The 259,043-nt window shown below is 44.9% G+C and overlaps 4 protein-coding genes and 2 long non-coding RNA genes across 7 annotated transcripts in view; 2 read left to right on the top strand and 4 right to left on the bottom strand.

The window, feature by feature from the left end:
• Positions 1 to 15,473: 15,473 nt before the first annotated feature.
• On the bottom strand, positions 15,474 to 156,294 carry LOC118376822 (transcription factor COE1-A-like). 2 transcript variants are annotated; one of them, XM_052515150.1, is made up of 17 exons: positions 155,868 to 156,294; positions 154,823 to 154,979; positions 153,987 to 154,050; positions 149,059 to 149,114; positions 148,080 to 148,153; positions 138,984 to 139,052; positions 96,181 to 96,262; positions 95,884 to 96,025; positions 86,621 to 86,751; positions 86,021 to 86,147; positions 59,697 to 59,785; positions 55,319 to 55,384; positions 39,622 to 39,778; positions 39,229 to 39,408; positions 36,366 to 36,563; positions 36,062 to 36,121; positions 15,474 to 16,933 (listed from the first exon to the last, which is right to left on the bottom strand). In XM_052515150.1, the coding sequence occupies exons 1-16, from the start codon at positions 155,999 to 156,001 to the stop codon at positions 36,063 to 36,065; spliced, it is 1,785 nt and encodes a 594-aa protein (XP_052371110.1). In that variant the 5' UTR covers positions 156,002 to 156,294; the 3' UTR covers positions 15,474 to 16,933; position 36,062. The 2 variants fall into 2 exon arrangements, with proteins under 2 accessions (XP_052371110.1, XP_052371115.1); XM_052515155.1 differs by lacking the exon at positions 36,062 to 36,121.
• An 18,963-nt stretch (positions 156,295 to 175,257) lies between these two features.
• On the bottom strand, positions 175,258 to 182,395 carry LOC118376823 (interleukin-12 subunit beta-like). The gene is made up of 6 exons (XM_035763614.2): positions 181,999 to 182,395; positions 181,777 to 181,879; positions 177,016 to 177,263; positions 176,185 to 176,354; positions 175,826 to 175,935; positions 175,258 to 175,682 (listed from the first exon to the last, which is right to left on the bottom strand). The coding sequence occupies exons 1-6, from the start codon at positions 182,174 to 182,176 to the stop codon at positions 175,601 to 175,603; spliced, it is 891 nt and encodes a 296-aa protein (XP_035619507.2). The 5' UTR covers positions 182,177 to 182,395; the 3' UTR covers positions 175,258 to 175,600.
• An 11,267-nt stretch (positions 182,396 to 193,662) lies between these two features.
• On the top strand, positions 193,663 to 201,288 carry LOC127928130 (EF-hand calcium-binding domain-containing protein 9-like). Its single transcript, XM_052515140.1, has 3 exons — positions 193,663 to 193,798; positions 194,070 to 194,218; positions 199,157 to 201,288. The coding sequence occupies exons 1-3, from the start codon at positions 193,663 to 193,665 to the stop codon at positions 199,340 to 199,342; spliced, it is 471 nt and encodes a 156-aa protein (XP_052371100.1). The 3' UTR covers positions 199,343 to 201,288.
• Positions 201,289 to 221,429: 20,141 nt separating this feature from the next.
• On the bottom strand, positions 221,430 to 223,292 carry LOC127916266 (uncharacterized). The gene is made up of 3 exons (XR_008094195.1): positions 222,884 to 223,292; positions 222,149 to 222,246; positions 221,430 to 221,854 (listed from the first exon to the last, which is right to left on the bottom strand). It is a non-coding gene; the product is annotated as an uncharacterized LOC127916266 (long non-coding RNA).
• Positions 223,293 to 254,623: 31,331 nt separating this feature from the next.
• Positions 254,624 to 256,989, top strand: LOC127928129 (uncharacterized). The gene is made up of 3 exons (XR_008130526.1): positions 254,624 to 254,729; positions 254,854 to 255,062; positions 255,890 to 256,989. It is a non-coding gene; the product is annotated as an uncharacterized LOC127928129 (long non-coding RNA).
• Positions 256,990 to 257,392: 403 nt separating this feature from the next.
• LOC118376824 (beta-2 adrenergic receptor-like) overlaps positions 257,393 to 259,043 on the bottom strand; it is a 5,953-nt gene continuing 4,302 nt past the window's right edge. The window contains exon 2 of the mRNA XM_035763615.2: positions 257,393 to 259,043. This exon is cut by the window's right edge and continues 2,679 nt beyond it. The gene's annotated coding sequence lies outside the window, so the exon portion shown is untranslated.

Here is a 259,043-nt window from a genome sequence, read left to right as displayed (position 1 = left end):
AGGTAGATCAACTCTCCAGTAGGAGGTGCTGTAGATGGATCAACTCTCCAGTAGGAGGTGCTGTAGATGGATCAACTCTCCAGTAGGAGGTGGTGTAGCCAGATCAACTCTCCAGTAGGAGGTGCTGTAGATGGATCAACTCTCCAGTAGGAGGTGCTGTAGATGGATCAACTCTCCAGTAGAAGGTGCTGTAGATGGATCAACTCTCCAGTAGGAGGTGGTGTAGACAGATCAACTCTCCAGTAGGAGGTGCTGTAGATGGATCAACTCTCCAGTAGGAGGTGGTGTAGGTAGATCAACTCTCCAGTAGGAGGTGCTGTAGATGGATCAACTCTCCAGTAGGAGGTGGTGTAGGTAGATGAACTCTCCAGTAGGAGGTGCTGTAGACAGATCAACTCTCCAGTAGGAGGTGCTGTAGATGGATCAACTCTCCAGTAGGAGGTGGTGTAGGTAGATCAACTCTCCAGTAGGAGGTGCTGTAGATGAATCAACTCTCCAGTAGGAGGTGCTGTAGACAGATCAACTCTCCAGTAGGAGGTGGTGTAGGTAGATCAACTCTCCAGTAGGAGGTGCTGTAGATGGATCAACTCTCCAGTAGGAGGTGCTGTAGATGGATCAACTCTCCAGTAGGAGGTGGTGTAGCCAGATCAACTCTCCAGTAGGAGGTGCTGTAGATGGATCAACTCTCCAGTAGGAGGTGCTGTAGATGGATCAACTCTCCAGTAGGAGGTGCTGTAGATGGATCAACTCTCCAGTAGGAGGTGGTGTAGGTAGATGAACTCTCCAGTAGGAGGTGCTGTAGACAGATCAACTCTCCAGTAGGAGGTGCTGTAGATGGATCAACTCTCCAGTAGGAGGTGGTGTAGGTAGATCAACTCTCCAGTAGGAGGTGCTGTAGATGGATCAACTCTCCAGTAGGAGGTGCTGCCCAGTCTATATTATTTTTCTGAAAGTGAATATAACATGGGAAGATCTGACATTATTTTTAGGTACAAACTCAACATACACTATATATATACAAAAGTATGTGGACACCCCTTCAAACTAGTGGATTCGGTTATTTCAGTCACACCTGTTGCTGACAGGTGTATACAATCGAGCACACAGCCATGCAATCTCCATAGACAAACATTGTCAGTAGAATGGCCTTACCGAAGAGCTCAGTTACTTTCAACGTGGCACCGTCATTCCAACAAGTCAGTTTGTCAAATTGCTGCCTTCCTAGAGCTGCCCCGGTCAAATGTAAGTGCTGTTATTGTGAAGTGGAAACGTCTAGGAGCAAAAAATGGCTCCGCAGTGAAGTGGTAGGCCACACAAGCTCACAGAACAGGACCACGAGTGCTGAAGCGAGTAAAAATGGTATGAGGCTCTGTGTGGTTTGTTTGCAACACTCACTACCGAGTTCCAAACTGCCTCTGGATGCAAAGTCAGCAAAATAACTGTTCTGGAGCTCAATGAAATGGGTTTCCATGGCCGAGCAGCCGCACACAAGCCTAAGATCACCATGTGACATGCCAAGCGTTGGCTTGAGTGGTGTAAAGCTCACCACCATTGGACTCTGGAGCAGTGGAAACGTGTTCTCACGCATCAACCATCTGGCAGTCGGACAGACAAATCCGGGTTTGGCGCATGCCAGGAGAAAGCTTCCTGCGCCATTACATAGTGTCAACTGTAATGTTTGTTGGAGGAGGAATAAAGGTATGGGGCTGTTTTTCATGGTTCAGGCTAGGCCCCTTAGTTCCAGTGAAGGGAAATGTTAACGCTACAGCATGCAATGACATTCTGGACAATTCTGTGCTTCAAACTTTGTGCTTTGTGGCAAAAGTTTGGGGAAGGCTCTTTCCTGTTTCAGCATTCAGACAATGCCCCTGTGCACAAAGCAAGGTCTGTACAGAAATGGTTTGTAGAGATCAGGGGTGGAAAAACCTGACTGGCCTGCACAGAGCCCGAAACCTCAACCTCATCGATCACCTTTGGGATGAATTAGAACGCCGACTTCTAGCCAGGCCTAATCGCCCAACATCAGTGCCCAACCTCACTAATGCTCTTGTGGCTGAATGGCAGCAAATCCCCACAACAATGTTCCAACATCTAGTGGAAATCCTTCCCAGAAGAGTGGAGGCTGGAGCAAAGGGGGTACCAACTCCATATTAATGCCACTGATTTTGGAATGAGATGTTTGACGAACAGGTGTGCACATACCTTTTGGTCATGTAGTGTATTTTCTGCAAGGTTTATCTATGTTGACATTTGGTTACCATGGTGACATAACCCTGTGGTTGACATTTCACCTCAAAACAAAAGTTTACTTCGACTTCTTTCAAATCCAATGTATTTTCCACGTAGATTCGACTTCACAATAATTTGACAAATTACATTGAAACAACGTTGATTCAACCAGTGGGAAGGTTTTATGTGTGTGCTTGTGCAGTTGCACACATGCAGACACACAAATAAAATAAAAATAGTATTTGTCACATTGAATACAGCTGGTGTAGAATTTTCCTGAAATGCTTGTTTTGAGCCCTTCCCAATGATGCAGAGTTTTAAAATAGTCTAAATAGTCTATATAGAGGTATAGAGGTCCTGGATGGCAGGGAGCTTGGCCCCAGTGATGTACTGGGCAGTCCGCACCAGCCTCTATAGTGCTTTGTGGTCAAGGGCGGTGTATTTGCCATACCAAAGGCGATGCAGCCAGTCAGGATGGTGCAGCTGTAAAACCTTTAGAGGATCTGAGAGCCCATGCCGAATCTTTTATGTTTACATTGCCAAAGCAAGTGAAACAGATAATAAACAATAGTAATTAACAGTAAACATTACACTCACAAAAGTTAAAAAAGAGTAAAGCCATTTCAAATGTCATATTATGTATATATACAGTATTGTAACGAAGTGCAAATAGTTGAAGTATGAAAGGGAAAATAAATAAACATAAATATGGTTTGTATTTACAGTGGTGTTTGTTCTTCACTGGTTGCCCTTTTCTTGTGGTAACAGGTCACAAATCTTACTGCTGTGATTGCACATTGTAGTATTTCACCCAGAAGATATGGAGGTCTATCAAAATGTGATTTGTTTTCAAATTCTTTGTAGGTCTGTGTAATCTGAGGGAAATATGTGTCTCTAATATGGTCATACATATGGCAGGAGGTTAGGAAGTGCAGCTCAGTTTCCACCTCATTTTGTGGGCAGTATGCACACACATAAAAAAGAAAAGCCATAATGTATTATTCCAGCCCAGCTGCAATTTAGATTTTGGCCACTAGATGGCAGCAATGTATGTGCACTATTTTAGACTGATCCAATGAACCATTGCATTCTGTTAAAAATGTTGTATCAAGACTGCCCAAATGTGCTTAATATGTTTCTTAATAACTTTTCATGTTCAAAACTGTGCACTCTCCCCAAACAATAGCATGGTATTATTTCACTGTAATAGCTACTGTAAATTGGATAGTGCAGTTAGATTAACAATCATTTAAGCTGTCTGCCAATATCAGATATGTCTATGTCCTGGGAAATGTTATTGTTAGTCTACGTTAGCTCAACCTCATGCTAATCCCTTTAGCCTACGTTAGCTCAACCGTCCCGTGGATGGGACACCGATCCAGAATACGTTTTTAGATTTGGGTCTGTCACAGTGGTCAGGTATTCTGCCACTGTGTACTCTCTGTTTAGGGACAAATAGCATTCTAGTTTGCTCTGTTCTTTTGTTAATTCTTTCCAATGTGTCAAGTAATTATCTTTTTGTTTTCTCATGATTTGGTTGGGTCTACCTGTGCTGCTGTCCTGGGGCTCTGCGGGGTCTGTTTGTGAACAGAGCCCCAGAACCAGCTTGCTTAGGGGAGTATTCTCCAGGTTCATCTCTCTGTAGGTGATGGCTTTGTTATGGAAGGTTTGGGAATCGCCCCCTTTTAGGTGGTTGTAAAATGTAATGCCTCTTTTCTGGATTTTGATAATTAGAGGGTATCGGCCGTATTCTGCTCTGCATGCATTATTTCGTGTTCTACGTTGTACACCGGGGATATTTTAGCAGAATTCTGCATGCAGAGTCTCAATTTGGTGTTTCTGCATGCAGAGTCTCTCTCTCTTTCTCTATTTCTCTTCTCTAACCCCAATCAGTCCCAGGTCCCCATCCATCTCAGCTTGTTTCTGTCGTAGCACGGCCAGGCAAACAATATGTGACCACCACATGGCTCCATCCACTTTACAATGACAGAGTGTGTGTGTGTGTGTGTGTGCCTTTGTGTATCTGCCCGTGTGTGTGGTAACAGCTATCTCTGCATGTTGCTACCAATTCATTATTATTATTACTAATTTTAAAGATACTTTAGATACAGCTATGGATCAGGCTTAAATGATTCTTACAGAGATGGATCAGGCTTAAATGTAGACACCTAGAGCTGCGTGCGTGTGCGTGCGTGCGTGTGTGTGTGTGTGTGTGTGTGTGTGTGTGCGTGCGTGTGCGTGTGTGTGTGTGTGTGTGTGTGTGTGTGTGTGCGTGTGTGTGCGTGCGTGTGTGTGCGTGCGTGCGTGTGTGTGCGTGTGTGTGTGCTAATCAGAAAGGCCAGTTATGTTTATTGGGTTGGTAAATGAAGAGACTGAACAAAGAGAGAAATGAGAAGGAATCAGATCAGATCTGATGCTTCGTACATTACACTTTCTTTCCTTCATTTGTCTGGCTATTTTTGTTTGTACATATTCAGCATGTAAACACCACATTGTCTCATTAAATGTCAAATCTTGTGTTTTCTCTCACAGATACACTACATTAATCACAATTTAGCTTGTTCCACATTAAAATATAATGGAATAAAACAGGACTTAATGATGCTGAGGAAACACAAATCTATGAATGAGCTGTAGGACATGTGGAGGCACCACGGTGCATCAATCAAAGATGGCCGTTGTCAATCCAACGCACAATAAGTGTGTGTGTGTGTGTGTGCGTGTGTGTGTGCGTGCGTGTGCGCGCGCGTGAGTGCGTGCATGTGTGATGTCATTGGTCTTCTTCCTAACCCCATTAGGGTTAAATGAAAAGTGGATGTGTGGCTAGGCTCAGATGTCATCAACGATTACAAGTGTGAGTGACAATAAAGTCTATCTTTCTACATCTATCCCTATAGACTTCTATCTTTCTACATCTATCCCTATAGACTTCTATCTATCTACATCTATCCCTATAGACCTCTATCTATCTACATCTATCCCGATAGATCTCTATCTATCTACATCTATCCCTATAGACTTCTATCGGTCTACATCTATCCCTATAGACTTCTATCTTTCTACATCTATCCCGATAGACCTCTATCTATCTACATCTATCCCGATAGACCTCTATCTATCTACATCTATCCCTATAGACCTCTATCTATCTACATCTATCCCTATAGACCTCTATCTATCTACATCTATCCCTATAGACCTCTATCTATCTACATCTATCCCTATAGACCTCTATCTATCTACATCTATCCCGATAGACCTCTATCTATCTACATCTATCCCTATAGACCTCTATCTATCTACATCTATCCCTATAGACCTCTATCTATCTACATCTATCCCTATAGACCTCTATCTATCTACATCTATCCCTATAGACCTCTATCTATCTACATCTATCCCTATAGACCTCTATCTATCTACATCTATCCCTATAGACCTCTATCTATTTACATCTATCCCTATAGACCTCTATCTATCTACATCTATCCCTATAGACCTCTATCTATCTACATCTATCCCTATAGACCTCTATCTATCTACATCTATCCCTATAGACCTCTATCTACCTACATCTATCCCTATAGACCTCTATCTATCTATCTACATCTATCCCTATAGACCTCTATCTATCTACATCTATCCCGATAGACCTCTATCTATCCTCATCTATCCCTATAGACCTCTATCTATCTACATCTATCCCGATAGATCTCTATCTATCTACATCTATCCCTATAGACCTCTATCTATCTACATCTATCCCTATAGACCTCTATCTATCTACATCTATCCCTATAGACCTCTATCTATCTACATCTATCCCTATAGACCTCTATCTATCTACATCTATCCCTATAGACCTCTATCTATCTACATCTATCCCTATAGACCTCTATCTATCTACATCTATCCTTATAGACTTCTATCTTTCTACATCTATCCCTATAGACCTCTATCTATCTACATCTATCCCTATAGACCTCTATCTATCTACATCTATCCCTATAGACCTCTATCTATCTACATCTATCCCTATAGACCTCTATCTATCTACATCTATCCCTATAGACCTCTATCTATCTACATCTATCCCTATAGACCTCTATCTATTTACATCTATCCCTATAGACGTCTATCTATCTACATATATCCCTATAGACCTCTATCTATCTATCTACATCTATCCCTATAGACCTCTATCTATCTACATCTATCCCGATAGACCTCTATCTATCCTCATCTATCCCTATAGACCTCTATCTATCTACATCTATCCCTATAGACCTCTATCTATTTACATCTATCCCTATAGACCTCTATCTATCTACATCTATCCCTATAGACCTCTATCTATCTATATCTATCCCGATAGATCTCTATCTATCTACATCTACCCTTATAGACCTCTATCTATCTACATCTATCCCTATAGACCTCTATCTATCTACATCTATCCCTATAGACCTCTATCTATCTACATCTATCCTTATAGACCTCTATCTATCTACATCTATCCCTATAGACCTCTATCTACCTACATCTATCCCTATAGACCTCTATATATCTACATCTATCCCTATAGACCTCTATCTATTTACATCTATCCCTATAGACCTCTATCTATCTACAACTATCCCTATAGACCTATATCTATTTACATCTATCCCTATAGACCTCTATCTATCTACAACTATCCCTATAGACCTATATCTATCTACATCTATCCCTATAGACCTCTATCTATTTACATCTATCCCGATAGAGTATAATATTTTTGATTGTTTGACATACAATGCTATTATCATAATAATACCTATTTTATATAAACGTCTCACACTAATATACACCAGTATACCTTCTACCATTTGATAAACAAATAAACATATTACCGTTTATTGTTCGCTTTTATCATTAGTAAACTCACTTAAATGGTTATCTGTTGTTCTGTAGTCACTTTCATTGTCAGATGGACAAGAGAGAGAGAGAGAGAGAGAGAGAGAGAGAGAGAGAGAGATAAAGAGGGAGCTAGAGATAGATAGAGAGGACAGGCTATCTATCTGGTGTTGTCATTCCAGCTAAACAATAAAGATAAGTGTTCTAAATGCCCACTCGTCACTCAGTTCACAGACCTCCTCCCCCTCTCCATCTCTCCGTTCGCACCGGGTGAAATCCATCCCTCCATCTCTGCCTCTCTAAAATCCATTAGCTAACTCACCCCCTCACCTCCCCCTCTTATTGAACACACTTATTACAGAGAGAGATAACTCCCCCCGCCCCCACCCACACCTCTCATTAGCACAACGCACAGTCAATTACCAGCAGGAATTACTGTTGATATACCAGGTCTTTCTGAATCAATGATCACACAGAGACTCCCATTGTTAAGTCACACCAATGTGAAAAGAGCACACACAAACACAAAGAAAACCTGACCTTCCAGAGAGATAGAACACACAGAGGATGATCCTCTCCTAACGCTATGTGTTATTACTGGGCAGCAACGATACAAAATATTGTTTACTGGCTTCACACTCCAGAAACTGACTGGTGTCAAACTGAAACTGACTCCTTTTTATCTTTCTCTGTCAGCTTCAGTCATCTCCATTCTCTTCCTCTCTCAGCTTTAGTCACCTCCATTCTCTTCCTCTCTCAGCTTTAGTCATCTCCATTCTCTTCCTCTCTCAGCTTTAGTCACCTCCATTCTCTTCCTCTCTCAGCTTTAGTCATCTCCATTCTCTTCCTCTCTCAGCTTTAGTCACCTCCATTCTCTTCCTCTCTCAGCTTTAGTCACCTCCATTCTCTTCCTCTCTCAGCTTTAATCACCTCCATTCTCTTCCTCTCTCAGCTTTTAGTCACCTCCATTCTCTTCCTCTCTCAGCTTTAGTCATCTCCATTCTCTTCCTCTCTCAGCTTTAGTCATCTCCATTCTCTTCTTCTCTCAGCTTTAGTCACCTCCATTCTCTTCCTCTCTCAGCTTTAGTCACCTCAATTCTCTTCCTCTCTCAGCTTTAGTCATCTCCATTCTCTTCCTCTCTCAGCTTTAGTCACCTCCATTCTCTTCCTCTCTCAGCTTTAGTCACCTCCATTCTCTTCCTCTCTCAGCTTTAGTCACCTCCATTCTCTCCCCCTCTCAGCTTTAGTCACCTCCATTCTCTCCCCCTCTCAGCTTTAGTCACCTCCATTCTCTCCCCCTCTCAGCTTTAGTCACCTCCATTCTCTCCCCCTCTCAGCTTTAGTCATCTCCATTCTCTCCCTCTCAGCTTTAGTCATCTCCATTCCCCCCCTCTCAGCTTCAGTCATCTCCATTCTCCCCCTCTCAGCTTTAGTCATCTCCATTCCCCCCCTCTCAGCTTTAGTCATCTCCATTCTCTTCCTCTCTCAGCTTTAGTCATCTCCATTCTCCCTCTCTCAGCTTTAGTCATCTCCATTTTCCCCCTCTCAGCTTTAGTCACCTCCATTCTCTCCCCCTCTCAGCTTTAGTCACCTCCATTCTCCCCCTCTCAGCTTTAGTCACCTCCATTCTCTCCCCCTCTCAGCTTTAGTCACCTCCATTCTCTTCCTATCTCAGCTTTAGTTATCTCCATTCTCCCCCTCTCAGCTTTAGTCACCTCCATTCTCTCCCCCTCTCAGCTTTAGTCACCTCCATTCTCTCCCCCTCTCAGCTTTAGTCACCTCCATTCTCCCCCTCTCAGCTTTAGTCACCTCCATTCTCTCCCCCTCTCAGCTTTAGTCATCTCCATTCTCTCCCTCTCAGCTTTAGTCATCTCCATTCCCCCTCTCAGCTTTAGTCATCTCCATTCTCTTCCTCTCTCAGCTTTAGTCATTTCCATTCTCTCCCTCTCAGCTTTAGTCACCTCCATTCTCTCCCTCTCAGCTTTAGTCACCTCCATTCTCCCCCTCTCAGCTTTAGTCACCTCCATTCTCTCCCCCTCTCAGCTTTAGTCATCTCCATTCTCTCCCTCTCAGCTTTAGTCATCTCCATTCCCCCCCTCTCAGCTTTAGTCATCTCCATTCTCTTCCTCTCTCAGCTTTAGTCATCTCCATTCTCTCCCTCTCAGCTTTAGTCACCTCCATTCTCTCCCTCTCAGCTTTAGTCACCTCCATTCTCCCCGTCTCAGCTTTAGTCACCTCCATTCTCTCCCTCTCAGCTTTAGTCACCTCCATTCTCCCCGTCTCAGCTTTAGTCACCTCCATTCTCTCCCTCTCAGCTTTAGTCACCTCCATTCTCTCCCCCTCAGCTTTAGTCACCTCCATTCTCTCCCTCTCAGCTTTAGTCACCTCCATTCTCCCCGTCTCAGCTTTAGTCACCTCCATTCTCTCCCTCTCAGCTTTAGTCATCTCCATTCTCTTCCTCTCTCAGCAATTTTGACAACCTCACTTTAAAATGTAATCTACCCCATTCAAGTTTATATAGGTATTTCCAAATGTGTCAGTTTATTCGCACTCAAAGCCCCACCTTTGCATTTCTACCACCCGATTGGGTTTGGATGCCCTTTTGAAAACACCATTTCAACTGAAGGGACTTTTTTTTATAGTAATGTCCCTTGATAACCCATCAATTAAAATGCAATCTGAGTGGGAAAAGGAACTTGGTGGAGAGATCTCTGAGGAAGAGTGCCTTACTCAGGATAAATGGAAGCTCTTCTTGTGCCCGGCTCAACCTTGTACAGTGTAAACTACACTACTTAACTGTATCCATTTCAGTAATTTAAGATTATCCAGAATTCTACTCAATTTTGATGGTACATGTGACAGGTGTAAAAGCTCCTCGGCGGACTTGACCCGTATGTATGTTCTGGTCCTTTCCACATCTGGTAGATTACTGGTCAACTATATTCAAAACCCTTTCTGAAACATTTGATATAGAGTTGCAGCCCATTGCAGAAATAACTATTTTTGAAGTACCAGAAGTCCTTCCCTGTCCAATAGACGACTAGATGCCATTGCCTTTGCCTCCATGTTAGTCCTCAGAAGGATTTTATTGTATTGAAAATCTGTCAATCCTCCGTTAGCCTTTCTTTGGCTAAAAGATTTTATGCTATTCCTAAAATTAGAAAAAAAGAAAGTATACCATTTGAGGGTCAACCAACAAATGTTATTCCACCTGGGACCAGATGATTTCCTATTTTGATCAGCTCCATACATTTCCTCCAGATTAGTATTCTTGGCCCCACCCCTTGAGGTTACTGCTGTATACAGTAGACCTATAGGATCACCTTCCTCCAGATTAGTATTCTTGGCCCCACCCCTTGAGGTTACTGCTGTATACAGTAGACCTATAGGATCACCTTCCTCCAGATTAGTATTCTTGGCCCCACCCCTTGAGGTTACTGCTGTATACAGTAGACCTATAGGATCACCTTCCTCCAGATTAGTATTCTTGGCCCCACCCCTTGAGGTTACTGCTGTATACAGTAGACCTATAGGATCACCTTCCTCCAGATTAGTATACTTGGCCCCACCCCTTGAGGTTACTGCTGTATACAGTAGACCTATAGGATCACCTTCCTCCATATTAGTATTCTTGGCCCCACCCCTTGAGGTTACTGCTGTATACAGTAGACCTATAGGATCACCTTCCTCCAGATTAGTATTCTTGGCCCCACCCCTTGAGGTTACTGCTGTATACAGTAGACCTATAGGATCACCTTCCTCCAGATTAGTATACTTGGCCCCACCCCTTGAGGTTACTGCTGTATACAGTAGACCTATAGGACCACCTTCCTCCATATTAGTATTCTTGGCCCCACCCCTTGAGGTTACTGCTGTATACAGTAGACCTATAGGATCACCTTCCTCCAGATTAGTATTCTTGGCCCCACCCCTTGAGGTTACTGCTGTATACAGTAGACCTATAGGATCACCTTCCTCCAGATTAGTATACTTGGCCCCACCCCTTGAGGTTACTGCTGTATACAGTAGACCTATAGGATCACCTTCCTCCAGATTAGTAGTCTTGGCCCCACCCCTTGAGGTTACTGCTGTATACAGTAGACCTATAGGATCACCTTCCTCCAGATTAGTATTCTTGGCCCCACCCCTTGAGGTTACTGCTGTATACAGTAGACCTATAGGATCACCTTCCTCCAGATTAGTATTCTTGGCCCCACCCCTTGAGGTTACTGCTGTATACAGTAGACCTATAGGATCACCTTCCTCCAGATTAGTATTCTTGGCCCCACCCCTTGAGGTTACTGCTGTATACAGTAGACCTATAGGACCACCTTCCTCCATATTAGTATTCTTGGCCCCACCCCTTGAGGTTACTGCTGTATACAGTAGACCTATAGGATCACCTTCCTCCAGATTAGTATTCTTGGCCCCACCCCTTGAGGTTACTGCTGTATACAGTAGACCTATAGGATCACCTTCCTCCAGATTAGTATACTTGGCCCCACCCCTTGAGGTTACTGCTGTATACAGTAGACCTATAGGATCACCTTCCTCCAGATTAGTACTCTTGGCCCCACCCCTTGAGGTTACTGCTGTATACAGTAGACCTATAGGATCACCTTCCTCCAGATTAGTATTCTTGGCCCCACCCCTTGAGGTTACTGCTGTATACAGTAGACCTATAGGATCACCTTCCTCCAGATTAGTATTCTTGGCCCCACCCCTTGAGGTTACTGCTGTATACAGTAGACCTATAGGATCACCTTCCTCCAGATTAGTATTCTTGGCCCCACCCCTTGAGGTTACTGCTGTATACAGTAGACCTATAGGATCACCTTCCTCCAGATTAGTATTCTTGGCCCCACCCCTTGAGGTTACTGCTGTATACAGTAGACCTATAGGATCACCTTCCTCCAGATTAGTATTCTTGGCCCCACCCCTTGAGGTTATTGCTGTATACAGTAGACCTATAGGATCACCTTCCTCCAGATTAGTATTCTTGGCCCCACCCCTTGAGGTTACTGCTGTATACAGTAGACCTATAGGATCACCTTCCTCCAGATTAGTATTCTTGGCCCCACCCCTTGAGGTTACTGCTGTATACAGTAGACCTATAGGATCACCTTCCTCCAGATTAGTATTCTTGGCCCCACCCCTTGAGGTTACTGCTGTATACAGTAGACCTATAGGATCACCTTCCTCCAGATTAGTATTCTTGGCCCCACCCCTTGAGGTTACTGCTGTATACAGTAGACCTATAGGATCACCTTCCTCCAGATTAGTATTCTTGGCCCCACCCCTTGAGGTTACTGCTGTATACAGTAGACCTATAGGATCACCTTCCTCCAGATTAGTATTCTTGGCCCCACCCCTTGAGGTTACTGCTGTATACAGTAGACCTATAGGACCACCTTCCTCCAGATTAGTATACTTTTTGCTTTAGCCTATAAAAACGTAACTTATTGACTTGTGCTTATTGAATGTGCTTTAAGGCATTCTGGGTGGGGGGGTACAAAAATGGTTGATGGGGGTAGGTCGGGCGGGAAAAAATGTGCATTGTCTTAATGTTTTATCTAGCAAAAATATATAAGAAAAAAAGAAAACCACACCTTTGTGTGTGTGTGTTTCGCTTCATGCTGAATCCAGGAGAAGCCGACTCCCTTGAGCCACACGAGTCACTACTCTAATTAAAATCATTAAGCCCCAGGACAAAGTCAAAGTGAACCCAATATTAAGTCTGTAACCCCCATCATTCAATTGACTTCCCTTTACTGCTAACATCTCAGTGTGTCTACAACTCACTTTACTGTGTCAGCAGACAATCAGCTCTGTTGCTAGATCCAACAACCCTTCCAGTGCTGAGACCACAGGCTACACTTATCCAGTTAAATGGTACACACAAACACTGTCTAACGATCCCAGGTTGCATTTCATTAGTGCTTCCTGGTCGATCTCAATTTTTGCATTTCGGAACCCTGGAGTAACTGAGGAGACCCAGGAACACTGTGAGGTCTGCAGAATCCTTCGATCTGTCTTTTTGCATTTCAGAACCCTGGAGTAACTGTGGAGACCCAGGAACACTGTGAGGTCTGCAGAATCCTTCGATCTGTCTTTTTGCATTTCAGAACCCTGGAGTAACTGAGGAGACCCAGGAACACTGTGAGGTCTGCAGAATCCTTTGATCTGTCTTTTTGCATTCCGGAACCCTGAAGTAACTGTGGAGACCCAGGAACACTGTGAGGTCTGCAGAATCCTTCGATCTGTCTTTTTGAACAAGTTTATCCCATCACAGCCTCCTGAATTTAAATATTCAAACGATAAAAAACGGATAATTCTCTGCTGATAATTGCAAATGCATATGACTGAATGAATTGTGGTGGCGTGCGCAATATGTGATTAATAACTCCCGAATCATCATTAACTAATAGGTTTAGGAAGCTGGTCAATACGGTCTGGCTCTGGCTCCTTGTTCCTCATTGTGTTGAATTGACACCTGGTATGCAAAGTGACTTTTAAAAATGTGAAACAGACATCAACCCCTCCTCGATCTGAACAGAATGGTGAAAGCCTCACGCCAACCCCCCCTCGATCTGAACAGCATGGTGAAAGCCTCACGCCAACCCCCCCTCGATCTGAACAGCATGGTGAAAGCCTCACGCCAACCCCCCCTCGATCTGACCAGCATGGGGAAAGCCTCACGCGAACCCACCCTCGATCTGACCAGCATGGTGAAAGCCTCACCCCAACCCCCCCTCGATCTGACCAGCATGGGGAAAGCCTCACGCCAACCCACCCTCGATCTGAACAGCATGGTGAAAGCCTCACGCCAACCCACCCTCGATCTGAACAGCATGGTGAAAGCCTCACGCCAACCCACCCTCGATCTGACCAGCATGGGGAAAGCCTCACGCCAACCCACCCTCGATCTGAACAGCATGGTGAAAGCCTCACGCCAACCCCTCCTCGAACAGCATGGTGAAGGCCTCACGCCAACCCCTCCTCGAACAGCATGGTGAAGGCCTCACGCCAAGGCCCCCTCCTCGATCTGACCAGCATGGGGAAAGCCTCACGCCTACCCCTCCTCGATCTGACCAGCATGGGGAAAGCCTCACGCCTACCCCTCCTCGATCTGACCAGCATGGGGAAAGCCTCACGCCTACCCCTCCTCGAACAGCATGGTGAAGGCCTCACGCCAACCCCTCCTCGAACAGCATGGTGAAGGTCTCACGCTAACCCCTCCTCGAACAGCATGGTGAAGGCCTCACGCCAACCCTTCCTCGAACAGCATGGTGAAGGCCTCACGCCAACCCCTCCTCGAACAGCATGGTGAAGGCCTCACGCCAACCCTTCCTCGAACAGCATAGTGAAGGCCTCACGCCAACCCCTCCTCGAACAGCATGGTGAAGGCCTCACGCCAACCCCTCCTCGAACAGCATGGTGAAGGCCTCACGCCAACCCCTCCTCGAACAGCATGGTGAAGGCCTCACGCCAACCCCTCCTCAAACAGCATGGTGAAGGCCTCACGCCAACCCTTCCTCGAACAGCATGGTGAAAGCTTCACACCAGCACCTGACAACACCCAAGTCTATCAACAGGCAGTCTTCTGCGCAAAATTCTCAAGAATAGAAAGTCCGATTCTATGTCCGGCAACAGCTTGAAGAAGCACAATGGATCAATAAAGAGAAAAGTCGGGAAAAACAGACCAATAGAGAGAAAAAAAACGGACCAATAGAGAGAGAGAGAAACACACGGACCAATAGAGAGAAAGGTAGAGAAAAATGGAGCAATAGAGAGAAAGGTAGAGAAAAACAGACCAATAGAGAGAAAGAGAGAAACGGACCAATAGAGAGAAAGAGAAAAACGGACCAATAGAGAGAAAGATAGAAAGAGAGAAAAACAGACCAATAGAGAGAGAGAAAAAACGGACCAATAGAGAGAGAGAGAAAAAACGGACCAATAGAGAGAAAGAGAGAAAAACGGACCAATAGAGAAAGAGAGAAAAACGGACCAATAGAGAAAGAGAGAAAAACGGACCAATAGAGAGAAAGAGAGAACAACGGGCCAATATAGAGAAAGAGAGAAAAACGGACCAATAGAGAGAAAGAGAGAAAAACGGACCAATAGAGAGAAAGAAGGAGAGGGAGAAGAAGAGGTGGAGGAGAGGGAGAGGAGGAAACGGTTGACTGAGTGTGTGTAAATACTGTAAAGTGGAAACCAGGGTCGAGCATGGACTGATGTTTGGACTTGGAGTTTAGATTAGAAAACGACAGTTGGGGGAAATCCAAACCAACTGCTATCAGAATAAGATGCTGCTTTTGGACATAACATTTTTTAAAAACATTTTCAAATCAGGAAAAACTATACTTTTATTAACCTACAAAATAAAATAAAGAATAGATAACATTTTGGGATGGGAAATAACAAATGGAAACATGTCTCGACAATACAGCACCAATACAGATACAAAATAAAACCTGTGAGATCACATTTACATAGTGGGTGACAAAACATAACTCTGTGACACTTATAAACTAACACAGAACAAGCTAGAATTAAGGTCAAGAAGCAATGCAAAATGTACACATCCAAAAGAGAAATACATTATTTCAATGAGAACTTTATACAGAAATCCCTGTTTTGTCTCCAAATCCGTGATTCTCATTTTTGCAAAGTATAGCTGATGAGAGCTTGACAGTGAAATGACCATCTGTGTCGAGAGCTGCCTTAAGACATATGAATGTTTATATTATATTTAGAAGTAGAACTTTGGTAAAACAAAGTCAAATAAATCAAATAATAAACCCATCATTCTTATATTTATAGACACAAATATGTTACATCAATTGTCATTCTAATCTGATATTTCATCAAATGTGTTTTCTGATTGAAATGAAAAGGGAATTGCACATCTCGTATTATATTTCTGTGATAAGTTAGCAGCAAATATCTTTGTTCAAAATTGTAGAGGTTATCTTTCAGCTCAGTGTGTTTGAGTCCTTTAAAAGGACAATCCAGTTGAAACAACAACATAGTATGGTCCCTGCCACTGTTTCAGTAAAAAGCTGAGAGATGGGGAAATGGAACCACTCTCAAATACATGACTATGGATGCATCCATGATATGGACATTATCATTTGAACTGTGTTTTCGAGGCTATACAGTGTTTGTTTACAGTTACTAAATGTAAACTGATACAAGACAGCTTAGTTACAACCCATGTTAACTCCTATCCAGTCATGTCAGAGCTATCTACTCACACAAACCCTTATAGCCAATCAGCTTCAGTGCTGTTTGTATGTGTTACAGTCTGTAGGAAGGCATACAATAGATCTTAAACAATATAACTTAAACATTATACCAATAAATACGCATACAAATAAATGCTTTTGTCATGAGGTCAGTAATTTTGTCACTCAATTGTGATGTGGACACGGTCATGAGACATCTTACAGTCCTTCCTCAATTAAATTACATTCAATTCAGTTTGATTCAATTCAGTTCGATTAATTTCAATTTAAATAAGCATATTATTCGACTCCAAGGTGTGTCTGAGAAGGTTCACAAATTCACCAGGAAGGAAATGACATCAATGAATGTTATGTTTGTTGTTTTCTTCCTCCTTCTTCCTTCCAATGAGATTCCTTCTAGAAAGGCCTGAGTTTAACAATTTAGAGTTGAGTGTTCTGTTCAGGTCCAGAGGGTTGGAGTGTGACACAGGGACACGTCAGACATGTTCTCTCCCCGTCAACATTCCCAAATCCTCAACGTTGACAGATCTACATGGATGGATCAATCATCCCGGGAATCACTGTTTGTTAGAAGAGAGGAAAAGGAGTGAGACAGAGACAGAGAGAAAGAGAACGAGAGAGAAAGAAAGAGAGAGAGAGAAACACACAGAGAGAGGAAAAGGAGTGAGACAGAGACAGAGAGAAACACACAGAGAGAGGAAAAGGAGTGAGACAGAGACAGAGAGAAACACACAGAGAGAGGAAAAGGAGTGAGACAGAGACAGAGAGAAACACACAGAGAGAGGAAAAGGAGTGAGACAGAGAGAGAGAGAAACACACAGAGAGAGGAAAAGGAGTGAGACAGAGACAGAGAGAAACACACAGAGAGAGGAAAAGGAGTGAGACAGAGACAGAGAGAAACACACAGAGAGAGGAAAAGAGTGAGACAGAGACAGAGAGAAACACACAGAGAGAGGAAAAGGAGTGAGACAGAGACAGAGAGAAACACACAGAGAGAGGAAAAGGAGTGAGACAGAGAGAGAGAGAAACACACAGAGAGAGGAAAAGGAGTGAGACAGAGACAGAGAGAAACACACAGAGAGAGGAAAAGGAGTGAGACAGAGAGAGAGAGAAACACACAGAGAGAGGAAAAGGAGTGAGACAGAGACAGAGAGAAACACACAGAGAGAGGAAAAGGAGTGAGACAGAGACAGAGAGAAACACACAGAGAGAGGAAAAGGAGTGAGACAGAGACAGAGAGAAACACACAGAGAGAGGAAAAGGAGTGAGACAGAGACAGAGAGAAACACACAGAGAGAGGAAAAGGAGTGAGACAGAGACAGAGAGAAACACACAGAGAGAGGAAAAGGAGTGAGACAGAGACAGAGAGAAAGAGAACGAGAGAGAAAGAAAGAGAGAGAGAGAAACACACAGAGAGAGGAAAAGGAGTGAGACAGAGACAGAGAGAAAGAGAACGAGAGAGAAAGAAAGAGAGAGAGAGAAACACACAGAGAGAGGAAAAGGAGTGAGACAGAGACAGAGAGAAACACACAGAGAGAGGAAAAGGAGTGAGACAGAGACAGAGAGAAACACACAGAGAGAGGAAAAGGAGTGAGACAGAGACAGAGAGAAACACACAGAGAGAGGAAAAGGAGTGAGACAGAGACAGAGAGAAAGAGAACGAGAGAGAAAGAAAGAGAGAGAGAGAAACACACAGAGAGAGGAAAAGGAGTGAGACAGAGACAGAGAGAAACACACAGAGAGAGGAAAAGGAGTGAGACAGAGACAGAGAGAAAACACAGAGAGAGGAAAAGGAGTGAGACAGAGACAGAGAGAAAGAGAACGAGAGAGAAAGAAAGAGAGAGAGAGAAACACACAGAGAGAGGAAAAGGAGTGAGACAGAGACAGAGAGAAAGAGAACGAGAGAGAAAGAAAGAGACAGAGAGAAACACACAGAGAGAGGAAAAGGAGTGAGACAGAGACAGAGAGAAACACACAGAGAGAGGAAAAGGAGTGAGACAGAGACAGAGAGAAAGAGAACGAGAGAGAAAGAAAGAGAGAGAGAGAAACACACAGAGAGAGGAAAAGGAGTGAGACAGAGACAGAGAGAAACACACAGAGAGAGGAAAAGGAGTGAGACAGAGACAGAGAGAAACACACAGAGAGAGGAAAAGGAGTGAGACAGAGACAGAGAGAAACACACAGAGAGAGGAAAAGGAGTGAGACAGAGACAGAGAGAAACACACAGAGAGAGGAAAAGGAGTGAGACAGAGACAGAGAGAAACACACAGAGAGAGGAAAAGGAGTGAGACAGAGACAGAGAGAAACACACAGAGAGAGGAAAAGGAGTGAGACAGAGAGACAGAGAGAAACACACAGAGAGAGGAAAAGGAGTGAGACAGAGACAGAGAGAAACACACAGAGAGAGGAAAAGGAGTGAGACAGAGAGACAGAGAGAAACACACAGAGAGAGGAAAAGGAGTGAGACAGAGACAGAGAGAAACACACAGAGAGAGGAAAAGGAGTGAGACAGAGACAGAGAGAAACACACAGAGAGAGGAAAAGGAGTGAGACAGAGAGACAGAGAGAAACACACAGAGAGAGGAAAAGGAGTGAGACAGAGAGACAGAGAGAAACACACAGAGAGAGGAAAAGGAGTGAGACAGAGACAGAGAGAAACACACAGAGAGAGGAAAAGGAGTGAGACAGAGACAGAGAGAAACACACAGAGAGAGGAAAAGGAGTGAGACAGAGACAGAGAGAAACACACAGAGAGAGGAAAAGGAGTGAGACAGAGAGAGAGAGAAACACACAGAGAGAGGAAAAGGAGTGAGACAGAGAGAGAGAGAAACACACAGAGAGAGGAAAAGGAGTGAGACAGAGACAGAGAGAAACACACAGAGAGAGGAAAAGGAGTGAGACAGAGAGAGAGAGAAACACACAGAGAGAGGAAAAGGAGTGAGACAGAGACAGAGAGAAAGAGAACGAGAGAGAAAGAAAGAGAGAGAGAGAAACACACAGAGAGAGGAAAAGGAGTGAGACAGAGACAGAGAGAAACACACAGAGAGAGGAAAAGGAGTGAGACAGAGACAGAGAGAAACACACAGAGAGAGGAAAAGGAGTGAGACAGAGAGAGAGAGAAACACACAGAGAGAGGAAAAGGAGTGAGACAGAGACAGAGAGAAAGAGAACGAGAGAGAAAGAAAGAGAGATTGAGAAACACACAGAGAGAGGAAAAGGAGTGAGACAGAGACAGAGAGAAACACACAGAGAGAGTAAAGGAGTGAGACAGAGAGAGAGAGAAACACACAGAGAGAGGAAAAGGAGTGAGACAGAGAGAGAGAGAAACACACAGAGAGAGGAAAAGGAGTGAGACAGAGACAGAGAGAAACACACAGAGAGAGGAAAAGGAGTGAGACAGAGACAGAGAGAAACACACAGAGAGAGGAAAAGGAGTGAGACAGAGACAGAGAGAAAGAGAACGAGAGAGAAAGAAAGAGAGAGAGAGAAACACACAGAGAGAGGAAAAGGAGTGAGACAGAGACAGAGAGAAACACACAGAGAGAGGAAAAGGAGTGAGACAGAGAGAGAGAGAAACACACAGAGAGAGGAAAAGGAGTGAGACAGAGACAGAGAGAAAGAGAACGAGAGAGAAAGAAAGAGAGAGAGAGAAACACACAGAGAGAGGAAAAGGAGTGAGACAGAGACAGAGAGAAACACACAGAGAGAGGAAAAGGAGTGAGACAGAGAGAGAGAGAAACACACAGAGAGAGGAAAAGGAGTGAGACAGAGACAGAGAGAAACACACAGAGAGAGGAAAAGGAGTGAGACAGAGAGAGAGAGAAACACACAGAGAGAGGAAAAGGAGTGAGACAGAGACAGAGAGAAACACACAGAGAGAGGAAAAGGAGTGAGACAGAGACAGAGAGAAAGAGAACGAGAGAGAAAGAAAGAGAGAGAGAGAAACACACAGAGAGAGGAAAAGGAGTGAGACAGAGACAGAGAGAAAGAGAACGAGAGAGAAAGAAAGAGAGAGAGAGAAACACACAGAGAGAGGAAAAGGAGTGAGACAGAGACAGAGAGAAACACACAGAGAGAGGAAAAGGAGTGAGACAGAGAGAGAGAGAAACACACAGAGAGAGGAAAAGGAGTGAGACAGAGACAGAGAGAAACACACAGAGAGAGGAAAAGGAGTGAGACAGAGACAGAGAGAAACACACAGAGAGAGGAAAAGGAGTGAGACAGAGAGAGAGAGAAACACACAGAGAGAGGAAAAGGAGTGAGACAGAGAGAGAGAGAAACACACAGAGAGAGGAAAAGGAGTGAGACAGAGACAGAGAGAAACACACAGAGAGAGGAAAAGGAGTGAGACAGAGAGAGAGAGAAACACACAGAGAGAGGAAAAGGAGTGAGACAGAGACAGAGAGAAAGAGAACGAGAGAGAAAGAAAGAGAGAGAGAGAAACACACAGAGAGAGGAAAAGGAGTGAGACAGAGACAGAGAGAAAGAGAACGAGAGAGAAAGAAAGAGAGAGAGAGAAACACACAGAGAGAGGAAAAGGAGTGAGACAGAGACAGAGAGAAACACACAGAGAGAGGAAAAGGAGTGAGACAGAGACAGAGAGAAACACACAGAGAGAGGAAAAGGAGTGAGACAGAGACAGAGAGAAACACACAGAGAGAGGAAAAGGAGTGAGACAGAGACAGAGAGAAACACACAGAGAGAGGAAAAGGAGTGAGACAGAGACAGAGAGAAAGAAAGAGAGAGAGAGAAACACACAGAGAGAGGAAGGTCAGTCTGTGTTCCATCCGTCATCAGAACAGTCACATAACGGCAAATGTGTTCCAGCATCTGGTGTACAAAGATCTCTCTCTCTCTCTCTCTCTCTCTCTCTCTCTCTCTCAAACCCTACCTTCATCAACCTCTCTCCTTAACTTCCCTTATTATCTCTCTCAAACCCTACCTTCATCAACCTCTCTCCTTAACTTCCCTTATTCTCACTCTCAAACCCTACCTTAATCAACCTCTCTCATTAACTTCCCTTATTATCTCTCTCAAACCCTACCTTCATCAACCTCTCTCCTTAACTTCCCTTATTATCTCTCTCAAACCCTACCTTAATCAACCTCTCTCATTAACTTCCCTTATTATCTCTCTCAAACCCTACCTTCATCAACCTCTCTCCTTAACTTCCCTTATTCTCACTCTCAAACCCTACCTTCATCAACCTCTCTCCTTAACTTCCCTTATTATCACTCTCAAACCCTACCTTAATCAACCTCTCTCCTTAACTTCCCTTATTCTCACTCTCAAACCCTACCTTCATCAACCTCTCTCCTTAACTTCCCTTATTATCACTCTCAAACCCTACCTTAATCAACCTCTCTCCTTAACTTCCCTTATTATCACTCTCAAACCCTACCTTAATCAACCTCTCTCCTTAACTTCCCTTATTATCACTCTCAAACCCTACCTTAATCAACCTCTCTCCTTAACTTCCCTTATTATCACTCTCAAACCCTACCTTAATCAACCTCTCTCCTTAACTTCCCTTATTATCACTCTCAAACCCTACCTTAATCAACCTCTCTCCTTAACTTCCCTTATTATCACTCTCAAACCCTACCTTAATCAACCTCTCTCCTTAACTTCCCTTATTCTCATTCTCAAACCCTACCTTAATCAACCTCTCTCCTTAACTTCCCTTATTATCACTCTCAAACCCTACCTTAATCAACCTCTCCCCTTAACTTCCCTTATTATCACTCTCAAACCCTACCTTAATCAACCTCTCTCCTTAACTTCCCTTATTATCACTCTCAAACCCTACCTTCATCAACCTCTCTCCTTAACTTCCCTTATTCTCCCTCTCAAACCCTACCTTAATCAACCTCTCTCCTTAACTTCCCTTATTATCACTCTCAAACCCTACCTTAATCAACCTCTCCCCTTAACTTCCCTTATTCTCACTCTCAAACCCTACCTTCATCAACCTCTCTCCTTAACTTCCCTTATTCTCACTCTCAAACCCTACCTTAATCAACCTCTCCCCTTAACTTCCCTTATTCTCACTCTCAAACCCTACCTTCATCAACCTCTCTCCTTAACTTCCCTTATTATCACTCTCAAACCCTACCTTAATCAACCTCTCTCCTTAACTTCCCTTATTCTCACTCTCAAACCCTACCTTAATCAACCTCTCTCCTTAACTTCCCTTATTCTCACTCTCAAACCCTACCTTAATCAACCTCTCTCCTTAACTTCCCTTATTCTCACTCTCAAACCCTACCTTAATCAACCTCTCTCCTTAACTTCCCTTATTATCACTCTCAAACCCTACCTTAATCAACCTCTCTCCTTAACTTCCCTTATTCTCACTCTCAAACCCTACCTTAATCAACCTCTCTCCTTAACTTCCCTTATTATCACTCTCAAACCCTACCTTAATCAACCTCTCTCCTTAACTTCCCTTATTCTCACTCTCAAACCCTACCTTAATCAACCTCTCTCCTTAACTTCCCTTATTATCACTCTCAAACCCTACCTTAATCAACCTCTCTCCTTAACTTCCCTTATTATCACTCTCAAACCCTACCTTAATCAACCTCTCTCCTTAACTTCCCTTATTCTCATTCTCAAACCCTACCTTAATCAACCTCTCTCCTTAACTTCCCTTATTATCACTCTCAAACCCTACCTTAATCAACCTCTCCCCTTAACTTCCCTTATTATCACTCTCAAACCCTACCTTAATCAACCTCTCTCCTTAACTTCCCTTATCATCACTCTCAAACCCTACCTTCATCAACCTCTCTCCTTAACTTCCCTTATTCTCACTCTCAAACCCTACCTTAATCAACCTCTCTCCTTAACTTCCCTTATTATCACTCTCAAACCCTACCTTAATCAACCTCTCCCCTTAACTTCCCTTATTCTCACTCTCAAACCCTACCTTCATCAACCTCTCTCCTTAACTTCCCTTATTATCACTCTCAAACCCTACCTTAATCAACCTCTCTCCTTAACTTCCCTTATTCTCACTCTCAAACCCTACCTTAATCAACCTCTCTCCTTAACTTCCCTTATTCTCACTCTCAAACCCTACCTTAATCAACCTCTCTCCTTAACTTCCCTTATTCTCACTCTCAAACCCTACCTTAATCAACCTCTCCCCTTAACTTCCCTTATTCTCCCTCTCAAACCCTACCTTAATCAACCTCTCCCCTTAACTTCCCTTATTCTCACTCTCAAACCCTACCTTAATCAACCTCTCTCCTTAACTTCCCTTATTCTCACTCTCAAACCCTACCTTAATCAACCTCTCCCCTTAACTTCCCTTATTCTCCCTCTCAAACCCTACCTTAATCAACCTCTCTCCTTAACTTCCCTTATTCTCACTCTCAAACCCTACCTTAATCATCCTCTCTCCTTAACTTCCCTTATTCTCCCTCTCAAACCCTACCTTAATCAACCTCTCCCCTTAACTTCCCTTATTCTCCCTCTAAAACCCAACCTTTTTTCTCTCCCTCCTCTCCTCACCCATGTTCTCCTTCCCCCTCCTTCCCCATGACACCGAGGCTATACCCTCACTCCCCCACCCCCTTTATACGGAGACCACAGAGGGATTCCTGTCCTGCTCCACTCCACTAATTCTCTGCTTATGTCCTAAGTGTCTCCAGCTCTGTGGGATTAAAGAAGGAGCTGTGTGTGTGTGATTCTGTGTGTCTGTGTGTCTGAGCAGCACACCGATGGACAGGTAGCTGTGGTTAGCTGTCATCAACATGAAGAGAGGAAGAGAGAGAGGGAGGAGAGAGGAAGAGAGGGAGAGAAGAGAGAGGAGAGAGGGAGAGAGGAAGAGAGGGAGAGAAGAGAGGAGAAAGGAGAGAGGAAGCGAGGAAAAGAAGAGAGAGGAGAGAGGGAGAGAGGAAGAGAGGGAGAGAAGAGAAAGGAGAGAAGAAGAGAGGAAGAGAAGAGAGAGGGAGAGGAATAGAGGGAGAGAAGAGAGAGGAGAGAAGAAGAGAGGAAGAGAAGAGAGAGGGAGAGAGGAAGAGAGGGAGAGAAGAGAGAGGAGAGAAGAAGAGAGGAAGAGAAGAGAGAGGGAGGGGAATAGAGGGAGAGAAGAGAGAGGAGAGAAGAAGAGAGGAAGAGAAGAGAGAGGGAGAGAGGAAGAGAGGGAGAGAAGAGAGAGGAGAGAAGAAGAGTGGAAGAGAAGAGAGAGGAGAGGAAGAGAGAGAGGGAGGAGAGAGGAACAGAGAGAAGAGAGGGGAAAGGAGAGAGGAGAGAGGGAGGGAGAGAGCACCTCTATCAACCTGTATGGACCTTCTGGTAGACTAAAACAATGGATAGACCTTATGGTAGACTAAACATTACATTTACATTTAAGTCATTTAGCAGACGCTCTTATCCAGAGCGACTTACAAATTGGTGCATTCACCTTATGACATCCAGTGGAACAGCCACTTTACAATAGTGCATCTAAATCTTTTAAGGGGGGTGAGAAGGATTACTTTATCCTATCCTAGGTATTCCTTAAAGAGGTGGGGTTTCAGGTGTCTCCGGAAGGTGGTGATTGACTCCGCTGTCCTGGCGTCGTGAGGGAGTTTGTTCCACCATTGGGGAGCCAGAGCAGCGAACAGTTTTGACTGGGCTGAGCGGGAACTGTACTTCCTCAGTGGTAGGGAGGCGAGCAGGCCAGAGGTGGATGAACGCAGTGCCCTTGTTTGGGTGTAGGGCCTGATCAGAGCCTGGAGGTACTGAGGTGCCGTTCCCCTCACAGCTCCGTAGGCAAGCACCATGGTCTTGTAGCGGATGCGAGCTTCAACTGGAAGCCAGTGGAGAGAGCGGAGGAGCGGGGTGACGTGAGAGAACTTGGGAAGGTTGAACACCAGACGGGCTGCGGCGTTCTGGATGAGTTGTAGGGGTTTAATGGCACAGGCAGGGAGCCCAGCCAACAGCGAGTTGCAGTAATCCAGACGGGAGATGACAAGTGCCTGGATTAGGACCTGCGCCGCTTCCTGTGTGAGGCAGGGTCGTACTCTGCGGATGTTGTAGAGCGTGAACCTACAGGAACGGGCCACCGCCTTGATGTTAGTTGAGATGTGTTGTCCAGGATCACGCCAAGGTTCTTAGCGCTCTGGGAGGAGGACACAATGGAGTTGTCAACCGTGATGGCGAGATCATGGAACGGGCAGTCCTTCCCCGGAAGGAAGAGCAGCTCCGTCTTGCCGAGGTTCAGCTTGAGGTGGTGATCCGTCATCCACACTGATATGTCTGCCAGACATGCAGAGATGCGATTCGCCACCTGGTCATCAGAAGCTGGAAAGGAGAAGATTAATTGTGTGTCGTCTGCATAGCAATGATAGGAGAGACCATGTGAGGTTATGACAGAGCCAAGTGACTTGGTGTATAGCGAGAATAGGAGAGGGCCTAGAACAGAGCCCTGGGGGACACCAGTGGTGAGGAGACAGATTCTCGCCACGCCACCTGGTAGGAGCGACCTGTCAGGTAGGACGCAATCCAAGCGTGGGCCGCGCCGGAGATGCCCAACTCGGAGAGGGTGGAGAGGAGGATCTGATGGTTCACAGTATCGAAGGCAGCCGATAGGTCTAGAAGGATGAGAGCAGAGGAGAGAGAGTTAACTTTAGCAGTGCGGAGCGCCTCCGTGATACAGAGAAGAGCAGTCTCAGTTGAATGACTAGTCTTGAAACCTGACTGATTTGGATCAAGAAGGTCATTCTGAGAGAGATAGCGGGAGAGCTGGCCAAGGACGGCACGTTCAAGAGTTTTGGAGAGAAAAGAAAGAAGGGATACTGGTCTGTAGTTGTTGACATCGGAGGGATCGAGTGTAGGTTTTTTCAGAAGGGGTGCAACTCTCGCTCTCTTGAAGACGGAAGGGACGTAGCCAGCGGTCAGGGATGAGTTGATGAGCGAGGTGAGGTAAGGGAGAAGGTCTCCGGAAATGGTCTGGAGAAGAGAGGAGGGGATAGGGTCGAGCGGGCAGGTTGTTGGGCGGCCGGCCGTCACAAGACGCGAGATTTCATCTGGAGAGAGAGGGGAGAAAGAGGTCAGAGCACAGGGTAGGGCAGTGTGAGCAGAACCATCGGTGTCGTTTGACTTAGCAAACGAGGATCGGATGTCGTCGACCTTCTTTTCAAAATGGTTGACGAAGTCATCTGCAGAGAGGGAGGAGGGGGGGGGGGGAGGATTCAGGAGGGAGGAGAAGGTGGCAAAGAGCTTCCTAGGGTTAGAGGCAGATGCTTGGAATTTAGAGTGGTAGAAAGTGGCTTTAGCAGCAGAGACAGAGGAGGAAAATGTAGAGAGGAGGGAGTGAAAGGATGCCAGGTCCGCAGGGAGGCGAGTTTTCCTCCATTTCAGCTCGGCTGCCCGGAGCCCTATTCTGTGAGCTCGCAATGAGTCGTCGAGCCACGGAGCGGGAGGGGAGGACCGAGCCGGCCTGGAAGATAGGGGACATAGAGAGTCAAAGGATGCAGAAAGGGAGGAGAGGAGGGTTGAGGAGGCAGAATCAGGAGATAGGTTGGAGAAGGTTTGAGCAGAGGGAAGAGATGATAGGATGGAAGAGGAGAGAGTAGCGGGGGAGAGAGAGCGAAGGTTGGGACGGCGCGATACCATCCGAGTAGGGGCAGTGTGGGAAGTGTTGGATGAGAGCGAGAGGGAAAAGGATACAAGGTAGTGGTCGGAGACTTGGAGGGGAGTTACAATGAGGTTAGTGGAAGAACAGCATCTAGTAAAGATGAGGTCGAGCGTATTGCCTGCCTTGTGAGTAGGGGGGGAAGGTGAGAGGGTGAGGTCAAAAGAGGAGAGGAGTGGAAAGAAGGAGGCAGAGAGGAATGAGTCAAAGGTAGACGTGGGGAGGTTAAAGTCGCCCAGAACTGTGAGAGGTGAGCCGTCCTCAGGAAAGGAGCTTATCAAGGCATCAAGCTCATTGATGAACTCTCCGAGGGGACCTGGAGGGCGAAACATTATAAGGATGTTAAGCTTGAAAGGGCTGGTAACTGTGACAGCATGAAATTCAAAGGAGTCGATAGACAGATGGGTAAGGGGAGAAAGAGAGAATGACCACTTGGGAGAGATGAGGATCCCGGTGCCACCACCCCGCTGACCAGAAGCTCTCGGGGTGTGCGAGAACACGTGGGCGGACGAAGAGAGAGCAGTAGGAGTAGCAGTGTTATCTGTGGTGATCCATGTTTCCGTCAGTGCCAAGAAGTCGAGGGACTGGAGGGAGGCATAGGCTGAGATGAACTCTGCCTTGTTGGCCGCAGATCGGCAGTTCCAGAGGCTACCGGAGACCTGGAACTCCACGTGGGTCGTGCGCGCTGGGACCACCAGATTAGGGTGGCCGCGGCCATGCGGTGTGGAGCGTTTGTATGGTCTGTGCAGAGAGGAGAGAACAGGGATAGACAGACACATAGTTGACAGGCTACAGAAGAGGCTACGCTAATGCAAGGAGATTGGAATGACAAGTGGACTACACGTCTCGAATGTTCAGAAAGTTAAGCTTACGTAGCAAGAATCTTATTGACTAAAATGATTAAAATGACACAGTACTGCTGAAGTAGGCTAGCTGGCAGTGGCTGCGTTGTTGACTTTGTAGGCTAGCTGGCAGTGGCTGCGTTGTTGACACTACACTAATCAAGTCGTTCCGTTGAGTGTAATAGTTTCTACAGTGCTGCTATTCGGGGGCTAGCAGTGGATAGACCTTATGGCAGACTAAAACATTGGATAGACCTTATGGTAGACTAAAACAGTGGATAGACCTTATGGTAGACTAAAACAATGGATAGACCTTATGGCAGACTAAAACAATGGATAGACCTTATGGTAGACTAAAACAGTGGATAGACCTTATGGTAGACTAAAACAATGGATAGACCTTATGGTAGACTAAAACAGTGGATAGACCTTATGGTAGACTAAAACAATGGATAGACCTTATGGCAGACTAAAGCAGTGGATAGACCTTATGGCAGACTAAAACAGTGGATAGACCTTATGGTAGACTAAAACAATGGATAGACCTTATGGCAGACTAAAACAGTGGATAGACCTTATGGTAGACTAAAACAGTGGATAGACCTTATGGTAGACTAAAACAGTGGATAGACCTTATGGCAGACTAAAACAGTGGATAGACCTTATGGTAGACTAAAGCAGTGGATAGACCTTATGGCAGACTAAAGCAGTGGATAGACCTTATGGTAGACTAAAACAATGGATAGACCTTATGGCAGACTAAAACAATGGATAGACCTTATGGCAGACTAAAGCAGTGGATAGACCTTATGGTAGACTAAAGCAGTGGATAGACCTTATGGCAGACTAAAGCAGTGGATAGACCTTATGGTAGACTAAAACAGTGGATAGACCTTATGGTAGACTAAAACAGTGGATAGACCTTATGGCAGACTAAAGCAGTGGATAGACCTTATGGTAGACTAAAGCAGTGGATAGACCTTATGGTAGACTAAAACAATGGATAGACCTTATGGTAGACTAAAACAATGGATAGACCTTATGGCAGACTAAAACAATGGATAGACCTTATGGTAGACTAAAACAGTGGATAGACCTTATGGTAGACTAAAACAATGGATAGACCTTATGGCAGACTAAAACAGTGGATAGACCTTATGGTAGACTAAAGCAGTGGATAGACCTTATGGTAGACTAAAACAATGGATAGACCTTATGGCAGACTAAAACAGTGGATAGACCTTATGGTAGACTAAAGCAGTGGATAGACCTTATGGTAGACTAAAACAGTGGATAGACCTTATGGCAGACTAAAACAGTGGATAGACCTTATGGCAGACTAAAACAGTGGATAGACCTTATGGTAGACTAAAGCAGTGGATAGACCTTATGGTAGACTAAAACAGTGGATAGACCTTATGGCAGACTAAAGCAGTGGATAGACCTTATGGTAGACTAAAACAATGGATAGACCTTATGGTAGACTAAAACAATGGATAGACCTTATGGTAGACTAAAACAGTGGATAGACCTTATGGCAGACTAAAACAGTGGATAGACCTTATGGTAGACTAAAGCAGTGGATAGACCTTATGGCAGACTAAAGCAGTGGGTAGACCTTATGGTAGACTAAAACAATGGATAGACCTTATGGCAGACTAAAACAATGGATAGACCTTATGGCAGACTAAAACAGTGGATAGACCTTATGGTAGACTAAAGCAGTGGATAGACCTTATGGCAGACTAAAGCAGTGGATAGACCTTATGGTAGACTAAAACAGTGGATAGACCTTATGGTAGACTAAAACAATGGATAGACCTTATGGCAGACTAAAGCAGTGGATAGACCTTATGGTAGACTAAAACAGTGGATAGACCTTATGGCAGACTAAAGCAGTGGATAGACCTTATGGTAGACTAAAGCAGTGGATAGACCTTATGGTAGACTAAAACAGTGGATAGACCTTATGGCAGGCTAAAACAATGGATAGACCTTATGGCAGACTAAAACAATGGATAGACCTTATGGTAGACTAAAACAGTGGATAGACCTTATGGCAGACTAAAACAATGGATAGACCTTATGGCAGACTAAAGCAGTGGATAGACCTTATGGCAGGCTAAAACAATGGATAGACCTTATGGTAGACTAAAACAGTGGATAGACCTTATGGCAGACTAAAACAATGGATAGACCTTATGGCAGACTAAAGCAGTGGATAGACCTTATGGCAGACTAAAGCAGTGGATAGACCTTATGGTAGACTAAAGCAGTGGATAGACCTTATGGCAGACTAAAGCAGTGGATAGACCTTATGGTAGACTAAAACAGTGGATAGACCTTATGGTAGACTAAAACAGTGGATAGACCTTATGGCAGACTAAAACAATGGATAGACCTTATGGCAGGCTAAAACAATGGATAGACCTTATGGCAGACTAAAGCAGTGGATAGACCTTATGGCAGACTAAAGCAGTGGATAGACCTTATGGTAGACTAAAGCAGTGGATAGACCTTATGGTAGACTAAAACAGTGGATAGACCTTATGGTAGACTAAAGCAGTGGATAGACCTTATGGCAGACTAAAACAATGGATAGACCTTATGGCAGACTAAAACAGTGGATAGACCTTACGGTAGACTAAAACAATGGATAGACCTTATGGCAGACTAAAACAATGGATAGACCTTATGGCAGACTAAAACAATGGATAGACCTTATGGCAGACTAAAGCAGTGGATAGACCTTATGGCAGACTAAAACAATGGATAGACCTTATGGCAGACTAAAACAATGGATAGACCTTATGGTAGACTAAAACAATGGATAGACCTTATGGCAGACTAAAGCAGTGGATAGACCTTATGGCAGACTAAAGCAGTGGATAGACCTTATGGCAGACTAAAGCAGTGGATAGACCTTATGGCAGACTAAAACAATGGATAGACCTTATGGCAGACTAAAACAGTGGATAGACCTTATGGTAGACTAAAGCAGTGGATAGACCTTATGGTAGACTAAAACAGTGGATAGACCTTATGGCAGACTAAAACAGTGGATAGACCTTATGGCAGACTAAAACAGTGGATAGACCTTATGGTAGACTAAAGCAGTGGATAGACCTTATGGTAGACTAAAACAGTGGATAGACCTTATGGCAGACTAAAGCAGTGGATAGACCTTATGGTAGACTAAAGCAGTGGATAGACCTTATGGTAGACTAAAGCAGTGGATAGACCTTATGGCAGACTAAAACAATGGATAGACCTTATGGTAGACTAAAACAATGGATAGACCTTATGGTAGACTAAAACAATGGATAGACCTTATGGCAGACTAAAGCAGTGGATAGACCTTATGGTAGACTAAAGCAGTGGATAGACCTTATGGTAGACTAAAACAATGGATAGACCTTATGGCAGACTAAAGCAGTGGATAGACCTTATGGCAGACTAAAACAATGGATAGACCTTATGGCAGACTAAAACAATGGATAGACCTTATGGTTGACTAAAACAATGGATAGACCTTATGGCAGACTAAAGCAGTGGATAGACCTTATGGCAGACTAAAGCAGTGGATAGACCTTATGGCAGACTAAAGCAGTGGATAGACCTTATGGCAGACTAAAGCAGTGGATAGACCTTATGGCAGACTAAAGCAGTGGATAGACCTTATGGCAGACTAAAACAGTGGATAGACCTTATGGCAGACTAAAACAATGGATAGACCTTATGGTAGACTAAAACAATGGATAGACCTTATGGCAGACTAAAACAATGGATAGACCTTATGGCAGACTAAAGCAGTGGATAGACCTTATGGTAGACTAAAACAATGGATAGACCTTATGGCAGACTAAAGCAGTGGATAGACCTTATGGCAGACTAAAACAGTGGATAGACCTTATGGCAGACTAAAGCAGTGGATAGACCTTATGGTAGACTAAAACAATGGATAGACCTTATGGCAGACTAAAGCAGTGGATAGACCTTATGGTAGACTAAAACAATGGATAGACCTTATGGCAGACTAAAGCAGTGGATAGACCTTATGGCAGACTAAAACAGTGGATAGACCTTATGACCTATTTTCAGCTAGCTTAGTATTAGCCACAACATACCACTGGCTTCCTCTGATCATATGAGAAACAACTGGACGAGAAGAAGACAAATACAGAGAAAGGGAAGTCCTGTGGACAAGGAAAGATGAGAAAAACCCCTGTGGAGAGGGAGAGATGGTGGATGGAGTGAACCAATATAATGAAGCCTTGATGGGCGATGACATGAAGAGAGAGAGAGGGAGAGAGAGTGAGAGAGAGAGAGAGAGAGAGAGAGAGAGCGAGCGAGAGAGAGCTAACATACTTCAGGAGAAGGGTTGATGGGTGATGACATGAAGAGAGAGAGAGAGAGTGAAAGAGAGACAGAGAGAGAGAGAGAGAGAGAGAGAGAGAGGTCTGTGTCTGTACTAGTCTGTGGCGACCTAAATGCCAGAACCGGACAAGAACCTGACACCCTCAGCACACAGGGGGACAAACATCTGCCTGGAGGTGACAGCATCCCCTCCCACATATGCCCCCCTAGGCACAACTATGACAACATAACCAACAAAAACGGGTCACAACTCCTGCAGCTTTGTCGCACGCTGGGTATGTACATAGTCAACGGTAGGCTTCGAGGGGACTCCTATGGTAGGTACACCTATAGCTCATCTCTTGGCAGTAGTACTGTAGACTACTTTATCACTGACCTCAACCCAGAATCTCTCAGAGCGTTCACAGTCAGTCCACTAACACCCCTATCAGACCACAGCAAAATCACAGTCTACTTAAACAGAACAATACTCAATAATGAGGCATCAAAGCCAAAGGAACTGAGTAACATTAAGAAATGCTATAGATGGAAGGAATGCAGTTTGGAAACCTACCAAAAAACAATTAGGCAACAACAAATTCAATCCCTTTTAGACAATTTCCTGGGTAAAATGTTCCACTGTAATAGTGAAGGTGTAAACTTGGCAGTAGAAAATCTTAACAGTATATTTGACCTCTCAGCTTCCATATCAAATCTAAAAATCTCAAATAGAAAACCGAAGAAAATTAACAATAATGACAAATGGTTTGATGAAGAATGCAAAAATCTAAGAAAGAAATTGAGAAACCTGTCCAACCAAAAACATAGAGACCCGGAAAACCTGAGTCTACGCCTTCACTATGGTGAATCACTAAAACAATACAGAAATACACTACGGAAAAAGAAGGAACAGCATGTCAGAAATCAGCTCAATGCAATTGAAGAATCCATAGACTCTAACCACTTCTGGGAAAATTGGAAAACACTAAACAAACAACAACACGAAGAATTATCTATCCAAAATGGAGATGTATGGGTAAACCACTTCTCCAATCTTTTGGTTCTATAACAAAGAATAAAGAGCAAAAACATATACATGATCAAATACAGATCTTAGAATCAACTATTAAAGACTACCAGAACCCACTGGATTCTCCAATTACATTGAATGAGTTACAGGACAAAATAAAAACCCTCCAACCCAAAAAGGCCTGTGGTGTCGATGGTATCCTCAATGAAATGATCAAATATACAGACAACAAATTCCAATTGGCTATACTAAAACTCTTTAACATCATACTTAGCTCTGGCATCTTCCCCAATATTTGGAACCAAGGACTGATCACCCCAATCCACAAAAGTGGAAACAAATTTGACCCCAATAACTATCGTGGAATATGTGTCAACAGTAACCTTGGGAAAATCCTCTGCATTATTATTAACAGCAGACTCGTACATTTCCTCAATGAAAACAATGTACTGAGTAAATGTCAAATTGGCTTTTTACCAAATTACCGTACAACAGACCATGTATTCACCCTGCACACCCTAATTGACAACCAAACAAACCAAAACAAAGGCAAAGTCTTCTCATGCTTTGTTGATTTCAAAAAAGCCTTCGACTCAATCTGGCATGAGGGTCTGCTATACAAACTGATGGAAAGTGGTGTTGGGGGTAAAACATATGACATTATAAAATCCATGTACACAAACAACAAGTGTGCGGTTAACATTGGCAAAAAACACACACATTTCTTCACACAGGGTCGTGGGGTTAGACAGGGATGCAGCTTAAGCCCCACCCTCTTCAACATATATATCAACGAATTGGCGCGGGCACTAGAAAAGTCTGCAGCACCCGGCCTCCCCCTGCTAGAATCCGAAGTCAAATGTCTGCTGTTTGCTGATGATCTGGTGCTTCTGTCACCAACCAAGGAGGGCCTACAGCAGCACCTAGATCATATGCACAGATTCTGTCAGACCTGGGCCCTGACAGTAAATCTCAGTAAGACCAAAATAATGGTGTTCCAAAAAAGGTCCAGTCACCAGGACCACAAATTCAAATTCCATCTAGACACTGTTGCCCTAGAGCACACAAAAAACTATACATACCTTGGCCTAAACATCAGCGCCACAGGTAACTTCCACAAAGCTGTGAACGATCTGAGAGACAAGGCAAGAAGGGCATTCTATGCCATCAAAAGAAACATACATTTCAACATACCAATTAGGATTTGGCTAAAAATACTTGAATCAGTCATAGAGCCCATTGCCCTTTATGGTTGTGAGGTCTGGGGTCCGCTCACCAACCAAGACTTCACAAAATGGGACAAACACCAAATTGAGACTCTGTATGCAGAATTCTGCAAAAATATCCTCCGTGTACAACGTAAAACACCAAATAATGCATGCAGAGCAGAATTAGGCCGATACCCACTAATTATCAAAATCCAGAAAAGAGCCATTAAATTCTACAACCACCTAAAAGGAAGCGATTCACAAACCTTCCATAACAAAGCCATCACCTACAGAGAGATGAACCTGGAGAAGAGTCCCCTAAGCAAGCTGGTCCTGGGGCTCTGTTCTCAAACACAAACACACCCTACAGAGCCCCAGGACAACAGCACAATTAGACCCAACCAAATCATGAGAAAACAAAAAGATAATTACTTAACACATTGGAAAGAATTAACAAAAAAACAGAGCAAACTAGAATGCTATTTGGCCCTACACAGAGAGTACACAGCGGCAGAATACCTGACCACTGTGACTGACCCAAAATTAAGGAAAGCTTTGACTATGTACAGACTCAGTGAGCATAGCCTTGCTATTGAGAAAGGCCGCCGTAGGCAGACATGGCTCTCAAGAGAAGACAGGCTATGTGCTCACTGCCCACAAAATGAGGTGGAAACTGAGCTGCACTTCCTAACCTCCTGTCCAATGTATGACCATATTAGAGATACATATTTCCCCCAGATCACACAGATCCACAAAGAATTCGAAAACAAATCCAATTTTGAAAAACTCCCATATCTACTGGGTGAAATTCCACAGTGTGCCATCACAGCAGAAAGTATATATTGTATATATATACAATGTACAAATACAATGTACAAATAGTTAAAGGACACAAGATAAAATAAATAAGCATAAATATGGGTTGTATTTACAATGGTGTTTGTTCTTCACTGGTTGCCCTTTTCTCGTGGCAACAGGTCACAAACATTGCTGCTGTGATGGCACACTGTGGAATTTCACCCAAAAGATATGGGAGTTTTTCAAAATTGGATTTTCATATTATATATATATATAATACTGTTTTGAAACTTCTGTATGTGTAATGTTTACTGTTCATTTTTGTTGTTTTTCACCTTATATATTCACTTTGTATGTTGTCTACCTCACTTGCTTTGGCAATGTTAACACATGTTTCCCATGCCAATAAAGCCCTTGAATTTAAAAATTGAATTGAGAGAGAGAGAGAGAGAGGGAGAGAGAGAGAGAGAGAGAGAGAGAGAGAGAGAGAGAGAGAGAGAGAGAGAGAGAGAGAGAGAGAGAGAGAGAGAGAGAGCGCTAACATACTTCAGGAGAAGGGTTGATGGGTGATTACATGAAGAGAGAGAGAGAGAGAGAGAGAGAGAGAGAGCTAACATACTTCAGGAGAAGGGTTGATGGGTGATTACATGAAGAGAGAGAGAGAGAGAGAGAGAGAGAGAGAGAGAGAGAGAGAGAGAGAGAGAGAGAGAGAGAGAGCTAACATACTTCAGGAGAAGGGTTGATGGGTGATTACATGAAGAGAGAGAGAGAGAGAGAGAGAGAGAGAGAGAGAGAGAGAGAGAGAGAGAGAGAGAGAGCTAACATACTTCAGGAGAAGGCCAGACCCTGAAGAGTGCTGGAGGGGGAGTCCACAAAAGACTGATCTACTGGAGGGGAGGAAGAGAGGGAGATAGAAAGAGGGGGGAGAAGAAGACGAAGGGGGGAAATTGGGAGAGAAGGGTAAAGAAAACCACAGCATTATTATAAAAGGGGATAGGGGGTATCAAGAGAGGTATAGAGTTGGCTTGACTCCAGCTAACTCACCAACAAGCCATAGACTAATTATGGCTAACTTTCCATAGACTAATTACTGCCTCGCTAGCATGTTAAATGGCCAACATGCTAGCTTACCTTGCAGGCCGTTAGCAATAGTGCTGGTGCAGGTGAGTGGAGGGGAGGTCTGCGGCCGTACGACGGGGGCGAAGGCGCTCTTCTGTTTGACCACAGCAGACACCATGTTGGCCGGAGAGAAGGAGAAGATGCCCGAAGAACTACTGCAATTAGAGGGAAGATTGGTGGTGGAGGCCATGATGGGACTGGAGGGAACAACTGGAGGAGAGAGAAAGATAGAGAGGAGGAGGGAGAGTGAGGAGGGAGGAGGAGAGAGAGTGAGAGAGAGTGAGAGAGGAGGGATAGTTAGGAGAGAGGGGGAGGGAGAGAGAGAGAGAGAGAGAGAGAGAAGGGGCAGGGAGGAGGGAGAGGTTTGAGGGGAAGGGCAGGAAAGAAAGGAAGAACGAGGAGGATAGAGGAAAGATTAGAGAGAGGGCCGGGAACAGAGGAGGGGGAGGCGAGAGGAACAGAAGGGGACTGGTCAACAGATGACAACAGGACTCAGTTCAGCTGTTATAGATCATACAGACAACAGGACTCAGTTCAGCTGTTATAGATCATACAGACAACACGACTCAGTTCAGCTGTTATAGATCTTACAGACAACACGACTCAGTTCAGCTGTTATAGATCTTACAGACAACAGGACTCAGTTCAGCTGTTATAGATCTTACAGACAACAGGACTCAGTTCAGCTGTTATATATCTTACAGACAACAGGACTCAGTTCAGCTGTTATAGATCTTACAGACAACAGGACTCAGTTCAGCTGTTATATATCTTACAGACACCAGGACTCAGTTCAGCTGTTATATATCTTACAGACAACAGGACTCAGTTCAGCTGTTATATATCTTACAGACAACAGGACTCAGTTCAGCTGTTATATATCTTACAGACAACAGGACTCAGTTCAGCTGTTATAGATCATACAGACAACAGGACTCAGTTCAGCTGTTATATATCTTACAGACAACAGGACTCAGTTCAGCTGTTATAGATCTTACAGACAACAGGACTCAGTTCAGCTGTTATATATCTTACAGACAACAGGACTCAGTTCAGCTGTTATATATCTTACAGACAACAGGACTCAGTTCAGCTGTTATATATCTTACAGACAACAGGACTCAGTTCAGCTGTTATAGATCTTACAGACAACAGGACTCAGTTCAGCTGTTATATATCTTACAGACAACAGGACTCAGTTCAGCTGTTATAGATCTTACAGACAACAGGACTCAGTTCAGCTGTTATATATCTTACAGACAACAGGACTCAGTTCAGCTGTTATATATCTTACAGACAACAGGACTCAGTTCAGCTGTTATAGATCATACAGACAACATATATAGTACACATTACATCCTATATAGTACACATGGCTGACTATATAGTACACATGACTTGCTATATAGTACACATGACTTGCTATATAGTACACATGACATCCTATATAGTACACATGACATCCTATATAGTACACATGACAGCCTATATAGTACACATGACAGCCTATATAGTACACATGACATCCTATATAGTACACATGACAGCCTATATAGTACACATGACAGCCTATATAGTACACATGATATTCTATATAGTACACATGACATCCTATATAGTACACATGACATGCTATATAGTACACATGACAGCCTATATAGTACACATGACAGCCTATATAGTACACATGACAGCCTATATAGTACACATGACAGCCTATATAGTACACATGACAGCCTATATAGTACACATGACATCCTATATAGTACACATGACATCCTATATAGTACACATGACAGCCTATATAGTACACATGACAGCCTATATAGTACACATGACAGCCTATATAGTACACATGACAGCCTATATAGTACACATGACAGGCTATATAGTACACATGACAGCCTATATAGTACACATGACAGCCTATATAGTACACATGACAGCCTATATAGTACACATGACATCCTATATAGTACACATGACATCCTATATAGTACACATGACAGCCTATATAGTACACATGACAGCCTATATAGTACACATGACAGCCTATATAGTACACATGACAGCCTATATAGTACACATGACAGGCTATATAGTACACATGAAAGCCTATATAGTACACATGACAGCCTATATAGGGCTCTACCTTTGACCAGGCCACATAGGCCAGTATGTAGGCAATATAGTGCCATTTTCCACTTATGAAGGAGGTCTAACATAATTTAATGACAACTGGAAGTAGTAAGCCGGCCAGCAGGAAGGTATTGATCAAAAGTGTCTGCATTGTGTGTGTGTGTGTGTGTGTGTGTGTGTGTGTGTGTGTGTGTGTGTGTGTGTGTGTGTGTGTGTGTGTGTGTGTGTGTGTGTGTGTGTGTGTGTGTGTGTGTGTGTGTGTGTGTGTGTGTGTGTGTGTGTGTGTGTGTGTGTGTGTTTGATTGAAAGTGTCTGCTGTCATCGATGGTCCATTTGAGCATGTTAAAATACGTGTTAACATTCAAGAGAATTAAAGAGCTGGGATTGAATTGCTTCTCCTGCAATTAGTTTATTGATTTAATTAAGCGTCTTTAATGTAGGGGGGAGGAGGAGAGATAATGAGAATAGCCATTATAGACAGCTGGGGGAGGAGGAGAAAGAATGAGAACAGCCATTATAGACATAAAGGACGCTCTTATAGAAACCAATGGTCTTTCACCGCCCCTTTCTTTTTCATTGTACATTTCTCTCACCTATAGCTCTCTCTTTTTATTCTAGGGCATAGCATGTAGGGCACAGGGTATAGTGTGGAGGGTTCATTGTCGCACTCAATGGTATAGGGTACATAGTGTGGAGGTTTTAGTGTGTAGTGTGGACAGTGTAGTGTGGTACTCACTAGCATAGGGTGAGTTGGTGGCTGACCCGTTGAGGAAGTTGGGTGAGGTTCCTAGCGTGGTCATGCCAGAGTCAGTGTAGCCGTTCATGCTAGTGGAAACAGAGCTGTAGCTGGTCTGCTGTGGAGTGGTGCTGGGGACATAACCATGAGGAGATGCACTGCTGCTACTCCTACTGTAACCTAGAGGTAGGGAGGGAGAGGGGAGACGAGGGGGAGAGGGGAGGAGAGCGAGCGAGAGAGGAGGGGGGAGAGAGTGATAGAATTATGAAGAGAGAGATAAATAAAGAGAAAAAAGAGACAGAGAGAATGAGACAAAAATATAAAACAGTTATAAGTAGTTTTCATACATTACACAAAACCATTTAACTTCCTGGTTCCTATGTTATGGCTCACCCTGATTGGCTGTCTGTGTGACCTCTGACCCGGGGAAGGAGTTGACGGCCATCATGCTGGCGTGGACGGAGCCGCTGCCTAACAGTTGGTTGTGGCCGCGTGGCACCGTCGTATACAACACCTCTGCCATGTCAGCTGCCCGCTTCAAAATCATCTCCTGACAGGAAGAGGGAGGCATGTCAGATTCCATTTAATGGAATAGAAAATAATATAATTAAATGCAATAAAGTTATTCTATAAGGCTGAGTTGTTTATTTTCTTCTAACTACGTCTCTCAAAGAGTGCAGTGTGTAAAGTCAGAACAGTCACTGCCTGTCACCAAGGGAGTACCCCAAGGCTTGATCCTAGGGCCCACCCTCTTCTCAATTTACATCAGCAACATAGCTCAGGCAGTAGGAAGCTCTCTCATCCATTTATATGCAGATGATACAGTCCTATATGCAGCAGAACCCTCCCTGGATTTTACTTTAAACGCTCCACAACAAAGCTTTTCTACACAACAAGTGTAGACTTTACCGTGAAATGCTTACTTACAAGCCCTTAACCAACAGTGCCGTGAAATGCTTACTTACAAGCCCTTAACCAACAGTGCAGTTCAAGAAGAAGAAAATATTTACCAAGTAGACTAAAATAAAAAGTAATAATAAAAAGTAACACAATAAGAATAACAATAACGAGACTCCATACAGGGGGCGCCGGTACTGAGTCAGTGTGCAGGGGTACAGGCTAGTTGAGGTAATCTGTACATGTAGGTGGGGGTGAACTGACTGCATAGGTAACAAACAAACAGCTAAAAGAGAAGGAAGATGGCTGAACGTAGTTATGTAGAGCACCTCAAGATAAAAACGTAATATTCAAAATTGGTAAGTTAGACTAAATATTAAATAACCTGACCTAGTGAGATATACATGGCGTAGGCTTAATCAAGCTAGTAGTCTTGACTGCTTTCTTATGTCATTCTCTCTGGCACCAAAACTTTAAAAAGTGTTGATAGTGGACCGAATGTGGTCTGATCATCACATAATTGGCATATATATTACTCTTACAGAATTTCCACGTGGGCGAGGATATTGGAAATTTAATCAAAGCCTACTTGATGAAAAATGAAAAAACATAATCAAATAAATTCATTAAAAATCCTACAATGTGATTTTCTGGATTTTTTTTCCATTTTGTCTGTCATAGTTGAAGTGTACCTATGATGAAAATTACAGGCCTCTCTCATCTTTTTAAGTGGGAGAACTTGCACAATTGATGGCTGACTAAATACTGTTTTTGCCCCACTGTAGGGGCAGATCCCCTTATTGTATGGGACACTTATAAATGTGCCTTTAGAGGCCGTTCACTTCAGTACTCATCTATAAAACAAAAGCAATTTAGATTAAAAGAGTCCATATTAACAAAGGAAATTGAAGGACAAACAGTACAGTTTGTATATAATGAATATGAATTTGGATGGAAGAAATGATTCAATAATTAAAGCACCTCTCACGAAAGGCATGTAGACTTAAATCCAAACTGTTTTTCTAGTAAATTGGTAGGAATGTCTCACCCCATGTTCAAGAATGGCATTTTTTCCTTTATTCAGATTACACTTGCTCACTTTCAGTTGTTTGAAAAGAAAATCATCTCCAAAATATCGTTATTTTTTAAACAAGCCTTAGAAAGTTGGTTGCAATTCCAGTTTAATCCACCTGAAAAGACAGAACAAATAATACAACACATATTATTGTTAAACTCAAATATACCAATTGAGAAAAAATGTTTAAAAAAGTTATCATTTTAGTGAATGATATTATAAATAGGACTGGTGGATTTCCAGTTGAAGTCGGAAGTTGACATACACAAGTCGGCTAAGACATCTACTTTGTGCATGACACAAGTCATTTTTCCAACAATTGTTTACAGACAGAGTATTTCACTTATAATTCATTGTGTCACATTTCCAGTGGGTCAGAAGTTTACATACACTAAATTGACTGTGCCTTTAAACAGCTTGGAAAATTCCCCAAAATGATGTCGTGGCTTTAGAAGCTTCTGATAAGCTAATTGACATAATTTGAGTCAATTGGAGGTGTACCAGTGGATGTATTTCAAGGCCGCCCTTCAAACTCAGTGCCTCTTTGCTTGACCCCATGGGAAAATCAAAAGAAATCAGCCAAGACCTCAGAAAAAAGTTTGTAGACCTCCACAGGTCTGGTTCATCCTTGGGAGCAATTTCCAAACGCCTGAAGGTACCACATTCATCTGAACTAAAAATAGTACGCAAGTATCAACACCATGGGACCACGCAGCGTCATACCGGTCAGGAAGGAGGTGTGCTCTGTCTGCTAGAGATGAACATACTTTGGTGCAAAAAGTGCAAATCAATCCCAGAACAACAGCAAAGGACATTGTGAAGATGCTGGAGGAAACAGGTACAAAAGTATCTGTATCCACAGTAAAACGAGTCCTATATCGACATAACCTGAAAGGCCGCTCAGCAAGGAAGACGCCATAAAAATGCCACACTACTATTTAAAACTGCACATGGGGACAAAGATCATACCTTTTGGAGAAATTTCCTCTGGTCTGATGAAACAAAAATAGAACTGTTTGGCCATAATGACCATCGTTATGTATGGAGGAAAAAGGGTGAGGTTTGCAAGCCGAAGAACACCATCCCAATCGTGAAGCACGGGGGTGGCAGGAGGGACTGGTGCACTTCACAAAATAGATGGAATCATGAAGCCGGAAAATGAAGCGGGAAAATTATGTGGATATATTGAAGCAACATCTCAAGACATCAGTCAGGAAGTTAAAGCTTGGTCACAAATGGGTCAAATGGACAATGACCCCAAGCATACTTCCAAAGTTGTGGAAAATGGCTTAAGGACAACAAAGTATTTGGATTGGCCATCACAATGCCCTGACCTCAATCCTATAGAACATTTGTGGGCAAAACTGAAAAGGCGTGTGCGAGCAAGGAGGCCTACAAACCTGACTCAGTTACATTAGCTCTGTCAGGAGGAATGGGCCAAAATTCACCCAACTTATTGTGGGAATCTTGTGGGAATGTGATGAAAGAAATAAAAGCTGAAATAAATCATTCTCTCCACTATTATTTTGACATTTCACATTCGTAAAATAAAGTGGTGATCCTAACTGACCTAAAACAGAATTTTACTAGGATTAAATGTCAGGAATTGTGAAAATCTGAGTTTAAATGTATTTGGCTAAGATGTATGTAAAATTCTGACTTCAAATGTGTCACACATGCAGCTAACACAGACAAATGGAAATGTCTGCTCTACCCTAAATTACAACCAACTAACTGCAGCATTACAACAAAAATGGAAGAGGCAAGTAGAAGGGGAAAAAGGTATGGAACTTGTATGTTGGCATTAAAGAACATAAATGGTTAAAGAAAAGTGTGATACATAAAAACATATACCAATTTCATTTAAAACAAATTGACAGCTGTGCCATATAAACTGCAAAATAGTTGGGAAGAGATTTTGATGTACCCATTCCATGGCGCATGGTTTATGAACTGACACGCAAAACAACTCTGGATTCAAAACTTCTATTTTTTCAATTTAAATTACTATACAAAATTCTTGCAACCAATATAATGCTATATATATGGGGGATACAATCTTACCAGCTCTGCAGATTTTGCTGTGAGGAGGCAGAGTCATTAGATCATTTATTTTGGTACTGTCCATATGTAGCTCGTTTTTGGTTACAGGTTCAGGAATGGCTGAAGAATTGCAACATTTGCCTAGAATTAACGCTGCAGATAGCAATAATGGTGATTTGAAAAGCCATAGTCAATCAATCAATAAAATAATTATTATTTTAGAAAAAAAGTGTATCTTTAATTTACAATCCGTAGCAGCTATGAGAATAGAAAGGTTCAGTACTTTTGTGAAGCATGACAGCACAGTTGAAAAATATATGGCAAGTAGAAATCCAAAATGGATGGTGTTGAGAGATAGATGGGAGGGGTTGGATGGAGCTGAAGGGTGGGACTGGATGGTGTTGAGAGATAGATGGGAGGGGTTGGATGGAGCTGAAGGGTGGGACTGGATGGTGTTGAGAGATAGATGGGAGGGGTTGGATGGAGCTGAAGGGTGGGACTGGATGGTGTTGAGAGATAGATGGGAGGGGTTGGATGGAGCTGAAGGGTGGGACTGGATGGTGTTGAGAGATAGATGGGAGGGGTTTGATGGAGCTGAAGGGTGGGACTGGATGGTGTTGAGAGATAGATGGGAGGGGTTGGATGGAGCTGAAGGGTGGGACTGGATGGTGTTGAGAGATAGATGGGAGGGGTTGGATGGAGCTGAAGGGTGGGACTGGATGGTGTTGAGAGATAGATGGGAGGGGTTGGATGGAGCTGAAGGGTGGGACTGGATGGTGTTGAGAGATAGATGGGAGGGGTTGGATGGAGCTGAAGGGTGGGACTGGATGGTGTTGAGAGATAGATGGGAGGGGTTGGATGGAGCTGAAGGGTGGGACTGGATGGTGTTGAGAGATAGATGGGAGGGGTTGGATGGAGTTGAAGGGTGGGACTGGATGGTGTTGAGAGATAGATGCGAGGGGTTGGATGGAGCTGAAGGGTGGGACTAATAACAAGATAACCGATGTAAAACATACGGGGTCTGTAAAATGTATATACTGTATGTTCAGAAATGTTGAGAAATAGCACAGTTACAAATAGAAATCAAACTGGATGGACATCAGAAATAGAGGAAGGACTAAAACCAAACAAAATATAACTATTGTAAAATAGATTGTGTCTGTAAAACGTGAAAAATATGCATGAACTGAAGGTAGAAGCAAAAGAGTAATTGTTTATTTGTTTACTCCAATTGGGGGAAGGGTGGTAGGGTTTGGGGAATAATAAAGGTATAATCTAAAAAATATATGTAAATCTACAGTGGGGCAAAAAAGTATTTCGTCAGCCACCAATTGTGCAAGTTCTCCCACTTAAATAGACGAGAGTGGCCTGTAATTTTCATCATAGGTACACTACAACTATGACAGACAAAATGAGAAAAGAAAATTCAGAAAATCACATTGTAGGATTTTTAATTAAGTTATTGGCAAATTATGGTGGAAAATAAGTATTTGGTCAATAACAAAAGTTTATCTCAATACCCTTTGTTGGCAATGACAGAGGTCAAACGTTTTCTGTAAGTCTTCACAAGGTTTTCACACACTGCTGCTGGTATTTTGGCCCATTTCTCCATGCAGATCTCCTCTAGAGCAGTGATGTTTTGGGGCTGTTGCTGGGCAACACAGACTTTCAACTCCCTCCAAAGATTGTCTATGGGGTTGAGATCTGGAGACTGGCTAGGCCACTCCAGGACCTTGAAATGCTTCTTACGAAGCCACTCCTTTGTAGCCCGGGCGGTGTGTTTGCGATCATTGTCATGCTGAAAGACCCAGCTTCAATGCCCTTGCTGATGGAATGAGGTTTTCACTCAAAATCTCACGATACATGGCCCCATTCATTCTTTCCTTTACACGGATCAGTCGTCCTGGTCCCTTTGCAGAAAAACAGCCCCAAAGCATGATGTTTCCACTCCCGTGCTTCACAGCAGGTATGATGGTGTTCTTTGGATGCAACTCAGCATTCTTTGTCCTCCAAACACAACGAGTTGAGTTTTTACCAAAAAGTTATGTTTTGGTTTATTCTGACCATATGACATTCTCCTAATCTTCTTCTGGATCATCCAAATGCTCTCTAGCAAACTTCAGACGGGCCTGGACATGTACTGGTTTAAGCAGGGGGACACGTCTGGCACTGCAGGATTTGAGTACCTGGCGGCGTAGTGTGTTACTGATGGTAGGCTTTGTTACTTTGGTCCCAGCTCTCTGCAGGTCATTCACTAGGTCCCCCCGTGTGGTTCTGGGATTTTTTTGCTCACCGTTCTTGTGATCATTTTGACCCCACAGAGTGAGATCTTGCGTGGAGCCCCAGATCGAGGGAGATTGTCAGTGGTCTTACATGTCTTCCATTTCCTAATAATTTCTCCCACAGTTGATTTCTTCAAACCAAGCTGCTTACCTATTGCAGATTCAGTCTTCCCAGCCTGGTGCAGGTCTACAATTTTGTTTCTGGTGTCCTTTGACAGCTCTTTGGTCTTGGCCATAGTGAAGTTTGGAGTGTGACTGTTTGAGGTTGTGGACAGGTGTCTTTTATACTGCTAACAAGTTCAAGCAGGTGCCATTAATACAGGTAACGAGTGGAGGACAGAGGAGCCTCTTAAAGAATAAGTTACAGGTCTGTGAGAGCCAGAAATCTTGCTTGTTTGTAGGTGACCAAATACTTATTTTCCACCATAATTTGCAAATAAATTCATAAAAAATCCTACAATGTGATTTTCTGGATTTCTTTTTCTCATTTTGTCTGTCATAGTTGAAGTGTACCTATGATGAAAATTACAGGCCTCTCTCATCTTTTTAAGTGGGAGAACTTGCACAATTGGTGGCTGACTAAATACTTTTTTGCCCCACTGTATATAGATATGTGCATGTATGTATGTACTGTATTTATATATGTGTATATGTATGAATGTTTATGTATGCATATGTATACGTATGGGTATATATGTATATTTATATGGATATATATTTACCTATGAAAGATATTGGGGGTTTGGAAATGATGCAGACAAGTACATTGATGGAAGCAACAATCTTTCCACAATATTAAGCTGATCCACCGCCTAGAAAAACCCCCAGAGAGGAACAGCAGTGTACAATGGGGAGTCAATGTAAATTGTCCGGTGGGGATTTTTATGAAGTGTTCAGCAGTCTTATGGCTTGGGGGTAGAAGCTGTTGAGGAGCCTTTTGGTCCTAGACTTGGCGCTCCGGTACCGCGTGCCATGCGGTAGCAGAGAACAGTCTGTAACTTGGGTGACTGGAGTCTCTGACAATTTTCTGGGCTTTCATCTGACACCGCCTTTTACATAGGTCTTGGATGGCAGGAAGCTTGGGCCGTTCGCACTAGCCTCTGTAGCGCCTTACGGTCAGATGCCAAGCATTTGCCATACCAGGCGGTGATGCAACCGGTCAGGATGCTCTCGATGGTGCAGCTGTAGAACCTTTTGAGGATCTGGGGACCCATGCCAAATATTTTCTTCAGAGTGAGAAAAGGTTTTGTCTTGCCCTCTTTACGACTGTCTTGGTATGTTTGGACCATGATAGTTCGTTGGTGATGTGGACACCAAGGAACTTGAAACTCTTGACCCGTTACACCATCGATGTTAATTGGGGGCCTGTTCGGCCAGCCTTTCCTGTAGTCCACAATCAACTCCTTTGTCTTGCTCACATTGAGGGAGAGGCTGTTGTCCTGGAATCACACTGCCAGTTCTCCTCCCTATAGACCATCATGGGCAGTCATGGGTGAACAGGGAATACAGGAGGGGACTAAGTACACAACCCTGAGGGGCCCCAGTGTTAAGGATCAGCGTGGCAGACATGTTGTTGCCTACTCTTACCACCTGGGGGCGGCCCGTCAAGAAGTCCACGATCCAGTTGCAGAGGGAGGTGTTGAGTCCCAGGGTCCTTAGTTTAGTGATGAGCTTTGTGGGCACTATGGTGTTGAACGCTGAGCTGTGGTTTTTCAATGTTCTATGGGATTGAGGTCAGGGCTTTGTGATGGCCACTCCAATACATTGACTTTGTTGTCCTTAAGCCATTTTGCCACAACTTTGTAAGTATGCATGGGGTCATTGTCCATCTGGAAGACCCATTTGCGACCAAGCTTTAACGTCCTGACTGATGTCTTGAGATGTTGCTTCAATATATCCAAATACTTTTCCGTCTTCATGATGCCATCTATTTTGTGAAGTGCACCAGTCCCTCCTGCCACCCCCGTGCTTCATGATTGGGATGGTGTTCTTCGGCTTGCAAGCCTCCCCCTTTTTCCTCCAAACATAACGATGGTCATTATAGCCAAACAGTTCCATTTTTGTTTCATCAGACCAGAGGACATTTCTCCAAAAGGTACGATCTTTGTCCCCATGTGCAGTAGAAAACCGTGGTCTGGCTTTTTTATGGCGGTTTTTGAGCAGTGGCTTCTTCCTTGCTGAGCGGTCTTTCAGGTTATGTCGATATAGGACTAGTTTTACTGTGGATATCAATACTTTTGTACCTCTTTCCTTCTGCATCTTCACAAGGTCCTTTGTCTCTAGAGGCACCAGTTAAGCCAGTGTGGGGGTTGGAACAAAAGGGCTATCTAAGGCATATTGGACAGGGATATGGGCTCTACAGTGAAATAAGGCAATAATCACTAACCAAAACAGCAATAGACAAGGCATATTGACATTAGGGAGAGGCATGTGTAGCCGAGTGATCATAGGGTCCAAAGAGTAGCACTAGATGAGTCAGGGACCCAATTCCGTAGTCGCTAGGTGAGCTGGTGAAATGGCGATTCTGACAGCTAGCGGGCCGTGGCTAGCAGATGGGCATCCGGCGACATTGCAATGGAAGAGCCTTTTGAAACCACCTTGGACGGTTACGTCGGCAGACCAGTCGTGATGGATCAGCGGGGCTCCGTGTCGGCATTAAAGCGTCCAGGCCAATTGGCAAAAGAGGTATTGTAGCCCAAGAATTGGCTGGTGGACCTCTTTGGCTAGCCGGGCCTAGCTCGAGGCTAGCACCAGCCTAACTGGTCCTTGCTTCGGGACAGAGATGTAGCTAGCTAGCTAGCTGCAATGATCCGGTGTAAAGGTTCAGAGCTTGCGCTGGGAATCCTGAGATTTTGTAGAGAAAAAGCAGTCCAATATGCTCTGGGTTGATATCACGCTGTACAGACTGGCAGGAATTGACCGAGTAGAGGTTGGCTGATGTCCGAGTTAATGGTGAGGACCGCTAGAAGTGGCTAACTGACTACTAGCTAGTAGCCAGTTAGCAGGCTACCTTCTGATGGGGGTTCTGGTTCTAAAGTATAAAAATAGCAGATCCGTACCACATTGGTTGAGGTGGGTTATAGGAAAGTATATTCAGTCCGTAGATGAAAAGTGAGATTAAAATATATGCAATATATACATGAAGAAAACGATATAAACATGGGACAGGACGGGAAAAGACAAAAACACACGTCAGACTGCTACGCCATCTTGGTTTTGTCTTAGGTCTCTCTTTATATTGTGTTGAGATGTTGTCTTAGGTCTCTCTTTATGTAGTGTTGTGGTGTTGTCTTAGGTCTCTCTTTATATTGTGTTGAGATGTTGTCTTAGGTCTCTCTTTATATTGTGTTTTGGTGTTGTCTTAGGTCTCTCTTTATATTGTGTTTTGGTGTTGTCTTAGGTCTCTCTTTATATTGTGTTGAGGTGTTGTCTTAGGTCTCTCTTTATATTGTGTTTTGGTGTTGTCTTAGGTCTCTCTTTATATTGTGTTGTGGTGTTGTCTTAGGTCTCTCTTTATATTGTGTTGAGATGTTGTCTTAGGTCTCTCTTTATATTGTGTTGAGGTGTTGTCTTAGGTCTCTCTTTATATTGTGTTTTGGTGTTGTCTTAGGTCTCTCTTTATATTGTGTTGTGGTGTTGTCTTAGGTCTCTCTTTATATTGTGTTGTGGTGTTGTCTTAGGTCTCTCTTTATATTGTGTTGTGGTGTTGTCTTAGGTCTCTCTTTATATTGTGTTGTGGTGTTGTCTTAGGTCTCTCTTTATATTGTGTTTTGGTGTTGTCTTAGGTCTCTCTTTATATTGTGTTGTGGTGTTGTCTTAGGTCTCTCTTTATATTGTGTTGTGGTGTTGTCTTAGGTCTTTCTTTATATTGTGTTTTGGTGTTGTCTTAGGTCTCTATATTGTGTTGTGGTGTTGTCTTAGGTCTCTCTTTATATTGTGTTGTGGTGTTGTCTTAGGTCTCTCTTTATATTGTGTTTTGGTGTTGTCTTAGGTCTCTCTTTATATTGTGTTGTGGTGTTGTCTTAGGTCTCTCTTTATATTGTGTTGTGGTGTTGTCTTAGGTCTCTCTTTATATTGTGTTTTGGTGTTGTCTTAGGTCTCTCTTTATATTGTGTTGTGGTGTTGTCTTAGGTCTCTCTTTATATTGTGTTTTGGTGTTGTCTTAGGTCTCTCTTTATATTGTGTTGTGGTGTTGTCTTAGGTCTCTCTTTATATTGTGTTGTGGTGTTGTCTTAGGTCTCTCTTTATATTGTGTTGAGATGTTGTCTTAGGTCTCTCTTTATATTGTGTTGTGGTGTTGTCTTAGGTCTCTCTTTATATTGTGTTGTGGTGTTGTCTTAGGTCTCTCTTTATATTGTGTTTTGGTGTTGTCTTAGGTCTCTCTTTATATTGTGTTTTGGTGTTGTCTTAGGTCTCTCTTTATATTGTGTTGAGGTGTTGTCTTAGGTCTCTCTTTATATTGTGTTTTGGTGTTGTCTTAGGTCTCTCTTTATATTGTGTTGTGGTGTTGTCTTAGGTCTCTCTTTATATTGTGTTGAGATGTTGTCTTAGGTCTCTCTTTATGTAGTGTTGTGGTGTTGTCTTAGGTCTCTCTTTATATTGTGTTGAGATGTTGTCTTAGGTCTCTCTTTATATTGTGTTTTGGTGTTGTCTTAGGTCTCTCTTTATATTGTGTTTTGGTGTTGTCTTAGGTCTCTCTTTATATTGTGTTGAGGTGTTGTCTTAGGTCTCTCTTTATATTGTGTTTTGGTGTTGTCTTAGGTCTCTCTTTATATTGTGTTGTGGTGTTGTCTTAGGTCTCTCTTTATATTGTGTTGAGATGTTGTCTTAGGTCTCTCTTTATATTGTGTTGAGGTGTTGTCTTAGGTCTCTCTTTATATTGTGTTTTGGTGTTGTCTTAGGTCTCTCTTTATATTGTGTTGTGGTGTTGTCTTAGGTCTCTCTTTATATTGTGTTGTGGTGTTGTCTTAGGTCTCTCTTTATATTGTGTTGTGGTGTTGTCTTAGGTCTCTCTTTATATTGTGTTGTGGTGTTGTCTTAGGTCTCTCTTTATATTGTGTTTTGGTGTTGTCTTAGGTCTCTCTTTATATTGTGTTGTGGTGTTGTCTTAGGTCTCTCTTTATATTGTGTTGTGGTGTTGTCTTAGGTCTTTCTTTATATTGTGTTTTGGTGTTGTCTTAGGTCTCTATATTGTGTTGTGGTGTTGTCTTAGGTCTCTCTTTATATTGTGTTGTGGTGTTGTCTTAGGTCTCTCTTTATATTGTGTTTTGGTGTTGTCTTAGGTCTCTCTTTATATTGTGTTGTGGTGTTGTCTTAGGTCTCTCTTTATATTGTGTTGTGGTGTTGTCTTAGGTCTCTCTTTATATTGTGTTTTGGTGTTGTCTTAGGTCTCTCTTTATATTGTGTTGTGGTGTTGTCTTAGGTCTCTCTTTATATTGTGTTTTGGTGTTGTCTTAGGTCTCTCTTTATATTGTGTTGTGGTGTTGTCTTAGGTCTCTCTTTATATTGTGTTGTGGTGTTGTCTTAGGTCTCTCTTTATATTGTGTTGAGATGTTGTCTTAGGTCTCTCTTTATATTGTGTTGTGGTGTTGTCTTAGGTCTCTCTTTATATTGTGTTGTGGTGTTGTCTTAGGTCTCTCTTTATATTGTGTTGTGGTGTTGTCTTAGGTCTCTCTTTATATTGTGTTGTGGTGTTGTCTTAGGTCTCTCTTTATATTGTGTTTTGGTGTTGTCTTAGGTCTCTCTTTATATTGTGTTGAGATGTTGTCTTAGGTCTCTCTTTATATTGTGTTGAGATGTTGTCTTAGGTCTCTCTTTATATTGTGTTGTGGTGTTGTCTTAGGTCTTTCTTTATATTGTGTTGAGATGTTGTCTTAGGTCTCTCTTTATATTGTGTTGAGATGTTGTCTTAGGTCTCTCTTTATATTGTGTTGTGGTGTTGTCTTAGGTCTCTCTTTATATTGTGTTTTGGTGTTGTCTTAGGTCTCTCTTTATATTGTGTTGTGGTGTTGTCTTAGGTCTCTCTTTATATTGTGTTGAGGTGTTGTCTTAGGTCTCTCTTTATATTGTGTTGAGATGTTGTCTTAGGTCTCTCTTTATATTGTGTTGTGGTGTTGTCTTAGGTCTCTCTTTATATTGTGTTGTGGTGTTGTCTTAGGTCTCTCTTTATATTGTGTTGTGGTGTTGTCTTAGGTCTCTCTTTATATTGTGTTGTGGTGTTGTCTTAGGTCTCTCTTTATATTGTGTTGTGGTGTTGTCTTAGGTCTCTCTTTATATTGTGTGTCTTAGGTTTTGGTGTTGTCTTAGGTCTCTCTTTATATTGTGTTGTGGTGTTGTCTTAGGTCTCTCTTTATATTGTGTTGAGGTGTTGTCTTAGGTCTCTCTTTATATTGTGTTGTGGTGTTGTCTTAGGTCTCTCTTTATATTGTGTTTTGGTGTTGTCTTAGGTCTCTCTTTATATTGTGTTGTGGTGTTGTCTTAGGTCTCTCTTTATATTGTGTTGTGGTGTTGTCTTAGGTCTCTCTTTATATTGTGTTGTGGTGTTGTCTTAGGTCTCTCTTTATATTGTGTTGTGGTGTTGTCTTAGGTCTCTCTTTATATTGTGTTGTGGTGTTGTCTTAGGTCTCTCTTTATATTGTGTTTTGGTGTTGTCTTAGGTCTCTCTTTATATTGTGTTGTGGTGTTGTCTTAGGTCTCTCTTTATATTGTGTTGTGGTGTTGTCTTAGGTCTTTCTTTATATTGTGTTTTGGTGTTGTCTTAGGTCTCTCTTTATATTGTGTTGTGGTGTTGTCTTAGGTCTCTCTTTATATTGTGTTTTGGTGTTGTCTTAGGTCTCTCTTTATATTGTGTTGTGGTGTTGTCTTAGGTCTCTCTTTATATTGTGTTGTGGTGTTGTCTTAGGTCTCTCTTTATATTGTGTTTTGGTGTTGTCTTAGGTCTCTCTTTATATTGTGTTGTGGTGTTGTCTTAGGTCTCTCTTTATATTGTGTTGTGGTGTTGTCTTAGGTCTCTCTTTATATTGTGTTGTGGTGTTGTCTTAGGTCTCTCTTTATATTGTGTTGTGGTGTTGTCTTAGGTCTTTCTTTATATTGTGTTGTGGTGTTGTCTTAGGTCTCTCTTTATATTGTGTTGTGGTGTTGTCTTAGGTCTCTCTTTATATTGTGTTGTGGTGTTGTCTTAGGTCTCTCTTTATATTGTGTTTTGGTGTTGTCTTAGGTCTCTCTTTATATTGTGTTGTGGTGTTGTCTTAGGTCTCTCTTTATATTGTGTTGAGATGTTGTCTTAGGTCTCTCTTTATATTGTGTTGTGGTGTTGTCTTAGGTCTCTCTTTATATTGTGTTGTGGTGTTGTCTTAGGTCTCTCTTTATATTGTGTTGTGGTGTTGTCTTAGGTCTCTCTTTATATTGTGTTGTGGTGTTGTCTTAGGTCTCTCTTTATATTGTGTTTTGGTGTTGTCTTAGGTCTCTCTTTATATTGTGTTGTGGTGTTGTCTTAGGTCTCTCTTTATATTGTGTTTTGGTGTTATCTTAGGTCTCTCTTTATATTGTGTTGAGATGTTGTCTTAGGTCTCTCTTTATATTGTGTTGTGGTGTTGTCTTAGGTCTCTCTTTATATTGTGTTGTGGTGTTGTCTTAGGTCTTTCTTTATATTGTGTTGAGATGTTGTCTTAGGTCTCTCTTTATATTGTGTTGAGATGTTGTCTTAGGTCTCTCTTTATATTGTGTTGTGGTGTTGTCTTAGGTCTCTCTTTATATTGTGTTGTGGTGTTGTCTTAGGTCTCTCTTTATATTGTGTTGTGGTGTTGTCTTAGGTCTTTCTTTATATTGTGTTGAGATGTTGTCTTAGGTCTCTCTTTATATTGTGTTGAGATGTTGTCTTAGGTCTCTCTTTATATTGTGTTGTGGTGTTGTCTTAGGTGTCTCTTTATATTGTGTTGTGGTGTTGTCTTAGGTCTCTCTTTATATTGTGTTGTGGTGTTGTCTTAGGTCTCTCTTTATATTGTGTTGTGGTGTTGTCTTAGGTCTCTCTTTATATTGTGTTGAGATGTTGTCTTAGGTCTCTCTTTATATTGTGTTGTGGTGTTGTCTTAGGTCTCTCTTTATATTGTGTTGTGGTGTTGTCTTAGGTCTCTCTTTATATTGTGTTGTGGTGTTGTCTTAGGTCTCTATATTGTGTTGTGGTGTTGTCTTAGGTCTCTCTTTATATTGTGTTGTGGTGTTGTCTTAGGTCTCTATATTGTGTTGTGGTGTTGTCTTAGGTCTCTCTTTATATTGTGTTGTGGTGTTGTCTTAGGTCTCTCTTTATATTGTGTTGTGGTGTTGTCTTAGGTCTCTCTTTATATTGTGTTGAGATGTTGTCTTAGGTCTCTCTTTATATTGTGTTGTGGTGTTGTCTTAGGTCTCTCTTTATATTGTGTTGTGGTGTTGTCTTAGGTCTCTCTTTATATTGTGTTGTGGTGTTGTCTTAGGTCTCTATATTGTGTTGTGGTGTTGTCTTAGGTCTCTCTTTATATTGTGTTGTGGTGTTGTCTTAGGTCTCTATATTGTGTTGTGGTGTTGTCTTAGGTCTCTCTTTATATTGTGTTGTGGTGTTGTCTTAGGTCTCTCTTTATATTGTGTTGTGGTGTTGTCTTAGGTCTTTCTTTATATTGTGTTGTGGTGTTGTCTTAGGTCTCTCTTTATATTGTGTTGTGGTGTTGTCTTAGGTCTCTCTTTATATTGTGTTGTGGTGTTGTCTTAGGTCTTTCTTTATATTGTGTTGTGGTGTTGTCTTAGGTCTCTCTTTATATTGTGTTGTGGTGTTGTCTTAGGTCTCTCTTTATATTGTGTTGTGGTGTTGTCTTAGGTCTCTCTTTATATTGTGTTGAGGTGTTGTCTTAGGTCTCTCTTTATATTGTGTTGTGGTGTTGTCTTAGGTCTCTCTTTATATTGTGTTGTGGTGTTGTCTTAGGTCTCTCTTTATATTGTGTTGTGGTGTTGTCTTAGGTCTCTCTTTATATTGTGTTGTGGTGTTGTCTTAGGTCTCTCTTTATATTGTGTTGTGGTGTTGTCTTAGGTCTCTCTTTATATTGTGTTGAGGTGTTGTCTTAGGTCTCTCTTTATATTGTGTTGTGGTGTTGTCTTAGGTCTCTCTTTATATTGTGTTGTGGTGTTGTCTTAGGTCTCTCTTTATATTGTGTTGTGGTGTTGTCTTAGGTCTCTCTTTATATTGTGTTTTGGTGTTGTCTTAGGTCTCTATATTGTGTTGTGGTGTTGTCTTAGGTCTCTCTTTATATTGTGTTGTGGTGTTGTCTTAGGTCTCTCTTTATATTGTGTTGTGGTGTTGTCTTAGGTCTCTCTTTATATTGTGTTGTGGTGTTGTCTTAGGTCTCTCTTTATATCGTGTTGTGGTGTTGTCTTAGGTCTTTCTTTATATTGTGTTGTGGTGTTGTCTTAGGTCTTTCTTTATGTAGTGTTGTGGTGTCTCTCTTGTTGTTGTGTGTTTTGTCCTATATCTTTAATCCCAGCCTCCGACCCAACGGGAGGCCTTCTGGTAGGCCAACATTGTAAATTAGAATTTGTTCTTAATTGACTTGCATAGTTAAATAAAGGTTACATTAAAATACATACAACAAAATGTACTGAGAGGAGGGAGAGGCAAAACCTGGTTAATAGATTCATCAAATGTTTTCTGTCCTCCTCACTTCGCCCATACCTTTCCTTATCCACCTCCACTCTTCCCACTGTCAGGGTGAGGGATGGGGATCTGTGTTTTTGCATGTGTGGGAACATTTTGTGTGTGTGTGTGTCTCACCTGGTTATTGTGTGGCATCCCGTAGAGCGCTTCTACCAAGTCTGCCGCTCTCTTTAGAATGACTTCCTGTGGAGGAAGAGAGAATTGGGGGGGGGGTGAATACGAAAATCTTCACAGAGCTTTACTCCATTTTATTACACATTGTGCTATGAATGCAGGATTGAGGAATGGAAAAAAAAGGGAGAGGAGAAGAGAGGAGAGGAGAGTAGAGGAGAGGGAGACAGAGACAGAGAGAGAGAGAGAGAGAGAGAGAGAGAGAGAGAGAGAGAGAGAGAGAGAGAGAGATTCTACCTCTGAATAAAACATGAGTCTCTCTCTCCATCATTCAACCATCAACAAGCAATCCTGTCTACATCTTCCCTCAGCTTAACCTCTAGAAGGATCATCCATCAATTCATTTAACACACTACATCACTAGCTGACACACTAACACTACACAACCTACCTATGACACTACACAGCTTGCCTATGACACTACACAGCCTGCCTGTGACACTACACAGCCTGCCTATGACACTACACATCACAGCCTGCCTATGACACAGTACAGCTTGCCTATGACACTACACAGCCTGCCTATGATACTACATAGCCTGCCTATGACACTACATAGCCTGCCTATGACACTACACAGCTTGCCTATGACACTACACAGCTTGCCTATGACACTACACAGGCTGCCTATGACAGCCTCTCTATATACCTGTAATAGTCTGTAATCTGTAGTACCCTAATCTCTGCCCTGTGATTATCCTATCAACCCTTGCCATCTAAATCAATACACACAAACAGTGTGTGTGTGTGTGCGTGTGTGTGTGTGTGTGTGTGTGTGTGTGTGTGTGTGTGTGTGTGTGTGTGTGTGTGTGTGTGTGTGTGTGTGTGTGTGTGTGTGTGTGTGTGTGTGTGTGTGTGTGTGTGTGTGTGCGTATATGTGTGTTTGTGAGTGTGTGTGATGTAGACATTATGAGCCTTGTAAAAATGAATGTGCCGGGGCCAGGAAATGTGCTGGAGGAGCGACAAACAGAAAATTGCTCTCCCCTGAGTGTATCCCTCCATCTCTCTCTCTCTCTCTCTCTCTCTCTCTCTCTCTCTCTCACACACACACACACACACACACACACACACACACACACACACACACACACACACACACACACACACACACACACACACACACACACACACACACACACACACACACAACACACACACACACACACACACACACACACACACACACACACACACACACACACACACACACACACACACACACACACACACACACACACACACTGTGTTCTCCCCAGTCTGTGTCAAGTGTGTGTTTCGCTGTGAACAAGCCCGGAGCATGTGTGTGCTCTCACCCCGACACACACACACAAACACACACACACGCTCACAGGACATGCCAGGAGCGTCAGCAAAGCAATAAAGATTGTGATGCGCTGTCCAAGGTGCTAAATTCACTCAATAATGGGAGTTCTACTTCTGTCTTACCCTCCCATTACCAGATCTATACAAAAGAGAGGGGGAGCGGAGGAAGGAGAGAGGGAGAGAGAATGAGATATGTATGGGAGGGGGGAAAAGAGAGAGGGGTGTGGGGGACATGGAAAGAGGGCGATCGAGAGAGGTGCCCTATCTCATCAGTCCGCTCTAGGTGATTGAGAGACATGGGGTCCCAGGCAAGGTAAGTGGATCTTTAGTATGTATGCTCTCTCTCTCTCCTCTCCTCGTTCCCTTCTTTTCCTTGCCGCCCCATGCCTCCCAGGGATAACTAGATGGACGGTTGGAGGGAGGAGAGAAGGAGGAGGGGAAATGAGGGAAGAGTATTAGGGCACAGACAGAACCCCCACTGTGAGCTGTAAGGAGGAGAGCACCACTCCCTCCCCCTCTCCCTCATTCCATCTCTTCATCTCAGTCTCTTTATCCCCTACGTATTCCTTCCCGTATCCATCTCTTTTGCTCTCTCTCTCTCTCTCTCTCTCTCTCTCTCTCTCTCTCTCTCTCTCTCTCTCTCTCTCTCTCTCTCTCCTCCTCCCTCTCTCTCTCTCTCTCTCTCTCTCTCTCTCTCTCTCTCTCTCTCTCTCTCTCTCTCTCTCATACTCTCTCTCTCTCTCTCTCTCTCCTACCTCGACCTACCTCTTTCTCTCTCTCTCTCTCTCTCTTACTTTCTTCTCATCCCCTCTTCTGCCTGTCTGTTTAGTCCTGGGGTCTGATGAGTTAGTCAAGTGATTATGAGTCAATCTAAAGATAATCACAGAAATGTTGTTAGTTGCTCTTTGTGTGTATGTGAAGAGACATTTCCTGTGAAGGCTGTGAGGGCCTGATGTAAACAGGAAGGGAACCTGATCCAGACCTCTGGTCTGCTCTCGTCTGGCGGTCAACGGAATCATTAGCCACACCAGATGGAACTTTGACAAACCAAACGGAACCTTGACAAACCAAACGGAACCTAACCACGAGCCAGACAGAATCTAAGGAGGGAAGATTCATATAAGACCCCTTTTAAGGAATGATAAGATGGAGTGAGACCTGATTCAGAGAATACAGGAGACAAGTTAACACTGTGTGTACTTCCAAATGAAACCCTATTCCCTATTTAGTGCACTACTTGATCAATAGGACTATTGTCTAAAGTAGAGCACTATATAAGGAATAGGGTACCATTTGAAACAAAGATCTTGCTTTTCTGTAAGGGTTGATTCCAGTTGTTAAGAGAAGTGTGGTCAACAACACATTGTTATTAGCTCAATAAAGAATCAATAGAGGTGAAATGAACAACCAGACCTGACTGCTACTAATGTATCTATTTACAGTACCAGTCAACATTTTGGACACACCTACTCATTCGAGGGATATTCTACATTGTAGAAGACATCAAAACTGAAATAACACATATGGAATCATGTAGTAATCAAAAAAAGTCTTAGACAAAAAAAAAATTGCCTTGATGACAGCTTTGCACACCCTTGGCATTCTCTCAACCAGCTTCATGAGGTAGTCACCTGGAATGCATTTCAGTTAACAGGTGTGCCTTGTTAAAATTTCATTTGTGGAATTTCTTTCCTTCTTAATGAATTTGAGCCAATCAGTCGTGTTGGGACAAGGTAGGGGTGGTATACAGAAGATCGGCCTATTTTTTAAAAGACCAAGTCCATATTATGGCAAGAACAACTCAAATAAGCAAAGAGAAATGACAGTTCATCATTACTTTAGACATGATGGTCAGACAATACGGAAAACTTCAAGAACTTTGAAAGTTTTTTCAAGTGCAGTCGGTTACTACATGATTCCATATGTGTTATTTCATAGTTTTGATGTGTTCACTATTATTTTACAATGTAGAAAACAGTAAAAATAAAGAAAAACCCTTGAATGAGTAGGTGTCCAAACTTTTGACTGGTACCTACCTACCTACCTACCTACCTACCTACCTACCTACCTACCTACCGACCGACCGACCGACCGACCGACCGACCGACCGACCGACCGACCGACCGACCGACCGACCGACCGACCTACCTACCTACCTACCTACCTACCTACCTACCTACCTACCTACCTACCTACCTACCTACCTACCTACCTACCTACCTACCTACTTAGAAGAAAGGGTTCCAAAGGGGTTCTTCGGCTGTTCCCATAGCATAACCCTTTTTTGGTTCCAGGGGTAACCCCTTTTTGGCTCCACGCATAACCCTTTTGGGTTCCATGTAGAACCAAAAAGGGTTCTACCTGGAACCAAAAAGGGTTCTCCAAAGGATTCTCCTATGGGGACAGTCAAAGAACAATTTTAGGTTCTAGATAGAACACTTTTTCTAAGAGTGTACCTATCGACCGCTGTTCATTTATTGGAGGAGGGAAACAGAGGGGGGAGGGAGAGGGGGAGGGAGAGAGAGTGGAGGGGAGGAGATACAGGAGGTTGTTAGTCTAAAGATCAGGGGCCATACGTATCAAGTATCTCAGGGTATGAGTGCTGATTTGTTCCACAGACCTCACCACCAGACATGACCCAGAGTGAGGGAGAGGTGATTTCTCTCTTAACCTCCTACACCTGTTCTCTCTACCCTCCCCTGCTGTCTTTCAGTGCTGGACGACCAATCAAGCTTCAGTAAGAACACTCAGCTGGACAGTTCTTCGATCCACTGACTCCTCAGCTGACTGACTGAACCATGATGGACGCCTGTATACCTCCCCTCCCCCTTCTCCTCCTCCCCCTCTACTTCCCTACTCTTTGTCTCCCCCTCTCCTCCCACTCCTCTTCCTTCCTTTCTTTGTGCGTGTGTGTGTATGTGTGTGTGTGTATGTGCATGTGTGTATGGGTGTATGTGTGTGTTGGGTATGAGTGTGAATGTGTGTATGTGTGTGTGCTGACCTTAGGCAGTCTCTCCTGGTCTCCTGGATGTCTGGGGATGACTTTCTGTAATCTCTGGAAGCCGTAATCTATAGTGGGCTCATTCAACGCTGCGGAGAGAGGAAGAGAGAGAGAGAGAGAGAGAGAGAGAGAGAGAGAGAGAGAGAGAGAGAGAGAGAGAGAGAGAGAGAGAGAGAGAGAGAGAGAGAGAGAGAGAGAGAGAGAGAGAGAGAGAGAGAGAGAGAGAGAGAGAGAGAGAGAGAGAGAGAGAGAGAGAGAGAGAGAGAGAGAGAGAGATGGTAATGTCACTCTGAGAACACTGACAGAACTCATAGTGATGGTAATTGAATAAGCTAAGCTTTAACATGCATATTTAAACATAAGAGTATGAACAGAGCAGACCAAGGCTGGAATTATCCCTCTGAACCTTTCTCCCACTTTCTCTTTCCCCACTTTCCCATTCTCCCACTTTCCCGTTCTCCCACTTTCTCTTTCCCCACCTTCTCTTTCCCATCCCCCTCTTTCACGCTCCTTCTCTTCTATTCTCTATTCCTCTATTTCTCTATTCTGTTCCTCTATTCTCTATTCCTTTATTCTATATTCCTCTATTCTCTATTCCTTTATTGTATATTCCTCTATTCTCTATTCCTTTATTCTATATTCCTCAATTCTCTATTCCTTTATTCTATATTCCTCTATTCTCTATTCCTTTATTCTATATTCCTCTATTCTCTATTCCTTTATTCTATATTCCTCTATTCTCTATTCCTTTATTCTATATTCCTCTATTCTCTATTCCTTTATTCTATATTCCTCTATTCCTCTATTCTATATTCCTCTATTCTCTATTCCTTTATTCTCTATTCCTCTATTCTCTATTCCTTTATTCTATATTCCTCTATTCTCTAGCCAGAGGAAACTCTCATACAGTAGAAAACCCACCGATAAAAGCAGCCGCAGGAGAAACAGAACAGAGCAGCAGCTGATTGTCCTCAGAGAAGAAAACCTTATGAAGTATGTGTGTGAACAGTCTCTGTGAGTGTGTCTCTCTCTGCTTGCCGTCTGTTGGCTCCGTAGGCCCCAGCCAGGGTGTATCCTGGGGGTGTAAGCACAGCTCGCCTCCCATCTGAGGAGACAGCTTGACCCACTGGCCCCCAGAAACAAGCATGCCACTGGAGAGACAGTGAACAAACTGTGGTCCTGCTACTGTAGGCCTGCCAGGTTCTTTATGATAGACCCCCAGACAGAAAACACACACCACAGATGTACAATGAAGTGTGGATAATCTCTATCATTCTCTCTATCTCTCTCTACTGTATATATCATTCTTTCTTTCTTCTTTTTTTTTTCTGTCTGTCTGTCTGTCTGTCTGTCTGTCTGTCTGTCTGTCTGTCTTTCTTTCTTTCTTTCTTTCTTTCTTTCTTTCTTTCCCTCCCCTTCTCCCTCTCTTTTTGCTGTTTCCATTTAATACAATGTTTTGGACAGAGAGAAGGAAAAATAAGTGAAGAGAGAGGTTGACCACGGCTAATGGGAGACTGGAGAGATTGAGAAAAGAGGGAGATGAGAAAGAGATTATGTCAGACAGTGAAATGTCAGTACAGGCAGCTGGTAAATATATGAATCAAAACAATGAGAAGATCACATCTTCAATTATTACAGAGGAATAACAGTTGACATAATTTAGTCTTCTCTGACCCCTTTAAGCCTTAAGTAGGATTCAGACCTGGATTAGTCCTGCGTAGGGCTGTGGAGGTCATGACATTTTGTCAGCCGGTGATTGTCAAGTAAATAACGGCCAGTCTCACGGTAATTGACCGTTAATTAACATAAACACATTTAGCATCTCCTGGCTTCCCAGCACAGCCTACAAGCCGTTGATGCAGACCTTTGGAACATGTACATAAAACATATATATAATAAACCCATGCAATACACCCTACACCAGTGGTTCCCAAACTTTTTATAGTCTCGTACCCCTTCAAACATTCAACCTCCAGCTGCGTAGCCCCTCTAGCACCAAGGTTTACTCTGTTTTTTTCATCATTATAAGCCTAGCACGTGTGAGTTTTTGTCACAACCCGGCTCGTGGGAAGTGACAAAGAGCTCTTATAGGAACAGGGCACAAATAATAATATAATAATAATCAATAATGTTTCTCTTTATTTAACCATCTTACATATAAAACCTTATTTGTTCATTGAAAATTGTGAATAACTCACCACAGGTTAATGAGAAGGGTGTGCTTGAAAGGATGCACATAACTCTGCAATGTTGAGTTGTATTGGAGAGTCTCAGTCTTAAATACTTTTCCACACAGTCTGTGCCTGTATTTGGTTTTCATGCTAGTGAGGGCTGAGAATCCACTCTCACATAGGTACTTGGTTGCAAAGGGCATCCATGTCTTAACAGCGCGATTTTCCAAGGCAGGATACTCTGAGCGCAGCCCAATCACATTTTTATTTGCCGTCTTGCTCACATTGAGGGAGAGGTTGTTGCCCTGGCATCACACTTCCAGGTCTCTGACCTCCTCCCTATAGACTGTCTCATCGTTGTCGGTGATCAGGCCTACCACTGTTGTGTCATCAGCAAACTTCATGATGGTGTCGGAGTCGTGTTTGGCCACGCAGCAGTGGGTGAACATGGACAATAATCTGAGTTGTCCTTATGTTCATTCTATAGCTAGAGGACTCCTTATATCTCCATGAGTGTGAAGTATCATTGTTTTGTCTTTATCTGTTCTAGTGCTTTCGTTTTGCTAGCTTGGGCCATCTGCTTTAAGTGGTGCCTTTGGAACTACCAATCTGCAGTCAAGAACGTAGAGTTCATCTCAGCCTATGTTGCCCTTCCGTCCCTAGACTTATTGGATCTGACGGAGACATGGATCACCCCAGAGAACACTGTTACTCCAGCTCCTCTTTCTTCATCTGACTATGTTTTCTCTCATAGTCCAAGATCATCTGGTTGTCATGTGGTGGCACAGGTTTACTCATTTCTCCTAAATGGAGATTTTCTCTTTTCTCCCTCTCTCACCTGTCCATCTCAATTTAATTCCATGCTGTCACTGTCACTTGTCCACTCAAGCTTAACATTATTGTAATCTATCGTCCACCAGGTGCCCTTGGAGAGTTCCTCATTGAGCTTGACACCTTGATAAGCTAATTTCCTGATGATGTCTCACCGCTCTTCGCACCTGGCAACTTCAACCTCCCGACGTCTGTTTCGATTAATTTATTCCCAACTCACTCTTTCCCCTCCTTGCCTATTTGGACCTCACCCTTTCCCGATCCCCTCCAACTGACAAGGTTGGCAATACGCTTGACCTCATCTTTACAAGAGGCTGCTCGCATACTAATCTCACTGCAACATCGCCCCCCCCCAGATCTCTGATCACTACTTTGTTTCCTTTTCTGCCTCCCATTCATCCCAAACCTAACCACCCAGCCCCTACCCAGATGGTCATGCGCCATCGCAATCTTCACTCTCTCTCTCCCACTACTCTCTCCTCTTCCATCCTATCATCTCTCTCTTCTGCTAAATTCTTCTCCCTCCTGTCTCCTGATTCTGCCTCTTTGACCCTACTCTCCTCCCTTTATGCATCCTATGACTCGGACTGTCCCCTTACCTCCCGGCCGGTTCGGCCCTCCCCTCCTGCTCCGTGGCTGAGTCACTCATTGTGAGCTTACAGAACAGGGTTGCGGGCAGCTGAGTGACTCATTGTGAGTTTACAGAACAGGGCTGCGGGCAGCTGAGTGACTCATTGTGAGTTTACAGAACAGGGCTGCGGGCAGCTGAGTGACTCATTGTGAGATAACAGAACAGGGCTGTGGGCAGCTGAGTGACTTATTGTGAGATAACAGAACAGGGCTGTGGGCAGCTGAGTGACTCATTGTGAGATAACAGAACAGGGCTGTGGGCAGCTGAGTGACTCATTGTGAGATAACAGAACAGGGCTGCGGGCAGCTGAGTGACTCATTATGAGATAACAGAACAGGGCTGTGGGCAGCTGAGTGACTCATTGTGAGATAACAGAACAGGGCTGCGGGCAGCTGAGTGACTCATTGTGAGCTAACAGAACAGGGCTGTGGGCAGCTGAGTGACTTATTGTGAGCTGACAGAACAGGGCTGCGGGCAGCTGAGTGACTCATTGTGAGATTACAGAACAGGGCTGCGGGCAGCTGAGTGACTCATTGTGAGTTTACAGAACAGGGCTGTGGGCAGCTAAGTGAGTCATTGTGAGCTTACAGAACAGGGCTGCGGGCAGCTGAGTGAGTCATTGTGAGTGTACAGAATAGGGCTGCGGGCAGCTGAGTGACTCATTGTGAGCTTACAGAACAGGGCTGCGGGCAGCTGAGTGACTCATTGTGAGATAACAGAACAGGGCTGTGGGCAGCTGAGTGACTCATTGTGAGCTAACAGAACAGGGCTGCAGGCAGCTGAGTGACTCATTGTGAGTTTACAGAACAGGGCTGCGGGCAGCTGAGTGACTCATTGTGAGATAACAGAACAGGGCTGTGGGCAGCTGAGTGACTCATTGTGAGATAACAGAACAGGGCTGTGGGCAGCTGAGTGACTCATTGTGAGATAACAGAACAGGGCTGTGGGCAGCTGAGTGACTCATTGTGAGCTTACAGAACAGGGCTGCGGGCAGCTGAGTGACTCATTGTGAGTTTACAGAACAGGGCTGCGGGCAGCTGAGTGACTCATTGTGAGTTTACAGAACAGGGCTGCGGGCAGCTGAGTGACTCATTGTGAGTTTACAGAACAGGGCTGCGGGCAGCTGAGTGACTCATTGTGAGTTTACAGAACAGGGCTGCGGGCAGCTGAGTGACTCATTGTGAGCTTACAGAACAGGGCTGTGGGAAGCTGAGTGACTCATTGTGAGCTTACAGAACAGGGCTGCGGGCAGCTGAGTGACTCATTGTGAGCTTACAGAACAGGGCTGCAGGCAGCTGAGTGACTCATTGTGAGTTTACAGAACAGGGCTGTGGGCAGCTGAGTGACTCATTGTGAGTTTACAGAACAGGGCTGTGGGCAGCTGAGTGACTCATTGTGAGCTTACAGAACAGGGCTGCGGGCAGCTGAGTGACTCATTGTGAGCTTACAGAACAGGGCTGCGGGCAGCTGAGCAAAATTGGAGGAAAACTAAACATCCGGAGGATCTATCATCCTTTCACTCCCTCTTCTCTACCTTCTCTGTATCTGCTGCTAAAGCCACTTTCTATCCCTCTAGATGTCAAGCTTCTGCCTCTAATCATAGGAAACTCTTTTCCACCTTCCCCTTCCTACTTAATCCTCCACCCCCTTCCCCTCCCTCCTCCCTCTCTGCGGACTACTTTGTCAACCACTTTGGTTGACGACGTCTGCTACTCATTCACTCAGCCTATTGATTCCACTGGTCTCACTCACACAGAACTAACCTATGCCCTGACCTCTTTCCTCCTCTCCACCCTTTCAGGGCTGGGCTGGTCTCAGGGTATGCACACACTTGGATTGCATTTTACTTGGCAGGCCGCTCCTACCAGGTGACGTGGAGAGGATCTTTGTCTGCACCACATACTCTCACTACTGGTGTCTCCCAGGGCTTGATTCTAGGCCCTCTCATTCTGCTCCGTCATTTCTCCACATGGTCTCTCCTATCATTCCTATGTGGATGACAATCAACTACTTTTCTCCTTCCCTCCTTCTGACAGTCAGGTAGTGACAAGCATCTCTGCGTGCCTGGCATAGATCTCCACTTGGATGTTGGCCCACCACCTCAAGCTCAACCTTGACAAGATGGAACTGCTCTATCTCCCAACAAAGGCCTGCCAGCTCAAAGACCTCTCCATCACGGTTGGCAACTCCACAGTGTCGCCCTCCCAGAGTGCAAAGAATCTTGGCGTGACCCTAGACAACACCCTGTCGTTCTTTGCAAACATCAATGTGACCCAATCCTCCAGATTCATGCTCTACAACATCTGTAGAATATGACCCTGCCTCACACAGGAAGCGGCGCAGGTCCTAATCCAGGCATTTGTCCTCTCCTGTCTGGACTACTGCAACTCGCTATTGGCTGAGCTCCCTGGTTGTACCATCAAACACCTGAAACTTATTCACAAAGCAGCAGCCTGCCTGGTTTTCAACTTTCCCAAGTTCTCTCATGTCACCTCGCTCCTTCTCACACTCCACTGGCTTCCAGTCGAAGCTCGCATCCGCTACAAGACCATGGTGCTTGAGGGGAACGGCACCTCAGTACCTCCAGGCTCTGATCAGGCCCTACACCCAAACAAGGGCACTGCGTTCATCCACCTCTGGCCTGCTCGCCTCCCTACCACTGAGGAAGTACAGTTCCCGCTCAGCCCAGTCAAAACTGTTCGCTGCTCTGGCTCCCCAATGGTGGAACACACTCCCTCACGACGCCAGGACAGCGGAGTCCATCACCACCTTCCGGAGACACCTGAAACCCCACCTCTTTAAGGAATACCTAGGATAGGATAAAGTAATCCTTCTCACCCCCCCCCCCTTAAAAGATTTAGATGCACTATTGTAAAGTGGCTGTTCCACTGGATGTCATAAGGTGAATGCACCAATTTGTAAGTCGCTCTGGATAAGAGCGTCTGCTAAATGACTTAAATGTAAAGATATCATTCACAAGTAATAATATATCATTCACAAGTAATAATGTATCATTCACAAGTGATAATATATAATTCACAAGTAATAATGTATCATTCACAAGTAATAATGTATCATTCACAAGTGATAGGTTAATATTGTCACCCATCAGACTATTCTTGATTTAATCTTGTCTTTACATATTGTAACGTGTGCGCTGAGAGTCGGGAAGCAAGTTCAGGGAGTGAATGCTTTAATAAATACGTTAACATAATACCGAACAAGAAAACACGAACAACGCACAGACATGACACTGGAACAGAAACAATAACGCCTGGGGAAGGAACCAAAGGGAGAGAGATATAAAGGAAAGGAACCAAATGGAGAGAGATATAAAGAGAAGGAACTAAAGGGAGAGAGATATAAAGGAAAGGAACCAAAGGGAGAGAGATATAAAGAGAAGGAACCAAAGGGAGAGAGATATAAAGGAAAGGAACCAAAGGGAGAGAGATATAAAGAGAAGGAACCAACGGGAGAGAGATATAAGGAGAAGGAACCAAAGGGAGAGAGATATAAAGGAAAGGAACCAAAGGGAGAGAGATATAAAGAGAAGGAACCAACGGGAGAGAGATATAAAGAGAAGGAACCAACGGGAGAGAGATATAAAGGAAAGGAACCAAAGGGAGAGAGATATAAAGAGAAGGAACCAAAGGGAGAGAGATATAAAGGAAAGGAACCAAAGGGAGAGAGATATAAAGAGAAGGAACCAACGGGAGAGAGATATAAAGGAAAGGAACCAAAGGGAGAGAGATATAAAGGAAAGGAACCAAAGGGAGAGAGATATAAAGAGAAGGAACCAAAGGGAGAGAGATATAAAGGAAAGGAACCAAAGGGAGAGAGATATAAAGAGAAGGAACCAAAGGGAGAGAGATATAAAGAGAAGGAACCAAAGGGAGAGAGATATAAAGGAAAGGAACCAAAGGGAGAGAGATATAAAGAGAAGGAACCAACGGGAGAGAGATATAAGGGAAAGGAACCAAAGGGAGAGAGATATAAAGGAAAGGAACCAAAGGGAGAGAGATATAAAGGAAAGGAACCAAAGGGAGAGAGATATAAAGGAAAGGAACCAAAGGGAGAGAGATATAAAGGAAAGGAAACAAAGGGAGAGAGAGATATAAAGGAAAGGAACCAAAGGGAGAGAGATATAAAGAGAAGGAACCAAAGGGAGAGAGATATAAAGGAAAGGAACCAAAGGGAGAGAGATATAAAGGAAAGGAACCAAAGGGAGAGAGATATAAAGGAAAGGAACCAACGGGAGAGAGATATAAGGGAAAGGAACCAAAGGGAGAGAGATATAAAGAGAAGGAACCAACGGGAGAGAGATATAAAGAGAAGGAACCAACGGGAGAGAGATATAAAGAGAAGGAACCAAAGGGAGAGAGATATAAAGGAAAGGAACCAAAGGGAGAGAGATATAAAGGAAAGGAACCAAAGGGAGAGAGATATAAAGGAAAGGAACCAAAGGGAGAGAGATATAAAGGAAAGGAACCAAAGGGAGAGAGATATAAAGAGAAGGAACCAAAGGGAGAGAGATATAAAGAGAAGGAACCAAAGGGAGAGAGATATAAAGAGAAGGAACCAAAGGGAGAGAGATATAAGGGAAAGGAACCAAAGGGAGAGAGATATAAAGAGAAGGAACCAAAGGGAGAGAGATATAAAGGAAAGGAACCAAAGGGAGAGAGATATAAAGGAAAGGAACCAAAGGGAGAGAGATATAAAGGAAAGGAACCAAAGGGAGAGAGATATAAAGGAAAGGAACCAAAGGGAGAGAGATATAAAGGAAAGGAAACAAAGGGAGAGAGAGATATAAAGGAAAGGAACCAAAGGGAGAGAGATATAAAGAGAAGGAACCAAAGGGAGAGAGATATAAAGGAAAGGAACCAAAGGGAGAGAGATATAAAGGAAAGGAACCAAAGGGAGAGAGATATAAAGGAAAGGAACCAAAGGGAGAGAGATATAAAGGAAAGGAACCAAAGGGAGAGAGAGATATAAAGGAAAGGAACCAAAGGGAGAGAGATATAAAGAGAAGGAACCAAAGGGAGAGAGATATAAAGAGAAGGAACCAAAGGGAGAGAGATATAAGGGAAAGGAACCAAAGGGAGAGAGATATAAAGAGAAGGAACCAAAGGGAGAGAGATATAAAGGAAAGGAACCAAAGGGAGAGAGATATAAAGGAAAGGAACCAAAGGGAGAGAGATATAAAGAGAAGGAACCAAAGGGAGAGAGATATAAAGGAAAGGAACCAAAGGGAGAGAGATATAAAGGAAAGGAACCAAAGGGAGATAGATATAAAGGAAAGGAACCAAATGGAGAGAGATATAAAGAGAAGGAACCAAAGGGAGAGAGATATAAAGAGAAGGAACCAAAGGGAGAGAGATATAAAGGAAAGGAACCAAAGGGAGAGAGATATAAAGGAAAGCAACCAAAGGGAGAGAGATATAAAGGAAAGGAACCAAAGGGAGAGAGATATAAAGGAAAGGAACCAAAGGGAGAGAGATATAAGGGAAAGGAACCAAAGGGAGAGAGATATAAAGGAAATGAACCAAAGGGAGAGAGATATAAAGAGAAGGAACCAAAGGGAGAGAGATATAAAGAGAAGGAACCAAAGGGAGAGAGATATAAAGAGAAGGAACCAAAGGGAGAGAGATATAAAGAGAAGGAACCAAAGGGAGAGAGATATAAAGAGAAGGAACCAAAGGGAGAGAGATATAAAGAGAAGGAACCAACGGGAGAGAGATATAAAGAGAAGGAACCAAAGGGAGAGAGATATAAAGAGAAGGAACCAAAGGGAGAGAGATATAAAGGAAAGGAACCAAAGGGAGAGAGATATAAAGGAAAGGAACCAAAGGGAGAGAGATATAAAGGAAAGGAACCAAAGGGAGAGATATAAAGGAAAGGAACCAAAGGGAGAGAGATATAAAGAGAAGGAACCAACGGGAGAGAGATATAAAGAGAAGGAACCAAAGGGAGAGAGATATAAAGAGAAGGAACCAAAGGGAGAGAGATATAAAGAGAAGGAACCAACGGGAGAGAGATATAAAGAGAAGGAACCAAAGGGAGAGAGATATAAAGAGAAGGAACCAAAGGGAGAGAGATATAAAGGAAAGGAACCAAAGGGAGAGAGATATAAAGGAAAGGAACCAAAGGGAGAGAGATATAAAGGAAAGGAACCAAAGGGAGAGAGATATAAAGGGAAGGAACCAAAGGGAGAGAGATATAAAGAGAAGGAACCAAAGGGAGAGAGATATAAAGGAAAGGAACCAAAGGGAGAGAGATATAAAGGAAAGGAACCAAAGGGAGAGAGATATAAAGGAAAGGAACCAAAGGGAGAGAGATATAAAGAGAAGGAACCAAAGGGAGAGAGATATAAAGGAAAGGAACCAAAGGGAGAGAGATATAAAGGAAAGGAACCAAAGGGAGAGAGATATAAAGGAAAGGAACCAAAGGGAGAGAGATATAAAGAGAAGGAACCAAAGGGAGAGAGATATAAAGGAAAGGAACCAAAGGGAGAGAGATATAAAGGAAAGGAACCAAAGGGAGAGAGATATAAAGAGAAGGAACCAAAGGGAGAGAGATATAAAGGAAAGGAACCAAAGGGAGAGAGATATAAAGGAAAGGAACCAAAGGGAGAGAGATATAAAGGAAAGGAACCAAAGGGAGAGAGATATAAAGGAAAGGAACCAAAGGGAGAGAGATATAAAGGAAAGGAACCAAAGGGAGAGAGATATAAAGGAAAGGAACCAAAGGGAGAGAGATATAAAGAGAAGGAACCAAAGGGAGAGAGATATAAAGAGAAGGAACCAACGGGAGAGAGATATAAAGAGAAGGAACAAAAGGGAGAGAGATATAAAGGAAAGGAACCAAAGGGAGAGAAATATAAAGGAAAGGAACCAAAGGGAGAGAGATATAAAGAGAAGGAACCAAAGGGAGAGAGATATAAAGGAAAGGAACCAAAGGGAGAGAGATATAAAGAGAAGGAACCAAAGGGAGAGAGATATAAAGAGAAGGAACCAAAGGGAGAGAGATATAAAGGAAAGGAACCAAAGGGAGAGAGATATAAAGGAAAGGAACCAAAGGGAGAGAGATATATTAAGGAAAGGAACCAAAGGGAGAGAGATATAAAGAGAAGGAACCAAAGGGAGAGAGATATAAAGGAAAGGAACCAAAGGGAGAGAGATATAAAGGAAAGGAACCAAAGGGAGAGAGATATAAAGGAAAGGAACCAAAGGGAGAGAGATATAAAGGAAAGGAACCAAAGGGAGAGAGATATAAAGGAAAGGAACCAATGGGAGAGAGATATAAAGGAAAGGAACCAAAGGGAGAGAGATATAAAGAGAAGGAACCAAAGGGAGAGAGATATAAAGGAAAGGAACCAAAGGGAGAGAGATATAAAGGAAAGCAACCAAAGGGAGAGAGATATAAAGAGAAGGAACCAAAGGGAGAGAGATATAAAGGAAAGGAACCAAAGGGAGAGAGATATAAAGGAAAGGAACCAAAGGGAGAGAGATATAAAGGAAAGGAACCAAAGGGAGAGAGATATAAAGGAAAGGAACCAAAGGGAGAGAGATATAAAGAGAAGGAACCAAAGGGAGAGAGATATAAAGAGAAGGTAATCATGAAGTCTGATGAAGCGCAGGTGCGAGTAACGATGGTGACAGGTGTGCGCCATAACGAGCAGAGTGGTGACCAAGAGACCGGAGAGGGCCACACGTGACACATATACTAAAGGGGCAGCGGAAAAATACATGTCATCTATTCACAAGCGAAAGGAGGATGCTTTTCACGTGGTTCATTTTCATGCCAGCCAGGTACTCCTGTTATAAAGAGAAGCAATGTGCTTAATATTAGGAAAGTTAATAGAGGCCATCACTCTATATAAATGTTACGCAGCAGGAGCTCATGGGCTCTCGTGATTAGATCAAGTGTTTGAATCCGTTGTAGAATACATTTGCATTGATGTCAGAGTGATTAGAGGGACAATAGAGTCCTGAGTGTCAGGCAGTTAGCAGGTTCGGTAGGCTACCTAGACCATCAGCAGCATCAGAGCTTGGAGAAGCCTAATTACTGTGACCGCCGGTGTGGCGGTAATACGGTCACCGTAAAAACCTATATTCCTGCATGCTTATTACACTAACCGGCTGAGGGGCTATGGTTTTTCAGAAGATATTAAATGTTAGTAAAGTCAAGAGCCTTTTAGAAATGAACAACTACGTAGTCTCTCTCTCTCTGTGTGTGTGTGTGTGTGTGTGTGTGCGCGTGTGCATGTGTGTGTGTGTGTGCATGTGTGTGTGTGTGCGAGTGTGTGTGTCTGTGTGCGAGTGTGTGTGCGTGTGTGTGTGTATGCATGTGAAAAAGAGCAAGAGAGAGAGAGAGGGCAAGATAGAGATAAAGTGAATTATAAATAAATCACATCACAAAACTACTAAATCATAACCAGTAAAACATACCTATATTAATACATCATAAACTTTAGAATCAGCAACTGTCGGAATTGACCTCCCAATCACCTCGATCAGCTCCATCATCAGGATCAATACTCATGGGAGTTTCATAAAGTCACACCACCATCCACAGGACTAGAGGGTAGGAGATGTCTTTGAGTTAGGGAGGGACGGAGGAGAGCTGGAGGGGGGAAGGGGGTTGGTAGGAGGAAGAGGAAGGGGAAGAAGAGGGGAGGAGGAATGGGAGGAGGAGAGATGGAGGAGGAAGGGGGGAAGGATAGGAGGAAGATGATGGGAGGAGAAGGGGAAGAGGAGGAGGAGGGAAGGATGGGAGGAGGAGGGGAGGAGGGTATGAGGAGGAGGATGGATGAGGTCAGACAGCCAGTAATCTATCTCCCTGTAGTATGAATCACGAACAAGAACACTTAACCTCCTGTAAGAGCATTTGTTCCACCTCTGATAATCTCATCTCTCTCTCTCCCCCCTCTCTCTCTCAGACCTATAAAATATCACTTGTTTTTTTATACAGGAAAGCCTGACTATTGAATTTTAGAATTTTACCAATTAATGTACGTAAATATGACATTTCACTATGACAATACCAAAAGTTCAACTAATCTAGGATTTAAGATTACAGTAAAATTACTAGTCCCATCATAAAAGCGCAAAATGAAAAATCCTATAATCAACATAAATCAAATACTGATCTTGAGGGTAGATTAGAATGAGGCGTTCCACCATCTGTACATTCCAATTCCTTCCTACCATTCCATTTAGCAGGAAGGAGGAGAGAGGGCTTAAACCCTACATCTAATTTGAATATCCCCTTAATATGGAGTTTCTAAAGGAACTGTGACTGGCTGTAGATACTGTATCTGAGAGTAAACTGAGTGTGTGTGAGAAAGAATGCTCCCCATCTCTACCAGAGTTTTAATCAACAGTAGCTCAATAAAGGACTGAATTAGAGAGAGTAATAGACATCCTCGCTACTGCACTCTACTGTTATTGTGTGTTTGTGTGTGTGTGTTTGTGTGAGACAGAGAGAGTGAGAGAGAGGGACAGACCGCTTCTGGGAAAATTGGAAAACACTAAAGAAATAACAACAGGAAGAGTTATCTATCCAAAATGGAGATGTATGGGTAAACAACTTCTCCAAGCTTTTTGGCTCTATAACAAAGAACATGCAGCAAAAACATATACATGATCAAATACAAATCTTATTATCAACTATTAAAGGCTGCCAGAACCCACTGGATTCTCCAATTACATTGAATGAACTACAAGACAAAATACAAACCCTCCAACACAAAAAGGCCTGTGGTGTTAATGGTATCCTCAATGAAATGATAGAATATACAGACTACAAATTCCAATTGGCTATTTTTAAACTCTTTAACATCATCTTTAGCTCTGGCATCTTCCCCAATATTTGGGACCAAGGACTGATCACCCCAATCCACAAAAGTGGAGACAAATTTGACCCCGATAACTACTGTGGGATATGCATCAACAGCAACCTGGGAAAATCCTCTGCATTATCATTAATAGTAGACTCGTACATTTCCTCAGTGAAAACAATGGACTGAGCAAATGTCAAATTGGCTTTTTACCAAATTGCCGTACAACAGACCACGTATTCACCCTGCACACCCTAATCGACAAACAAACAAACCAAAACAAAGGCAAATTATTCTCATGTTTTGTTGATTTCAAAAAGCTTCTGACTCAATTTGGCATGAAGGTTTGCTCTACAAATTGATAGAAAGTGGTGTTTGGGGAAAACAAATGACATTATAAAATCCATGTACACAAACAAGTGTGCAGTTTGAATTGGCAAAAAACACACACATTTCTTTCCAAAGGGGTGGGGTGAGGCAGGTTAAGCCCCACACTACAACAGTCTGCAACACCAGGCCTCACCATATAGAATCCGAAGTCAAATGTCTATTGTTTGCTGATGATCTGTTGCTTCTGCCCCCAATCAAGGAGGGCCTACAGCAGTACCTAGATCTTCTGCACAAATGATGTCAGACCTGGGCCCTGACAGTTAATCTCAGTAAGACAAAAATAATGGTGTTCCAAAAAAGGTCCAGTCACCAGGACCACAAATACAAATTCCATCTAGACACTGTTGCCCTAGAGCACAAAAAAACTATACATACCTCGGCCTAAACATCAGCGCCACAGGTAACTTCCAGAAAGCTGTGAACGATTTGTGAGACAGGGCAAGGGAATTCTATGCCATTAAAAGGAACATAAAATTCGACATACCAATTAGGATCTGCCTAAAAATACTTGAATCAGTTATAGAACCCATTGCTCTTTACTGTTGTGAGGTCTGGGGTCCGTTTACCAACCTATAATTCACAAAATGGGACAAACTCCAAATTGAGACTCTGCATGCAGAATTCTGCAAAAACATCCTCTGTGTACAATGTCAAACACCAAATAATGCATGCAGAGCAGAATATGGCTGATACACGCTAATTATAAAAATGCAACCACCTAAAAGGAAGCGATTCACAAACCTCCCACAACAAAGCCATCAATCTACAGAGAAATAAACCTGGAGAAGAGTCCCCTAAGCAAGCTGGTCCTGGGGCTCTGTTCACAAACACAAACAGACCCCACAGAGACCCAGGACAACAACACAATTAGACCCAACCAAATCATGAGAAAACACAAATATACAGTACCAGTCAAGAGTTTGGACACACTTACTTATTCAAGGACTTGCCTTTATTTTTACTATTTTCGACATGGTAGAAAAATAGTGAAGACTTCAAAACTATACAATAACACATATGGAATGATTTAGTAAACAAAAAAATGGTAACAAATTAAAATATATTTTATAGTTGTAATTTTTCAGAGTAGTCACCCTTTGCCTTGATGACAGCTTTGCACACTCTTGTCATTCTCTCAACCAGCTTCATGAGGTAGTCACCTGGAATGCATTTGAATTAACAGGTGTGCCTTGTTAAAAGTTATTATTATTTTGGAACTTTTCAGAGTGCAATGTTTACAGTACCTTTTTACTGTTGTTTATAATCTACTTAACTTGTTTTGGCAATGTAAACATATGTTTCATGCCAATAAAGCCCTTACATTGAAATTGAATTGACACAGAGAGAGAGACAGAGACAAAGAGATTCTCTGTGTGTGTGTGTGTGTGTGTGTGTGTGTGTGTGTGTGTGTGTGTGTGTGTGTGTGTGTGTGTGTGTGTGTGTGTGTGTGTGTGTGTGCTTCTCAGGTCCATCCATATGCTACACATTGATACTAATGCCAGTAATACAGGTACAGATTGAAGTCCTTTCATTTCACAGTTCCGCCTGATATAAAAATGACAAACAACGTCTTGCTCTCTCCACCCGCCTGTGGAATACTAGTCCGATAGAACTTTGAGAGAATGGCAGTTAAATGGCACATGTAGTGCACTACTTTTGACCAGGTCCTATGGACTTTACATAGGGAATAGGGAGCCATTTGGGACTCACTTTCAGCCTGTTAATATTCTGTTGCTGTACTTTAGTCTTCTCCTGTCCCTGTCCTGTCCTAAACAGCATCCCCAGCCCTGCTGACTGATGACTGCGGACTGCTGACTGCTGACTGATGCTTCACACATACCTAATCAGTACTGAGCCCAGAAATACTAAACTTAATGTCAGAGAGAGAGAGAGAGAGAGAGAGAGAGAGAGAGAGAGAGAGAGAGAGAGAGAGAGAGAGAGAGAGAGAGAGAGAGAGAGAGAGAGAGAGAGAGAGGAGGGAGAGATAGAGAGGGAGAGAGAGAGAGAGAGAGAGAGAGAGAGAGAGAGAGAGAGAGAGAGAGAGAGGAGGGAGGAGAGAGGAGAGAGGAGAGAGAGATGGTATTGGTTTTTGTATGTGTGTATGTGTGTGTGTGTAAATGTGCGTGTCGCTGCTTCGAGGAAAACACAGAGACGCCGACGCGGGCCACCGCCACTCACAAGGCCTGTGAGTTCTCGTTCTCCGTGGCAGACGTGAGTAAACGTGTTAACCCTCGCAAGGCTGGTGAGCCAGAGGCCAACCCATGCCAAGTCCTCAGTTCATGCGCAGACCAGCTTGCTAGAGTGTTTACGGACATATTCCATCAATCCCTATCCCAGTCTGTTGTCCCCACTTGCTTCAACATGTCCACCATTGTCCTTGTACCCAGGAAAGTGAAGGTAGCTGAACTAAATGACTTTCGCCCCGTAGCACTCACTTCTGTCATCATGAGGTGCTTTGAGAGGCTAGTCAATGATCATATCACCTCCACCGTACCTGACATCCTAGACCCACTTCAGTTTGCATACTGCCCCAACAGATCACGGATGACGTTATCGCCATGGCACTGCACACTACCTCATGTGGACAAGAGGAATACCTATGTAAGAATGCTGTTCATTGAGTACAACTCAGCATTCAACATCATAGTGCCCTCCAAGCTTATCACTAAGATCGGGGCCCTGGGTCTGAATCCCTCTTTGTGCAACTGGGTCCTGAACATCCTGATGGGCCGACCCCAGGTTAGTGAAGGTAGGCAACAATACTTGCGCCATGCTGACCCTTAACACGGTGGCCCCACAAGGGTGAGTGCTCAGCTTCCTCCTGGACTCCCTGTTCACTCATTACTGCGGGGCAACGCACATCTCCAATTCAATCATCAAGTTTACAGACAACACAACAGTTGTAGGCTTGATTAACAACAATGAGACAGCCTATAGGGAGGAGGTGAGAGCCCTGGCAGAGTTGTGCCAGGAAAATAATCTCACCTCCAACATCAACAAAACGAAGGAGCTGATCGTGAACTTCAGAAGACAGCAGAGAAGGTACATCCCCATCTGCATTGGCAGGCCGCAGTGGAGAAGGTGAACAGCTTCAAGTTCCTTGTGCACATCAAAGACAACCTGAAATGGTCCCTTCACACAGACAGTGTCGTGAAGAAGGCACAACAGCATCGTCAACCTCAGGAGGCAGAAGACATTCGGCTTGGCTCCTAAGTCCCTCACAGACCTCTACAGATGCACCAATGAGAGCATCCTGTCAGGCTGTATGCCAGCCTGGTACGGCAATTGCACCATCTGTAACCGCATCAAAGCTGGGACTGAGATACTGATAAACAGCTTCTGTCTCCAGGCCACTGTTAAATAGTCCCCATTAGCTGGCCTCTGCCCAGTACCCTGCACTGAACTTAGTCACTGTTACTAGCCGGGTACCACCCGGTACTCTACCTTGCACCTTAGAGACTGCTGCCCTATATACATAGTCATTGAACACAGGTCACTTTAATTATGTTTATATACTGTTTTACCCACTTCGTATGAATATACTGTATTCTTGTCAAGGTTCATCCTATATTACTACTGTACACACCATTTCAATTGACATACTGTCCATTCTGTCTATACACACCAATATATACATATAAAGTACCAGTCAAAAGTTGTGGATTGACTGACCTTCATGTCTTAAAGTAATGATGGACTGTTGTTTCTCGTTGCTTATTAGAGCTGTTCTTGCCATAATATGGACTTGGTATTTTACCAAATAGGGCTATCTTCTGTATACCACCCCTACCTGGGGCGGCAGGTAGCCTAGTGGTTAGAGCATTTGGCCAGGAACCAAAGGTTGCTAGATCGAGTCCCCGAACTGACAAGGTACAAATATGTCCTTCTGCCGCTGAACAAGGCAGTTAACCCACTGTTCCTAGGCTGTCATTGTGAATTAAATAAAGCTTAAAAACAAATACCTTGTCACAACACAACTGATTGGCTCCAATGCATTAAGAAGGAAAGAAATTACACAAAATAAATTTAACCAATGACCTGGCTGCCACAAATACCCGACCTCAACCCAATTGAGATGGTTGGGGATGAGTTGGACTGTAGAGGGAAGGAGAAGCAGCCAACAAATATGTGGGAACTCCTTCAAGACTGTTGGAAAAGCATTCCAGGTGAATCTGGTTGAGAGAATGCCAAGAGTGTGTAACGCTGTCATTAAGGCAAAGGGTGGCTACTTTGAAGAATCGCAAATATAAAACATATTTTGATTTGTTTAATACTTTTTGGGTTACTACATGATTCCATATGTGTTATTTCATAGTTTTGATGTCTTCACTATTGTTCTACAATGTAGAAAATAATGAAAATAAAGAAAAAGCCTGGAATGAGTAGGTGTGTCCAGACTTTTGACTGGTACTATATATACAGTTGAATACGGAAGTTTAGATACACTTAGGTTGGAGTCATTAAAACTTGTTTTTCAACCACTCCACAAATTTCTTCACTTCATTTCACTTATAATTCACTGTATCACAATTCCAGTGGGTCAGAAGTTTACATACACTAAGTTGACTGTGCCTTTAAAAAGCTTGGAAAATTCCCGAAAATTATGTCATAGCTTTAGAAGCTTCTGATAGGCTAATTGACATAATTTGAGTCAATTGGAGGTGTACGTGTGAATTTAGTTCAAGGTCGACCTACAAACTCAGTGCCTCTTTGCTTGACCCCATGGGAAAATCAAAAGAAATCAGCCAAGACCTCAGAAAAAAGTTTGTAGACCTCCACAAGTCTGGTTCATCCTTGGGGGAAATTTCCAAATGCCTGAAGGTACCACATTCATCTGTACAAACAACAGTATGCAAGTATAAACACCATGGGACCATGCAGACGGCATACCGCTCAGGAAGGAGACACGTTCTGTCTCCTAGAGATGAACGTACTTTGGTGCGAAAAGTGCAAATCAATCCCAGAACAACAGCAAATGACCTTGTGAAGATGTTGGAGGAAGCAGCTACAAAATGATCTATATCCACAGTAAAATGAGTCCAATATCGACATAACCTGAAAGGCCACTCAGCAAGGAAGAAGCCACTGCCCCAAAACCGCCATAAAAAAGCCAGACTACAGTTTGCAACTGCACATGGGGACAAAGATCGTACTTTTTGGAGAAATGTCTTCTGGTCTGATGAAACAAAAATAGAACAGTTTGGCCATAAAGACCATCATCATGTTTGGAGGAAAAGGGGGAGGCTTGCAAGAAGAAGAACACCATCCCAACCATGAAGCACGGGGGTGGCAGCATCATGTTGTGGGGGTGCTTTGTTGCAGGAGGGACTGGTGCACTTCACAAAATAGATGGCATCATCAGGTGGGGAAATTATGTGGATATATTGAAGCCACATCTCAAGACATCAGTCAGGAAGTTAAAGCTTGGTCGCAAATGCGTCTTCCAAATGGACAATGACCCCAAGCATAAGGTTGTGGCAAAATGGCTTAAGGACAACAAATTCAAGGTACTGGAGTGGACATCACAAAGCCCTGACCTCAAGCCTATAGAACAATTGTGGGCAGAACTGAAAAAGCACGTGCGAGCAAGGAGGCCTACAGACCTGACTCAGTTACAGCAACTCTGTCAGGAGGAATGGGACAAAATTCACTCAACTTAATTGTGGGAAGCATGTGGAAGGCTACCTGAAACGTTTGACTCAAGTTAAACAATTTAAAGGCAATGTACCAAATACTATTTGAGTTTATGTAAACTTCTGACCCACTGGGAATGTGATGAAATAAATAAAATCTGAAATAAATAATTCTCTCTACTATTATTCTGGCATTTCACATTCTTAAAATAAAGTGGTGATCCTAACTAACTGACCAGCTCGCTGCGCCTGCGATAATATCTGCAAAATATGTGCATGCGACCAATAAAATTCAATTTTTTATGTGCTCCAGCAGCAGGGTCTTTTAATATCAGTAGTGATAAGCGGTTGCTAAGAGGTTGCTAAGCAGTGGGGGCTGCATTCTGAAGAGGAGAGGATTCACTTCTGAGTGAGAAGAGATGTTTGTCATCATGCGCCTTCAAAATGGGTCCCAAATAGCATCCTATTACCTATATAGAGGACTACCTTTAATCAGGACCCGTAGGGCTCTGGTCAAAAGTAGTGCACTATATAGGGGATAGGGTGCCATTTGGAACACAAACACAATCTACAGCCAGAAGCCTGCTAGCACCTCACAGCTCTTTACAGCCCCTAACAGACAGGATTACAGGATTACAACTCTGCCTGGAGGAAGGGCTTGAAGCCTTTTTGATGAATGGTGATACATGGAAATTAACTTGTATAAAAGAGAGAGAGGGAAAGAGAGAAAAGCAGGATGTCCAGAATATGCCATAAAAACAGCTTTACATGTGAATAGGGATGAGTAAATACACACAGCTTCCTTTTCTCTAGCCATTCTGCCCTGTGTGTGTGTGTGTGTGTGTGTGTGTGTGTGTGTGTGTGTGTGTGTGTGTGTGTGTGTGTGTGTGTGTGTGTGTGTGTGTGTGTGTGTGTGTGTATTCCAGTAGTGGTAGCAGTATTGGGTGTGTGTTGACTTAATTAGGTCTGCCCGTTTCCTCTCCCCAACACAAGTTGATTAGTGATACCAGCTGTCCCTAGTGTGTGTGTGTGTGTGTGTGTGTGTGTGTGTGTGTGTGTGTGTGTGTGTGTGTGTGTGTGTGTGTGTGTGTGTGTGTGTGTGTGTGTGTGTGTGTGTGTATCTGTGTTTGTGTGATGTTTGCATGTTTGCATATGCATATATGTGTGTGTGTGTGGCAGTGTTTGTATGTCTACGTGCCATTGCCAGCAGCCAAACCACACCATGCCAGTTCTCTATGATTACCACTGGCAACTGGACCCAGACTGGAGCCAACCACAACCCAGGAGACCAAGATGGCTGACCATGGTAATCCCTTAGTCCTTTCTACCCTCCTCCCCTCTCCTGCCCCTCTGCTCTCTCCTCTCTCCTCTCCCCTCTCTCCCCACTCCTCTCCACCCTCTCCAATCTCCTCTCTGCCCTCTCTCCCCAATCCCCTCTCTCCCCACTCCTCTCCTCTCCTCTCTCCTCTCCCCTCTCTCCCCACTCCTCTCCACTCTCCCCAATCCCCTCTCTCCCCACTCCTCTCCTCTCCTCTTTCCTCACTCTCTCCCCCTCCCCTCTCTCTCTGTTTTTACCTGTGTATGTATATGTAACATCCAGACTTGTTAAATGAAGGTGTATTTACCTGTGTATATGTAACATCCAGACTTGTTAAATGAAGGTGTATTTACCTGTGTATATGTAGCATCCAGACTTGTTAAATTAAGGTGTATTTACCTGTGTATATGTAGCATTCAGGTGTATTAAATTAAGGTGTATTTACCTGTGTATATGTAGAATCCAGGTGTATTAAATTAAGGTGTATTTACCTGTGTATATGTAGCATTCAGGTGTGTTAAATTAAGGTGTATTTACCTATGTATATGTAGCATCCAGACTTGTTAAATGAAGGTGTATTTACCTGTGTATATGTAGCATTCAGGTGTATTAAATTAAGGTGTATTTACCTGTGTATATGTAGCATCCAGGTGTATTAAATTAAGGTGTATTTACCTGTGTATATGTAGAATCCAGGTGTGTTAAATTAAGGTGTATTTACCTGTGTATATGTAGCATCCAGGTGTATTAAATTAAGGTGTATTTACCTGTGTATATGTAGCATTCAGGTGTATTAAATTAAGGTGTATTTACCTGTGTATATGTAGCATCCAGACTTGTTAAATTAAGGTGTATTTACCTGTGTATATGTAGCGTCCAGGTGTATTAAATTAAGGTGTATTTACCTGTGTATATGTAGCATTCAGGTGTATTAAATTAAGGTGTATTTACCTGTGTATATGTAGCATCCAGGTGTATTAAATTAAGGTGTATTTACCTGTGTATATGTAGAATCCAGGTGTGTTAAATTAAGGTGTATTTACCTGTGTATATGTAGCATCCAGGTGTATTAAATTAAGGTGTATTTACCTGTGTATATGTAGAATCCAGGTGTATTAAATTAAGGTGTATTTACCTGTGTATATGTAGCATTCAGGTGTATTAAATTAAGGTGTATTTACCTGTGTATATGTAGCGTCCAGGTGTATTAAATTAAGGTGTATTTACCTGTGTATATGTAGAATCCAGGTGTATTAAATTAAGGTGTATTTACCTGTGTATATGTAGCGTCCAGGTGTATTAAATTAAGGTGTATTTACCTGTGTATATGTAGCATCCAGGTGTATTAAATTAAGGTGTATTTACCTGTGTATATGTAGAATCCAGGTGTATTAAATTAAGGTGTATTTACCTGTGTATATGTAGCATCCAGGTGTATTAAATTAAGGTGTATTTACCTGTGTATATGTAGCATTCAGGTGTATTAAATTAAGGTGTATTTACCTGTGTATATGTAGAATCCAGGTGTATTAAATTAAGGTGTATTTACCTGTGTATATGTAGCATCCAGGTGTATTAAATTAAGGTGTATTTACCTGTGTATATGTAGAATCCAGGTGTATTAAATTAAGGTGTATTTACCTGTGTATATGTAGAATCCAGGTGTGTTAAATTAAGGTGTATTTACCTGTGTATATGTAGCATCCAGGTGTATTAAATTAAGGTGTATTTACCTGTGTATATGTAGAATCCAGGTGTATTAAATTAAGGTGTATTTACCTGTGTATATGTAGCATTCAGGTGTATTAAATTAAGGTGTATTTACCTGTGTATATGTAGCATCCAGGTGTATTAAATTAAGGTGTATTTACCTGTGTATATGTAGAATCCAGGTGTGTTAAATTAAGGTGTATTTACCTGTGTATATGTAGCATCCAGGTGTATTAAATTAAGGTGTATTTACCTGTGTATATGTAGCATTCAGGTGTATTAAATTAAGGTGTATTTACCTGTGTATATGTAGCATCCAGACTTGTTAAATTAAGGTGTATTTACCTGTGTATATGTAGCGTCCAGGTGTATTAAATTAAGGTGTATTTACCTGTGTATATGTAGCATTCAGGTGTATTAAATTAAGGTGTATTTACCTGTGTATATGTAGCATCCAGGTGTATTAAATTAAGGTGTATTTACCTGTGTATATGTAGAATCCAGGTGTATTAAATTAAGGTGTATTTACCTGTGTATATGTAGCATCCAGGTGTATTAAATTAAGGTGTATTTACCTGTGTATATGTAGCATCCAGACTTGTTAAATTAAGGTGTATTTACCTGTGTATATGTAGAATCCAGACTTGTTAAATGAAGGTGTATTTACCTGTGTATATGTAGCATCCAGACTTGTTAAATGAAGGTGTATTTACCTGTGTATATGTAGCATTCAGGTGTATTAAATTAAGGTGTATTTACCTGTGTATATGTAGCATCCAGGTGTATTAAATTAAGGTGTATTTACCTGTGTATATGTAGAATCCAGGTGTGTTAAATTAAGGTGTATTTACCTGTGTATATGTAGCATCCAGGTGTATTAAATTAAGGTGTATTTACCTGTGTATATGTAGCATTCAGGTGTATTAAATTAAGGTGTATTTACCTGTGTATATGTAGCATCCAGACTTGTTAAATTAAGGTGTATTTACCTGTGTATATGTAGCGTCCAGGTGTATTAAATTAAGGTGTATTTACCTGTGTATATGTAGCATTCAGGTGTATTAAATTAAGGTGTATTTACCTGTGTATATGTAGCATCCAGGTGTATTAAATTAAGGTGTATTTACCTGTGTATATGTAGAATCCAGGTGTATTAAATTAAGGTGTATTTACCTGTGTATATGTAGCATCCAGGTGTATTAAATTAAGGTGTATTTACCTGTGTATATGTAGCATCCAGACTTGTTAAATTAAGGTGTATTTACCTGTGTATATGTAGAATCCAGACTTGTTAAATGAAGGTGTATTTACCTGTGTATATGTAGCATCCAGACTTGTTAAATGAAGGTGTATTTACCTGTGTATATGTAGCATCCAGACTTGTTAAATGAAGGTGTATTTACCTGTGTATATGTAGCATCCAGACTTGTTAAATTAAGGTGTATTTACCTGTGTACAGTCGTGGCCAAAAGTTTTGAAAATGACACAAATATACATTTTCACAGTCTGCTGCCTCAGTTTGTATGATGGCAATTTGCATATACTCCAGAATGTTATGAAGAGTGATCAGATGAATTGCAATTCATTGCAAAGTCCCTCTTTGCCATACAAATTAACTGAATCCCCAAAAAAACATTTCCACTGCATTTCAGCCCTGACACAAAAGGACCAGCTGACATCATGTCAGTGATTCTCTCAATAACACAGGTGTGAGTGTTGATGAGGACAAGGCTGGAGATCCCTCTGTCATGCTGATTGAGTTCGAATAACAGACTGGAAGCTTCAAAAGGAGGGTGGTGCTTGGAATCATTGTCCTTCCACTGCCACTATGGTTACCTGCAAGGAGACACGTCGTCATCATTGCTTTGCACAAAAAGGGCTTCACAGGCAAGGATATTGCTGCCAGTAAGATTGCACCTGAATCAACCATTTATCGGATCATCAAGAACTTCAAGGAGAGCGGTTCAATTGTTGTGAAGAAGGCTTCAAGAAAGTCCAGCAAGCTCCAGGACTTTCTCCTAAAGTTGATTCAGTTGCGGGACCGGGGCACCACCAGTACAGAGCTTGCTGCTGTATGGCAGCAGGCATGTGTGAGTGCATCTGCATGCACAGTGAGACGAAGACTTTTGGAGGATGGTCTGGTGTCAAGAAGGGCAACAAAGAAGCCACTTCTCTCCAAGAAAAACATCAGGGACAGACTCATATTCTGCAAAAGGTACAGGGATTGGACTGCTGAGGACTGGGGTAAAGTCATTTTCTCTGATGAATCCCCTTCACGATTGTTTGGGGCATCCGTAAAAAAGCTTATCCGGAGAAGCTACCATCAGTCCTGTGTCATGCCAACAGTAAAGCATCCTGAGACCATTCATGTGTGGGGTTGCTTCTCAGCCAAGGGAGTGGGCTCACTCACAATTTTGCCTAAGAACACAGCCATGAATAAAGAATGGTACCAACACATCCTCCGAGAGCAACTTCTCCCAACCATCCAGGAACAGTTTGGTGATGAACAATGCCTTTTCCAGCATGATGGAGCACCTTGCCATGAGGCAAAAGTGATAACTAAGTGGCTCGGGGAACAAAACATCGATATTTTGGGTCCATTGCCAGGAAACTCCCCAGACCTTAATCCCATTGAGAACTTGTGGTCAATCCTCAAGAGGTGAGTGGACAAACAAAAACCCACAAATTCTGACAAACTCCAAGCATTGATTATGCAAGAATGGGCTGCCATCAGTCAGGATGTGGCCCAGAAGTTAATTGACAGCATGCCAGGCCGGATTGCAGAGATCTTGAAAAAGAAGGGTCAACACTGCAAATATTGACTCTTTGCATCAACTTCATGTAATTGTCAATAAAAGCCGTTGACACGTTTGAAATGCTTGTAATTATACTTTATATATTTGTGTCATTCTCAAAACCTTTGGCCACGACTGTATATGTAGCATCCAGGTGTGTTAAATTAAGGTGTATTTACCTGTGTATATGTAGCGTCCAGGTGTATTAAATTAAGGTGTATTTACCTGTGTATATGTAGCATCCAGGTGTATTAAATTAAGGTGTATTTACCTGTGTATATGTAGCGTCCAGGTGTATTAAATTAAGGTGTATTTACCTGTGTATATGTAGAATCCAGGTGTATTAAATTAAGGTGTATTTACCTGTGTATATGTAGCATCCAGGTGTATTAAATTAAGGTGTATTTACCTGTGTATATGTAGCGTCCAGGTGTATTAAATTAAGGTGTATTTACCTGTGTATATGTAGAATCCAGGTGTATTAAATTAAGGTGTATTTACCTGTGTATATGTAGCATCCAGGTGTATTAAATTAAGGTGTATTTACCTGTGTATATGTAGAATCCAGGTGTATTAAATTAAGGTGTATTTACCTGTGTATATGTAGCGTCCAGGTGTATTAAATTAAGGTGTATTTACCTGTGTATATGTAGAATCCAGGTGTATTAAATTAAGGTGTATTTACCTGTGTATATGTAGAATCCAGGTGTATTAAATTAAGGTGTATTTACCTGTGTATATGTAGCATACAGGTGTATTAAATTAAGGTGTATTTACCTGTGTATATGTAGAATCCAGGTGTATTAAATTAAGGTGTATTTACCTGTGTATATGTAGCATCCAGGTGTATTAAATTAAGGTGTATTTACCTGTGTATATGTAGCATCCAGGTGTATTAAATTAAGGTGTATTTACCTGTGTATATGTAGCATCCAGGTGTATTAAATTAAGGTGTATTTACCTGTGTATATGTAGCATCCAGGTGTATTAAATTAAGGTGTATTTACCTGTGTATATGTAGCATCCAGGTGTGCCCTTGCAGAACTGTTTCGACTTGTATGACAGCGTGACCTCTACGACCCCGGGGATGTGTCTGGGGGGAGTCTGCACCCGGATGGCGTGGGCTGTGATCAGCTACAGAGGGCGTCAGGAGACAAAAAATGTTTTTCTTGTTACATATGTATTTCACTTGTTAGACCCCATAACATGTTCTATATCAAAGTGAAATAAATAGACGTATCAAGATTTGCAAGAGCCATAGAAAATGTTCAGTTGACATGTAACGTAGGATGTAGTTTATAAATGCACAGAAAACATCCAGATTGCCTTGGCTTTAGCTCAGAGGGCTAAGACAGTCTTGAGCACCACGGACTCACTGTTTTTTTGTTTGATTCTCTGTCGGTTGCACACAGTCACACACACACACAGTCACACACACACAGTCATACACACACAGTCACACACACACACACACACACACACACACACACACACACACACACACACACACACACACACACACACACACACACACACACACACACACACACACACACACACACACACACACACACACACACACACACACTGAGAAATGTGCTACTGACCTCACTCCAGACTAGCATGGTACCAAATATGACCTGGAGTCCATCAAAGAAGTTTTCTCCTATGATAATGACTGTGGCCCCGCCTGTAGTCCAGCCCTCACTGGGGCTGATTGCCTTGATACAGGGGGTGGCTGTGGGAGGGAGGGAGGGAGCGGAGAGAGAGAGAGAGAGAGAGAGAGAGAGAGAGAGAGAGAGAGAGAGAGAGAGAGAGAGAGAGAGAGAGAGAGAGAGAGATGAAATGTAGTTTTAACGCAGAATCAGGAATACAAGGTACAGTACAGTTTCTCCATTCTGATTGTATGAAGAGAACAACATAATTATCCAATTCATAAGCAGGTCTGCTGTGAGGCGTAATACTGACCCCTGGATCTTATAATTACAGGCTTTACATTACTGGATCAGATTGGAGAAAAGAACAGCAGTGGAATTAAAAATAAATAAAGGCTTAATCTCCTCAACTTTACAGAGCCTTAGCTTGTCAGACATGATGTCATTCTCCAAAGCAGGGTAATCCACTTTACTACCGAATTACTTTTCCCCGTCTCTCTCCTGTCTCTCTCTCCTCTCTTTCTTCACCCTCCTCTCTCTCGTCCTCCTTCATCTGCCTCTCACTCTCTTCATCTCACCTCCTCTTCATCCTGCAAGTCTTTTCATAGACACTGATGGTGTGCGTGCGTGTGTGTGTGTGTGTGTGTGTGTGTGTGTGTGTGTGTGTGTGTGTGTGTGTGTGTGTGTGTGTGGGTGTGGGTGTGGGTGTGTGTATGTCAACCATATGGTGAAACATGAATCCATGTGATAGGGTTCATATTTGGGGTCCTCCTCTCTGCCATCTGTTGTGTTCGTTGCTCATTGTGAAAACAGATTTTTAGATTTTTTTTGCAAATTTAAAAGAAATAAAAACAGAAATACCTTATTTACATAAGTACTCAGACCCTTTGCTATGAGACTTGTAATTGAGTTTCAGGTGCCTCCTGTTTCCATTGATCATCGTTTCTACAACTTCATTGGAGTCCACCTGTGGTAAATTAAATTGATTGGACATGATCTGCAAAGGCACACACCTGTCTGTATAATGTCTCAAACGAGCAAAAAACAAGCCATGAGATCGAAAAAATTGTCCTTAGATCTCCGAGACAGAATAGTGTCGAGACACAGATCTCGGGAAGGGAAGGGGAGAAACTCCCCAAATAAAGGTGTGCCAAGCTTGTAGCTTCATACTCAGGAGGAAACAAGGCTGTAAGAGTCTGAATAATTATGTAAATGTCATATTTCTGTTTTATTTAGTTTATTTTTTTAGTTAAAATGTCTAAAAACCAGTTTTTGCTTTGTCATTATGGGGTATTGTGTGTAGATTGATGAGGGAAAAAAACGATTTAATCCATTTTAGAATAAGGCTGCATCCTAAAAAAAATTGAAAAAGTCAAGGGGTCTAAATACTATCTGAGGACACAGTATGTATGTGTGTGTTAACCTGGGAAAATCTTTGGGCGGAGAGAGAGAGAGAGAGAGAGAGAGAGAGAGAGAGAGAGAGAGAGAGAGAGAGAGAGAGAGAAAGGGAGAAAGAGAGAGAGAGAGAGAGAGAGGAGGCTAGAGGATAGAGGATAAACCTAACCATGTCTCATAGGAAATAAGCTCAGCGTTGTCTTTAAGCTTCCTGGGGCCTCATAAGCACCACAGTCCTGCTTTGACACATGGTCTTCATAAGACACTATGGCAGTTCTAACAAGAGCCGGCCACTGGGGGAATACAGGATTCACTGCTGCTCTCTGTTCTCTCACTGAGAGTTAAGAATCTTAGAGGGAAAAAGGAGCAGGGGGAGAGGGGGTGAGAAGAGAGGAAAAGGAAGAGAGAAGGGAGAGAGATAAAAGAGAGAAGGGAGAGAGATAAAAGAGAGAAGGGAGAGAGATAAAAGAGAAGGGAGAGAGATAAAAGAGAGAAAAGGGAGAGAGAGAAGTGGGGGTGAGAAGAGAGGAAAAGGAAGCGAGAAGGGAGAGAGATAAAAGAGAGAAGGGAGAGAGATAAAAGAGAGAAAAGGGAGAGAGAGAAGTGGGGGTGAGAAGAGAGGAAAAGGAAGCGAGAAGGGAGAGAGATAAAAGAGAGAAGGGAGAGAGATAAAAGAGAGAAAAGGGAGAGAGAGAAGTGGGGGTGAGAAGAGAGGAAAAGGAAGCGAGAAGGGAGAGAGATAAAAGAGAGAAGGGAGAGAGATAAAAGAGAGAAGGGAGAGAGATAAAAGAGAGAAGGGAGAGAGAAAAGAGAGAAGGGAGAGAGATAAAAGAGAGAAGGGAGAGAGATAAAAGAGAGAAGGGAGAGAGATAAAAGAGAGAAGGGAGAGAGAGAAGTGGGGGTGAGAAGAGAGGAAAAGGAAGCGAGAAGGGAGAGAGATAAAAGAGAGAAGGGAGAGAGAAAAGAGAGAAGGGAGAGAGACAAAAGAGAGAAAACGGAGAGAGAGAAGTGGGGGTGAGAAGAGAGGAAAAGGAAGCGAGAAGGGAGAGAGATAAAAGAGAGAAGGGAGAGAGAAAAGAGAGAAGGGAGAGAGAGAAGTGGGGGTGAGAAGAGAGGAAAAGGAAGCGATAAGGGAGAGAGATAAAAGACAGAAGGGAGAGAGATAAAACAGAGAAGGGAGAGAGATAAAAGAGAGAAAAGGGAGAGAGAGAAGTGGGGGTGAGAAGAGAGGAAAAGGAAGCGAGAAGGGAGAGAGATAAAAGAGAGAAACGGGAGAGAGGGAAGTGGGGATGAGAAGAGAGGAAAAGGAAGCGAGAAGGGAGAGAGATAAAAGAGAGAAAAAGGAGAAAGAGAAGTGGGGATGAGAAGAGAGGAAAAGGAAGCGAGAAGGTAGAGAGATAAAAGAGAGAAAAGGGAGAGAGAGAAGTGGGGATAAGAGAGAGAGACATATAGAAAAGAGTGAGAGAGGGGGAGAGAGACATATAGAAAAGAGTGAGAGAGGGGGAGAGAGACATATAGAAAAGAGTGAGAGAGGGGGGGAGAGAGACATATAGAAAAGAGTGAGAGAGGGGGCGAGAGAGACATGGAAAAGAGTGAGAGGGGGCGAGAGAGACATGGAAAAGAGTGAGAGAGGGGCGAGAGAGATATAGAAAAGAGTGAGAGAGGGGGCGAGAGAGATATAGAAAAGAGTGAAAGAGGGGAGAGAGACATATAGAAAAGAGTGAGAGGGGCGAGAGAGACATATAGAAAAGAGTGAGAGGGGGCGAGAGAGACATATAGAAAAGAGTAAGAGAGGGGGTGAGAGAGACATATAGAAAAGAGTGAGAGAGGGGCGAGAGAGACATATAGAAAAGAGTGAGAGAGGGGGTGAGAGAGACATCTAGAAAAGAGTGAGAGAGGGGAGAGAGACATATAGAAAAGAGTGAGAGAGGGGAGAGAGACATATAGAAAAGAGTGAGAGAGGGGGTGAGAGAGTCATATAGAAAAGAGTGAGAGAGGGGGCGAGAGAGACATATAGAAAAGAGTGAGAGAGGGGGGGAGAGAGACATATAGAAAAGAGTGAGAGAGGGGGCGAGAGAGACATATAGAAAAGAGTGAGAGGGGGCGAGAGAGACGTAGAAAAGAGTGAGAGAGGGGGTGAGAGAGACATATAGAAAAGAGTGAGAGAGGGGGGAGAGAGACATGGAAAAGAGTGAGAGGGGGAGAGAGACATATAGAAAAGAGTGAGAGAGGGGCGAGAGAGACATATAGAAAAGAGTGAGAGAGGGGCGAGAGAGACATATAGAAAAGAGTGAGAGAGGGGGGAGAGAGACATATAGAAAAGAGTGAGAGAGGGGCGAGAGAGACATATAGAAAAGAGTGAGAGAGGGGCGAGAGAGACATATAGAAAATAGTGAGAGAGGGGGGAGAGAGACATATAGAAAGGAGTGAGAGGGGGCGAGAGAGACATATAGAAAAGAGTGAGAGAGGGGCGAGAGAGACATATAGAAAATAGTGAGAGAGGGGGGAGAGAGACATATAGAAAAGAGTGAGAGAGGGGCGAGAGAGACATATAGAAAAGAGTGAGAGAGGGGCGAGAGAGACATATAGAAAATAGTGAGAGAGGGGGGAGAGAGACATATAGAAAGGAGTGAGAGGGGGCGAGAGAGACATATAGAAAAGAGTGAGAGAGGTGGAGAGAGACATATAGAAAAGAGTGAGAGAGGGGGAGAGAGACATATAGAAAAGAGTGAGAGAGGGGAGAGAGACATATAGAAAAGAGTGAGAGAGGGGGAGAGAGACATATAGAAAAGAGTGAGAGAGGGGAGAGAGACATATAGAAAAGAGTGAGAGGGGGAGAGAGACATATAGAAAAGAGTGAGAGAGGGGAGAGAGACATATAGAAAAGAGTGAGAGAGGGGGGGACATATAGAAAGTAGTGAGAGAGGGGGGCGAGAGACATATAGAAAAGAGTGAGAGAGGGGGAGAGAGACATATAGAAAAGAGTGAGAGAGGGGGAGAGAGACATATAGAAAAGAGTGAGAGAGGGGGAGAGAGACATATAGAAAAGAGTGAGAGAGAGGGAGAGAGACATATAGAAAAGAGTGAGAGAGGGGGGAGAGAGACATATAGAAAAGAGTGAGAGAGGGCGAGAGAGACATATAGAAAAGAGTGAGAGAGGTGAGAGAGACATATAGAAAAGAGTGAGAGAGGTGAGAGAGACATATAGAAAAGAGTGAGAGAGGGGGGAGAGAGACATATAGAAAAGAGTGAGAGAGGGGCGAGAGAGACATATAGAAAAGAGTGAGAGAGGGGCGAGAGAGACATATAGAAAAGAGTGAGAGAGGGGGAGAGAGACATATAGAAAAGAGTGAGAGAGGAGAGAGACATATAGAAAAGAGTGAGAGAGGGGGAGAGAGACATATAGAAAAGAGTGAGAGAGTGGCGAGAGAGACATATAGAAAATAGTGAGAGAGGGGGGAGAGAGACATATAGAAAAGAGTGAGAGGGGGTGAGAGAGACATATAGAAAAGAGTGAGAGAGGGGAGAGAGACATATAGAAAAGAGTGAGAGAGGGGGAGAGAGACATATAGAAAAGAGTGAGAGAGGGGAGAGAGACATATAGAAAAGAGTGAGAGAGGGGCGAGAGACATATAGAAAAGAGTGAGAGAGGGGGGAGAGAGACATATAGGAAAGAGTGAGAGAGGGGCGAGAGAGACATATAGAAAAGAGTGAGAGAGGGGGAGAGAGAGACATATAGAAAAGAGTGAGAGAGGGGGGAGAGAGACATATAGGAAAGAGTGAGAGAGGGGCGAGAGAGACATATAGAAAAGAGTGAGAGAGGGGGAGAGAGAGACATATAGAAAAGAGTGAGAGAGGGGGTGAGAGAGACATATAGAAAAGAGTGAGAGAGGGGGTGAGAGACATATAGAAAAGAGTGAGAGAGGGGGCGAGAGAGTCATATAGAAAAGAGTGAGAGAGAGGGGAGAGAGACATATAGAAAATAGTGAGAGAGGGGGGAGAGAGACATATAGAAAAGAGTGAGAGAGGCGCGAGAGAGACATATAGAAAAGAGTGAGAGGGGGCGAGAGAGACAAATAGAAAAGAGTGAGAGAGGGGAGAGAGACATATAGAAAAGAGTGAGAGAGGTGGAGAGAGACATATAGAAAAGAGTGAGAGAGGGGGAGAGAGACATATAGAAAAGAGTGAGAGAGGGGAGAGAGACATATAGAAAAGAGTGAGAGAGGGGGAGAGAGACATATAGAAAAGAGTGAGAGAGGGGAGAGAGACATATAGAAAAGAGTGAGAGGGGGAGAGAGACATATAGAAAAGAGTGAGAGAGGGGAGAGAGACATAGAAAAGAGTGAGAGAGGGGGGGACATATAGAAAATAGTGAGAGAGGGGGGAGAGAGACATATAGAAAAGAGTGAGAGAGGGGGAGAGAGACATATAGAAAAGAGTGAGAGAGGGGGAGAGAGACATATAGAAAAGAGTGAGAGAGGGGAGAGAGACATATAGAAAAGAGTGAGAGAGAGGGAGAGAGACATATAGAAAAGAGTGAGAGAGGGGGGAGAGAGAAATATAGAAAAGAGTGAGAGAGGGCGAGAGAGACATATAGAAAAGAGTGAGAGAGGTGAGAGAGACATATAGAAAAGAGTGAGAGAGGTGAGAGAGACATATAGAAAATAGTGAGAGAGGGGGGAGAGAGACATATAGAAAAGAGTGAGAGAGGGGCGAGAGAGACATATAGAAAAGAGTGAGAGAGGGGCGAGAGAGACATATAGAAAAGAGTGAGAGAGGGGGAGAGAGACATATAGAAAAGAGTGAGAGAGGAGAGAGACATATAGAAAAGAGTGAGAGAGGGGCGAGAGAGACATATAGAAAAGAGTGAGAGAGGGGGCGAGAGAGACATATAGAAAAGAGTGAGAGAGGGGGGAGAGAGACATATAGAAAAGAGTGAGATTGGGGGCGAGAGAAACATATAGAAAAGAGTGAGAGAGGGGGCGAGAGAGACATAGAAAAGAGTGAGAGAGGGGCGAGAGAGACATATAGAAAAGAGTGAGAGAGGGGGCGAGAGAGACATATAGAAAAGAGTGAGAGAGGGGGAGAGAGACATATAGAAAAGAGTGAGAGAGGGGGTGAGAGAGACATATAGAAAAGAGTGAGAGGGGGGGGGAGAGAGACATATAGAAAAGAGTGAGAGAGGGGGTGAGAGAGACATATAGAAAAGAGTGAGAGAGAGGCGAGAGAGACATATAGAAAAGAGTGAGAGAGGGGGCGAGAGAGACATATAGAAAAGAGTGAGAGAGGGGGGAGAGAGACATATAGAAAAGAGTGAGAGAGGGGGTGAGAGAGACATATAGAAATGAGTGAGAGAGGGGGGAGAGAGACATATAGAAAAGAGTGAGAGAGGGGCGGGAGAGACATATAGAAAAGAGTGAGAGAGGGGGCGAGAGAGACATATAGAAAAGAGTAAGAGAGGGGGAGAGAGAGACATATAGAAAAGAGTGAGAGAGGGGGTGAGAGAGACATATAGAAAAGAGTGAGAGAGGGGGGAGAGAGACATATAGAACAGGGCTCCGGGCAGCCGAGCGGAAATGGAGGAAAACTCGCCTCCCTGCGGACCTGGCATCCTTTCACTCCCTCCTCTCTACATTTTCCTCCTCTGTCTCTGCTGCTAAAGCCACTTTCTACCATTCTAAATTCCAAGCATCTGCCTCTAACCCTAGGAAGCTCTTTGCCACCTTCTCCTCCCTCCTGAATCCCCCCCCCCCTCCTCCCTCTCTGCAGATGACTTCGTCAACCATTTTGAAAAGAAGGTCGACGACATCCGATCCTCGTTTGCTAAGTCAAACGACACCGCTGGTTCTGCTCACACTGCCCTACCCTATGCTCTGACCTCTTTCTCCCCTCTCTCTCCAGATGAAATCTCGCGTCTTGTGACGGCCGGCCGCCCAACAACCTGCCCGCTTGACCCTATCCCCTCCTCTCTTCTCCAGACCATTTCCGGAGACCTTCTCCCTTACCTCACCTCGCTCATCAACTCATCCCTGACCGCTGGCTACGTCCCTTCCGTCTTCAAGAGAGCGAGAGTTGCACCCCTTCTGAAAAAACCTACACTCGATCCCTCCGATGTCAACAACTACAGACCAGTATCTCTTCTCTCTTTTCTCTCCAAAACTCTTGAGCGTGCCGTCCTTGGCCAGCTCTACCGCTATCTCTCTCAGAATGACCTTCTTGATCCAAATCAGTCAGGTTTCAAGACTAGTCATTCAACTGAGACTGCTCTTCTCTGTATCACGGAGGCGCTCCGCACTGCTAAAGCTAACTCTCTCTCCTCTGCTCTCATCCTTCTAGACCTATCGGCTGCCTTCGATACTGTGAACCATCAGATCCTCCTCTCCACCCTCTCCGAGTTGGGCATCTCCGTCGCGGCCCACGCTTGGATTGCGTCCTACCTGACAGGTCGCTCCTACCAGGTGGCGTGGCGAGAATCTGTCTCCTCACCACGCGCTCTCACCACTGGTGTCCCCCAGGGCTCTGTTCTAGGCCCTCTCTTATTCTCGCTATACACCAAGTCACTTGGCTCTGTCATAACCTCACATGGTCTCTCCTATCATTGCTATGCATTGACACACAATTAATCTTCTCCTTTCCCCCTTCTGATGACCAGGTGGCGAATCGCATCTCTGCATGTCTGGCAGACATATCAGTGTGGATGACGGATCACCACCTCAAGCTGAACCTCAGCAAGACGGAGCTCCTCTTCCTCCCGGGGAAGGACTGCCCGTTCCATGATCTCGCCATCACGGTTGACAACTCCATTGTGTCCTCCTCCCAGAGCGCTAAGAACCTTGGCGTGATCCTGGACAACACCCTGTCGTTCTCAACTAACATCAAGGCGGTGTCCCGTTCCTGTAGGTTCATGCTCTACAACATCCGCAGAGTACGACCCTGCCTCACACAGGAAGCGGCGCAGGTCCTAATCCAGGCACTTGTCATCTCCCGTCTTGATTACTGCAACTCGCTGTTGGCTGGGCTCCCTGCCTGTGCCATTAAACCCCTACAACTCATCCAGAACGCCGCAGCCCGTCTGGTGTTCAACCTTCCCAAGTTCTCTCACGTCACCCCGCTCCTCCGCTCTCTCCACTGGCTTCCAGTTGAAGCTCGCAACCGCTACAAGACCATGGTGCTTGCCTACGGAGCTGTGAGGGGAACGGCACCTCAGTACCTCCAGGCTCTGATCAGGCCCTACACCCAAACAAGGGCACTGCATTCATCCACCTCTGGCCTGCTCGCCTCCCTACCACTGAGGAAGTACAGTTCCCGCTCAGCCCAGTCAAAACTGTTCGCTGCTCTGGCCCCCAATGGTGGAACAAACTCCCTCACGACGCCAGGACAGCGGAGTCAATCACCACCTTCCGGAGACACCTGAAACCCCACCTCTTCAAGGAATACCTAGGATAGGGTAAGTAATCCTTCTCACCCCCCCCCCCTAAAAAGATTTAGATGCACTATTGTAAAGTGGCTGTTCCACTGGATGTCATAAGGTGTATGCACCAATTTGTAAGTCGCTCTGGATAAGAGCGTCTGCTAAATGACTTAAATGTAAATGTAAATGTAATATAGAAAAGAGTGAGAGAGGGGATGAGAGAGACATATAGAAAAGAGTGAGAGAGGGGGTGAGAGAGACATATAGAAAAGAGTGAGAGAGGGGATGAGAGAGACATATAGAAAAGAGTGAGAGATGGGGTGAGAGAGACATATAGAAAAGAGTAAGAGAGGGGATGAGAGAGACATATAGAAAAGAGTGAGAGAGAGAGGGGGGCAGGAGTGGTTACCATGCTCCAGGTACAAGGGTGTTCCTTCTGAGGGGTCTAATCTCCTGGCCCGGCGACCGTGTTTAGAGTTGTTGTGGACAAAGATGTTGTCAGAGACAGAGAGGACATGACCGTCCACACTCACAGTGGTAGACACGACCACCTGGGACAGACATGGACAGGAGACATAGAGGAAAAGGGGACAGGGGGACAGACAAGGACACGTGAGACAGGACCTCAGAGCTTCCATCAAACAGCATTACCATTGTGTCTAAAGAAATTATGTAAAATGAGGTTTTGTGGTTCTCTCTCTCCCACCTGAAAGCGCCTCATGTCTCGTGGGTTCCCTGCGTTCTTCAGACAGTTCTGGTTGCACTTCAGGAAGAACTTGAGGAAGAACCTGGAGAGAGAGGAGACAAGAAAACAGTCCGACACTCATGCGTCATTGCAGCTTGGCTCGGTTGGCTAGCTTGGTTAGCTTGGTTAGCTTGGCTAGCTTGGTTAGCTTGGTTAGCTTGGTTAACTTGGTTAGCTTGGCTAGCTTGGCTAGCTTGGCTAGCTTGGTTAGCTTGGCTAGCTTGGTTAGCTTGGCTAGCTTGGTTAGCTTGGTTAGCTTGGCTAACTTGGTTAGCTTGGCTAGCTTGGCTAGCCCTTGTGGTAAACCTGGAAGCAGATCTGCATGTAAGCCTTCCCTTGCCAGTACACAGGCTCTTCTTCACCAAGACTCCTGCCAGGTCTCCTTGTGGCAACACACGTTAACTGGGCGTCCCTGCGGCCTCTGGCTAACTCAGAAGGGGATCTTGCAGCTGCAGTGGTCCCCAAATGTGCGGTGCGCAGGCCCACATTATGTGGACACGCCCTGGCACCGGCCAACCACTGCCCCACTGCTTCATGGGTAAGTCCGGGAAGACAACGGCTAGGGGAGCTCCCCATGAGACTAAAGCAACGTGCTGGCGATGTGTGACAGGTGATCCTCTGACAGACTGGAGCTCCCCATGAGACTAAAGCAACGTGCTGGCGATGTGTGACAGGTGGTCTTCTGACAGACTGGAGCTCCCCATGAGACTAAAGCAACGTGCTGGCGATGTGTGACAGGTGGTCCTCTGACAGACTGGAGCTCCCCATGAGACTAAAGCAACGTGCTGGCGATGTGTGACAGGTGATCCTCTGACAGACTGGAGCTCCCCATGAGACCAAAGCAACGTGCTGGCGATGTGTGACAGGTGGTCCTCTGACAGACTGGAGCTCTTGCAGCCTCCTGCAGCTGTGGGGAGGTGTTGGTCCTCTGCCAGACTGAAGGTCCTGCAGCCTCCTGCAGCTGTGGGGAGGTGTTGGTCCTCTGCCAGACTGAAGGTCCTGCAGCCTCCTGCAGCTTTGAGGAGGTGTTGGTCCTCTGCCAGACTGAAGGTCCTGCAGCCTCCTGCAGCTTTGAGGAGGTGTTGGTCCTCTGCCAGACTGAAGGTCCTGCAGCCTCCTGCAGCTTTGAGGAGGTGCTGGTCATCTTGGATTTTATTCTTGCCACCAGAGACCATTTTCCAACAGCAGAGTAGTGATGACAAGCACATCCCCCACGCCACTAAAATGATTTCATCACGCAGGTGTCCACTAATGCTCTTCAGGGAGTTCCACCTAGATTTCCTGCACCATTAAATTCTTCTGGCGACATGGTGCTTGGTAACGGGGGCAGGATTGAATAATCAGGAAGCTCCTAGCCAGGCCCTTGCACAGTAGCGGTACAGGGCTATTGGTCATCAGCAGTTGGAATTTGAGTGGCAGCTGCTCCAGACCCCTGTACGTCTGAGAATCCAATTTTAGGAACCACACTGCTCAACCCAGCTGGGGAAAGGCCTAGAAAAGGTGTCAGATATTGCCCACTCTAACTCTCCTAGATAGTGCTACCGCACCTATCAGGACATTCCGTTTCAGCTGTTGAAAACGAATTAAGAAGAAATATGTCCCCTTACGACTATCAACATGGAACATAAGGACTCTCTTGGACTCGAGCCTTGACGCCGCCAGGCCTGAAATTAAGGACTGCACTTATCGCAGCAGAGCTGAAGCAATATACCATCATCTCTGTTCTCAGTGAGACCAGACTCCTGGGTGAAGGGTCGCTCAGGGAGGAAAGAGAGGGCTACATCTTCTTCTAAAGGAATACAGCCCCAGAAGGGTGATATCTGCATGGTGTGGGCGTTGCCTTGAAGAACTGCCTCCTGCCATATCTCACAGAAACACCAACTGCCATAAGCGAAAGGCTAATGGAGTAATAGGAAAGCACATCATTGGCCAATGAGATTGCTAATGGAGTAATAGGAAAGCACAGCATTGGCCAATGAGATTGCTAATGGAGTAATAGGAAAGCACAACATTGGCCAATGAGAACCACGCTTAGAATGAAGGTTTCCCCAGCCATCCTTAACCACGCTTAGAATGAAGGTTTCCCCAGCCATCCTTAACCACTCTTAGAATGAAGGTTTCCCCAGCCATCCTTAACCAAGCTTAGAATGAAGGTTTCCCCAGCCATCCTTAACCAAGCTCAGAATGAAGGTTTCCCCAGACATCCTTAACCAAGCTTAGAATGAAGGTTTCCCCAGCCATCCTTAACCACGCTTAGAATGAAGGTTCACCCAGCCATCCTTAACCAAGCATAGAATGAAGGTTCACCCAGCCATTCTTAACCAAGCTCAGAATGAAGGTTCACCCAGCCATCCTTAACCAAGCATAGAATGAAGGTTCACCCAGCCATCCTTAACCAAGCTCAGAATTAAGGTTCACCCAGCCATCCTTAACCAAGCATAGAATTAAGGTTCACCCAGCCATCCTTAACCAAGCATAGAATGAAAGTTTGCCCAGCCATCCTTTACCAAGCTCAGAATGAAGGTTCACCCAGCCATCCTTAACCACGCTTAGAATGAAGGTTTCCCCAGCCATCCTTAACCAAGCTCAGAATGAGGGTTCGTCCAGCCATCCTTAACCACGCTTAGAATGAAGGTTTCCCCTGCCATCCTTAACCACGCTTAGAATGAAGGTTTCCCCAGCCATCCTTAACCACGCTTAGAATGAAGGTTTCCCCAGCCATCCTTAACCACGCTTAGAATGAAGGTTTCCCCAGCCATCCTTAACCAAGCTCAGAATGAAGGTTTCCCCAGACATCCTTAACCAAGCTTAGAATGAAGGTTTCCCCAGCCATCCTTAACCACGCTTAGAATGAAGGTTCACCCAGCCATCCTTAACCCAGCATAGAATGAAGGTTCACCCAGCCATCCTTAACCAAGCTCAGAATGAAGGTTCACCCAGCCATCCTTAACCAAGCATAGAATTAAGGTTCACCCAGCCATCCTTAACCAAGCATAGAATGAAAGTTCGCCCAGCCATCCTTTACCAAGCTCAGAATGAAGGTTCACCCAGCCATCCTTAACCAAGCTTAGGATGAAGGTTCACCCAGCCATCCTTAACCAAGCTCAGAATGAAGGTTCACCCAGCCATCCTTAACCAAGCATAGAATTAAGGTTCACCCAGCCATCCTTAACCAAGCATAGAATGAAAGTTCGCCCAGCCATCCTTTACCAAGCTCAGAATGAAGGTTCACCCAGCCATCCTTAACCAAGCTTAGGATGAAGGTTCACCCAGCCATCCTTAACCAAGCTCAGAATGAAGGTTCACCCAGCCATCCTTAACCAAGCATAGAATTAAGGTTCACCCAGCCATCCTTAACCAAGCATAGAATGAAAGTTCGCCCAGCCATCCTTTACCAAGCTCAGAATGAAGGTTCACCCAGCCATCCTTAACCAAGCTTAGAAGGAAGGTTCACCCAGCCATCCTTAACCAAGCTTAGGATGAAGGTTCACCCAGCCATCCTTAACCAAGCATAGAATGAAGGTTCACCCAGCCATCCTTAACCAAGCTTAGGATGAAGGTTTCCCCAGCCATCCTTAACCAAGTTCAGAATTAAGGTTCACCCAGCCATCCTTAACCAAGCTTAGGATGAAGGTTCACCCAGCCATCCTTAACCAAGCTTAGGATGAAGGTTTCCCCAGCCATCCTTAACCAAGCTTAGGATGAAGGTTCACCCAGCCATCCTTAACCAAGCTTAGGATGAAGGTTCACCCAGCCATCCTTAACCAAGCTTAGGATGAAGGTTTCCCCAGCCATCCTTAACCAAGCTCAGAATGAAGGTTCACCCAGCCATCCTTAACCAAGCATAGAATGAAGGTTCACCCAGCCATCCTTAACCAAGCTCAGAATGAAGGTTCACCCAGCCATCCTTAACCAAGCTTAGAATGAAGGTTTCCCCAGCCATCCTTAACCAAGCTCAGAATGAAGGTTCACCCAGCCGTCCTGAACCATGTCGCTCTCTAGCAGAAAAACTAGAGAACATTTAGACTGTCCTGAAGGTCCAATTCACAACAAATAGTCCTCCCTAAACACATCACTCTCTGAGTCAGCAGCTCACTCCACTTTCCTAATGCACATGACCTAAAACAGAAGAATACTGGGCGTAAACCATTTTTCCCTTTTGGTTTCATGAAATAATAACATGTATCTCTCATTACCAAGAGAAACACAAATGACTGTGGAAATGAATTTCTGCTAAATGAGATTTAGTAGTGTACTAAGTAGGGGATATGATACCTTTTTGGACACAAGCTCGGTGTTTCTCACTTTGCTCTACTCTGGGGTTAATAAAAAGATTCAAAACCACTTCCCCCTGTCTGATACTGGACTGATGGAGCTGAGGGCTTGGCGTGGAGAGCGGATCTCTCTCTCTCTCTCTCTCTCTCTCTCTCTCTCTCTCTCTCTCTCACCCCTCTCCCTGTCACCTCTCTCTCTCACCCCTCTCTCTGTCACCTCTCTCTCTCTCGCTCACTCTCTCTCACTCCTCTCTCTCTCACCCCTCTCTCTCAGGCTCTTTCTCCCTCTCTCACCCCCCTTCCCCTCTCTCGCTTCCTTTCTCTCTCTCTCCATCTATCTCTCTCCCTCTCTCCAGGTATCGGCAATGCATCACAGACACTTCATCTAGGAGACTTGTTTCCGTGGTGACCCCTCAACCTGCCGCACACACGCACGCACGCACGCACGCACACACACACACACACACAGAGACACACACACACACACACACACACACACACACACACACACACACACACACACACACACACACACACACACACACACACACACACACACACACACACACACACACACACACACACACACACACATTTGTAAGCCACTTGTTCCATCAGGCGAATGCTGTTAGAGTAGTCTGTAATGTTGCTCCCATCATGTCTATCTAAACTGACATGATTTATTCAACCACATCATCTCACTACACTGAAACATTCATCCTCTGGACACTCCCTGCATCATCTCTCCCTGAGTGTGTGTGTGTGTGTGTGTGTGTGTGTGTGTGTGTGTGTGTGTGTGTGTGTGTGTGTGTGTGTGTGTGTGTGTGTGTGTGTGTGTGTGTGTGTGTGTGTGTGTGTGTGTGTGTGTGTGTGTGTGTGTCTCTGTGTCTGTGTGTGGCAAGTCTAGTGGTTTTGCCTCATCGTTAAATATTTCTCGGTACAAATAGACCCATGCGTGAATTGTGGGTCAGGGGGACTTCTCTGTTCTCCTACCTGCCCAGGGAGAGCCCTGCCTGGGGAAAAGGAGTCCTTGTCTCCCCCTGGGCTGGAGGTTCCAAAGACACTTAGTTGTGTTGTGTCAGTAGCAGTAGTGATGTGTCAGTAGTGGTGTGTCAGTAGCAGTAGTGGTGTGTCAGTAGCAGTAGTGTTGTGTCAGTAGCAGTAGTGTTGTGTCAGTAGCAGTAGTGTTGTGTCAGTAGTAGTGTAGTGTTGTGTCAGTAGCAGTAGTGTTGTGTCAGTAGCAGTAGTGTTGTGTCAGTAGCAGTAGTGTTGTGTCAGTAGTAGTGTAGTGTTGTGTCAGTAGCAGTAGTGTTGTGTCAGTAGCAGTAGTGTTGTGTCAGTAGTAGTACTGTTGTGTCAGTAGCAGTAGTGCTGTGTCAGTAGTGGTGTGTCAGTAGCAGTAGTGATGTGTCAGTAGTGGTGTGTCAGTAGTGGTGTGTCAGTAGCAGTAGTAGTGTGTCAGTAGTGGTGTGTCAGTAGCAGTAGTGTTGTGTCAGTAGCAGTAGTGTTGTGTCAGTAGCAGTACTGTTGTGTCAGTAGCAGTAGTGCTGTGTCAGTAGTGGTGTGTCAGTAGCAGTAGTGGTGTGTCAGTAGCAGTAGTGATGTGTCAGTAGTGGTGTGTCAGTAGCAGTAGTGGTGTGTCAGTAGTAGTGTGTCAGTAGTGGTGTGTCAGTAGCAGTATTGCTGTGTCAGTAGTAGTGTGTCAGTAGCAGTAGTGATGTGTCAGTAGTGGTGTGTCAGTAGTGGTGTGTCAGTAGTGATGTGTCAGTAGCAGTAGTGTTGTGTCAGTAGCAGTAGTGGTGTGTCAGTAGTGGTGTGTCAGTAGTGGTGTGTCAATAGCAGTAGTGTTGTGTCAGTAGCAGTAGTGGTGTGTCAGTGGCAGTAGTGTTGTGTCAGTAGCAGTAGTGTTGTGTCAGTAGCAGATAGTGTTGTGTCAGTGGCAGTAGTGGTGTGTCAGTAGCAGTAGTGTTGTGTCAGTAGCAGTAGTGTTGTGTCAGTGGCAGTAGTGGTGTGTCAGTAGCAGTAGTGTTGTGTCAGTAGCAGTAGTGCTGTGTCAGTAGCAGTAGTGTTGTGTCAGTAGTGCTGTGTCAGTAGCAGTAGTGCTGTGTCAGTAGCAGTAGTGCTGTGTCAGTAGTGGTGTGTCAGTAGCAGTAGTGGTGTGTCAGTAGCAGTAGTGATGTGTCAGTAGTGGTGTGTCAGTAGTGGTGTGTCAGTAGCAGTAGTGGTGTGTCAGTAGTAGTGTGTCAGTAGTGGTGTGTCAGTAGCAGTAGTGTTGTGTCAGTAGCAGTATTGCTGTGTCAGTAGTGGTGTGTCAGTAGCAGTAGTGATGTGTCAGTAGTGGTGTGTCAGTAGCAGTAGTGTTGTGTCAGTAGTGCTGTGTCAGTAGCAGTAGTGTTGTGTCAGTAGCAGTAGTGTTGTGTCAGTGGCAGTAGTGGTGTGTCAGTAGCAGTAGTGTTGTGTCAGTAGCAGTAGTGTTGTGTCAGTGGCAGTAGTGGTGTGTCAGTAGCAGTAGTGTTGTGTCAGTAGCAGTAGTGCTGTGTCAGTAGCAGTAGTGTTGTGTCAGTAGTGCTGTGTCAGTAGCAGTAGTGCTGTGTCAGTAGCAGTAGTGCTGTGTCAGTAGTGGTGTGTCAGTAGCAGTAGTGGTGTGTCAGTAGCAGTAGTGATGTGTCAGTAGTGGTGTGTCAGTAGTGGTGTGTCAGTAGCAGTAGTGGTGTGTCAGTAGTAGTGTGTCAGTAGTGGTGTGTCAGTAGCAGTAGTGTTGTGTCAGTAGCAGTATTGCTGTGTCAGTAGTGGTGTGTCAGTAGCAGTAGTGATGTGTCAGTAGTGGTGTGTCAGTAGCAGTAGTGTTGTGTCAGTAGTGCTGTGTCAGTAGCAGTATTGCTGTGTCAGTAGTGCTGTGTCAGTAGCAGTAGTGATGTGTCAGTAGTGGTGTGTCAGTAGCAGTAGTGTTGTGTCAGTAGTGCTGTGTCAGTAGCAGTAGTGCTGTGTCAGTAGCAGTAGTGCTGTGTCAGTAGTGCTGTGTCAGTAGCAGTCGTGTTGTGTCAGTAGCAGTAGTGTTGTGTCAGTAGCAGTAGTGTTGTGTCAGTAGCAGTAGTGCTGTGTCAGTAGTGCTGTGTCAGTAGCAGTAGTGCTGTGTCAGTAGTGCTGTGTCAGTAGCAGTAGTGTTGTGTCAGTAGTGCTGTGTCAGTAGCAGTAGTGTTGTGTCAGTGGCAGTAGTGCTGTGTCAGTAGTGTTGTGTCAGTAGCAGTAGTGTTGTGTCAGTAGCAGTAGTGATGTGTCAGTAGTGATGTGTCAGTAGCAGTAGTGGTGTGTCAGTAGTGTTGTGTCAGTAGCAGTAGTGCTGTGTCAGTAGCAGTAGTGTTGTGTCAGTAGCAGTAGTGTTGTGTCAGTAGTGGTGTGTCAGTAGTGGTGTGTCAGTAGCAGTAGTGGTGTGTCAGTAGCAGTAGTGTTGTGTCAGTAGCAGTAGTGTTGTGTCAGTAGCAGTAGTGTTGTGTCAGTAGTGGTGTGTCAGTAGTGGTGTGTCAGTAGCAGTAGTGTTGTGTCAGTAGCAGTAGTGTTGTGTCAGTAGCATTAGTGTTGTGTCAGTAGCAGTAGTGTTGTGTCAGTAGCAGTAGTGCTGTGTCAGTAGCAGTAGTGTTGTGTCAGTAGCAGTAGTGGTGTGTCAGTAGTGGTGTGTCAGTAGTGGTGTGTCAGTAGCAGTAGTGTTGTGTCAGTAGCAGTAGTGGTGTGTCAGTGGCAGTAGTGTTGTGTCAGTAGCAGTAGTGTTGTGTCAGTAGCAGCAGTGTTGTGTCAGTGGCAGTAGTGGTGTGTCAGTAGCAGTAGTGTTGTGTCAGTAGCAGTAGTGTTGTGTCAGTGGCAGTAGTGGTGTGTCAGTAGCAGTAGTGTTGTGTCAGTAGCAGTAGTGCTGTGTCAGTAGCAGTAGTGTTGTGTCAGTAGTGTTGTGTCAGTAGCAGTAGTGTTGTGTCAGTGGCAGTAGTGGTGTGTCAGTAGCAGTAGTGTTGTGTCAGTAGCAGTAGTGCTGTGTCAGTAGCAGTAGTGTTGTGTCAGTAGTGCTGTGTCAGTAGCAGTAGTGCTGTGTCAGTAGCAGTAGTGCTGTGTCAGTAGTGCTGTGTCAGTAGCAGTAGTGTTGTGTCAGTAGCAGTAGTGTTGTGTCAGTGGCAGTAGTGGTGTGTCAGTAGCAGTAGTGCTGTGTCAGTAGTGCTGTGTCAGTAGCAGTAGTGTTGTGTCAGTAGTGCTGTGTCAGTAGCAGTAGTGTTGTGTCAGTAGCAGTAGTGCTGTGTCAGTGGCAGTAGTGCTGTGTCAGTAGTGTTGTGTCAGTAGCAGTAGTGTTGTGTCAGTAGCAGTAGTGATGTGTCAGTAGTGGTGTGTCAGTAGCAGTAGTGGTGTGTCAGTAGCAGTAGTGGTGTGTCAGTAGTGTTGTGTCAGTAGCAGTAGTGCTGTGTCAGTAGCAGTAGTGTTGTGTCAGTAGCAGTAGTGTTGTGTCAGTAGTGGTGTGTCAGTAGCAGTAGTGGTGTGTCAGTAGCAGTAGTGTTGTGTCAGTAGCAGTAGTGTTGTGTCAGTAGCAGTAGTGTTGTGTCAGTAGTGGTGTAGCAGTAGTGTTGTGTCAGTAGCAGTAGTGTTGTGTCAGTAGCAGTAGTGTTGTGTCAGTAGCAGTAGTGCTGTGTCAGTAGCAGTAGTGTTGTGTCAGTAGCAGTAGTGTTGTGTCAGTAGCAGTAGTGCTGTGTCAGTTGCAGTAGTGTTGTGTCAGTAGCAGTAGTGTTGTGTCAGTAGTGCTGTGTCAGTAGTGGTGTGTCAGTAGTGCTGTGTCAGTAGTGGTGTGTCTGGACAAGAACCAAAAAATGGTACCATATTACTCCAGTGCTATCCTCTCTACATTGGCTTCATGTTACTCCAGTGCTAGCCTCCCTACACTGGCTTCATGTTACTCCAATGCTAGCCTCCCTACACTGGCTTCATGTTACTCCAGTGCTAGCCTCCCTACACTGGCTTCATGTTACTCCAGTGCTAGCCTCTCTACACTGGCTTCATGTTACTCCAGTGCTAGCCTCTCTACACTGGCTTCATGTTACTCCAGTGCTATCGTCCCTACACTGGCTTCATGTTACTCCAGTGCTAGCCTCCCTACACTGGCTTCATGTTACTCCAGTGCTAGCCTCTCTACACTGGCTTCATGTTACTCCAGTGCTATCCTCCCTACACTGGCTTCATGTTACTCCAGTGGTAGCATCCCTACACTGGCTTCATGTTACTCCAGTGCTAGCCTCCCTACACTGGCTTCATGTTAAGACTAGGGCTGATTTCAAGGTTTTACTGCTAACCTACAAAGCATTACATGGGCTTGCTCCTATCTATCTCTCTGATTTGGTCCTTCCGTACATACCTACACATACGCTACGGTCACAAGACACAGGCCTCCTTACTGTCTCTAGAATTTCTAAGCAAACAGCGAGAGCTCCATTTGTATGGAGTGGTCTGCCTATCCATGTTGGAGACGCAGACTCGGTCTCACCCTTTAAGTCTTTATTGAAGACTCATCTCTTCAGTAGGTCCTATGACTGAGTGTAGTCTGGCCCAGGGGTGTGAACGGAAAGGCACTGCAGCGACGAACCACCCTTGCTGTCTCTGACTGGCCATTTCCCCTCTCTCCACTGTGATCCTCTGCCTCTAACCCTATTACGGGGGCTGAGTCACTGGCTTACTGGTGCTCTTCCATACCGTCCCTAGGAGGGGGGCATTACTTGAGTGGGTTGAGTCTCTGACGTGATCTTCCTGTCCAGGTTTGGCGCCACGCTCGAGTTCGTGCCGTGGGGGAGATCTTCGTGGGCTATACTCAACCTTGTCACAGGGTAGTAAGTTTGTGGTTGAAGATATCTCTCTAGTGGTGTGGGGGCTGTGCTTTGGTAAAGTGGGTAGGGTTATATCCTTCCTGGTTGGCCCTGTCTTGGGGTATTTTCAGACGGGGCCACAGTGTCTCCTGGCCCCTCCTGACTCAGCCTCCAGTATTTACGGTGCAATAGTTTATGTGTCTGGGTCTAGGGTCAGTCTGTTATATCTGGAGTATTTCTCCTGTCTTATCCGGTGTTCTGTGTGAATTTAAGTAGACTCCCTCTAAATCTCTCTCTCCAACCCTGACCTGTTCACCGGACATGCTACCTTGTCCTGGACCTGCTGTTTTCGACTCTCTCTCTCTACCACACCTGCTGTCTCTAACTCTGAATAATCGGCTATGAAAAGCCACCTGACATTTACTCCTGAGGTGCTGACCTGTTGCACCCTCAACAACCACTGTGATTATTATTATTTGACGCTGCTGGTCATCTATGAACATTTGAACATCTTGGCCATGTTCTGTTATAATCTCCACCCGGCACAGCCAGAAGAGGAATGGTCACCGCTCAGAGCCTGGTTCCTCTCTAGGTTTCTCCCTAGGTTCCTGCCTTTCTAGGGAGTTTTTCCTAGCCACCGTGCTTCTACATCTGCATTGCTTGTTGTTTGGGGTTTTAGGCTGGGTTTCTGTACAGCATTTTGTGACATCAGCTGATGTAAAAAGGGCTTTATAAAAACATGATTGATTGATTGTGTGAGGAGCAGTAGTGTTGTGTCAGTAGTGTTGTGTCAGTAGTGTTGTGTCAGTAGCAGTAGTGTTGTGTCAGTAGTGTTGTGTCAGTAGTGTTGTGTCAGTAGTGTTGTGTCAGTAGCAATAGTGTTGTGTCCGTAGTGTTGTGCCAGGAGTGCTGTGTCAGAAGTGTTGAGTCAGAAGTGTGGTGGCAGTAGTGTTGTGTCAGTAGTGCATTGTCATTAGCAAGTGTGTTGCGTCATAGGTAGTAGTGTTGTGTCAGTAATGTTTTGTCTGTGGTGTTGTGTCAGTAGTGTTGTGTCATTAGTGTTGTGTCTGTGGTGGTCGTGTTGTGTCAGTGGCGTTCTGTCAGTAGTGGTATGCCAGTAGTGTTGTGTCAGTAGTGTTGTGTCTGTGGTGGTCGTGTTGTGTCAGTGGCGTTCTGTCAGTAGTGGTATGCCAGTAGTGTTGTGTCAGTGACGTTCTGTCAGTAGTGGTGTGTCAGTGGTGTTGTGTCAGTGGTGTCGTGTCAGTAGTGGTGTGTCAGTGGTCAGTGGTGTCATGTCAGTAGTGTTGTGTCAGTGGTGTCAGTCAGTAGTGGTATGCCAGTAGTGTTGTGTCAGTGACGTTCTGTCAGTAGTGTCGTGTCAGTGGTGTCTGTCAGTGTTGTGTCAGTGGTGTATGTCAGTAGTGTTGTGTCAGTGCTGTCAGTAGTGGTATGCCAGTAGTGTTGTGTCAGTCATGTTGTGTCAGTGGCGTTCTGTCAGTAGTGGTATGCCAGTAGTGTTGTGTCAGTGACGTTCTGTCAGTAGTGTCGTGTCAGTGGTGTTGTGTCAGTGGTGTCGTGTCAGTAGTGGTGTGCCAGTAGTGTTGTGTCAGTGGTGTCGTGTCAGTAGTGGTATGCCAGTAGTGTTGTGTCAGTCGTGTTGTGTCAGTGGCGTTCTGTCAGTAGTGGTATGCCAGTAGTGTTGTGTCAGTGGCGTTCTGTCAGTAGTGGTATGTCAGTAGTGGTATGTCAGTAGTGTTGTGTCAGTCGTGTTGTGTCAGTGACGTTCTGTCAGTAGTGGTATGCCAGTAGTGTTGTGTCAGTCGTGTTGTGTCAGTGGCGTTCTGTCAGTAGTGGTATGCCAGTAGTGTTGTGTCAGTCGTGTTGTGTCAGTGGTGTCGTGTCAGTAGTGTTGTGTCAGTGGTGTCGTGTCAGTAGTGTTGTGTCAGTGGTGTCGTGTCAGTCGTGTTGTGTCAGTGGCGTTCTGTCAGTAGTGGTATGCCAGTAGTGTTGTGTCAGTCATGTTGTGTCAGTGGCGTTCTGTCAGTAGTGGTATGCCAGTAGTGTTGTGTCAGTGACGTTCTGTCAGTAGTGTCGTGTCAGTGGTGTTGTGTCAGTGGTGTCGTGTCAGTAGTGGTGTGCCAGTAGTGGTGTGCCAGTGTGTCGTGTCAGTAGTGGTATGCCAGTAGTGTTGTGTCAGTGTTGTGTCAGTGGCGTTCTGTCAGTAGTGGTGTGTCAGTCGTGTTGTGTCAGTGACGTTCTGTCAGTAGTGGTATGCCAGTAGTGTTGTGTCAGTCGTGTTGTGTCAGTGACGTTCTGTCAGTAGTGGTATGCCAGTAGTGGTGTGCCAGTAGTGGTGTGCCAGTAGTGTTGTGTCAGTGGCGTTCTGTCAGTAGTGGTATGCCAGTAGTGTTGTGTCAGTGACGTTCTGTCAGTAGTGTCGTGTCAGTGGTGTTGTGTCAGTGGTGTCGTGTCAGTAGTGGTGTGCCAGTAGTGTTGTGTCAGTAGTGGTGTGCCAGTAGTGTTGTGTCAGTCGTGTTGTGTCAGTGACGTTCTGTCAGTAGTGGTATGCCAGTAGTGTTGTGTCAGTGACGTTCTGTCAGTAGTGTCGTGTCAGTGGTGTTGTGTCAGTGGTGTCGTGTCAGTAGTGGTGTGCCAGTAGTGTTGTGTCAGTAGTGGTGTGCCAGTAGTGTTGTGTCAGTCGTGTTGTGTCAGTGACGTTCTGTCAGTAGTGGTATGCCAGTAGTGTTGTGTCAGTCGTGTTGTGTCAGTGGCGTTCTGTCAGTAGTGGTATGCCAGTAGTGTTGTGTCAGTCGTGTTGTGTCAGTGGTGTCGTGTCAGTAGTGTTGTGTCAGTGGTGTCGTGTCAGTAGTGTTGTGTCAGTGGTGTCGTGTCAGTCGTGTTGTGTCAGTGGCGTTCTGTCAGTAGTGGTATGCCAGTAGTGTTGTGTCAGTCATGTTGTGTCAGTGGCGTTCTGTCAGTAGTGGTATGCCAGTAGTGTTGTGTCAGTGACGTTCTGTCAGTAGTGTCGTGTCAGTGGTGTTGTGTCAGTGGTGTCGTGTCAGTAGTGGTGTGCCAGTAGTGTTGTGTCAGTGGTGTCGTGTCAGTAGTGGTATGCCAGTAGTGTTGTGTCAGTCGTGTTGTGTCAGTGGCGTTCTGTCAGTAGTGGTGTGTCAGTCGTGTTGTGTCAGTGACGTTCTGTCAGTAGTGGTATGCCAGTAGTGTTGTGTCAGTCGTGTTGTGTCAGTGACGTTCTGTCAGTAGTGGTATGCCAGTAGTGGTGTGCCAGTAGTGTTGTGTCAGTCGTGGTATGCCAGTAGTGTTGTGTCAGTGACGTTCTGTCAGTAGTGTCGTGTCAGTGGTGTTGTGTCAGTGGTGTCGTGTCAGTAGTGGTGTGCCAGTAGTGTTGTGTCAGTAGTGGTGTGCCAGTAGTGTTGTGTCAGTCGTGTTGTGTCAGTGACGTTCTGTCAGTAGTGGTATGCCAGTAGTGTTGTGTCAGTGACGTTCTGTCAGTAGTGTCGTGTCAGTGGTGTTGTGTCAGTGGTGTCGTGTCAGTAGTGGTGTGCCAGTAGTGTTGTGTCAGTAGTGGTGTGCCAGTAGTGTTGTGTCAGTCGTGTTGTGTCAGTGACGTTCTGTCAGTAGTGTTGTGTCAGTCGTGTTGTGTCAGTAGTGTTGCGTCAGTAGCGGTAGTGTTGTGCCTCTACGTCTCCCTCTTAATCAAACACATTAATAACTTCCTTCGAGACACTGTCTTCACCTGCCCAGACACATATGGTCCACCAATCACAAAATAAGGAACCACGCATATATTAGCATACCTAATGGGTACCTTCACAATTTAATATGCAAATTCCCAGAGACATTAGCGAATTCCGTATGTTCTAAATGAATAAATTTGAATGGCAATTAGAGTAATCCTTTATAATTAATGAAAACTGTCAATTTTGGTTCAGGAGTAATTTGATTAACGTTATGATGGGACACTTAGTAAATTCATTGGATTGGTGGACTGGAGTTGTGGTGGATTGGTGGACGCACTCACTCACACACACACACAGCCATACACACACTCACACACACACACAGCCATACACACACTCACGCACACACACAGCCATACACACACTCACGCACACACACAGCCATACACACACTCACGCACACACACAGCCATACACACACTCACGCACACACACAGCCATACACACACTCACGCACACACACAGCCATACACACACTCACGCACACACACAGCCATACACACACTCACGCACACACACAGCCATACACACACTCACACACACACACAGCCATACACACACTCACGCACACACACAGCCATACACACACTCACGCACACACACAGCCATACACACACTCACGCACACACACAGCCATACACACACTCACGCACACACACAGCCATACACACACTCACGCACACACACAGCCATACACACACTCACGCACACACACAGCCATACACTCACTCACGCACACACACAGCCATACACACACTCACGCACACACACAGCCATACACACACTCACGCACACACACAGCCATACACACACTCACGCACACACACAGCCATACACACACTCACACACACACACAGCCATACACACACTCACGCACACACACAGCCATACACACACTCACGCACACACACAGCCATACACACACTCACACAGCCATACACACACTCACGCACACACACAGCCATACACACACTCACGCAAACGTTCACACGCACGAATGGACGGATATGCACACGAACGTACCCACCCACACACACACACACACACACACACACTCACCCGCACGCACACACACCCCCACCCACCCGCACACCCACACACACCCACACACACACACACACACACACACACACACACACACACACACACACACACACACACACACACACACACACACACACACACACACACACACACACACACACTAAAATGAAATCTGTCCAACCCTACCTTGAGCTGTCTAACTACCTTCCAGTAAAACAGCCAGAGAGCACATTAGAGCTGATGATCAGCGTATGATTACTGTACAATACCAACATCTGACAAATACTGTTTCAGTTGTAAGAAAAAATAAACAATGATATCCATCACCAAAAACTCTCCTCTCTCATTTCTCTCTCTATCTCTTTTCCTCATGTCTCCTCTCCTTCTCTATATCCTTCTCTCTCTCTCTATCTCTTTTCCTCATGTCTCCTCTCCTTCTCTATATCCTTCTCTCTCTCTCTCTCTCTTTTCCTCATGTCTCCTCTCCTTCTCTATATCCTCTCTATCTCTTTTCCTCATGTCTCCTCTCCTTCTCTATATCCTCTCTCTCTCTCTCTATCTATTTTCCTCATGTCCCCTCTCCTTCTCTATATCCTCTCTCTCTCTCTATCTCTTTTCCTCATGTCTCCTCTCCTTCTCTATATCCTTCTCTCTCTCTCTATCTCTTTTCCTAATGTCTCCTCTCCTTCTCTATATCCTTCTCTCTCTCTATCTCTTCCTCATGTCTCCTCTCCTTCTCTATATCCTTCTCTCTCTCTCTCTATCTCTTTTCCTCATGTCTCCTCTCCTTCTCTATATCCTCTCTCTCTCTCTATCTCTTTTCCTCATGTCTCCTCTCCTTCTCTATATCCTCTCTCTCTCTATCTCTTTTCCTCATGTCTCCTCTCCTTCTCTATATCCTCTCTCTATCTATCTCTTTTCCTCATGTCTCCTCTCCTTCTCTATATCCTCTCTCTCTCTATCTCTTTTCCTAATGTCTCCTCTCCTTCTCTATATCCTTCTCTCTCTCTATCTCTTCCTCATGTCTCCTCTCCTTCTCTATATCCTTCTCTCTCTCTCTCTATCTCTTTTCCTCATGTCTCCTCTCCTTCTCTATATCCTCTCTATCTCTTTTCCTCATGTCTCCTCTCCTTCTCTATATCCTCTCTCTCTCTCTCTATCTCTTTTCCTCATGTCTCCTCTCCTTCTCTATATCCTCTCTCTCTATCTCTTTTCCTCATGTCTCCTCTCCTTCTCTATATCCTCTCTATCTCTTTTCCTCATGTCTCCTCTCCTTCTCTATATCCTCTCTCTCTCTCTCTATCTCTCTTCCTCATGTCTCCTCTCCTTCTCTATATCCTCTCTATCTCTTTTCCTCATGTCTCCTCTCCTTCTCTATATCCTCTCTCTCTCTCTCTATCTCTTTTCCTCATGTCTCCTCTCCTTCTCTATATCCTCTCTCTCTCTCTCTCTCTCTCTCTCTATCTCTTTTCCTCATGTCTCCTCTCCTTCTCTATATCCTCTCTCTCTCTCTTCCTCATGTCCCCTCTCCTTCTCTATATCCTTCTCTCTCTCTCTCTATCTCTTTTCCTCATGTCTCCTCTCCTTCTCTATATCCTCTCTATGTCTTTTCCTCATGTCTCCTCTCCTTCTCTATATCCTCTCTCTCTCTCTCTATCTCTTTTCCTCATGTCTCCTCTCCTCTATATCCTTCTCTTTCTCTCTCTCTATATCTCTTTTCCTCATGTCTCCTCTCCTTCTCTATATCCTTCTCTCTCTCTATCTCTTCCTCATGTCTCCTCTACTTCTCTATATCCTTCTCTCTCTCTCTCTCTATCTCTTTTCCTCATGTCTCCTCTCCTTCTCTATATCCTCTCTATCTCTTTTCCTCATGTTTCCTCTCCTTCTCTATATCCTCTCTCTCTCTATCTCTTTTCCTCATGTCTCCTCTCCTTCTCTATATCCTTCTCTCTCTCTATCTCTCTCTCTCTCTCTCTCTCTCTCTCTCTCTCTCTCTCTATCTCTTTTCCTCATGTCTCCTCTCCTTCTCTATATCCTCTCTATCTCTTTTCCTCATGTCTCCTCTCCTTCTCTATATCCTCTCTCTCTCTCTCTCTCTCTCTCTCTCTCTCTCTCTCTCTATCTCTTTTCCTCATGTCTCCTCTCCTTCTCTTTTCCTCATGTCTCCTCTCCTTCTCTATATCCTTCTCTCTCTCTATCTCTTCCTCATGTCTCCTCTCCTTCTCTATATCCTTCTCTCTCTCTCTCTATCTCTTTTCCTCATGTCTCCTCTCCTTCTCTATATCCTCTCTCTATCTATCTCTTTTCCTAATGTCTCCTCTCCTTCTCTATATCCTTCTCTCTCTCTATCTCTTCCTCATGTCTCCTCTCCTTCTCTATATCCTTCTCTCTCTCTCTCTATCTCTTTTCCTCATGTCTCCTCTCCTTCTCTATATCCTCTCTATCTCTTTTCCTCATGTCTCCTCTCCTTCTCTATATCCTTCTCTCTCTCTCTCTATCTCTTTTCCTCATGTCTCCTCTCCTTCTCTATATCCTCTCTATCTCTTTTCCTCATGTCTCCTCTCCTTCTCTATATCCTCTCTCTATCTATCTCTTTTCCTCATGTCTCCTCTCCTTCTCTATATCCTCTCTCTATCTATCTCTTTTCCTCATGTCTCCTCTCCTTCTCTATATCCTTCTCTCTCTCTCTCTCTCTCTCTATCTCTTTTCCTCATGTCTCCTCTCCTTCTCTATATCCTCTTTTCCTCATGTCTCCTCTCCTTCTCTATATCCTCTCTATCTTTTTTCCTCATGTCTCCTCTCCTTCTCTATATCCTCTCTCTCTCTCTCTCTCTCTCTATCTCTTTTCCTCATGTCTCCTCTCCTTCTCTATATCCTCTCTATCTCTTTTCCTCATGTCTCCTCTCCTTCTCTATATCCTCTCTCTCTCTCTATCTCTTTTCCTCATGTCTCCTCTCCTTCTCTATATCTCCTCTCTCTCTCTATCTCTTTTCCTCATGTCTCCTCTCCTTCTCTATATCCTCTCTCTCTCTCTGCTTTTCTCCCCTTCTCTTTCTGTGTCAGGTTAGTGGGTCCATTCTTACTGTGATACCTCATAAAATCAGACCCCAGTGGAGTGACTGGTTCTGGATCGAGAGCCTCTAAACGAGAGTGGCTTTCTCTCTCTCTGGAAAACACTCACTCACACACACACTAGATGTCGACCAACTATGATTTTTCAACGCCGATACCGATTATTGGAGGACCAAAAGAAGTCGATTCCGATTAATCGGCCGATTTAAAGAAAAAATTGGGTAATAATGACAATTACAACAATACTGAATGAACACTTATATTAACTTAATATAATACATCAATAAAAATGTAAATAATGCAAAAACAAAGTGTTGGAGAAGTAAAGGTGCAGTATGTGCCATGTAAAAATCTAACGTTTCAGTTCCTTGCTCAGAACATGAGAACATATGAAGGATGGTGGTTCCTTTTAACATGGGACTTCAATATTCCAAGGTAAGAGGTTTTAGGTTGTAGTTAATATAGTATTTACACACACACACGCACACGCACACGCACACGCACACGCACACACACACACACACACACACACACACACACACACACACACACACACAGGTCAGAAAGTCCTTAGGCCTAATCTGACACACTCAGCTAAGACACCTGGTTAATATTAACAGAGCAGTTCTAGTCAATTACTCTCCCATATAACACACTGGGTGATCATAACCAGACATTACACATCAGCTACAACAGGAGTCCATTCCTGTGTGGTTTTCTGGTGACTGTGGGAGAGGGAGAGAAGAGGGGGAGATGTGAAAGGGAGAGGACAGGGAGGGGGAGAGATGGAGAGAGAATAGAATAGAGAAAAGGGTAAGGTGTGGCTGATTAGAGGAGGAGAAGAGGAGAAGACAGGGGGAGGGGGTGAAGTGTAGAGGGGTGAGGCAGGAAGACGATTGAGGAAGGGGGCAGGAAAGGGGGAGGGCGTGATAACAACAGACAGGTGACATTGCCCTGTGTCATGGCTGGACGGACAGACAGGTGACATTACCCTGTGTCATGGCTGGACGGACAGAGGGACAGACAGGTGACATTACCCTCCATCATGGATGGATGGACAGAGGGACAGACAGGTGACATTACCCTCCATCATGGATGGACAGACAGAGGGACAGACAGGTGACATTACCCTCCATCATGGCTGGATGGACAGAGGGACAGACAGGTGACATTACCCTCCATCATGGCTGGATGGACAGAGGGACAGACAGGTGACATTACCCTCCATCATGGATGGACGGACAGAGGGACAGACAGGTGACATTACCCTCCATCATGGCTGGATGGACAGAGGGACAGACATGTGACATTACCCTCCATCATGGCTGGATGGACAGAGGGACAGACAGGTGACATTACCCTCCATCATGGCTGGATGGACAGAGGGACAGACAGGTGACATTACCCTCCATCATGGCTGGATGGACAGAGGGACAGACAGGTGACATTACCCTCCATCATGGCTGGATGGACAGAGGGACAGACAGGTGACATTACCCTGTGTCATGGCTGGATGGACAGAGGGACAGACAGGTGACATTACCCTCCATCATGGATGGACGGACAGAGGGACAGACAGGTGACATTACCCTCCATCATGGCTGGACGGACAGAGGGACAGACAGGTGACATTACCCTCCATCATGGCTGGACGGACAGAGGGACAGACAGGTGACATTACCCTCCATCATGGCTGGACGGACAGAGGGACAGACAGGTGACATTACCCTCCATCATGGCTGGACGGACAGATGGAAAGAGACCAAGTGTGCGCGGATGTGTTTGTGTGGCAGCGTGTGTTTGTACCCATTTTGAGGTTACATTTCCCATCCTTCCTGTCAAGGGTCCTTTAAAAAAACAAGACATGAAACAATAATCTACATCTCACACTCTGTCACACACTCTGTCACACACTCTGTCACACACTCTGTCAATAAAACACACTCCAGAAACACCAATTTACACAGAATATTTTTATTTATTTAACACACACACACAAAAGTAAACACTAGCACACACATACAGTCTGTGTGTGTGTGTCCTTATACTCTCCATTAGCTGACAAACAACTGGACAGTGAAAAGTCACTTTCCACACAATGTGACAAACCATCAGTTTGATATTATAGTAACCCTGTCAGGACTGAGATGGAAGGAAGAGGAGGTTTCATAGACCTGTCTAAAAACAGAGGCAGAGAGAACACATCACTCTCCCATGTCTTACCCATCCCTGTCTTAGAGAGAACACATCACTCTCCCATGTCTTACCCATCCCTGTCTTAGAGAGAACACATCACTCTCCCATGTCTTACCCTTCTCCGTGTCTTAGAGAGAACACATCACTCTCCTATGTCTTACCCATCCCTGTCTTAGAGAGAACACATCACTCTCCCATGTCTTACCCATCCCTGTCTTAGAGAGAACACATCAATCTCCCATGTCTTACCCTTCTCCGTGTCTTAGAGAGAACACATCACTCTCCTATGTCTTACCCATCCCTGTCTCAGAGAGAACACATCACTCTCCCATGTCTTACCCATCCCTGTCTCAGAGAGAACACATCACTCTCCCATGTCTTACCCATCCCTGTCTTAGAGAGAACACATCACTCTCCCATGTCTTACCCTTCTCCGTGTCTTAGAGAGAACACATCACTCTCCTATGTCTTACCCATCCCTGTCTTAGAGAGAACACATCACTCTCCCATGTCTTACCCATCCCTGTCTTAGAGAGAACACATCAATCTCCCATGTCTTACCCTTCTCCGTGTCTTAGAGAGAACACATCACTCTCCTATGTCTTACCCATCCCTGTCTCAGAGAGAACACATCACTCTCCCATGTCTTACCCATCCCTGTCTCAGAGAGAACACATCACTCTCCCATGTCTTACCCATCCCTGTCTTAGAGAGAACACATCACTCTCCCATGTCTTACCCATCCCTGTCTTAGAGAGAACACATCACTCTCCCATGTCTTACCCATCCCTGTCTTAGAGAGAACACATCACTCTCCCATGTCTTACCCATCCCTGTCTTAGAGAGAACACATCACTCTCCCATGTCTTACCCATCCCTGTCTTAGAGAGAACACATCACTCTCCCATGTCTTACCCATCCCTGTCTTAGAGAGAACACATCACTCTCCTATGTCTTACCCATCCCTGTCTTAGAGAGAACACATCACTCTCCCATGTCTTACCCATCCCTGTCTCAGAGAGAACACATCACTCTCCCATGTCTTACCCATCCCTGTCTTAGAGAGAACACATCACTCTCCCATTTCTTACCCTTCTCTGTGTCTTAGAGAGAACACATCACTCTCCTATGTCTTACCCATCCCTGTCTCAGAGAGAACACATCACTCTCCCATGTCTTACCCATCCCTGTCTCAGAGAGAACACATCACTCTCCCATTTCTTACCCTTCTCTGTGTCTTAGAGAGAACACATCACTCTCCTATGTCTTACCCATCCCTGTCTTAGAGAGAACACATCACTCTCCCATGTCTTACCCATCCCTGTCTTAGAGAGAACACATCACTCTCCTATGTCTTACCCATCCCTGTCTCAGAGAGAACACATCACTCTCCCATGTCTTACCCATCCCTGTCTCAGAGAGAACACATCACTCTCCCATGTCTTACCCATCCCTGTCTTAGAGAGAACACATCACTCTCCCATGTCTTACCCATCCCTGTCTTAGAGAGAACACATCACTCTCCCATGTCTTACCCATCCCTGTCTTAGAGAGAACACATCACTCTCCCATGTCTTACCCATCCCTGTCTTAGAGAGAACACATCACTCTCCCATGTCTTACCCATCCCTGTCTTAGAGAGAACACATCACTCTCCCATGTCTTACCCATCCCTGTCTTAGAGAGAACACATCACTCTCCTATGTCTTACCCATCCCTGTCTTAGAGAGAACACATCACTCTCCCATGTCTTACCCATCCCTGTCTCAGAGAGAACACATCACTCTCCCATGTCTTACCCATCCCTGTCTTAGAGAGAACACATCACTCTCCCATTTCTTACCCTTCTCTGTGTCTTAGAGAGAACACATCACTCTCCTATGTCTTACCCATCCCTGTCTCAGAGAGAACACATCACTCTCCCATGTCTTACCCATCCCTGTCTCAGAGAGAACACATCACTCTCCCATTTCTTACCCTTCTCTGTGTCTTAGAGAGAACACATCACTCTCCTATGTCTTACCCATCCCTGTCTTAGAGAGAACACATCACTCTCCCATGTCTTACCCATCCCTGTCTTAGAGAGAACACATCACTCTCCTATGTCTTACCCATCCCTGTCTCAGAGAGAACACATCACTCTCCCATGTCTTACCCATCCCTGTCTCAGAGAGAACACATCACTCTCCCATGTCTTACCCATCCCTGTCTTAGAGAGAACACATCACTCTCCCATGTCTTACCCATCCCTGTCTTAGAGAGAACACATCACTCTCCCATGTCTTACCCATCCCTGTCTTAGAGAGAACACATCACTCTCCCATGTCTTACCCATCCCTGTCTTAGAGAGAACACATCACTCTCCCATGTCTTACCCATCCCTGTCTTAGAGAGAACACATCACTCTCCCATGTCTTACCCATCCCTGTCTTAGAGAGAACACATCACTCTCCTATGTCTTACCCATCCCTGTCTTAGAGAGAACACATCACTCTCCTATGTCTTACCCATCCCTGTCTCAGAGAGAACACATCACTCTCCCATGTCTTACCCATCCCTGTCTCAGAGAGAACACATCACTCTCCCATTTCTTACCCTTCTCTGTGTCTTAGAGAGAACACATCACTCTCCTATGTCTTACCCATCCCTGTCTCAGAGAGAACACATCACTCTCCCATGTCTTACCCATCCCTGTCTCAGAGAGAACACATAACTCTCCCATGTCTTACCCATCCCTGTCTTAGAGAGAACACATCACTCTCCCATGTCTTACCCTTCTCCGTGTCTTAGAGAGAACACATCACTCTCCTATGTCTTACCCATCCCTGTCTTAGAGAGAACACATCACCCTCCCATGTCTTACCCATCCCTGTCTTAGAGAGAACACATCAATCTCCCATGTCTTACCCTTCTCCGTGTCTTAGAGAGAACACATCACTCTCCTATGTCTTACCCATCCCTGTCTCAGAGAGAACACATCACTCTCCCATGTCTTACCCATCCCTGTCTTAGAGAGAACACATCACTCTCCCATGTCTTACCCATCCCTGTCTTAGAGAGAACACATCACTCTCCCATGTCTTACCCATCCCTGTCTTAGAGAGAACACATCACTCTCCCATGTCTTACCCATCCCTGTCTTAGAGAGAACACATCACTCTCCCATGTCTTACCCATCCCTGTCTTAGAGAGAACACATCACTCTCCCATTTCTTACCCTTCTCTGTGTCTTAGAGAGAACACATCACTCTCCTATGTCTTACCCATCCCTGTCTCAGAGAGAACACATCACTCTCCCATGTCTTACCCATCCCTGTCTCAGAGAGAACACATCACTCTCCCATTTCTTACCCTTCTCTGTGTCTTAGAGAGAACACATCACTCTCCTATGTCTTACCCATCCCTGTCTTAGAGAGAACACATCACTCTCCCATGTCTTACCCATCCCTGTCTTAGAGAGAACACATCACTCTCCTATGTCTACCCATCCCTGTCTCAGAGAGAACACATCACTCTCCCATGTCTTACCCATCCCTGTCTCAGAGAGAACACATCACTCTCCCATGTCTTACCCATCCCTGTCTTAGAGAGAACACATCACTCTCCCATTTCTTACCCTTCTCTGTGTCTTAGAGAGAACACATCACTCTCCTATGTCTTACCCATCCCTGTCTTAGAGAGAACACATCACTCTCCCATGTCTTACCCATCCCTGTCTTAGAGAGAACACATCACTCTCCCATGTCTTACCCATCCCTGTCTTAGAGAGAACACATCACTCTCCCATGTCTTACCCATCCCTGTCTTAGAGAGAACACATCACTCTCCCATGTCTTACCCTTCTCTGTGTCTTAGAGAGAACACATCACTCTCCTATGTCTTACCTTTCCCTGTCTTAGAGAGAACACATCACTCTCCCATGTCTTACCCTTCTCCGTGTCTTAGAGAGAACACATCACTCTCCCATGTCTTACCCATCCCTGTCTTAGAGAGAACACATCAATCTCCCATGTCTTACCCTTCTCCGTGTCTTAGAGAGAACACATCACTCTCCTATGTCTTACCCATCCCTGTCTCAGAGAGAACACATCACTCTCCCATGTCTTACCCATCCCTGTCTCAGAGAGAACACATCACTCTCCCATGTCTTACCCATCCCTGTCTTAGAGAGAACACATCACTCTCCCATTTCTTACCCTTCTCTGTGTCTTAGAGAGAACACATCACTCTCCTATGTCTTACCCATCCCTGTCTTAGAGAGAACACATCACTCTCCCATGTCTTACCCATCCCTGTCTTAGAGAGAACACATCACTCTCCTATGTCTTACCCATCCCTGTCTTAGAGAGAACACATCACTCTCCCATGTCTTACCCATCCCTGTCTTAGAGAGAACACATCACTCTCCCATGTCTTACCCATCCCTGTCTTAGAGAGAACACATCACTCTCCCATGTCTTACCCATCCCTGTCTTAGAGAGAACACATCACTCTCCCATGTCTTACCCATCCCTGTCTTAGAGAGAACACATCACTCTCCCATGTCTTACCCATCCCTGTCTTAGAGAGAACACATCACTCTCCCATGTCTTACCCATCCCTGTCTAAGAGAGAACCCATCACGGTCCCATGTCTTACCCTTCTCCGTGTCTTAGAGAGAACACATCACTCTCCTATGTCTTACCCATCCCTGTCTTAGAGAGAACACATCACTCTCCTATGTCTTACCCATCCCTGTCTTAGAGAGAACACATCACTCTCCTATGTCTTACCCATCCCTGTCTTAGAGAGAACACATCACTCTCCCATGTCTTACCCTTCTCCGTGTCTTAGAGAGAACACATCACTCTCCCATGTCTTACCCATCCCTGTCTTAGAGAGAACACATCACTCTCCCATGTCTTACCCTTCTCCGTGTCTTAGAGAGAACACATCACTCTCCCATGTCTTACCCATCCCTGTCTTAGAGAGAACACATCAATCTCCCATGTCTTACCCTTCTCCGTGTCTTAGAGAGAACACATCACTCTCCTATGTCTTACCCATCCCTGTCTTAGAGAGAACACATCACTCTCCCATGTCTTACCCATCCCTGTCTTAGAGAGAACACATCACTCTCCCATGTCTTACCCATCCCTGTCTTAGAGAGAACACATCACTCTCCCATGTCTTACCCATCCCTGTCTTAGAGAGAACACATCACTCTCCCATGTCTTACCCATCCCTGTCTTAGAGAGAACACATCACTCTCCTATGTCTTACCCATCCCTGTCTTAGAGAGAACACATCACTCTCCCATGTCTTACCCATCCCTGTCTTAGAGAGAACACATCACTCTCCCATGTCTTACCCTAACCCGTCTCTTAGAGAGAACACATCACTCTCCCATGTCTTACCCATCCCTGTCTTAGAGAGAACACATCACTCTCCCATGTCTTACCCATCCCTGTCTTAGAGAGAACACATCACTCTCCCATGTCTTACCCATCCCTGTCTTAGAGAGAACACATCACTCTCCTATGTCTTACCCATCCCTGTCTTAGAGAGAACACATCACTCTCCCATGTCTTACCCATCCCTGTCTTAGAGAGAACACATCACTCTCCCATGTCTTACCCATCCCTGTCTTAGAGAGAACACATCACTCTCCCATGTCTTACCCATCCCTGTCTTAGAGAGAACACATCACTCTCCCATTTCTTACCCTTCTCTGTGTCTTAGAGAGAACACATCACTCTCCTATGTCTTACCCATCCCTGTCTTAGAGAGAACACATCACTCTCCCATGTCTTACCCATCCCTGTCTTAGAGAGAACACATCACTCTCCTATGTCTTACCCATCCCTGTCTTAGAGAGAACACATCACTCTCCCATGTCTTACCCATCCCTGTCTTAGAGAGAACACATCACTCTCCCATGTCTTACCCTAACCCGTCTCTTAGAGAGAACACATCACTCTCCTATGTCTTACCCATCCCTGTCTTAGAGAGAACACATCACTCTCCATGTCTTACCCATCCCTGTCTTAGAGAGAACACATCACTCTCCCATGTCTTACCCATCCCTGTCTTAGAGAGAACACATCACTCTCCTATGTCTTACCCATCCCTGTCTTAGAGAGAACACATCACTCTCCTATGTCTTACCCATCCCTGTCTTAGAGAGAACACATCACTCTCCCATGTCTTACCCATCCCTGTCTTAGAGAGAACACATCACTCTCCTATGTCTTACCCATCCCTGTCTTAGAGAGAACACATCACTCTCCCATGTCTTACCCTTCTCCGTGTCTTAGAGAGAACACATCACTCTCCCATGTCTTACCCATCCCTGTCTTAGAGAGAACACATCACTCTCCCATGTCTTACCCTTCTCCGTGTCTTAGAGAGAACACATCATACTCCTATGTCTTACCCATCCCTGTCTTAGAGAGAACACATCACTCTCCCATGTCTTACCCTTCTCCGTGTCTTAGAGAGAACACATCACTCTCCTATGTCTTACCCATCCCTGTCTAAGAGAGAACCCATCACGCTCCCATGTCTTACCCTTCTCCGTGTCTTAGAGAGAACACATCACTCTCCTATGTCTTACCCATCCCTGTCTTAGAGAGAACACATCACTCTCCCATGTCTTACCCATCCCTGTCTTAGAGAGAACACATCACTCTCCCATGTCTTACCCATCCCTGTCTTAGAGAGAACACATCACTCTCCCATGTCTTACCCATCCCTGTCTTAGAGAGAACACATCACTCTCCCATGTCTTACCCATCCCTGTCTTAGTGAGAACACATCACTCTCCCATGTCTTACCATCCCTGTCTTAGAGAGAACACATCACGCTCCCATGTTTTACCCATCCCTGTCTTAGAGAGAACACATCACTCTCCCATGTCTTACCCATCCCTGTCTTAGAGAGAACACATCACTCTCCCATGTCTTACCCTAACCCGTCTCTTAGAGAGAACACATCACTCTCCCATGTCTTACCCATCCCTGTCTTAGAGAGAACACATCACTCTCCCATGTCTTACCCATCCCTGTCTTAGAGAGAACACATCACTCTCCCATGTCTTACCCATCCCTGTCTTAGAGAGAAACATCACTCTCCCATGTCTTACCCATCCCTGTCTTAGAGAGAACACATCACTCTCCTATGTCTTACCCATCCCTGTCTTAGAGAGAACACATGTCTTACTCCCATGTCTTACCCTTCCACGTGTCTTAGAGAGAACACATCACTCTCCCATGTCTTACCCATCCCTGTCTAAGAGAGAACCCATCACGCTCCCATGTCTTACCCTTCTCCGTGTCTTAGAGAGAACACATCACTCTCCCATGTCTTACCCATCCCTGTCTAAGAGAGAACCCATCACGCTCCCATGTCTTACCCTTCTCCGTGTCTTAGAGAGAACACATCACTCTCCTATGTCTTACCCATCCCTGTCTTAGAGAGAACACATCACTCTCCTATGTCTTACCCATCCCTGTCTTAGAGAGAACACATCACTCTCCCATGTCTTACCCATCCCTGTCTTAGAGAGAACACATCACTCTCCCATGTCTTACCCATCCCTGTCTTAGAGAGAACACATCACTCTCCCATGTCTTACCCATCCCTGTCTTAGATAGAACTCATCAATCTCCGATGTCCTACCTGTCCCTGTGTCTTAGAGAGAACCCATCACTCCTGTGTCTAAGAGAGAACCCATCACTCTCCCATGTCTTAGTGAGAACTCTCCACTCTCCAATGTCTTACCCTAACTCGTGTCTCAGAGAGAACCCACCACTATCTCATGTCTTACCCTAATCCATGTCTTTGAGAGAACCCATCTCTTGCCTTTTGCTCTGTGATGTTGCACTAAAATAACGGCATGAGACAGAGACAGCATTCTGTTTTAGCAAGATGTCTACTGACCACCAGTCTAGGACAGAAGTAAAGAGAGAGGGAGGGTTAACTTTGGGAAGGAGAAAGAGGAGGAGAGAGAAGGAGAACGTGGAAATAGAGAGGAGAGGGAGGAGAAAACATTTATAAGCTGATTTGTGACAAAGAGGAGCAGAACAGGACACCTATCTCAGGTTGGCCTGGTTTCATAATAGTCCCAGTTGTGTTATATAGAACGTTGAGGCTCCGCCCGCCTGTGGGGAAACAACCTGTGGTTACCTTGGATACCAATTGTCTCACAGCAAAAACACAATTTTCTTGCTTTAGTCAAAACTACATTTAAGAAAAGTACATATCTAAATATTACATTTCAACATTGCTCCTGAGCATTCTCTCTACCTAGAAAAACCTAATATATTAGGGCTTCCCTCATGCCCCTTTTCATGATGGTACTAACGTTAGCCACATGAGTGCTACCTAGCTACCAAACAGAACATTAAGTTAGCCAACAACCCAAATAAAAGGACAATACATCTACAAGTTCTGAGTGGAGTTTAAAACGGACTCTACTAAACGAGGTAAATGTCTTACCTGTGATTAAATGTACATTATAACCTGGGTGGTTCGAGCCCTGAATGCTGATTGGCTGAAAGCCGTGGTATATCAGACCATATACCATGGGTATGGCAAAAAAAAAAAATGAACCAGTGAATAATAGCAATAAGGCACATGGGGGAGGGGGGGGGTGTGTTATATGGCCAACATACCATGGCTAAGAACTGTGTCCTAAGAACAGCCCTTAGCCGTGGTATATTGGCCACATACCATACCACCCCTGGACTTATTGCTTAATTGAACAACACAGTCGCTTTTTGACATGTTTTGTTATTTCTGTATAACAAAAACAATCGGCAACGCAGTTGGCTCTTTTACAATTGGGATCCACGGGGAAGAAGGCTTGTTTTCCGCAACTTGTGGGCGTGGTCAAGGGCAATTCCTTATTATTAAGTGAATATCGACTCAGAGTATGAGCTTGATTCTTATCTCACAGGGGATCCAAGCGCGTATATCAACATCCTCTACACACACAGGTCTAAAGGGAGATAATTAGTGGTACCTATGTTGGTCAACGCTGTCAGCCAATCAACTGCTTCGACACTAATGACATGTTGTTGGGTTTTAGCTCAGGTTTTCAGGCCAGTAGTCTTACTACACCGGGCGCTACCAGTGGATTAAGAGTAGTACCATAGGAGTAACATTGAGTGAAATGGGGAACTCAATTTCAATTTAAGGGTCTTTATTGGCATGGGAAACGTGTTTACATTGCCAGAGCAAGGGAAATGGATCAAAAACAAACGTGACAAAAGTTCCAAAAGAATAAAGACATTTCAAATGTCATATTTGTTGTCATGATCCCTCCCTCCCTCCCTCCCACCCTCCCTCCCTCCCTCCCTCCCTCCCTCCCTCCCTCCCTCCCTCCCTCCCATCCCTCCCCCTCCCTCCCTCCCTCCCCACCCTCCCTCCCTCCCTCCCACCTTCCCTCCCTCCCTCCCTCCCTCCCTCCCTCCCTCCCTCCCTCCCTCCCACCCTCCCTCCCTCCCACCCTCCCTCATCTCAAGAGTCACTTACAGAAGTCAGAATGGTGCTCATGCCAGGCTCACTACTAGTGTGTGTATTTGTGTCCGTGTGTCAGAGTGTATTCAAGGGAAGGGAAGATCTTTTTCAGTATAATAGCACAGAGGCTGTCCACTTATATGGAAAGGAACAAGTACATTGATACATCTGTACAGAAAGCAGGCATTCCTGGTTTCTCTGGTTGCCTGGAACATACTCAGATTATATTTAAGGCTGTCTGAGCTCTGAAATGTATGATGAATGACTTAACTCTGCTCAGATTATATTTAGGGCTGTCTGAGCTCTGAAATGTATGATGAATGACTTAACTCTGCTCAGATTATATTTAGGGCTGTCTGAGCTCTGAAATGTATGACGAATGACTTAACTCTGCTCAGATTATATTTAAGGCTGTCTGCGCTCTGAAATGTATGACGAATGACTTAACTCTGCTCAGATTATATTTAAGGTTGTCTGAGCTCTGAAATGTATGATGAATGATTTAACTCTGCTCAGATTATATTTAGGGCTGTCTGAGCTCTGAAATGTATGATGAATGACTTAACTCTGCTCAGATTATATTTAGGGCTGTCTGAGCTCTGAAATGTATGATGAATGACTTAACTCTGCTCAGATTATATTTAGGGCTGTCTGAGCTCTGAAATGTATGATGAATGACTTAACTCTGCTCAGATTATATTTAGGGCTGTCTGAGCTCTGAAATGTATGATGAATGACTTAACTCTGCACAGATTATATTTAAGGCTGTCTGAGCTCTGAAATGTATGACGAATGACTTAACTCTGCTCAGATTATATTTAAGGCTGTCTGCGCTCTGAAATGTATGACGAATGACTTAACTCTGCTCAGATTATATTTAAGGCTGTCTGAGCTCTGAAATGTATGATGAATGATTTAACTCTGCTCAGATTATATTTAGGGCTGTCTGAGCTCTGAAATGTATGATGAATGACTTAACTCTGCTCAGATTATATTTAGGGCTGTCTGAGCTCTGAAATGTATGATGAATGACTTAACTCTGCTCAGATTATATTTAAGGCTGTCTGAGCTCTGAAATGTATGACGAATGACGTAACTCTGCTCAGATTATATTTAAGGCTGTCTGCGCTCTGAAATGTATGACGAATGACTTAACTCTGCTCAGATTATATTTAAGGCTGTCTGAGCTCTGAAATGTATGATGAATGATTTAACTCTGCTCAGATTATATTTAGGGCTGTCTGAGCTCTGAAATGTATGATGAATGACTTAACTCTGCTCAGATTATATTTAGGGCTGTCTGAGCTCTGAAATGTATGATGAATGACTTAACTCTGCTCAGATTATATTTAAGGCTGTCTGAGCTCTGAAATGTATGATGAATGACTTAACTCTCCTCAGATTATATTTAAGGCTGTCTGAGCTCTGAAATGTATGAAGAATGTCTTAACTCTGCTCAGATTATATTTAAGGCTGTTTGAGCTCTGAAATGATGCGAATGACTTAACTCTGCTCAGATTATATTTAGGGCTGTCTGAGCTCTGAAATGTATGATGAATGACTTAACTCTGCTCAGATTATATTTAAGGCTGTCTGAGCTCTGAAATGTATGATGAATGACTTAACTCTGCTCAGATTATATTTAGGGCTGTCTGAGCTCTGAAATGTAAATGTCTGACTTAACTCCTCAGATTATATTTACCTAGCTGACTTAATTAAGGCTGTCTGATGAATGACTTAACCAGATTATATTTAAGGCTGTTCTGAGCCCTGAAAATGCTTAATCTGCTCAGATTATATTTAAGGCTGTCTGAGCTCTGAAATGTATGATGAATGACTTAACTCTGCTCAGATTATATTTAGGGCTGTCTGAGCTCTAAAATGTATGATGAATGACTTAACTCTGCTCAGATTATATTTATTGAATGCTCTGATTATAATGTAGCTCTGAAATGATGAATGACTTAACTCTGCTCAGATTATATTTAGGGGCTGTCTGAGCTCTGAAATGTATGATGAATGACTTAACTCTGCTCAGATTATATTTAAGGCTGTCTGAGCTCTGAAATGTATGATGAATGACTTAACTCTGCTCAGATTATATTTAAGGCTGTCTGAGCTCTGAAATGTATGATGAATGACTTAACTCTGCTCAGATTATATTCAAGGCTGTCTGAGGGGAGCTCTGAAATGTATTGAATGACTTAACTCTGCTCAGATTATATTTAAGGCTGTCTGAGCTCTGAAATGTATGATGAATGACTTAACTCTGCTCAGATTATATTTAAGGCTGTCTGAGCTCTGAAATGTATGATGAATGACTTAACTCTGCTCAGATTATATTTAGGCTGTCTGAGCTCTGAAATGTATGATGAATGACTTAACTCTGCTCAGATTATATTTAAGGCTGTCTGAGCTCTGAAATGTATGATGAATGACTTAACTCTGCTCAGATTATATTTAGGGCTGTCTGAGCTCTGAAATGTATGATGAATGACTTAACTCTGCTCAGATTATATTTAAGGCTGTCTGAGCTCTGAAATGTATGATGAATGACTTAACTCTGCTCAGATTATATTTAAGGCTGTCTGAGCTCTGAAATGTATGAAGAATGTCTTAACTCTGCTCAGATTATATTTAAGGCTGTTTGAGCTCTGAAATGCGAATGACTTAACTCTGCTCAGATTATATTTAGGGCTGTCTGAGCTCTGAAATGTATGAATCTTAACTCTGCTCAGATTATATTTAAGGCTGTCTGAGCTCTGAAATGTATGATGAATGACTTAACTCTGCTCAGATTATATTTAGGGCTGTCTGAGCTCTGAAATGTATGATGAATGACTTAACTCTGCTCAGGGATTTAAGGGCTCAGATTATATTTAGGGGCTGAGCTCTGAAATGTATGATGAATGACTTAACTCTGCTCAGATTATATTTAAGGCTGTCTGAGCTCTGAAATGTATGATGAATGACTTAACTCTGCTCAGATTATATTTAAGGCTGTCTGAGCCTGAAATGTATGATGAATGACTTAACTCTGCTCAAATTATATTTAAGGCTGTTGAGCTCTGAAATGTATGATGAATGATTTCTCTGCTCAGATTATATTTAAGGCTCCCTGAGCTCTGAAATGTATGATGAATGACTTAACTCTGCTCAGATTATATTTAGGGCTGTCTGAGCTCTGAAATGTATGATGAATGACTTAACTCTGCTCAGATTATATTTAAGGCTGTCTGAGCTCTGAAATGTATGATGAATGACTTAACTCTGCTCAGATTATATTTAGGGCTGTCTGAGCTCTGAAATGTATGATGAATGACTTAACTCTGCTCAGATTATATTTAGGGCTGTCTGAGCTCTGAAATGTATGATGAATGACTTAACTCTGCTCAGATTATATTTAAGGCTGTCTGAGCTCTGAAATGTATGATGAATGACTTAACTCTCCTACAGATTATATTTAAGGCTGTCTGAGCTCTGAAATGTATGAAGAATGTCTTAACTCTGCTCAGATTATATTTCAGGCTACTGAGCTCTGAAATGTATGACGAATGACTTAACTCTGCTCAGATTATATTTAGGGCTGTCTGAGCTCTGAAATGTATGATGAATGACTTAACTCTGCTCAGATTATATTTAAGGCTGTCAGCTCTGAAATGTATGATGAATGACTTAACTCTGCTCAGATTATATTTAGGCTGATACATCTGAAATGTATGATGAATGACTTAACTCTGCTCAGATTATATTTAGGGCTGTCTGAGCTCTGAAATGTATGATGAATGACTTAACTCTGCTCAGATTATATTTAAGGCTGTCTGAGCTCTGAAATGTATGATGAATGACTTAACTCTGCTCAGATTATATTTAGGCTGTCTGAGCTCTGAAATGTATGATGAATGACTTAACTCTGCTCAGATTATATTTAAGGCTGTCTGAGCTCTGAAATGTATGATGAATGACTTAACTCTGCTCAGATTATATTTAAGGCTGTCTGAGCTCTGAAATGTATGATGAATGACTTAACTCTGCTCAGATTATATTTAAGGCTGTCTGAGCTCTGAAATGTATGATGAATGACTTAACTCTGCTCAGATTATATTTAAGGCTGTCTGAGCTCTGAAATGTATGATGAATGACTTAACTCTGCTCAGATTATATTTAGGCTGTCTGAGCTCTGAAATGTATGATGAATGACTTAACTCTGCTCAGATTATATTTAGGGCTGTCTGAGCTCTGAAATGTATGATGAATGACTTAACTCTGCTCAGATTATATTTAGGGCTGTCTGAGCTCTGAAATGTATGATGAATGACTTAACTCTGCTCAGATTATATTTAGGGCTGTCTGAGCTCTGAAATGTATGATGAATGACTTAACTCTGCTCAGATTATATTTAAGGCTGTCTGAGCTCTGAAATGTATGATGAATGACTTAACTCTGCTCAGATTATATTTAAGGCTGTCTGAGCTCTGAAATGTATGATGAATGATTTAACTCTGCTCAGATTATATTTAAGGCTGTCTGAGCTCTGAAATGTATGATGAATGATTTAACTCTGCTCAGATTATATTTAGGGCTGTCTGAGCTCTGAAATGTATGATGAATGACTTAACTCTGCTCAGATTATATTTAGGGCTGTCTGAGCTCTGAAATGTATGATGAATGACTTAACTCTGCTCAGATTATATTTAAGGCTGTCTGAGCTCTGAAATGTATGACGAATGACGTAACTCTGCTCAGATTATATTTAAGGCTGTCTGCGCTCTGAAATGTATGACGAATGACTTAACTCTGCTCAGATTATATTTAAGGCTGTCTGAGCTCTGAAATGTATGATGAATGATTTAACTCTGCTCAGATTATATTTAGGGCTGTCTGAGCTCTGAAATGTATGATGAATGACTTAACTCTGCTCAGATTATATTTAGGGCTGTCTGAGCTCTGAAATGTATGATGAATGACTTAACTCTGCTCAGATTATATTTAAGGCTGTCTGAGCTCTGAAATGTATGATGAATGACTTAACTCTCCTCAGATTATATTTAAGGCTGTCTGAGCTCTGAAATGTATGAAGAATGTCTTAACTCTGCTCAGATTATATTTAAGGCTGTTTGAGCTCTGAAATGTATGATGAATGACTTAACTCTGCTCAGATTATATTTAGGGCTGTCTGAGCTCTGAAATGTATGATGAATGACTTAACTCTGCTCAGATTATATTTAAGGCTGTCTGAGCTCTGAAATGTATGATGAATGACTTAACTCTGCTCAGATTATATTTAGGGCTGTCTGAGCTCTGAAATGTATGATGAATGACTTAACTCTGCTCAGATTATATTTAGGGCTGTCTGAGCTCTGAAATGTATGATGAATGACTTAACTCTGCTCAGATTATATTTAAGGCTGTCTGAGCTCTGAAATGTATGATGAATGACTTAACTCTCCTCAGATTATATTTAAGGCTGTCTGAGCTCTGAAATGTATGAAGAATGTCTTAACTCTGCTCAGATTATATTTAAGGCTGTTTGAGCTCTGAAATGTATGACGAATGACTTAACTCTGCTCAGATTATATTTAGGGCTGTCTGAGCTCTGAAATGTATGATGAATGACTTAACTCTGCTCAGATTATATTTAAGGCTGTCTGAGCTCTGAAATGTATGATGAATGACTTAACTCTGCTCAGATTATATTTAGGGCTGTCTGAGCTCTGAAATGTATGATGAATGACTTAACTCTGCTCAGATTATATTTAGGGCTGTTTTAGCTCTGAAATGTATGATGAATGACTTAACTCTGCTCAGATTATATTTAGGGCTGTCTGAGCTCTGAAATGTATGATGAATGATTTAACTCTGCTCAGATTATATTTAGGGCTGTCTGAGCTCTGAAATGTATGATGAATGACTTAACTCTGCTCAGATTATATTTAAGGCTGTCTGAGCTCTGAAATGTATGATGAATGACTTAACTCTGCTCAGATTATATTTAAGGCTGTCTGAGCTCTGAAATGTATGATGAATGATTTAACTCTGCTCAGATTATATTTAAGGCTGTCTGAGCTCTGAAATGTATGATGAATGACTTAACTCTGCTCAGATTATATTTAAGGCTGTCTGAGCTCTGAAATGTATGATGAATGATTTAACTCTGCTCAGATTATATTTAGGGCTGTCTGAGCTCTGAAATGTATGATGAATGACTTAACTCTGCTCAGATTATATTTAGGGCTGTCTGAGCTCTGAAATGTATGATGAATGACTTAACTCTGCTCAGATTATATTTAGGGCTGTCTGAGCTCTGAAATGTATGATGAATGACTGAACTCTGCTCAGATTTGTATAATATGTTCATGTCTGTGTTTACCCATCTCACTCGCTCTCAATGTCTTTCTGTTTCTGTCTCTCACACATAGGCATCCTGGACAGATTATAGACAAGATGCCTCTTTACACTGATAATATAATATAATAATATATAATAATAATATATATGCCATTTATCAGACGCTTTCAGACTGCCTGAACTCCCCTCAATCATTTGTTCAGTTACTTCCGCAACTAACGGAGCTGCCGCCGCTACCGCACACACACACACACACACACACACACACACACACACACACACACACACACACACACACACACACACACACACACACACACACACACACACACACACACACACACACACACACACACACACACACACACACACACACACACACACACACACACACACACACACACGTCATGCCTCGTTTGAAAAGCATATTGAGAGCATATTCCAGGGCACATCTTGGAGAGAGAGAGAGAGAGAGAGAGGGGATCCTGGAAAACGTCATTCCAGTCCTGCTGTCTGTCTCTCGACATGTTAGCAGCCCAGCATTAGACAATCACACTCTCATTTCACCACAGCATAGAAACTCTCTCCCCCTTCCCCCATTATCTGTCATTCTCTCTGTCTCCTGTTTCCTCTGCAACTTTTCTCCTTCTCTGCTCTGCAGTCTCCACACCAGTGTTTTAAATAGGTCTTGGATCCTGGACAAAGGACTAGAACATTAGTAATTTAGGCCAGCTCTACTCTGGCCTGATACACCCCTTCATTCCCAGCTCTACTCTGGCCTGATACACCCCTTCATTCCCAGCTCTACTCTGGCCTGATACACCCCTTCATTCCCCAGCTCTACTCTGGCCTGATACACCCCTTCATTCCCACCTCTACTCTGGCCTGATACACCCCTTCATTCCCCAGCTCTACTCTGGCCTGATACACCCCTTCATTCCCCAGCTCTACTCTGGCCTGATACACCCCTTCATTCCCCAGCTCTACTCTGGCCTGATACACCCCTTCATTCCCCAGCTCTACTCTGGCCTGATACACCCCTTCATTCCCAGCTCTACTCTGGCCTGATACACCCCTTCATTCCCAGCTCTACTCTGGCCTGATACACCCCTTCATTCCCAGCTCTACTCTGGCCTGATACACCCCTTCAATCCCCAGCTCTACTCTGGCCTGATACACCCCTTCATTCCCAGCTCTACTCTGGCCTGATACACCCCTTCATTCCCCAGCTCTACTCTGGCCTGATACACCCCTTCATTCCCCAGCTCTACCTGGCCTGATACACCCCTTTCCCCAGCTCTACTCTGGCCTGATACACCCCTTCATTCCCCAGCTCTACTCTGGCCTGATACACCCCTTCATTCCCAGCTCTACTCTGGCCACCCCTTCATTCCCAGCTCTACTCTGGCCTGATACACCCCTTCATTCCCAGCTCTACTCTGGCCTGATACACCCCTTCATTCCCAGCTCTACTCTGGCCTGATACACCCCTTCATTCCCAGCTCTACTCTGGCCTGATACACCCCTTCATTCCCAGCTCTACTCTGGCCTGATACACCCCTTCATTCCCAGCTCTACTCTGGCCTGATACACCCCTTCATTCCCCAGCTCTACTCTGGCCTGATACACCCCTTCATTCCCAGCTCTACTCTGGCCTGATACACCCCTTCATTCCCAGCTCTACTCTGGCCTGATACACCCCTTCATTCCCAGCTCTACTCTGGCCTGATACACCCCTTCAATCCCCAGCTCTACTCTGGCCTGATACACCCCTTCATTCCCAGCTCTACTCTGGCCTGATACACCCCTTCATTCCCCAGCTCTACTCTGGCCTGATACACCCCTTCATTCCCAGCTCTACTCTGGCCTGATACACCCCTTCAATCCCCAGCTCTACTCTGGCCTGATACACCCCTTCATTCCCAGCTCTACTCTGGCCTGATACACCCCTTCAATCCCCAGCTCTACTCTGGCCTGATACACCCCTTCATTCCCCAGCTCTACTCTGGCCTGATACACCCCTTCATCCCCAGCTCTACTCTGGCCTGATACACCCCTTCAATCCCCAGCTCTACTCTGGCCTGATACACCCCTTCATTCCCAGCTCTACTCTGGCCTGATACACCCCTTCAATCCCCAGCTCTACTCTGGCCTGATACACCCCTTCATTCCCAACACACAACACAAACAAAATAAAGGTCAATCAAATGGAAGTGTAAGAACAATGACTAAATAGTAGATTTCAGAGAAGAGGAGAGTTTTACTTGAATAACATGAGTTATACAGTATTACAAAAAAGAGAGTGAGAGACGGAGAGAGAGAGAGAGAGAGGTGGACTGTGGTGCTTTAAAAAAGCCTCGACGTCCCAACTCTCACCTGTCAATCACAACTCTCCTCCTCAGTCCCCTGGGGCTGGGTGCAGACTAAACACATGCAGAAAATGTGTGTGTGTGTGTGTGTGTGTGTGTGTGTGTGTGTGTGTGTGTGTGTGTGTGTGTGTGTGTGTGTGTGTGTGTGTGTGTGTGTGTGTGTGTGTGTGTGTGTGTGTGTGTATGCAGGTCAGTGCTGTGAAGCGACCACCACCTTAGGGAAGGTCTGTCTGCATAACAATGAGGAAGGATGAAGAGAGACAGAGATGGAGGGTGAGAGGAAGGAAGAGAGAGAGAGGGAGGGAAAGAGATAGAGAGGGAGGGAGAGATTGGGCCCTCTGGAACAGGAAGGTGCTAGTGATGACATCACTTTGCCCGGGAGGAGCACTTCCTGTCTGACTTTCTTTATTGAAGACACTCACACACTTGCCAGAAAACCTCCATCAACATACACACAAGGACAATGCGCGTCCTTCTTATTATTCCCCCAGTGTCAGGGGGTAAAGTGGGCCACACACGTTCACCTGGGGAAGACATAGAGAGGCGCACAGGAGTGTCACCTTTCAGCTGCACTGACAGCCCTGCCTGAAGACTGAGACGTACCCTCATATACCAACACAAAACACAAGTGTGCACGCACACAGACACACAAACACACACACACAGACACACAAACACACACAGACACACAAATACATCATAAAACAGCTCAGCCCAAAGCAGCAGTTCACATGATTTCTTACCAATCAGAGCAAAGATAATACCTTTTGATTTAGTGTGTGTGTGTGTGTGTGTGTGTGTGTGTGTGTGTGTGTGTGTGTGTGTGTGTGTGTGTGTGTGTGTGTGTGTGTGTGTGTGTGTGTGTGTGTGTGTGTGTGTGTGTGTGTGTGTGCGTGCGTGCGTGCGTGTGTGTGCGTATTGTCTACAGTAGAGTGATTGTTCAGAAGCGAGGTGAGTTGATGTAAGACTTTTCTGGGTGGAGAGAGATGTGCTGAACTCAACTGAGACTGAAACCAGTCAATGAGCACAAATACCAGCGTGTATGTGTGTTTTAATGAAGCAATGACCAGTATTATAACTGATGAAATTAACAGCTGTACTGCTATCACTGTGGCTGGGTTAGTAGAGGATCTATACCTGGCTCGGGTTTGTGTTTGCGCGTGTGTGTGTGCACGCGAGTGTGTGTGTGTGTGTGTGTGTGTTTGGAGCCACTGTTCTGCTCCAGTGAAGTGGAAGGCCTCACCTCAGCGCTCTGAGACAGCTGCACCCCACAGCCTGCTCATCACTGTGTGTGTGTGTGTGTGTGTGTGTGTGTGTGTGTGTGTGTGTGTGTGTGTGTGTGTGTGTGTGTGTGTGTGTGTGTGTGTGTGTGTGTGTGTGTGTGTGTGTGTGTGTGTGTGTGTTCGTCTCTTTAGCCTCATGCATAGGGGCTTACGTAACCCTGTCATCCCAGAATGTTGATTGAGCCTAGGTGTGAGCATATTAAGCCTTCACACACATTTAATTCTATAGTGAAACTCTGATCTGATCAGTAGATTAATTAAATTACTGTATGTGCTGTGGTGGGCTGAATTCCACCAACCTGGACTCATGGGTAGATGTAACATAGTAAATGTAAATCCGGGACATTCCAATTAGTATGATAGTTACGTTTCATATGGTATGTATTCATTGTAAATGTCCATCATCCATTTCATATTATATGTTACAAATTCGCAAAATGTATATGTTACGAATTCCAATTTGTTTTGGCTAAAGCTAGGGATTAGGGTTAGGGGTTAAGGTTAGGGTTAAGGTTAGGATTTAGGTTAAAGGGTTGAGGTTAGGGTTAGCATTAGGGCAATGATTAGCTATAATGCTAAGTAGTTGCAAAGTAGCTAAAAAGTAGAAAGTAGTTTAACATTTTTAAATGAGCTAAAATTGTCCATGATGAGATTTGAACATTCAACATTTGGGTTGCAAGACATTCACATTACATGCCTACCAATGTATCACACTAATTTAATTTTACATTTTGGGCCTTCTGTGTTATGTAACCATACAACACGTTACATATCGTACTAATGTTACGTCTAGTCATGAGACCAGGCTGGCTGGGCTGTGCCGGGCTGTTGGCCTACAAGGCTGAGGCTCAGGTGTGAGGGTAGCGTTGGCTAACATCAAATTAGGACATGGAAAAACACACACCTCCTGGATTAGAAAATAGGTCAGGTGAAAAATTAGAGAAGGAGAGATAAAGAAAAAGGAGAGATGGATAGAGTCAGAAAGAAGGAGAGATAGAGAAAAAGGAGAGATGGATAGAGTGAGAAAGAAGGAGAGATAGAGAAAAAGGAGAGATGGATAGAGTGAGAAAGAAGGAGATAGAGAAAAAGGAGAGATGGATAGAGTGAGAAAGAAGGAGAGATAGAGAAAAGGGAGAGATGGATAGAGTGAGAAAGAAGGAGAGATAGAGAAAAAGGAGAGATGGATAGAGTGAGAAAGAAGGAGAGAGAGAGAAAAGGGAGAGCTGGATAGAGTGAGAAAGAAGGAGAGATGGATAGAGTGAGAAAGAAGGAGAGACACACACACACACACAGTGATGAGCAGGCTGTGGGGTGCACACATACACACACACTTCTGGAAGAGTAATGGGAATGATTGTCTAATTAGTGTGGTCTCGTTAAGAGTCATTTTTGAGAAACAGGTCACTGCAGCAAAACCACAGGAAGGAGGACATTAAGCAAAGTCAACTAATGAGGGAGTTACTCTATGGGATTGTTAGGAGGGCTGATACAGGTACTGTATGGGATTGTTAGGAGGGCTGATACAGGTACTGTATGGGATTGTTAGGAAGACTGATACAGGTACTGTATGGGATTGCTTGGAGGGCTGATACAGGTACTGCATGGGATTGTTAGGAAGACTGATACAGGTACTGTATGGGATTGTTAGGAAGACTGATACAGGTACTGTATGGGATTGTTAAGAAGACTGATACAGGTACTGTATGGGATTGTTAGGAGGGCTGATACAGGTACTCTATGGGATTGTTAGGAGGGCTGATACAGGTACTCTATGGGATTGTTAGGAAGGCTGATACAGGTACTGTATGGGATTGTTAAGAAGACTGATACAGGTACTGTATGGGATTGTTAGGAAGACTGATACAGGTACTGTATGGGATTGCTTGGAGGGCTGATACAGGTACTGCATGGGATTGTTAGGAAGACTGATACAGGTACTGTATGGGATTGTTAGGAGGGCTGATACAGGTACTCTATGGGATTGTTAGGAGGGCTGATACAGGTACTCTATGGGATTGTTAGGAAGGCTGATACAGGTACTGTATGGGATTGTTAAGAAGACTGATACAGGTACTGTATGGGATTGTTAGGAAGACTGATACAGGTACTGTACGGGATTGGGAGGGCTGATACAGGTACTGTATGGGATTGTTAGGAGGGCTGATACAGGTACTGTATGGGATTGTTAGGAGGGCTGATACAGGTACTGTATGGGATTGTTAGGAAGACTGATACAGGTACTGTATGGGATTGCTTGGAGGGCTGATACAGGTACTGCATGGGATTGTTAGGAAGACTGATACAGGTACTGTATGGGATTGTTAGGAGGGCTGATACAGGTACTCTATGGGATTGTTAGGAGGGCTGATACAGGTACTCTATGGGATTGTTAGGAAGGCTGATACAGGTACTGTATGGGATTGTTAAGAAGACTGATACAGGTACTGTATGGGATTGTTAGGAAGACTGATACAGGTACTGTACGGGATTGCTAGGAGGGCTGATACAGGTACTGTATGGGATTGTTAGGAGGGCTGATACAGGTACTGTATGGGATTGTTAGGAGGGCTGATACAGGTACTGTATGGGATTGTTAGGAAGACTGATACAGGTACTCTATGGGATTGTTAGGAGGGCTGATACAGGTACTGTATGGGATTGTTAGGAAGACTGATACAGGTACTGTATGGGATTGTTAGGAAGACTGATACAGGTACTGTATGGGATTGTTAGGAGGGCTGATACAGGTACTGTATGGGATTGTTAGGAGGGCTGATACAGGTACTGTATGGGATTGTTAGGAGGGCTGATACAGGTACTGTATGGGATTGTTAGGAGGGCTGATACAGGTACTGTATGGGATTGTTAGGAGGGCTGATACAGGTACTGCATGAGGTTCAGGTTGTTTCACTGAGACAACTCAACAACAACCAAGACTTGACAGAAGCAACCCTGAGCTGCTCAATGCTCATCACACACCCACACACTCTCACACCCTGGCATACCTTCCTCCTCTGTACACATCGCTGCACAGTGTTATACACAAGTACATCACCATGACAACTGGGACAGGTGAGAGGGGGAGCCTGCTTACCTGTCAATGATGACGGGGTCAGAGGGTGTCTCGTTTCTGTTGCCACAACTTTTCTTATCACAACACCGACTGAGAGGGAGAGAGAGAAAGAGGGAGAGAGAGAAAGAGGGAGAGAGAGAGAGATAGGGAGAGAGAGAGAGATAGGAAGAGAGAGGTGAAAGAGAGATGGAGAGAAATAAACATAGACCGAGATAGATAGACAGAGAGCGAGAGTGAGAGAGAGAGGAGAGGGGCGAGAGAGTGAAAGAGAGGGAGAGGGGAGAGAGAGTGAGAGAGAGTGAGACGAATAACATTGGACACTTTATGGAACACAAAGCCTTCACTATCTCATCCCGGAAAATCCAAGTCCCAAGGTCATCTGCCTTTGATCTAAAGACCAGGAACCTGGACTTCACCAAAGAAATCAGAAATACAGACATTGTCATCCTACAAGAAAAATGGTATAGAGGAGATGGACCCACTGGTTGCCCCCTAGGTCACAGAGAGCTGGGAAGGGACTCAGGGGGTATGCTAATTTGGTATAGAGCAGTCCTAATTCACTCTATTAAATTAATCAAAACAGGAACATTTTATATTTGGCTACAAATTACAAAGGAAATGATCTTAACAGAGAAAAATGTCCTCCTGTGTGCTATTTATATCCCCCAACTAGAATGCCCATACTTTAATGAAGACAGCTTCTGCATCCTGGAGGGGGAAATCAATAATTTCCAGGCCCAGGGTCATGCACTAGTCTGTGGCGACCTAAATGCCAGAACCGGACAAGAACCTGACACCCTCAGCGCACAGGGGGACAAACACCTGCCTGCAGGTGGCAGCATCCCCTCCCACATATGCCCCCCTAGGCACAACTATGACAACATAACCGACAAAAACGGGTCACAACTCCTGCAGCTCTGTCGCATGCTGGGTCTGTACATAGTCAATGGTAGGCTTCTAGGGGACTCCTATGGTAGTGACACCTATAGCTCATCTCTTGGCAGTAGTACTGTAGACTACTTTATCACTGACCTCAACCCAGAGTCTCAGAGCATTCAGTCAGCCCACTGACACCCCTGTCAGATCACAGCAAAATCACAGTCTACTTGAACAGAGCAATACTCAATCATGAGGCATCAAAGCCAAAGGAACTGAATAATATTAAGATATTCTATAGATGGAAGGAAAGTAGTGTGGAAACCTACCAAAAAACATTTAAACAACAATAAATTCAATCCCTTTTAGACAACTTCCTGGACAAAACGATTCACTGTAATTGTAAAGGTGTAAACTTAGTAGAAAACATAAACAGTATAGTGGTATACCTCTCAGTATAACAGTAAACCTCTCAGCTTCCTTATAAAATATAAAAACCTAAGAAAATGAACAGCAGTGCAAATGGTTTGATGAAGAATGCAAGAACCTAAGAAAGAAATTGAGAAACCTATCCAACCAAAAACATAGAGAAAACCTGAGCCTACGCCTTCACTATGGTGAATCACTAAAACAATATAGAAATAGACTAGGGAAAAGGAAGGACCAGCACCAAACAACAACACAAAGAGTTATCTTTCCAAAACGGAGATACATGGATAAACTGGAATGACTGGAACGAATTGCAAAAATCGCTGAAGCTGGAGACCCACTAACTTTAAACATCAGCTATCTGAGCAGCTAACCGATCGCTGCAGCTGCATATAGTCCATCTGGAATTAGCCCACCCAACCTACCTACCTCATCCCCGTATTGTTTTTAATTACTTTTCTGATCTTTTGTACACCAGTATCACTACTTGCACATCATCATCTGCTCATCTATCACTCCCGTGTTAATTTGCTAAACTGTAATTACTTCGCTACTATGGCCTATTTATTGCCTTACCTCCTCATGCCATTTGCACACACTGTATATAGACTTTCTTCTTTTCTATTGTGTTATTGACTGTATGTTTGTTTATTCCATGTGTAACTCTGTGTTGTTGTTTGTGTCGAACTGCTTTGCTTTATCTTGGCCAGGTCTCAGTTGTAAATGAGAATATGTTCTCAAATAGCTGATTAAATAAAGGTGAAATAAAAATACATTAAATATTAAAAACTACTTCTCCAATCTTTTTGGCCCTATAACAAAGAACAAATAGCTAAAACATAGACATGATCAAATACAAATCTTAGAATCAACTATTAAAGACCACCAGAACCCTGTGGATTATCCAACTAGATTGAATGAAGTACAGAACTAAATACAAACCCTTCAACCCACAAATACCTGTGGTGTTTATGCTCAATGAAATTACTTAAACTCTTTAACCTCATCCTCAGCTCTGTCATATTCCCCAATATTTGGAACAAAGGACTGATCACCCCAATCCACAAAAGTGGAGACAAATTTGACACCAATAACTATTGTGGAACATGCGTCAACTGCAACCTGGGAAAATCCTCTGCATTGTTATTAACAGCAGACTCATACATTTCCTCAATGAAAACAACATACTGAGCAAATGCCAAATTGACTTTTTACCAAAATACCGTATAACAGACCACGTATTCACCCTGCACACCATAATTGACAAACAAATCAACCAAAACAAGGCAGTCTTCTAACGCTTTGTTGATTTCAAAAAATCTTTGAACTCAATTTGGCATGAGGGTTTGCTATACAAATTGATGGAAAGTGGTGTTGGTGGGAAAACATACTACATTAAAAAATTAATTAACACAAAAAGTTCAAATTGGCAAAAACACACACATTTCTTCCCACAGGGCCATGGGGTGAGACAGGGATGCAGCTTAATCCCCACCATCTTCAATATATAGATCAATGAATTGGCGAGGGCACGAAAACAGTCTGCAGCACCTGGCCTCACCCTAGTAAAATCTGAAGTCAAATGTCTACTGTTTGTTGATGATCTGATGCTTCTGTCACCAACCAAGGGGGGTCTACAGCAGCACCTAGATCTGTTCCCAACCAAGGAGGGCCTACAGCAGCACCTAGATCTGTTCCCAACCAAGGAGGGCCTACAGCAGCACCTAGATCTGTTCCCAACCAAGGAGGGCCGACAGCTGCACCTAGATCTGTTCCCAACCAAGGAGGGCCGACAGCTGCACCTAGATCTGTTCCCAACCAAGGAGGGCCTACAGCAGCACCTAGATCTTCTGCACAGATTCTGTCAGACCTGAGCCCTGACAGTAAACATCAGTAAGACAAAAATAATGGTGTTCCAAAAAAAGTCCAGTCGCCAGGACCACAAATACAAATTCCACCTAGACACCGCTGCCCTAGAGCACAACAAAACTACACAGACCTCGGCCTAAACATCAGCGGCACAAGTAACTTCCACAAAGCTGTGAACGAGCTGAGAGACAGGGCAATAAGGGCCTTCTATGCCATCAAAAGGAACCTAAAATTCGACATACCAATTAGGATCTGTCAAATAAATACTTGAATCAGTTATAGAACCCATTGCCATTTATGGTTGTGAGGTCTGGGGTCCGCTCACCAACCAAGAAATCACAAAATGGGACAAACACCAACTTGTGAGTCTGCAAGCAGATTTCTGCAAAAATATCATCCGTGTACAACTTAGAACACCAAATAATGCATGCAGAGCAGAATTAGGCCGATACCCACTAATTATCAAAATACAGAAAAGAGCTGTTAAATTCTACAACCACCTAAAAGGAAACAAATCCGAAACCTTCCATTACAAAGCCATCACCTACAGAGAGATGAACCTGGAGAAGAGTCCCCTAAGCAAGCTGGTCCTGGGGCTCTGTTCACAAACACAAACACACCCCACAGAGCCCGAGGAGAGCAACACAATTAGACCCAATCAAATCATGAGAAAACAAAAAGGTAATTACTTGGCACACTGGAAAGAGTTAACAAAAAACAGAGCAAACTAGAATTATATTTGACCCTAAACAGAGACTACACAGTGGCAGAATACCTGACCACTGTGACTGATCCAAACTTAAGGAAAGCTTTGACTATGTACAGACCCCGTGAGCATAGCCTTGCTATTGAGAAAGGCCACCGTAGGCAGACATGGCTCTCAAGAGAAGACAGGCTATGTGCACACTGCTCACTAAATGAGGTGGACACTGAGCTGCACTTCCTAACCTCCTGTCCAATGTATGACCATATTAGAGACACATATTTACCTCAGATTACACAGATCCGCAAAGAATTTGAAAACTAACCCAATTTTGATAAACTCCCATATCTACTGGGTGAAATTCCACAGTGTGTCATCACAGCAGCAGGATTTGTGACCTGTTGCCACAAGAAAAGGACAACCAGTGAAGAACAAACACCATTGTAATACAACTCATATTTATGCTTATTTATTTTCCCTTGTGTACCCTTAACCATTTGTACATTGTTACAACAACATATATATACGTAATATGACATTTGTAATGTCTTTATTGTTTTGGAACTTCTGTATGTGTAATGTTTACTGTAATGTTTACTGTTCCTTTGTATTGTTTATTTCACTTTTGTATATTACCTACATGTTAACACGTTTCCCATGCAAATTAAGCCCCTTGAATTGAATTGAATTGAAAGAGTGAGACACAGGAAGAGGGGTGAGAGATTGAGAGGGAGAGAGAACAGAGAGAGTGATTGATTGAGAGAACAGAGAGAGTGATTGATTGAGAGATGGGGAGAGAGCGATTGATTGAGAGATGGGGAGAGAGCGATTGATTGAGAGATGGGGAGAGAGCGATTGGGAGACAGAGAGTGAGACACATGAAGAGGGGTGAGAGATTGAGAGGGAGAGAGAACGGAGAGAGTGATTGATTGAGAGATGGGGAGAGAGCGATTGATTGAGAGATGGGGAGAGAGCGATTGATTGAGAGATGGGGAGAGAGCGATTGATTGAGAGATGGGGAGAGAGCGATTGATTGAGAGATGGGGAGAGAGCGATTGATTGAGAGATGGGGAGAGAGCGATTGATTGAGAGATGGGGAGAGAGCGATTGATTGAGAGATGGGGAGAGAGCGATTGATTGAGAGATGGGGAGAGAGCGATTGATTGAGAGATGGGGAGAGAGCGATTGATTGAGAGATGGGGAGAGAGCGATTGGGAGACAGAGAGTGAGAGAGAGAAGATGTGTGTGTTCAATCAAAACTGTGCCTAAATTATCAATCAATCAATGAAATCAACAAGGTATCAGTAAGTAAGGTGAGGTGACTGATTATATATATATATACTGATTGATATTAGGAGATGCTTGGACAGAGACAGCTTCAGGTTCACAACTCTCTGAAGACTCTGGTGCTCTATTCTCAGTTAGCACCATGTCTCTATTCTGACATTAGAAAACCAGACATCTCTTTCCAGCACCCTGTCTCTCTTTCCACCTCCCTCCTGTTCCCCCTCCCTCCCTTCCTTCTTACCTTTCTCTCTGCCCCCTCTCCCTGTCTCCCCACTTCCCTCCTGTTCCCCCTCCCTCCCTTCTTACCTTTCTCTCTGCCCCCCCTCTCCCTGTCTCCCCACCTCCCTCCTGTTCCCCCTCCCTCCCTTCTTACCTTTCTCTCTGCCCCCTCCCTGTCTCCCCACCTCCCTCCTGTTCCCCCTCCCTCCCTTCTTACCTTTCTCTCTGCCCCCCTCCCTGTCTCCCCATCTCCCTCCTGTTCCCCCTCCCTCCCTTCTTACCTTTCTCTCTGCCCCCCTCCCTGTCTCCCCACCTCCCTCCTGTTCCCCCTCCCTCCCTTCTTACCTTTCTCTCTGCCCCCTCTCCCTGTCTCCCCACCTACCTCCTGTTCCCCCTCCCTCCTTCTTACCTTTCTCTCTGCCCCCCTCTCCCTGTCTCCCCACCTCCCTCCTGTTCCCCTCCCTCCCTCCCTTCTTACCTTTTCTCTCTGCCCCCTCCCTGTCTCCCCACCTCCCTCCTGTTCCCCCTCCCTCCCTCCCTTCTTACCTTTCTCTCTGCCCCCCTCTCCCTGTCTCTCTTTCCACCTCCCTCCTGTTCCCTCCCTCCCTTCTTACCTTTCTCTCTGCCCCCTCTCTCCCTGTCTCCCCACCTCCCTCCTGTTCCCCCTCCCTCCCTCCTTCTTACCTTTCTCTCTGCCCCCTCCCTGTCTCCCCACCTCCCTTCTGTTCCCCCTCCCTCCCTTCTTACCTTTCTCTCTGCCCCCTCTCCCTGTCTCTCTTTCCACCTCCCTCCTGTTCCCTCCCTCCCTTCTTACCTTTCTCTCTGCCCCCCTCTCCCTGTCTCCCCACCTCCCTCCTGTTCCCCCTCCCTCCCTCCCTTCTTACCTTTCTCTCTGCCCCCTCCCTGTCTCCCCACCTCCCTCCTGTTCCCCTCCCCCCCTCCCTTCTTACCTTTCTCTCTGCCCCCCTCCCTGTCTCCCCACCTCCCTCCTGTTCCCCCTCCCTCCCTTCTTACCTTTCTCTCTGCCCCCCCTCCCTGTCTCCCCACCTCCCTCCTGTTCCCCCTCCCTCCCTTCTTACCTTTCTCTCTGCCCCCCTCCCTGTCTCCCCATCTCCTTCCTGTTCCCCCTCCCTCCCTCCCTTCTTACCTTTCTCTCTGCCCCCTCTCCCTGTCTCCCCACCTCCCTCCTGTTCCCCCTCCCTCCCTCCCTTCTTACCTTTCTCTCTGCCCCCTCTCCCTGTCTCTCTTTCCACCTCCCTCCTGTTCCCTCCCTCCCTTCTTACCTTTCTCTCTGCCCCCTCTCTCCCTGTCTCCCCACCTCCCTCCTGTTCCCCCACCCTCCCTCCCTTCTTACCTTTCTCTCTGCCCCCCCCCTCCCTGTCTCCCCACCTCCCTCCTGTTCCCCCTCCCTCCCTTCTTACCTTTCTCTCTGCCCCCTCTCCCTGTCTCTCTTTCCACCTCCCTCCTGTTCCCTCCCTCCCTTCTTACCTTTCTCTCTGCCCCCCTCTCCCTGTCTCCCCACCTACCTCCTGTTCCCCCTCCCTCCTTCTTACCTTTCTCTCTGCCCCCTCTCCCTGTCTCCCCACCTCCCTCCTGTTCCCCCTCCCTCCCTCCCTTCTTACCTTCTCTCTGCCCCCTCCCTGTCTCCCCACCTCCCTCCTGTTCCCCCTCCCTCCCTCCCTTCTTACCTTTCTCTCTGCCCCCCCTCTCCTGTCTCTCTTTCCACCTCCCTCCTGTTCCCTCCCCCTTCTTACCTTTCTCTCTGCCCCCTCTCTCCCTGTCTCCCCACCTCCCTCCTGTTCCCCCTCCCTCCCTCCCTTCTTACCTTTCTCTCTGCCCCCTCCCTGTCTCCCCACCTCCCTTCTGTTCCCCCTCCCTCCTTCTTACCTTTCTCTCTGCCCCCTCTCCCTGTCTCTCTTTCCACCTCCCTCCTGTTCCCTCCCTCCCTTCTTACCTTTCTCTCTGCCCCCTCTCTCCTGTCTCCCCACCTCCCTCCTGTTCCCCCTCCCTCCCTCCCTTCTTACCTTTCTCTCTGCCCCCTCCCTGTCTCCCCACCTCCCTCCTGTTCCCCTCCCTCCCTCCCTTCTTACCTTTCTCTCTGCCCCCTCCCTGTCTCCCCACCTCCCTCCTGTTCCCCCTCCCTCCCTTCTTACCTTTCTCTCTGCCCCCTCCCTGTCTCCCCACCTCCCTCCTGTTCCCCTCCCTCCCTTCTTACCTTTCTCTCTGCCCCCCTCCCTGTCTCCCCATCTCCTTCCTGTTCCCCCTCCCTCCCTCCTTCTTACCTTTCTCTCTGCCCCCCTCCTGTCTCCCCACCTCCCTCCTGTTCCCCCTCCCTCCCCCTTCTTACCTTTCTCTCTGCCCCCCCCTGTCTCTCTTTCCACCTCCCTCCTGTTCCCTCCCTCCCTTCTTACCTTTCTCTCTGCCCCCTCTCTCCCTGTCTCCCCACCTCCCTCCTGTTCCCCCTCCCTCCCTCCCTTCTTACCTTTCTCTCTGCCCCCTCCCTGTCTCCCCACCTCCCTCCTGTTCCCCCTCCCTCCCTTCTTACCTTTCTCTCTGCCCCCTCTCCCTGTCTCCCCACCTCCCTCCTGTTCCCTCTCCCCCTCCCTCCCCCTCCCTCTTCCCCACCTTTCTCTCTGTTCCCCCCCCCCCTCCCTGTCTCCCCACCTCCCTCCTGTTCCCCCTCCCTCCCTCCTCTCTGCCCCCCTCTCCCTGTCTACCTTCTTACCTTTCTCTCTGCCCCCCTCCCTGTCTCCCCACCTCCCTCCTGTTCCCCCTCCCTCCCTCCCTTCTTACCTTTCTCTCTGCCCCCTCCCTGTCTCCCCACCTCCCTCCTGTTCCCCTTCCCCTTACCTTTCTCTCTGCCCCCCTCCCTGTCTCCCCACCTCCCTCCTGTTACTCCCTCCCTTCCTTTCTCTCTGCCCCCTCTCCCTGTCTCCCCACCTCCCTCCTGTTCCCCCTCCCTCCCTCCCAATTACCTTTCTCTCTGCCCCCTCTCCCTGTCTCCCCACCTCCCTCCTGTTCCCCCTCCCTTCTTCTTACCTTTCTCTCTGCCCCCCTCTCCCTGTCTCCCCACCTCCCTCCTGTTCCCCCTCCCTTCTTCTTACCTTTCTCTCTGCCCCCTCTCCCTGTCTCCCCACCTCCCTCCTGTTCCCCCTCCCTTCTTCTTACCTTTCTCTCTGCCCCCCTCTCTCTCTGCCCCCTCTCCCTGTCTCCCCACCTCCCTCCTGTTCCCCCTCCCTCCCTTCTTACCTTTCTCTCTGCCCCCTCCCTGTCTCCCCACCTCCCTCCTGTTCCCCCTCCCTTCTTCTTACCTCTCTCTCTGCCCCCCCTCTCTCTCTGCCCCCACTCTCTCTGCACCCCCTCTCTCTCTACCTCTCTCTCTCCCCCTTTCCCTCCCTATATCTCATTATCTCTTGACCTCCTCTCCCCCTCTCTTCCTTTGCCCTCCCTATTTATCTCTCTCTCTTTCTCTCTTTCTCTCCCTCTCAGAACTGGGTCATGTGGTGGTCCCACTGGACCTGGGGAGTGTTGCATTCTGGGTACAGGGGGAGGGGGAAGCAGACTGACAAGCCGTTTCTGAATAAACCGATCTTCTGACTGTACCTGGGGGAGACACACACACACACAGATCATTTATGTTTGCATAATCCCTCTCTCTCTTCCGTTCCCTCTTTTTCTTTCTGTCTTTTTCTTTCTGTCTCCCTCTCTCTCTCAGCACGCATTATCTATCTTACCTGCACATGATCTCATGAGTCATTAAAACCCGACACATTTCAGGGTTCTTATCCTGTCCCTCATAGGTGATCGCCTGGAGAGAGAGAGAGAGGGAGAGAGAGAGAGAGAGAGAGAGAGAGAGAGAGAGAGAGAGAGAGAGAGAGAGAGAGAGAGAGAGAGAGAGAGAGAGAGAGAGAGAGAGAAAAAAAAAATCAATTTTGATGAACTCCGATATCTATTGTCTGAAATACCACAGTATGCCATCACAGCAGCAAGATTTGTTAAGAACAAAAACCATTCTAAATACAACCAATATTTATGTTTATTTATTTTCCGTTTTGTACTTTAACTATTTGCACATCGTTACAACACTGTATATATACATAATATGACATTTGAAATGTTTCTATTCCTTTGGAGCTTTTATGAGTGTAATGTTTACTGTTCATTTTTTATTGTTTATTTCACTTTAGTTTATTATCTATTTCAATTATTTTGGCAATGTAAACATATGTTTCCTATGCCAATAAAGCCCTTTGAATTGAATTGAGAGAATGAGAGTGAGAGTGAGAGTGAGAGAGAGAGAGAGAGCGAGAGAGAGAGTGAGAGAGACAGAGAGAGGTTTGGTTTGTTAGTAAAATAGTTTGCCAAGTGGTTTTCATCTGGTAGCATGAGATGCATAATGTGTGTGTGTGTGTGTGTGTGTGTGTGTGTGTGTGTGTGTGTGTGTGTGTGTGTGTGTGTGTGTGTGTGTGTGTGTGTGTGTGTGTGTGTGTGTGTGTGTGTGCGTTTGTGAGCAGTTGATCTGCCAGACTGTAGTATAGTGAACCATCTGGCCCGTCCAGCACCTCTTCCAACATCCTCAGTCCAGTTTCACCTCCCGCCAACCACACTACATGCTCTCAGACCTGTGAGTCACACACACACACACAGACAGACAGACACACACACACACACACGTACCCACGCACACATTGCCTTTCATGAAAGAGATGGTACCTGTTTGGTCATGGAATCGATGAGGCGCACGTAAAAGTCCTGTTCTGTCCTGATACCTACATACAGAGAGAGATACAGTAAAAAGAGTTATATACAGTAGAGATATATACAGTAAAGAGAGAGATATACACTAAAGAGAGAGATATATACAGTAAAGAGAGAGATATACAGTAGAGAGAGAGATATATACAGTAAAGAGAGAGATATACAGTAGAGAGATATATGCAGTAAAGAGAGAGAGAGATACAGTAGAGAGATACAGTGCCTTGCGAAAGAATTCGGCCCCCTTGAACTTTGCGACCTTTTTCTACATTTCAGGCTTCAAACATAAAGATATAAAACTGTATTTTTTTGTGAAGAATCAACAACAAGTGGGACACAATCATGAAGTGGAACGACATTTATTGGATATTTCAAACTTTTTTAACAAATCAAAAACTGAAAAATTGGGCGTGCAAAATTATTCAGCCCCCTTAAGTTAATACTTTGTAGCGCCACCTTTTGCTGCGATTACAGCTGTAAGTCGCTTGGGGTATGTCTCTATCAGTTTTGCACATCGAGAGACTGAATTTTTTTCCCATTCCTCCTTGCAAAACAGCTCGAGCTCAGTGAGGTTGGATGGAGAACATTTGTGAACAGCAGTTTTCAGATCTTTCCACAGATTCTCGATTGGATTCAGGTCTGGACTTTGACTTGGCCATTCTAACACCTGGATATGTTTCTTTTTGAACCATTCCATTGTAGATTTTGCTTTATGTTTTGGTTCATTTTCTTGTTGGAAGACAAATCTCCGTCCCAGTCTCAGGTCTTTTGCAGACTCCAACAGGTTTTCTTCCAGAATGGTCCTGTATTTGGCTCCATCCATCTTCCCATCAATTTTAACCATCTTCCCTGTCCCTGCTGAAGAAAAGCAGGCCCAAACCATGATGCTGCCACCACCCTGTTTGACAGTGGGGATGGTGTGTTCAGGGTGATGAGCTGTGTTGCTTTTACGCCAAACATAACGTTTTGCATTGTTGCCAAAAAGTTCAATTTTGGTTTCATCTGACCAGAGCACCTTCTTCCACATGTTTGGTGTGTCTCCCAGGTGGCTTGTGGCAAACTTTAAATGACACTTTTTATGGATATTGTCACACCTTGGTCTTAGTATTTTGTGTTTTCTTTATTTATTTGGTCAGGCCAGGGTGTGACATGGGTTATTGTGGTGTGTTTTTGTCTTAGGAGTTTTGTGGGGTGTCTACGTAGTCTATGGCTGCCTGAAGCGGTTCTCAATCAGAGTCAGGTGATTATCGTTGTCTCTGATTGGGAACCATATTTAGGCAGCCATATTCTGTGAGTGTTTCGTGGGTGATTGTTCCTGTCTTTGTGTTTGCACCAGATAGGGATGTTTCGGTTTTCGTTATTTCATTTAGTTGTTTTTGTAGTTTCTGTGTGTATAGTTTTCCCTTCATTAAAAAATCATGAATCATCATCACGCTGCATTTTGGTCCGATCCTTGTTCTACTTCTTCGTCAGAGGAGGAGATAGAACAGAGCCGTTATGGATATCTTTAAGAAATGGCTTTCTTCTTGCCACTCTTCCATAAAGGCCAGATTTGTGCAATATATGACTGATTGTTGTCTTATGGACAGAGTCTCCCACCTCAGCTGTAGATCTCTGCAGTTCATCCAGAGTGATCATGGGCCTCTTGGCTGCATCTCTGATCAGTCTTCTCCTTGTATGAGCTGAAAGTTTAGAGGGACGGCCAGGTCTTGGTAGATTTGCAGTGGTCTGATACTCCTTCCATTTCAATATTATCGCTTGCACAGTGCTCCTTGGGATGTTTAAAGCTTTGGAAATCTTTTTGTATCCAAATCCGGCTTTAAACTTCTTCACAACAGTATCTCGGACCTGCCTGGTGTGTTCCTTGTTCTTCATGATGCTCTCTGCGCTTTTAACGGACCTCTGAGACTATCACAGTGCAGGTGCATTTATACGGAGACTTGATTACACACAGGTGGATTGTATTTATCATCATTAGTCATTTGGGTCAACATTGGATCATTCAGAGATCCTCACTGAACTTCTGGAGAGAGTTTGCTGCACTGAAAGTAAAGGGGCTGAATAATTTTGCATGCCCAATTTTTCAGTTTTTGATTTGTTAAAAAAGTTTGAAATATCCAATAAATGTCATTCCACTTCATGATTGTGTCCCACTTGTTGTTGATTCTTCACAAAAAAATACAGTTTTATATCTTTATGTTTGAAGCCTGAAATGTGGCAAAAGGTCGCAAAGTTCAAGGGGGCCAAATACTTTCGCAAGGCACTGTATATACAGTAAAGAGAGAGATACAGTAGAGAGAGATATATACAGTAGTGAGAGATGTATACAGTAAAGAGAGATATACACAGTAATGAGAGATATATACAGTAAAGAGAGATATATACAGTAAAGAGAGATATATACAGTAATGAGAGATATATACAGTAATGAGAGATATATACAGTAAAGAGAGATATATACAGTAAAGAGAGATATATACAGTAATGAGAGATATATACAGTAAAGAGAGATATATACAGTAAAGAGAGAGAGAGATACAGTAGAGAGAGATGTATACAGTAAAGAGAGATATACACAGTAAAGAGAGATATATACAGTAAAGATAGATATATACAGTAAAGAGACATATATACAGTAAAGAGAGAGAGAGATACAGTGGAGAGATATATGCAGTAAAGAGATATATATACAGTAAAGAGAGATATATACAGTAAAGAGAGAGAGAGACACAGTAGAGAGACACATACAGTAAAGAGAGATATATACAGTAGAGATATATACAGTAAAGAGAGAGAGATACAGTAGAGAGATATACAGTAAAGAGAGAGAGATACATTAGAGAGATATATACAGTAAAGAGAGAGAGATACAGCAAAGAGAGAGGGATACAGTAAAGAGAGAGAGAATGACAGTTTAGAGAGAGCTATTCAGTAAAGAGAGATATATACAGTAGAGAGAGAGATATTCAGTATAGAGAGATATATACCGTAGAGAGAGAGAGATATTCAGTAAAGAGAGATATACAGTAAAGAGAGATATATACAGTAGAGAGAGATATACAGTAAAGAGAGATATATACAGCAAAGAGAGAGAGAGATACAGTAAAGAGAGAGAGAATGACAGTTTAGAGAGATATATACAGTAAAGAGAGAGAGATATTCAGTAAAGAGAGATATATACAGTAGAGAGAAATAGATATTCCGTAAAGAGAGATATACAGTAAAGAGAGAGAGATACAGTAAAGAGAGATATATACAGTTTAGAGAGATGTACAGTTTAGAGAGATATACAGTAAAGAGAGATATATACAGTAAAGCGAGATATATACAGTTTAGAGAGATATACAGTAACGAGAGATATACAGTAAAGAGAGATATATACAGTAGAGAGAGATATACAGTAAAGAGATATATATTCAGTAAAGACATATATATATATATATACAGTAAAGAGAGATATACAGTAAAGAGAGATATACAGTAAAGAGAGAGAGATACAGTAAAAAGAGAGAGATACAGTAAAGTATACAGTAAAGATATATATATACAGTAAAGACATATATATATATATATATACAGTAAAGAGAGATATACAGTAAAGAGAGAGAGATACAGTAAAGAGAGATATACAGTAAAGAGAGAGAGATACAGTAAAGAGAGAGAGAATGACAGTTTAGAGAGAGATACAGTAAAGAGAGAGATATACAGTAAAGAGATATATATATACAGTAGAGAGAGAGATATTCAGTAAAGAGGGATATATACACTAAAGAGAGAGAGATATACAGTAAAGAGAGATATACACTAACGTCAAAAGTTTGGGGTGACTTAGAAATCTCCTTGTTTTGAAAGAAAAGCATTTTTTTGTCCATTAAAATAACATCGAATTGATCAGAAATACAGTGTAGACATTGTAAATGTTGTAAATGAATATTGTAGCTGGACACGGCTGATTTTTGATGGAATATCTACATAGGCATACAGAGGTGGTGGAAGCAATGTGATGGTCTGGGCTGCTTTGGTGGCGGTAAAGTGAGAGATTTGTTCAGGGTAAAAGGGATCTTGAAGAAGGAAGGCTATCACTTCATTTTGCAACGCCATGCCACACATTTACATTACATTTACATTTAAGTCATTTAGCAGACGCTCTTATCCAGAGTGGACGGCGCTTAATTGGAGCCAATTTCCTCCTACGACAGGACAGTGACCTAAAGCACAGCTCCAAACTATGCAATAACTATTTAGGGAAGAAGCAGTCAGCTGGTGTTCTGTCTATAATGGAGTGGCCAGCACAGTCACCGGATCTCAACCCTATTGAGCTGTTGTGGGAGCAGCTTGACCGTAAGAAGTGCCCATCAAACCAATCCAACTTGTGGGAGGTGCTTCAGGAAGCATGGGGTGAAATCTCTTCAGATTACCTCAACAAATTGACAACTAGAATGCCAAAGGTCTGCAAGGATGTAATTGCTGCAAATTGAGGATTATTTTTTATCGAAAGAAAAGTTTGAAGGACACAATTATTATTTAAATTAAAAATGATTATTTATAACCTTGTCAATGTCTTGACTATATTTCCTATTCATTTTGCAACTCATTTCATGTATGTTTTCGTAGAAAACAAGGACATTTCTAAGTGACCCCAAACTTGTGAACAGTAGTGTATATTAATAGGCTAATAGTAATGCTTACATTAAGTTCATATTTTTTTATAATAATAACAATCAATGTTATTTTCGTATGTAAATAACACATTTGCAATTACTGTCATTTTTTATCCCATATATTTAATTCAAATGAATTCTATTGCAGTTGGAATTCCCTGGGGGATTGGTATGTAATAAATCTGTGTGTTTGTGTGTGTTTGTGTGTGTGTGTGCTGACCGTACCATTGCTGTATAGGAGCAGTAGCCTGTACTGTATCCCATTGTTGGTCTTTTCCCCTGACGTTTCCTGCCAATACACACACTCAGTCAGGCCACAAAGAACAAAACCCACTACACACACAGATTTACAAAAGGCTGTCTTTAAATGTACCAAATATATATTTCGATATCAATATCAGAAACGATATGACAACTTTAAAAAAATATATATATGTAAATCATTTTCAAAATATGTCCCAAGATAAATATAACTCATGGTAATGAATTCAGTACCTTAGAGCCATATAAAAGTGATATGTCTAGTTAGGCAACATAACGCCGGCGTATATACCCTACTAATAAATTATATTTGTGTTTAACCAAAAATATTCGATTTTAATACTGGAACAATATTCTACTGAAAGAAAATTGCATGTCTAAAGAGTTTCTGGTGAAAATTACAGACGATTAGTGCTGTAATATTGTCAATAGCAATTAATGATGATACAATGTATCGTTAGAACGCTGGAATATGAGCAAATGATCGACGCGGACAGGGGCTTTAAGCGGCGGGTTGTGGGTCAAAGATATGAATAATAAATACACAAAGTATCGAATAAAACAGATGGTTCCTTCCATGTAGTCCAAGCTAATATAAAAACAACTCGAAAGCATATATATTAAAATTATATATCTATTAAAATTATTGTAAGACAACATTTGTATTTTTAATTGTAGTAATAAATGAAGCAGTATATTCATGAGCCTCGTGCATGTAAAGGAACTGCTGCAGATGTCAAATCAATATATATAGGCTGCTGATAGGGTTATGGCTTTCATAATATTTTGTGAAAACTCACCTTTTCCTTTTCAACAAATCCAACGAAGCTGGTTCTCTCTATCTCCACCGGCTGCCCTTGTCTGTCGTACAGAGCCAGCACGAAGTGGAAGAAGTTGGACTTACGAAGGTTGGAGGGCGGTTGTTTCTCGAAATGTGCCCGGGCTAGAGCCACTCCGCTGCAGATACAAGCAGCACCAAGACCCATTACCACAACTTTCACATGGATGCCACTGAATTACACATGATTTCAACAATTCGAAGTAAAATAGTAAAACACTAAAATTCTGGCCCCGAAAATGTCAATATATCTTGACTTTCATTTTACATTTTAAACAATTTTGAAAATAAATTCAGGCTGAAATGTCATAATTCCACTTGGTCATTTGCACATGTCTAAAAAGAGTTATGGGCCAAACAAAGATGATTTACAAATTGTCAAAGTATAGCCTTACCCTATATGGATAGTTGGGATTTGGTCGCTGTATGGATCATTGGGATTTGGTCGCTATATGAATAGCCAATGCTAGATGTGGGGACCTTTTGCCTAGTTGCCTAGTTAAATAAAGGTCAAATAAAAATAAATAATACTAATTGTCGACGGACTGTAATAGTCAACGTGTCTCGAAAATAATGATTATATTATTGTTTTACTACGTTATAATTATTGACGTGTCATTAGAAATAATAACTAGGCTGTAAAATTAGGCCTGTGTCTGACATGTTTAAATAATTTGGCTATAGTGTTTATTTTGATTGATTTGATAGGCTACTAGCTAACAGGCTACCTGAATAAATTACAATGAACAGAATCAAAACCATTGAGTAAGCTATGCCTTAGCCTAGCTTCAATCACAGACATGAAGCCTGCAAGCTACAGTCAAATTCCCCAAGTCAATATTAGGCTATATGCCTAGAAAAGGAAACCAACCGTCCATTGGGAGCGCAATGCTGTCCCAAAACACATGTGGTACGTCTCAGACAACGGGTCTGGGATAAAAACCTCCAATATATATCTTCTCCATTCCCCGGGGCCAGTGTTGACTGGCTAGCCACCTCGGGCTTACCTCTGGGCGGCTGTGTTTGCGTCCAGCAGCCCGGCGCCATGCATCCAGCTCCGCACGGCGTTCATCCCGGTCAACAAGGGCTCTTCTTTCATAACACTCCCGCTCCTCTGGATGTTCTCCTGGATCCCAAACATCAAAACACAGGTTTCCTCCTCCCGTCACAACATGTGCCTCTCGCTTCCTGTCTCTCTCGCTTCCTTTTTATTCCTTCCCGGTGGCTTTTGATCACGCAGACTAAAGAGAGATGTTCGGTGCGCAAGTGGCGAGGTGTTTCTCACTTATTTTTGTAGTTTTCACTCAGAAACGAGAGAGAGAACTATAAACGCGATGAGGGTCTGGAAAGGGTGCTGTCAACGTCCAGGGGTTAGTGGGCTGTGCGTCAACAAGTCTTGTGAAGAAGAAAAGTCCTCCAGGACCATCAGGTGAACGCGATGGGGGGGGGGGCTCCCAGAAATCAGTAAACGTAACTTCAAAAAAGAGCCAACATTTTAGAGAAGGGAAACAAGCATCAACCAATCAAGTTCTTTCTTCCTCTAACCTACTGTTGCTTTATTGTCTTCAGAAATCTCTCTCAGTTCTCAGATGAAAGGAGCGCGTGAGGAGACGCTATGCTATTGCTCCTGTCCGTTCGCTGCTCCTGGAGTGGGCTGTGGTCTCTCCTTCCCAAAGTTCTCCGGTAACCGAACACGAGTGAACTCAGCTGGAAGGGAAGCGGGCGTGTCTGGTGAAGAGGTGGGGCAACACCCCCATACACAGTGCGTGCACGGTCGCTCATCATCATCTATCGATGGTCCTCAACCCAGCCATGTTGTATCCCTCGCCTAATGCGCACAGTCCTGCCCCAACCACTTAACCAGGGTGTGTGTGTATGTGTGTATGTGTGTGCGTGTATGTGTGTGTGTGTGTGTGTGTGTGTGTGTGTGTGTGTGTGTGTGTGTGTGTGTGTGTGTGTGTGTGTGTGTGTGTGTGTGTGTGTGTGTGTGTGTGTGTGTGTGTGTGTGTGTGTGTGTGTGTCACAGTGATGCATGTCGGGATTTGACATCTCTTTTTGCTCTCTCTCTCTCTCTCTGTCTGTCTGTGTGTGTGTGTGTCTGTCTGTGTGTCTGTCTCTCTGTGTCTGTGCGTGATCTCAGGTCTCCTCTCTCGGGATTTGACATCTCTTTCTCTCTCTCTCTCTCTCTCTCTCTCTCTCTCTCTGTCTCTCTCTCTCTCTCTGTCTCTCTCTCTCTCTCTCTCAATTCAATTCAAGTCAAGTCAAGGGGCTCTATTGGCATGGGAAACATGTGTTAATATTGACAGAGCAAGTGAGGTAGATAATATATAAAGTGAAATATACAATAAAAACAATAAACATGAACAGTAAACATTACACATACAGAAGTTTCAAAACATACATAATATACAGTGTTGTAACGATGTACAAATAGTTAAAGGACACAAGGGAAAATAAATAAGCATAAATATGGGTTGCATTTACAATGGTGTTTGTTCTTCACTGGTTGTCCTTTTCTTGTGGCAACAGGTCACAAATCTTGCTGCTGTGATGGGACACTGGAATTTCACCCAGTAGATATGGGAGTTTATGAAAATTGGGTTTGTTTTCAAATTATTTGTGGATCTGTGTAATCTGAGGGAGAGATGTCTCTCTCCCTCCCTCTCTCTCTCTCTCTCTCTCTCTCTCTCTCTCTCTCTCTCTCTCTCTCTCTCTCTCTCACTCTCAACACACACACACACACACACACACACACACACACACACACACACACACACACACACACACACACACACACACACACACACACACACACACACACACACACACACACACACACACACACACACACACACACACAAACACACTCACACATATTTCTAATGCAATATTGCCATCTACTGTCTCATTCCCAACCAGAGAAAATCTCAACCTCTACTTTGTCTCTTCTCACTCTCACCATAGTTGCAGGAAGTTGGGATGCTGCAGCACCCTGATAAACTGAAATAATTTTGCCAAAATTAGTCAAAAAATCATTTGACTCCTGTCTGAACATTTGACTCCTGTCTGAACATTTGACTCCTGTCTGAACATTTGACTCCTCATTTGACATTTAGCTACAGAGGCTCAATAGCTTCTAAAAAATCAAGTTGTGGATTAAGTTTTATCACTTACAGTCGGGAAAGGCCGCAATTTTGTAAGCAGGCACGCCATATATAGAACCTCTTGTTGCATTGTGGCCGTAGATATGATCCATAGCAGTATTTTGTAAGCAGGCACGCCATATATAGAACCTGTTGTTGCATTGTGGCCATAGATATGATCCATAGCAGTATTTTGTAAGCAGGCACGCCATATATAGAACCTCTTGTTGCATTGTGGCCATAGATATGATCCATAGCAGTATTTTGTAAGCAGGCACGCCATATATAGAACCTCTTGTTGCATTGTGGCCATAGATATGATCCATAGCAGTATTTTGTAAGCAGGCACGCCATATATAGAACCTGTTGTTGCATTGTGGCCATAGATATGATCCATAGCAGTATTTTGTAAGCAGGCACGCCATATATAGAACCTCTTGTTGCATTGTGGCCATAGATATGATCCATAGCAGTATTTTGTAAGCAGGCACGCCATATATAGAACCTCTTGTTGCATTGTGGCCGTAGATATGATCCATAGCAGTATTTTGTAAGCAAGCACGCCATATATAGAACCTCTTGTTGCATTGTGGCCATAGATATGATCCATAGCAGTATTTTGTAAGCAGGCACGCCATATATAGAACCTCTTGTTGCATTGTGGCCGTAGATATGATCCATAGCAGTATTTTGTAAGCAGGCACGCCATATATAGAACCTCTTGTTGCATTGTGGCCGTAGATATGATCCATAGCAGTATTTTGTAAGCAGGCACGCCATATATAGAACCTGTTGTTGCATTGTGGCCATAGATATGATCCATAGCAGTATTTTGTAAGCAGGCACGCCATATATAGAACCTCTTGTTGCATTGTGGCCATAGATATGATCCATAGCAGTATTTTGTAAGCAGGCACGCCATATATAGAACCTCTTGTTGCATTGTGGCCGTAGATATGATCCATAGCAGTATTTTGTAAGCAAGCACGCCATATATAGAACCTCTTGTTGCATTGTGGCCGTAGATATGATCCATAGCAGTATTTTGTAAGCAAGCACGCCATATATAGAACCTCTTGTTGCATTGTGGCCGTAGATATGATCCATAGCAGTATTTTGTAAGCAGGCACGCCATATATAGAACCTCTTGTTGCATTGTGGCCGTAGATATGATCCATAGCAGTATTTTGAAACCTTTAACCCTGGTCTTTTGAAAGTTAAACTCATGGGTACACCAGCAGTGGCTGCCAGTCCTGACATTTGTGGATTATATTCCTATGGTTGGTTGTGGCTGTCAGTTTGTCTTTCACAAATTACAAAATACAATCGCGAGAAAAACATAGGCCTACTGTTTGGAAAGCAAATGACTACTGCTGAAAAGAGAAGACTGATCTATCTGTAGAAGCCCCCCCCCCCTCTTTTTCTACTTCTGAGTGATTCTGAGCAAACAGCACTGTTTTTCAAAGTAGCTTATCTGGAGATATTGCCACTAGTGCATCGGCCATCACCACTGAGTAGCCAATGCTTCATCTTCATCATTGGGTGAGTCAGTGTCACTGGAAAGAGTATTTTATATACTATACATATACACTACCGCCAAATGCTTGGACACATCTACTCATTCCAGGGTTTTTCTTTATTTGTAATATTTTCTACATTGTAGAATAATAGTGAAGACATCAAAACTATGAAATAACACATATGGAATCATATAGTAACCAAAAAAGTGTTAACAAAATCTAAATAATATTTTATATTTGAGATTCTTCAAAGTAGCCACCCTTTGCCTTGATGACAGCTTTGCACAATCTTGGGGGTATTGTGTGTAGATTGATAGATTGTAGATAGATGACATTTAAAAAAAATGTTTTTTTAGAAAAAGTCAAGGGGTCTGAACACTTTCCAAATGCACTGTATAACCTGAAACTGAATATGGAGCACACAATTAAAATGACAGATCAAACTTATCAGGGTTTCCGTTATGAAAAGTTGGAGCTGGACAAGTGACTGGGAAGGTTTGAATTCAGCTGACATTTGAGAAATGTACCATTAATCCATATGCATTGTGGGTCATTAGGGTGTCCACCCACACAGATACATCAATAAATGAGGCATATTGGCCAAATGAGACACATTTATTCCTTATGTTTTCATGTGTAACATATGCAATACTGTGTAGCCTAGTGTTTAATTTGCTTTTACTTTACTCAAAAATGGTTCAGCTGTCAGAGATTTGAGCACTAAATGCATCAGGGCATGTAGGCTTAGGAGTCCACTGTATAATATTAATACTAAACAAATACATATAAAGAAAGCTTAGTTTAGAGTGAGAGAGATATAGAGATATGTCGAGGGCATGCTATCAACGTGTATCCTGGATACCTGTCGGACAAGCTACTGTGTTTCTTATATAGACATGGGCGTACAGAAGGAGGTCATTTGTTATTTTTTTAATCCAAATATTTTTTATAAAGATAAGTGTTATATTTTTGGATTATAGGAGTAACACTGGTAGGCCTGGAACATTCTTCAGAGACAGTTGAAGCATTGGAATGCACTGCCTTCATATCATAGGACTGCAGTATAACAGGCTAATAGCCACACCAAACCTTCACAAAAGTTCATCAACTTTATTAAGGTAATATCGAAAGTAAGTCAAGCCATTGTTCAGAAAGTACGATCTGAATATTACATAGAGGAAAACACAACATTACAGTTGGAAGTTCATTTGGTCAAAGACAATGGCTCAACCAAATGAATAAAAAAAAACACTTGTTCAACCCACTGTTCAAAACATTCACAAAAGTTTTGAACAGGCTATATTGGAAGGAGATCCTTTGCCCCAGTCTGAGCTCCTGGGTGCAGGTTTTCATCAAGAATCTCTCTGTACTTTGCTCCTTTCATCTTTCCCTTGATCCTGACTAGTTTTCCTGTCCCTGCCTATGAAAAACATCCCCAAAGCATGATGCTGCCACCACCATGCTTCACCATAGGGATTGTGTCAGGATTCCTCTAGATGTTACACTTGGTATTCAGGCCAAAGAGTTCAATCTTGATTTCCTTAGACCAGAGAATCTTGTTTCTCTTTCGGTGACATTTGGCAAACTCCAAGCGGGCTGTCATCTGCCTTTTACTGAGGAGTGGCTTCCATCTGGGCACTCTACAATAAAGGCCTGATTAGTGGAGTGCTGCAGAGATGGTTGTCCTTCTGGAAGGTCCTCCCATCTCCACAGAGGAACTCTGGAGCTCTGTCAGAGTGACCAGCGCATTCTTGACCACCTCCCTGACAAATCCCCCGATTGCTCAGTTTGGCCAGGCGGTCAGCTCTAGGATAAGTCTTGGTCGTTCCAAACTTCTTCCATTTAAGAATGATGGAGGCCACTGTGTTCTTGGGGACCTTCAATGCTGCAGACAGTTTTTGCTACCCTTCCCCAGATCTGTGCCTCGACACAATCCTGTCTTGGAGCTCTGTGGACAATTCCTTCAACCTCATGGCTTGGTTTCTGCTCTGACATGCACTGTCAACTGTGGGACCTTATATAGACAGGTGTGTGCCTTTCCAAATCATGTCTAATCAATTGAATTTACCACAGGTGGACTCCAATAAAGTTTTATAAACATCTCAAGGATGATCAATGGAAACAGGCCGCACCTGAGCTCAATTTAGAGTCTCATAGCAAAGGGTCTGAATACTTTATGTAAATAAGGTTTTTTGCAAGCATGTAAAGGGCTACAGTCAGACATGGCTGAAAGGAAACTCATGGATGTTCCTAGAGCACAACTGCTGAGGAAGCCCACAAGCCCTAGAGAGCAAGACCTATCCAACTAATCACCTACACCCCACAAAGTTCAGAACTATTTGGCATCATTACAAAAACATTGGCATATTCTACTCTTAGACTTTAGGGAATACACTTCAGCAGCCTCCAAGGCGCAAACAAGACCATGCTCCTGCATATTCCCACAGTCAACTACAAGTGTGGCAATTGTACTCAATGCCAGTACACAGTAGCGTAGCTTAATCATGACGGGCCCAGGTGCCCCAAAAAATTACAGGCCCCTTTCACCACCCATATTGTAAATAATAGTGTTGGTAAGGCTGTGTGTTAATATGACTAAACATTGTAACAGCAGAGCAGAACCTAATCTCAGGGCACATTTGAAGCTGTTACCAGAGAAGCCGCAATATAGCCAATACATTGAGCACCATGGACAGCGGTCAGAAATGAACCAGTATAAGTCTATCAGCACCACGGAAAGCACAAAGCGGTCAAAAAACACCCTATTTTATCTGCAACTGATAGGCAATAGCCTATATTATAAAACAAACATATACCTCAATCTCTCGACAGAAACACAGAAACACAGCTAATGACATGTTCACTGAAGTTATGCACGGTGGCAAAACTGACATACTGGTATTTCAAATGATCTGCCTCCCACAGAGGCCTATAGAAAAAACACCAGCAAATCAATCAAGTGGAGCATTCAAACATGGCAGCATAAACCTGCTCTCAGAACCTCAGACTGGGGCAATGGTTCACCTTCCAATATTGCATGTTCAAAACTTTGGTGAAGGTTTAAACCAGTTCGCAAGTGTGTTTTTCTTCTTCATTCCGTTGAGCCATTTTAATTTTCTTTGGCCAAATTAACTTCCAGGTCTCTCACTGTAGTGCGCTTTGCCATTTCCTTCTTAAAACAGGCCCTAAAAGAGAGTAATTGGCCAGGGAAGCTTGCTGATATATCTTTGCTGTAATGTTCAGCCAGCCGGCTGACGGTCTCATAGAGCGCATCATCATCATCTGCGCTGGCCAGGATGGATGGAGTCAAACAGACTCGATGTTGCCCGCAGACTTTTAAATCTGTTTGACAGCTGGTGGATAATGATGTCAAGGTTTGCATTAAAGACGTTGACTCTAAAACTACTCTCCCCATCAGACAGCCGCTCGTCCTCTCATAGCTAATCAAAATGACGGCTCGCCTTTCTTCTCCGAGTGTTTTCAAATGCATTCTGGGCTCCCGATTTGTCAGCAAGTGTCTTTGCAGTGACTTTGGCCTTCTACAAATTCTGTGGGATTCCGGACAGGACTTCTATCATGTCCTTGAGTAGGCTGACTGCCCTGGGCAGGTCTGCGTCTTTGGCCTGTGGCATTTTGGAGACAACGTTCACATTTTCTAAAACCATTTTCTTTTTCCGTGCTGCTGCATCACCCCTCTCGTCCTTCTTGCCACTTAAAAGCACCATCTTGGTGAGGGTCGTATCCGCCGATACCTGACAACCTGTATCCTCCTCTGTCAAAGTGGCTTCTTCTGGCACGATGGAGCAGCTTGGCCTTGGCTCACTTGACCCGCTAAAAGCTGTTGCTGGCGATGATACACCTACATCCTCTTCTGGTCCCACTACATTGTTTGTGCTAGCAAGCAAGCCTGGACTTGAACTGCATTTGATAAAGGAATCTAATTTAACTAATTTGATACCTTCTTTGCTCATTTTTGGCCTTCCTCTTTTGGGCTATACTTTTGTGTTGATACATTGCTGATTTTTAAATACGTAATTCTCGGCTGTTGTTTCTTGATAACTAGCTCAACTGTTGCTTAAAACGATGACAGATAAAACAATGCTTTGGAGAGTATTTGCACAATGAATCCCAGAATGCATTTTGTTATCTTAACATGGTACTGAAACTATTGAATAATATGATTTTTTTAACAAATTAATTGGATTTTTTTGTAATCAATACATTAAAATATCATGCTGATTTATGTAGTGGCAAAAAAATCATTTTGTTGGTGAAACCATCAGTGCTGTCACATATACTCCCTCTCTGGCCACTAGGTCATCAGGCTGCTGATTATCCTGCACAACTGTCACCATCATCAAGCGCCTTCGTCAGCACCTCATGACACTCGCCTGGACTCCATCACCTCCTTGATTATCTTCCCTATATCTATCGCTCCCCTTGGTTCTTTCCTCAGGTGTTATTGACTCTGCTTCATGTCGGAGCGTTGTTTGTGTTTATTGTTTTGTTTATTTATTAGTTGTTTTATTTTGGAACAAGTTGGTAAAAACAAATGCGGTGCGATGTTGGCAAACACTGAAGGTCCAGAGAGACGTTTTGTATCCATTCCTTAGTCCCCAGAGGTCTTTAATATAGAGAAGGACTATGGTAGAGATACTCTGAAGAATCGGCTATGAAATGCCAACTGACATTTACTCCTGAGGTGCTGACCTGTTGTACCCTCTTCAACCACTGTGATTATTATTATTTGACCCTGCTGGTCATCTATGAACATTTGAACATCTTGTCCATGTTCTGTTATAATCTCCACCCGACACAGCCAGAAGAGGACTGGTCACCCCTCATAGCCTGGTTCCTCTCTAGGTTTCTTCCTAGGTTCTGACCTTTCTAGGGAGTTTTTCTCACCGTGCTTCTAAACCTGCATTGCTTGCTGTTTGGTGTTTTAGGCTGGGTTTCTGTACAGCACTTTGAGATATCAGCTGATGTATGAAGGGCTTATGGGAACTACTTCAAGACTGTTGGAAAAGCATTCCATGAAGCTGGTTGAGAGAATGCCAAGAGTGTGCAAAGCTGTCATCAAGCCAAAGGGTGGCTTACTTTAAAGAATCTCAAATATAAAATATATTTTCATTTGTTTAACACTTGTGTTATTTCATAGTGTTGCTTGTACTTTCTATAGTCCCTATAGTCCCTGTCTCTAATGCTGATAAGATAAACCTGTCTGCAACACATGCCTTATTGCACAATCAGCTACATTTAAATTCAAATAACAAAACAGTAGTGTGACCTACACACTGCTTTCAGTGCATTGATAATATGTTGTGTCTCAATCCACAGCATTCGCCGATGTCGCCCTTCCGCATTTGTGGCGGAATGTGGCCGAGCTACAGCAGTGTTTGTCAGACCATGAGACATCCTGAAAATAGGTCTTCTTTTGGAAACATCTGTAGCGTCCGAATGGTTATGACCACTCTATGGAAAGAGGAACACGATGGTGTTCTCCGTTTCGCTGTACGACCCCCCATTAGTGTCACGGGACAAATAGTGTCAGAGATGACGTAATCATGTTAAACCCTATTATTTCACATAGAGTGAGTCCATGTAACTTATTGTAACATTATTATATGACTTGTAAAGCACATTTCTACTCCTGAAGTTATTTAGGCTTGCCATAACAAGGTGTTTTTTAGCACCAAAGCTATTTTAGCCAGGCTGATGTTAGCTAGCTAAGTTATCACCAAAGCTATTTTAGCCAGGCTGATGTTATCCAGCTAAGTTAGCACCAAAGCAATTTTAGTCAGGCGGATGTTAGCTAGCTAGTTAAGTTAGCACCAAAGCTATTTTAGCCAGGCTGATGTTAGCTAGCTAAGTTAGCACCAAAGCTATTTTAGCCAGGCTGATGTTAGCCAGCTAAGTTAGCACCAAAGCAATTTTAGTCAGGCTGATGTTAGCTAGCTAGTTAAGTTAGCACCAAAGCTATTTTAGCCAGGCTGATGTTAGCTAGCTAAGTTAGCACCAAAGCTAGCGCAGTGTCTCGATCTTCCCCTTTTCCTTTTCAATTGCAATTTGAGATAAGCAGCTAGTTCACGCTGGTCAAAAACGTAGCTAGTGCCCAAAGAGGAGAAAAGTGCAGCACACAATGTTTTTGGGGGCAGTGCAGAAGACTGTAAGTAAAGGAATGAATGGCTACAAAGGTAACTAGCTACCCTGTACAATTTTTATAACTAGGATAGCCAGTAAAGAACACATTCTTATTTTACAATGACAGCCTACCAGGGAATAGTGGGTTATCTGCCCTTTTCAGGGGATTTCTACCTTGTCAGCTCAGGGATTTGATCTAGCAATCTTTCAGTTACTGGCCCAACTCTCTAACCACTAGGCTACCTGCTGCCCTATGTACTCAACTAGCTGGCTATACCTATGTCCAGACAGTAAATAAATAATTAGCTAACAAAAGCAGAATCTAATTCATTTTAATAAGCTTATCCCAGCATTGTTAAGGCCAGCCATTTTTGTTATATGATAAAGGTATTTGGTCAATTGAGAGAGTGTGAGAGAGAGCACCACCCATGTTGAGGCAGGGAGAGGATCACCAGGTCATCACCCAGCTAGCAATGAGGAATTGGCCCAGAAGCAGCCCTGTTCCAGGGGGCCGGAACTAAATGAATGAATCTGGTGTCGGATTTGGCCCGGGATAAAAATTAATGACTGCCCAGAATCGGCCCAAGTACTACTGGCCATTTCTGTCTACCGGAATTCAGCCGATTTTGCCGGCATCTTACCAGAATCCCCGCCGGAAGCGGCCTGATGCAAATTTAAATAAATGTATACAAAATTACCTGATTTAGTCATTTTAAATGTTACTATTATACATTTTATAAATACAAATCATACCTATTCACAAAAACATTTTGTGTCGGAGGAAACACACTTTGCACCTGGTGACCGTGCTGTGCCTGGCGTCACTACAGCGCGAGGGGGCAAGGACAAGGACATCCCGGCCGGCCAAACCCTCCCCTAACTCAGACGACACTGGTCAGTTGTGCATCGCCTCATGGGTTTCCCGGTAGCGGCCAGCAAAGGTCTCGAGCCAGCATCTGTAGCAATGCAATTTGCATTGCGATTGCTGTGTCTTAGATCGCTGCGCCACTCGGGATGCTCCACCCAAAACGTTTTTAATGCTTATCAATTGCCTTAGTATTAAAATACTAATATACCTCACAGGACACTTAAAGAATTTCATTTAAATGTTAATTGTATTTTTTTTGTCACAGAAACAATGAGAAAATATGCAGCCTGTGTAATCATCTGCCAGAGTAGAGTAGCCCCAGTCGGTCGGAGCCCCAGGTAATATATACATTTGGGCCAGATATCTCTCACAGGAATTGTCCCGAGCTCAATCCCCGGATCCGAGCCACTAATAACACTAGCCATGAGTAATACTGCCAAAGGCAGCCCAGACTCAGGCCACATGACATCTGCCGATTCTGACTCTCAACCGGAATCGGCCCAGATCCACTGTGCTAGCTGGGCAGGTGAGAAATTGGAATTTGAGGTATAAGACAGTCTGGTAAAACACATTACAAAACAATTAACATCACACACAGATTGAAACTAGCGGTTCAGCTCCTCATCTTTGCTGACTGTAGCCCAAGTGCTACGTATAACAGATGTTGTTACCGATTTAATGTGGTTGTCATGGAGGTTGAAGATGTGGCTGTGCTCAACAATGATGCAAAGCAGATTGAACCATGTTGCCGTTTGCCATATCCTCTAGGAGAAGGTGGATACCATAGATAGGAAAACAAATGGCCCGAATTGTATTTCTGGAAGTGACAGGTGTAAACAGGTACAGTGCCGTGAAAAAGCATTTGCCCCCTTTCTGTTATTTTTTTGTGCATATTTTTGGTACAGAATGTTATCAGATCTTCAACCAAAACCTACTATTAAATAAAGGGAACCTGAGTTTACAAATAACACAATTAATTGATACTTAATTGATTTATTTAAATATCAAAGTTATGCAACACCCAATTCCCCTGTTCGTAAGTAATTGCGCCCTTACACTCAATAACTGGTTGTGCCACCTTTAGCTGCAATGACTGCAACCTTCCTGTAGTTGTTGATCAGTCTCTCACATCACTGTGGAGGAATTGTGGCCCACTCTTGCATGCAGAACTGATTTATCTCAGCGACATTTGTGGGTTTTCAAGCGTGAACTGCTCGTTTCATGTCCGGCCACAACATCTCAATTGGGATTAGGTCTGGACTTTGACTAGGCCATTCAAAAACTTCTAATTTGTGGCTTTTCAACCATTTTCATGTAGACTTGATTGTGTGTTTTGGATCGTTGTCTTTCTGCATGACTCAGCTCTAGCTCACAGACACATTGCCTGACATTCTCCTGTTGAATTCTCTGATACAGAGCAGAATTGATGGTTCCTTCTTAAGGCAAGTCGTCCAGGTCCTGAGGCAGCAAAGCATCCCAAAACCATCACGTGTGTGCATGCGTTTGTGTGTGTGTGTTCGTTTGTGCGTGAGTGCATGCTTGTCAACAGTGCACTGTAGTGCAGGGGCGGACTGGGACCAGAAATCATCCCTGGCATTTCTAACACACCGGCACATATTTTTCCTCTAAGCCAGTTAGCCAAATAATTATACTTTTGAGCCCACTTGGCTCAAAAATGACCAGCTGACTGACATGTGAAAAGGAAATGTGAATAACGACATCAAAGCCATGCGGATGTTCTGTTATTTGTTGTAAAGCTAGGTGTTTCCACTATTAACAACAGTCTTTACAAATGGCACAAGGTGTCACGAGTCCGACCGAAGGTGGCTCCCCTTCCTGTTCGGGTGGCGCTCGGCGGTCGTCGTCACCAGTCTACTAGCTGCCACTGATTTCTTTCCTCCCCCTCCTTATATGTTTATTGATAGCACCTGTTTTAAGTTTGTAATTAGTTGGGCTTTATTAGTCAGCCGGCCCGCCCGTTTCTTTGTGCGGGATTGAATATTGTAACCCTGGTGTTGGTTAGAGACGAACGTGCTGTTGTATGTTAGTGTATAGTGCTGTTATATTTTTGTTCCCCGTATCTGGGGCATTTTGTTTAAGCACCCAGTGTTTAGTGGGTAGCCGTGTTTTGACCGTGTGTGCATTAAAAGAGCACTATACTGAACTCTCTGTTTCCCTGCGCCTGACTCCACATTCACGACGCCCAGGACCTTACAGAATCCCGCACCTTTTAAATGGAGTGAGCAGGAGCAGTGGCCAATCCTCTCCCATCGATGGAGGAACGGGTTCTCCACCATACCACTGTTCTTCATCGGATCGGATGGATCAGATGATGGAGAGAATGGACCGATGGGAGAGGAGTCTCCTCTCTCCACCTTCGGTTCCCCCGGCTCAGGACTCCCCATCTCCCGACTCCAGCGCTCTCCGTCTGATGCTCCCGAGGGCTTATGATGGAGCGGTGGCGGGGTGCCAGGGGTTTTTACTCCAACTGTAACTGTACCTGTCCACCGTAAGACCCACTCCTTCGGGAGCGGAGAGGGTGAGTGTCCTCATCTCCTGTCTCACGGGTCGTGCTCTGGAGTGGGCGAACGCAGTCTGGAATGGCCCAGTCTCAGTGAAGGAGCACTACCCAGAGTTTACCCACCGTTTCCGTGCCGTGTTTGACCACCCTCCAGTGGGACATTGTTCCGGACATTGGCAGCAGGATCTGGGTGGAACGACAGGGCCCTTATCGACCACTACCGGTGTAGCCTCCGGGAGGACATCTGCAGGGAGCGAGCGTGTTGGGACACCGCTCTTTCCCTTGATGAGCTGATTGATATGTCCATCCGACTGGACAATCTGCTGGCTGCCCGCGGGTGTTCAGAGAGGGTCCTGTGTGTTCCACCACCCAGCCCCTCCGCTCCCATTCCGATGGAGTTGGGAGGGGCCGTGCCGAGGGGTACCGGAGGAGGAGGCCCCCTCTGCACCAGCTGTGGTCGGAGAGGACACACGGCCGATGGGTGCTGGGGGGGTCCGTCTGGGAGTAGAGATGGCAGGCGGAACACTTCTCGATCACCCCAGGTGAGTCAGCACCAAACTCACCCAGAACCCCCTGTTGGTCACATGTTTGTCTTGACTTTTTTCCTTAACTTTTTTCCCTCTTCCCAGCATAGGGCGCTAGTCGATTCAGGCGCAGCTGGGAACTTTATGGATTGCGGACTCGCCCTTAAGTTAGGTGTTCCGCTTGTGCCGATAGATTCTCCCTTTCCCGTGCACTCCCCAGATAGCCGGCCATTAGGGTCAGGGGTGGTCAGGGAGAACACGGTTCCACTGGATATGGTGATGCAAGGGAATCATAGGGAGCGTATCAGTCTCTATATTATTGATTCGCCTGCGTTTCCAGTGGTGCTAGGGATTCCCTGGCTGGACCGGCACAATCTGAAAATTTCGTGGAAACAGGGGTTCTCCAGGGGTGGTCAGAGGAGTGGATCCATTCCTTAGTCCCCAGAGGAGAGTGGTCAGAGGAGTGTTCTGGAAGGTGTCTGGGAGTTTCCATCGGTGCCACATCGGTGGAAAGTCCAGACCAGGGTTCCACGGTGTGCATTCTCCCAGAGTATGCCGATTTGGCAATCGCTTTCAGTAAAAAGAAAGCGACTAAATTACCACCTCTTCGACCGGGATTGTACGAAAGATCTCCAGATAAACGCTGTGCTTCCCAAGAGTCACGTGTACCCATTGTACCAGGAGGAGACGTTGGCTATGGAGACATATGTCACGGAGTCGCTGGGACAGGGGTACATTCGGCCCTCCATCTCACCCGTCTCCTCAAGTTTCTTTTTTGTGAAGAAAAAGGGTGGAGGTTTGCGTCGGTGTATTGATTATAGAGGTCTAAACGCCATCACAGTGGGGTTTAGTTACCCACTATCTCTCATCGTTACGGCGGTGGAATCGTTTCACGGAGCGCAGTACTTCACAAAACTGGATCTCAGGAGCGCGTATAGTCTGGTGTGTATTCGGGAGGGAGACGAGTGGAAAACCGCATTTAGTACCACATCAGGCCAACTATGATTACCTCATCATGCCATATGGGTTAAAAAATGCTCCAGCCGTTTTTCAATACTTTGTAGATGAGATTCTTAGGGACCTGCACGGGCAGGGAGTGGTTGTTTATATCGATGACATTTTGATCTACTCAGCCACTCACGCCACGCATGTGTCTCTGGTACGCAAGGTGCTTGGTAGACTGCTGGAGCATGACCTATATGTCAAGGCTGAGAAGTGCGTGTTCTCTGAGCCGTGCATTTCCACCTCAGGGGTGGCGATGGAGTTTGACCGCATTAGGGCCGTGCGTAATTGGCCGACTCTGACCATGGTAAAAGAGGTGCAGCGGTTTTGGGTTCTGCCAACTACTATCGGAGGTTTCTCCGGGGTTTTGACCAGGTAGCGGCTCCCATTACCTCACTGCTGAAGGGGTGCCCGGTGCGGTTACAGTGGTCAGCAGAGGCGGACGGAGCTTTCAACAGGTTTAAGGCGCTGTTCACGGATGCACCCGTGTTGGCGCATCCGGACCCCTCTCTAGCATTCATAGTGGAGGTGGACGCCTCCGAGGCTGGGGTGGGTGCCGTGCTATCACAGCGCTCGGGTACGCCACCAAAACTCCGCCCCTGCGCTTTCTTCTCAAGGACGCTCAGCCCAGCGGAGCGTAACTATGATGTGAATGTAAAGGCTGACGCACTGTCCTGCCTTTACGACACGGAGGATAGGTCCACCGAACCTACTCCCATCCTTCCCGCCTCGAGGATGATAGCACCAGTGGTATGGGAGGTGGACTCGGACATCGAGTGGGCGTTACGGGCGGAACCCGCGCCTCCTCAGTGTCCGGCGGGGCAGAAGTACGTGCCGCTTGGTGTCCGGGACCAACTGATTCGGTGGGCTCACGTCCTACCCTCCTCGGGTCACCCGGGGTGGCGAGGACAGTGGGGAGCCTTCGGGGAGGTATTGGTGGCCCACCTTGACTAGGGATGTTAAGGTTTATGTCTCCTCTTGTTCGGTATGCGAGTAAGGGTCCTAGGCACTATCCTAGAGGGAAGTTACAACCCCTTCCCATTCCACAACGGCCATGGTCTCATCTCTCCGTCGATTTCCTGACCGATCTTCCCCGTCTCAGGAGAACACCACGGTTCTGGTGATTGTGGATCGGTTCTCTAAGTCCTGCCGTCTCCTCCCGTTGCCCGTTATCCCTACAGCCCTACAGACTGCGGCGGCATTATTCACCCACGTCTTCCGGCACTACGGGGTGCCGGAGGACATTGTTTCTGATCGGGGTCCCCAGTTCACGTCCCGAGTATGGAGGGCTTTCATGGAGCGTCCGGGGTCTCGGTCAGCCTGACCTCCGGTTATCACCCCGAGAGTAATGGGCAGGTGGAGAGAGTGAACCAGGAGGAGGGTAGGTTTCTGAGGTCGTATTGCCAGGATCGGCCAGGGGAGTGGGCGAGATACATCCCCTGGGCTGAAATGGCCCAGAACTCACTATGCCACTCCTCTACTAACGTGTCCCCCTTTCAGTGTGTGTTGGGGTACCAGCCGGTCCTGGCACCATGGCATCCGAGCCAGACCGAGGCTCCTGCGGTGGAGGAATGGGTGCAGCGCTCCAAGCAGACCTGGAGGGCCGTCCAGGAATCCCTCCAACAAGCGAGTCGACAGCAGAAGAGGAGTGCTGACCGCCACCGCAGTGAGGCCCCCGTGTTTGTACCGTGGGACATGGTCTGGCTCTCGACCCGAAACCTTTCCCTCCGCTTGCCCTGCCGGAAGCTGGGGCCGCAGTGTGTAGGGACCTTTAAAGTCCTGAGGAGAATAAACGAGGTGTGTTATCGATTACAACTCCCTTCCTATTATCATATTAACCCCTCGTTTCATGTGTCTCTCCTCAGGCTGGTGGTAGCTGGTCCCCTGCAGAACAGTGAGGTGCCGGAGGTCCCTCCTCCCCTCTGGACAACGAGGGGTCCCCAGCATACACGATACGGGCCATTCTGGACTCGAGATGCCGGGTGAGGGGCCCGCAGTACCTCGTGGACTGGGAGGGGTACGGTCCGGCGGAGAGGTGCTGGGTACCGGTGGGGGACATCTTGGATCGGTCAATGTAGAGGCGCTCCATCCGGATCGCCCTGCACTTCCTCCTCCGGGTCGACCTCGAGGCCGGTGTCGGCGGACTGCTGGAGCTGAGCGTCAATGTGGGATACTGTCACGACTTCCGCCGAAGTCGGTCCCTCTCTCTCCTCGTCGTCGTCACCAGTCTACTAGCTGCCACTGATTTCTTTCCTCCCCTCCTTATATGTTTATTGATAGCACCTGTTTTAAGTTTGTAATTAGTTGGGCTTTATTAGTCAGCAGGCCCGCCCGTTTCTTTGTGCAGGATTGAATATTGTAACCCTGGTGTTAGGTTAGAGATGAACTTGCTGTTGTATGTTAGTGTATAGTGCTGTTATATTTTCATTCCCCGTATCTGGGGCATTTTGTTTTAAGCACCCAGTGTTTAGTGGGTAGCCGTGTTTTCACCGTGTGTGCATTAAAAGAGCACTATACTGAACTCTCTGTTTCCCTGCGCCTGACTCCACATTCACGACACCCAGGACCTTACACAAGGCTTGTGTATCACACAGGACAGGATACACAACTCTCTAGGCACTATGTAAGAATGACATTTGCAACTGTGCATTCAATACATACTCAACTAGCACATGTATGAAAACAAAAGGAACTCAAAACCATACCAATTCCAAACAGCTTTCTAGTTGTTTGGGAGTCAGAGCACCTCATGCACAGTGTTGCAAGATAACTGCAATCCCATACCACCCAGCAACCCCAAAACCTCATGTTGGATAAATAGAGGGAAAAGCAACAGTCACTGCATTCTAGAATTCTCAGCTGTCACACCTGTGGTCTAAGCCATCCCACCCGTTTCCAGGACAGCCAGCTGTAGTTTGTCAGAGTCAAAGGAAGTGTATTAGCGTCTGTATTTACAGTGCCTTGCGAAAGTATTCGGCCCCCTTGAACTTTGCGACCTTTTGCCACATTTCAGGCTTCAAACATAAAGATATAAACCTGTATTTTTTTGTGAAGAATCAACAACAAGTGGGACACAATCATGAAGTGGAACGACATTTATTGGATATTTCAAACTTTTTTAACAAATCAAAAACTGAAAAATTGGGCGTGTAAAATTATTCAGCCCCTTTACTTTCAGTGCAGCAAACTCTCTCCAGAAGTTCAGTGAGGATCTCTGAATGATCCAATGTTGACCTAAATGACTAATGATGATAAATACAATCCACCTGTGTGTAATCTAGTCTCCGTATGAATGCACCTGCACTGTGATAGTCTCAGAGGTCCGTTAAAAGCACAGAGAGCATCATGAAGAACAAGGAACACACCAGGCAGGTCCGAGATACTGTTGTGAAGAAGTTTAAAGCCGGATTTGGATACAAAAATATTTCCCAAGCTTTAAACATCCCAAGGAGCACTGTGCAAGCGGTTATATTGAAATGGAAGGAGTATCAGACCACTGCAAATCTACCAAGACCTGGCCTTCCCTCTAAACCTTCAGCTCATACAAGGAGAAGACTGATCAGAGATACAGCCAAGAGGCCCATGATCACTCTGGATGAACTGCAGAGATCTACAGCTGAGGTGGGAGACTCTGTCCATAGGACAACAATCAGTCGTATATTGCACAAATCTGGCCTTTATGGAAGAGTGGCAAGAAGAAAGCCATTTCTTAAAGATGTCCATAAAAAGTGTTGTTTAAAGTTTGCCACAAGCCACCTGGGAGACACACCAAACATGTGGAAGAAGGTGCTCTGGTCAGATGAAACCAAAATTGAACTTTTTGGCAACAATGCAAAACGTTATGTTTGGCGTAAAAGCAACACAGCTCATCACCCTGAACACACCATCCCCACTGTCAAACATGGTGGTGGCAGCATCATGGTTTGGGCCTGCTTTTCTTCAGCAGGGATAGGGAAGATGGTTAAAATTGATGGGAAGCTGGATGGAGCCAAATACAGGACCATTCTGGAAGAAAACCTGATGGAGTCTGCAAAAGACCTGAGACTGGGACGGAGATTTGTCTTCCAACAAGACAATGATCCAAAACATAAAGCAAAATCTACAATGGAATGGTTCAAAAATAAACATATCCAGGTGTTAGAATGGCCAAGTCAAAGTCCAGACCTGAATCCAATCGAGAATCTGTGGAAATGTTCACAAATGCTCTCCATCCAACCTCACTGAGCTCGAGCTGTTTTGCAAGGAGGAATGGGGAAAAATGTCAGTCTCTCGATGTGCAAAACTGATAGAGACATACCCCAAGCGACTTACAGCTGTAATCGCAGCAAAAGGTGGCGCTACAAAGTATTAACTTAAGGGGGCTGAATAATTTTGCACGCCCAATCTTTCAGTTTTTGATTTGTTAAAAAAGTTTGAAATATCCTATAAATGTCGTTCCACTTCATGATTGTGTCCCACTTGTTGTTGATTCTTCACAAAAAATACAGTTTTATATCTTTATGTTTGAAGCCTGAAATGTGGCAAAAGGTCGCAAAGTTCAAGGGGGCCGAATACTTTCGCAAGGCACTGTATATTGTATTTAACAATGAGATTCGTCATCGGTTACTTCCTTTCTGACTATGCTTGATTTCATGTTGTTATTTTTTCAAATCCTGAAATTAATTAATGACTATGAGCACAGAGTAGTGGAAAAAACTCATACACACTGAGCAGGTTTGTAAGTTTATTTAGATTTAGAGTATTAAAGTCACAACAATATCAGTAGAGTTTATGTTAGTGCAAGTCATGTCACACTCTTTCAGATAAAAAGCAATAATCAATAAATACATAATAATGATAAAATAAATATCAATAAATAAATGTCATAACACATTAAGAATGTAAAAGTAAAGATTGTGTCATAAAATTAGTTCAGAAATACAATCTCTGGTCTTGACAACAAAGTCACCTTTGTCATAGTTGATGTTTTGGAGTGTGAATGAAGTCACCTTTGAACAAATAGGATAATATTTGATTGGCCATCAGTATGGTAAAGATCTAGTATTGAGACACAAACTTCTGCTTCTGTTTCTTCTGCTTCTCTTGTTTCCCTTGTTGTTGAGTCTGAAAGAAAACATCGTATTGAAAAACGTGTTGTTCTGCAATGTCTTCTCAGAAATTAAATTAATGAACTGATAAACAATGGCATATTTTCAATTCTTGAAATGGAATTTTTTATCCAGTAGACTAGAGAATGTGGTACTGACCTGTACTCTGTCCAGTCACTCCAGGGGGAGTCACATAGGGCATCCTGGGACCTGACGCACACCACCACCTTGGCCTTTACTGACCACTGGCGGCTCTCTGTGGTGTGGACCTGAGGGAACACAGTGGTTGAAATCATTAAGCACCAAATGGAAGACAATAAGAATAAGAAACACTCCTTTTCACTTTTCGTTGCAAAATGTTTTGCTACAGTGTGCCCTAATGAATATAACCAGGGACCAGAGTGACCACGTCTATCAGTTCAAGAGTATGCGGTCTGGATCTCTTGGAGTAATGGCTCTCATCAAGCTTTAGAGACAAGGCCTAATAGGATGTACAGTATGTAAACAGTAGTCCTCACCTTTGTGCAGGGAGAATCACACGTGCACCCGTTCTTGCGCTCTCTGCCTTTGATCTCTTTGACCTGGAAGGAGAGGGGGAAGTAGGAGATGGGTCTGTTCCAGGAGACAGGATAGCTCCATTCTATAGTACTGCTGTTCATCTTCTTAATGGATACCTTGTCTGGCTTCACTGGAGGGAGGGAGGGAGGGAGGGATAATTACCATAACTTCAACCAGCACTTTGTACTATAAAACTACCTTTCAGAAGCACCTAAACCAACAATATCTCAGCATATAATCTTTTGATAGGCCTACATATATGTGCCAGATATTTGTATATAGAGGTAGGATTCCTCCGACGCCATTATTAGAGTGTCTCTGCACTACTGCACTACAAACTCCTTCAGGTTCAGAGCACTTTGTTTCCGCATTGTAAATGTTTGTTATGGGATAGACAGGCTTGCCAGCTCTCCAAGGCATTTTTTTCAGAGACCAGTTACATTGTAAATGTTTGTTATGGGATAGACAGGCTTGCCAGCTCTCCAAGGCATTTTTTTCAGAGACCAGTTACATTGTGAAGTTTGTAAATATAATGTTTTTTTATTAGTTTGTAAATATAATGAAGTGCACATCTGGACCATTATCATCAACTTTAAGTAGCCTAAAATCACAACTTGTGCAACTGATTCTGCCAGCCTCTTGCAACATGTCTGCCCTTATGGCTGCAACAAGGACCCTCTCTCACACTCACTTATGTCTGATGAGTAGAAGTGCTGTGTGTGTGTCCTCACCAATTTCTGATAAGTAGAAGTGCTGTGTGTATGTGTGTCTGTGTGTGTGTGTGTCCTCACCAATTTCTGATAAGTAGAAGCGTTGGGAGTATTCCTCCAGCAGGTAGTTAGTCCTCATGTAGATGGTCAGGGTGATCCGGTCAGTCTCCTCAGCATAGGGACAATACTGTCTGTCCACACAGGACAGCCCCAGTCCACTACTGTTCACAGAACACATGATGTCACTCTGGCCAGACGAAGAGGAACATGTCCACTGCTGTCCACTGGTGTCCACAGAACAGCTGATGTTCTCCGCATCAGACAGGCCACTATAGAAAAGCCAAGAAATGGATGACTAAAATTAGACTAACACAGGCTACTGCTGTAGTCCATTCACTAATATTTAATTTGAAGTCAAGTCAAGATATTATGCAAATGTTATAGCCTATACAGCTGTCATGACGTTGGCCTGTGGGGGAGGGTTAATGACCCCCATAAATACCTTTCCCCTTTTCTCTCTCTCTACTTTTTAGAGTTGGCTCTTGTAAAGTCTTTGTAACATAGAGAGTCTGGTAACATCAAAAGGTGGGAAATGGAACCATATTTCGGGAATCCAACCAGTTGAAAATATGCGTTGATACTTAAGGAATATGATGTCAGAATAGTTGTTGTCTGAGACAATACCACTAATGCCAGAATGACATAAACTGTATCTTGGAATGTCGACACATTCTAGTTATCAGATTCACATGGAATTGTTGTGCAATTGAATTGTTTAAATATAAAACAATTTGTGAAAAGATTCAATGTAATTTTAGCTTCTTAAATGAGAGAACGGTTTGTCATAGAGAAACTCAGACATTGGTTGTAAACTATGAAACACGCCCTTCTTTCACCACTATATGAACCGTTGACGAAAATTCAACTTTCTGTTCCAAGGACGAGAGGACGGCGGTCCCCACGTTAAAAGGACAAGATCATCAACATAACTAAGCCAACCTCAGCTCTGGTTGAGAGACAAGAACCTAAGGAAATTAGCATCGAATTTCAACGTGAAGATGACGATCAACAAGCCGAAAAGATGAATTTCGACTATACCAGCCAGAATATAGCATGATCTTAAAACTTGTTATTGCTGCAATCCCACTAACGGGATAAGTGTCATCAACAACCGCTGAATAGCATAGCGCTACATACAATAAATATTACTATAAATATTTATATTCATGAAATCACAAGTGCAATATAAGAAAACACAGCTTAGCCTTTTGTTAATCCACCTGTCGTGTCAGATTTTGAAATTATGCTTTACAGCGAAAGCAATCCAAGCGTTTGCATAAATTAATCGATCGCACGACAAAACATTAAGTAGACTTAGCATCAGGTAGCTTGGTCACGAAAATCAGAAAAGCAATGAAATTAATCGTTTACCTTTGATGATCTTCGAATGTTTTCAACTCACGAGACTCCCAGTTACACAACAAATGTTCCTTTTGTTCCATAAAGATTATTTTTATATCCAAAATACCTCCGTTTGTTTGGCGCGTTATGTTCAGAAATCCACAGGCGAATCCACAGACGAAAATTCCAAATAATGTCCACAGAAACATGTCAAACGTTTTTATAATCAATCCTCAGGTTGTTTTGAAAATAAAAATAGATAATATATCAACAGCAAATGTCTTTCACAGTAGGAGAGTGAAAAGCAATACCTTTCCAAACTCTGTTGCGCGAGCAAAACTCATGTGACACTTGACACGATGTTATCGTTTTGGCTCATTTTTCTAAATTAAAGCCTGAAACTATGTCTGAAGACTGTTGACATCTTGAGGAAGCGATAGGAAAAGGAATCTGGTTCATATCCCTTTAAATCCAGCAAAGGGAGGCTATGGAACATGGAGTTTTCAAAATAGAAGCCACTTCCTGTTTTGATTTTCCTCAGGGTTTCGCCTGCAATATCAGTTCTGTTATACTCACAGACAATATTTTGACAGTTTTGGAAACTTTAGAGTGTTTTCTATCCAATACTAATAATAATATGCATATATTAGCAACTGAGACTGAGGAGCTGGCCATTTACAATGGGCACCTTTTCATCCAAGCTACTCAATACTGCCCCTGCAGCCATAAAAAAGTTAAAGTATGGCAACTTGGTATGAACTTTGAATTCTTATTCACTAAATAATTAATACCTCCTAGCTGTTGCGTTAGCCACCGCAGCTTTAAACATGGGCTTGGAGAGGACGGACAGAGTATACATTCTACCACGACAAGAGATCCATGCTGGACAACCCGGCCTTCTATCTACGACCAATCTACCGAAGCGCAGCTCAGAGTAAATATTTATTGCATTTTCCTTTTCAAATGGGAGGTTATTTAGAATGCATAAGTTACTGTATTTATGATAGCATAGCTGCCTACGGCCCGATAGAGACACAAAATCTTTTAGTTGGGAATTTTATAGATATATCGTTCGTCCATAGTTTAGGGATCCCCATTGTTCCCGTGGCTGTGCCCTTCCTCGTTCATGCCTTAGATAGTGGACCATTAGAGTCAGGGTTGATTAGGGAGGCCACCGCTCCTCTGGGCATGGTGACGCAGGGAGGGTCACAAGGAGAGAATTAGTCTCTTCCTTATTAACTCTCCTGCATTTCCCGTGGTGCTAGGCCTACCCTGGTTAGTGTGTCATGACCCCACTGTTTCTTGGCCACAGAGGGTTCTCACGGGGTGGTCGCAGGAGTGCTCGGGGATGTGTTTAGGGGTTTCCATTGGTGTTACTACGGTGGAAAGTACAGACCAGGTCTCCACCGTGCGCATTCCCCCCGAATATGCCTATTGGCTCTCACCTTCTCCAAAAAGAAGGCGAATCAATTACCACCCCATCGACGGGGCGATTGCACGATAAATCTCCTGGTAGACGCTGCACTTCCCAGGAGTCACGTTTATCCCCTCTCACAGGTGGAGACGGAGGCTATGGAAACATATGTCTCCAAATCCCTGCGTCAGGGGTACATTCAGCCCTCCACTTCACCCGCCTCCTCCAGTTTATTTTTTTGTGAAGAAGAAGGAGGGAGCTCTGCGCCTGTGTATTGACTATTGGGTTCTAAACCAGATCACGGTGAGGTATAGTTACCCTCTACTGCTCATGGCCACAGCGATTGAGTCAATGCACGGGGCGCGCTTCTTCACCAAACTAGATCTCAGGAGCGCGTACAACCTGGTGCTTATCCAGGAGGGAGACGAGTTGAAGACGGCTTTCAGTACCACCTCAGGACACTATGAGTACCTCGTCATGCCGTACGGGTTGATGAATGCGCCATCAGTCTTCCATGCCTTTGTAGACGAGATTTTCAGGGTGTCGTGGTGGTGAGGTATAGAACCCTCCTCAAAGGGTTCTACCCAGCACCAAAAAGGTTACACTAGGGGGACAAACCGTAGAACCCTGTATGGTTCTACTTACCACCCTCTGATATACTCCGCTACAAGCGCCGAGCATGTGTCCCTGTTGCGCAGGGTGCTTGGTCACCTATTGGAGCATGACCTGTACGTCAATGCTGAGAAATGCCTGTTCTTCAAGCAGTCCATCTCTTTCCTAGGGTATCGCATTTCCACCTCAGGGGTAGAGATAGAGAGTGACCGCATTTCAGCCCTGCGTAATTGGCCGACTCCCACGACGGTAAGGGAGGTACAGCATCTCTTAGGTTTTCCGGGGTTTTGGTCAGGTAGCGGCTCCCATTACCTCACTGCTGAAGGGGCGACCGGTACAGCAGTGGACAGCTGAAGAGGACAGGGCTTTTAATCTCCTGAGAGCTCTGTTTACACACCTGGTTTCAATTCCATCATTCCATGTTGTGTATTTAACCCTCTGTTCCCCCCATGTCCTTGTCTGTAATTGTTTATTGTAGTGCTTGTGCAACGGTATGCTGGTATTATCGGGTTTTGTTTGACCCATTTATTTGTATTGTTCTGTTGACGGTGGTTTATGGTTATTAAATGACACCGTTGTGAATCAGTTTTTGCTCTCCTGCGCCTGACTTCTCTGCTGCCAGTACGCACCTCACTACACTGAACTGTGCGATGTAGTAGTTGTGCCAGTTGCTGCCAGTACGCACCCCTGCATGTACATTGATTGGTTGATTAATTTTATGCTACACAAAAAGATAAATAACATACAGTTTTCTAAACTAATCCAATCTGTTTGTGTTTGGATTTATTGCACCCATTACTGAGATGGTTGATCCAGTTTAGATGATTGAGGTAGTCTCAGTATTCAATCTTCCCTACCCTAGCAGTCATTCTGAATGCAGGTTGCAGGTGATTAACAATTACACTTGTTGGATATCCTAACTCTTTTTGGATTCCAATAAGAATTACACATCACTTTGCAAGCCAGCATAATCTGACTTGCAGGCCTGATGTGGCCTGTAAATGAGGAGATTCCTAACAACACTGTGTTAGGCTATAACTAGGCCGTCAAAGAAAGGCCTTATGATATATGTAATGCAGTAATACAATTTTAAAGGCTAATAAGGCTGGTGGAACCGTTCATAGAGGGTTCTAAGAAGAAACCTTTGAAGATAAAAGGGTTCTCGAAAGAACCCTTGATTGATAGTTCTAGGCAGAACCCTTCATGGAGGGATCTAGGTAGAACCATATATAGGGGATTATTTGAGGAACCCTACATAGAGGGTTTTAGGTAGAACCCTCCTCAAAGGGTTCTACCCAGCACCAAAAAGCTTACACTAGGTGGACAAACCGTTTAACCCTGTATGGTTCTACTTAGCACCTTGTTGTTCTAAGAGTGTAGTAAGAATACATTGAAAAGGTTGGTGGTGATAGTACCGTGCCACTCTGACAGACATGATGGTCCCAACACGTTTAGTGGTGAATTTCCAGGAGCAGTGGAATTCTCCTTGGTAGTTCCAAGTAGAACATTTCATATAGCCTTAGAATAGAAACAAACAAATGAAAAATAGATATACAGAAGATGTTACAATTGGAGAATAAATGAAAACTAATATTTGACTTGATTTCGGATGACAGACAGACAGACATCCTGTATACCTGTTCTGGTGGATCCTTCTAGAATGCGTTTCTGTTCATCCAGGTGTTTGACCAGCACCGTAGTATTCTTCAGGAGGGTTCTATCCAGGCTGTGACATGTAAAGATCCCCCCTCCAGTTCTCTCTTCCAGGTTGACAAGGAAGCTATTCCCCTTCTTCTTCTCCTCTCCACCCATCATCCATAGGATCTCCTCATCCTCCTCTCCATCTCTCCGCCACACCCAGTCATTATCTCTCCTCCAACCCTCCTCCTCTCGGTTGAAGGAACCCAGGCAGGTTAGAGGATGCTGAACCAGTGAGCCGTCTACGTTCACCACAACAACTGGTGACAACACACACTTCAATTAACACCAACATATTCAGATAGGTCCAACATTATTGCAGCCCTTGATTAGCAAAAAATACTATAATATAATTATAAAAACTGAACTATATTAAATGCTCAAATTATTTTGAAAATTGTATTATTGTATTGGTATAAAATAATATAATTTTCAAAATAAGTTGAGCATTTAATATAGTTCAGTTTTTTATCATTTATAGTATAGTATTTTTAAACAAGATTTTGTTTAACAACTATGCTTTTCTTTCTCAAAAGGATTGGTCCAAATGATTGGCAACCTTGTTTTCAATACTTTTCAATATATCACATGCGAGGATAACGGCACAGGGATGACAATAATTAGAGATAAAAATATGACTTGTTAATTAAACAAAATATCTTTCTCTGACTTATTTAATTGGTACAAAATATTCTAAGTTTTCCATTTGTTGAGCATTATTTCTATTAAACATACTTATTTTCTCAACTTTTTCAAGGGTGCCAATAATTTGGGCTCCGACCTTAGCTCATCAACAGAAACACACCCTCAACTTTATATAACCTTATGATCTGACATAAACACACCCTCAACTTTATATAACCTTATGATCTGACATAAACACACCCTCAACTTTATATAACCTTATGATCTGACATAAACACACCCTCAACTTTATATAACCTTATGATCTGACATAAACACACCCTCAACTTTATATAACCTTATGATCTGAAATAAACACACCCTCAACTTTATATAACCTTATGATACTGATATAAACACACCCTCAACTTTATATAGCCTTATGATCTGACATAAACACACCCTCAACTTTATATAACCTTATGGCACTGACATAAACACACCCTCAACTTTATATAACCTTATGATACTGACATAAACACACCCTCAACTTTATATAACCTTATGATACTGACATAAACACACCCTCAACTTTATATAACCTTATGATCTGACATAAACACACCCTCAACTTTATATAACCTTATGATACTGACATAAACACACCCTCAACTTTATATAACCTTATGATCTGACATAAACACACCCTCAACTTTATATAACCTTATGATCTGACATAAACACACCCTCAACTTTATATAACCTTATGATCTGACATAAACACACCCTCAACTTTATATAACCTTATGATACTGACATAAACACACCCTCAACTTTATATAACCTTATGATACTGACATAAACACACCCTCAACTTTATATAACCTTATGGCACTGACATAAACACACCCTCAACTTTATATAACCTTATGATCTGAAATAAACACACCCTCAACTTTATATAACCTTATGATACTGACATAAACACACCCTCAACTTTATATAGCCTTATGATCTGACATAAACACACCCTCAACTTTATAAACCTTATGATCTGACATAAACACACCCTCAACTTTATATAGCCTTATGATCTGACATAAACACACCCTCAACTTTATATAACCTTATGATACTGACATAAACACACCCTCAACTTTATATAACCTTATGATACTGACATAAACACACCCTCAACTTTATATAGCCTTATGATCTGACATAAACACACCCTCAACTTTATATAACCTTATGATACTGACATAAACACACCCTCAACTTTATATAACCTTATGATACTGACATAAACACACCCTCAACTTTATATAACCTTATGATCTGACATAAACACACCCTCAACTTTATATAACCTTATGATACTGACATAAACACACCCTCAACTTTATATAACCTTATGATCTGACATAAACACACCCTCAACTTTATATAACCTTATGATCTGACATAAACACACCCTCAACTTTATATAGCTTTATGATCTGACATAAACACACCCTCAACTTTTTATAACCTTATGATACTGACATAAACATATCCTCAACTTTATACCTTCTATACACCGGACTGGCAAAACCAACATATAACTAACTCATCTTTATACAGGCCCTTAAGAAAGTATTCACACTCCTTGACTTTTTACACATGTTGTGTTACAACCTGAATTTAAAATGGATTAAACTGATATATTGTGTCACTGCCCACCACAATACCCCATAATGTCAAAGTGGAATTTTGTTTTTGAAATGTTACCAATTAATTCAAATTGAAAAGCTGAAATATCTTGAGTCAATACGTTTTCAACCCCTTTGTTATGGCAAACTTAAATATGTTCAGGAGTAAAAATAACAGATATAGAACAAAACCTGGTTCAGTCTGCTTTCCAACAGACGCTGGGGGACAAATGCACCTCTCAGGAGGACAATAACCTAGAAAACAAGGCCAAAATACACTGGAGTTGCTTACCAAGAAGACATGACCTAGTTACTGTTTTGACTTGAACCAGATTGAAAATCTATAGCAAGACGTAGCAATGATCAACAACCAAGTTGATAGAGCTTGAAGAAGTGTTTTAAGAATGATGTACAAATATTGTACAATCCAGGTGTATAAAGCTCTTAGAGACTTACCCAGAAACACTCACAGCTGTAATTGCTGCCAAAGGTGACTCTAAAATGTATTGACTGAGGGATATTAATACTTATGCAAATTATATACTTCTGTATTTCATTTGCAATAAATGTTCCAACATTTCTCCAAACATGTTTTCACTTCGTCATTATGGGGTATTGTGTGTAGATGAGTGAGAGATTAATATTTGATCCATTTTGAATTCAGGCTGTAACACAACAAAATGTGGAATAAGTCAAGGGGTATGAATACTTTGTGAAATCACTGCACTATACCAGACTGGAAACACATTGAAGTCTTAATAATGAACTGACAACATACCGACAGGTGTACAGAATGCCATTATTGTTACAAACTGTACTGATCTAATAGATGACAGTAATGTACGTGTTCTGATAAGAGATGATTACTTCCTACCGTTGGGTAGAAGATTCCAGCTGCTCTGAGTGAACTTGGGGCTTTGGCTTTTGGCCTGGTGTAGGATCAGAATGCCTAGTAAAGTAGGTAGGATGCTGAATAAAGTAAACCTCATCTACGAGGGAGGAAAGAGAGAGATAATATGGTTTAGTCAAATAAATGTCAAATTTAAAATCTAAGTTTCTATCCATGTTCATTACTTAATTAAAGTGCTCATAACAAATATAAAATAGGATGTACAAAATTAATAATTGATCTGCATGATACATTTATAGACCAACTAGTTAATTTAAAAGTAAATTGTTCATACCTTTAGACAAGGATCAAACATCTTCTGATCACCGCTTATCCTCTGAATAAGACTGACGTCCAAACAGTGGCTTTTTAATGTGTCAGATGACATTTAACATCCAATAGAATTCCCCCGTTGAGAAAAGTACAGAAGGGCAGAACGAGGAACTCAATCACATTCTAGCCTTTCTAAACAAGGCATGATAATAGAAGACTGTTCAGGCATGTTCTTTCTCTCCTTCTCACTTTCATATGCTGTATACGTATTTTTTTTGCTATTTCATGAAATGTTTTTAGAAAAGGGGCATTTTCTAAAAACCGGGCTAAATGGCCCACTCTGAAGAGATTTAATGTAAAGTCCCTCTTTTTACCTCACCTGCACATACTTTTCCTTGTTCTTCATTTTCCATACAATCCATTACATACAATTGCACTACATATTATTTGAATGCAATATTTTAATTCCCAGCAGTCTTTAAAATGACATTCAGGAGCAAAATGTTTTCAAAAGTTGTTTTTAATTCATTTTTAATTTTCATTGGAATATAGTATTGGAATATAACTAATAACATTGGAATATAACATTTCATAACAAATCATTCACTGTAACATTGAAGTAGCAACTCTTATGCTCTGCTAAAGCTATCCCCAGTAACGTTACAACTCATTCACTGTAACATTGAAGTAGCAACTCTTATGCTCTGCTAAAGCTATCCTCAGTAACGTTACAACTCATTCACGGTAACATTGAAGTAGCAACTCTTATGCTCTGCTAAAGCTATCCCCAGTAAAGTTACAACTCATTCACTGTAACATTGAAGTAGCAACTCTTATGCTCTGCTAAAGCTATCCCCAGTAAAGTTACAACTCATTCACTGTAACATTGAAGTAGCAACTCTTATGCTCTGCTAAAGCTATCCCCAGTAACGTTACAACTCATTCACTGTAACATTGAAGTAGCAACTCTTACTAAAGCTATCCCCAGTAACATTACAACTCATTCACTGTAACATTGAAGTAGCAACTCTTATGCTCTGCTAAAGCTATCCCCAGTAACGTTACAACTCATTCACTGTAACATTGAAGTAGCAACTCTTATGCTCTGCTAAAGCTATCCCCAGTAACGTTACAACTCATTCACTGTAACATTGAAGTAGCAACTCTTATGCTCTGCTAAAGCTATCCCCAGTAAAGTTACAACTCATTCACTGTAACATTGAAGTAGCAACTCTTATGCTCTGCTAAAGCTATCCCCAGTAATGTTACAACTCATTCACTGTAACATTGAAGTAGCAACTCTTATGCTCTGCTAAAGCTATCCCCAGTAACGTTACAACTCATTCACTGTAACATTGAAGTAGCAACTCTTATGCTCTGCTAAAGCTATCCCCAGTAACGTTACAACTCATTCACTGTAACATTGAAGTAGCAACTCTTATGCTCTGCTAAAGCTATCCCCAGTAACGTTACAACCCATTCACTGTAACATTGAAGTAGCAACTCTTATGCTCTGCTAAAGCTATCCCCAGTAACGTTACAACTCATTCACTGTAACATTGAAGTAGCAACTCTTATGCTCTGCTAAAGCTATCCCCAGTAACGTTACAACTCATTCACGGTAACATTGAAGTAGCAACTCTTATGCTCTGCTAAAGCTATCCCCAGTAAAGTTACAACTCATTCACTGTAACATTGAAGTAGCAACTCTTATGCTCTGCTAAAGCTATACCCAGTAAAGTTACAACTCATTCACTGTAACATTGAAGTAGCAACTCTTATGCTCTGCTAAAGCTATCCCAGTAACGTTACAACTCATTCACTGTAACATTGAAGTAGCAACTCTTATGCTCTGCTAAAGCTATCCCTAGTAACGTTACAACTCATTTACTGTAACATTGAAGTAGCAACTCTTATAAAGCTATCCCCAGTAACGTTACAACTCATTCACTGTAACATTGAAGTAGCAACTCTTATGCTCTGCTAAAGCTATCCCCAGTAACGTTACAACTCATTCACTGTAACATTGAAGTAGCAACTCTTATGCTCTGCTAAAGCTATCCCCAGTAAAGTTACAACTCATTCACTGTAACATTGAAGTAGCAACTCTTATGCTCTGCTAAAGCTATCCCCAGTAACGTTACAACTCATTCACTGTAACATTGAAGTAGCAACTCTTATGCTCTGCTAAAGCTATCCCCAGTAACGTTACAACTCATTCACTGTAACATTGAAGTAGCAACTCTTATGCTCTGCTAAAGCTATCCCCAGTAACGTTACAACTCATTCACTGTAACATTGAAGTAGCAACTCTTATGCTCTGCTAAAGCTATCCCCAGTAACGTTACAACTCATTCACTGTAACATTGAAGTAGCAACTCTTATGCTCTGCTAAAGCTATCCCCAGTAACGTTACAACTCATTCACTGTAACATTGAAGTAGCAACTCTTATGCTCTGCTAAAGCTATCCCCAGTAACGTTACAACTCATTCACTGTAACATTGAAGTAGCAACTCTTATGCTCTGCTAAAGCTATCCTCAGTAACGTTACAACTCATTCACTGTAACATTGAAGTAGCAACTCTTATGCTCTGCTAAAGCTATCCCCAGTAACGTTACAACTCATTCACTGTAACATTGAAGTAGCAACTCTTATGCTCTGCTAAAGCTATCCCCAGTAACGTTACAACTCATTCACTGTAACATTGAAGTAGCAACTCTTATGCTCTGCTAAAGCTATCCCCAGTAACGTTACAACTCATTCACTGTAACATTGAAGTAGCAACTCTTATGCTCTGCTAAAGCCATCCCCAGTAACGTTACAACTCATTCACTGTAACATTGAAGTAGCAACTCTTATGCTCTGCTAAAGCCATCCCCAGTAAAGTTACAACTCATTCACTGTAACATTGAAGTAGCAACTCTTATGCTCTGCTAAAGCTATCCCCAGTAAAGTTACAACTCATTCACTGTAACATTGAAGTAGCAACTCTTATGCTCTGCTAAAGCTATCCCCTGTAAAGTTACAACTCATTCACTGTAACATTGAAGTAGCAACTCTTATGCTCTGCTAAAGCTATCCCCTGTAAAGTTACAATTCATTCACTGTAACATTGAAGTAGCAACTCTTATGCTCTGCTAAAGCTATTCAGTAAGTTACAACTCATTCACTGTAACATTGAAGTAGCAACTCTTATGCTCTGCTAAAGCTATCCCCAGTAACGTTACAACTCATTCACGGTAACATTGAAGTAGCAACTCTTATGCTCTGCTAAAGCTATCCCCAGTAAAGTTACAACTCATTCACTGTAACATTGAAGTAGCAACTCTTATGCTCTGCTAAAGCTATACCCAGTAAAGTTACAACTCATTCACTGTAACATTGAAGTAGCAACTCTTATGCTCTGCTAAAGCTATCCCAGTAACGTTACAACTCATTCACTGTAACATTGAAGTAGCAACTCTTATGCTCTTATCCCCAGTAACGTTACAACTCATTTACTGTAACATTGAAGTAGCAACTCTTATGCTCTGCTAAAGCTATCCCAGTAACGTTACAACTCATTCACTGTAACATTGAAGTAGCAACTCTTATGCTCTGCTAAAGCTATCCCCAGTAACGTTACAACTCATTTACTGTAACATTGAAGTAGCAACTCTTATGCTCTGCTAAAGCTATCCCCAGTAACGTTACAACTCATTCACTGTAACATTGAAGTAGCAACTCTTATGCTCTGCTAAAGCTATCCCCAGTAACGTTACAACTCATTCACTGTAACATTGAAGTAGCAACTCTTATGCTCTGCTAAAGCTATCCCCAGTAAAGTTACAACTCATTCACTGTAACATTGAAGTAGCAACTCTTATGCTCTGCTAAAGCTATCCCCAGTGTTACAACTCATTCACTGTAACATTGAAGTAGCAACTCTTATGCTCTGCTAAAGCTATCCCCAGTAACGTTACAACTCATTCACTGTAACATTGAAGTAGCAACTCTTATGCTCTGCTAAAGCTATCCTCAGTAACGTTACAACTCATTCACTGTAACATTGAAGTAGCAACTCTTATGCTCTGCTAAAGCTATCCCCAGTAACGTTACAACTCATTCACTGTAACATTGAAGTAGCAACTCTTATGCTCTGCTAAAGCTATCCCCAGTAACGTTACAACTCATTCACTGTAACATTGAAGTAGCAACTCTTATGCTCTGCTAAAGCTATCCCCAGTAACGTTACAACTCATTCACTGTAACATTGAAGTAGCAACTCTTATGCTCTGCTAAAGCCATCCCCAGTAATATAACGTTACAACTCATTCACTGTAACATTGAAGTAGCAACTCTTATGCTCTGCTAAAGCCATCCCCAGTAAAGTTACAACTCATTCACTGTAACATTGAAGTAGCAACTCTTATGCTCTGCTAAAGCTATCCCCAGTAAAGTTACAACTCATTCACTGTAACATTGAAGTAGCAACTCTTATGCTCTGCTAAAGCTATCCCCTGTGTTACAACTCATTCACTGTAACATTGAAGTAGCAACTCTTATGCTCTGCTAAAGCTATCCCCTGTAAAGTTACAACTCATTCACTGTAACATTGAAGTAGCAACTCTTATGCTCTGCTAAAGCTATCCCCAGTAACGTTACAACTCATTCACTGTAACATTGAAGTAGCAACTCTTATGCTCTGCTAAAGCTATCCCCAGTAACGTTACAACTCATTCACGGTAACATTGAAGTAGCAACTCTTATGCTCTGCTAAAGCTATCCCCAGTAAAGTTACAACTCATTCACTGTAACATTGAAGTAGCAACTCTTATGCTCTGCTAAAGCTATCCCAGTAACGTTACAACTCATTCACTGTAACATTGAAGTAGCAACTCTTATGCTCTGCTAAAGCTATCCCCAGTAACGTTACAACTCATTTACTGTAACATTGAAGTAGCAACTCTTATGCTCTGCTAAAGCTATCCCCAGTAACGTTACAACTCATTCACTGTAACATTGAAGTAGCAACTCTTATGCTCTGCTAAAGCTATCCCCAGTAACGTTACAACTCATTCACTGTAACATTGAAGTAGCAACTCTTATGCTCTGCTAAAGCTATCCCCTGTAAAGTTACAATTCATTCACTGTAACATTGAAGTAGCAACTCTTATGCTCTGCTAAAGCTATCCCCAGTAACGTTACAACTCATTCACTGTAACATTGAAGTAGCTACTCTTATGCTCTGCTAAAGCTATCCCCAGTAACGTTACAACTCATTCACTGTAACATTGAAGTAGCAACTCTTATGCTCTGCTAAAGCTATCCCCAGTAACGTTACAACTCATTCACTGTAACATTGAAGTAGCAACTCTTATGCTCTGCTAAAGCTATCCCCAGTAACGTTACAACTCATTCACTGTAACATTGAAGTAGCAACTCTTATGCTCTGCTAAAGCTATCCCCAGTAACGTTACAACTCATTCACTGTAACATTGAAGTAGCAACTCTTATGCTCTGCTAAAGCTATCCCCAGTAACGTTACAACTCATTCACTGTAACATTGAAGTAGCAACTCTTATGCTCTGCTAAAGCTATCCTCAGTAACGTTACAACTCATTCACTGTAACATTGAAGTAGCAACTCTTATGCTCTGCTAAAGCTATCCCCAGTAACGTTACAACTCATTCACTGTAACATTGAAGTAGCAACTCTTATGCTCTGCTAAAGCTATCCCCAGTAACGTTACAACTCATTCACTGTAACATTGAAGTAGCAACTCTTATGCTCTGCTAAAGCTATCCCCAGTAACGTTACAACTCATTCACTGTAACATTGAAGTAGCAACTCTTATGCTCTGCTAAAGCCATCCCCAGTAACGTTACAACTCATTCACTGTAACATTGAAGTAGCAACTTATGCTCTGCTAAAGCCATCCCCAGTAAAGTTACAACTCATTCACTGTAACATTGAAGTAGCAACTCTTATGCTCTGCTAAAGCTATCCCCAGTAAAGTTACAACTCATTCACTGTAACATTGAAGTAGCAACTCTTATGCTCTGCTAAAGCTATCCCCTGTAAAGTTACAACTCATTCACTGTAACATTGAAGTAGCAACTCTTATGCTCTGCTAAAGCTATCCCCTGTAAAGTTACAATTCATTCACTGTAACATTGAAGTAGCAACTCTTATGCTCTGCTAAAGCTATCCCCAGTAACGTTACAACTCATTCACTGTAACATTGAAGTAGCAACTCTTATGCTCTGCTAAAGCTATCCCCAGTAACGTTACAACTCATTCACTGTAACATTGAAGTAGCAACTCTTATGCTCTGCTAAAGCTATCCCCAGTAACGTTACAACTCATTCACTGTAACATTGAAGTAGCAACTCTTATGCTCTGCTAAACCTATCCTCAGTAACGTTACAACTCATTCACTGTAACATTGAAGTAGCAACTCTTATGCTCTGCTAAAGCTATCCCCAGTACCGTTACAACTCATTCACTGTAACATTGAAGTAGCAACTCTTATGCTCCGCTAAACCTATCCCCAGTAACGTTACAACTCATGAGTCCACCTCCTGCACTGCTCACACCTAATCCAGGCCCCACCTGTGACTGAAAACAGGGAGAGATGCCAATTGAAAAGCTCTTAAAAACATAGCTAATTATCCAGCAATATGACATAAAAAGCTGTGTCAAATAGCTTAAAGGCTATAAAGAAACTTTCAGTCACTTGTTTAAACATTTTACAACTGTAATTAAGTTACGTTATCTTTTTTAATATTTCTTACCTCAGACAATATGGTAGTAAGGTTGCTGGCTACCTTGTAGCCTCAACCATCCCCCTCAAAAACAATCTCTTCACTTTGATTACAATTATTATCCTTCTTATCCATAACGTTATAAATGTAAACATGGTATGTGATTGTACAGTAAACACCAGTCATAGCAAAATTGTTTCATAAAAGCCTCTGCTTTTTTAATGTTATCATTTAGGAGTACTCAGAGAATGTAATAATTGAGTTGATGTGACCCTGAAAGGACTGAGGGAATTAAATAATGTAACGAAGGTTCACTTTCTTTGAGACTTGTTTGTCTGTTGTCACGAACCGGCTCGTAGCCCGTTACAAAGAGGGAAACAACGTGGAGATAACGGAATAAGAGCAAAAAGAATTTGGCAAACAGAGTGGGAGGGTCGTCACACTGTGATGATGCACCTTTGCAGTTATGTGAAAGGTAGAACAACAATACAACTAAAAGGTTGTTGTCTATTTTCCTCACACATGAGGTAGTGTAACTAATATTGGAATTCCCTGACAGTGTGCAGTACAGTTTTAGACCTTTGAATTAGTCAAGTGAATCACTGTCTTTTCAGTGTCGTGACACAAATGTCAAAGATATTATGGCAAAGACTGGAAAGTTGTCATATACTGTCAAAATAATATGTAATGATTATTCAATTAAAACGATACTAAATGAGTTTATCATTCATGTTACAATTCTATCAATAGAATGTAGAATCTGTAATAGAACATCAAATTCAACAGTGAACCATTGTGATGTCAGTGTCAGGTAGAGCTGAGAGGGACAGCACTTCTGTAGTGGTCAGTCAGTGTCAGGTAGAGCTGAGAGGGACAGCACTTCTGTAGTGGTCAGTCAGTGTCAGGTAGAGCTGAGAGGGACAGCACTTCTGTAGTGGTCAGTCAGTGTCAGGTAGAGCTGAGAGGGACAGCACTTCTGTAGTGGTCAGTCAGTGTCAGGTAGAGCTGAGAGGGACAGCACTTCTGCAGTGGTCAGTCAGTGTCAGGTAGAGCTGAGAGGGACAGCACTTCTGCAGTGGTCAGTCAGTGTCAGGTAGAGCTGAGAGGGACAGCACTTCTGTAGTGGTCAGTCAGTGTCAGGTAGAGCTGAGAGGGACAGCACTTCTGTAGTGGTCAGTCAGTGTCAGGTAGAGCTGAGAGGGACAGCACTTCTGTAGTGGTCATTCAGTGTCAGGTAGAGCTGAGAGGGACAGCACTTCTGTAGTGGTCAGTCAGTGTCAGGTAGAGCTGAGAGGGACAGCACTTCTGTAGTGGTCAGTCAGTGTCAGGTAGAGCTGAGAGGGACAGCACTTCTGTAGTGGTCAGTCAGTGAGCCAAGATGAAGCTAAAGAAAGGAGCTCTTTTAAATTATCTGGACTTTGACAGTGTCTACTGTCTTCTCTCCCTGCGCAACGCCAAAATACTGTCTGATTACTTCAAACTACTGGATGTCCACAACAGGAACACTCTGAATGGTAGATTTTGGATTTATGTCTAAGTATTCCTGAGTTCATTCAGGTACTTAGATTTGTGTGAGTAATGTGGCAAGAGTAACATGACAGAAAAACATTGGTAAAAACATTCAAATGTGTGTCAATGTATTCATAGACATCCAGGTCATTTATGTCCTCATAACGTGTATGGGGTGTAACCTGACAAAAGAAAATCATGTTGGTTATTAAAATGTTTTTCCACCAACTTTATTAAAGCAACAAACAGTAGGCTAAGTGGCTCTTCTTCTTGCAGACATCCAGTTCTACCACTTCATGCACCATGTGACTGACCTGAAGAAGAAGGAGATCATGATGACCTTTGACATGCTAGACTGGAACGCCAGCGGAGAGATCGCCTTCGAACAGTTCTACATGCTGGTCTGCATCCTGCTCTGCAGCGAGGTAGTGTTCCTCTCTCTCTCCCCCTCTCTCTCTCTGTCTGTGTGTGTGTGTGTGTGTGTGTGTGTGTGTGTGTGTGTGTGTGTGTGTGTGTGTGTGTGTGTGTGTGTGTGTGTGTGTGTGTGTGTAAGGGTTTTCTTCTGGTGAAAGAGAGGCGGACCAAAATGCAGCGTGGTGGTTATTCATGTTTTTAATAAAGACGAATATATATGAACAGACTATATAAAACAAGAAAAGTGAAAACCTAAACAGTCCTATCTGGTGCAAACACAGAGACAGGAACAATCACCTACAAAACCCAACACAAAACAGGCTACCTAAATATGGTTCCCAATTGCCTCTGATTGAGAACCATATCAGGGTAGAAATAGACAAACCAGACAACATAGAATGCCCACCCAGCTCACGTCCTGACCAACACTAAAACAAGGAAAACACAGAAATGCAGTGGACCAACCTAAACCTAGGGAGGGTCTGGGTGGGCATCTAATGGCGGCTCTGGCGCTGGACGTGGACCCCACTCCATAATTGTCTTAGTCCACCTCCTTAGTGTCCCTTGAGTGGCGACCCTCGCCGCTAACCTTGGCCTAGGAAACCTAACAACGGGCCCCACTGGACTGAGGTAGCTCAGGACTGAGGGGAAGCTCGGGACTGAGGGGAAGCTCAGGAGTGAGAGGAAGCTCAGGAGTGAGAGGAAGCTCAGGAGTGAGAGGAAGCTCAGGCAGGTTGATGGATCTACCAGATCCTGGCTGGCTGGTGGTTCCGGCAGATCCTGGCTGACTGGCAGATCCTGGCTGACTAGCGGATCTGGCAGATCCTGGGTGACTGGCACTTCTAGCGGATCCTGACTGACTGGTGGATCCTGGCAGACTGGCGGATCCTGGCTGAATGGCGGATCTAACTGATCCTGGCTGACTGGCAGATCCTGGCTGACTGGCAGATCCTGGCCGACTGGCAGATCCTGGCCGACTGGCAGATCCTGGCCGACTGGCAGTTCTGGCGGATCCTGGCCGACTGGCGGATCCTGGCCGACTGGCAGATCCTTGCTGACTGGCAGATCCTGGCTGACTGGCAGATCCTGGCCGACTGGCAGTTCTGGCGGATCCTGGCAGACTGGCAGATCCTGGCAGACTGGCGGATCCTGGCTGACTGGCACTTCTAGCGGATCCTGGCTGACTGGTAGTTCTGGCATATCTTGGCTGACTGGGGGATCCTGGCAGACTGGCGGATCCTGGCTGACTGGTGGATCCTGGCAGACTGGTGGATCCTGGCAGACTGGCGGATCCTGGCTGAAAGGCGCATCCTGGCACACTGGCGCATCCTGGCACACTGGCGGATCCTGACTGAATGGCGGATCTAACTGATCCTGGCAGACTGGCGGATCCTGGCCGACTGGCAGATCCTGGCCGACTGGCAGATCCTGGCCGACTGGCAGATCCTGGCCGACTGGCAGTTCTGGCGGATCCTGGCTGACTGGCGGATCGTGGCAGACTTGCGGATCCTGGCAGTTCTGGCAGATCCTGGCCGACTGGCAGTTCTGGCAGATCGCGGCTGACTGGCGGATCTGGAAGAGTCTGGTTGACTGGCAGATCTGGAAGAGTCTGGCTGACTGGCGGATCTGGAAGAGTCTGGCTGACTGGCGGATCTGGAAGAGTCTGGTTGACTGGCGGATCTGGAAGAGTCTGGTTGACTGGCAGATCTGGAAGAGTCTGGTTGACTGGCAGATCTGGAAGAGTCTGGTTGACTGGCAGATCTGGAAGAGTCTGGTTGACTGGCGGATCCTGGCAGACTGAAAGATCTGGCTGCTCCATGCTGACTGGCGGCTCTGGCTGCTCCACGCTGACTGGCGGCTCTGGCTGCTCCATGTCGGCTGACAGCTCTGGCGGCTTCTTACAGACTAGCAGCTCTGGCGGCTCCGTGCAGACTGGCAGCTCCTTGCAGACTGACAGCTCCTTGCAGACTGGCAGCTCCTTGCAGACTGGCAGCTCCTTGCAGACTGGCAGCTCCTTACAGACTGGCAGCTCCGTGCAGACTGGCAGCTCTGGCTGCTTCATGCAGACTGACATCTCTGGCTGCTTCATGCAGACTGACATCTCTGGCTGCTTCATGCAGACTGACATCTCTGGCTGCTTCATTCAGACTGACAGCTCTGGCTGCTCCATGCAGACTGACAGCTCTGACTGCTCCATGCAGACTGACAGCTCTGACTGCTCCATGCAGGCTGGCAGCTCTGGCTGCGCTGAACAGACGAGAGACTTCGGCAGCGCAGAAGAGGAGAAAGGCTCAGACAGCGCTGGAGAGGCGGGAGACTCCAACAGCGCAGGAGAGGCGAGGCGCACTGTAGGCCGGATGCATGGTGCTGGCACTGGTGGTACTGAACCGAGGACACGCACAGGAAGCCTGGTGCGGGGAGCTGCTACCGGAGGGCTGGGGTGTGGAGGTGGTACTGGATAAACCGGACCGTGCTGGCGCACTGCTGGCGCACTCTTGAGCACCGAGCCTGCCCAACCTTACCTGGTTGAATACTCTCGGTCGCCCTGCCAGTGCGGCGAGGTGGAATAGCCCGCACTGGGCTATGCAGGCGAACCGGAGACACCGAGCGCAAGGCTGGTGCCATGTAAGCCGGCCCAAGGAGACGCACTGGGGACCAGATGCGTAGAGCCGGCTTCATGGCATTTGGCTCGACGCTCAATCTAGCCCGGCCGATACGCAGAGCTGGAATATACCGCACCGGGGTATGCACCCGCACTGGGGACACCGTGCGCACCACTGCATAACACGGTGCCTGCCCGGTCTCTCTAGCCCCCCGGTAACCACATGAAGTTAGCGTAGGTCTCCTACCTAGCGTAGCCCTACTCTCTGTGAGCCCCCCTCCCAAGACATTTTTGGGGCTGACTCTCGGGCTTCCATCCGCTACGCCGTGCTGCCTCCTCATACCTGCGCCTCTCAGCTTTCGCTGCCTCCAGTTCTTCCTTGGGGCGGCGATATTCTCCAGGCTGAGCCCAGGGTCCTTTACCGTCCAGTTCTTCCTCCCATGTCCATTTCTCCAGGTGGTGCAGCCTCTCCCACTGCAGCTGCTGCTGCTCCTGCTGCTGCTGCCTCTATTGCCTCTCCTGTGGCTCCTGACTGTTGACACGCTGCTTGGTCCGTTTGTGGTGGGTGATTCTGTAAGGGTTTTCTTCTGGTGAAAGAGAGGCGGACCAAAATGCAGCGTGGTGGTTATTCATGTTTTTAATAAAGACGACTATACATGAACAGACTATATAAAACAAGAAAAGTGAAAACCTAAACAGTCCTATCTGTTGCAAACACAGAGACAGGAACAATCATCCACAAAACCCAACACAAAACAGGCTACCTACATATGATTCCCAATCAGAGACAATGACTAACACCTGCCTCTGATTGAGAACCATATCAGGCCAAACATAGAAATAGACAAACCAGACACACAACATAGAATGCCCACCCAGCTCACGTCCTGACCAACACTAAAACAAGGAAAACACAGACGAACGATGGACAGAACGTGACAGTGTGTGTGTGTGTTGTGTGTATATTTGTCTTCCAGCATTGAACTATATTATGTCATATTGGTTACTACAGAACCTTGTGGTCAGGAGAATAGAGCTTGTATGTCAGAACCTTGTGGTCAGGAGAATAGAGCTTGTATGTCAGAACCTTGTGGTCAGGAGAATAGAGCTTGTATGTCAGAACCTTGTGGTCAGGAGAATAGAGCTTGTATGTCAGAACCTTGTGGTCAGGAGAATAGAGCTTGTATGTCAGAACCTTGTGGTCAAACTGAAGGTCATTAAAGTCCATTATCTGTTGGTCATGTTTATCATGGGGAAACAACTTCTCATATCTGGCAAGGAGATGAAAACCCCTTGATCACAACCTGCTTCCCCTTTCATATCTCATTAAACAATTACAGTCACGTTTACAAATAGGCTTTTTACGGCCATGATTCAATGTTGACCAGAAAACAGATGTTTCATAGAAATTCTTATTTACAGCAACAACCTGGGAAATAGTTAAATGGGAGGGGTGGGGGGATGAATGAGCCAATTGTTAGCTGGGGATGAATAGGTGACCATAATGGTATGAAGGCCAGATTGGGAATTTAACCAGGGTTAACACCCCTACTCTTATAATAAGTGCCATGGGATCTTTAGTGACCACAGAGAGTCAGGACATCTGTTTAACATACCATCCGAAAGACCTTACAAAAGAAAGACCCCAATCACTTCCCTGGGGCTTTGGGATGTAAAAAAATTGACCAGAAGAAAGAGTGCATCCTATACCACTTCCAGTAGCTTCTGGTCTCCCATCAAGGGACAAAACAGGACCAACCCTGCTTAGCTTCACAGGCCAGCCAGCAGTGGGATGCATAGTGGTATGCTCCTGGCTTGAATGTGTGTGTGTGTGTGTGTGTGTGTGTGTGTGTGTGTGTGTGTGTGTGTGTGCGTGTGTGCGTGCGAAGAGACCCAAACAACTTCAACTATTCCCACTTCCCCTTATGGGCTAATTCAACTACACACGTGTGTGTGTGTGTGTGTGTGTGTGTGTGTGTGTGTGTGTGTGTGTGTGTGTGTGTGTGTGTGTGTGTGTGTGTGTGTGTGTGTGTGTGTGTGTGTGTGTGTGTGTATTCTGTGTGTTGGTGCGGGCGTGCGTGTTTGTGTTTGTGTTCTTGTGTGTTGGTGCGTGAGTGTTTGTGTTCGTGTGTGTATTTTGTGTGTGTGTGTGTGTGTGTGTGTGTGTGTGTGTGTGCGTGTGTGTGTGTGTGTGCGTGCGTGTGTGTGCTTGCGTGCGTGCGTGTGTGTGTGCGTGTGTGTGCTTGCGTGCGTGCGTGTGTGTGTGCTTGCGTGCGTGCGTGTGCGTGCGCGTGCGCGTGCGTGCGTGTGTGTGTGTGTGCGTGCGTGTGTGTGTGACCTCTTCCAGTACCACGTGGAGAAGAACTTCATCTTCCGTCACTCCAGGCCGGTGTTTGAGTTGCTGGACATGGACGGAGGTCGCACCATCAGCCCCGCCGAGTTCCAGGCCTCTGGCTTCCTGTTCAACCTCAAGGGACACGCCCTCGATAAGATCTTCTACGAGTTCGACGTCTCCGGAGACGAGGTACACTGACTCTCTCTCTGGGTTTGAAGCCTATTCACTATACTGTATAGTGCATTACCTTTGACAAGGGTAAGATCTTCCAGTTTGATGTCTCTAGTTAGAGACATGCTACTCTAAGCCGTGATACGTCCTGAGCTGTCCAGGGACAGCGATGTCTCTAGTTAGAGACATGCTACTCTAAGCCGTGATACGTCCTGAGCTGTCCAGAGACAGCGATGACTCCACTACCCAGCTTTAGGTTGCCCTCTATGTGTTTGTCTTCAAAGCAGACTATACACCTCTGTGTCTCCCTTAGCACCTGAACTACAAGGAGTTTAAGATGTTCACTATGGCCTGTATCGACATGCAGGAGGAGACCAAGAAGATGCAGAAGTAAGGATTTAGTCTGATATGTTTGGATTATTTTATCATTGTTGCTTGTAACATATTTCTAAGCACTTTTACTTTTCTTAATTCGTAATTTATTTACTTTCACTGCTTGGATTTAATATATTTTTTGAAGAACGTATTAATATGTTTTAAATAAAGTTGGATGTGTTTTGATCCCAGGTTACAGGTGAGGAGAACCAACACCCCCAGACAGGAGAGAGGTGCGACCAATGCAGAGGTCACACACACACCTCCCGACTCACAAAGCGAATGCAGCAGCCACACTGACTGAGAGATATGGAGAGAGGGAGAGAGGGAGAGAGGGAGAGAGGGAGAAAGAGGACAATAGAGGAGGAGGGAAGTTGTTTACAAGGCTGAGAAAAAATAAAGCTGTTTGTTTAGGAAGTGTTTCTTGTCTATGCCTGGCAGAGGTGTTTGTAGAGTGCGTCAGAGTTCATGCAGGTAAGTGTGTGAATATGTGTGTGTGTCTGACAAAAACGCAACAGCTATACCAACATGAGCCATCGAAACTGGCTATCCACCTCTGCCAAAGGAACTACACGTCTCTTCCAACCACATGTCTCTTCCAGGGTTCCTATAACTCCTCTGTACCTCCGACTCTGTGTGACCTGAGGGAAGTCCTGATGTTTCTGGTTGACTCCGAGCACACAGAAACACCCTCACTTCTCAGAAACCCCAGTCTCACTAACCTTTCACTCCGATACCACTCTTGTCCATGTGCAGACTCTCTGACCACTCATACCCACCCACTTGCTCAGAGGGAAGTGTACTGCATGACACAGATGTACATGACATCATCCCCACTTCCATCAGAGACAGAGAAATCGTCAACAACGATGATGTAATGCAGATATCTATCGTTGCCTATTGGATAATCACCAGTTGCTCTAGTACCACAATGCACCATAACCACCATCAGTATAATGTCATGCAGAATCCCAGTTTCAAGGGTTTTCTCAGTCTTTCACACCTCCCTCCATCCATACTCAGTTTAAATGCCATGGCCTATTCATGACCCTTGCCCCCTATGGTTCAGCCACAGTTCATCCCGTGGACCTCCCGATCAACTGTGTGCACTGTACCTCTGAGCCAACAAAGCCCTCCTCCACTTAACCTGCTCATTACAGAGGAACACTGGCTCATAGTACCTCTGAGCCAACAGACCTGTGTCTGTCTGTCCTCTCTCTGTGCCTTTGCGTGCGGCAGTGTTGGGAGATCTCAGCTGGTGCTCCTTCCTCTCTGTGCCTTTGCGTGCGACAGTGTTGGGAGATCTCAGCTGGTGCTCCTTCCTCTCTCTGTGCCTTTGCATGCGGCAGTGTTGGGAGATCTCAGCTGGTGCTCCTTCCTCTCTCTGTGCCTTTGCGTGCGACAGTGTTGGGAGATCTCAGCTGGTGCTCCTTCCTCTCTCTGTGCCTTTGCGTGCGGCAGTGTTGGGAGATCTCAGCTGGTGCTCCTTCCTCTCTGTGCCTTTGCGTGCGACAGTGTTGGGAGATCTCAGCTGGTGCTCCTTCCTCTCTCTGTGCCTTTGCATGCGGCAGTGTTGGGAGATCTCAGCTGGTGCTCCTTCCTCTCTGTGCCTTTGCAGCTGGTGCTCCTTCCTCTCTCTGTGCCTTTGTGCTCAGCTGGTGCTCCTTCCTCTCTCTGTGCCTTTGCATGCGGCAGTGTTGGGAGATCTCAGCTGGTGCTCCTTCCTCTCTCTGTGCCTTTGCATGCGGCAGTGTTGGGAGATCTCAGCTGGTGCTCCTTCCCTCTCTGTGCCTTTTGCAGTGTTGGGAGATCTGCGTGCTCCTTCCTCTCTCAGTGTTGGGAGATCTCAGCTGGTGCTCCTGTGCCTTTGCATGCGGCTCTCTGTGCCTTTGCCTTTGCGTGCGGCAGTGTTGGGAGATCTCAGCTGGTGCTCCTTCCTCTCTGTGCCTTTGCATGCGGCAGTGTTGGGAGGTCTCAGCTGGTGCTCCTTCCTCTCTGTGCCTTTGCATGCGGCAGTGTTGGGAGGTCTCAGCTGGTGCTCCTTCCTCTCTGTGCCTTTGCATGCGACAGTGTTGGGAGATCTCAGCTGGTGCTCCTTCCTCTCTGTGCCTTTGCGTGCGGCAGTGTTGGGAGATCTCAGCTGGTGCTCCTTCCTCTCTCTGTGCCTTTGCGTGCGACAGTGTTGGGAGGTCTCAGCTGGTGCTCCTTCCTCTCTGTGCCTTTGCATGCGACAGTGTTGGGAGATCTCAGCTGGTGCTCCTTCCTCTCTGTGCCTTTGCGTGCGGCAGTGTTGGGAGATCTCAGCTGGTGCTCCTTCCTCTCTGTGCCTTTGCGTGCGGCAGTGTTGGGAGGTCTCAGCTGGTGCTCCTTCCTCTCTCTGTGCCTTTGCGTGCGGCAGTGTTGGGAGGTCTCAGCTGGTGCTCCTTCCTCTCTGTGCCTTTGCGTGCGGCAGTGTTGGGAGATCTCAGCTGGTGCTCCTTCCTTCTCTGTCTGTGCAGTGTTGGGAGATCTCAGCTGGTGCTCCTTCCTCTCTCTGTGCCTTTGCGTGCGGCAGTGTTGGGAGGTCTCAGCTGGTGCTCCTTCCCTCTCTGTGCCTTTGCGTGTTGGGGCAGTGTTGGGAGGTCTCAGCTGGTGCTCCTTCCCTCTGTGCCTCTGTGCCTTTGCGTGCGGACAGTGTTGGGAGATCTCAGCTGGTGCTCCTTCCCTCTCTGTGCCTTTGCGTGCGACAGTGTTGGGAGGTCTCAGCTGGTGCTCCTTCCTCTCTGTGCCTTTGCGTGCGGCAGTGTTGGGAGATCTCAGCTGGTGCTCCTTCCTCTCTGTGCCTTTGCGTGCGGCAGTGTTGGGAGGTCTCAGCTGGTGCTCCTTCCTCTCTGTGCCTTTGCGTGCGGCAGTGTTGGGAGGTCTCAGCTGGTGCTCCTTCCTCTCTCTGTGCCTTTGCGTGCGGAAGTGTTGGGAGGTCTCAGCTGGTGCTCCTTCCTCTCTGTGCCTTTGCGTGCGGCAGTGTTGGGAGGTCTCAGCTGGTGCTCCTTCCTCTCTCTGTGCCTTTGCGTGCGGCAGTGTTGGGAGGTCTCAGCTGGTGCTCCTTCCTCTCTGTGCCTTTGCGTGCAGTGTTGGGAGGTCTCAGTGCCTTTGCGTGCGGCAGTGTTGGGAGGTCTCAGCTGGTGCTCCTTCCTCTCTGTGCCTTTGCGTGCGGCAGTGTTGGGAGATCTCAGCTGGTGCTCCTTCCTCTCTGTGCCTTTGCGTGTGGCAGTGTTGGGAGGTCTCAGCTGGTGCTCCTTCCTCTCTGTGCCTTTGCGTGCGGCAGTGTTGGGAGGTCTCAGCTGGTGCTCCTTCCTCTCTGTAGTCAGGTGTTTCAGGTTTGACCACCTGCACAGCTGTGACACACAGGGCAGCTGGATTATTATGACCTGCTCTGCCTTCTGCAGCCTCCTGTGTTCAGGAAGTAAATGTTAAAAAGCAGAAGAGACCCAAACAACTTAAACTATTCCCACTTCCCCTTATGGGCTAATTCAACTACACACGTGTGTGTGTATTCTGTGTGTTGGTGCGTGCGTGCGTGTTTGTGTTTGTGTTCTTGTGTGTTGGTGCGTGAGTGTTTGTGTTCGTGTGTGTGTGTATTTTGTGTGTGTGTGTGTGTGTGTGTATTTTGTGTGAACGTGGCTCCAGATCTTATGATAGAAAGGTGCTGTCACACAATCCAAAGATGGTGGATAAATTAAGATATCCCATAAAGGCCGTTTACCACTGAAGAAAAATGTCACAGTTCCTGTCCACTTAAGGGGTGGTTCTCCCATAGGCACCAATGAGATAGCAGCTGGGTCTGGTCTACTTAGTTCGTTGACTATATATGGTCCAGATAAAAGTAACCAATGAAATGTCTCGCTTTTTCTTTCATTTCTAACAGCGTCCCTAAGACTGCTGTCAGTCAGGAGATGGAGCACCTGCAATGTTTATATTTCACCACTAGATGGTGGCAGTAGTTTAGGGACGTTTGAGTAAATAATCGGCTTCTTTCAACTTTACAGTCTCTGAGTATGTGATGGTACCAAACTTTATTTGAGTATGAGACATTTCAGTGTCCTTATTTAGACCTGGCTTGATGTATGCTTCTTAGTAAACATGTTCAAATAAGGCTTGTGTTGTTCCTTTGTCTTGTGAGGTATGGACATGACGTTATGTGGTGTGCGGTCATGTGGTCCTTCTGAGAGGTTGAAGCTCATGGTCATTAAAATAGTTCTGTATTTCAGTGGCCATATTGTGAAGCAGGGTTCTGTATTCCAAATGCGGTTGGGTACATTTACATTTTAAATTTGAGTAATTTACTAGACGCTCTTATCCAGAGAGACTTACAGTGAGGGGTGGGGGTGTGAGGAGGGGTGTGAGGGGTGGGGGTGTGAGGTGGGGGGTGTGAGGGGTGGGGGTGTGAGGGGTGGGGTGTGAGGGTGGGGGTGTGAGGAGGGGGTGTGAGGGGTGGGGGTGTGAGGAGGGGGTGTGAGGAGGGGGTGTGAGGGTGGGGGTGTGAGGAGGGGGTGTGAGGAGGGGGTGTGAGGAGGGGGTGTGAGGGGTGGGGGTGTGAGGAGGGGGTGTGAGAAAGGGGGTGTGAGGGGTTGGGGTGTGAGGAGGGGGTGTGAGGAGGGGGTGTGAGGGGTGGGGTGTGAGGGAGGGGGTGTGAGGAGGGGTGTGAGGAGGGGGTGTGAGGGGTGGGGTGTGAGGGGAGGGGGTGTGAGGAGGGGTGGGGTGTGAGGGGTGGGGGTGTGAGGAGGGGGTGTGAGGAGGGGTGTGAGGGGGGGTGTGAGGAGGGGGTGTGAGGGGGGGTGTGAGGAGGGGTGTGAGGAGGGGTGTGAGGAGGGGGTGCGAGGAGGGGGTGTGAGGGGTGGGGTTGTGAGGAGGGGTGTGAGGAGGGGGTGTGAGGGGTGGGGGGTGAGGAGGGGGTGTGAGGAGGGGGTGTGAGGAGGGGGTGTGAGGGGTGGGGGTGTGAGGAGGGGTGTGAGAAAGGGGGTGTGAGGGGTTGGGGTGTGAGGAGGGGGTGTGAGGAGGGGGTGTGAGGGGTGGGGGTGTGAGGAGGGGGTGTGAGGAGGGGGTGTGAGGAGGGGGTGTAAGGGGTGAGGGTGTGAGGAGGGGGTGTGAGGAGGGGTGGGGGTGTGAGGGGTGGGGTGTGAGGGGGGGGGTGAGGAGGGGGGAGGGTGTGAGGAGGGGGTGTGGGGGGTGGGGGGTGAGGAGGAGGGGGGTGTGAGGAGGGGGTGTGAGGAGGGGTGAGGGGGGGGGGTGTGGAGGAGGAGGGGGTGTGAGGAGGGGTGTGAGGGGTGGGGTTGTGAGGAGGGGGTGTGAGGAGGGGGTGTGAGGAGGGGGTGTGAGGGGTGGGGGTGTGAGGAGGGGTGTGAGGAGGGGGTGTGAGGAGGGGTGTGAGGGGTGGGGGTATGAGGAGGGGGGATGCTGGGGGATTATTTAAGATACCCTTTGAAGAGGTACGGTTTCAGATGTTTTCAGAAGATAGTCAGGGACTCTTCTGTTCTATCTTCAGGGGGAAGCAAGTTCCACCATTGGGGTGCCATGACAGAGAAGATCTTGGACTGGGCTGAGCGGGAGCTGCTCTCCCGTAGGGGTGGGAGGGCCAAGATACCAGAGTTGGCAGAATGGAGTGCTCTGGTTGGGGGGTAGCGTTTGAGCATACAGCCCATTCCGTTTTGAAAAAAAGCCTCTCTGAGGTAATCAGGCAGGTGTAGGCATGTGTAACATACTCTTTGGGAATGGAAGAAGGGCTTCTTAAGAGACTTCATATAAATCAACCTTTCTTCATAGAAAAGAGGTATGAACTTATCACACTATATTCCATTTGGCACACTATTCCCTTTAGAGTGCACTACTTTTGACCAGGGCCCATTATCATGCACTACTTTTGTCTAGGGTATATAATGCACTACTTTTGACTATGGTATATAGTGTATTGCTTTTGACCAGAGGCTAATGTGTCAGAGTCGAAAGTAACGCACGATAATGGGCCTGGTCAAAAGTAGTGCATGATAATGGGCCCTGGTCAAAAGTAGTGCATGATAATGGGCCCTGGTCAAAAGTAGTGCATGATAATGGGCCCTGGTCAAAAGTAGTGCATGATAATGGGCCCTGGTCAAAAGTAGTGCATGATAATGGGCCCTGGTCAAAAGTAGTGCATGATAATGGGCCCTGGTCAAAAGTAGTGCATGATAATGGGCCCTGGTCAAAAGTAGTGCATGATAATTCATTTTATTTATTTTTATTTCACCTTTATTTAACCAGGTAGGCTAGTTGAGAACAAGTTCTCATTTGCAACTGCGACCTGGCCAAGATAAAGCATAGCAGTGTGAACAGACAACACAGAGTTAGTTACACATGGACTAAACAATTAACAAGTCAATAACACAGTAGAAAAAAAGGGGAGTCTATATACATTGTGTGCAAAAGGCATGAGGAGGTAGGCGAATAATTACTATTTTGCAGATTAACACTGGAGTGATAAATGATCAGATGGTCATGTACAGGTAGATATATTGGTGTGCAAAAGAGCGGAGAAGTAAATAAATAAAAACAGTATGGGGATGAGGTAGGTGAAAATGGGTGGGCTATTTACCAATAGACTATGTACAGCTGCAGCGATCGGTTAGCTGCTCAGATAGCAGATGTTTGAAGTTGGTGAGGGAGATAAAAGTCTCCAACTTCAGCGATTTTTGCAATTCGTTCCAGTCACAGTCAGCAGAGAACTGGAACGAAAGGCGGCCAAATGAGGTGTTGGCTATAGGGATGATCAGTGAGATACACCTGCTGGAGCACGTGCTACGGATGGGTGTTGCCATAGTGACCAGTGAACTGAGATAAGGCGGAGCTTTATCTAGCATGGACTTGTAGATGACCTGGAGCCAGTGGGTCTGGCGACGAATATGTAGCGAGGGCCAGCCGACTAGAGCATACAAGTCGCAGTGGTGGGTGGTATAAGGTGCTTTAGTGACAAAACGGACGGCACTGTGATAAACTGCATCCAGTTTGCTGAGTAGAGTGTTGGAAGCAATTATGTAGATGACATCGCCGAAGTCGAGGATCGGTAGGATAGTCAGTTTTACGAGGGTAAGTTTGGCGGTGTGAGTGAAGGAGGCTTTGTTGCGGAATAGAAAGCCGACTCTTGATTTTATTTTTGATTGGAGATGTTTGATATGAGTCTGGAAGGAGAGTTTACAATCTAGCCAGACACCTAGGTACTTATAGATGTCCACAGATGCTGGTCAGGCGTGCGGGTGCAGGCAGCGAACGGTTGAAAAGCATGCATTTGGTTTTACTAGCGTTTAAGAGCAGTTGGAGGCCACGGAAGGAGTGTTGTATGGCATTGAAGCTCGTTTGGAGGTTAGATAGCACAGTGTCCAAGGACGGGCCGGAAGTATATAGAATGGTGTCGTCTGCGTAGAGGTGGATCAGGGAATCGCCCGCAGCAAGAGCAACATCATTGATATATACAGAGAAAAGAGTCGGCCTGAGAATTTAACCCTGTGGCACCCCCATAGAGACTGCCAGAGGACCGGACAGCATGCCCTCCGATTTGACACACTGAACTCTGTCTGCAAAGTAATTGGTGAACCAGGCAAGGCAGTCATCCAAAAAAAACGAGGCTACTGAGTCTGCCGATAAGAATATGGTGATTGACAGAGTCGAAAGCCTTGGCAAGGTCGATGAAGACGGCTGCACAGTACTGTCTTTTATCGATGGCGGTTATGATATCGTTTAGTACCTTGAGCGTGGCTGAGGTGCACCCGTGACCGGCTCGGAAACCAGATTGCACAGCGGAGAAGGTACGGTGGGATTCGAGATGGTCAGTGACCTGTTTGTTGACTTGGCTTTCGAAGACCTTAGATAGGCAGGGCAGGATGGATATAGGTCTGTAACAGTTAGGGTCCAGGGTGTCTCCCCCTTTGAAGAGGGGGATGACTCCGGCAGCTTTCCAATCCTTGGGGATCTCAGACGATATGAAAGAGAGGTTGAACAAGCTGGTAATAGGGGTTGCGACAATGGCGGCGGATAGTTTCAGAAATAGAGGGTCCAGATTGTCAAGCCCAGCTGATTTGTACGGGTCCAGGTTTTGCAGCTCTTTCAGAACATCTGCTATCTGGATTTGGGTAAAGGAGAACCTGGAGAGGCTTGGGCGGGTAGCTGCGGGGGGGGGGGGGCGGAGCTGTTGGCCGAGGTTGGAGTAGCCAGGCGGAAGGCATGGCCAGCCGTTGAGAAATGCTTGTTGAAGTTTTCGATAATCGTGGATTTATCGGTGGTGACCGTGTTACCTAGCCTCAGTGCAGTGGGCAGCTGGGAGGAGGTGCTCTTGTTCTCCATGGACTTCACAGTATCCCAGAACTTTTTGGAGTTGGAGCTACAGGATGCAAACTTCTGCCTGAAGAAGCTGGCCTTAGCTTTCCTGACTGACTGCGTGTTTTGGTTCCTGACTTCCCTGAACAGTTGCACATCGCGGGGACTATTCGATGCTATTGCAGTCCGCCACAGGATGTTTTTGTGCTGGTCGAGGGCAGTTAGGTCTGGAGTGAACCAAGGGCTGTATCTGTTCTTAGTTCTGCATTTTTTGAACGGAGCATGCTTATCTAAAATGGTGAGGAAGTTACTTTTAAAGAATGACCAGGCATCCTCAACTGACGGGATGAGGTCAATGTCCTTCCAGGATACCCGGGCCAGGTCGATTAGAAAGGCCTGCTCACAGAAGTGTTTTAGGGAGCGTTTGACAGTGATGAGGGGTGGTCGTTTGACTGCGGCTCCGTAGCGGATACAGGCAATGAGGCAGTGATCGCTGAGATCATGGTTGAAGACAGCGGAGGTGTATTTGGAGGGCCAGTTGGTCAGGATGATGTCTATGAGGGTTCCCTTGTTTACAGAGTTAGGGTTGTACCAGGTGGGTTCCTTGATGATTTGTGTGAGATTGAGGGCATCTAGCTTAGATTGTAGGACTGCCGGGGTGTTAATAAGCATATCCCAGTTTAGGTCACCTAACAGAACAAACTCTGAAGCTAGATGGGGGGCGATCAATTCACAAATGGTGTCCAGGGCACAGCTGGGAGCTGAGGGGGGTCGGTAGCAGGCGGCAACAGTGAGAGACTTATTTCTGGAGAGAGTAATTTTCAAAATTAGTAGTTCGAACTGTTTGGGTATGGACCTGGAAAGTATGACATTACTTTGCAGGCTATCTCTGCAGTAGACTGCAACTCCTCCCCCTTTGGCAGTTCTATCTTGACGGAAGATGTTATAGTTGCGTATGGAAATCTCAGAATTTTTGGTGGCCTTCTTGAGCCAGGATTCAGACATGGCAAGGACATCAGGGTTAGCAGAGTGTGCTAAAGCAGTGAGTAAAACAAACTTAGGGAGGAGGCTTCTGATGTTGACATGCATGAAACCAAGGCTTTTTCGATCACAGAAGTCAACAAATGAGGGTGCCTGGGGACATGCAGGGCCTGGGTTTACCTCCACATCACCCGCGGAACAGAGAAGGAGTAGTATGAGGGTGCGGCTAAAGGCTATCAAAACTGGTCGCCTAGAGCGTTGTGGACAGAGAATAAGAGGAGCAGGTTTCTGGGCATGGTAGAATATATTCAGGGCATAATGCGCAGACAGGGGTATGGTGGGGTGCGGGTACAGCAGAGGTAAGCCCAGGCACTGGGTGATGATGAGAGAGGTTGTATCTCTGGACATGCTGGTTGTAATGGGTGAGGTCACCGCATGTGTGGGAGGTGGGACAGAGGAGGTATCAGGGGTATGAAGAGTGGAACTTGGGGCTCCATTGTAAACTAAAACAATGATAACTAACCTGAACAACAGTATACAAGGCATATTGAGATTTGAGAGAGACATACAGCGAGGCATACAGTAATCACAGGTGTTGAATTGGGAGAGCTAGCTAAAACAGTAGGTGAGACAACAACAGCTAATCAGCTAGCACAACAACAAATCAAATCAAATCAAATATATTTATATAGCCCTTCGTACATCAGCTGATATCTCAAAGTGCTGTACAGAAACCCAGCCTAAAACCCCAAACAGCAAGCAATGTAGGTGTAGAAGCACGGTGGCTAGGAAAAACTCCCTAGAAAGGCCAAAACCTAGGAAGAAACCTAGAGAGGAACCAGGCTATGTGGGGTGGCCAGTCCTTTTCTGGCTGTGTCAGATGGAGATTATAACAGAACATGGCCAAGATGTTCAAATGTTCATAAATGACCAGCATGGTCGAATAATAATAAGGCAGAACAGTTGAAACTGGAGCAGCAGCACAGTCAGGTGGACTGGGGACTGCAAGGAGTCATCATGTCAGGTAGTCCTGGGGCACGGTCCTAGGGCTCAGGTCCTCCGAGAAAGACAAAGAAAGAGAGAATTAGAGAGAGCATTTGTGGGGTGGCCAGTCCTCTTCTGGCTGTGCCGGGTGGAGATTATAACAGAACATGGCCAAGATGTTCAAATGTTCATAAATGACCAGCATGGTCGAATAATAGTAAGGCAGAACAACTGCAGGTAAAATGGCGTTGACTAGGCAGAGGGAGGGTCGGATTAACTACACACAGAGCCTGAGTGCGGCTGGGGCTGACAGATAAAACATAAACAAGCAGAATGGAGTACCGTGATTAATGGACAGTCCAGCATGCATCAGCTATGTAGCCAAGTGATCAGTGTCCAGGGGGCAGCGGTGGATGGGGCAGGAAAGCTGGACTGGCGAGTGTTAGCCAGGTTAAAAAAAACTAACAATGACTAAATAGCTTGTAGCTAGTTAGCTGGTTAGCTTCTGGAGGTTCTTGAGTGTGTTCTAAAAATTAAAAATAATATCGATTCCGTATCACATTGGGTGAGGCAGGTTACCGGAAGGTATAAACAAATTGAAAATCGAAAAGAGATAGAAAGTAAATATGGGTCCAGTGAGTGTTTGGGACTCGGCGATTCAGACGGTTAGCAGGCCTGTGCTAACAAGCTAACAGTTAGTAGGCTGGGGCTAAACAAGGTAGCAGTTAGCGGACCGGGGCTAAACAAGCTAGCAGTTAGCAGGCCGAATTAGCAAGCAAGGAGATAGCAAGGGCTAGAGAGTTAGTTAGCCTTTGTGGGACGTCGCGATGGGGTGATTCTGTTTATTCCTCTTCATGCGGTGACATCGATAGACCAGTCGTGGGTCCGGATATTGTAGCCCAGGAGTATGCTACGGTGGTAGCACAGGGGCTCTGGCCGGGCTAGCTTCAAGCTAAGTGGGTGGAAACGCTAGCCAGGAGTAATCATCCGGGGTTGCGGTTCGCTAGATAGCTAGTTGTGAAGATCCAGCTGAAAATGTTCCGTTTGCGGTGGGAATCCGGGGATAAAAAAAAAAAAAAAAAAAAAAAAAAATAGGTCCGTTATGCTCTGGTTAGAGTCGCGTTGTTCGAACTGGCGAGAGCTTTCCGAGCTAAAGGTTAGCTGATGACCGGTTAGCTGAAGACCGCTAGCAATGTTTTGCTGACTGATAGCTGGTAGTTGGCTGGCTAGCTTCAGTTGAGGGGTTCCGGATCCGAAAGTAAATATAAATACTTTAGGAAAAATAGCTACATTGGGTGAGGCGGGTTGCAGGAGAGTATTTAGAAGTTGAGGTTTAGCCAAATGTTTTAAAATATATGCGAAGAAAAAATACGAAAAAAACGATATATGCAAGGGACATGACACGACAAGACGACTTACTGCTACGCCATCTTGGATCATGTAGGGGCCCTGGTCAAAAGTAGTGCATGATAATGGGCCCTGGTCAAAAGTAGTGCATGATAATGGACCCTGGTCAAAAGTAGTGCACTCTAAAGGGAATAGTGTGCCAAATGGAATATAGTGTGATAAGTTCATACCTCTTTTCTATGAAGAAAGGTTGATTTATATGAAGTTTCTTAAGAAGCCCTTCTTCCATTCCCAAAGAGTATGTTACACATGCCTACACCTGCCTGATTACCTCAGAGAGGCTTTTTTTCAAAACGGAAGCCGTGCCACTTTTCATCTACGCTGTCAAGAGTGTGCCACAGTGTATGTCCAAGGCCCTAAATCACGCGATGTAATGGAGAGGACCATTACAGCTTTCGTGAGTGTTTGTACTTGCATTATATTTCATCACTCTCCCGATTGATTTATTATTCTGTGTGTGTGTGTGTGTGTGTGTGTGTGTGTGTGTGTGTGTGTGTGTGTGTGTGTGTGTGTGTGTGTGTGTGTGTGTGTGTGTGTGTGTGTGTGTTTGTGTGTGGTTGTGGGTGTGGGTGTGGGTGTGTTACTGTGACCCACTGTCGTACCATTATATCACATCCTCACAGACGGAAACACCCAGCACCAGAAAGTTCCCTTACCTGTAAGGGAAACTTATAAACAGTATTTAGACTGGTTCCATCACAAATGGCACCCTATTCCAAACATTGTGCAACAGATTTGCCCAGTCCTGCAGAGCCACAGTATATTTAGTTTTTGTTTATCGCTAACAAACTTGATTTAAATAATATGCTACGAATTTGCCACAAAGCACAGATGATAATGCTTCAACAAAACAAAAGTTTGTGATTTTTTGACGCAGGAGATGATAATGCTTCAACATTTCCATCCCCATTCTTGTCTTCTTATCATTTAGATGACATTATGCTCTCTCTAATTCATATGCTCTCTCTAATTCATATGACAGGGCTTTTCTTTACAGAAAGAATCTCAAATTCTCTCTTACATCATGGAGTTCTCAGGTGACATTTTGTTTGACTTTCAAGCCAACAGAGGTGTGAGAATGTTTGTGGAGCATCTCAGACCTGAGCCCTGAGTTTTGTCCTGTTGTGGAATGCCCCAGGACTACCTGACATGATGACTCCTTGCTCCCCAGTTCCACCTAGTATTTAGACTGCTGCTGCAACAGATTTTTCAGAGCCACTGTTCTGCCTTATTATTATTCGACCATGCTGGTCATTTATGAACATTTGAACATCTTGGCCATGTTCTGTTATAATCTCGGCGGACCTGAGCCCTAGGACCATGCCCCAGGACTACCCATGATGACTCCTTGCTGTCCCCAGTCCACCTGGCCGTGCTGCTGCTCCAGTTTCAACTGTTCTGCCGACCATGCTGGTCATTTATGAACATTTGAACATCTTGGCCATGTTCTGTTATAATCTGGACTTAGCCTGGTTCCTCTACGTTTCTTCCTAGGTTTTGGCCTTTCTAGGGAGTTTTTCTTGCTTCTACACCTGCATTGCTTGCTGTTTGGGGTTTTAGGCTGAGTTTCTGTACAGCACTTTGAGATATCAGCTGATGTACGAAGGGCTATAGAAATACATTTGATTTGATTTGATTTGCGTTCAGGTGTGCGTTCAGAGGTGCGTTCAGAGGTGCGTTCAGGTGTGCCAGGCAGTGAGTCTGACATAGATTGGCTCTATTGTACAGTCAGCTGGCATTGGATAAATTATTATAAAGCCTTTCTGACTAAACAATCACATCACAGCAGCCTTGAGAGAGAGAGAGAGAGAGAGAGAGAGAGAGAGAGAGAGAGAGAGAGAGAGAGAGAGAGAGAGAGAGAGAGAGAGGTAATCACCTTGGCCACCTAATCAAACCCTGCTTCCAATTAAAACTCTCATTAAAACTCTGCCCTCTCCTCTGTGTCTCTTCCCCAGACCGGCCATTGTGTCAAATACTTAAATAGCAGTCAAGGTTTTGATTATCTATACTGAAGACTCAAAAATAGCACCCTATTCCCTATATAGTGCATGACTTTTGACCAGAGCCCTATATAGTGTGCCATTTCTGACTCAGTTCAATTCCTAAGCTCCATCCTCTGTCAGTATATGGAAGGCATTAATGTATGCGTCTCATGTTGTGGTACCTCCAGTTGTGTATGACGCATTCTGCTTCCTCTGGTCCGTGTGAGCGCATGGAAAACTGGGAAACCAGCAACCAGAAAAGTGTCTGTGTAACAGTTTTGCTTTCGTCCCTCTCCTCGCCCCTACCTGGGCTCGAACCAGCGACCCTCTGCACACATCGACAACTGCCTCTCACGAAGCATTGTTACCCATCACTCCACAAAAGCAGCGGGCCTTGCAGAGCAAAGGGAAACAACTACTTCAAGGTCTCAGAGCGAGTGATGTCACCGATTGAAACACTATTAGCGTGCACCAACTAGCTAGCCATTTCACACCTGTACAGATGTACAGTATTTTACATTTGTACAACCTATGGAGCATTTCCACAGGAGAATGGTTGGATTTGAACACGGGAGTTAGAGTACAGACCATTCTTCCTGAGTTAGTGTAGACGGTGGAGTTAAAAGGGTATCCCATTACAAACATACACACAGCCAGCTGTCCAACCGGTCTGTGGCTGTAGAGACCATAAGGAACTGGCCAGTGAACAAAGTGCTGTTAAACACACATGCTCTGTCAGAGTGTTTCATGTGGTTTGCACAGCTGTGTGTGTGTGTGTGTTTCATGGGGTCTGCACAGCTGTGTGTGTGTGTGTGTGTGTGTGTGTGTTTCATGGGGTCTGCGCAGCTGTGTGTTTCATGGGGTCTGCACAGCTGTGTGTGTGTGTGTTTCATGGGGTCTGCACAGCTGTGTGTGTGTGTGTTTCATGGGGTCTGCACAGCTGTGTGTGTGTGTGTTTCATGGGTTCTCCACAGCTGTGTGTGTGTGTGTGTGTGTGTGTGTTTCATGGGGTCTGCACAGCTGTGTGTGTGTGTGTGTTTCATGGGGTCTGCACAGCTGTGTGTGTGTGTGTTTCATGGGGTCTGCACAGCTGTGTGTGTGTGTGTGTTTCATGGGGTCTGCACAGCTGTGTGTGTGTGTGTGTTTCATGGGGTGCACAGCACAGCTGTGTGTGTGTGTGTTTCATGGGGTCTGCACAGCTGTGTGTGTGTTTCATGGGGTCTGCACAGCTGTGTGTTTCATGTGTGTGTGTGTGTGTGTGTGTGTGTGTGTGTGTGTGTGTGTGTGTGTGTGTGTGTGTTTCATGGGGTCTGCACAGCTGTGTGTGTGTGTGTGTGTGTGTGTGTGTGTGTGTGTGTGTGTGTGTGTGTGTGTGTGTGTGTGTGTGTGTGTGTGTGTGTGTGTGTGTGTTTCATGGGGTCTGCACAGATGTGTGTGTGTGTGTTTCATGGGGTCTGAACAGCTGTGTGTGTGTGTGAGTGTGTTTCATGGGGTCTGCACAGCTGTGTGTGTGTGTGTGTGTGTGTGTGTGTGTGTGTGTGTGTGTGTGTGTGTGTGTGTGTGTGTGTGTGTGTGTGTGTGTGTGTGTGTGTGTGTGTGTTTCATGGGGTGTGCATAGCTGTGTGTGTGTGTGTTTCATGGGGTCTGCACAGCTGTGTGTGTGTGTGTGTGTGTGTGTGTTTTTCATGGGGTCTGCACAGATGTGTGTGTTTCATGGGGTCTGCACAGCTGTGTGTGTGTGTGTGTGTGTGTGTGTGTTTCATGGGGTCTGCACAGATGTGTGTGTGTGTGTTTCATGGGGTCTGCACAGCTGTGTGTTTTATGAATCACCCTCCCTGCCTCTCTGTCTTCAGAACAGACATCTTCTCCCCTTTTTAGATTATTTATTTTATTTAACCCTTATTTTACCAGGTAAGTTGACTGAGAACACCTTCTCGTTTACAGCAACGACCTTGGGAATATTTACAGGGAAGAGGAGTGGGAAGATTAGGTGACCGTGATGGTATGAGGGCCAGACTGGGAATTTAACCAGGACAACACTGTACATTCTAAACGGACAATGTCACCTAATGTCACCTAATGTCACCTAATGTTAACAGGCAGTTAACCCACTGTTCCCAGGCCGTCATTGAAAATAAGAATATGTTCTTAACTGACTTGCCTGGTTAAATAAAGGTACAATTAAAAATTAAAATTAAAACTGTGAATTCTAAACAGACAATGTCACTGTGAATTCTAAACAGACAATGTCACTGTGAATTCTAAACAGACAATGTCACTGTGAATTCTAAACAGACAATGTCACTGTGAATTCTAAACAGACAATGTCACTGTGAATTCTAAACAGACAATGTCACTGTGAATTCTAAACAGACAATGTCACTGTGAATTCTAAACAGACAATGTCACTGTAAATTCTAAGCAGGAATTTCACTGTAAATTGTAATCATTCTGCAACCAAACTTCCTCTGGGGTTAAGACGACACTACACATCCTCTCTCAGGGGTGATTCAGGAGTAATTTGTTATTAATAGGTACAGTAGATGACAGTGCATTATCTTCTCCATCCATATTTCACAAACAGTGCGTCAGAGACATCAAAACTTTCAAATCAAGCTTTATTTATACAGCACATTGTGCAATGCAACGCAATGTGCATCACAGAAAATAATGAATACAAACAATGGAAATATAAGCTGAAATATTTACTACACAATAGGGAATAGGGAATTATCAATGGAAATAGTTGGTTTTCAGTTCAACATCTGTTAGGACTGTCAGTCCTGAACTTATGGTGTGGCAATTTCCCATTGGTCCAACCTGAAATAGGATACAGTATTATTGCAAGGAATTCTAATTGGTCAGCACAGGTTAGGGCTGGGTTATAAACTACATCCTGTCCGTTTGTTCTGTGGAGAGAATCACTGGAGAGAATCACTGGAGAGAATCACTGGAGAGAATCACTGGAGAGAATCATTGGAGAGAATCACTGGAGAGAATCACTGGAGAGAATCACTGGAGAGAATCATTGGAGAGAAGCACTGGAGAGAATCACTGGAGAGAATCATTGGAGAGAATCACTGGAGAGAATCATTGGAGAGAATCATTGGAGAGAATCACAGGAGAGAATCACAGGAGAGAATCATTGGAGAGAATCACTGGAGAGAATCACTGGAGAGAATCACTGGAGAGAATCACTGGAGAGAATCATTGGAGAGAATCACTGGAGAGAATCATTGGAGAGAATCACAGGAGAGAATCATTGGAGGGCATCGCTGAGGGCAGGGGAGAATGACCATTTACTTCCAAGCATGATTTGTCCTATTTGAATAAACCTATTTTCCTCCCCCTGATTTGCTTTGGGGTCTGTGTGATTGAAGAATAACATCTACTGCTAAGAAATGCAGCAATTAAATCTAAGAGTACAAAGACATAGAGCTGTTTGGCATCTGTGTTGGCTCTATGATAATTTACCACTTTAACTAAGGCTGTCTCTGTGCTCCGGTGGGCATGAATACCAGTTTAGCTGTTTGAAAATCAATGTCTCCAGAATTTTGCTTAAGAAAGGAAAGGTTGGAGATTGGACAATAATTGTTAGGGGCAGAATAATCTAAATGACTTTTCTGCAGAAAAATAAAAGTTATTTTTGTTGTTTTTAACTGACTTGCCTAGTTAAATAAAGGTCAAATAAAAAATACATTAAAAAAGGGGTTTCACCTTAGCAATTTTTAGTGCAATGGGGAAAGTGCCTGTGAACAGGAAGTGATTAACAATAGCTTACACATCTTCAGATACGCAAATAAAACCTGTTTTGAAGAATGTGTTGGGGAAAGGATCGAGAAGGCAGGTAAAAGGCTTAAGTTGGGATATTTTTTTCTTGAGCATGGCTGTGTCCAGGGAAAATATATTCATAGTGCTTTGCGTGGTAGCCTAGGGAACATACTATCAAAACTCTCTTCTGGTCTTGCTTGACTGATACCCATCCTAATGTTGGCTATCTTAATTCAGAAATATGCCGCAAACTCATCACATTTAGATGTGGAAGACAGTTCACATAGGTTTGCAGGAGTAGGATTAATCTGGCCATCAATGGTTGAGAAAAGTACTCTCTAATTATTCTGATTAATAGTGAAAATTAAAGTTCTGATTAAAGTTAGAAAATTGAGCCCGTCAGGCATTTCTAATTGCCTTGTTATATATGCCAAGCTGCTCTCTCAGAATATCATAATGGACCTGCAACTATGACTTTCTCAATTTCCGCTCTGCCTTTCTGCAATTTCTCTTTAATTGATTAGTTTTCTCACTCATCCAAGGTTCCTCTCGGTTTGGTTGCGACCTTTTTCAATTTAACTGGAGCTACTGTATGACATCAATGGTTGCCCTTTATTTGCTATTAAAGTTATCCACTAAATCATCACAAGAGGAAGGCAGAATAGGTGATGGAGTATTGTTCATACACTCAATACAATCTGTAGCAACTTCAGAGGCAAGATAGTGTTTGTTAATAATGTGTTCAGTATTATCCTGTGCTGTGGGCAACAAGGTAGTAGAAAATACACAGTGGTGATCAGATAAACAATAGAGGATATGCCAATAGAAAGCCCCTTGGTAATAACCAGGTCCAGAGTATGTCCACGGTTATGGGTGGGCCCAGTAACACATTGGATTAAGTCCATGGAGCTCCAAAGATTAATACATTCACTGGCCTTGGTGTCAGTCTCTTTGTCAACATGAGTATGAAAATCACCCAACACAGTACTTGTATCATAGTTCTCAAGGACAATAGACAATAGTTTATATCATTTAGTAAAAAAGTGGCACAGTCCTCGATGGCCTATACAGGGTTATGGCCAGTACTGGTGGCTGACATTTAAACAGTATAGCATGATGCTCAAAAGACCCAAAGTCACCAAAACAAAATGCCCTTACAGCTGAGAACATTAGTAAAAATCTGATGACAGCTATGTTTCAGTGAGAACCAAGCAATTAACTTTGTGCTCAGTAATGAGGTCATTCATGAGAAAGGTTTTGTATAAACACACTAGAAGTTGGAGTTAAAGGAACATAAATTAGGTTACGTACAACAACAATAGTGCCATTTTTACAGGAGTTTATATGGTTTCTTCTGCTTATTCTGACAGGGAGAACTGGAGCACTGCCAGACCCTGTCCGTGTAGTCTTGTATTTATTATTTTATTTAACCTTTATTTAACCAGGAAGGGCTCATTGAGATCAAAATATATTTTTCAAGAACTTCCTGGCCAAGATAGGCAGCACCAAGTCATTACAAAGAAATTACAGACAGACAAGATGAAAAACTACAAGTGATCTAGTAAAAACCATTGAATTCACAAGAGTATAAAACAGCAAATTAAAAACATTGACAGATCAGGGAATCCGCCTCCAAATCCTTCATCAATGATTTAAAAACACCAATCGGGACAAGTTCTTCCAGTTTAAAAGTATTTTGTAAGGCTTTCCAAGCCGATGGTGCAGAGTACATAAAAGCCCTTTTTCGAAATTCAGTTTGGACATTTGGAACAGTTAGCAGGATGAAGTCCAGCAAACGAAGAGAGGATCCACCACATTTCTGAGCAATAAAAATGCACAAATAAAAAGGTAACAAATAAAAATGTAAACCCAAAATGGCTTTGTAAATAAAAGTATACCAGTGCCTGAGTCTACGAGTGACTAGAGAAGACCAGCCAACCCTGGTATACAAAGTGCATTGGTGTGTAAATGCTTTGTAAATAAAAGTATACCAGTGCCTGAGCCTACGAGTGACTAGAGAAGGTCAGCCAACCCTGGTATACAAAGTGCATTGGTGTGTAAAGGCTTTGTAAATAAAAGTATACCAGTGCCTGAGCCTACGAGTGACTAGAGAAGACCAGCCAACCCTGGTATAAAGTGCATTGGTGTGTAAAGGCTTTGTAAATAAAAGTATACCAGTGCCTGAGCCTACGAGTGACTAGAGAAGACCAGCCAACCCTGGTATACAAAGTGCATTGGTGTGTAAATGCTTTGTAAATAAAAGTATTCCAGTGCCTGAGCCTACGAGTGACTAGAGAAGGCCAGCCAACCCTGGTATACAAAGTGCATTGGTGTGTAAAGGCTTTGAAAGTATACCAGTGCCTGAGCCTACGAGTGACTAGAGAAGACCAGCCAACCCTGGTTACAAAGTGCATTGGTGTGTAAAGGCTTTGTAAATAAAAGTATACCAGTGCCTGAGCGGGGGAAGAGTCTACGAGTGACTAGAGAAGACCAGCCAACCCTGGTATACAAAGTGCAGTGGTGTGTAAAGGCTTTGTAAATAAAAGTATATCAGTGCCTGAGCCTACGAGTGACTAGAGAAGGTCAGCCAACCCTGGTATACAAAGTGCAGTGGTGTGTAAAGGCTTTGTAAATAAAAGTATACCAGTGACTGAGCCATGGTTAGAGAAGGTCAGCCAACCCTGGTATACAAAGTGCAGTGGTGTGTAAAGGCTTTGTAAATAAAATATATCAGTGCCTGAGCCTAAAAGTGACATAGAAGGTCAGCCAACCCTGGTATACAAAGTGCATTGGTGTGTAAAGGCTTTGTAAAAAAAATACCAGTGCCTGAGCCTAAAATAGTGACTAGAGAAGGTCAGCCAATTTTTTTGGTATACAAATGCATTTGTGTAAATGCTTTGTAAATAAAAGTATTCCAGTGCCTGAGCCTACGAGTGACTAGAGAAGGCCAGCCAACCCTGGTATACAAAGTGCATTGGTGTGTAAAGGTTTTGCAGTTTAAAATAAACTCAAAGTGCCATGGTTAAGGGTGTCCATTGATCTCAAACACTGAGCGGAAGCATTCATATATAAAATATCCCCATAGTCTAGAAAAGGCATAAATGTAGCTGATACTGGCCTCCTTCTGGCTTCAAAAGAAAAACAGGCCTTATTCCTAAAATAAAATCCCAATTTCAGCTTCAATTTTTTTGTAAGTTGTTGAATATGCAATTTAAAAGAGAGGCTGTCATCAATTAAAATTCCAAGATATGTATATGAGGTTACAACCTCAATCTCCTTGCCCTGACAGGTAGTAATAGGTGAAAGGTTCAGAGGTCTATTTCTTGCTTTAGAAAACACCATTATTTCAGTTTTGTCAGTGTTGAGGATAAGCTTCAATTGACACAAGGTATGTTGAACAGTATAAAAAGCCATTTGCAAGTTCTGGAAAGCTTTTGTAAGAGACGAGGCACAACAGTAAATAACAGTATCATCAGCATAAAAAAGAAGTTGTGCATTTTGGACATTTCTGTCTATATAAATAGTAGACAGTTTGATGTTAAACAGTTTGATGTTGCTGGGACTGAAGCACTACCATACCCTGTCTGTCAGTCTACAACAGTTTGATGTTGCTGGGACTGGAGCACTACCAGACCCTGTCTGTCAGTCTACAACAGTTTGATGTTGCTGGGACTGGAGCACTACCAGACCCTGTCTGTCAGTCTACAACAGTTTGATGTTGCTGGGACTGGAGCACTACCAGACCCTGTCTGTCAGTCTACAACAGTTTGATGTTGCTGGGACTGGAGCACTACCAGACCCTGTCTGTCAGTCTACAACAGTTTGATGTTGCTGGGACTGGAGCACTACCAGACCCTGTCTGTCAGTCTCTACAATAGTTTGATGTGATACATAGTTTGATGTTGCTGGGACTGAAGCACTACCAGACCCTGTCTGTCAGTCTCTACAACAGTTTGATGTTAAACAGTTTGATGTTGCTGGGACTGAAGCACTACCAGACCCTGTCTGTCAGTCTCTACAACAGTTTGCCATGTTGCTGGGACTGGAGCACTACCAGACCCTGTCTGTCAGTCTAAAACAGTTTGATGTTGCTGGGACTGGAGCACTACCAGACCCTGTCTGTCAGTCTCTACAACAGTTTGCGATGTTGCTGGAAATAATCATAGAACCGCTGTGGTTAGGGTAAATCCTGTGGTTCCTCCCACAGCAAATCAAAATTTGGTCATGTACTTTTAATTTAACTAGGCTGGTCAATTAAGAACATATTCTTATTTACAATGACAGCCTTCACCAGCCCCCCTAGACCGTCGGGCCAAAAGGGATTCGTAACAATAACCTACATCTCTAAGTCAGGATAACAGAGTCTGCTTAATGACTAAAATGTACATTTAAATGTAATAGTTGCATATAGAAAAGGTTTCTAGACAATGATTTAATTTCCCAAACAGTGATGTTTAGTTTTAATGGAGGATGCACGGCTGCCCAGTATGTATCATCACCACCCTTCTGCTCTGCATCACTGACCTCTGAGACGGAGTTAATTCAACACCAGTCATTCTGATCCATCACTGACCTCTGAGACGGAGTTAATTCAACACCAGTCATTCTGATCCATCACTGATCTCTGAGACGGAGTTAATTCAACACCAGTCATTCTGATCCATCACTGACCTCTGAGACGGAGTTAATTCAACACCAGTCATTCTGATCCATCACTGACCTCTGAGACGGAGTTAATTCAACACCAGTCATTCTGATCCATCGCTGACCTCTGAGACGGAGTTAATTCAACACCAGTCATTCTGATCCATCACTGACCTCTGAGACGGAGTTAATTCAACACCAGTCATTCTGATCCACCACTGACCTCTGAGACGGAGTTAATTCAACACCAGTCATTCTGATCCATCACTGATCTCTGAGACGGAGTTAATTCAACACCAGTCATTCTGATCCATCACTGACCTCTGAGACGGAGTTAATTCAACACCAGTCATTCTGATCCACCACTGACCTCTGAGACGGAGTTAATTCAACACCAGTCATTCTGATCCATCACTGACCTCTGAGACGGAGTTAATTCAACACCAGTCATTCTGATCCATCACTGACCTCTGAGACGGAGTTAATTCAACACCAGTCATTCTGATCCACCACTGACCTCTGAGACGGAGTTAATTCAACACCAGTCATTCTGATCCATCACTGACCTCTGAGACGGAGTTAATTCAACACCAGTCATTCTGATCCATCACTGATCTCTGAGACGGAGTTAATTCAACACCAGTCATTCTGATCCATCACTGACCTCTGAGACAGAGTTAATTCAACACCAGTCATTCTGATCCATCACTGACCTCTGAGACGGAGTTAATTCAACACCAGTCATTCTGATCCATCACTGACCTCTGAGACGGAGTTAATTCAACACCAGTCATTCTCATCCATCACTGATCTCTGAGACGGAGTTAATTCAACACCAGTCATTCTGATCCATCACTGACCTCTGAGACGGAGTTAATTCAACACCAGTCATTCTGATCCATCACTGACCTCTGAGACGGAGTTAATTCAACACCAGTCATTCTGATCCATCACTGATCTCTGAGACGGAGTTAATTCAACACCAGTCATTCTGATCCATCACTGACCTCTGAGACGGAGTTAATTCAACACCAGTCATTCTGATCCATCACTGACCTCTGAGACGGAGTTAATTCAACACCAGTCATTCTGATCCATCGCTGACCTCTGAGACGGAGTTAATTCAACACCAGTCATTCTGATCCATCACTGACCTCTGAGACGGAGTTAATTCAACACCAGTCATTCTGATCCATCACTGACCTCTGAGACGGAGTTAATTCAACACCAGTCATTCTGATCCATCACTGACCTCTGAGACGGAGTTAATTCAACACCAGTCATTCTGATCCATCACTGACCTCTGAGACGGAGTTAATTCAACACCAGTCATTCTGATCCATCACTGACCTCTGAGACGGAGTTAATTCAACACCAGTCATTCTGATCCATCACTGACCTCTGAGACGGAGTTAATTCAACACCAGTCATTCTGATCCATCACTGACCTCTGAGACGGAGTTAATTCAACACCAGTCATTCTGATCCATCACTGACCTCTGAGACGGAGTTAATTCAACACCAGTCATTCTGATCCATCACTGACCTCTGAGACAGAGTTAATTCAACACCAGTCATTCTGATCCATCACTGACCTCTGAGACGGGGTTAATTCAACACCAGTCATTCTGATCCATCACTGATCTCTGAGATGAAGCTAATTCAACATCCATCATTCTGATGCATGTGGAACATTTGTTTGAAACCTTCCTCTTTGAAACAAACTCAATCTCCCGATTCACACTTCTCTTATTATTCGTTTTTGCCCAAAGGCTCTGAGAAAAAAAACCCCATCATGCTATGGAGGAAAGCCAATCACACTGAGGAACTATTACTACTGTATCTACTGTAGTCCACAGTCTGAACAGTTCACATCAATAGATATAATAATAGATTTAGTTATAATAGATTTAATGACGTTATTCCCGTGAGGCAACTTGTTGTTCCTTGTTCAACGGTAATTTAGTCTACCTGTCTGAACCACGTGAAGGGTATGAACCACGTGAAGGGTATGAACCACGTGAAGGGTATGAACCACGTGAAGGGTATGAACCACGCGAAGGGTATGAACCACGCGAAGGGTATGAACCACGCGAAGGGTATGAACCACGCGAAGGGTATGAACCACGTGAAGGGTATGAACCACGTGAAGGGTCTGAACCACGTGAAGGGTCTGAACCACGTGAAGGGTCTGAACCACGTGAAGGGTCTGAACCACGTGAAGGGTATGAACAACGTGAAGGGTATGAACCACGTAAAGGGTCTGAACCACATGAAGGGTCTGAACCACGTAAAGGGTCTGAACCACGTGAAGGGTCTGAACCACGTGAAGGGTATGAACCACGTGAAGGGTCTGAACCACGTGAAGGGTCTGAACCACGTGAAGGGTATGAACCACGTGAAGGGTCTGAACCACGTGAAGGGTCTGAACCACGTGAAGGGTCTGAACCACGTGAAGGGTCTGAACCACGTGAAGGGTATGAACCACGTGAAGGGTCTGAACCACGTGAAGGGTCTGAACCACGTGAAGGGTATGAACCACGTGAAGGGTCTGAACCACGTGATGGGTATGAACCACGTGAAGTGTCTGAACCACGTGATGGGTATGAACCACGTGAAGGGTCTGAACCACGTGAAGGGTCTGAACCACGTGAAGGGTATGAACCACGTGAAGGGTCTGAACCACGTGAAGGATATGAACCACGTGAAGGGTCTGAACCACGTGAAGGGTCTGAACCACGTGAAGGGTATGAACCACGTGAAGGGTCTGAACCACGTGAAGGGTATGAACCACGTGAAGGGTCTGAACCACGTGAAGGGTCTGAACCACGTGAAGGGTCTGAACCACGTGAAGGGTATGAACCACGTGAAGGGTCTGAACCACGTGAAGGGTCTGAACCACGTGAAGGGTATGAACCACGTGAAGGGTCTGAACCACGTGATGGGTATGAACCACGTGAAGGGTATGAACCACGTGAAGGGTCTGAACCACGTAAAGGGTCTGAACCACGTGAAGGGTGTGAACCACGTGAAGGGTATGAACCACGTGAAGGGTCTGAACCACGTGAAGGGTATGAACCACGTGAAGGGTATGAACCACGTGAAGGGTCTGAACCACGTGAAGGGTATGAACCACGTGAAGGGTCTGAACCACGTGATGGGTATGAACCACGTGAAGGTCTGAACCACGTGATGGGTATGAACCACGTGAAGGGTCTGAACCACGTGAAGGGTCTGAACCACGTGAAGGGTATGAACCACGTGAAGGGTCTGAACCACGTGAAGGGTATGAACCACGTGAAGGGTCTGAACCACGTGAAGGGTCTGAACCACGTGAAGGGTATGAACCACGTGAAGGGTCTGAACCACGTGAAGGGTATGAACCACGTGAAGGGTATGAACCACGTGAAGGGTCTGAACCACGTGAAGGGTCTGAACCACGTGAAGGGTGTGAACCACGTGAAGGGTATGAACCACGTGAAGGGTCTGAACCACGTGAAGGGTATGAACCACGTGAAGGGTATGAACCATGTGAAGGGTATGAACCATGTGAAGGGTCTGAACCACGTGAAGGGTATGAACCACGTGAAGGGTATGAACCACGTGAAGGGTCTGAACCACGTGAAGGGTCTGAACCATGTGAAGGGTCTGAACCACGTGAAGGGTGTGAACCACGTGAAGGGTCTGAACCACGTGAAGGGTATGAACCACGTGAAGGGTATGAACCACGTGATGGGTCTGAACCACGTGAAGGGTATGAACCACGTGAAGGGTCTGAACCACGTGAAGGGTCTGAACCACGTGAAGGGTCTGAACCACGTGAAGGGTATGAACCACGTGAAGGGTCTGAACCACGTGAAGGGTCTGAACCACGTGAAGGGTCTGAACCACGTGAAGGGTCTGAACCACGTGAAGGGTGTGAACCACGTGAAGGGTATGAACCATGTGAAGGGTCTGAACCACGTGAAGGGTCTGAACCACGTGAAGGGTCTGAACCACGTAAAGGGTCTGAACCACGTGAAGGGTCTGAACCACGTGAAGGGTCTGAACCACGTGAAGGGTCTGAACCACGTGAAGGGTATGAACCACGTGAAGGGTATGAACCACGTGAAGGGTATGAACCACGTGAAGGGTCTGAACCACGTGAAGGGTCTGAACCACGTGAAGGGTCTGAACCACGTGAAGGGTCTGAACCACGTGAAGGGTCTGAACCACGTGAAGGGTATGAACCACGTGAAGGGTCTGAACCACGTGAAGGGTCTGAACCACGTGAAGGGTATGAACCACGTGAAGGGTCTGAACCACGTGAAGGGTCTGAACCACGTGAAGGGTCTGAACCACGTGAAGGGTCTGAACCACGTGAAGGGTATGAACCACGTGAAGGGTCTGAACCACGTGAAGGGTCTGAACCACGTGAAGGGTATGAACCACGTGAAGGGTCTGAACCACGTGATGGGTATGAACCACGTGAAGGGTCTGAACCACGTGAAGGGTATGAACCACGTGAAGGGTCTGAACCACGTGAAGGGTCTGAACCACGTGAAGGGTATGAACCACGTGAAGGGTCTGAACCACGTGAAGGGTATGAACCACGTGAAGGGTCTGAACCACGTGAAGGGTCTGAACCACGTGAAGGGTATGAACCACGTGAAGGGTCTGAACCACGTGAAGGGTATGAACCACGTGAAGGGTCTGAACCACGTGAAGGGTCTGAACCACGTGAAGGGTCTGAACCACGTGAAGGGTATGAACCACGTGAAGGGTCTGAACCACGTGAAGGGTCTGAACCACGTGAAGGGTATGAACCACGTGAAGGGTCTGAACCACGTGATGGGTATGAACCACGTGAAGGGTATGAACCACGTGAAGGGTCTGAACCACGTGAAGGGTCTGAACCACGTGAAGGGTGTGAACCACGTGAAGGGTATGAACCACGTGAAGGGTCTGAACCACGTGAAGGGTATGAACCACGTGAAGGGTATGAACCACGTGAAGGGTCTGAACCACGTGAAGGGTATGAACCACGTGAAGGGTATGAACCACGTGAAGGGTATGAACCACGTGAAGGGACTGAACCACGTGAAGGGTATGAACCACGTGAAGGGTCTGAACCACGTGAAGGGTCTGAACCACGTGAAGGGTATGAACCACGTGAAGGGTCTGAACCACGTGAAGGGTATGAACCACATGAAGGGTCTGAACCACGTGAAGGGTCTGAACCACGTGAAGGGTATGAACCACGTGAAGGGTCTGAACCACGTGATGGGTATGAACCACGTGAAGGGTATGAACCACGTGAAGGGTCTGAACCACGTAAAGGGTCTGAACCACGTGAAGGGTGTGAACCACGTGAAGGGTATGAACCACGTGAAGGGTCTGAACCACGTGAAGGGTCTGAACCACGTGAAGGGTATGAACCATGTGAAGGGTATGAACCACGTGAAGGGTCTGAACCACGTGAAGGGTATGAACCACGTGAAGGGTATGAACCACGTGAAGGGTCTGAACCACGTGAAGGGTCTGAACCACGTGAAGGGTCTGAACCACGTGAAGGGTGAACCACGTGAAGGGTCTGAACCACGTGAAGGGTCTGAACCACGTGAAGGGTATGAACCACGTGAAGGGTATGAACCACGTGAAGGGTCTGAACCACGTGAAGGGTATGAACCACGTGAAGGGTCTGAACCACGTGAAGGGTCTGAACCACGTGAAGGGTCTGAACCACGTGAAGGGTCTGAACCACGTGAAGGGTATGAACCACGTGAAGGGTCTGAACCACGTGAAGGGTCTGAACCACGTGAAGGGTCTGAACCACGTGAAGGGTATGAACCACGTGAAGGGTCTGAACCACGTGAAGGGTATGAACCACGTGAAGGGTCTGAACCACGTGAAGGGTCTGAACCACGTGAAGGGTCTGAACCACGTGAAGGGTCTGAACCACGTGAAGGGTCTGAACCACGTGAAGGGTCTGAACCACGTGAAGGGTCTGAACCACGTGAAGGGTATGAACCACGTGAAGGGTGTGAACCACGTGAAGGGTATGAACCACGTGAAGGGTCTGAACCACGTGAAGGGTCTGAACCACGTGAAGGGTCTGAACCACGTGAAGGGTCTGAACCACGTGAAGGGTATAAACCACGTGAAGGGTATGAACCACGTGAAGGGTCTGAACCACGTGAAGGGTCTGAACCACGTGAAGGGTATGAACCACGTGAAGGGTCTGAACCACGTGAAGGGTCTGAACCACGTGAAGGGTCTGAACCACGTGAAGGGTCTGAACCACGTGAAGGGTCTGAACCACGTGAAGGGTATGAACCACGTGAAGGGTCTGAACCACGTGAAGGGTCTGAACCACACGTGAACCACGTGAAGGGTCTGAACCACGTGAATGAACCACGTGAAGGGTCTGAACCCATGAAGGGTATGAACCACGTGAAGGGTCTGAACCACGTGAAGGGTATGAACCACGTGAAGGGTCTGAACCACGTGAAGGGTATGAACCACGTGAAGGGTCTGAACCACGTGAAGGTCTGAACCACGTGAAGGGTATGAACCACGTGAAGGGTCTGAACCACGTGAAGGGTCTGAACCACGTGAAGGGTCTGAACCACGTGAAGGGTCTGAACCACGTGAAGGGTCTGAACCACGTGAAGGGTATGAACCACGTGAAGGGTCTGAACCACGTGAAGGGTCTGAACCACGTGAAGGGTATGAACCACGTGATGGGTATGAACCACGTGAAGGGTCTGAACCACGTGAAGGGTCTGAACCACGTGAAGGGTATGAACCACGTGAAGGGTCTGAACCACGTGAAGGGTATGAACCACGTGAAGGGTCTGAACCACGTGAAGTGTCTGAACCACGTGAAGGGTATGAACCACGTGAAGGGTCTGAACCACGTGATGGGTATGAACCACGTGAAGGGTCTGAACCACGTAAAGGGTCTGAACCACGTGAAGGGTCTGAACCACGTGAAGGGTATGAACCACGTGAAGGGTCTGAACCACGTGAAGGGTCTGAACCACGTGAAGGGTATGAACCACGTGAAGGGTCTGAACCACGTGATGGGTATGAACCACGTGAAGGGTATGAACCACGTGAAGGGTCTGAACCACGTAAAGGGTCTGAACCACGTGAAGGGTGTGAACCACGTGAAGGGTATGAACCACGTGAAGGGTCTGAACCACGTGAAGGGTATGAACCACGTGAAGGGTATGAACCACGTGAAGGGTATGAACCACGTGAAGGGTCTGAACCACGTGAAGGGTATGAACCACGTGAAGGGTATGAACCACGTGAAGGGTCTGAACCACGTGAAGGGTCTGAACCACGTGAAGGGTGTGAACCACGTGAAGGGTCTGAACCACGTGAAGGGTATGAACCACGTGAAGGGTCTGAACCACGTGAAGGGTCTGAACCACGTGAAGGGTATGAACCACGTGAAGGGTATGAACCACGTGAAGGGTCTGAACCACGTGAAGGGTATGAACCACGTGAAGGGTCTGAACCACGTGAAGGGTCTGAACCACGTGAAGGGTATGAACCACGTGAAGGGTATGAACCACGTGAAGGGTCTGAACCACGTGAAGGGTCTGAACCACGTGAAGGGTCTGAACCACGTGAAGGGTATGAACCACGTGAAGGGTATGAACCACGTGAAGGGTATGAACAACGTGAAGTCCTTATCATTAGTTTACAACTGAAATCCAATCGAGAGAAGTCTGTGCACAAAAGTAGAGTTATAAAATTATGATAAATCAATTCTGATCAACAGTGCGTGTGGGTGTGTGTGTGTCTGCATGAATACATGTATGTGTGTGTTTGTGGTGGAGGTTAGCACACTCCTGACAATCTGAAAAGCATATGAATCATAAAACATGAATCATAGAACAGGAAGGAGGACAGGTACTCCATTATCTTCATCTTCCATCCTGGTGTAACTTTAATCTGCCCCAGTCAGACCATCTCCCCCTGACAGACATTCTACTGCCCCCCAGGTGATCTACTGCTCCATTTGATTCCTCAGTCTGTTTCCCCCATCTGATTCCTCCTCTGTTCCCCCCTCTGTTTCCTCCCTCTGTTTCCCACGCTGTTCCTTCTTTCTGTTTCCTCCCTCTGTTTCCCACACTGTTCCTTCCCTCTGTTTCCTCCCTCTGTTTCCCACGCTGTTCCTTCCCTCTGTTTCCTCCCTCTGTTTCCCACACTGTTCCTTCTTTCTGTTTCCTCCCTCTGTTTCCCACGCTGTTCCTTCTTTCTGTTTCCTCCCTCTGTTTCCCACACTGTTCCTTCTTTCTGTTTCCTCCCTCTGTTTCCCACGCTGTTCCTTCCCTCTGTTTCCTCCCTCTGTTTCCCACGCTGTTCCTTCCCTCTGTTTCCTCCCTCTGTTTCCCACGCTGTTCCTTCCCTCTGTTTCCTCCCTCTGTTTCCCACGCTGTTCCTTCCCTCTGTTTCCTCCCTCTGTTTCCCACGCTGTTCCTTCCCTCTGTTTCCTCCCTCTGTTTCCCACGCTGTTCCTTCCCACTGTTTCCTCCCTCTGTTTCCCACGCTGTTCCTTCCCTCTGTTTCCTCCCTCTGTTTCCCACGCTGTTCCTTCACTCTGTTTCCTCCCTCTGTTTCCCATGCTGTTCCTTCCCTCTGTTTCCTCCCTCTGTTTCCCACGCTGTTCCTTCAATCTGTTTCCTCCCTCTGTTTCACCAGGCTGTTCCTTCACTCTGTTTCCTCCCTTTGTTTCCCACGCTGTTCCTTCCTCTGTTTCCTCCCTCTGTTTCCCACGCTGTTCCTTCCTTCTGTTTCATCCCTCTGTTTCCCATGCTGTTCCTTCCCTCTGTTTCCTCCCTCTGTTTCCCATGCTGTTCCTTCCCTCTGTTTCCTCCCTCTGTTTCCCACGCTGTTCCTCCCTTTGTTCCTCCCTGTGTTCGTCCCTTTGTTCCTCCCTCTGTTCGTCCCTTTGTTCCTCCCTCTGTTCGTCCCTTTGTTCCTCCCTCTGTTCGTCCCTTTGTTCCTCCCTCTGTTCCTTCCCTCTGTTTCCTCCCTCTGTTCCTTCCCTCTGTTTCCTCCCTCTGTTTCCCACGCTGTTCCTTCACTCTGTTTCCTCCCTCTGTTTCCCACGCTGTTCCTTCCCTCTGTTTCCTCCCTGTTTGTAACGCTGTTCCTTCACTCTGTTTCCTCCCTCTGTTTCCCAAGCTGTTCCTTCCCTCTGTTTCCTCCCTCTGTTTCCCACGCTGTTCCTTCCCTCTGTTTCCTCCCTCTGTTTCCCACGCTGTTCCTTCCCTCTGTTTCCTCCCTCTGTTTCCCAAGCTGTTCCTTCCCTCTGTTTCCTCCCTCTGTTTCCCACGCGGTTCCTTCCCTTTGTTCCTCCCTCTGTTCCTTCACTCTGTTTCCTCCCTGTCTTTCATCTCTGTTTCCCCTCTGTTCCTCCCTTTGTTCCTCCCTCTGTTCGTCCCTTTGTTCCTCCCTCTGTTCGTCCCTTTGTTCCTCCCTCTGTTCGTCCCTTTGTTCCTCCCTCTGTTCGTCCCTTTGTTCCTCCCTCTGTTCCTTCCCTCTGTTTGCTCCCTGTCTTTCATCTCTGTTTCCTCTGTTCGTCCCTTTGTTCCTCCCTCTGTTCGTCCCTTTGTTCCTCCCTCTGTTCCTTCCCTCTGTTTGCTCCTGTCTTTCCACTCTGTTTCCCCTCTGTTCTTCCCTTTGTTCCTCCCTCTGTTCCTTCACTCTGTTTCCTCCCTGTCTTTCATCTCTGTTTCCCCTCTGTTCGTCCTTTGTTCCTCCCTCTGTTCGTCCCTTTGTTCCTCCCTCTGTTCGTCCCTTTGTTCCTCCCTCTGTTCGTCCCTTTGTTCCTCCCTCTGTTCCTTCCCTCTGTTTGCTCCCTGTCTTTCCACTCTGTTTCCCCTCTGTTCTTCCCTTTGTTCCTCCCTCTGTTCCTTCACTCTGTTTCCTCCCTGTCTTTCCACTCTGTTTCCCTCTGTTCGTCCCTTTGTTCCTCCTCTGTTCGTCCCTTTGTTCCTCCCTCTGTTCCTTCCCTCTGTTTGCTCCCTGTCTTTCCACTCTGTTTCCCCTCTGTTCGTCCCTTTGTTCCTCCCTCTGTTCCTTCCCTCTGTTTGCTCCCTGTCTTTCCACTCTGTTTCCCCTCTGTTCTTCCCTTTGTTCCTCCCTCTGTTCCTTCACTCTGTTTCCTCCCTGTCTTTCCACTCTGTTTCCCCTCTGTTCGTCCCTTTGTTCCTCCCTCTGTTCCTTCCCTCTGTTTGCTCCCTGTCTTTCCACTCTGTTTCCCCTCTGTTCTTCCCTTTGTTCCTCCCTCTGTTCCTTCCCTCTGTTTCCTCCCTGTCTTTCCACTCTGTTTCCCCTCTGTTCGTCCCTTTGTTCCTCCCTCTGTTCCTTCCTCTGTTTGCTCCCTGTCTTTCCACTCTGTTTCCCCTCTGTTCGTCCCTTTGTTCCTCCCTCTGTTCGTCCCTTTGTTCCTCCCTCTGTTCCTTCCCTCTGTTTGCTCCCTGTCTTTCCACTCTGTTTCCCCTCTGTTCTTCCCTTTGTTCCTCCCTCTGTTCCTTCCCTCTGTTTCCTCCCTGTCTTTCCACTCTGTTTCCCCTCTGTTCGTCCCTTTGTTCCTCCCTCTGTTCCTTCCCTCTGTTTGCTCCCTGTCTTTCCACTCTGTTTCCCCTCTGTTCTTCCCTTTGTTCCTCCCTCTGTTCCTTCACTCTGTTTCCTCCCTGTCTTTCCACTCTGTTTCCCCTCTGTTCGTCCCTTTGTTCGTCCCTCTGTTCCTTCCCTCTGTTTGCTCCCTGTCTTTCCACTCTGTTTCCCCTCTGTTCGTCCCTTTGTTCCTCCCTCTGTTCTTTCCCTCTGTTTGGTCAATACTCAACTAGCCCTCACAGTCTCACGTCAGAATTTGACGTTCATCCATGTTTCTCAAACTTCAAATATCGAAGTTGTTGCAAACGTCAGATTTAGAAGTGTTTAATGTTGAGTTCAGGCATTAACTCTGAAATCTTAGGGTTAGGCATTAACTCCAAATGGTTAAGGTAACGATTAAGGTTTGGAAAGCCTTAAAGCAAAAATCTCTAAAACAACTTTCTGTCACTGGAAATCAGAGTCGGATGCCCTTGACCGTCTGCCATCCCTGTCCACGACGCCCTAGCAAAACCAAAACCTACGTGAAGGTTATCGTGCTCACTGTTGCCCCTAGAGGCCAGTTTTCACGTAATCACCCGACAACCTCAGACGTGGATGGACGTTGAATACTGACTTGTGTCACGGGTGACCTGGCTGCAATACTTGTTCCCAAACCATCTTGGATTGTGACCACCACTAAATAATGCTTCTCCTTTGATCAGTCACTCGGGACACGCCTAATTGAGGCCGGGTGCGTCTGTAATGGCTATCATTTTGACCAGAGCCTTATGGGACCTTATTTTTTTATGTGACACACTGTTAACAAGGCATGGAGGGTAAGGGAGGTCCAGTGTGTTTGTTTGTTTCTCCCAGGGCAGTGAGAGTTCAGAAGTAGAAGGAAGCAGCACAAAAGGTCAAAAATGTCATGCCTATTGGACCCTTCCCACTGGGCAAAAACTGGATGAATCAATGTTGCTTCCACGTCATTTCAACAACAAAAAGTGATGAAGTTGAATCAACAAATCCAAACTGATTGGATTTGCAAAAAGTCATCAACATAAGGACATTTTGTCAAAATCTGATATTTTTGTTGATTTTCTGTTGAATTCACATTGGTTGCCAACTCAACCAAATGTAAATCAGAACTAAATGTTGAAGTGACATCTGTGCCCTGTGGGTTGACTAATCCAGGTACAACAAACATTTCCCCCGGCGGCACCCTCCTTTGTTTATATTCACAGAGCAGACTTTAATTGAGGGAGTTAGTGAAAGAGCCATTAAACCAGCTAGACTTAGCCCTCATCCCAAATGGCACCCTATTCCCTATTTAGTACACTACTTTTGACCAGGACCCATAGGGAAAAGGTGCCATTTGGGATGCAAGCCTATATAAGAGGCTAGCTAGAAGTCATTAATGTGCTGGAGTTTCCATTTAGGAACAGAGAAAAACAGTGCGAAATGTCCAATTACCAGCTTGGGTATATGTCTGTGTGAGAGCTGGTCGAGGCAGATATGACCTAAGCTATGAATTGTTATCAAAACCCTTTTCAGAATATCTGGAGCATGCAAGGTACAGACAGGAAATGATATATTCCTGTCACTGGAAGGACCTGGTCTTTCTCCGTCATATCTTCCAATATGTCCGCCCTATTGTTAACTGACCAGTGTCTGTTTAAATCTAATTAGGTTTGTGAAAGACTCCTTGCTAGTTAGACCTCTGGGTCAGACTGGGTAGAGAAGACTTAAGAATACTTTTCAGAGAGAACAACGTTATATTGTGGTGATATTGAAAGGATCTGTGGTTGAGGGAATTGAACCAAGAATGAGAGAAAGAAGTGATTGTTGCCGTGGTGATGTTGGAAGGGTCCATCCTTGAGAGGGATGACGTGTACGAACTATGAGTTATCATGTTGTTACTGAATCTGAAGAACAAAAAGACATGATAGTGAAAACAAGATAGTGAAAAGAGTCGTGACACTGATTCCCTCATACAGTCATATGCAAGTTCCAGCTGTAAAATACGAAGCATGTAAAAAAAACATCCTTTTGAGAGTCAAAATAGATCATTTTCATTAAAAAAACTGTTCTGATCAAAGTTATACTGACCTATTCATAATGTGTCCATATGGTGAATAATAAACACTCTTGACAGAAATATATATTTTTTCAATGTATTTATTTAAGAACAAATTCGTATTTCCAATGACGGCCTACCCCGGCCAAACCCTAGCCCGGACGATGCTGGGCCAATTGTGCGCCGCCCTATGGGACTCCCAATCACAGCCGGTTGTGATACAGCCTGGAATCGAACCAGGGTCTGCAGTGACACCTCTTGCACTGAGATGCAGTGCCTTAGACCGCTGTGCCACTCGGGAGAAAGAAAAAACGTATTCTGCTCTCCCTTTGTCCTCCTTTCTCTCTCCATTCTCCCTTTCTCTCCCTTTCTCTCTCTTCTCCCTCCTACAGATGGGAGAAGGTCAAGTGTTTTATTTCTTCTACAAGGTTATCCCTCCACCAACGCCGACACTACACAATACCAGAATACACCCTTCATGACTCTCTTCTGTAAAGGACTAAGTGCAGAGACAGTTAGGACCTTTTGCAGCCGTTCCATTGAGGTGAGGAGTCCAAAGACTATTGTTCTAACTATGGATGGAAGGTTTCTGGTACAAGGTTACTCTTTCTTCTGGCCTCTTCTATGTGTGTGTATCTGGGGGAGGGGTGTACGTGGATGTCTTTGCGTGTGTGTGTTTTTGCGTGTGTGTGTTTGTGAGAGTGTTTGTGAGAGTGTGTGTTTGTGTGTGTTTATGCTTGTAAGTGCGTGTTTGTGCGTGTGTAAATGTGTGTGTGTTGGATCTCTGCTCCCCCTTGTCCCTGGTAGCCAGGTGGAGGAATGGCCAAGGTGAGTAACATACAAAAGAAATTGCCAGAGTGAACGTTCAAATCCAATTTAAAAGTGAATGTTCAGTTTGAGAGCAGGATATTTCCACACCCTTCCACTGACGCACACACAGAACTCTAGGAATGCACAAACGCATGCCCACCCAAACTGATAGGCTCATCCAAAGGCCCCACCCAAACTGATAGGCTCATCCAAAGGCCCCACCCAAACTGATAGGCTCATCCAAAGGCCCCACCCAAACAGATAGGCTCATCCAAAGGGCCCACCCAAACTGATAGGCTCATCCAAAGGCCCCACCCAAACTGATAGGCTCATCCAAAGGCCCCACCCAAACTGATAGGCTCATCCAAAGGCCCCACACAAACAGATAGGCTCATCCAAAGGCGCCACACAAACAGATAGGCTCATCCAAAGGCCCCACCCAAACAGATAGGCTCATCCAAAGGGCCCACCCAAACAGATAGGCTCATCCAAAGGCCCCACCCAAACAGATAGGCTCATCCAAAGGCCCCACACAAACAGATAGGCTCATCCAAAGGCCCCACCCAAACAGATAGGCTCATCCAAAGGCCCCACCCAAACAGATAGGCTCATCCAAAGGCCCCACCCAAACAGATAGGCTCATCCAAAGGCCCCACCCAAACAGATAGGCTCATCCAAAGGCCTCACACAAACAGATAGGCTCATCCAAAGGCCCCACCCAAACAGATAGGCTCATCCAAAGGCCCCACCCAAACAGATAGGCTCATCCAAAGGCCCCACACAAACAGATAGGCTCATCCAAAGGCGCCACACAAACAGATAGGCTCATCCAAAGGCCCCACCCAAACAGATAGGCTCATCCAAAGGCCCCACCCAAACAGATAGGCTCATCCAAAGGCCTCACCCAAACAGATAGGCTCATCCAAAGGCGCCACACAAACAGATAGGCTCATCCAAAGGCCCCACCCAAACAGATAGGCTCATCCAAAGGCCCCACCCAAACAGATAGGCTCATCCAAAGGCCTCACAACAAACAGATAGGCTCATCCAAAGGCCTCACAACAAACAGATAGGCTCATCAAAGGCCCCACACAAACAGATAGGCTCATCCAAAGGCCTCACAACAAACAGATAGGCTCATCCAAAGGCCTCACAACAAACAGATAGGCTCATCCAAAGGCCTCACAACAAACAGATAGGCTCATCCAAAGGCCCCACACAAACAGATAGGCTCATCCAAAGGCGCCACACAAACAGATAGGCTCATCCAAAGGCCCCACACAAAAAGATAGGCTCATCCAAAGGCCTCACAACAAACAGAAAGGCTCATCCAAAGGCCTCACAACAAACAGATAGGCTCATCCAAAGGCCCCACCCAAACAGATAGGCTCATCCAAAGGCCCCACACAAACAGATAGGCTCATCCAAAGGCCCCACCAAACAGATAGGCTCATCCAAAGGCCTCACAACAAACAGAATAGGCTCATCCAAAGGCCTCACAACAAACAGATAGGCTCATCCAAAGGCCCCACCCAAACAGATAGGCTCATCCAAAGGCCTCACAACAAACAGATAGGCTCATCCAAAGGCCCCACACAAACAGATAGGCTCATCCAAAGGCCTCACAACAAACAGATAGGCTCATCCAAAGGCCCACACAAACAGATAGGCTCATCCAAAGGCGCCACACAAACAGATAGGCTCATCCAAAGGCGCCACACAAACAGATAGGCTCATCCAGAAGGCTCGCCACACAAACAGATAGGCTCATCCAAAGGCCTCACAACAAACAGATAGGCTCATCCAAAGGCGCCACACAAACAGATAGGCTCATCCAAAGGCCTCACACAAACAGATAGGCTCATCCAAAGGCCTCACACAAACAGATAGGCTCATCCAAAGGCGCCACACAAACAGATAGGCTCATCCAAAGGCCCCACACAAACAGATAGGCTCATCCAAAGGCCCCACACAAACAGATAGGCTCATCCAAAGGCCCCACACAAACAGATAGGCTCATCCAAAGGCCCCACACAAACAGATAGGCTCATCCAAAGGCCTCACAACAAACAGATAGGCTCATCCAAAGGCCCCACACAAACAGATAGGCTCATCCAAAGGCCCGACACAAACAGATAGGCTCATCCAAAGGCCCGACACAAACTGATAGGCTCATCCAAAGGCGCCACACAAACAGATAGGCTCATCCAAAGGCGCCACACAAACAGATAGGCTCATCCAAAGGCCTCACAACAAACAGATAGGCTCATCCAAAGGCGCCACACAAACAGATAGGCTCATCCAAAGGCCTCACAACAAACAGATAGGCTCATCCAAAGGCCCCACACAAACAGATAGGCTCATCCAAAGGCGCCACACAAACAGATAGGCTCATCCAAAGGCCCCACACAAAAAGATAGGCTCATCCAAAGGCCTCACAACAAACAGAAAGGCTCATCCAAAGGCCTCACAACAAACAGATAGGCTCATCCAAAGGCCCCACCCAAACAGATAGGCTCATCCAAAGGCCCCACACAAACAGATAGGCTCATCCAAAGGCCCCACCCAAACAGATAGGCTCATCCAAAGGCCTCACAACAAACAGAAAGGCTCATCCAAAGGCCTCACAACAAACAGATAGGCTCATCCAAAGGCCCCACCCAAACAGATAGGCTCATCCAAAGGCCTCACAACAAACAGATAGGCTCATCCAAAGGCGCCACACAAACAGATAGGCTCATCCAAAGGCCTCACAACAAACAGATAGGCTCATCCAAAGGCCCCACACAAACTGATAGGCTCATCCAAAGGCGCCACACAAACAGATAGGCTCATCCAAAGGCGCCACACAAACAGATAGGCTCATCCAAAGGCGCCACACAAACAGATAGGCTCATCCAAAGGCCTCACAACAAACAGATAGGCTCATCCAAAGGCGCCACACAAACAGATAGGCTCATCCAAAGGCCTCACACAAACAGATAGGCTCATCCAAAGGCCTCACACAAACAGATAGGCTCATCCAAAGGCGCCACACAAACAGATAGGCTCATCCAAAGGCCCCACACAAACAGATAGGCTCATCCAAAGGCCCCACACAAACAGATAGGCTCATCCAAAGGCCCCACACAAACAGATAGGCTCATCCAAAGGCCCCACACAAACAGATAGGCTCATCCAAAGGCCTCACAACAAACAGATAGGCTCATCCAAAGGCCCCACACAAACAGATAGGCTCATCCAAAGGCCCCACACAAACAGATAGGCTCATCCAAAGGCCCCACACAAACAGATAGGCTCATCCAAAGGCGCCACACAAACAGATAGGCTCATCCAAAGGCGCCACACAAACAGATAGGCTCATCCAAAGGCCTCACAACAAACAGATAGGCTCATCCAAAGGCGCCACACAAACAGATAGGCTCATCCAAAGGCCTCACAACAAACAGATAGGCTCATCCAAAGGCGCCACACAAACAGATAGGCTCATCCAAAGGCCCCACACAAACAGATAGGCTCATCCAAAGGCGCCACACAAACAGATAGGCTCATCCAAAGGCGCCACACAAACAGATAGGCTCATCCAAAGGCCTCACAACAAACAGATAGGCTCATCCAAAGGCCTCACACAAACAGATAGGCTCATCCAAAGGCGCCACACAAACAGATAGGCTCATCCAAAGGCCTCACAACAAACAGATAGGCTCATCCAAAGGCCCCACACAAACAGATAGGCTCATCCAAAGGCGCCACACAAACAGATAGGCTCATCCAAAGGCGCCACACAAACAGATAGGCTCATCCAAAGGCCCCACCCAAACAGATAGGCTCATCCAAAGGCCCCACACAAACAGATAGGCTCATCCAAAGGCCCCACACAAACAGATAGGCTCATCCAAAGGCCCCACCCAAACAGATAGGCTCATCCAAAGGCCCCACCCAAACAGATAGGCTCATCCAAAGGCCCCACACAAACAGATAGGCTCATCCAAAGGCCCCACACAAACAGATAGGCTCATCCAAAGGCGCCACACAAACAGATAGGCTCATCCAAAGGCCCCACACAAACAGATAGGCTCATCCAAAGGCCTCACACAAACAGATAGGCTCATCCAAAGGCCTCACCCAAACAGATAGGCTCATCCAAAGGCGCCACACAAACAGATAGGCTCATCCAAAGGCGCCACACAAACAGATAGGCTCATCCAAAGGCCTCACACAAACAGATAGGCTCATCCAAAGGCCTCACAACAAACAGATAGGCTCATCCAAAGGCGCCACCCAAACAGATAGGCTCATCCAAAGGCCTCACCCAAACAGATAGGCTCATCCAAAGGCCTCACAACAAACAGATAGGCTCATCCAAAGGCCCCACACAAACAGATAGGCTCATCCAAAGGCCTCACAACAAACTGATAGGCTCATCCAAAGGCCCCACACAAACTGATAGGCTCATCCAAAGGCGCCACACAAACAGATAGGCTCATCCAAAGGCGCCACACAAGCAGATAGGCTCATCCAAAGGCCTCACAACAAACAGATAGGCTCATCCAAAGGCGCCACCCAAACAGATAGGCTCATCCAAAGGCCCCACACAAACAGATAGGCTCATCCAAAGGCCCCACACAAACAGATAGGCTCATCCAAAGGCCTCACAACAAACAGATAGGCTCATCCAAAGGCCCCACACAAACAGATAGGCTCATCCAAAGGCGCCACACAAACAGATAGGCTCATCCAAAGGCGCCACACAAACAGATAGGCTCATCCAAAGGCGCCACACAAACAGATAGGCTCATCCAAAGGCCTCACAACAAACAGATAGGCTCATCCAAAGGCGCCACACAAACAGATAGGCTCATCCAAAGGCCTCACACAAACAGATAGGCTCATCCAAAGGCCTCACACAAACAGATAGGCTCATCCAAAGGCGCCACACAAACAGATAGGCTCATCCAAAGGCCCGACACAAACAGATAGGCTCATCCAAAGGCGCCACACAAACAGATAGGCTCATCCAAAGGCGCCACACAAACAGATAGGCTCATCCAAAGGCCTCACAACAAACAGATAGGCTCATCCAAAGGCGCCACACAAACAGATAGGCTCATCCAAAGGCCTCACAACAAACAGATAGGCTCATCCAAAGGCGCCACACAAACAGATAGGCTCATCCAAAGGCCTCACACAAACAGATAGGCTCATCCAAAGGCCTCACACAAACAGATAGGCTCATCCAAAGGCCTCACACAAACAGATAGGCTCATCCAAAGGCGCCACACAAACAGATAGGCTCATCCAAAGGCCCCACACAAACAGATAGGCTCATCCAAAGGCGCCACACAAACAGATAGGCTCATCCAAAGGCGCCACACAAACAGATAGGCTCATCCAAAGGCCCCACACAAACAGATAGGCTCATCCAAAGGCCCCACACAAACAGATAGGCTCATCCAAAGGCCCCACACAAACAGATAGGCTCATCAAACAGAAGGCTCGCCACACAAACAGATAGGCTCATCCAAAGGCCCCACACAAACAGATAGGCTCATCCAAAGGCCTCACAACAAACAGATAGGCTCATCCAAAGGCGCCACACAAACAGATAGGCTCATCCAAAGGCCCCACACAAACAGATAGGCTCATCCAAAGGCCCCACACAAACAGATAGGCTCATCCAAAGGCCCCACACAAACTGATAGGCTCATCCAAAGGCCTCACAACAAACAGATAGGCTCATCCAAAGGCCTCACAACAAACAGATAGGCTCATCCAAAGGCCCCACACAAACAGATAGGCTCATCCAAAGGCGCCACACAAACAGATAGGCTCATCCAAAGGCCTCACAACAAACAGATAGGCTCATCCAAAGGCCCCACACAAACAGATAGGCTCATCCAAAGGCGCCACACAAACAGATAGGCTCATCCAAAGGCGCCACACAAACAGATAGGCTCATCCAAAGGCCTCACACAAACAGATAGGCTCATCCAAAGGCCTCACACAAACAGATAGGCTCATCCAAAGGCCTCACAACAAACAGATAGGCTCATCCAAAGGCCTCACACAAACAGATAGGCTCATCCAAAGGCCTCACACAAACAGATAGGCTCATCCAAAGGCCTCACACAAACAGATAGGCTCATCCAAAGGCCTCACACAAACAGATAGGCTCATCCAAAGGCGCCACACAAACAGATAGGCTCATCCAAAGGCCTCACAACAAACAGATAGGCTCATCCAAAGGCCCCACACAAACAGATAGGCTCATCCAAAGGCGCCACACAAACAGATAGGCTCATCCAAAGGCGCCACACAAACAGATAGGCTCATCCAAAGGCCCCACACAAACAGATAGGCTCATCCAAAGGCCCCACCCAAACAGATAGGCTCATCCAAAGGCCCCACACAAACAGATAGGCTCATCCAAAGGCCCCACACAAACAGATAGGCTCATCCAAAGGCGCCACACAAACAGATAGGCTCATCCAAAGGCCCCACACAAACAGATAGGCTCATCCAAAGGCCTCACACAAACAGATAGGCTCATCCAAAGGCCTCACCCAAACAGATAGGCTCATCCAAAGGCCCACACAAACAGATAGGCTCATCCAAAGGCCTCACACAAACAGATAGGCTCATCCAAAGGCCTCACCCAAACAGATAGGCTCATCCAAAGGCCCCACACAAACAGATAGGCTCATCCAAAGGCCTCACAACAAACAGATAGGCTCATCCAAAGGCCCCACACAAACAGATAGGCTCATCCAAAGGCGCCACACAAACAGATAGGCTCATCCAAAGGCGCCACAAACAGATAGGCTCATCCAAAGGCCTCACAACAAACAGATAGGCTCATCCAAAGGCGCCACCCAAACAGATAGGCTCATCCAAAGGCCCCACACAAACAGATAGGCTCATCCAAAGGCGCCACCCAAACAGATAGGCTCATCCAAAGGCCTCACAACAAACAGATAGGCTCATCCAAAGGCCCCACACAAACAGATAGGCTCATCCAAAGGCGCCACCCAAACAGATAGGCTCATCACACAAACAGATAGGCCCCACCCAAACAGATAGGCTCATCCAAAGGCCCCACCCAAACAGATAGGCTCATCCAAAGGCCCCACCCAAACAGATAGGCTCATCCAAAGGCCCCACCCAAACAGATAGGCTCATCCAAAGGCCCCACCCAAACAGATAGGCTCATCCAAAGGCCCCACACAAACAGATAGGCTCATCCAAAGGCCCCACACAAACAGATAGGCTCATCCAAAGGCGCCACACAAACAGATAGGCTCATCCAAAGGCGCCACACAAACAGATAGGCTCATCCAAAGGCCCCACACAAACAGATAGGCTCATCCAAAGGCCCCACACAAACAGATAGGCTCATCCAAAGGCCCCACACAAACAGATAGGCTCATCCAAAGGCGCCACACAAACAGATAGGCTCATCCAAAGGCCCCACACAAACAGATAGGCTCATCCAAAGGCCTCACAACAAACAGATAGGCTCATCCAAAGGCGCCACACAAACAGATAGGCTCATCCAAAGGCCCCACACAAACAGATAGGCTCATCCAAAGGCCCCACACAAACAGATAGGCTCATCCAAAGGCCCCACACAAACAGATAGGCTCATCCAAAGGCCTCACAACAAACAGATAGGCTCATCCAAAGGCCTCACAACAAACTGATAGGCTCATCCAAAGGCCCCACACAAACAGATAGGCTCATCCAAAGGCGCCACACAAACAGATAGGCTCATCCAAAGGCCTCACAACAAACTGATAGGCTCATCCAAAGGCCCCACACAAACAGATAGGCTCATCCAAAGGCGCCACACAAACAGATAGGCTCATCCAAAGGCGCCACACAAACAGATAGGCTCATCCAAAGGCCTCACACAAACAGATAGGCTCATCCAAAGGCCTCACACAAACAGATAGGCTCATCCAAAGGCCTCACAACAAACAGATAGGCTCATCCAAAGGCCTCACACAAACAGATAGGCTCATCCAAAGGCGCCACACAAACAGATAGGCTCATCCAAAGGCCTCACAACAAACAGATAGGCTCATCCAAAGGCCTCACACAAACAGATAGGCTCATCCAAAGGCGCCACACAAACAGATAGGCTCATCCAAAGGCCTCACAACAAACAGATAGGCTCATCCAAAGGCCCCACACAAACAGATAGGCTCATCCAAAGGCGCCACACAAACAGATAGGCTCATCCAAAGGCCCCACACAAACAGATAGGCTCATCCAAAGGCCCCACACAAACAGATAGGCTCATCCAAAGGCCCCACCCAAACAGATAGGCTCATCCAAAGGCCCCACCCAAACAGATAGGCTCATCCAAAGGCCCCACACAAACAGATAGGCTCATCCAAAGGCGCCACACAAACAGATAGGCTCATCCAAAGGCCCCACCCAAACAGATAGGCTCATCCAAAGGCCTCACACAAACAGATAGGCTCATCCAAAGGCCTCACCCAAACAGATAGGCTCATCCAAAGGCGCCACACAAACAGATAGGCTCATCCAAAGGCCTCACCCAAACAGATAGGCTCATCCAAAGGCCTCACCCAAACAGATAGGCTCATCCAAAGGCCCCACACAAACAGATTGGCTCATCCAAAGGCCTCACAACAAACTGATAGGCTCATCCAAAGGCCCCACACAAACTGATAGGCTCATCCAAAGGCGCCACACAAACAGATAGGCTCATCCAAAGGCGCCACACAAACAGATAGGCTCATCCAAAGGCCTCACAACAAACAGATAGGCTCATCCAAAGGCGCCACCCAAACAGATAGGCTCCTCCAAAGGCCCCACACAAACAGATAGGCTCATCCAAAGGCGCCACCCAAACAGATAGGCTCATCCAAAGGCCTCACAACAAACAGATAGGCTCCTCCAAAGGCCCCACACAAACAGATAGGCTCATCCAAAGGCGCCACCCAAACAGATAGGCTCATCCAAAGGCCCCACCCAAACAGATAGGCTCATCCAAAGGCCCCACCCAAACAGATAGGCTCATCCAAAGGCCCCACCCAAACAGATAGGCTCATCCAAAGGCCCCACCCAAACAGATAGGCTCATCCAAAGGCCCCACCCAAACAGATAGGCTCATCCAAAGGCCCCACCAAACAGATAGGCTCATCCAAAGGCCCCACCCAAACAGATAGGCTCATCCAAAGGCCCCACAACAAACAGATAGGCTCATCCAAAGGCCCCACACAAAAGATAGGCTCATCCAAAGGCCCCACCCAAACAGATAGGCTCATCCAAAGGCCCCACCCAAACAGATAGGCTCATCCAAAGGCCCCACACAAAAAGATAGGCTCATCCAAAGGCCCCACCCAAACAGATAGGCTCATCCAAAGGCCCCACCCAAACAGATAGGCTCATCCAAAGGCCCCACACAAACAGATAGGCTCATCCAAAGGCCCCACCCAAACAGATAGGCTCATCCAAAGGCCCCACACAAACAGATAGGCTCATCCAAAGGCCCCACACAAACAGATAGGCTCATCCAAAGGCCCCACACAAACAGATAGGCTCATCCAAAGGCCCCACACAAACAGATAGGCTCATCCAAAGGCGCCACCCAAACAGATAGGCTCATCCAAAGGCCCCACACAAACAGATAGGCTCATCCAAAGGCCTCACAACAAACAGATAGGCTCATCCAAAGGCCCCACACAAACAGATAGGCTCATCCAAAGGCCCCACCCAAACAGATAGGCTCATCCAAAGGCCTCACAACAAATAGATAGGCTCATCCAAAGGCCTCACAACAAACAGATAGGCTCATCCAAAGGCCCCACACAAACAGATAGGCTCCTCCAAAGGCCCCACCCAAACAGATAGGCTCATCCAAAGGCCCCACAACAAACAGATAGGCTCCTCCAAAGGCCCCACCCAAACAGATAGGCTCATCCAAAGGCCTCACCCAAACAGATAGGCTCATCCAAAGGCCCCACAACAAACAGATAGGCTCCTCCAAAGGCCCCACCCAAACAGATAGGCTCATCCAAAGGCCTCACCCAAACAGATAGGCTCATCCAAAGGCCTCACAACAAACAGATAGGCTCCTCCAAAGGCCCCACCCAAACAGATAGGCTCATCCAAAGGCCCCACACAAACAGATAGGCTCATCCAAAGGCCTCACAACAAACAGATAGTCTCTTCCAAAGGCCTCACAACAAACAGATAGGCTCATCCAAAGGCCTCACAACAAACAGATAGGCTCCTCCAAAGGCCCCACCCAAACAGATAGGCTCATCCAAAGGCCCCACACAAACAGATAGGCTCATCCAAAGGCCTCACAACAAAGATGGGACTTCTCAAGTTGAGGATAAGGTGCACATATGATTAATTTGGTTCAAATATTTATTTTGGTTGAAATAAGGAACAACTCTGAAAGTGTCTGAGGTATTCTTGCTAAACCTCGTCCCACATCTGTCTCTATTACTGGCCTTAGTGGTTAACAGAGTGGTTGTGTGTGTGTGTGTGTGTGGGGGGGGGGTCCTCAGAATAACAGAACTAATGTTCACTAGAGGACAACGTGTTATCTGGAGGTTGTCTGCTACAAGCTGTTTACTATTAACAGAATTTACTGCTAATTAAACACTCTATTGTGTGTGTGTGTGAGAGAGAGAGAGGGAGCCTGTACATCTGCAGTCAGGCATTAGCGTTAATTTGCATTTGAAGTGTATGAAAGCATCTGTTATTAAGGAATTATACAGCCTCTCTGTCATATGTGTATTTTGGTAAGGCGTCCCAAATGACCCCCTACCTAGGGCCCATAGGACCAGTCAATAGTAGTGCACTATATAGGGAATATGGTACCATCTGGGATGCAACCTTGGTGTTTTCAGATGAATGGATTAGTTCCGCTGTGTTTTTGTTCTGCAGATCAGAAGACAGAAAGAGCCCCAGGAACATTATGTCTACCTGTTACATTGAATGTCATTGGAGATTTGCACACAAATATAGTGTTCTGCCAAATGCAAAACAGTCACTTGCTCGGTGCACGCAAGTCTTTTGAGTGTGGGGTGGGCACAGCGTTAGCATTAGGCTTAGAGGTGGAGGTTAGTTTCAGGCTTAGAGGTTAGTAGTAGTTTCAACCGCTCTGTCATGGACATGACATGTTTTCCTGATGCCCACTGTTTAATGTCTCACCTGGCACAGGTTCATATCAGTTCACATGTATTACAGGGCTGAGTCACTGGCTTACTGGTGCTCTTTAATGCCGTCCCTAGGAGGGGTGCGTCACTTGAGTGGGTTGAGTCACTGACGTGATCTTCCTGTCTGGGTTGGCAGTCCCCCTTGGGTTGTGCCATGGCGGAGATCTTTGTGGGCTATACTCAGCCTTTTCTGAGGATGGTAAGTTGGTGGTTGAAGATATCCCTCTAGTGTTGTGGGGGCTGTGCTTTGGCAAAGTGGGTGGGGTTATATCCTTCCTGTTTGGCCCTGACGGGGGTATCATCGGATGGGGCCACAGTGTCTCCTGACCCCTCCTGTCTCATCCTCCAGTATTTATGCTGCAGTAGTTTATGTGTCTATGTGTCTATGTAGTTTATGTGTCGGGGGACTAGGGTTTGTTATATCTGGAGTACTGTCTCATCCGGTGTCCTGTGTGAATTTAAGTGTGCCCTCTCTAATTCTCTCTTTCTCTCTTTCTTTCTCTCTCTCTGAGGACCTGAGCCCTAGGACCATGCCTCAGAACTACGTGGCATGATGGCTCCTTGCTGTCACCAGTCCACCTGGCCGTGCTGCTGCTCCAGTTTCAACTGTCCTGCCTGCGGCAATGGAACCCTGACCTGTTCACCGGACGTGCTACCTGTCCCAGACCTGCTGTTTTCAACTCTCTAGAGACAGCAGTAGTGGTGGAGATACTCTTAATGATCGGCTATGAAAAACCAACTGACATTTACCCCTGAGGTGCTGACTTGCTGCACCCTCGACAACTACTGAGATTATTATTATTTGACCATGCTGGTCATTTATGAACATTTGAGCATCTTGGCCATGTTCTGTTATAATCTCCACCCGGCACAGCCAGAAGAGGACTGGCCACCCCTCATAGCCTGGTTCCTCTCTAGGCTTCTTGCTAGGTTTTGGCCTTTCTAGGGAGTTTTTCCTAGCCACTGTGCTTCTACACCTGCATTGCTTGCTGTTTGGGGTTTTAGGTTGGGTTTCTGTACAGCACTTTGAGATATCAGCTGATGTACAAAGGGCTATATAAATACATTTGATTTGATTTGATTGTTTTGAATGCACTACTTTTGACCAGGGCCCATGGGGCTCCCACTACTTTTGACCAGGGCCCATGGGGCTCCCACTACTTTTGACCAGGGTCCATGGGCCGTTTGGAAAACAGTCTGAGACTAGGAGCGTGTTGATGGCTTCGCCTCACTGCTATCTATCTCTTGTTGAGAACACAGAGTGATTAAGAAACAGGAGAGACACCTACTGTAATGCACAGTATGTATTCTAAACTGAACATCCAACAATGTGTTTTCATAAAACTAATGGCATTTCATTTGACAAGTAAAAAAATTGTATGATGGAGCTGTGTGTTTTAGAGTTAAAAGATGTAACTTTCTCCCATCGGAACTCATTATCTGGAAGTTTAATTTCCATTCCATTAAAATTGATCAAATTTTGCTGCCACTGAAATGTCCTAGTCCATGAACGTGTAATAGTCCATCAGAACCAACGGAAGAGAATGTTTTGTCTGTAGAACTTTCAATCAGCATTCTAACCAGGACCTCCATTCTGCTGCCACAATATGAAGCCATTTTCATCTTAATTCAACAGATTTTCTGTTTGAATGAAGCAGCACCCAGTTTCTCTCTCTCTCCCTTTCACCTTTTTTCTTCATCTGTCTGTCACTCCCCCCTCTATTTATCCTCTTGCTTGTTCTCTATGGCCGTTTTATGAGTCAGTATATCTACGTCTTCTGGACTGACAGAATACAGATGTTCATTCAAATGTGATCATTTGGAATCTTGGACAGATGCACGGTCTCGATATTAACAGATTTATTTTTTACAATATCCTTCCCTCCATCCCTCCATCCCTCCATCCCTCCATCTCTCCATCCGTCCATCCCTCCATCTCTTCATCTCTCCATCCATCCATCCCTCCATCTCTCCATCTCTCCATCTCTACATCCATCCATCCCTCCAGCTCTTCATCTCTCCATCTCTCCATCTCTACATCCATCCATCCCTCCAGCTCTTCATCCCTCCATCTCTCCATCTCTCCATCTCTCCATCCCTCCAGCTCTTCATCCCTCCATCTCTCCATCTCTCCATCTCCCCATCTCTCCATCCCTCAATCTCTCCATCCCTCAATCTCTCCATCCCTCCATTGCTTTCACTCTAGTTACATGCCCTTGTCCCACTTTCCCATACTGAAATAGCTGGTTGCCCCAGTTCAGTCAGACCGCTACATACATATAGTACAAACTAATATCCCTTTTCTTTAGGGGGGAATTTCTCAATCTACAGTGAGTGACAGGGGCCTTAATTTGTTTGTTTTGCTTCGGTGTTGTTCTGTATGCCCTTTAAGTTAATGGGTGTATATACCATGATCTGCCGTTAATAACGATTCAGCATGCCCCCCCCCATAGAGAGAGAGAAATGGGTATGGTGGGAAATGGAGGCCCAGAACCTGGAATGACACATCAGGGAACTCTCTGTACAAACAACAGTATTTTATACCACAGTAGGATCATGTAACAGACTGCACAGAGACTCATGTTCCATGGATGGCTTATCATATAGAAATACCATTGGGCTGATTTAGAACAGCGGTAGGCCACTAATTTGTACACCAAATTGAACAAAACTAAGCCCAAAATAAGACTGCACTTGAAAATAGAAATAATTTAATGCCTTGATTACATTGAGGCATTTGGTGGGAATACTTGGGAACAGATTTCCTAAATATATAAACCTTTTGGGGGGCCAAACAAAATCATTTGCAGGTCGGTTTTGGCGCGCGGGCTGCCTGATCGCTGACCCCTGATTGAGAATGTTAGTGATCTGTTTTGGTGCACGGGCTGCCTGATCGCCGACCCCTGATTTAGAATGTTAGTGATCTGTTTTGGTGCGCGGGGCTGCCTGATCGCCGACCCCTGATTGAGAATGTTAGTGATCTGTTTTGGTGCGCGGGGCTGCCTGATCGCCGACCCCTGATTGAGAATGTTAGTGATCTGTTTTGGCGCGCGGGCTGCCTGATCGCCGACCCCTGATTTAGAATGTTAGTGATCTGTTTTGGCAGGATACAGCAGATTGTTTTCTATGATTACATGTATGGAAGAGACATAGCACACATCCTGATATTCTCTAGAGACAATTTTATGTGAATCTTCCATCAAACCTAATGTTTTACTCACGCTATCGGTTACGCAATATAATGTGACAGTTATTTTGAACTATACCAACTCTTTGGCCTTGTGGTTACAGTGTCCGTTCTGAGATTGGAAGGTTGGGAATTTGATCCTGGGCCGAGTCACAACAAAGGATGCTTGGCACTCAACATTAAGGAGACAGATTTGGGGTAACGGCCCTAAGGCAAACTAGCATCCTTGTCCAGGGGGTTTACTTGTACACCAAGCTGCCTCAGGAATAGAAGATCTGCTCCTATGAGCTGATCTGGCTCAGCCAAGGCTTCATACTTGTAGTCAAGATGATGATGAACTGGTATTATAAAATACTATGTGTTTTGCAGTTATTGAACGAGTGGATGTTTGGAGAATAAACAAAAAACACTAGTAACATCCAACAAATAGATAATTTATTACTCCAAACGTCATCAGAGCATTTCATAAATACCACAGGACATTAGAACTTGGGACGTTAACCCAACCAAAACCTTGCACAAAATATCTTGAAAAGAAACATATAGTAAACATTGAACTGATACAACACTTCCATTCAGACGACACAGCAAGTCCACCTACAGATACAGATAAGCCTATTTGATGTATGAAGTGTGATTGTGACATCTAAATGGTCTCTAATGGCACCCTTTTGCCTATGTAGTGCACTACGTTTGAAGAGAGCCCTATGGGCCCTGTAGGGAATAGGGTGCCATTTGGGATGCAACTTAAGAGTATTTAGTCTGTGGTAGCATAAACATTAATGACTAGACACTGGCATAGGTACACAGTTATGTACACTTAAACAACAACAAATAAAACAGCTTCTATTACCTGAACAGCCATCAGTAGCCGTCTCCCAGGGGATGCACACTCACTGACACAAGCTATCACACCCCTCATACTCACAAAGCTCATACACTCACACACGCAGGCATACAAGCAGCCGCCGGTGCTATCCAGTGTCGTAAATAAATTGAACCACTGGACGTTTCCCGTTTCACATTGAGAATTGAAATACTGTACTCCCGACACAGCTCATTCTGATATTTCTACTACTGTACTTTGTGTTTAGTTAAACTGTTTAATACAAATCGCATATTTATTTATACACCAGATTCTTGACATAGCTCAGTGGTGATATTTTGATACTGAAGTACCTTGGTAAAAATACTTTAAAGTACTCCTTAAAAGTCGTTTTTGAGGTATCTATACTTTACTATTTCTATTTTTGACAACTTTCTTTTTTTTACTACATTCCTAAAGAAAATAATGTACTTTTTACTCCATACATTTTCCCTGACCCTCAAAAGTACCCGTTACATTTTTTATGCCTTGCAGGACATACTTTTTTTTCACTTCATGCATTTATCAAGAGAACATCCCTGGTCTTCCCTGGTGCCTATGATCTGGCTGACTCACTGAACACACATGCCTTGTTGGTAAATTGTCTGAATGTTGGAGTGTGTCCCTGGCTAACTGTGCATTTTAAAAACAAGAAAATGGTGCTGTCTGGTTTGCTTAATATAAGGAATTTGAAATGATTTATACTTTTTACTTTTGATACTTAAGTATATTTTTAGCAATTACATGTACTTTTGATACTGAAGTATATTTAAAACCATATACTTTTAGACTTTTAGTAGGATTTTAATTTAATGAGTGACTTTAAATTTTACTTGAGTCATTTTCAATTAAGGTACAGTATCTTTACTTTTACTCAAATATGACAACTGGGTACCTTTTCAACCACTGACTAATATACAGTATGTACTGCTGCACATATCATTCTCAGTAGATCTAGTGTAAATCCTCCTGTGTATATACGTATCGATTGCATCTACATTACTTTTACAGGGCCATTTGGGTTGTTAATTGTCCCGACTTTCTTGATATCTTTTTTTTGTTTAAGTTTTAAAAAATGTTTTATTATTATTTGTGTACTTGTTCGACATTTTACTGCATATTGTCAGGAACTAGAGATGTACGTAAGCATTTCATAACATCCGCTAAACTGTGGACACAAACTATACACCTTGATTTGTACCGTAGTGGAACCTGATTCACCAACTTAGCAGTAGTTAAGTGTATGATGTCTAGCAGTTTATGTTGGTAGACGTGTGTGTGTGTGTGTGTGTGTGTGTGTGTGTGTGTGTGTGTGTGTGTGTGTGTGTGTGTGTGTGTGTGTGTGTGTGTGTGTGTGTGTGTGTGTGTGTGTGTGTGTGTGTGTGTCTGGGTGGTCCTAATGCCACCCCTACATGGTGCTAGGCTGAATGCTGCAGAGTCAGCTAGTTGGTTCTAGAATCATTGCACATAATGACATCGTCTCTCTCTCAGTTTGGCTGTCTGGAGACAGATTTTATACTACACCACCTTATTTAGGAAACACACACAGGGCCGGCCCTAGGCATAAGAAACATAGGCAACCAGTTTTTGGGGAACTCATTCTCAGGTTAATGTTGAGCGTTAGAACAGTACAATAAACAAGGTGTAATTTCGAAATTTGGTTGTGCATCCAGAGTTTTTGTGTAGAAATGCAGGACATTTGCTGTAAAATTGCACATTTATCTCTCCACCCAATGTCTCGAGGTGCAGCAAGGTGCAAGGTATATGTCCAGGAGAGGACCAGGAGGGAGCAGAGTATATGTTCAGGAGAGGACCAGGAGGGACCAGAGTAGATGTCCAGGAGAGGACTAGGAGGGAGCAGTGTAGATGTCCAGGAGATGACTCCAAATTAACAGCGTAGATGTCCAGGAGAGGACCAGGAGGGAGCAGAGTAGATGTCCAGGAGAGGACCAGGAGGGAGCAGAGTAGATGTCCAGGAGAGGACCGGGAGGGAGCAGAGTAGATGTCCAGGAGAGGACCGGGAGGGAGCAGAGTAGATGTCCAGGAGAGGACCGGGAGGGAGCAGAGTAGATGTCCAGGAGAGGACAGGGAGGGAGCAGAGTAGATGTCCAGGAGAGGACCAGGGGGGAGCAGAGTAGATGTCCAGGAGAGGACCGGGAGGGAGCAGAGTAGATGTCCAGGAGAGGACCGGGAGGGAGCAGAGTAGATGTCCAGGAGAGGACCAGGGGGGAGCAGAGTAGATGTCCAGGAGAGGACCGGGAGGGAGCAGAGTAGATGTCCAGGAGAGGACCAGGGGGGAGCAGAGTAGATGTCCAGGAGAGGACCGGGAGGGAGCAGAGTAGATGTCCAGGAGAGGACCAGGAGGGAGCAGAGTAGATGTCCAGGAGAGGACCAGGGGGGAGCAGAGTAGATGTCCAGGAGAGGACCAGGAGGGAGCAGAGTAGATGTCCAGGAGAGGACCAGGGGGGAGCAGAGTAGATGACCTGTTTATGCTAGATGTTCCTCTTTAGAAGCTTTTCTTTTTTTGACACAAAGACCACCGCATTAAAGAAACGGCACTGAAATGTCCAATACTCACAGACAAACACAGAGCACACATGCACGCTTTTACAGGGGAATGCCTACCCTCTGGATTTGCATTTATTCAAATATGGGTTCTTTATGTTCAAGTCTAAAACCATGTTTTCTTTTCAATGTGTGGGTCTTTTCTGTATAATTTTCAGTTTTTGTAGGCTGCTGCTGCAAATGTAGTGGGATGGTCGGGTTACTAGATTTGCACATTCCACACAACAATAAACATTTAAATAATGAATGCTTTTTATCATTTATTAATGAATAAAAAAACGAAATTCAATAAAAAACGGTGTTTATTTGCTATCACACATTGACCCATACTGACAGATTTTTTGTGCTGCAGGGATTTTGACAACAATTGGTTCCGGCCAAAGCTACAGTACAGGACAAAGAGATTCATCCAAAAGAACAAAGTTCACAGTTTCAACACCATCATTTGACAACACTTGAGACGCAAAGCCACAACATACAGGCCACTAAAACTGTTTTAGACAGGTAGAAAACAGCCTGGCCAACAGTAGCTACATTTAGCGTGGTTATACTATTGTCATAGCACACTGTTGATCACAAGACTGTTTACAGCTAGGGGAAGTGGTCGGGGTTATGTCTTAAACAGCTAGGGGAGGTGGTCGGGGTTATGTCTTAAACAGCCAGGGGAGGTGGTCGGGTTATGCCTTAAACAGCCAGGGGAGGTGATCGGGGTTATGTCTTAAACAGCCAGGGGAGGTGATCGGGGTTATGTCTTAAACAGCCAGGGGAAGTGGTCGGGGTTATGTCTTAAAGAGCCAGGGGAAGTGGTCAGGGTTATGTCTTAAACAGCCAGGGGAAGTGGTCGGGGTTATGTCTTAAACAGCCAGGGAAGTGGTCGGTATGTCTTAAACAGCCAGGGGAAGTGGTCGGGGTTATGTCTTAAACAGCCAGGGGAAGTGGTCGGGGGTCTTAAACAGCCAGGGGAAGTGGTTAAACAGCCAGGGGAAGTGGTCAGGTTATGTCTTAAACAGCCAGGGGAAGTGGTCGGGGTTATGTCTTAAACAGCTAGGGAAGTGGTGGTCAGGGGAAGTGGTTGGGGTTATGTCTTAAACAGCTAGGGGAAGTGGTCGGGGGGTTATGTCTTAAACAGCCAGGGGAAGTGGTCGGGGTTATGTCTTAAACAGCAGGGAAGTGGTCAGGGGTCTTAAACAGCCAGGGGAAGTGGTCGGGGTTATGTCTTAAACAGCCAGGGGAAGTGGTCGGGGTTATGTCTTAAACAGCCAGGGGAAGTGGTCGGGGTTATGTCTTAAACAGCCAGGGGAAGTGGTCAGGGTTATGTCTTAAACAGCCAGGGGAAGTGGTCGGGGTTATGTCTTAAACAGCCAGGGGAAGTGGTCGGGGTTATGTCTTAAACAGCCAGGGGAAGTGGTCAGGGTTATGTCTTAAACAGCCAGGGGAAGTGGTCGGGGTTATGTCTTAAACAGCCAGGGGAAGTGGTCGGGGTTATGTCTTAAACAGCCAGGGGAAGTGGTCAGGGTTATGTCTTAAACAGCCAGGGGAAGTGGTCGGGGGAAGTGGTCGGGGTTATGTCTTAAACAGCCAGGGGAAGTGGTCGGGGTTATGTCTTAAACAGCCAGGGGAAGTGGTCGGGGTTATGTCTTAAACAGCCATGTCTTAAACAGCCAGGGGAAGTGGTCGGGGTTATGTCAGGGGAAGTGGTCGGGGTTAAACAGCCAGGGGAAGTGGTCGGGGTTATGTCTTAAACAAACAGCGGGGTTATGTCTTAAACAGCCAGGGGAAGTGGTCGGGGTTATGTCTTAAACAGCCAGGGGAAGTGGTCGGGGTTATGTCTTAAACAGCCAGGGGAAGTGGTCAGGGTTATGTCTTAAACAGCCAGGGGAAGTGGTCGGGGTTATGTCTTAAACAGCCAGGGGAAGTGGTCGGGGTTATGTCTTAAACAGCCAGGGGAAGTGGTCAGGGTTATGTCTTAAACAGCCAGGGGAAGTGGTCGGGGTTATGTCTTAAACAGCCAGGGAAGTGGAGGGTTATGTCTTAAACAGCCAGGGAAGTGTTATGTCTTAAACAGCCAGGGGGTGGTATGTCTTAAACAGCCAGGGGAAGTGGTCAGGGTTATGTCTTAAACAGCCAGGGGAAGTGGTCGGGGTTATGTCTTAAACAGCCAGGGGAAGTTGTCAGGGTTATGTCTTAAACAGCTAGGGGAAGTGGTCGGGGTTATGTCTTAAACAGCTAGGGGAAGTGGTCGGGGTCATGTCTTAAACAGCTAGGGGAAGTGGTCGGGGTTATGTCTTAAACAGCCAGGGGAAGTGGTCGGGGCTGTCTTAAACAGCTAGGGGAGGTGGTCGGGGCTATGTGAAAAACAGCCAGGGGAGGTGGTCGGGGCTATGTCTTAAACAGCTAGGGGAAGTGGTCGGGGTTATGTCTTAAACAGCCAGGGGAGGTGGTCGGGGCTATGTGAAAAACAGCTAGGGGAGGTGGTCGGGGTTATGTCTTAAACAGCCAGGGGAGGTGGTCGGGGTAATGTCTTAAACAGCTAGGGGAAGTGGTCGGGGCTATGTGAAAAACAGCTAGGGGAGGTGGTCGGGGTAATGTCTTAAACAGCTAGGGGAGGTGGTCGGGGTAATGTCTTAAACAGCTAGGGGAGGTGGTCGGGGTTATGTCTTAAACAGCTAGGGGAAGTGGTCGAGTTATGTCTTAAACAGCCAGGGGAGGTGGTCGGGGCTATGTGAAAAACAGCTAGGGGAAATGGTTGGGGTAATGTCTTAAACAGCTAGGGGAAGTGGTCGGGGTTATGTCTTAAACAGCTAGGGGAGGTGGTCGGGGTTATGTCTTAAACAGCTAGGGGAAGTGGTCGGGGTTATGTCTTAAACAGCTAGGGGAGGTGGTCGGGGTTATGTCTTAAATAGCAAGGGGAAGTGGTCGGAGTAATGTCTTAAACAGCTAGGGGAAATGGTCGGGGTTATGTCTTAAACAGCTAGGGGAAGTGGTCAGGGTATGTCTTAAACAGCTAGGGGAAGTGGTCGGGGTAATGTCTTAAACAGCTAGGGGAAGTGGTCAGGGTATGTCTTAAACAGCTAGGGGAAGTGGTCGGGGTAATGTCTTAAACAACGCCTCTGCTAAAATTGGCCTACTCTCTCCTTCCGCATCTGCAGTGTGATCAAGCTGTAGATCATAGAGCTGCCTGGCTGGTCAGAGGAAGGGGTGTTACATCCAAAACAACACCTCTGATAAATGTTGTTTTGCCTCTCTTCAAGTGGCTGACTCATACCCTATGCACTATATTATGCACTACTGTTGACAGAAGCCGATAGTGAACACACACCATACAGTATGGCACAGGTCAAAAGTACTTCCCTTATGATGAGTAAACTCAGGTATCATTTAGGACACAGCCACCGACACTTGAGGAGTGTGGGGAATAGATGTGCCATTAGAGACTTGTTCTTCCTGCTAACTGTCTGGCAGACTGGGGGAACGTTAAACATCCCAATCTTGAGATCGCTCCTTGCCTGCAGCTGTTGTTTAGAAGGGAGGGAGTCTTCTGATTCCCCGGCTAAACAGCGGAGATAATGGATTTATCCCCTGTTTATCGGCCTGGACAGGGCTCAGCTCTGCAACAACACAGGAATTTCCTGGATAAAAAAGACCAGAGAGGGAGAGAGAGAGAGGGAGAGAAAGTGAGAGTGAGAGAGAAAGAGAGAGAGAAAAAGAGAAAGAGAAATGGGAGAGGAGAGGAGATAAAAGACAGGGAGAGAGAGATACAGAGAAAGAAGAGAGAGATACAGAGAGAGAAGAGAGAGATACAGAGAGAGATACAGAGAGAAGAGAGAGATACGGAGAGAGAAGAGAGAGATACAGAGAGAGATACAGAGAGAGAAGAGAGAGAAGGGAGAGATACAGAGGGAGATACAGAGAGAAGAGAGAGATACAGAGAGAGAAGAGAGTGATACAGAGGGAGATACAGAGAAAGAAGAGAGAGATACAGAGAGAGAAGAGAGAGATACAGAGAGAGAAGAGAGAGACAGAGAAAGAAGAGAGAGATACAGAGAGAAGAGAGTGATACAGAGAGAGAAGAGAGATACAGAGAGAGAAGAGAGAGATACAGAGAGAGAAGAGAGATACAGAGAGAGAAGAGAGAGATACAGAGAGAAGAGATAGATACAGAGAGAGAAGAGAGAGATACATAGAGAGAAGAGAGAGATACAGAGAGAGAAGAGAGAGATACAGAGAGAGAAGAGAGAGACACAGAGAAAGAAGAGAGAGATACAGAGAGAGAAGAGAGAGATACAGAGAGAGAAGAGAGATACAGAGAGAGAAGAGAGAGATACAGAGAGAGAAGAGAGACACAGAGAAAGAAGAGAGAGATACAGAGAGAGAAGAGAGACACAGAGAGAGAAGAGAGAGACACAGAGAAAGAAGAGAGAGATACAGAGAGAGAAGAGAGAGATACAGAGAGAGAAGAGAGAGATACAGAGAGAAGAGAGAGATACAGAGAGAAGAGAGAGACACAGAGAAAGAAGAGAGAGATACAGAGAGAGAAGAGAGACACAGAGAGAGAAGAGAGAGATACAGAGAGAGAAGAGAGAGACACCGAGAAAGAAGAGAGAGATACAGAGAGAGAAGAGAGAGATACAGAGAGAGAAGAGAGAGATACAGAGAGAGAAGAGAGAGATACAGAGAGAGAAGAAAGATAGAAAGAGAGAGAAGAGAGATACAGAGAGAGAAGAGAGAGATACAGAGAGAGAAGAGAGAGACACAGAGAAAGAAGAGAGAGATACAGAGAGAGAAGAGAGAGATACAGAGAGAGAAGAGAGAGATACAGAGAGAGAAGAGAGAGATACAGAGAGAAGAGAGAGATACAGAGAGAGAAGAGAGATACAGAGAGAGAAGAGAGAGATACAGAGAGAGAAGAGAGAGATACAGAGAGAGAAGAAAGATAGAAAGAGAGAGAAACTTCAAACGAATCAGACGTCATCAACATCTGTAGAACCAGGTCATTGTCTAGTCAGATCATTGCGCAGATTTCCTGAACGATCCAGACTTCCGTTTACTTTGGAAAAACTCTGGAAAACTTCACTGAGATCCAAAGACCCACCAGCAATCACATCCTGATCAGAAACATCTCAATCTCATCTCAGTCCACCTGTTGTCTCATTCATATTTACTGGCTGACCACATAGGATCCTGGTCAAAAGTAGTGCACTAGATAGGGAAGTGTGTGTTATTTCTGACGCAGCCTGCCTAGGTCCTGTAAGCAGCACCTCTAGGGCAGGAGACAGGGACACTGTTATCTCTGGCCTGGTTCCACAGACTGTTTGTTATTCCATGGAGTCAGTCTGTACCCTACCCTCCGATCACTGAGGAAACGACTGACTCTGCCCTCAGTAAAACAGGCTACTTCCCAGAACGACAACGACAGATACAGTCAACAAACCACAGACTAACCACTGACTTCTGCTAGCAACACTGGGAGACCTGGGAGAGGAAATGGTCTTCTGTGAAGCAGGGTAAAGATAGAGCAGATAGTTGACGACAGGTGACGGGATGGCTGCTGTGACACTGGGATCAGATTAATAAGGCAAAGTGAAGGGAAAGTGTGGCTCAGCAGCGATTATCATCATGTCAATTAATGCAAAAGCCTTGTGTGTCCAACTCTACACATAAAGATATATTGTACACCAGAGATAAGGCATATGGTGATGCCTAGAGGTACTCCAACCTCAATACTGTGGTGCCAGAATCACACAGGCTTTGAAAAGTGATTGAAGTCACTAAAGTCACAACTTACGACCACTATTTTGCAACAACAACAACAAACAATAACCATATTTGTGACTCATATCATTGACTTATCAAAAGGAATCGCACAGGACAAGACAATTCTGTTTCTCAACAGGCACCCTGAGGCAAGTGTTCGTTTCCCCGTCTCTATACATCAAAGCTATTGTAAATATTCTACGAATGTAA

Source organism: Oncorhynchus keta, chromosome 4, assembly GCF_023373465.1.
Source record: "Oncorhynchus keta strain PuntledgeMale-10-30-2019 chromosome 4, Oket_V2, whole genome shotgun sequence".
NCBI classification, from domain to species: Eukaryota; Metazoa; Chordata; class Actinopteri; order Salmoniformes; family Salmonidae; genus Oncorhynchus; species Oncorhynchus keta.
This window is presented reverse-complemented; position numbering and strand designations above follow the sequence as displayed.

Excerpts from the sequence above, each read along its gene's own strand:
- LOC118376822 (XM_052515150.1), bottom strand. The coding sequence starts at position 156,001 with ATGTTTGGGATCCAGGAGAACATCCAGAGGAGCGGGAGTGTTATGAAA. Across the intron at positions 154,051-154,822 it reads GATTTGTTGAAAAGGAAAAG|GAAACGTCAGGGGAAAAGAC; the intron begins GTGAGTTTTCAC and ends GTGTATTGGCAG. Across the intron at positions 39,409-39,621 it reads CACACAGACAGCCAATCAGG|GTTACAGTAGGAGTAGCAGC; the intron begins GTGAGCCATAAC and ends CCCTACCTCTAG.
- LOC118376823 (XM_035763614.2), bottom strand. The coding sequence starts at position 182,176 with ATGATGGGTGGAGAGGAGAAGAAGAAGGGGAATAGCTTCCTTGTCAAC. Across the intron at positions 176,355-177,015 it reads CTTCTACTTATCAGAAATTG|TGAAGCCAGACAAGGTATCC; the intron begins GTGAGGACACAC and ends CCCTCCCTCCAG. Across the intron at positions 175,936-176,184 it reads GTGATTCTCCCTGCACAAAG|GTCCACACCACAGAGAGCCG; the intron begins GTGAGGACTACT and ends GTGTTCCCTCAG.
- LOC127928130 (XM_052515140.1), top strand. The coding sequence starts at position 193,663 with ATGAAGCTAAAGAAAGGAGCTCTTTTAAATTATCTGGACTTTGACAGT. Across the intron at positions 193,799-194,069 it reads CAACAGGAACACTCTGAATG|ACATCCAGTTCTACCACTTC; the intron begins GTAGATTTTGGA and ends TTCTTCTTGCAG. Across the intron at positions 194,219-199,156 it reads GCATCCTGCTCTGCAGCGAG|TACCACGTGGAGAAGAACTT; the intron begins GTAGTGTTCCTC and ends GACCTCTTCCAG.